This window comes from Lepisma saccharinum, chromosome 14 (assembly GCF_977018435.1).
Source record: "Lepisma saccharinum chromosome 14, izLepSacc3.1, whole genome shotgun sequence".
Classification (NCBI taxonomy): Eukaryota; Metazoa; Arthropoda; class Insecta; order Zygentoma; family Lepismatidae; genus Lepisma; species Lepisma saccharinum.
This window is the reverse complement of record NC_139242.1, coordinates 48,242,856-48,482,437: the sequence shown is the minus strand read 5'-3', so window position 1 is coordinate 48,482,437 and position 239,582 is coordinate 48,242,856. Positions and strand designations below refer to the sequence as shown.

General features: G+C 38.5%; 2 protein-coding genes across 2 annotated transcripts; one reads left to right on the top strand and one right to left on the bottom strand.

Moving 5' to 3' along the window:
- Nucleotides 1–38,955: 38,955 nt before the first annotated feature.
- On the bottom strand, nucleotides 38,956–107,598 carry LOC145998861 (protein zer-1 homolog). Its single transcript, XM_083135540.1, has 12 exons — nucleotides 107,408–107,598; nucleotides 102,254–103,052; nucleotides 86,177–86,310; nucleotides 85,047–85,222; nucleotides 82,811–83,013; nucleotides 68,784–68,955; nucleotides 57,252–57,413; nucleotides 53,836–53,997; nucleotides 49,010–49,159; nucleotides 46,566–46,720; nucleotides 43,121–43,218; nucleotides 38,956–40,110 (listed from the first exon to the last, which is right to left on the bottom strand). Exons 1-12 carry the CDS (start codon nucleotides 107,451–107,453, stop codon nucleotides 39,935–39,937), a joined length of 2,433 nt encoding a protein of 810 aa, XP_082991666.1. The 5' UTR covers nucleotides 107,454–107,598; the 3' UTR covers nucleotides 38,956–39,934.
- Nucleotides 107,599–117,899: 10,301 nt separating this feature from the next.
- Nucleotides 117,900–175,507, top strand: LOC145998860 (TBC1 domain family member 13). Its single transcript, XM_083135539.1, has 11 exons — nucleotides 117,900–117,933; nucleotides 118,028–118,101; nucleotides 123,938–124,063; nucleotides 126,143–126,296; nucleotides 133,687–133,843; nucleotides 138,401–138,599; nucleotides 141,529–141,730; nucleotides 143,474–143,596; nucleotides 144,460–144,517; nucleotides 167,795–167,878; nucleotides 171,527–175,507. The coding sequence occupies exons 1-10, from the start codon at nucleotides 117,914–117,916 to the stop codon at nucleotides 167,864–167,866; spliced, it is 1,185 nt and encodes a 394-aa protein (XP_082991665.1). The 5' UTR covers nucleotides 117,900–117,913; the 3' UTR covers nucleotides 167,867–167,878; nucleotides 171,527–175,507.
- The last annotated feature ends 64,075 nt before the right edge of the window (nucleotides 175,508–239,582 follow it).

The window sequence follows — 239,582 nt, the reverse complement described above, 5'->3', positions numbered from 1 at the left end:
GGAGGGAGTGGGTCATTCATTAATTTATTTCAGTGATCAGAGCCCCCTCCCCCAATAATTTTGACAAGTTCCGAGTTTGCATCCCGACCTGACCGCAATTAGCTAAAAGTGGCATAAAAGCGTCCCGGGTTCGATACACAGTGGAGGTACACAGTTGTTACGTTGATTTGATTGATTAGTTTCGCTGTTTTGCCACTTTTGATTAATCGTGAATATATGAGTGATGATATAGATGACGTAACACACACAAAGAACGCCCAGGCTGGTATTCGAACCCGGGGGTCCTGGCGTTCGTAGCGCTAACCACTCCGTCACGGATGTCGGGACATAGTGGTTTATATCCCACTATGAACTGCAGGTCCAGTCCTGATTGGCCTATCAGTATGCGTAAAATAGAATTAGAACAAAGACCCACTCTATCTTAACTTTACATGGGCATACGCGATGCAAACTGAATTACTGGGAGGATATACGTAGTTCTCTCATGCTTAATATCGCCTCATCATTGGATTAATAACATAATACTCTCAAGTTCGAAACTGGTATCACTTAATTTTATTTTAGACACTGCACTTCTTTGGAGAGGATATTCTCTCATTTGTTGATGACTTTGAACATTTTGCGGAAAAAAAAATCTCGAAGGGGCGATCCCCTCCGCCCCCCCCCCCTTCTTAATCCGCCTATGTTGATCACCAGACTAGAAAATTCCGGCACATGGGCGTCAACAGAATGTTTTTTTAAGGAAGGGGTTATGTCGTTGATCTAAATGTTGAAGAGCAGAAAGTATTTATTAATCAAACTATTATTTTCACTATTATAAACCAATAATGGTAAACTATTAATTAATTGTAAAGTAAAATAAAGTAAAGTGCTCCCCTGTGCTTTGTAGCACCCAATGAAGGCGTATAGGGGGTGGAGAGTTATGGTCCCACACGTTCTTGATCACGGCCGAAAGGGGGGTGACGTGATCAGCACCACGCCCCTGGCCACCTTTACCCCCCAGAGTTTCCTCCAGGCACCCACTTTATACGACGCTGGGTAGACGCCAGAGCCGCTTAATTTATTCATAATTTATCATTATTAAGAGCAGCATTATACCTTCATACAGCAGATCAGTGACTATCCGGCACAAGTACTTTACTAGATATGTTTTCACATTTCTCATATCTAATATACTGAAACGCAGTTATTTTAGGGTATTACTAAATTTTATCCAACTCGTCCAGGACTGGACTTACCGGTTTAAGTGGGATTCGATCCGCTATGTTCCTCCACCGGATATCGAACCCGGCAAAACGTAATTAGGAAGACGACCACGCAAAAAATCGTGGAGACCATTTTGGAGTTTTGAGTAGTGGTGTTTCGAGGTAACGAATTGTTTCTTAATTTATTTTTCTGAGATACTAATTTACTCAGTTTTATTTATGTTCTATTTCTCTATTTAGTCATATTCACGTCGCTTTTCTTCCATCATGGGTTAACCGTGACGATGAGGGTTAATAAAGAAATAGGGAAATTGATGGTGGGACAAACCTTGATCAGGGTTTCAAACCCTGGAATGTATGGCTTCGCAACAATTGGCCTAACCAATCCACCAGCTTTTCGACTACAACAATAATAATTGTACCTAATTTGAAATGGCTTCCTAGCAGTAACGTCGTCGCATTGTAATCAAGAGGACCAGGGTTCGATATCCGGTGGAGGCATATAGTGGTTCGGATCCCACTTTACGCTATAGGGCCAGTCCCATGCTGTGTATAAAGTGGACTTGAGACAAAACATAACCCAAACTGTGAAAAATAATCACGGGGCTGAGTGCGCAATTCGACTAGTCCATTTCGCGTCGCTGGTTCTGGTGTTCACAACTTCTAGTGCACGCACACACGACTAAAGCAAGTGATTGGCTTTTCTGCCACTTTTGGTGATATGATGAAATTGTTGCAGGGATGCTCACGAAATAGCATCCATGCCGGATTCAAATCAGGGAACATTGGCGTCGTAGCGAGCAGGTCAGGGAAGACTGGGAGACAAATCACTTGTAAGGTGTTAGAATTCGAACCCAGGACCTGCGAGCAGTGACGATAGCTATCATGAGAGTACTCTAGCGGCGACTTACCGTACCACTTCCAGGTGCGACGGAGACGAAAACAGCACACAACTTCACAACACGACACAATCTCAACTTCCAGCACATCACCCCTTTGATTTTTTTCGGCCGCACACGCTTTACGAAATACACACGCCTCTTTTTTTCGCAGGAGACCACCGTCCTCTCACCTCACAGACTAAACAATAATTGTATGACGCCTGTTCCAGTGGGCTTTCCTTAACGGTGAGCAATTTTCCTCCCCTACTCAAAGCTCTAGCCCGGTTATGGCCAGCCACAGGTTAACGAGTCTAATTAGCGACGAAATCCAAACGAGTTTCTTCATCCCCCTCCCCTCCCCTTCCCATTTTAAAAAAAATGATGGAAGCCAGAGGTTCGTTAATTGGAATCCTTGGCCCCGTTGACAAAGTTGGGCGAGATAGGTGAGCGAGCGCTGTAAAACTTCACAGATTGTACTCGATGGTTAGGTGCCCAATTCGATCCAAGTGTGTTATCTGGTGATATCGGTGGTTTCCTTTTTTTAATGAATATGCTGCCGTTTGCTTCCTTGCGGAGCGTGCATGGCATTCCAAGGACGGTGCTAACCCCTTCCCCCCTTGCCCAGTCGTAGACGATGCAAAACTTCCAGTTGCAAGGATTCACAGAGAGTGTGAGTCAGACCATGTTGTGGATTTTCCAGTAGTCTTACTGGGCTATCAACCTCGCCTACAGTACGATTAATCGGTTTCACTCATCGCACAAGCCTCAACCAACATCAGCGCCTTCACCTTCTGTCTGACTGACTGATTTCGTTTATTTTACTATGCTTTTCTGCCACTTTGTTTTGGCTAATCGCGAAGATGATGATGAGTGATGATCTGGTGAAATTGATGAAGGGACACTCACAAAGAACACCCATGTCCAGGTCGGGATTCAAACCCAGGACCCCTGGGGTCCAATGACTTATTTAGAGGGGTCCAGGGAGTCCGAAAGACTTACTAAGTACTAAAATTAAATAATGAAATAATAAAATAACTAAAAGTAAATAATGAAATAATACACTAATTAAAGTTAATTAATGAAAATTTAATTGTTTAATCAAGGGTTAAATATTTCCGTGGAATTTATTGGAAGGCAAGGAGGATTATATTGGGATCATACGACCATAGACCATACAGTACCAAAGAAGATTCATGCAAGATTTATTACTAGACTTTTTATAATAACATGCATAAAATATTACCAGGAAATTTACTTTTCGTCAACTGGATCTGACATGCTGTTTTAATATTCAATAAATATTCAATTTTTAATCTATTTGACATTAATTTCCTTGCCAGGCCCGCTGCTTTTTTTTTCTACAAATGTTGCCTAACTTAACTAATATATGGTATATAATGACTACGTGCTCTCATATCACTACCGTTTTGCCGCCTTTTTACCTATTCATCTAATAAAAATATATTAATTAACTGAATATTTTAATCAATATTGTTATTAATTATAATTATTTTAATTAATTTAATATACTTAATTTAACTTAATAACAACAACAGTTGTTATTATTATTATTTTGAGACACTTGGCTCGGATCCCCCCCCAAATATATTTCTAAATGCGTGCCTGCTGGGGTCGTAGCACGTTGTGCTAACCACTTCGCCACGGAGGTAGGCAGTTCGATTCGAGGTAAAAATGAACCGAACGAGTCTAGTCTATACCTTATTTGTCCATCTCTCTATGTACTACATGACAGTATTTGGAAGTAACTGGTTCTAATTGTCCTTTGGCCGATGCGAGGGCAGCTATTTTCGAATATTCCTCTCCTTTCCAAAAACCGCTATAATATCCCAAAATCTGAAAAATTACATATGCTTAGTAAACGTTTGTGTGGTTTACGTAACCAAGAAAACTAACTAACTCTCTAGCCTTCGAAAGGTTTATGGCTGCAGCAACACAGGCCTTCCATCTGTCCCTATCCTGAGCAAGACCTATATACTCTTTTCCATCCCTACCAATTTCCTTTAGGTCCATCTCAATATTATATCTCCATCTTCGTCTTGGCCTTCCTGCTGGTCTCTTACCAACAGGTTCCCCAACATGAATCATGTAAACTCCTCTTTCCTCTCCCATTCGTACCGCATGACCTGTCCACCTAAGTCTTCTTGATTTCATCATTCTGATAATGTTTCCTCATCTTTTTTAGGTCCAAATATTTTTCTAAGGATTTCATTTTCAAATACTCTAAGTTCTTCCTCGTTGAGAATATCTACAAAACAGCAAAAAGCCGATCACACGAAGATTCGAGTGAATGCTCTAGAAGGAATTCCAAGCATAGATATGTAATTTTTTCAGACTTTGAAGTGTTGTAGCGGTTTTTCGCAAGGAGAGGAAAATTCGTAAACCGCTGCCCTCTCGTGAGCCAAGGTTGAGACTTGGGAGATATGTATTAGCAGCACCTGACCTGCCTAACCTACTCACGCATGCATGTAATAGCAGAAATAAACATGTGAATAGGTTAAGACAAATTAGGTTTGCGATCACGCATGTTCACAACATACACGAAAGAGCCAATCCCTACACACACACGCACCAAAGCAAAAAGACTGAATCACTATTATTGCGCATGAGGTAGGATCGAACCGAGACATCCTGTGGGCGACTAGAATGTCTTACAGAGCCAACTAGGGCGGTTCCAGAATAGAAGAACGCATTCCAGCAGTCGTGCACGCAGGACTGTCCAAGTGGAATCGCTCCATTCAAAAAGGACTCGACGCAGTGTCAATACATGTCGAAGCCACGATGTGTAATTTATCTCCTCCGTCGGGAAACCCAGAGAGAGACGAGCTCTCCTGCCAACAGGTATTGTTTGGCGTGGATATTCCTCTGACGTTGCTTTATGACATCATCCGTCGCTCCGCTCTTCCGAAACACGGCCCCCCTCCCGAGTGCCCTTTGCCCCACCAGCGGCGGGCCACGTCATTCAGGCCGTGGGGCGCATCGCGGGGATTCGACACGTTTGAGGGTTCCGTTCCTCCTTTTGTTTTCGTTTTACACCTATTATGCTCTAAAGGCAAAGAACCAAGGGTGTAATGGATCCACAAGGACCGACAAAAAAGCAAAGAAAAAAAGCCAAGCTCTTCTGACGTGTCTCTGGACCGAAGAAATATACAGTCATTTATGCAATCGTATCAATGTTACAAGATCGATTATTAACAATCGAGACGATAAAATAGATCGATTTCTTCAACATCATTCCATGAAGGTAAATTTTAGAACCTCGAGTAGAATTCTATTCATACATCTGCAATGAACAAGTCGTCCACCCTTTGATATATCGGAAGAGGCGTACTAGGGTTGCTGCTTAGCGTCGCTTTTCTGCCACATTCTCCGCGACGATGAGGATGAGTTATGATTTGATAAAATTAATGATGGGGCACTGACAAAGAACACTCATGCCCAGGCCGATACTCGAACCGAGGACCACTTAACGAACTCGGTCGCCGAGCACAGTCTTTAACGTTTTCGTCATAAACATACACCCCATTGATCATACGTTCAGAAACATTTATAAACAGAAACATTTGGAAAATAATTAAATACACTGTACATATATAAATGACAATGAGGTCCTCTTCTTACATTTGAGATTGCTCATTTTCACAACACTGCTCTACACGCTCCACCTATGCCTGAGCCACTGCTGTTCCGTACCCTTCACTTTCACAGACTCCTTGCAGCATTTGCCTGCGGTCTCTCCAAACTGCATGTAAATAGGAGCCCAGGGCTTTGATGTTTGCATTCGGAACTTATCCAGCATTATTCCTGCATAAAGTGGTCCCGGAATTCACCTAGTCTCAAATTTCCATCTCTTTGCCATATCTCTAATCATAAAGACGATGAAGTGATGAAATAAATGGATGGGACAAACATGCAATGCTTGTTTTAAGTTTACTTCATGCTCAGATAACTGGGACTGGACCTAGAGTTTAAGCTGAGATCCAAACAGGGGATCGAACCCGGTACCCCTTTATAACAACGCAGCAGCTTTACCGTTACACCATGGGGGAGGTCTGCACATCAGTGCCTTATCCAGTATTCGAACCAAATACCCTTGGCGTGTCGACGCATCACTCCACCACATAGACCTGCTTGTAAAGGGAAATTTCAAACCGAAGCGACAGGCGACACGGCCTGTCAGGCTACAAGCAAGCAGTCGTCAAGCATTCGCGAACAACAGACCGAAACGGCACGATTCACGCTATTGAAGAAACGGCCAGTCTGAGCGACACGTGCAGCTTGTAGCCTCGTGAAGTTGCACTGATCAGTGAGGGTACACTTCCAAGCGACACGTGTCGTTTTTCGCCGGTAGGTTCGGTCTTAGGGAATTTTCAGAACAAAGCGACACGCAACATATGTCGCTTGGGAACGAGTCACTCAACAGCAGTTTCATACCGTAGCGGGATGACATCTGCACAAGCCTTCGTTCGCTTGGTGGAATTCTCAACGACACGTAACGAGTGACGCTTCGGTGAGAAATCTCGTGAAGCGACACGCGTCGCTTGAGGATTCCACGCTCACATGCCGCTACCAGTGGCGCAGGAACGGGGGGGGAGGGGTACAGGGGTACATTGTACCCCCCTAAATTTTTGAAGGGGGTACTGTACCCCCTAAATCCGTAAATCGAGTTGTACCCCCTGTACCCCCTCTTGGTAATTTGACAGTAGACGCAAGGTGCTACTGTTAAAAGAACCTATTTTCAGTTCGCCCAATAAAAAAGTGTAGCTATATTGTTTATAACTTATAAACATTATCTTCCTTACCACAGAAATTCAAACCATTCTAAACTTATTCTACTATTGAGAGACCACAAGGGAAAAACCTTGGACGAAAAGTCCCCGCGCAGCTTTCCCTTCTTCCGTTCAGCTCGGGCGCTAAGGAAGCATGTTCCACTCTCCTCCTCCCCTCCACGTGGGAGTACGGTGCACAGGAGTCGCGGGTGTGCTCAGGTTGTTTTGCTTGTAGTTCCATTATACATTGTGGTTGCTACTAGTTAGTTCATTGACCTAAGTTCTTGGAAACCTCTTTAAGGAGATGAAAATTGTTTAAAATGTGTGTGGAACTATGGAATCAGATTTGCTCTCAGAAAATCAAGCTGCAGACGAATGCTCCTTTGCGTAAGGGGAAAGGGGGTACACTTTTCTAAAGAAATGGTCGCGTCGATTCGAACGGTATATGACTGATCCCATTTTCTTTTGAATATTTAAAATGGAATTGTCCAAAACGAAATACTTACACGATCGAGACGAGATACTACAGACCAACTTGGGGGGGGGGGGGTACAATGTACTGCTGTACCTCACCCATATTTTTCATAACTTTGTAAGGGGATGTTCGGAAAACTATACTTAAACCTATATATTAAGATATTTTGCTGAGCATGAAGTGAATCTAGAATAGGTTTTAATGACTTCTGAGTGGAAACCAAAACAAAAATTAACACAAACAAGAACGAGAAGGACCTCGCCACACAGGAGACGAGATGAGGCTGTGACAATTTTCGACTCATTTCTTCGCGATATCATTCCTAGGTGAAATGAAATTTTTCCTAGACATTTAAACAAGGTGCAATTTGCGATATTATCAGAGGGGCGGAATTATTTTTACCTATGTATTAGAATGCAACACAAACACAACGCCATTTTAAGTTAAACCCTAAAGTCAATCTGTAAGAAAATTACATTAGTCAGATGAATGCACGAGATAAATGAAACTCACTGCAGGTTCTAGTGGTAGATTTGGATTGGATTCACAAGGTGTTTAAGTGAAATGGGAATGTTTGATTGATTTATTTGGTTTAATTTACTTCGCATTTCTGCCACTTTTGGCTAATCGCAAAAATGAGGATGGGCGATGATATCATGAAATTGATGAACACTCACATACCCAACCTGGTACCTCTGCCGTCAAAGCGCCCTATGCCAACCCCTCCGCCACGGAGGCCGCCGAGGTGGGAATGTGTTTTGGATTTTCTTTGTAGATGCAAAAATCTTTAACTGTGACATTAAAGTTTACCTTTTCACATAAACGAGATATTGACATGTCACCCTAAAACACACGCATGTATCTGCATTTAATACTACTACATATGAAAGGAAACCTTGGGCGGTTCTTCATATTGTCCACCAAAGATTGAAACGAAAAAAAACACATTTTGAGCGTATGCCTTTCCTTCCTTCTTCTGACATCTGAAGTATTTAGGTTTTGTATATGTAATGATAGTACATTCAGTGCTTGAAGAGTGTCATCAGGTACAGCTAATTATATAACAAATAAATGCTTTGTCAAATGTTTCACAAATATTTCAAAGTTAGACTTCTTTACGAGTTGATCGGGAACTCAACTTTTTTTTTGTTTTTTTTTTAATACAACGCCTTACAGATGTCCGAGTAAATACCAAATACATGGCTTCTAAAAGACATTGGATGTGGTACACATCTGCCATAAATTGTTTAAAGATATTTTTATGCGTAGCTATGGGAATTTAAAATTAGGATGAACTGAACTGAAGTGGAACTCTATAAGTATGATATATTCATAATGTGGTTTCTATATTCAGTGGGTGGGAGATGATTATTCCTGGTTGGGGTGGCTCAAGATCCTCCTCACCCCCTTTAATCTCAACCTGCATTAAAATGAATAGATGTATCTTTGTTCGCAATTTTCACATTTCGAACTCCTGATTTTCCGTTCCGTTAAATTGAAATAAGGCCAGAATGAAGTCCAGAGCTTTATATTTTTCAGAATTGTTATCTGGTTTTAAAATCTGTTTAAAAAAAAATTCTAAGAAAAACAAAGAAAAAATAGTTATGCAAATTTTGCATTAAATAACAGAACATTCGTGTGTGCTGTTTTAAAATAGAATATTTCCCATGCCTTCACATTATACCTAACTATCAAGGACGTATTTAGGAGGGGGTCCGGACACACTCCCGAAAGACTTACCAAGAAATAAAAGTAAATAATCAAAATATAATTGTTTAGCATTTGTTATATAATCAATGGTTATTTCCGCTGAACATATTGGAAGGCAGGGAATTTGGCTCATACGGCTTTGAAGGGTTCCAAAAGATATGCACACAACTAATGATAATATCCATAAAATATTAATTACTTTTCTTTAATTGGATCTAACTCCTTGTTTGTTATTCAATAAATATTCAATTATTTTTGTATTTGACATTAAATTCCTTGCCAGGGCAGTTGTTTTTATGCAAATCTTGGCGATCTTAACTACACGTAAGCTAGATAATGAATATATGCTTTTATATCTATTGTTTTACTATCTTTTACCTATTCATGTAAAAACAACAATACAATATTAATTCACTTACATATTTAATTAATATTTTAATTTAATTAAATATAATTATTATTATTATTATTATTGGAACACTTGGTTGGACCCCGAAATGTATTTCTAGGTGCAGTAGTATTTGTGTTTATATATATATATATATGGGAGGCTGAATTTTGTACCCTCCCAAATGAAAAGCGTTCCTGCACCACTGGCCGCTACTGTGTGAAACGTTGTCGTTAAGTGGCTTGTTCCCAAGCGATATATGTCGTGTGTCGCTTCGGTCTAAAATCTGCCTGAAAGCATTTTTAGGGAGCTAACGAACTCTCCTGAAACCTATGCGGGCTAGATTGATTGATTGATTTAGTTTCTTTTACTTCGCGTTTTGTGCCTCTTGGCTAATTTGCGAAGATGGGGATGACTGATGAAATTGATGAATGGGCATTCACAAACAACCAAGCCCGAGCGGGATTCGAACACGGGACCCTTGGCGTCGCAGCGCGATATGCTAACCACTTTTTTCTTCTTCTTTTTTTTAAAAAAAGGAATACCCCTATTCGGCATTATCCCTCGTCATTCACACATTTTCACAAATGTCAATTTTCACTGTATTCACGTTGGTTCTCATTATTCGGACAAACCCAAACATCCAAGCCCGAGCGGGATTCGAACCCGGGACCCCTAGCGTTGCAACGCAATGAGCTAACCACTTATGTGTGTGTGTGTATATATATATATATATATATATATATATATATATATATAAGGATGGTATCCCTTGTCATTCACACTTTTTCTCAACATTCGTACATATCAGTTTCTTCTCGGTTTTGTCATTTTACGGACAACAGAAACATCCAAGTCGTAGCCGGGATTCGAACCCTGGCTACAGGGTCCGGCTATGTGGGCTAGAAAATGTGTCAGTAATACATATGAATGAGAATGACACATGAGCAACTTTTTGAATTTTCTTGAAAAATCACACGCGACGTTTTCCAGTACAGAGTAGAATTTCGTGTTCGTACATCTTTCTTCTGGGAGGGTGGCTGTGGGGAGCTGAATATTCAGTTCTTTGAAGGGTCTTTCGAGTACTCTCCTGATGACATGCGCCGCAGAAAGGCTCAGCAGGAAGTCTCCTACATAATAGTATTATAATACAACAAGGAAATAATCCGGTGGCTATAAACTCCTGAAAAACCACGCTTCCTCCCCCCCCCCCTCCTGGTCTGGCGCTCACTCCCCTAACCTTTCAGCTCCATTCGTCGTATTCACGAAGCACAAACGACGGGTACCGTTGCATAATGTTAGTTGTAAGTCACGTGTCGACGGTGCTCGAAAAATACGGCTCGCGGGGGTTTTTCAGAGTCGAGAATTTCTCGATGCAGAGGCCACGGTTCCTTCTGGGAAGAGGTCATGTACTGACACGTGACCTTGCACGCGTCGATTCTTCTCTGCAGCCCTTCTCGATTCGTTTCCACGGCAACTGCACTCTACGGAGGGGTGTCGTGTCATGTACAACCACGTTCGCCCCCTGCTGCGTTCCACGCTAGAATCCTGACGCAACACAATGGACGAAACAACCCCAGAAAACTCTGCGACGCAAGGTCGAAACTCTCATTATTCTATTGAGCAAGACGTAGCGTTTCCCATGATTCCACGCGTCGCCACCCACTGCCTCACAAATCCGCGATTTCCCGCTAGGTTAACCATTATGAGGGTTTACGTTATTCCACCCTGTTCTCATTTCATACACCACATCACACGTAGGGAGGTTCGAACAACCCTGAAACTAAGCTTCGATGAACATTTCGCAGCTGTAGCACGAGACATTAATGTTACTCCTGATATTATCGGTCAACATTTTCCTCTCATGTAAATGATACTTTACAATTCTACGATAAGAATCTTACCGAGATAATGAATATTCACATTACCAAATAGGCTGAATGAGATAAACTAATTGAGGTGCTCATAGATGGTGAAAAAGTAAATTTATACTTTTCTTTCAAAATACGACGTTTGCAGAGTTTTGCACCTGTTCTATGCAACTATTCTCCTCGTAAATTTCAGATACTTTTCATGTAAAAAGTACACATTTCTGTAATGTCTTCCCGGCTATTTACAATCTTTATTAACTTTACCTCAATGTCGTATACTGCATGTCATCCCCGCTTTTTCGTATGTTATTAAACTATATAAAAAAAATAGATTAGCACAACAGAGTCGAGTTGGCAAAACATTAGTTTTGGCGTGTCTTACCTTCAAATATACAGCACGTATTCAGAAATTAAAGGTACTCCCGACTTCCGTCTTGAAATGGGTCCTCACATCATAAATCTTATACGCAGCATTCCCTGACATTCGCTACGAGACTCGGTGGCAAGCGGCCCGGCATCAGAGCTTGTCTTTCCCGGTGAACGGGTCCGCGACAGTCGCTTATATTAAACCTCGTAAAAAAGAGTTTAGAGTAACAGGGTCAGTTCTGAATAAAAGTGGAAAGAAAAATGGGGAAATAAAGTATACAAAGACAATCCGCACACCATCCGTGAGTTAAGAGAGAGTATTATACGAAAAATCGGGAGATTTACAGTAGACGAACTTGTACGTGTAAATGCCAATTTCCTTCGGAGATGCCAGGAATGTGTTGCAGCAGAGGGACATCATTTTCAACAACCTTCTGTAGTCAAGGTTAGTACACAATATGAAAACTGTAATTTTAATAGCCGACTCTAGCGACTGTCGCTGACCCGTTCACCGGGAAAGACAAGCGCTGAAGCCGGGCAGCTTACCGCCGATTCTCGTAGCGAATGTCAGGAAATGGTCTGTATAATGGGACATTAAAATAGTTCGATTTCCAACCGCATTTTAACCTTTCGCAGACTACTTACATTCGATCTTCTTCAAAGCCGCTGACTCGAGAACATGAACATGGAAGTGATGGCTGACGCAAACAGCTGTTGCTAGAACATAGCATTTAGCCTAAAATTTAAAAGCTTTCTCCCGTGACGTCAGAACACAAGGTTGCTCAAGTGTTGTGCGATAAGGGAGATCCGAAACAACATGCAGTATGCGACAGTGTGTAAAACAAGTTCATTCGCATTTTTCGCGCGCAAAGCCGACAGGTGACAATCGTATGTCGCGATTCACTGTGCGGTAGAACATACAAATATATATTCACAAGATAGCTAAGCAAGAGATTACAAACTGTTCAAGGGGAATGTTTTATAATTTCTGAAGAAGATTGGATATTTTTTAAGCTACTGTACATCTGGCACTCTCATATTTTGTTTGGTAAAAACAGTTATTCTTTCCTCACATACTGTACTTTACATGCAAATCTTTTTTTTTTTGGGGGGGGGGGATATGTTGAATATTTTCCTAGAGTTCTGAAGAAACACACTAAACAAAACGCTTTATTGTCGTTGTCTTTGTAACAGTGTGCCCCCTTATTCGTTCGAAAGATTGTCGTGTGAAAAAGAACACTTGTTATATGGATTTCCTTTATCCAATATGAAGCTTGATGTGCAATTTTAGTACACTGTGACAGCAGCAACAAGGAGGGAGGGGGAAAGGAGGATGATTGTTCGTTTATTCTGTACTTGCGCAAAAGTATGTATGATTTACTGGAAGGACACTTTCTCCCCTATTTCATCAAGAAACCGGCCATAGGACGGATGTCTTACCAAACTTTTACAGCAGGAACTACGTTTCATTTTCAACAAGGGTATCGTCTTGTTACCTGGGAGAAGCAAGGGTGGCGAAAGCGTCCCACGAATTAGAAGGAGCCAAAAAATAACCTGACAAATCTGAAAAATCTGAATTCGAATCCCGGTAGAAAATTTCCCGTCGATCTTCACCTATCCAGTCTTGCATAAATGGCTACCTGGAATAAAGGATGTCGGTGACAGGTGCTGGTCACACCACCTAGACTACAGCCAGCGATTGGAAATGTGTGAATGTGAATTCCTACCTTCACACTTCCTACGTTCCTTCATGGTACGGACGGTACAATGTACAGGGAAGAACTTGGTTTATATTTTGAAAATTCGATTTCTAGTACATTTTTTTACAACTGTTATATATCTCTGCTGGAACTTATGATTCTGTCATCGTTGTTGTGACGTACTGGTCGGAAAGCAAGCTTCTCTAGCCTGATTCGCCTACTTGAGCGTATAGAAAGATGTTCTAGTACGTACGAAATCTGGCCCTGTGAGTCAGTGGCAGTCAGGGGTACCTACAGAGGGATTATGGCGCAAGTTGCGCCATCTAGATTTTTTGGGGGATATTTTCCCCTTCAAATAATATGAAATTCAACATTTATATATTTTTCCAAAATATATGTAAAAATTTTACATCTTAAATGTACCATTACATGAAGAAAAGAAAGTGTTTAAGGGTATTATCGAAAGGTGGGTATCGAATTCTTACATATTAGGCCTTAATTGACACGTGGGTTCTTGAGGGGGTTCTGAATTAAACTTGGGGGGGGGCAGTATCCAACTCTAGGTCTTAGATTATGGGGGATATTTTAGTTAGAGGGGGATTGAGCATTAAATTGAGGGGGTTTCCAATTCTTGTGTATTACTATTGTCTTAGACTGTTGCAGAAATTCTGGTGTGGAAACTGAGAATTAATTTTTTGGAGGAGGCAATATCCAGTCTTCAATATCAACATTAAGTCTAAAATTGGCATGGAATTATTTGTGATTGTAGGATTGAGTATGAAATTTAAAGGGGAAGATAGAAAGCTCTTGATAAAGTGTTAAATCTTAGATTGTCAAGGGATTTCTGTAGTGGAGAGAGAGTTCGAACATTATACTTTGGAGACTGTGTTTAGCGATATGGTATCCACATGTTTTCGACCCCGAACGTGCCAAAAGAGAAGCTGGAAAATACTAAATATCTTGAGATCCTAAGGAAGTATTGACACCCCATTAAATTAATATTCTTTAAAGCCTGCAAAGAAATGGATGTAAAAAATTTCTTGCTCGCTTCGCTCGTAGTGTTGAGTTACGAAAATGTGTGTTGGCCGTTTTTCTTAGGCGGATGTTAAGTTTTTTTTACTAAAGTTGCATTACAAGACATAAGAGATATTCTCGATATTCATTAATAACATCATTTCTTAAAATATCATGCTTAGTGTTGGTAGGCCTATACTGCTTAATTTAAAGCAGGTGCATCATTTAATAAAAAAAAATTGAAAGAGGAATCGTATTATATATTATCGCCGTGAGCTTAAGAATTTCTAGCTAGTGATCTGTAATGATAATTGAATTGGTCATACGGCTGGAGGATGTTATTTGATTTGCCAAGATTGAATTTTCTATCTTTATCTTAAGTTGTGCAACAATTTATGTTAAATATTCAAATTGTGAATTTTATAAACCCACTCACAAACACAATTTATATGCATATTTACATAATTTAATTTACTACATTTAACCAATCAATGTTCTAGCTTTAATTTTTTTCGAAAATCGAACAATTAAAACATATGGACAGTTTAACATGGTATTTCGTTCAAATAGACATCAATTACTACGTATTGATCCAAACTATTTTGGGGGGGGGATTATAATGAACGATTTTAGGGGCGATCTTAAGTGATGGGCACTCCTGTTTAGGGAGGAGAGGTAGATCAAGTATATATGATTTGGGGGGGATGCGCCATTGGCCTTGAGGGGGATGGGAACCCTTGAGTGGCAGATCAAGAAGTTACAGTTGGGAGGGGTGAATTTCAGTCCGGTACCACCTCACCGAGAATCGATTCTAACCTACACTTGCGCAATCTTTTTGTAAACAAAATGTACCAAGACTATGGATTAGCACAAAGGCTCCCAAACTTTTTCGTTTCCAGGCGCCCTTAAGTGTTTCAAGATTTTTCCGCGGCGCCCAAGTCAGAATGTAGGCCTATCTAACGCTTGCAATGCTGTTACTATACCGCGTTTGTTAGAACCTGTCCCGTTTCCCGCGATAGGGATCGCTCGACAGTTTCGGTGCCAATGAGAAACCAGGAAAAAATCGTCTGCTGGAAGCGAGGAGCGAATGGAAGCCACAAGAGAGGCGCTTACGTAGACGCTGTTGCCACGTTGCGCATTTTAATTGGCTGCCTGGCTTTGACTTTCCCCAGCACCGAGAAAAGCCAGCCATCAGCTAGCGCGGGAACCGGGACAGGTTGTAACAAACGCGGTATAGTGCCGGATCTACAAGCCGCAAAACCCTGCAGTTGGGGGGGGGGGGGGCGGAGACAAGTAAGCCTTTAGGGGGCCCTCAGCAATTGACATAATAGAGGGTTCTTACATGCGTACGTAAAAAATATACGTAGGTACTCAAGGGTACAGAAACGAATACAATATATACAGGCAAAGTTAAAGTTCCACCATGCCATGAAGGCACATTTAGGGTGTGTGAGCCCCGCATATTTTCGATGTCGGCCATCTTGGAGGTGATGTGATCAGCACCATGCTGCAGCCGCCTTTACCAGTCAGACTAGAATTAAAACAGGCTGGAATATCACGAGAAATACAGTGGTGAAGGTATCTTCAACTATATTTAACCAGGAAGAAGTTACGACTGCATGATCGTAGCAAATATCATTTCCCATTTAAAAAAAATGAGTTGAATTCAATATGGCGGACGTCCGCTTGAAACACACCAATGTGGTTCCTCCCCTAAGCCTAACCTGTTTCTATCATGACCAATATACCCAGCCTGACTCCCTTGCTTTTTATAGGGGGCGTTTAAGGTACTTTTGAATCATCCTCTAGGCCCTTATATCTGACTTTGTCAACATGAGATCAAGAATTTTACACACACACACAGACACACATATTATACGAGGAATGACACAAAAAAAACGAGACTAAGTGCGTAACTTGAAAAAGGAGTGGGGTTGGCAACAACTGTTTTGGTGACGTCATCCCACACACTTCCTCTATCCATGCGGCCAGTTTTGACTCAACCGGTCACGCCACGGTCACTGCGTCAGTGAGTGAACATGTGCAACTGCATTCTGCCGGAAAAATGTCTAATGTAAAAACCGAACAGCGAGTCAACATCAAGTTTCTTGTGAAACTGAAGAAATCAGCAACGGAAACATTTCAAATGTTAACCGAGGCTTATGGAGATGAAACTTTGTCTCGTGCACGTGTGTTTGAATGGCATAAGCGGTTTTCGGAGGGAAGGGACAGTGTGGAAGATGATGAACGTGCTGGGCGTCCAAGGTCAGCAATTACAGACCAAAACATTGCCAAAGTTCGTGATGTGATCCGGGGGGACCGAAGATAGAGTGTTCGTGCAGTGGCGGAGTTGGTGAACTTGGATAGGGAATCTGTTCAACGCATTTTAACTGAGGAATTACACATGAGAAAGATTTGTGCGAAGGTTGTTCCAAAAGTTCTGTCCGATGACCAAAAACAGTGCCGTAAAGACGTGTGTGTGGACATGTTAGAACGCATTGCAAACGAGCCAAATTTGTTGGAATCTGTTGTAACTTGTGATGAAACATGGATTTTTACCTATGACCCTGAAAGTAAGCGCCAGTCTCCAGGATCCCCAAGACCAAAAAAATCACGCATGTCAAAATCAAAATTCAAGGCAATGTTAATTGTCTTCTTCGACATTAAGGGAATTATAATGATTGAGTGGGTTCCCAATGGTCAGACTGTTAATCAACACTATTACATTGAAGTACTAACGAGACTTCGTGAAAAAATTAGGAAAAAGAGGCCACAGTTGAGGAGTGATGGATGGCTGTTGCACCAGGACAATGCACCCGCTCACACGGCCCTATCTGTAGAGCAGTTTCTGACCAGCAAAAACATTACTGTGATGGCGCATCCACCTTATTCACCTGATTTGGCCCCCCGCGACTTTTTCTATTTCCTAAAGTTAAATCTTGCTTAAAGGGAGCCCATTTTACCTCAGTTCAAGAGGTTCAGGCTAAAACGGAGAATCTCCTGAAGGGCCTTCCACAAACCTCGTTCCAGCATTGTTACCAGCAATGGCAGCACCGAATGCATAAGTGTGTGAATGCTGAAGGGGACTACTTTGAAGGTGATAATATCACGGAGAACTGATTCTGTAAGTACACTCACTTATTTGGAACAGTCTCGTTTTTTTGTGTCACACCTCGTATATGTGTATGTATGTGTGTGTACATATATATATGTTTTTGAGTGTGTGTGTTTGTGTAAAGGTAGGTAGGTAGGTAGACGGGACCATTGGTAATATTTTGCGGAGATAACCAAGATTTGCAGATCCAGTTAGTGTGGTTAGGTTGCTTAAAAAATAAACACGTATTTCAAATTCAGAATCATTTTACATGTAAAAAGTACTAAAACCATGTGTAGACTAAGTAAGTGTCATTTCAGTGAAAGTATTGGAACATTTCGCGGCTCCCCTGTGAGCCAACCACGACGCGTCCTAAGGCGCCGCGGCGCACAGTTTGAGAACCACTGGATTAGCATATTGTTTGGCAAAAAATAGGGGTCCAGGGCTGGATTATATGGTTATTATAAAGTCGTTATTGTATTTCCTCCCATTGCTACGGTAAACCGAACGATTAGATATGAGAAGTAAAGTAAATAAACAAATAAAACAAAAACCTATTCTCTCAAGCAGAGGCGTCTCATGAACGCATGCGTCAATTGTGGGAAAAAGGACAGCTTGCTCTGCGACGACATTCATGAGCATTTCTACATTCTAATCTCTTCATATAGGAGAAGCATTTATTTACACGAGAGCGCTGAACTAAGCTTATATTACATTTCTTGGATCTGAAGTGAAAGAAAGTAATAATTCTTTTCCCACAATTGATGCATGCGTCACTACAGATCCAAGTAATATATGAAGAAATTAGAATGTAGAAGTGCTCATGAATGTCGTCGCAGAGCAAGCTGTCCTTTTTCCCACAATTGACGCATGCGCAGCATGCATCGCATGCGTTCACGAGACGCCTCTGCTCTCAAGGGGTCTCGGCATATTGCACGCTGGTTCCAATTTAAGTTTAACTGTAAGTCAAGTTCCGATTAGACTACCATGAGCATAAAGTGGACTGGACTTAAATCAAACTTTAAAGAATGTTCCCGAGCCTGTTAAACTTGGTGATAAAAGAAAGAACATTATTATACATAATAATATCCGAAAACCTGACGGTTGAGGAGAGCGATTGCTCTTCTCATGGATCCGCCCCTGCTGTTAGCAACGGGCTTAATGATAAAGTGGAAGGATTGAAACATGATTTTTTTTCGAATGAAGTAAAAAAAACTACTGATGAAGTGAGCGCAAAATTCGATTCTTTATTTGAGGAAAGAGAAAGAAATTCCTGTTTAAAAGAGAAGGGGTGGTACTTGAAAAGAAAAGTAGGGGGAAGTAAGGTAGCTTATGCAATCAGCACAACCTTCTATAAAGAACCTTTGAAGACACTAGTGCCCTCACCCTCACGTGGCTGTCTCCATGGCAACCAATCTGTGGCTGCAGGCGGCGTTTTAATTACAGGTCGTCCACTGCGCATGCGTCACGTTCTCTGCATTTGGTTGCATTTGGTTGGTAATGGGAGGGGGGAGAGAGAGTTGGATTTTATCAGCAAAAATCTATCCGCTCCCTTTTTTGAAACAAATTTCAAGCGCACACTGCGTGCGTTAACACACTTCTGTAGACCAAACAAGCAGATCTGACGTGCTGCACTTGTTGATAAAAGAGAGCTAAAAAAAATCTGCATGTAGTAATCGTTGATACGTTATATATGCTTTAGAATGTTTTTGGATACAGTCGCTGTCATGTCACCGTAAGGCACATCGTTTGTTTAATGTCCCTCTCTTCTATGCAGAGCTACCGTAATCATTTTTGCCTTTTCGCCAACTTGTCACAGTTCCACCATAATCCGATATAAGGGAAGGGGACCAAAAACAGTTTAGCAGGTTTAAAAAAAAACGCATGGAAATCATTTGCTAGCATGAGTAGGGTGACCAGACGTCCTCTTTCATCCGGACATGTCCTCCTTTTTAGGTGTCTGTCCGGCGTCCGGGCGGATTTTTTAGAAATCTCTAAATGTTCTCCTTTTTCGGAAAGATTGATTGATCCATTGATTTGGTGTTTTAAGTCCACTTGTGCACAATAAGGCTAATTGGGACTGGATCTACAGTTTAAAGTGGGATCCGAACCACTATGCGTCTCCACCAGGCATCGAACCCGGGGCCCCTTGATTACAATGCGACGACGCTACCATTGTCTCATCGGAGAGGCCCCTTTTTCGGAAAGAGTACAGCATCGACCGAATGTGCCTGAACGTGATCAGTATTATATTTCTAACTTGTTGCTTCTCCTTCTGAGGGAGCCCCAGATTGCCTGCGGGAACGAATAGTCTCTGCAGTTCTGTTTCGAGTCATACATACGCAATACAGAAATGTATACTGAGAATTTTGATTATTGAGTAATATTTACTTTTACGAGAGTGTAAATTCAACAATGAAAGCATGAAAATATTAACGTTTTAAGGATGGAAGAATCAAACATGAGGCAGAGTGTAAAGTAGGCGTACGCAGGATTTTGTTTCGGAGGGGGCTGCAATTGCGTTCTGGTGGGACGAACGGGATACAGTATAAAATATATATCATAATTGCAGTTTTTAACTTTCGTTTTAAAAGTTGTGCAAATGCAAAATTTGTAATCGGGGCTCATTTTAAAAGGTGTTTGCATTTACGTCTTTGGTTTTTCACAAGTCCATTGCTGTTTTCATTTGAAAACTGATTTTCTCAATATTTGTGACAGCCCCTTCCCCATCTGTGTCAGTGGCTGTCACATTTCCCTGTTGATGAAAGAGTGCCAGAAATGTTCGCATCATTAAAATGTTTCTTGTCCAAAGCTAAACTACCTAAAATTTTAATTCAGTTTTTTTCGGAAATAGGTTAAGCGAAACTTACTTGTTTCATTTGCATTCACATATGGGGATAGCTATTTCATTCCAAAATCCAAGAATTTGAAAAGGAACAAATTGTGTGCTTAACATTATAGATACTCTTATAGTTATGATTGTTAGATGTTAGAGAATTTATTAGAAGATTGCTTTCTGTGTTTAAAGGTAAGAGGAAATTCTTGAAAGTGCTGAAAAAGATGGATTTGTTAAATAGGTAGAGCAATACATGTTTCTTGTGTTTTGTGTTTTGTGTTGAATACAAAATTTTGATGAATTTGAATGTTTTAAGTGAAGGAATAAAACAAATCGGAAATAGAGTGATGTTAAAAAATGTATGAAATATCTATGGTTTAAATTAAAGGAATTTATATTGATGATGTTAAGGTTTTTACTAATTTTGCATCTTAAAGCAGTTTGTTGGTGGTAATTCTAAATTAGAAAATGCAAATGAGAAATAGACTACATATTTCCATTCAAGTTAGTCTGCCGAATGTCATTCAGAACTACTCAAAATATAGCAAAATATTTATTTTCTGTGCCGCGACAACTTAATACAAATGCTGAGAGAATTTTCTCACAAATATCAACAAATTGTTGGAGAAAGTCAGATCATCTGTATCCATTCATCATATCATCACTCATCTCCATCTTCACAAATTAGCCAAAAGTGGCACGAAGTAAAATCAAACAAAATCAATCAACATAACTACAGTTATTTAATAATTGTAATAATTACAAAAATTAACATCATAAATGAGAAAAATAACCACTTGTTGTATGATTGTCACACACACATTTTATACACTGAACCTCACAATAACAATATTAATTTCCCATCAATGTTTTTTTTCGTGTTTATGTAGTTGCTGTTATTTATAAATAATAATAACTTTAAACCATCGTTACTAACCATTTGTACATTGCCATTATCAATGGCACGAATAACATGCATCCAAAAAAAGGGGGTTGCCTGATAGCCCAACCAAGTGAATTTTTCCTTTGTCTTTATGAACAAATGTAATACCCAAATATTTTGAACACTTAAGGGAACAATGTAATTTATTTTCAATTTTTTTTTCTAAATATATTCAGTTGAAAAATCTAAGAAGTAGAGGTAGTGGTCCTGACAGCCTCCCTTTTGGATAAGCTAAGGTTAAGGGTAGGTGTCATCTTTTTTTGGGCTTTATCCTCCTTTTTAGCCATGCTCTGTCCTCTTTTTTGAATGTATGTGTCTGATCACCCTAAGCATGAGCATATTGCATGCATTTGTGAAGGCTTTATTTTTATCTTTTTTTGGTCTGTTGATCCAGGAAAACAATAAACGAATACTCCGACTTGGTAAATCTTATTCAAGCGCAGTCAGTGGTGGGATGCGTCGATTACATCAGGATATATTATCGTGATGAATCTCGGTAATCTCGTTCTCGAGGGGCACTATGGAGTATACTACTATGGTACATCAGTGATGTGCGTCTACACGTAAACAACGGTAGTCTACATTCTACACGTAGACTATTTTATACACGTAGATGACGTAATCTTTGTAAACAACATGGTGAAAGGTGATAACTTAGCATAGGGCGCTGTGGAAGTAATACAAAATTATACTACGTATCAGTTGGTAATGTGTGAGAAAAACCTTTCATACCCTTCCTTTCAAATTCGAACAATTTCTCACCTAGGAAATAAACAACATAGCAAATATTCTAGTGTTTTATGAGAAAAAGACTGCTTTTGCCTCACGACTGCCATCTGTTGTTTTCTTTTGCATACGATTTATCTTCTTTCATAGTTGATGATAGAAGGGAAGAGAAATTTTGTTGTAAATGGGATTCTTGTGAGTTCGTTAGGAACAAATATAGTTGAAAATGTCATTTTGCTTTCATGAAGGTCTTGAAAATTAATCTTAATGTACTTTAGATTGTCTACGTAGTCTATGTAAACTACAACCCAATGTAATCTACGCGTAGATTACGTGTAGAGAACGCATGTAGACGTAAACTTATAGTGTACGGCACATCACTGTGGTACATACAAGTATGTACAGTCAACGGCAAAGATAATGGTAAGCAAATTGTCCACCGCTATTTTCATTACTTTTTCATTCTACGTCCTGTGTTGTTTTAAGGAATGAAACTATGTTGGTTCGAAGCAGGCATTGTTCTTTGCTTATTGAAGTCATGATTTCAATTCATTGTCAACATATTGTGTAATTCAGACCGAATGAAATTGGTAGTGGACAATTCGCCCACTGTTTTTCCGCCGTTGGGCGTACGCGTGTGTATAGTGTAATGCGTACACCCATCGGCGAAAGAAATAGTAGGCAAATTGTCCATCACCATTTTCATTCAGTCCGTTTTTCACAATGTGATGAAATGAATTGAAATAAAAACGTCAACTGGCAGAGGACACCATCTGCTATGTATGAACAGAAATGCATTCCTTAAAACAACACAGGGTGTGGAATAGAGAGTAATGAAAATAGTGATGGACAATTTGACTACTATTATCTTTGCCGTTGACTGTATAGATATTATTAACGCAAACTTTTCTTCATAACATTTTCCTGTTTGACGCTTCTAACCGACGCTACCAACCCTAAAAAAGTTGAATTGCACTCTGAATGTAAGCAATCACCAGTGGCGTAGCATGGACATTTCGGGTGGGAACGCCAAGTCCGAAGGAAGTGTCGGCCCTTTCTTGCTTAATAATTTACTTATGGTATTAGTCGCCACAGGTATTGTTTATTTGCCTGAAGTCAGCTGGGTTTTCAATAAAACATCATCCATGCATGTTTTAGCTAGAAAATGAGATGCCTCACTATGACACAAATGTTTTGAACTCTGGTGTTTTATACCTTTCTGCATGACGCAAGTCATTAAAAACCTACCCGAATCACAAGCGCCTCTGCACAACAGTTAGTGTTGCCAACGAGACGAGACTTTGGCCTGTCTCGTCTCGTGGAAATGCTGTCTCGTCTCGAAAATATTCGTTTGTCTCGGGACACATGATCAATCTCGTCTCGTCTCAAATTTTTAAAAGCCTGTCCCGTCTCGTCCCGTGGGCAACACTAACAACAGTAGACGTCATTGTTGTGGATGGTCCAACTGATTGATTTGGTTTATTTTACTTCACTTTTCTACCACTTTTGGTTAATTGCGAATATGAATACGAGTGATGATATTGATGAAGGGACACTCACAAAGAACACCCTTGCTCACGCCGGAATTCGAACCAGAGACCTCTGTCGTCTTTGCGCACTGTGCAAAGCACTCTTGACACGGAGGTGCGTGGATGATCCAAATATCGTACACTCTACTGACGTAACAGTGCCGATTAGTAATTCAGACCACTGTTTATTACATCTTGAGAATACTGATAAACATTTTGAAATAATTTTGTCCAGAGACCATTCGATGTTAAGAGTTTTCAAATGAATGCTAAACATTTCCATTGACACAATATTGAACAGTTAGATAATAACGAAAAAATAATAACAATAAAAAAAATAGTTTTGCGGGTTAAGTGGTAGAGCAGCCACAGGCTGAATTTCTACCACGAGGACTTCACCAACTTATTTGACAAAAACTGTGTTGATCTTTTAGTTTCTAATGCACATCGCTGTTCGTGCGATAAATTACACTGGGGAACAGTGAAATTGCGGCACAGTGTTTGAGAGCTAATTTAGGGCAATTTCATGCTGCTGAATAATGATATAATAATATATTTCCTGAATTGGCTCTAATTTATGAAATAAATGCAACTAAACCAAAATGGCGGAAACATAAGACATACATATAAATGAACTTCTAACAACAATTTAATATTTCTTTTTGTGATTACAATCATTATTATAAAAATAAATTTATATAGGCCTATGATCATTATAATTAAGAAAATATGTACACAATGAAATAACGAACTATGTGAAACGTTTTCTATACGATTTCCTGCTGTATTGCTTTTTAGGACAATCCCTCTGTAAGCTCCAACAGTGGTCGGCCATCATGTGGCGATCCCACCGTCCCTGGTACCTTTCTTCCATTATCCTTATATCCTGATGGAACCTTTCTCCCCGTTCTTCACTAAAATCACCAAGGTTCTCAGGGAATCTGTCAATGTGGCTATGTAGAAAATGTATCTCACACTCATATTAGCTCCCAATTTCTCAAAATTTTTCAACATATTTCCAACTATATCGGGGTACTTTTCTGCTCTGTGATTCCCCATAAAGTTTTTGACGACGGACACAAAGCTCAGCCAGGCCTCAGATTCGATGTAAGACATGGAAGTTGTAAAATTGGCATCATTTATGAGTGTACGAATTTGTGGTGGTCCGTCAAAGATTCCGGCATTCAATTTTACAATACTTAGTCCTGGAAAAGTGTGGCATATATATTTGAAACAATCGCCACTTGTAAGGCCTTGACAAACTGTTTTATCAACCTAAGTTTAATATGCAGTGGCAGAAGGATGATTTTGTCCCTATCTATCAGCGGTTCATGAATGATATTAGCTTTTCCCACTAATATTTTCCCTTGGGGGCCAAACTTTTATCGTCCAATGCTTTTCTCTAGCACGACTATCCCACAAACATAGGAAACAGGGATACTTTGTGTACCCACTTTGCTGTCCTAGTAAAAAATTCACCATCTTCAAATCCACACACACGAGCCACTTATGTTCAGCATATTCAATTTTTTTTCTAACACCATTTTTATGTTTTGGTATTCTTCCTTAAGCTTTGTTGAGTGTCCGATATATTGCCTAGCAATGCTTCATAAGTTGCCTAGCAACAATGTACAAATAAATAAATAAGTTTCTTAATGGGAATTTCAGCCCATTATCAAATTTTGATATTACAGAGAAAAGCGTAGAGTATTTTACCTCCTACATTATCCATGGTGTGTTTATTTTTATAACTGGAGTCAATTCAACTGAACCAATCATACAATTGGCAATCACAGCTGTTTTGTGTGCTGAAACTGTTATTAAACTTTATGCCGCAAAATAAAATCTTTTTTTTGTTCCCCAGTGTTATACAATGCAGTGGCCATTAAGAAGCGGTATATTTGAGATTGGTAAAGTTACGTCAGTCATTATTGCGTATTGTAGCATCACATAGCACGAGTTGCATGAGCGCGAAGAGCGAAGAACCGGGTAGGAATTCTACCGCTGTCGTCTGCTTCAAAAGGCAGGAAGGGTCACATGAACCAATCACGGTAGACCTCTCTGCTCCGTACGCTGGCGTACGAGAGAGCTTTTGGGCGCGTGCTGTAGAGATCCAAGCTTTCCCTCCAGAAAGGCAGCAAGGAATATAGGGTCCTTTACGCCGAAAAGTATACTTGATTTTTGATGTCATCTGCAGGGGCACTTATCACCACTTACATGGTGTTTGGGAACTCGGGACAGATGAGTGCACCCATTTTCGACTGTCTACATCATTCCTTGTTTTTGGCTTGAATGGACTTACAATCCATAAGCTGCTCCAATGTTGGCTTAGCAGTGGCGTAGCAGCGACCGCCGTAAACCATGTCTTCTTACCTGACAGAAACAACTACTGCTTGAACTTCACCATTCTGAGATGGTGACTGGAATTTCCTACTGTCATAAATCACTCCTCTGTTCTTTTTCCGTGAAGTGGGTCCGAAATATTGGGTTTCAAGACATCCAAACACATCACCCACTTCACTGAAATATTGATCTGGATCTTCTTTCCAGTCAATCAATTCCTGGTGAGCACACAACACCAATATTGTCGAAATTCATACAAAACAGTCTCTTCAAACCCAGGATGCTCTAATATGACTGCATTTCATCAAGTGTTAGAACTTGAATTTTCATGCACGACATGTTGGCACACAATGAAAGCACACTACTAAAGCAAAGATTTGGCAACACTGTTTTCCAAAAAAGGAATCATATATTTTACTTCAACTGTTCAGAACAATTGAGGCTGATCCTTTGTTGTAGTACCGCATTAGGCTAAATTCACACTGAAGCGACAAGCGACACATGTCACTTGAGGACTTCACCACTCAAAATGTGCAGCATGAAACTACAGAGAATGGTAGTGAAACGTTGCTGTTTATTGACACACCTATCGCTTCAGTGTGAATTCTCCCTTATACAGAGATTTCAGACCAAAATGACACACAACAAGTGGCGAGCTATACTTGTTGCTTACATTTCACGCGGACTAGACAGTTTTCTCAATATGTGTATAGTGTCGCCTTAGTTTGTTGTTCGCCTATACCGGGTGAATGCTAGGTTATAGACTTTAGCTTATAACTTTGGTGTGAACCTTCATTGGCATGTCACGAATTACTTACAGCCTGTCGATCATCTGGTATGGAATTTCCCTTAGAGTGAAATTGTAAAGTTTGACTAAACAAATTTTAAAAACAAAACATATGTTAGACAGAAATAAACTCCTTGTGATGCATTTTTATACTCGTTCCACCCAGCATCCTCATTTTACTCTTACATAAAAATACAAAATAGGGTTATATCAGACAGAAAACACAAATTAAATCATGTTTTGTACTGTTCTTTGTAAACACAGTTTGTTATTACATTCAAAAGTTCAAATTTGAAATTGAATATATAATATACTGTAAATTGCCGTCATGCCACATTCACTTAAAATTATTAACTGAACAATAATACTGCTGAAAATATGAAAAACAAAATATATTTTTTAAAGAACTGGGCATTAACTAACTCCAAAAAGCTATTACCACTTTCCACCAATACCAATGCCACAAAACTTATAATTAAAACTTGGTCAAAATTTTGATTAATATTAGTGTGCAAGTATAGTCAACTCTTGATCATATGACCTTTTACAATTTCAGGGAAGGGTCATATTTCAAAGGAGTCTGTTACTAGAATTTGGACTGATTTTGACACCACTCCCCACTCTCTCAAGGATCAAAGTTTTGCCAACCAAATAAATGTAGTCTGAAAATAAGTGCAACGGACATATTTTTATGGCTGATTTCCTTTGATTTTTTCCTAAATTTTTCATGGTTCCCAGCTATCAAAAGAGGGACAGTATTCCCTGAGTAGTTAGTTTTACAGAGAGTTGACTATATCCCATTCCAATTATGTGGATGAATTTACTAAGGGTTCTGTTGTAAAATATTCAAGAATTAAATCAGAATATTAAAATAGATGCTATGTAATCACAAAACCGAGTTTTTCATACAAGTTTGGTGCAAAATTAGATAATTAAATGCCGTGAATGTGCCGTACAGCATTTTTTGCAGAAGCGTGAAAGACCAAAATGCCGGAAAAGTATTTGCAAGTATCAGCTCAGCAGCCCTAGTACTATTCTTTTCATTCATCATCCAGTACACACAGGTAATGAGTTGAAAGGAATCTTATTGGGAATTCAAATGGAGAAACTGCTGTTTCTCGGTTCATTAACTAACTGATAAGTACAGAAAGAGGTAGCAAATATCTACATTAAAACCAGGATTGTACTACATGTGCCCAGTGATTCAAGCTTGAAATAAGTAAAATTAACCACCTACCTGCCTAGAGTCTCTACAATCACTACTATCATTAAAATGTACATGCTGATATGAAGACCAAATTGTTACACGTACAAATAACCAGTCAGCTGATTACAGTGACAATCCTGCAAACATATATGAAGAATTGCCATGCAGTTCCAGGGAGAGCTGTTTGCTATTTATCTTACCTGGGACATGTCATGGTTCCTGGTGAAAGATGACTGCACCAAAGGTACTTGAAGCTAAGCTGTAATGATGCTATTGAATTATGAGAATCGCAAAATTCTCTCCCTTATTCCAGTAGAATATAGATTTTGTCTACCACATAAAACACATTATAATTACTCGTATAGTTTTGGTTAACGCAACCCTAACGCAATTAATTAAAAAGTTGCATGTAACAAAGTACCGGGTGATCTGTTTGAGATGACAGAAAATTAAACCTTTATACACAAGAGGTTAATGTACGTATCTGTGAGCAGTTTGTTGTAATATAAGCAGAAAGGACTTACTGACTTCAGCTGCGTGGCGGCAGTAGCATGATTTCATACTTCAGGTTTGTGCGACTTACTCACTTTTATATATATTCTTTTGTATTTCTAAAAATTAAAAATACAAAATTAGTTATTACTTACGTAAAATGAGTATCTCTTTTGTACACCGACAAAGTTTCGGGAACCACTGTACGATAGGGAAAGCATGGGAATAGTGTGATAAGAGGGCAACTTTTTTCTTTTCTTTTTTTAAAAAGTTTTAACTTGCACCGGTTTTTTAGTGGAAGGTTTCATAGTGATTATTTTAACAAATAGCAGTGAGCATGGGTTTAGCAAAAGTTTTAGCATTTTTAAAATATTTTACCTTTACCATGTTGCACCAATTCCTTTCCTTGATGAGTGTATGAATTGACGAGGCTTCCTGAAACGTTGTCGGTATACAAAATAGATACTCATTTTAAGTAAGTAATAAATAATTTTGTATTTTTAAATTTTAGAAATACGAAAGAATATAAAGTAGCATGAATACTCAAAAATTTATCATACCATACAGGCGCGGAGCGTCCATGTAAGCCGTGTAAGCCGGGCTTACACTTTATTAATTCTAGTAAAATGTATGTAATTATATGGCAAAATTCGTAAAAACTTCAAAGTTCATCTCGGCCTAATACCAGTCTTCGAGATCCTGTTTGTTAGATTGCAACACTTCACACCAGATGGCACATGAGAACTCCCGCCTTTTGCTTGGGGAAAGTTGTAAGCCGTCTGAATGTTGCCTTACAAATTTCTGACGGCGAAGGAGCAGTGCCTACCGTCGCCCACCGTATCTGGAAGGAGAAGAACAGGGAATATAGGGAGAAGAGCGCGTCGAAACCCTAGGTGTGTAAACCTACGGGCAGAGGCTTACAGCAGCGTTGCAAACCTCATGTTTAGAAAAAGTGTTGTTCATGGACGTCCGCAGTATTTCTTTCCACCAGGAAGGATTAAGCAAAGTATTTTTTCAGGGGTTGGGGTAAACTAGGTATATTTCCCTTCTCAAAATATACTAATTCAATTTGAAGTTAACATTTTTCTGCAACGCCCTTACAATAATTAACAATTTGATGTGACTGAAATGAAATTATATGTGTGAAAATGGTTGACATTCATTTTTCAGGAAGTGCCTCCTCCCCTTGCCCCTTCTGGACATCCATGGTGTCGTTTAAACTCCGAAATTATGCTACATACTACTAAATTGTTCTGGGATTTTCATATTATAAATATTAATTTATAACAAAAACAAATATAAATTTGAATCGTTCAACCAACGACATGGGTTCCACGTTGTGTGAAAAGTTTGAGAAAATTCAACCACAACGAAAAGCGGCCCTGTTGTTTTATTTATATCTCCAACTTACAAACGACTTTTTAAACTTGTGCGAGATTTAGCACCATTATGCTTGGGTTGGCTTCACTGAATACGCGGCAGCGAGACACAGGTCCTGCAAGAGGAGGGGCTCCAGCGTTGTCGGATATGAATGGTTGACTGCAAAGGAAATTTGAGCCGGTGGTGCTTCAAGGAGGTTTTTTTTTTGCAGGAACAGGGAATTCTGAAGCAAAAAACTAACAGGAAGGGGAAAAAGGAGAAACCTAGAAATGAGCGGGATACGTAAAAACTAGATACACATTGATGTGCTAAATTCTTGTTGTTTCTGTTTTTCGCTTGTAGGAGAGCATAAACATTAGACATATTAAGACTCTGTTTTCCGTTTATGTATGAACTCAGCTGGTAATAATTGAGCTAAAAAGTGAAATAAATGTTAATGAAAACTGAAGATTGAACCAATTTTACAAATTTCATGTCAAATGTGAACCAAATATTATTAATTACATAGTCCGTGATTCAAACACTCTTCGAACAACGTGCGAAAAGCCTGTTTCTGATCTTTTAGGTGCTAGATTTGCTTTTACACTATCCTAAGAAAACACTTACATGTCCTTTGATGGAAATTTCTGGATATATCCCTACAATTTGTGAGCATTTCTTTTATATTTTATATTGTATTTTTTTTTTTACTAAATATAGGGAATTTTAAGGCAAGAGAGGGAATTTATTTATATCCGAAAGGGATATTCCCCTCACAGTCCGAAAGATCACTGCTTTGAGCAGTGACCGATTTTGGATCTGGTTTCTTTTTGTTTTCCCCTTCTTGCTGTGTGTTTGTTAAAGTCTCGAGATATTGCTTTTGCGAATTCCATCTATTGAAAAGCGGACTGTCGTCCCTGTGCTGTGGTGTAATACAGTAGTGAAGTGCATTATGGAATAAAATGAGTGTGATTTTGCGGTGGGGTGGAGAACTTGTTGAAGACGCCGTTGTCCAGCAAGGATTTTGCTGCCAAGAAGAAACTTGTGGATATAGGTAGGCCCACCCCTTCCTTCTCTAGCAGACATAGTAACAGAAACGAAAAATAAAGTGCGCCGATTTTGCGATTAATGATACGGTTATGCGGTTGTAAAAAGTATTCAGCACTTTTCTGTTTCCTTCTGTTTTCGTTTGTTTATTATTATTATTATTATTAATTTTATCTAACTTTGCATATTTTTTATCGTTACGTTACTCATTGTGATAGGAATAACACTGACTTAGTTATCAGATATCCAGAATTTTTAATTTGGTGAAAAATTCCAGGGAAGTGTTCTGAAAAATTGGAGGGAGGGGCGGGGGTCGATGTGTGTGGATAAATCACTAACCATGTCAGCCTAAAAATAAGCACAACGGGAAATAGCCTTCGTCATGCTAGGCTTACACTGTTGGAAAGGTCACACTCCGCCACTGATACCATACAACATACTGTGTGCGCTGTTGTGCCGTGATCACCACCTTTGTTACCATGCACATTAGCGCCGCCATGTGGCTGAAGTCTGTAAACCCCCACTCACTCGAAACTTACATCCTTTCTGCTTATATTACAACAAGCAGTTCAGAGATACGTACATTAACCTCTTGTGTATCAAGGTTTACTTTTCTGACATCTCAAATGGATCACCCGGTATGCCATCTTATTCTGTGTTGCAAAATGTATAATCTGTCATAATTCTTAGGCCTTGGTTCTTCAAGGGTGTTTCTACTGTCGCTACACATTATAAACTCATATAAGCCTACTCAGCAGATTGACAACTGACAACACCCTTGGCATAATTGTCAATTTGTAATCAAGGGGCCCAGATTAGATACCCAGTGGAGGCACATAGTGGTTCTACTTTAAAATGTAGATCCAGTCCTGGTTAGCCCATCTGTGCATAAAGTGGACTTGTCAAACCCATTCCACCAATTGACTGGCTAAACACATCAGATACAGCAGCTACGAAGTTAAAAAAGCACATGCTAAAGCATTTGTTGCATGAATAAAATGTCAATATTGTACAAACGCACAATATTTGATACAATCACTGTAACAACCAGTTGAAGACAGCCCACTCGATAAATTATGAGAGTTGCAAAAAAGCTGGCTTCTTGGAATAGATCGATTTTTCCAATAAATTTTGGCTTTTTACCAATTACAGGTAACCTATTTCACTTGAAGTTGCTGTTTTGAGTTTACAGGTTTGTAGTGACATATTTTACAACTAGCTAAAATAATTTACATGATGTAGCAGCTAAGAGACAGATATTGGCCAATCGCAGTGGACACATATTGCATAGTGGTTCAGATACAATTTTAACCCTAGCTTACCGCAGGGGATGGAGGAGGGGGTCTTGCACCTATATTTCTGAATTTTTTTAACTGAAAATAAATTACATTGTTCCCTAGGATGTTCCCAATATTTCTGTTTTACTTTTGTTCATAAAAACATAAATGTAATGTAATTAGGAGGCAAAATTAACTTGGTGAGCATATAAAGCACCATCTTTGAATGCATCTCATTCGAGACCTCATGCCAGTGGCAGTGTACAATTAGTTAGTAATGATGGTAATTATTGTAATTATTATATTTAATAAACAACTGTAACTCTACAAACAAAAAACATTAATAAAAAATTATTATGGATTTTGTGAGTTTTAGTGAATGATAAAATATATGTGAGACACTCATGCAATAATTGGTTATTTTTTATTATTGATAGTAATTTTTTGTAATTATTATAATTAATAATGAATTGCACATATGTAATAAGCAAAGGAAGCAGTGATTCAATAATAAAATGTTTTCTTGAATTTTAGTGATAAAAAAAGTGTGGGCCTCCTGCGAGCCGCCGGTCTTGTAAGTTTCTTGTACGACATGGGTAAGCTAGGGTTAAAACTAAACATGGAGTCCTGATGAGCACATCTGACCATGAAATGGACTTAAAACAAGCTTTTAACGAGATTTAAAACAAGCTATTACACGATCGTCTCTCAATTTACATGATGTCATAAAGTATGAAACAAATGTTAATATCAAAATAATTGATGTTTCGGGACAATGAAAAATCTTCACTGTTTACAACATACAGTATATGCAGAAGTATACGTATTATGTGAATGTGTGTATATATGTCCTTTAAGACCGAAGCGACATGTGACTCTTGGAAACCAAGCCTTAGAAGTAAATGGAACCTTTCGAACCAAAGCAACATAAGCTGAAAGTGTCGCTTGTCACTGTACCATTTCCTCAGCAAACTTTCAGACCGAAGCAACAAGTGACATGTGTCACTTGGAAGTAGATCCACAGTAATTCATTCCACCTTTTGACCTGAAGTGCGACAACGAGCTAAACATGTCACTTGCATGTTGCTCGGACTATACTGTTTTCTCAATGGCGTGGGTCGTGCCACTTCGGTCTGTTGTTCTTGCAAGCACAGTAAACGTTTTGCTTTATACTGAAGGAGACTATATCGCTTGTCATCTGTGACTTCAATCCCAAAACTCCTTCATTGGTGCTCATCACGTTGCCTCGATCTTGTTTGTGCATGTGTGGTGGATGCTTGCTTAGACTGAATGGGATCTTGTCACTTGTCACTTCAATATGACACCCTCTACTGTCATGGGTTGTTTTGGTCTGAATGTTCTCTATACTTAACAAGATCGTTAGCTACTTCATCAGATATTAAGATATAATTTAGACTGTAAATCACAGAGAACAAAATGCAAGTACTGTTGTTGGAAAAAGGACAGCTTTTTGATTGAAGGTTCCTTTTATAATCATGAATGGGCCTCTGGAATGGAATAAAGTAATGCTGTTGCCTTGTAATAAGAAGGGGTCCGAAGTTCAATCCTCAGTGGAGGCAGAGTGCTTCAGATCTAACTTCAAAACTGCAGGTCCAGTCCAGATTTCTTAAGTAGATTCTTTTGCCATTTGCAGCCAATCTTATTTGCTTCTATTTCAGTTTTAGTGCCAGTGTTTTTCTCAACTGACGGGCCGCAAAAGATCCATTGCACCCAGGGTTTGTCGACTAATTTAAATCAAATTTTACATTTGACAGCAAATCTACACATAACTGAACTATTTATTACTCTTTATAATTATGCCATAGTTGATATATTAATATTTAATATTAATTAAGGGTACATATTAATTTCGAAATAAACTTTAAAGGTCAGAAATGTATTTATGAGTGATATTTTTGGGTTCAGGGCATCGACTTGTAAGAAATAAATTTACTGGGCTGTGGTCTCACAAAGATTGAGAACCACTGTAACAAACAGCCAAATTACGTCACTAGTTGCTCCGTGACCAGGTTTAACTGCCATTTAACCAAATTATACATGATTTACTGGAAAGTCAGAATACAAATATATTTTACTAAACACACAATTTAATGTAAAGAGATTTGATACTAGATTTTCAAAAGGTAGAGGAGTATTTTCTTTTTTGCTTCATGTACGTGTTAGTATAACGAATTCAAACATTGACAATCATATCATACTGTTAGGTTCAATTAAAAACACATACAGAACTACTCTAGTTATGAGAATATGCTTATACTACATAGATATATTTAATAAGCCTACCGAAATATGACGATAACACTTGGAAAGAACTGCCCATTCAAAAAGCCAGCTTTTTTGAAAACACTGTTTATGTCTAGCTACGAATTTCACATTGTAAATGGTATTTTATATTTATAAATGAGTGTCTATTTTACAGTAGGGAGATAAACGAAAACCATGGAAAAGGAAAGATACTGCCAATTCCTGTATTTTCATTGATGAGACCCTTTTGTGAAAAGAGCAAGAAAAAAAACTGTTTTCCCCCCCAAGAGCAGTTATTTTTTTCGACCACTTCCAACTCTATAAATTACCTACGGCTCTGGTAAAATGGTAGCCTACAAGGCAGTCAGGCATCTTATTTGCAGATAAAGTACGAGCTGCAAGCTGTTAATTGATATTTAATGCTATCATTGGATACAAAATGTTGGTTGGTAGGTCGATTTTGTAAGCAATTCTTCCTGTTGGTTTTAAAAATGCAGTTCTTACAAATGATCGTTGAAGCGTTTAACATCTACAGGTGGTTCAAATTTTACAAAATGTGAATTCAGCTGTTCCCTTGAACTCTCTGGACACCCATGTCTGATATCCAACATCCCCAAAGCAAACATAACACACCTTTTTATTGAACGCAAAAGTAATGGGTTTTTTAAACAGACAAGACTGTATTTTCATTTCTGTACTAAATCAAGATTAGTGCACAGCAATGCAAAGATAACTCACAAGGAAGGCAAGATATAGTGAAACTGTGACATACCAGTGATATGGTAAATGTAAGGATTCTCCCAAAGTATGTTTTGCAACATACCTGTACATAATTAAGGTACTCACGTTTTCCGCGAAGCTGTTTTACATTATTTTCTATTAATTTCGGTAGCCAATGCCACCATCCTCGTTGGAATTCATTGTGTTGTTGCTTGGTGCATTTCTGTAGTTTTTTTCCTAAATCGCCGCTAGGTGTGCTGCTGTCGCCTGTATGTCTGCATATATGTCGTCTGCTGTTCACCGGTGTTAATTGCTGCAGTAACGGAAGCCAGGCGTGGTGGTGTGCTTGACCACTATCTATGTTCAGTTCATCGTTGTAGTGCATGATGGCGTGTGTTTCCTTAATTTTTGTGTCTATGAGAATGTGTGCTTTGTATTTGGCATGTACTTGTTCAATTTTACGATTGTGGAATTTGATATGCTTGGCAAGTCCGGTGGTGGGTTGGGCAGTTTTTGCATTTGCTTTGGTAAGGCTGTTGGATGTGGTAGGATGGTAGGGAAAGGCAAACCACTTGGTTTTGCTACTGGGATCTGGTTGCGATGGTGGAGTGGGTTGTGTTGATGGTGCAGGTTGTCTGACTTGGATTTCAGCTTTGCTGCACCATGTGGAGAGTTGACATTCAGTATATCCATGTTTTAGTGCAGTTCGGTGATGGTTGCTATCTCGTACCTCAGGTCTTCTTCTCTGCAACAGTAGGAGAAGGTTCTTCGGAAGAAGTTTAGACATACGTTGGCCTTTTGCTTGGGTGCATGGATATATTGGTTGCCTGCATCTCGTTTTCTGAAAACTGTGGTTGTGAATTTGTTTCTCCCGCAGCTGATGGCGAGGTCCAAGAAATTGATTTTGCCCTGCTTTTCATGTTCTATGGTGAATTTTAGTCTGGGGTGGATGCTATCTAGTTTTTCCAACAACAGGTTGATCTCTTCGGGTTTTTTGTATATGACTATGGTGTCTTCAGCGTATCGCCCATATCTGATGAATTTGAGTTCCGGAGTTTGGAGTATGCTTTTTTCAGCCAAATGCATTACTATGTTTGCTATGGGAGCCGATAGTGGGTTTCTCATGGCAAGGCCTTCAGATTGATCATAGAAATTATTTTCAAATTGAAAATAATTGTCTCTTAAGCACACTTCTAGCAAATTGGCAGTTTCGGCTACTTCTAGTGCAGGATTTGTTTATGGTCAGCCACCTTTCAACTGATGTTAGGGCTAGGTTTATGGGTATTGAATTATCATGTCCACTATGCCGATGCTTGCGATTTTGGCACTATCTGCTTGCACTATGGATGTTATTAGGTTTTTGGCATCAGCACTGTTGTGAAATACATATGAGAGCTTGTGGTTGAATTGAGATATTTTGATTTTGAGCCAGTTGGTAAGATGTATGGTAAGGTGGTTGAAGCCAGCTATTATGAGGTGCATGGGAATTCCTGGTTTATGTGTTTTGGGGATGCCATAAGCAATGGCAGGTGAGGGGTGGGGGTTGAGGAGAAATTTGTGGTCTTCCTGTCTAAGCATAGCACTGCTTTTCACTGCATGTTTCACTATTTTGCTGTATCTGTCTGTGGAGTCCTTTGCGATGGTACTGTAGGAGTCACTGTTTAGTTTTCCATCACTTTTTTAGTGTAGTCGCCCTTTTGCATTATTACAAATTGGTTTGTTTTGTCCAATTTTAGGCACCAGCAATCATTAGCGTTAAGCCACTTGCTAAAATCCGATAGAACAGACTTAATTTCCTGATGCACTGGGTTGGGTTTTCTTGTTTTGTTATTGGTGGTCACTTGTTGCAAGATACCGGCTGTTGTTGTTCGAATGCTGTCAGAATCCTGAGGTTTGGGAGGGAAACAGGCTGCTTTTTCGACTGCATATATAAGGTCGAGGGTGTTTTTTTTTTATGCTGCACATTAAATTTGTCGCCTAAGGTGAGGGGATCCTTGAAACTGTTGGAGATGTTGAAATTGGTTAGATTAACGATGTTTTTGCTTTGTCCACCATCTGGGTCACTTGCACTTTCCTCCTAGGTAGTGGAGTTTGTTGCTGAGAGCACTCATTTTTTGTTTTTGCACAGTCTGTAGCATGTACTTAATGTTTCTGTTTGCATGTTCCCACCTTGCAGGTGGTAGTACAGATTTTAGCCTGTTCCTTTGTTGTTCACACGTGGGTGATAGTCGGCGAATTTCTGTATGTTTGTCAGATATAACAGCTGATAGAGCATGTTTTTGTGCATTATGGATCCCTCTCATAGACACAAAAATTAAAGAAACACACGCCATCATGCACTACAACCATGAACTGAACATAGATAGTGGTCAGGCACATCACGCCTGGCTTCCGTTACTGCAGCAAATAACACCAGTGAACAGCAGACAACATATATGCAGACATACAGGCGACAGCAGCACACCTAGTGGCGATTTAGGAAAAAACAACAGAAATGCACCAAGCAACAACACAATGAATTCCAACGAGGATGGTGGCAGTGGCTACCGAAATTAATAGAAAATAATGTAAAACAGCTTCGTGGAAAATGTGAGTACCTTAATTATCTATTACAGCGTCTCTCATTCCCATAGTATGGATACCTGTATATGTTGGCAAGATACATAGATACTGCAAAATGGTAAATATTCCTTGAAGATATGCATTTCCTTTAGCCAACGGATCCAGATAGAAGGAGAAGATAAGGATGGACCTCAAGTCCAGAGATGTGCCCAGGAGGATGGGGAGGGGGTTATGCATACTTTTTCTGGCAGTCAGTCCTTCTTTTGCCATCTTTTCCTCCCTTTGACTTTTTAAAAGTAATACTGCGCCAAAGGGAGAAGGATATGACCCCCCCCCCCAAAACCAAAAGCCAGTGGTCCAGAAATACTTTCATAACTGGGGCACCTCGGCAGAAAAATAATAGTTAACACTAGGCTAGGAAAATGATAAGAGGACTGTATTATATTTAATTTAGCTGAAATAAGTCTGTGTCTGACTGGAAAGTAGATGTACATTCCCAATATGCAATTAAAAAAAATTATAGACAAGGATAAAAAAACCTACTATCTTCCACCCCTATTTAAGATTATCTCATTCTGTAACTAAAAGTGCAAGAGCTTGTATGCAATGTTTGATGTATAATTTTATGTATATGATATGTCTGGGTGGAACAAGTAAGGTCAGTACACACGACTTAATTCACACCATTCAAATCAAGGCAATAATGATAATTATATACTGGGTAATTTAAATATTGTCCGAGATCAAGAAAGAAGAGAGAGATTTGAGAAGTTAATATTTTTGGAAAGATTAATGACAACTTTTCATTTGTGAGGAATGCATAGCTACCTCTCTTTGAAATAGGGATGCCAAATCTAGATAATTTTTTTTTATCCAGATTTCAAATATCTGAATTGTTCATATTATCCAGATATTTGAATTATCTGGATATCCAATATTCAGATTATCTGAAATGTCCTGATATCTGAATCTGTGCATTATACTGGCAATTTTACAGTTTATCTGTTTTAAGGGCTATGCACATATTATTTTATTCACCATGTTTGTATTTCACTGTACAGCTTTTCTACAAACCCTTTATCAAATCTGTACTATCTAGATATTCGAATTATCTGGACATTTGGATTATACAGATATCGACACTATCCAGATATTCAGATTACATGGATTAACAGAATATCCAAATTATCCAGATGTTCAGATATCTGGATTATCTGTTTGGATCCGAAAACGATATCAGAGAATTTGAAATCTGGATTTTGAGTCCATTCCTAGTTTGAATATCAATTGACATAGCTCTTTGGGCAACTTGGGGGGTTTTCGGCATGCAAGGTGTCAGCTGTTGGTGCTTTATTAAAAGATGCACATGAGAAAGAAAGAAAGAAAGCATATTTATTAACATGAAATAACAAACAAACGCCGTAGCAAAACTCACATTCTGCACATACATGTGTAACTTCATCACACTGCTATAACTTTTCCATTCTCTTATTAGGGGCATTTTTATGCACATATCCCACATATGCGAGCAACTACAACCTATGGACAATTCACACTTGCATGCTGTTTGGCAAATGTAGTATCCCAAGGTAAAATTACCCAAAACTAATTAACTAAGTTACACGACTAATTTTGTTGAAAGCGTTTGTTTACCGTTATTGTTTTTTTTGTTTATTTTATATTATACTATAAAACAAAGCAAAATTCTAGACATGGTATGTTCCTGTAAATAACATCTGGATACATAACTCACCCAAGAGACAGATTACTGCATAAACGCGAACAACATGGACGAACAATGCACAGAATTACATCACAGGATCAGTGCGGAAGTCATTTTCTCACAAAAAGTTAATATTTATGCATAATTTTTATTTCCCCTTCTCTATCATGTATTCTGATAATACATACGAATGGAAACTAGTGAATAGAGAAACATTAGTTAACACTCCCTATTGGAAAAAGTCATTTTTGAAAAAAATACACTTGAAAAAGTGTTTTCAATTACTGCTATAAAATTACACACACACATGTATATGTATATGTCCATAATTACGATTTACCATTATTGATATACACCAAGAAACTAAATTTTATTAATGAATAATATTGTTTCCTGTTTTATATATATTACAACAGTTATCAACATATAAAATAAAAATATTGAAGAAATATTATCTACAAAGTTACAAAGATTAATATTTTTTCTTTCTTCAAAGAAGTAATCCAATTTTGAAAAAATACATAAGAAAACACAGATAATTTGGCATTTTCCATTTCAACGTCAGTGACACGCAAAAAGCAAAATAATTGAAACCTGTTAAGAAATGTCTGCATTCATTATTTTACCTCACCCATCAAGCTGGGACTCAATTTCGAAGAAACCTTTCTCCCTCATTTGTCTGCAGTGAGTCTGCACCATCATGGCCAGGGCTTTGATACGCGAGTATGGAGCTTCATGGCAGGTAATCTCATCCAACAGCGCTAGTCCACCTTCTTCCTCGACCAAAGAACAGTATTTTCCAGCTATAAATACACACAATAACAATACATTTTTAACGTTTTTAATAATTTTTTAAAGAAGTGTACAATTAGTAGAGGCATTCATATTTCGTTTTTTATGGAAACACGAAATGTGCACATTGTAATGTTCATTTTTTATGTTTTTGAACTGCATTTTCATACCATGTTTTGTCACGAAATGAACTCTAAAATGCAGAATAAACTTTTAAACATGAAATTCAGAGTATATTTACCAATGCAACATTTTCTAAAGTCTAAATTATCCTGTGAGTTATGCAAACCACAGAAATGATTCATCTGTTGTACATATCTGAGAAGCAAAAATGGACTCCTTTATACAGGAATAAACTTAATATTACGATAACTATATAAATGTTAATTTGTGTAATAAGTTTAGCTTTAAAATCAAATTTAGGGCTGTATTCACCACTTTAACACCGAATGCCATTTTATGTATCGCTTTTGATCCTGAAATGTGCCCAGTTTTTATACCAAACGCTTGATCTTTAATTCACCATAATATGTGGCTCTAAGGATTACACATACATATTTATGGTAAATAAAAGATCAAAATTGTGGTAGAAAAATTGAGCAAATTTTAAATTCTAAAGCTGTATATAACATTGCATTTTGGTGTCGTAATAGTGAATAAATAGAAACTACCCTTTAAATTTAATGCAAATATGTAACTTTCCAAAACTCATGATTACTGCACATTACCAACAACTATCAATATTTTATTAAAATAAATGTATTTTATAAACACTAAATTCTTTAACATTTTACTAAAGTCTGCACATTTCCAACGAAGAAATGTCATTTCAATTCCCAATATGGGAACCAGAAGAGAGCAATCTTCTAGGACCAATCTAGTATAAGGCATGGACATTTCATTCCCTTTGTTCTATCATTTATGCATTTTTAACATTTTCATTCTAAACTTTTCAATGCACTACACTGATTACTATGCCAGATATTGTATGTAACAAATTATGGCACAAATATATACGAGGGTGAATCAAATATGAACGAGCCTTGTGCGGAAAAACAAAATTTATTGAAGGAAACAGAGACATTGACACATCCTATTTTTCTACATAGTCTCCGCCCTTAGTGATACATTTTTCCCAACGTTGTGGTAGGTTCTTGATGCCGTTCTCGTAGAATGAAGCTGGGCGGGTAGCCAACCAATTGCGCACAAAGGTTTCCACCTGATCGTTGGTCGCAAATCGCTCGCCCCCAAATGCTTCTTTGAGGGGTCCGAACAGGTGAAAATCACATGGTGAAAGGTCTGGGCTGTACGGTGGATGCGGAAGCGGTTCCCAGTGCATTTCCACCAGTTTCTGCCGCGTAACACCTCCTGTATGGGGTCTGGCGTTGTCGTGGAGGAACAAGACCTGGCGGATGGGACAGCCTCGTCGTTTGCATCGATACTGCACCTTAACTTGATCCAGGAGGCCGCAGTAGTAGGGTGCGTTGATGGTCTGACGTTCGTGTAAGAAATCCACCAGTAGGATCCCCCTCCAGTCCCAAAACACCGTGGCCAACACCTTCCCCGCAGGCAACCGAACTTTGGCCTTCACAGGGTTTCCTTCGCCTTTCCTCCTCCACTCCATGCTGGGGTGTAATGATGCACCCATGTCTCGTCACAGGTAACGATGTGATGCAAAAACGCTTCCCCTTCCACGTCAAAACGAGTGTGAAGCTGGCGAGTAATGCGAACTCGGTCAGCTTTTTGAGCAACATTCAGCAGCTTGGGAACCCACCGAGCTGGGATTTTGCGGAAGCCCAAGTGCTTTGTGATGATTGATTGGACACTTCCATAGCTCACACCAAGTTCTGCCGCAATTGGCTTCACAGTGACTCGGCGATCCTGTTCGACAAGCTCACGAACACGAGCCACGTTGTCATTCGTCACACTGGTGCGAGGACGACAGGGGTGCATTTCATTTGCAACACGGCCCTGCTGGAATTCCTTACACCACACCTTCACTCTTGCCCACGAGAGGGCACCATTCCCAAACTGGGCATGCAGTCTCTGGTAAATTTCGGCTGGTTTGACGTGATCCTGGGTGAGGAACTTGATGATTATGCGTTGCACAACAGACACTGGCACACACTGCTCTCATCCTGAGAGCTACTAAACAAAGCATGCGACACGCCGACTGTTCTGGTTCCTGACTCACGACAGCCCCACCTACCGGCCGCACATGCCCAATCACACCCTGCTACCCATTCCGATGCTTAGCCAATCAAGGCTCGTTCATATTTGATTCACCCTCGTACATAAAAAATTTAACGTCTTTGAACTTTTAACATTCGAATGGTATATGCACTAAAAATCAATGATATTGACCATCTGAGAGAATGGTGCTGCTTGTGATGCTTTCATGGCTGCTACATTGCAAAATATTTTTTCTGTGTGTGGGAGATATGTCAACGAGTATGTGAGCAGATTTCATAAGTGGAACATATGTGTATTAACTTTTACTTGTTGAAGATATGTTGCGAAAACCTTCACCACTGCATTTCTCATGAAATTCTAATGTTTTGATAAATCAGATTTAAAATTTTTGACTTGAATTCAATATGGCAGATCTCCTCTTGACACACACACAACTATGGTTCCCCCTGGGCCTAACATGTTCTATCATGCCCAATTGTATCAAGCATAATTCCTTTATAATTTATAGGGGTGTTAAGGGACTTCTGACTCACCCTGTATTTCTAATGCATTAATTTGTTTCCTGCTCTCGAAAATGATAAACATGCATGTATTGATATATTGCGTGAAGAAAGTTCTGTCATAGGAAGATACCTTTTTATGTTGGTGTTTAACATTAAATAAAGGTAGATAATTAAGTATTAATTAGGGGGGTTTACTAAAAATCATTTACACTGCATGACAAATTTATTAATTAGTGAAACCATTAATCAAAATTGGCATTTGTCATAATTATCAAATGCACAAGTCATAAGAAGAAAAAAAAGGACAAAATTTGTATATACTTACGATAAACTCTAGTAAGATTTGCCAAAGCCCAAACTGCCCAATGCTGGCATTCAGGGGTGTGATAAACCCGAAGTAAACACAGGATTGGCTCAAAAGACCTGAGGAAAAAAACAACATCTCTAAACACAACTTAAAAAGTGCAAAGCAATTTCTATTTTGGTTATTTCATGTAATTTTTCTACCTCTTGGGTAAATCATTAACATGAGGATGAAAGATGAACTGATGAAACTGGCGAGCCACCCCTAAGCAGCAGTGACGTATGGTGATGTCGACACTTGGGGGAGCAATCAGTGGCGTGCCCAAGGGAGGTTGGTGTGAGTCATAATCCCCCTCCCCTTTAGGGCCCAGTATTCAACATAGAACATCAAAGAAAGGAAAGGATTGCAAAATGAGGAAGGACTACTGAAAAGAAGCACATGTTAATCCCACCCACTTTCGAAAATACAAAACATGTTGATTTGACTATTAAGCCCGGGTTCGAACCCCGACCTGGGCATGGGTGTTATTTGTGTTTGTCCCCCGCGGTTGGTTGATTTGGTGTTTAAGTCCACTTTATGTAGCTACATAAAAGCTAATCGGGACTGGACTGGAATTTGTAGTAGTTTACATTGTGGGCTCCTGGTCTATGCTGTTACACTGAAGCAGGTTTCATGTGTATACAGTGGAACCTCGATTTTATGTTTTTCAAGGCAGGCACGTATCCAAGGGGGTGGCCCCCCCTCCGAAAGTTTTCGGTTTACACTAGATAAAATGAGGTTTTTGGTTCGTGTGGTGTGAAATAAAATAATGTGACAATAATTTAAGGAGAGAAATAATTATCAAGGCAAGATGGAGACTATTCTATAACCCTGTTATTGTTAATAGCACGTATCCAAGGTGGGGATCAGGGGGCTCGAGACAAGACTGAGAATGTTCCATAACCCTGTTGTTGATAATATTGCACGTAAACTTTTGTTGTGCTTTCGGTGTTGTCGCAGCGAACTTGAGATTTATATAAAGACTTGTCAGCATTTGGAAGCTGCACAACATAGGTAGCGTTACAAGTAGGATGGACGATTAGTTGTTAATTTTAAATCTCTGGAAACCGCAAGAGGGAATGTTCTTGAATAAGAGAAGGAGTCAAACTACTGCCAATATTAACGAATCGTTTTATCTGCGAGATGTTCTAGAATGTAATGAGGATATGAATATGCAGCTTCAATTTCCCGGTTGATCCATCCAACAGAATCAGTTAATGAGATTTCAGAGGTAAGTGTGATAGTTCATACAGTCGATTAGTGATCAGTCAGTGTCTATTGGTAGTTTTATAAGATACAGTGATTCAAAAATGAAAAAGACTAAATACCATAAAGTAACGAAGTCTACTACAAGTTCCAGTTCGAGTCCACAGCTTAAGACATTGACGACAGCGGAACTTTTGGAGCCTCAGAATAGTGCTAGTTCGGGTCGAGAGCCTAAGAGATCAAATGTCTCTCTTTCTAAAGGGAAAATATTTGAGCAGTACCGGGTATTGAAGAGGTTTATTAAAAAAGAAATAATCTGCACAGATCAACTGAAAATGAAAGTTTTGAGTGATGATTTAGTTGAGCCCGGACCAAATTTCGTGTATGTAGTCAGAGAATTTCATGGCATAAAAAATACTTCTGCTTAAGCCTACTGGGTTCTACACACTCAAACACTTAACTACTAAGAAGGGACAGCCGAAAATTTTATGAATGTCGAGAAGAGAAAACAAGAAGATGTTGCATATGTAGTCATTTTAGCAGAAATTGCACGCTTTACCAGGTCCCGAATCAGGGCTCTGGCATACCGTGTCATTGCCCTACCAACTGAGCCACCGTTCACTTTGAATGATTTTTCACTAAAATGCCTACATAGTACATGTCCTGTGTATGTCAAATCGTAAGATGTTGCCTGTGTAAAGAACAAGCACAAAATAAAGGAGAAAGAAGAAAACTGAGGGGCATTCCCACCGGTTGAGAAGACACTTTACTTCCGTAGTCAACACGACCTGTCGCTTCGAGGTGATGATGACAGTGGCCTATTAAGGTAGATTTCACACCGTGTCGCCTAAGGATTTCACAAGTCGAACGTAGGTTTGTGCGGCCTTTTGTGTCACTACGTTGTGAAATGTTGCTGTTGATTGGCGTATTCCAAACGAAACGTATCGCGTGTCCCTTCGGTCTCAAATCTTTCTAAGTCTTGAAGATCCAAGTCACAAGGTTGGAAAATTAGTGCTTTGTTAAGGTTAGGTGCGAAGGCAGCACCCTAAAAAGGATAATATCCAAACCTTCAGGAAGAACGTATTTTACTTAACTCTCCAATACGAAATGATAAAAACTTCTGGTGAGTTGATTTGAAAAAATGTGTCCCGAGATAAAGAGTTGCGTACCCAGGATTTTTGGAATAGAGAGTGGTTACGTATGCAATTTTTGGTGGTCAGTCCTCATATTGCCATGTTTTCCTGTCTTCGACGTTCTTCTTTTTAAGGAATACTGGGTCAAATGGGGTTATGACCCCACCAACCCTCCAATGGGCATGTCACTGGAGATAAATGAGTAAGAATTTGATCATATTGGGAGACGAAACATTAGATGTGTTGGGAGCGGAAGGGTTTTCACTGTGCATTAATTGTTTCGCGATCCAGCTGTATTCGAAAAGACTTCCTTTCTTTCGTGTCGATGTATGACAAGACTGCGGAAGCTGTGACTGACAATTTTGAACACTTGCAAGTGTTCAGGGCTGAATATGAACAATTTGGGGGGGGTCGGCTTTTATAAGAGGTGCAAACATGGAAGGACAAGACACAGTAGTGGTGTTCAGGCTCGAATTAGAGAGAAATATTCGAGAACTGTCTGCGTCCAGTTTGCAGCCCAAAGTTTATATTTCGCGTTGTCGAATGAATCGTCCATCCTGTGCATGTGTAACAGCTTCGTAAATACACTCAAAGACACCATAGATGTTGTGATGCCTGATGAGAAGAAGGACAAACACTCATACGCAGATGGTTCTGGCACACAATGTTAATGCATGGAAACAGAGGAGTCGAGTTGTAAAATATGTTCGGATTAAATAGGCAGCTTTAAAAAGTGGCGACGATTTAGGGGATAGTTGCTCCCTATTATTTTGCCTCCACACTATGGCCTCTTTATGCTAACCCTTGTATACCAAGAGAAGAGAAAGTAACCTTTCCTTGCACTAACCCCCCCCCCAATTTTGGAACCGAATCGCCGCTACTGGCCTAAAACATACAATTGTGAGGTTCTATCTATACGCCTTAAACAGATGATGTTCACACATAAAATAGTCAAATAGTCAAACCCAAATAACAAAGCTGTCTGCATGATAAATTTCACCATTCTCACGTTAATTTTTCACTATCATTCGGAAAACACAATGCAGTTCTGGAATCTTAATGTCAAAATTTCAAATTACACCACATACCTATAATTAATGTTCCGTTCTGCTGTAATGTCCCATCGTTCAATAGCTGCAACCATCTTTAACAACACTTTCTCCCTCTTGGGTGAGCTGATGGTCCACTTGGCAACCCCATCTGATGCCATGTGGGCCAAGACTCCAGCAGCATTGTAGCTAACCTGCAACAGACAGCAAAATTAGAATCATGGATGAAATTCCTTCAAATCTTCATTACCACACTTTTCACAAAGCAAGAGTTGACATTTCTTTAGGAGTTAAAATTTTGTTTTGAGCTCGCCAAGGATATCTGTGGCAATAGTACCACCAATAAAACTAACACAAGAATAGGAATGTGTGATATTTCAATATCAACTCAATGTTTTAAAAACATCGGAGGGTAAATACCACAAAAATATCATCCTTGGGGTTGATATCAGTAATACTTATATTGATATTGATTTGGTTTATTTTACTTCACCTTTCTGACACTTTTGGCTAATAGCGAATATGAGTATGAGTGATGATATGATGAAATTGCTGACGGAACACACACATAGAAAACCTGGGATTTGAACCCATAACAGTGTGATAACCACTCTGCCATGAAGGTTGACTTCATAATGATATTATCAACAATACCAATATTATCAAGATGGCCCTCAAAAACAACCTTGTGCTTGAACTTGTACATAACAAATGTAACAGGACCATTCATTCTCGCTTATATTTAGAAACTCAATACACAAATTGAGAATTATAGACTGCAGAGCGAACTACAGCACTCCATTGTGTTTTGGGACTTCTATTTTTAACTTACAGTGATTTTATGTTCCTGGATTTTACATTTTCCCACATTATACATTCAATCTTGATGGTCCAAACATAACAAAACATTAATAGAATTTTCCTTGATATTACATTTTCCCGGATTTTAAGTTTTTTCAGCTTGGTCCCCTGAAAAACGTAAAGTCGAGGTTCTACTGTGTCTACTGCGGCCACCATTTGTGTTTCTTTATAACGTTTCCTCTCATTGTTCCAAGCCAAATTCCCAGACTTTTCCACATACTTTAAAATAGCTTTCCCAACCACTCTACGATGCTTTGCTTTAACATAATACATTACTATTAAGCCTTCAACTTATCGTACTATTGCAAGGTGGCTACTTCAAGACCAAGATAAAATTCAGGCATAATTCCAGGTTTTCAATGTGACATTTATAATATTCCAAGGCTAAAAGTGGAATGACAATCAAAAATGTATTTCCTATTTTGATAATATTTGGTCCATTAAAACCAACACTATAAAGTTTTAGCTTGTTTCCCCGGTATCCATTAACCCTTCAAGCCGGGAGTTAAATACCCATCAGCCACTGCGAGAGGTGGTAATTTTAAATCACCAAAACAGCAATTTTCGCATAATGTAACAAAATTGAACATATCTTAAAAACCATTTGCTCAATTACAATGAAATTTTCAGGACTTGTAAACGAATCTTCACACTACACAAAAATGTATAAATAATGACATTTATACTATAATAACAAAAATTATAATAAAAATAAGATCTTACATGTTGCGCTTACAAAGTACTCCTCCTGTCTTGTGTTCTTGTTAGTTTAGAAGTCCAACGTTGTGTGTTGTGTCAAAAAACAACAAAAAGGGATCAAGAACATTATTGACTGCTTTTTGGGGACCGCACAATCCACAAAACGCAAGTTTATTTGCTTTGAAAGAGTCATCAACTTCTCTCCAGTTCCAGGTTACATTCGATGACGCAACAGGTGAGGATGTAATGCCATCTAATTCGCTTTCACTATCACTGACACTATCTACTTCCTGTTCTGCATAGTTTACTTCACTTTCACTTGTAGATAGAAATGAAGAAATTGAACCTTCACTGTCACTTTCCTCTAAAAACGCACAAATTTTGTCCGTTTCGATGCCCTTTACCTGCTCGTGCGACGACATTTCTCAGCTGTTTTTGTTTTTTACGTAATAAAGTGATGCAATCGCACATAATTTCATGTAATTGGAAGGAAAACCAACAGATAGCAGCACATTACAGTCTACTCTTGAGTTACATGCGTTTTTGTTCATGTGGGAAAACAACAGATAGCAGAATATGCATCATTTCGTCACTACTACACGGGACGTATACGTGTACGTCGAACCGCCTCTAGAAGCACTATGAGGGTCCGTACACATGTATGTCGAACCGGCTTGAAGAGTTAACAGCAATGCAATATTTGTATGCTTTCTAAAGTATATAATTAATTTACTGTGCAGAAAAGTAATAGGTCAAAGAATTATGTAGACTCAGAAAAGAAATTTTGTTTAATTAGAACAGAGTTCTAAATTCTGAACTATTCATAAATTGTAGTGTAAATTGTATTACATTACCAATGAATTGAAACTGTTATGTGAAAACAAAAATATGTACCTTCAAATGCAAATGACATATATAATTACCTCTATTCCATCACTGTCTGAGTCCAAGAGATCAGCAAACACAGTAACAAACTGAGTAGTCATTAACCTTGGTCTCAGTGCCTCCACCTCTGCTACGTTTCCTAAGAGACCCATCATATTTCGCAACAGCTCTTCCTTCTGTGGGAAAGTCTAGAAGAAAGAGAGTAAAAAAATATTTTCTCCTTTGATTTGCAAGAAAAGACTTCATCGCAACAAAATCATGTGCAAGATGAAAAGTAACCTCCCTTCCTTGCTTGTATTGTAGGATTTGTTATTTTAATTGAAAATTGTAACACAGGATAATTCCACTAATTTGGGGTATTTACTGAGATTTCTTCTTCCTCTTATGAACATTTTCATACTCAAATTTCTATCTTCTGAGAAGGGTATGATGTATTATTTTCCAGTAGTTTACGATGATTACGAGCATAAGAAAACAGTTTTTTGTTGTGACATTTCAGGAGAACACACGCTTCCTTCATCAGACATTTACTTTCATTTTGACTAAAGACACAGTTATAACAATGGTTAGCAATTTTTTTAAACAAAAAGAATCAGTTATATAATGGATGTTGTCAATGTTACCTTGTTGTAATATAGCAACCTAACTATGAAAAGAAGCAGTCTGTTTTATTTTTATTTCAGATATGTTTTTTTATTATTATTTAAATTATGAATCCCTAGTATCATCAAGTAATTAAAAGTCATCATTGTTTTCTGAAGTCTCTTGATGTTTTCTGTTACGTTAAATTTTAAAGATGGTGGCTTACTCCATTTGTGAAAAAGAAAACTCCATACTGGATCTATGTTACCATTTTCATTATTTAATTTATTCCAGTGTTCTTCTGCAATGAACGAAGCTTCCCAGACATTCAACTCTATGTTTTCAGTCAATCTTTTTAAAACCCTTCTCTTTTTAATCAAATGCTTCTCTTCGATTATGTGAGCTGACAAACCTGTTCTCCGGTTTAGATTTATAATGTCCAAATCGTGTTCGTGCCATCTTATTGCCATTTTCCTTGCTGTTTGTCCTACATAATCCTTTGAACATGAACAACTTACATTATATATTCCTGTGGTTTCCACATCCGGTAGAGAGTTTCTCATTTTGAATTCACTAAATGTATATTCCAAACTTCTTGGTGATCTAAAAACAATTTTGAAATTAAACCTTCTAAACATTTTGGCAATTTTATGTGAGAATCCCTTGTGGAATGGAATGCACTCAAATTTCTTTTCAACAAATTTTTCATCTTTGTCTGTATTTCTCTTTTCCATTAGTTTTCTAGCGACTTGTTTTTTGATTTGGTTTATTCTGTTAGTGTGAAAGCCATTTTCTTTTTCTATATCAAAAAGGCTTTCTTCTTCATTTTTGATATCCGTATTATTAGAACATAGTCTTAGTGCTCTCAGGAAAAAAATTAAAAATATATTATAATATTATCCATTGTTCTACGTGAATGTTCTGAATTGGCATGGATGTATTTTTCCCCTGCTAATTTTTTCTTATGGACTGATGTTTGAATTGTTGTGTCAGTTGTCTTAATTTGCAGATCAAGGAAAGGGTTCGCAAGTGAATTTTATGCGACGATGTGATTCATTTAATTTAAATACTGTATGTCCATGATGGTGTTCTCATTTTTAGCAATAATTAGCACATCATCTACATATCTGATGTATGTAGAGTATGATATCAAGGAAAATGGCAATAAGATGGTACGAACACGATTTGGACATTATAAATCTAAACCCTAGAACAGGTTTGTCAGCTCACATCATCAAAGAGAAGTATTTGATTAAAAAGAGAAGGGTTTTAAAAAGATTGATATGAAACATAGAGTTGAATGTCTGGGAAGTTTCGTTCATTGCAGAAGAACACTGGAATAAATTAAATAATGAAAATGGTAACATAGATCCAGTATGGAGTTTTCTTTTTCACAAATGGAGTAAGCCACCATCTTTAAAATTTAACGTAACAGAAAACATCAAGAGACTTCAGAAAACAATGATGACTTTTAATTACTTGATGATACTAGGGATTCATAATTTAAATAATAATAAAAAAACATATCTGAAATAAAAATAAAACAGACTGCTTCTTTTCATAGTTAGGTTGCTATATTACAACAATGTAACATTGACAACATCCATTATATAACTGATTGTTTTTGTTTAAAAAATTGCTAACCATTGTTATAACTGTATCTTTAGTCAAAATGAAAATAAATGTCTGATGAAAGGAGCGTGTGTTCTCCTGAAACGTCACAACGAAAAACTGTTTTCTTATGCTTGTAATAACCGTAAACTACAGGAAAATAATTCTACAATGCAAGCAATGGGTATATACAAGAAAAAAAAAAGGATATGATGTTACATTAAATATCATAACACTTAACAAAACAGTTACTATTAAACAGAAGAAACAAAATACAATGGAACTAATTTATTTTCAGGAGCTTGTATTAGAAAAAAAAACAAGTGTGAGGGGTGGTAATGAACTCGAAACACTAATAAGAAAAATAAATTTTGCATGCTCAGAACATTAGTACTAACAATATTTTATACATAAAAAGGGAAATTGACAATTCTTTCTGCTTTCTAAAATAGTGCATTATTCTGAATTACTAAGTTTTAAATTGAGTGACATGAAACTTAAAATGCGTTTTATGTGAACATTTATGAAACTGATACTTAATACTGTTTTCCAGAGTACATAAATCACTAACCTGCCACAAGCTACCAATAATTTAGCAGTTGTTAATTCACGTTTAATTTGAAAGTAGTACACAAGTATATTTCATTCATTACAGTAGTTCACCTATTAGATACTCACAACTAAACAAACACATATTGAATAATTGTATGAATATAAGATGATATTTATGTTTTTTTCAGTCTTCTTTCTCTGAACACATGCAATCCATAAAACTTTAAACAGTGAATTCAATAGTTCAAACAACTGGATGTCAGCAACTTAATGGTTGTTATTTTAAGTCTAAAACCACCCTTACTGAACTATCTAAATCATCATAGAGTAATTGAAGATTTGCAAACTTCACCTGAGCAGTGGCAGCTTCCGCCTATTTGCACATGCACACCTAAATAAATCTGCACCACAATTAGTTTTATTCTATAGTACTAAGTCACTCAAAGATATGTCATGCCAACTCACCTTTACATCAAGACATTAAAACATAGAGCATTATATCAGAGTATGTTCTCATTATAGCAGATGAAACAAGATATAATGCTCACTGTTAAAAAAAAGTATGTGAGCAATAGACCCCCGCTCTCCCCTACTCTCAAAAAGCAGTTATTGATAAGGCAAGAATCCATACATATGAAACCAACCAACCACCTCCAGTATCTCCACTACTCCAGCTCACACCCCTACCACACCAAAAAAGCCATCCCATTTTCCCTTGCCCTCAGAGGCCAGCGCCTCAACTCATCCCCCTCATCCCGCCAAAACTACAACCTACGCCTGCACCAAGCCCTAACCAACCGTGGCTACCCCTCCACCCTCATCAACAAACAAATCACTAGAGCTAACTCCCACAACCGCACCAAACAACCCAAAACCAACCCTCCAACTCTGATCACCCAGTACCACCCTCACATTACAAAAATCAGACATACCCTCCACTCCCTCCTCCCCATCCTGCACAGTGATCCCGAGACCAGAGACATCTTTCGGGAAAAACCTAGGGTCGTCTTCCGTCGCCCCCCCAACCTCCAAAACATCTTGGTCCGAAACACCCCCACCCCTTCCGCACCCCTTCCCCCAGCCCACAGGTGCAACAAACCCAGATGCAAGACCTGCCCCATACTCATCACCTCCCCCACCCTCCTGATCCCTACAGCGGCAGGTGAGTTCACCCTTCACCCTAAGGGCACCTGCCACTCATCCAACCTAATTTACACCCTCATCTGTCAAATCTGCGGCAACTTCTACCTAGGCGAAACCTCCACCCCCTTGAATCTAAGGATAAATAATCACCGTTCCTCCACCCAAAACTCCAATTTCACAGTTGCCATCCACACCAACAGCCATAACACCACCTTCAATAACTGCTTCCGTGTTGCCATCATCCACCTTTTACCCCCCCGCTCTGATACATCTTTCCGCAGGCGATGGGAAAGGGCCTATATAGCAGGCATGCATGCCACTATACCCCCCGGACTCAACCTAGCCAACCAGTAACTCTTTCCTCTCCTCCCCGAAACTACCCACCCACCTTACAGTAAACACTGGCTAAAGTATTTTGTGTTTCCTTTCAACTGTTTCTGGTAACACTGACCGTAGAGACGCTACGGTCAGTATTCTGTGCCTCTACTCAAAGTGTCGTCTATCTTTTATCTACCTTCTTGAAAATGCGACTCAGATCGCGAAATATTGAATTATTTCTATTCGTGTGGTAAGTGTTTACTGTCTCCTTCATTATTTGTATTTATCCGCCCTTCTGGCACCATTTCTAACCCCATTCCTGTGTTTTTTTTATATATATATATATATAATGGATAAAAGCAAGGAGGGCCAAAAGGGCTAAGTAAAAATCAAAGAAGGTAAAAGGAAACACTCACCGGACAGTAGAAAAATTCAAAATTTTCGCTAATTTCATAGCATCACCTTCTTTGATTTTTATATATATATATATATAATGTATAGGACACTTGAATCGACAATACAATTAGCATCGTTATATATGTACAAACAGGTGTGAGCAATTGGGAGGGAGTGATAGCACCTCTTCTGGGTGCAATGCTAAGGTACACATTCATAGATTCTGACTACTACATGCCACTGACTGTTTCACTGTCCTTACATTCAAGCAGCCGAGGAAGAATTCCATTCCTCCTCCATCCAGAAACCTTCGACAGTTGATAGCTGTTTCGTCAGTTACATTCCACATAGTAGACCAAGCAACCTCCAGCACATCGTCACAATGCTTTCTTGCCAGCCGATCTTCAATCAGAGCAAGCATTTTCTGTGGGAAATAAAGATATAATGATCCTCTCATCTTATAAAGCAGTCATATGTAGTTACATATCTAGAAATGTGATAAAAATTATTTCCAATGAATGAATATCGATCAAACTTGAATACCAGAATCAGTAAAACATCCTATACTTAAACTGATTCCAAAACTCAATTTCTTATAGGGCAAAAGGTAAAACATACTGATTCATGTTGTCTGCTTTAATGCAGAAGTGCTTCCCACATTGCAAGAATATTTCACATGGTACTTTTCAATTTAGTTTTAAACATTGACCACTATCTTCCTCACATCTGAACGTACAGCTCTTCCATGACGGGTACCTCATACAAGAGTCACAAGCAATAACACATCACAACAAACACAGCTACACATGTCCCACATGTGTTCTATTTTGAGCTACACAGCACTAATAAGTGGAAAAAGTCATAACATACAGAGGCCATTGACCCTTTCAAAAGCAGTGTGGTGAGCTTTGGCAAGGATGGTGGCTGGTATGTTGATGTGGTTGGTTTTTGCTGGCACAGCCCCCTAATGTGTCACCTGTTCTTTTGGTGGCAAGCTGGTTGAGTTACACCTTTTGTCCTATGTCTTAGAAAGCTTAATAAAAAAAGGCACATGGTTCAAATTTAATACAGTGCAGTTGTATGGTTCTCATGCAAGAAAAAGCAATGAATTATGGGTTTAGAGTTCCAATTTTCTTGTGATGCTTTCAGGTGTCTTACGGAAAGCGAGTGAAGTCGATTTCGAATATTCTTGTCACTGCGGGTGTCAAGCAAAGTCGCCCCATAAGAAAAAGCTTTACCAGTACATGCTGCCATTTAGTCTTTCATTTGAACTAGTTTTGAGGAAATAACTCACTTTGGTTCTGAAAAAATTAAAAACATGTGCCGGCGTGTGTATGTAAACAACAATTGCAACAAGGATAATTTATCTGCTCAGTGGTGTACCCAAGATTTTTGTTTTTTAGTAGTCAGCCTTCATTTCGCTATCTTTCCTGCACTTGACATTCTCCTTTTTAGGAATGCTGGACCAAAAGGAAGGGTTATGACCCCTACCAATCCCCCCCTTGGGCACACCACTGTATCCTCATCAATAACAATGAAAATGAAAATGTAACACCAAGGATAACTTCCCGCTATGGCCCTTTGTTCAATAGTGGAAGAATTCATATTAGTACTATAGAATACTTCTTTTTACAAATTTATGCAATTCTGAAAATTTTCTGAAAAACTATGCAGCAAAAGCTATATCAGAGTGCCAAAATCCCACAGCAAAAGAGTTAAACTAAGTTTCAATATCATTATATGTTGCTTTAACATGGTAATGATAGAGTTTTAGCCTTTACTGGAAGGGATCCTTTTATGCTGTAAACTGACTCCTGGCAGGCAGGTATTTCTCGTGGTGCATACTTTTCAGATGTTCAGTGATTAAAAATTGTAGAAGGTTGTAGAGAGTTGAAGTTATTTTAGTATTTTTTTTTTTTTTGAGAGGACAAGGTTCTTGTGAGAAGTGAAATATTTTAATCCTCCCTCCCAACAAGTGTAGTTAGAAGATAAAGAAGAATTAATTCAAATTTTACCAAATATATTGATTTGGCAAGTAAGTATTGTGTGAAATTTACTCCTTTCCCTTACGCTCCCAATAAATCTAACATCAACCCTCTATGACAAACAATTCTCATTGAATTATATTTTTGAACATGGAACCTGGATTTTACGTTTTCTCATATACATTCAATTTTCCTGGTCCCAATCTAGGAGAATATTCTAAGTTTTCCTGAAGTTTACAGTTTCCTGCATTTTAAGTAGGGATGGGACCGATTAATCGGTACTATATTGGTATCAGCCGATATAGGCATATCGGTGTATTGGTTCATCAGTAAAATTACCGATTATTTTACCGATCCGATATATCAATAAATATCTGATAAATTAGTGCAAAATTCTACCATTTTGTTGCATTTTTTATGGATAATCTCCATGCCCTACTTTCTAAAAAAGTAAATGTCTTTATATGCAACTTCTCTTGCACTGCAGTCACCTTGAAACAATTTATTAAGGAGGTCAATGAAACTTTCAAGTTCTTCAAGGACAATTTCTAATTTTATATCGGATCGGTAGAATATCGGTTATCGGTGTCGGTAAATATCAGTACTTTATCGGTATCGGCCAAAATTTCATATCGGCCCATCCCTAATTTTAAGCATTTTCCCCTTGGTCCCCTGAATAACATAATTTCGAAGGTTCCACTGTATGTCCTTGTACTGAAAAGAATTAACTTTTACACACAATTGCACACCCATGATGCACCTGGGATTTGAACCTTTGACCTCGTGTTTTTACAGCACATAACACTAACCACTGTGCCATGGATGCTGGTATCAGTATGCCTACTGTTGGTTACGATAAAATTAATTTCAAGAAAGAGAAAATAAGAAACATTGAAAAACACAGCAAGTACATCTGAAAAACAAAACTAACTCTAAGTATAAAAATATATATTTTCATATTTCACATGAACTACTACTAGCATATTTAACAAATATTACCTGAAGGCAACTCATTAGTCTAGTTAATACTGTCACATAAAAAAAATGTGTATTTGTGTACGAGCACTGTACAGAATGAATACAAACTGATCCAATCTTCATATGAACACATTGTTTTACTAATACACAGTGTTGGTAAAAATAAAAGATTCAAACTTATTCTACAAACAGAAAAGTTGGTATGCAAAAAAATACATAGAAACAAGTCTGTAAATGCTCCTTTTTGAAGCATAAACAGAGAATGATTAAGTAAAACAATTTCAAACAAGAGAAGACAAGAAGACATTCCAATCATTTGATGATATGGAAGAAGTGTAGTTTCCTTCATGAGATGAGGATGTACATGGCTTGGTGTCAGATAGAAGCTAGAATTATGCACAACTGCATATGAAAGGATTACTTTTTTAAGTACTCTAGGAATATGTTACTTAACATAACTTTACAAACATTAACTTAAAAGACAAGGTGTTTTCATTCTCCATATAAAAGGCTCAGGAACCTAAACACATTTATTGATATTATTTTTATAGTCATTATCTAGCTCATAATCCACATGAAGAATCCCTTGCATCTGCCACATGACGAGAAATACATACTCCACAATATATCAGTGTTCATATACATTTTGACAGAATTGAAATAAATGTGGACCTTATGCAAAACTGTATCCCAAGCACTTAAGTACAATACTTACACTGATGGCTCCTAGGTCACCTAGAAGCTGCTTCTGTTGACCATCCACTTGGCATGCTAGAGAGTTCAGAAGGTAGATGCCTATTCGCTGAACAAAGCTCTCCTGCTCCATTTCTGAGACTATGTGAAGCAGGATGTGTACAAGACGGTTGTAATCAAATAACTATAAAGATAAAAAGAAACCCAATATTATTAAGAACATAATGTCTCAAGGACATTTTTCTAGAAACATTTATTACTATATACCCATGAGCGTTATTTTTTGTTACTACAGTAACGTCAATGTTGACAAGCAAATAAGTTTTATACAGTACAACTCATCATAGACAGAAAACAAATGTACAAATAAACATGTAGATTTGAAGGTTAAACAGTTAGTAATTATACATTGTTCATTTACAACGAAATAACAAGAACAGACACAATAACTACACAGATAAAACGAAACCCAATATTATTAATCACAAAGCCCACTGGAACATTAAAAATTCAGATCCTTTGCAAATATTTAATACATTAACTCTGTAAGACTGGATACAGTAACACAATTCCTTGTTTAGCAGCGGGAATCTCACAAAGAAATTCCGAAAATATTTTCTTTCAATCTTTATGTGATTTTAAAGATTAAATTGAAAGTCTTACATTTTCCTCCATGTTTTCTAGCATATTTCGTACAGTAACATCATTTCATAAACATTTTTACTACATCATAAAAACACTGTATTAGATCTCACACTGAAGTTAGTGGTAACTGCTTTGTCAACTGATGTGCGGCAGCCTCTTCCAGACAAAGTTGCACACTCTTTAACAATTGAGTATGCCACATATGTGAACAAGGGTGTACTAAGCCAAATCCTGACTTGACCACAACCTCCATAACTTGGTGTTGTTCTCTGTGTATATTTTTGCAAGCAACATAAGTACAGAGCTTTCCATGTACCCTTTAACGGTTTTCCCATGTAGCTTCATGAGAATAAATGATATTAGGCTGTCAATAAATAACGAGGCAGAGGATATTACACCAAAACTATGGTAGTTAGAAATGGGTCAACAGGCCTGAAATGGAGGTGCAGGTGTGATGAAACTGATTCGCGCACGTTTTCCCTCTAGATGGCATTATGTGTCTGGCAAGGTATGCGCAAAGGCTGCTAACCGAGCAGCGGCTGTGTCCAGTCATTCCGTGTTTGACTGCAACGCGTAATGGAGGCATCCAAAGAGGAGCAGCGGGGTGTTGTGCGCTTCTTGACAGGGGAAGGTGTAGGGGATAGGGGGTCGTGAAATCCATCCACAAATGGAAACGATATATCAGGTGACAAAAGTTGGTGCTACCACTTTGAGCCAGAGTCAAAATGGCAAAGTTGTCAGTGGAAGCACGCAGATTCCCCTCCACCAAAAAAGTTCAAGACCCTCCACACTACTGCCAGCAAGTGCTTTCGTTCTTCTTAGATCGCAAGGGACCGCTCCTCGTCAACTTCCTGGAGCACAGAGCTATGGTCAATGCCCAGCAGTATTGTGAAACATTAACGAAGCTCAGAAAGGCAATCACATCGAAATGTCCCAGTCACCTTTCTCGTGGTGTCGTAATATTGCACGACAATGGTAAACCACACACAGCCCACACAACAAAGGAATGTCTGAAAATATTAAAGTGGGAAGTCATGTGCCACCCCCTATAGTCCAGATCTGTCCCCATGTGACTACCACATCTTGGGTGAGCTCAAAAAAGCCCTGCGGGGACAAGGGTTTCAATCGGACAATGACATCAAGGAGTACGTGCGCAATTAGTTCCAACAGCAGACAAAGTTTGAGTTCTATGAGCATGCTATTATTTTGCAACTGGTGTCACAACGTGATAAATGCCTAAACAGTGGCGGATAATACTTCTGAGGTTTGTTACGTATGTACTGTGAAATATACTCTGCCTCGTTATTTATTGACTGAGCCTCATATTTGGCACACATTATGATGCGAGACTGAAAGTTGGATGAAGACTGTTAATCAAGAGCACACATTAGACAACATGGTGCTTGATTGCTGACTGGGTAAGTGTTGGTTCGTTTCATAGGTGTCAGGTGAGTGTTGTGATGATATACTGTGTGGAAAGAAAATAGTTGGGGGAGGGGAGGGAGTATGAGATAATTGAGTAGTACATAAGTTGATTGCAAGGGATATGTATGCTAACGTAGCTAATATGTAAGCCCTTCCCCCGCATAGTGTGCAAGAGGAGTCAGTGGAAGGGGTTAGTTATGAATGTAACACCACCTGTATAAAGGTTTGTTAATATAGTGTTGGTCGGTATCCACTCAGATATAATATAAATATTTTATTTATGTATGTTTCGTAAATATTTATATTTCTTTTGCATATCTTATTTTATGCAAAATATCAACTATCATGTCTGAATTATATTCAAAAATAACTCATTGATTTCAGAAGATTCTAGCCCTATGTGCAGAAAGAATATTTCTTACCTTGCAAAATGTCTACAAGACGACAAGATAAAAACAGACGCTGCAAAACAAATCACACATTTGTGCATCATCAGGTAAGGAATAATAATTCAGTAACACAACTCAACTACCTTTCTTTGATATAAGAAAAGAAAAAATACATTTTAAGTTACTTGTAAAAATTTACTTTTAACCTGTTAAAATAAACATATCAGTTGAATCACTTTCAGGCAAGTGACATACGTGTTAACAATCAATGCCAATACAAGAGACTCTGTAAATTATAACCCAAGTATAAGGGTGATCCAGTTTTTTATCTGGAACATGAAGTTTGGCAACAGTCTAGTGTGAGTTCGTACACATCCAGCTGTGGCAGTGAAGTTCAAGTTGTCCTTACTCAGTCAACAACTGCCATTCAAACTGTGTGCTGAAATTCAGAATTCACCACCTGTGAGGTACACTAAGTGATAAAGATTTATCTTAGGTAAAAACTGTGAAGCTGCTGAAACCAATCATTAACTATGAGAAATTTACAAAGGGAATGCACTGAGAGCGGGAATGTGAGACAGTGGTGCTTTTTGTTCAGGAGTGGGTGCACATATTTCTATGAGAAAAGTCATGGCTGGCTGACTGTGGTGAATGGGTTCGATAGGGCTCCAGATTCACAATATCAGAGCTTTCTGGTGACTTCCTACAGATCTCTCTGAACAGTTACTCATCAAGTGCCAAAAGTCAGAAGGTTGCCAGAAGTTTTTTGCTCGGAAAAAGCCTAAACTGGTTTCAAATATAGGCAGCAGAATTCTACAACGGAATACAAAGCTTGTAAAACAACATGACAAGTGGCACATTACAAAGTAATTTCAGAGAGAAAAAAATGAAGGCTCGACCAGGCCTCAAACCTGGGTCCCTGGCATAATGTGCCACCATTCTACCCAGCTGAGCTACTGAGCCAGTCCTGGTTTCGCCCAATTTTTTGTTGGTCACTGTTTTATCTGTGTGGGATTGATTGCTTTATTTCACTTTGCTTTTCTGCCACTTTTGGCTAATTGCGAAGATGAGGATGAGTGATGATATGGTGAAAATGATGAAAGGACACTCACAAAGGACATCCATGCCAGACCAGAATTAAAACCCGGGACCTCTGGTGTAGTAGCATGCTGTACTAACTACTGCACCACAGAGGCCAGGCAAAGGCAACCAACCCTGTTTATCCATGTAGGTAAAAACAGCAAGAGACAGAACCAGATGACACAGTATGCCAGAGACCTGATTGAGCCTGCATTTTTTTTCTATTTCTATGTACAGGGTTCCCACGCAAACTACAAATCCATTTTCCCTGAGATTTCCCTGAGTTTTCCAGAATCCTCATATTTTTTCCAGAGTATTGAATGTAGAAAATATCACGGTGGGCCACATCAATATTAACCGCATAAAGAACAAAATAGATGAAATCGCAGCTTCACATATAATAAACTTCACATGCGTTGCAATCACCGAGACTTGGCTCGATGATTCCATTCCAGACAGACACGTTGAAATTGAAGGGTTCAAAATGTAGACTTGATCGAGGCTATCCTAAGCAAGGGGGAGGTATTATTGTTTACGTAAAAACAGCTGTAATATCGGAACTTATATATTCTGTGTCAGATGTAGACATTGAAGGATTGTGGGTGTCTTTAAAACTCAAACATGCGTATATAGACATCCCAAGGCCCCCGTCACTTTTAATGAAAAACTAGAAAATATTTTGCAGTCATTTCCAGCTTGCCACGTTTCGGTTCTCGTTGGGGATACAAATCATGACGTCATGAAACCAACTGCAGCGGACAATGCATTTTTCGATACGATGGAATCAGCGGGGTACAAGCAGCTCGTTCGCCTGCCGACACGCATCACCGACACGAGTGAGAGTCTCATAGATCACATTTTTACCAACAAGAAAGAATTGCATGATAAATCCGCCATAGTAATGCATGATTTAAGCGATCATTTTTTGATATATACCTCAATTAACCTAAGACCACAAAGATCTCCAAGAATACTCGTAACTAAGCGTTCTTTTAAAAATTTCCCTGTACAACAGTTCGTTGATCATTGTTCTTATCTACCCTTTCACAAAACAACAATGATGTCGGATATAAACGATAAGGTGACATATTTTCAGTCATTAATAACCGAAGCTCTGGATGTCTATGCGCCAATAAAAACGTTTCGTGTTAGGGACAACAAGCGTCCCTGGATCACTGGCGGTCTTCTTAGATTGATATCACTCAAGAACCGGATGTTTAAGCGCGCACGTAGTCCAAATAATAATAATTACACGTGGGAACAATATAAGACCATAAGGAACTACGTTACAAAAACAGTTAAAGATGCAAAAAGAAATTATATCCTTACGCAGATCTATTCCGATAAATATTCGGGCAATAACAAATTCAAGATTTTCAGGTTCTTAACTGGAAATGATAGCAAAAACCAATCCATCGCATCTATTGAACATAACAATGAAACAATTACGGAAGATGCGAGGGTGTCGAACGTCCTCAATGACCACTTTGCTAACGTCGGCTCGTCAATATCCAACACATTCACTAACAATTTAAGGGCGAAGAAAAATGAAAGTAACAAACAAAATGAAAAAGACTCTAAATATCAAGAAACCAGCTTCAGTTTTAAGCCCGTCTCAAGTGATGACGTTATGAAAATTCTTCAAAAATTTAACCTCATAAAAGGTCCAGATTTCAATGAAATAAGTAATCGCATAATATATCTACTCGCCCCATGAATTGTCGAACTTCTCACAGATATAATTAATTCATCCTTAAAAAGCGGAATCTTTCCTAACACTTGGAAACACGCAAGGGTCACACCTATATTTAAAGGGGGGTCCCCGACGCAAGTAAATAATTATCGCCCCATATCAATAACTTCCTCATTAAGCATGATTCTTGAAAAGGTAATAGACAAGCAATTAGAACAATACTTACATTCTAACAATCTACTGACAGATAGACAATTTGCTTTTAGAAAAAATCGCTCGACAGAATTACTCGTGCATGAACTGATACATAATTGGAGAAATATATTAGATCGTAAAGGAAAGCAATACATTGGCATTATTTCTCTAGACATCAGTAAAGCATTCGACAGTGTTCAACCAAATTTATTAATACAGAAATTACATCAGCAATTTAATTTCTCTGCCCTTGCATGCAACTGGATCGAAAGTTATTTATGGAATAGGAGTATCGACACAAAAGTAGGCAACTCGATTTCAAACAGTTTAAATGTATCTTTTGGTGTACCACAGGGATCTATTCTAGGTCCTAAACTGTTTAACATGTTTGTGAATGACATCGCAGACAGGGAATTTGGGTTTGAATTATATTTGTACGCAGATGACTGTCTCCTGTACTGCGCGTCAAGCAAATTAGAAAAAGTAATTGCAAATATTGAGGAAAATATGCCCGAAGTTCTTGAGTGGTATCAATCTAACATGTTGAAAGTGAACGAGTCTAAGACGCAAGTATTAATACTATCCAGTGAAAATAATAACAATACGCTAATTGACAACATAAAAATAGGAAATTTCAATATAAAACCATGTGAATCTCTAAAATATCTCGGTATGCACCTAGATAAAAATTTATCCTTTTCACAACATGTAAAAAGAATGTGTTCACGCGCAGCACCTAGAATCAAGCAGTTTCAATTTGTCTGCAAATATGTACACCTTGCCCACAAATTAGCGTTCTACAAAGCATTTATTAGGCCGCTACTCGAATACTGTTCCTCTGTACTTTATGGGATTAATAGAAATAACACCACGAAACTAGAGAAAATGCAAATTTGGGCTATTCGTAGCATAAGAAATACAGCGCACACGACCTCACGTGCAACCAGAGAAGAACTCCAATTACCCATGCTGGAATCCAGACGAAAATATGTATTTCTACTAAAAAATCACCAGGCAATTAACAAGCACCACAACTTATTAAAGGACAAAGTAATGATATCTAGTAATATACATTATCCCAATCTGCGATCCAACAACACCAACAGTACCCGAGTAGCAAAATGTAACAAGGCAAGATACGGATCAAAATCCCTGTTATCTCTGGCAAGTAAAGCATGGAACAAACTGCCTGTAAATTGAAAAAGGAGAGAAATTTGGCCAAATTTAAACAACAGATTAGGACATTAATCTATGAATACTGACACTGTGCCTATTCTACCTCATTGCCTCCTTCATAAAACGTAGCTGCAAAAAATGTTTATTTTAGTCTATTTCTTATGTTTTTCAATTATATAAATTTATAATATTCCATTTTATGTATACTTATAAACAAATAGCATAACTGTATATTAATTCATGTAGGGCAAAAAGCTGTTTTTGTAGTTCGGAATCAATGTAAAAAAAAATGTAAGCTTAATTGTAACCCTACTTTAATAATAATAAATAATAATAAATAATAATAACAGTAAATGACTACTATAATTTTACAATGGCCTCCTCCATTTTCCTCATCGCCATACCATCATCACATTCTTTATTTCTGTTGTTTTCTGATGCAAATAACAAAACTAGATCAATAATAAAATAAAATTACACTTCTTTGCATGTAATTAAGAACAAAGATTACCAGTTTTCTAGAACTTTAAACAACTCTGAAACAATTTCTAACATATCTGATATAGAACATCGAAATATTTTCACACTTTTCATACATGTTCATAAATGGATACAATATCAATTAATCTGTAATGCGTACAATAATAGTTAAGACAAACAAATTATTGGAATTTTTAAAACATATAAAAATGAAGTGACAATTATAATTACACTGATAAACAATGAAATACTCCTTTAAATAAAACTAAGTGATCTTTATGTATTCAGATGTGCTGATAACGAATATCGCATCCGTTTTCCTGTATCACCTAAGTTTTTTGCAGAACACCCAAATTTTATAATTTTATGGTTCAGGTCTCCGCACCCAGCTCCGCTTCCAGCTTAACGTTTGTTTCCTAGCAAATGGATAAGAACTTTTCAGCGACCTTGTGTTTATGACTGGTACTTAATATATAGTGGAGGAAACATGTGACAGTAGAGAAATTTCCTGTTTCTCTGTTAAAATTTGTTCTTTTGTGGGTTAGTCGAGTCTTAACTTCCTTTCCGATAACTTCGCGAGTAGCCGTATTTTATGTTTGTGTATGTTCGTGAAATTGTGAATGTAATATTGTATAGTGAAGTGAAGTGTAAGTTGTATTTTAACAAAACGATTGTTTTTTTAAAGAAATATATTATAAGTTAATTAATGAGTTCGCCATGTCACGCAAATGTGTGAATAACCCGAACTTGTTTTGTTATGTTTGCGGGGAATTTACTCCGAAGTCACAGAGAAATACTATCATTCCTATAGTGAAAAAAGCATATGAGTTGTATTTTGGAAGTAAAGTAGACGAGGGAAAAAGCTGGGCACCAGGTAAAATTTGTTGTAATTGTTCGAGAACTTTACGTGGTTGGCTTAATGGCACTCACAAATCAATGCCCTTCGGAAACCCTGTAATATGGAAAGAAAGATTATACTACGGATTGTTACTTCTGTTTAACAAACATAGTGGATATAGTTCTAAATCAAAACATTCTATATTTTATCCTGATGTTCCTTCAGCCAAGAAACCTACGAGTCATGATTTTATACCAATTCCTAAGCCTCCTAAAGAATGGACAGTGGATGAAACAGAACCAAGCAGTGCTTCTCCAGATGATGGACCAAGACCCTCATATTCAAACACCGATCCAAATATTCCTGATCCAAATATACCTCACTTTATTTCCCAATCCGAACTAAATGATCTAGTCAGAGACCTCAACCTTTCTAAAGTTCAAGCAGAATTATTAGGTTCTCGTCTCAGAGGGTGGAATTTATTACAAGATGGTGTTAAGGTGTCATATCGGAAACGCCAACAATCACGGACACATTTTTTTTTCTGTTAGTAATGAGTTAACTTACTGCAATGATGTAGAAGGCCTTCCGCAAGAATTTGGAAGGAGTCACAACCCAAACGAGTGGAGACTATATTTAGATTCATCTAAGAATAGTTTAAAAGTAGTATTGTTGCATAATGGGAATATATACCCATCAGTACCCCTTGCCTGTTCTTCCACCATGAAGGAAACATATGAAAGTGTGGATACAATATTAAAAGTGATAAATTATGAAAAATATGGTTGGCAGATATGCGGAGACCTCAAAACGATTGGTGTACTGTTAGGCATGCAATCTGGGTTTACAAAATTTTGTTGCTTTCTTTGCGAATGGGACAGCCGAGTAGATGATAAACATTACAACATTGTGGATTGGCCCATACGAAAAAACTTATGTCCTAGAGAGAAGAGTGTTAGGAATCACCCTCTACTTGAGAAAGACCAGATTTTGTTACCACCGTTGCATATAAAGTTATGGCTGATGAAAATTTTTGTTAAGGCTTTGGATAAACACTGTGAGGGTTTTGGGTACTTGAGAAAAACATTTCCTAAACTCAGTGATAGTAAGTTAAAAGAAGGCATATTTATTGGGCCGCAAATCCGTGAGATCATTCATGATGACAACTTTGTGGAATTGCTAACAGAAAAAGAGAAATGCGCATGGTTAGCTTTCAGACAAGTATGCTGTAATTTTCTTGAAAATGTGAAAGCTGACAACTACAAGGAACTTGTTAAGAACTTGTTGAAGTGTTATCAGCGCATGGGGTGCAATATGTCCTTGAAAATTCAACTTTTTACATTCGCATTTGGACTTTTTCCCCCTTAACTTGGGCGCGGTTAGTGACGAATGCGGCGAGAGATTTCACCAGGATATTTCTGTCATGGGGAAACGCTATGCAGGAAAATCGGTACAGAACATGTTAGCAGACTATAGTTGGAACCTCAAGGAATATGTTTCTGCTGGGAGTTACAAACGGCAGAGTTCAAGAAAGAAATTTTGAAAATGCGAGTAAAAATGTGTTTTTTTTCCCTTTTTTTGCATGAAATTTGTTCATTGAACAGTCAAAATCGGTCCTATATATATTTTTTAATTTTTTTATATTTCATAGTTATTCACTTCAATATTTAAATCTTATTTCATGAGCAAACAAACAAAAATAATTTCAAATTTCGATGTATTATTACAAAGGGAATTAAATTTTTATTAAAAACAAAAAATGAAAATCCAGGGAAAACGATACGTGATACAGCATTTCTACTTTCAGATTTGGATTCAGCGGGGTCGAATTATAAATAATCACCTATTTTCGTTCAAAGGAGCAAAAAAAAGTTTGAATTTGTTCATCAGTGTTATTAGTACTGATTTAAAAAGGAATAATAAGTTACTGAGACTGAAATATAAAACAAGAAATGTACTTACTGAAATATAAAACAAGAAATGTACTTAATGTCTGATTCAGCAAATTAAGAAACTTTACTTCTCAGAAGCTTCCAGTTTTTTTTAATTGTTCTGAAATAGCCTTTGCATCTTCTTGCATCTTTTGTTGTTTGGCTTGGAAAGCACGGATCTCACTTGCTTTACGTTTCATTTATTTCCTTTTGTCATCTTTGTGATCACATTTCTTTTTCATCTTCTGCAATGCTTCTTCGTATCTAATACGTGCACCTTTAACACTCTGGATCATATCTTTGCTTACTTCTACATTTGACACTCCTCCTACCACTTTCACTGCATCATAAACTTGCCGAATAGCCACAACAGACTCTTCTTTCAAGTTTTCTATTAAAACCTGCATATTTACAGAAAACCCACTTTCACATATGCATTGCCATGTCATAAAATCAAAACCAACTTAACAGTGATCCAAAACGAGCATAATCTGAGATGAAGAAGTGAGGAATGCTAGTACGTAATGGTAAGTTAGTGACAGTTGGAAGTGCAAGTGTGATGGGGGTTAAGCATACACCATTCGACTGGCCTTCACCTCATGATATTCAATTTCTGGCATATCTGTTGAGAAAACTATTTCACTACATGATATTAATGTAGATTTGCTGGTCCTACAAGTAATTCCATTTTACACATATGTGAGCTTTTGAGGCATGTAAATTCACATGTCATGTCATGACTATAACAATAGTTGAACATGATCAAAAACTTAAAATATGAACATGTATTTATGAACAGTACATAATTCATATATGGCACTAGTAAGTAAATATTTAAAATTCTGTTCTAAATGCAGTAAATACACAATCAACAATATTATACACAAAAGATGGCAGAAAATAAATATTTCCCTAAACAGGACACTCCATTTTTTTACTATTTTGTAAAAAAAGAAGGAAGAAAAAACTTAAAACTACTCCCTAATAAGGGAAATCAGATAAACACTGGTTAACTTTGGACATCAGGTTGTCTTTATTATGCGTTTACCACACCTTGAAATATATTTCACGTCATGTAAAAGATCGAAATCGGCTAATTAAATTTTAAAAAGCGCAAAATTTATGAGGGTATACACTTGGTCACCAACCCTGGAATCACATTCAAAAACAAGAAACAGACAAACAAATAGGTACGAGTTCCTTGCTGAAAGAGAAATGCTACAACAGCCTCGATTATCCACAGACAGGAGCATATTATAATCACTCAGTTTTGCTTCATTGGGAACCATTAATTAATTACAAGATTTTCCCTGAGATTTCCCTGTGATTTGTATTTTTTTAAAATTCCCTGAGATTTCCAGGTTTTTCAGGTGTGTGGGAACCCTGTATGTATTGCAACAAATGATTCAATCTGACTGGAAACTATGTTAAAAAAAATTAGTTCAAAGTTATAGTTTTAAGTTGTACATGATAAAAATCTTTAAATCTACTAATGTTTTCTTAATGGAAGTTACTTTCTGGATAGTCCCTGAATTTAGCATCCAATATATGACTAAACAGTTGCTGCATACAAAAATTTTTCTAGTTTGTATCTTACACTTCACAACAGACAAGAGTACAAAATGGGCAAAAATTGAATACCACTCTAAGTCTAGATGAAGAACAAGGCATCTTCTGAATATATACAGACAGTATCACTCACCACATCCTGTGGAATCTTGAACTGGCATAACGTAAGGCAGCCATTCCTCATCATGGTGTCATCTCCCCTATGCCTGCTCATTCCATTCAATAATGTGGAGATTATCTTCCTCTTGATCTTCATCCCGAATGACTGCTTCTCCTTGCCTTTCACTATGTAGAACAAGGTCGCACTGAAAAAGGAAAACATAAAAGTTTATAAAATGACATGATGGCCATCAGCAAGAACGACATGGACAATTATAATGAGTTTCTATAAATGTTACAATAAATTGCATAAAACACATACACACAGCACAATTTCAAGTTTAAATAAATAGCCAACAGTGTTTAGAAGTAACACCTGCTTTTCTGTATACTTTAACATAAAGCAATACATTTATAATTTGTTGAAATAATACACATAAATATGCTCAATTTCATGCATATACATGTCACCAGTAGCGAAGCGTAGTCTTACGAAGGAGGCAAGCAATGTTTCAGTACAACAAAACATGTAGTACAACGACATGCCGAGGGGAAAGATTCAAGGTTTATAGCCTCATTTACCCAGTCACTGGATTTGTCAAAATATCGTAATAAAGTGACTGTACTAAAAATAAACCATATGATCCGCAAACGTCACATTTACTTTTTAAAAAAAATCCAGGTAACGTTATTCATATGATATTAAACGTTTTGCATATGCGAACTTTCCGCATACGACTAAAGGGAGACGGAATTTCTTACTTACTTATTAGTACCTTTATTTGTTCATTATTATTTAATATGGTCAAACGGTGACCAAACCGATTTAGATAAAAAAAAATGGGAATCATTTGTTTATTTTACGCTGCATGATGTAATTTAGTATTTTTGGGCACCCTAAAAACCGCATTGGAGTAACTTAAACACTAAATAAAAAGTTAAACACAAACAATAAAAAATTCATTTCAAAGCAAAGAAACACATGCATAGACGATGTACTCACCACAATAAATTTCAAACTCTTGGTGTTGGTCAACCCCCTTCCACGATTTTCATTTTAACACTTATCTCTCTCGAGCTAAACGAAGCAATTTTCAATTGCTCAATAATACACCTGCACTTCACATCAACCGTTCCTAAATACGCGTTCATTCCGATAAATTCACAGCACAAAACACGAAGCAACAAACACTCACACTATCCCACGTGCTTTCCACAACTGCAAATGCAAGCATCCACACAAGATCACTTTGAAAATCTCTGAAACAACAGAAAGTGATACCAACCTATTTCCTTAATTTTATCCGTCACAAAGGAAAGATATATCAGTTTGGAGATAAAAATTACGCGGAGGAATCGGAATCATTTCAGCAGAACGAGTATGTACATTAATATTTAAGTAATAAAGTGTCATTCAATGGCGTGCCCGGGGCGAAAGGGGGGGGGGGGGTGGATGGTAGACATAACTCCCTTTTGGCCCAGTATATCTAAGAAAAAACGTCAAAGGAAGGAAAAGATGACAAAATGGGGACCGTAAAAAGACCCTGGGAACACCACTTGCGTCATAATAATAGAACTTAAAACATATTCGGGCCTCCCCGATGGCGCAGTGGTAGTGTCGTCGCCTTGTAATCAAGGGGTTCCGGGTTCGATACCCGGTGGAGGCACAAGTGTTTCAGATCCCATTTTAAACTGTAGGTCCAGTCCCGATTAGCCTTACTGTGCATAAACTGGACTTGAAACAACAAATCAATCAATCAATCATTAAAACATATTCTTGTGCTCATAATATGCAGAATGTATACGATTTACTTCTATGCCATGTACAAATATCAGTAGATAGTTCTTTCTCAGATAGCTTTATTTTCACCCCAAGTTTTATTCAAAAGCAGTCAATTTATTGATTGTAAAATTTGTGAAAGAGCTCACTTGAATTACTGCGTAAATAATTTGGCAGTTGCAAACACTGGTAGCGGTCAACACTTCTGGCATAATTTGAGCTGGACCGACCAGGAAGCAGGGTGCAGGACCAAGGTCCGTCCAATCTTCCCTCCCTCCCTGAGAAAACTCTTCACGGGGGTGCAGAAATTCCACTGCCCCAACTCCCAATGTCAACTTTTTTTACGCGTTTTACATTTCGCGAAATCTAAAATAATTTGTAATATAATATGATATATATGGAATTTAGAACAGTGATAATAACTTCTTTTAGTTATTTTATGACCAACAATTATTATTATATTTGCGATCTTGTTTACGTGTTCATGAAGACAAATATTCGTTACTAGTTTTTGCTGGCAACGTACCCATAGATGAATCCTTCTGCTTTCGGTTGAACTCGGCTATTTTCGGGAATCACGCAAGCTCGGAAAGCACAGCTTTTTGTAGAAGCTTTGTGGACGGGTTCCACCAGAATTTCACGCTTCGCCATGTGACTCCTTCGGAGGCCTTATTTTCCCGCAGAACGGCTGCAAGCATTGAGTGGCATTGAGGCTGGTGCTTGCTACAGAGCTGCTGGGGGAGTTTGCGGCCGCATTTTTTCGCGAAATCGAGTGCGATGGAAACTAAATACGGTTAGAACATTAAGTACATTAAATGATATTCGAATTATGCAAGCAGTGCTTGCATTGCTTGTACTATATCTTCCCCTCTGCATGTCACATTTCTGATGAAGATTCTTCAAATGTATGCGTTATATTTTCATATTTACACATGTGACGTTTATTACAATTTAATGAAAATTAATGTTTATTTAAAGATGGTCATTAATAAAGAGCACAACCCACTTAGAATATTTTATGGAGTAACTATAAAAAGATTTCATGATTACTTTTTGAAGTAAAGGTAACAGTGCATAAGCTACTTTTGAAAACGAGTAAATTTCCAAACAAAGGTAAATGATAATGTTTTGGGAAAGTTAAAGCGGCAACAAAAGAAAAACAATATAGTACAGGAATAATAAGCTGGAAAAAAAGATATGCCAACTGGAGAAATATTAATGTAACTAATGGCTAAATCTATGATGGAATAGTCTTACAATGCATGTAACACAACCTTTTCCATGTTAACACAGGGTGGTAACAGACAAGCAGAAATGAAATTCCCTGCATTTTTCCCCTGACAATTTTAACTAAATTCATGTATTTGTACCTGGAAATTATGCTTCCATACATGAATTATTCTCATATATTAGCTTATAAGAAATTGATTTAATTTTTCTGATTTATATTCAAACTGGCAAATAGCAATTTGTAATCTGGGGAGGGACTTTTAGAGGGATTTTTCATGTGGAAGCAGGTTTAAATAAAATATTTGAACATTTTTAGAGTTACGACTAAGTGAGATTAGGGTGAATTAGTTGTTTTTAAGCAAGAAATTTTGGTACTTTTCATACTTCTTAGCTTTTCTCGTTATTATGTTATATTTCGACTGATTTGGAGATTTTTAAGCTTCTGTTATTCTAACCATTTGCTTGCAAGAACCATGACTACAGACTCACTTTTGACATATTAAGACTAACTAACTAACTCCCTAGCCTTCTTAAACCCGAAGGTTCATGGCTGCAGCAACACAGGCCTTCCATCTTTCCCTATCTTGAGCAAGTTCTATATACTCTTTTCCATCCCTACCGATTTCCCTTAGGTCCATCTCAACGTTGTCCCTCCATCTTCGTCTTGGCCTTCCTACAGGTCTCTCTTCCTACAGGTCTCTTACCATCAGGTTTCCCAACAAGAATCCTGTAAACTCCTCTTTCCTCTCCCATTCGTGCCACATGGCCTGCCCACCTAAGTCTTCTTGATTTAATTATTCTAATAATATCTGGACATGAATACAAATTATGTAGTTCTAAATTATGTAACCTTCTCCACTCACCTGTCTCCTCATCCCTTTTAGGTCCAAAGATTTTCCTAAGGATCTTATTTTCAAATACTCTCAATTTATGTTCCTCTTTCAATGTAAGGGACCAAGTTTCACATCCATATAATACTACAGGCAAAATTACTGTTTTGTATATTTTAACTTTTAGTTTCTTAGATATTAAACGAGAAGACAAAAGTTTATGAAGAGAGAAGTAACATGCATTTCCTGAATTAAGCCTACTTTTTATTTCCTCTTTCATATTAAGACTTGCATTCTATTTCTCTTTCCTATAAAAAGCAAACAAAGAACTTAATTCTTGTACACATAAGCTTGTTTGATGCACACATGGCAACACACTGTTTGCTCAGCACCCAAAACTCAAAAATGTTTCTTTTAAACATGTGGTTTTAAACAGTGTTTTAATGAAGAACATTTTCTTTCAACAAATAAAGCATTTAAAATATAATGCCCAAAATATTTATTTTCTAAGAATAATGATTAACAAGCAATCTGTTAATCACCCAAGGAAGGACCATGTTTCTACGTTATAAAGTAAACGCTTTACTAACTTCTTACAATTCCTATTTATGTTAGTCTTAAATCTCGCATGTAGGATGCATGAGAAGGTTCAACTAATCCACAGTTGCTACACCCCATTCTTTCCATGGGTAGCTACTCTGTTTTCTGAAATACGCCAATTTATTGTGATTGCAACAAAATATTGGCATTAACAACTACGTGCAGTATGTTAAGTGTGGAACAGAACTGTTTTATCCATATACTATTCCATTTTTTAAAAAAAATAGCCAGGTGTTTTAAACGTGACCTACAGATGCTCATGACTAGGGCTCGGAAGTTGAGGAAAAATCCTTTTTTTCCCTAGTGTCCGAAGACGAGGCCCAATATAATATATGTTCACTTTGGGTCATTGTAGGCCAGAAAAAGGTGGGTTTTATTTGTCCTTTTTTTTAGGTCTTAACGGCTTCTATTTGCAACTTCACCTTCTTTCAACTACATTTTTACTGCCCATTCTCAAGTCGAATCATCATCAGTTCACCTCTTAAACATCCTTTCTGTAGTAAAAAAAAAATTTTAAAAATAAATAAATAAATATATTTGAACCATCCCCGAAACGAGATAAAAACATTTTTGGACTGAAAGAAGATGCATTTCATTCATATAGTTTTTTTTTTTGCACTGTGTGTTCCATACCACCAGAATTATGTTTTTTTCATTCATTAAATATGTAATTACAACTGAAGTTATTAATTAATTTGGATCACATTTATACGTCCTTTTTTTCAATTTTAGGTCCTTTTTTTATATGTTTAGGTCTTTTTATATGTCTTTTTTGGCAATTTATAGGTCTTCAACTTCCGAGCCCTACTCATTACAATATGTTTCTTTGTTAACTGAATATATATTTTCAGCCACTGAACAGATTTCTGTGCTAAGTAAACACAATTACATGAGTTCAATGAAAAGAAAGTCTCAAAGCTTGCAAATAAGCACAGACTACTAAATATCAAGTATCAAAATGTGTTTCAAACAAGTCCAGAAAAATGTTTGAAACACTGTACTTTAAAAGTTTTGAAAATGAAAAAAAACAAAAACAATGTTGTGTGTTTTAAACATTTAAAAGAGGTTGTTTTAAACATTTAAAAGAGGTTGTTTTAAACATGCCAATCCTCATTGAAACTGCTTCTCGGAACTATATATTCTAAAAGTGAAGCAATTGGACCATACCAAACAAATGTCATATTTCCTTACATTATCAATTGGCCTTCTTCAGTACAAACATTCACAGAATATCAGTGTGTCGTGAAACTGACAATATGAAGTTTTCATTATTGCTGGCAAAAAATTAAAAAATGATCACTGCATTGTACAGGCGTCTGATTTAGCTAATGAAATATTAAAACAGAAACATGCTGTTGAAACATGTTGCTGACAGTATCCGTAAGTTTATATACGAGGGGCATCCAGGAAGTAAGTTCTGATAGCCCTAGTGGTTGGAGCACAAGGCACGTATGCAGAAAGTACGAGGTGGTATGTGATTGTAATTGGGTGCAGTCGTAGTGTTGTGAATGGAGTCCATTTATAACAGCACTAGGAGAAAAATGGTAGCTCTCATACAGTCTCCTGTCCACAGAGGTAAGTGCTGTAATCAGATGTCTGCACGCTCAGAAGCAGACACTGGCAGAGATCCAACGGTAATTGTGTGAGGTGTAAGGACTGGCCATCATAAGAGACAGTATGGTCAATCGAAGGTGCAGACAATTCACAGAAGGTTGACCCACCATGCACGACTCTATACAGCTGAGTGGAGGCATGCACTTTGCATCATTTCAAATGGGAGGTTCGACCCACACACACAGACTTCCATCTCTTCCTTCAGCTGAAGCATTTTCTGGCAAGGCATAAGTTTTGACAGCGATGCTGTTGTTTCACTCTTTGGAGGCAGACATATGACATGGTCATACAAAATTTAGTGCTAAGCTACAAAAAATGCCTGATCAACGGTGGTGAATATGTCGAAAAGTACGTTGTTGGTCACTGTAACTAATACAATGAATTTCAATTATTACCAAACGTTCACTACGCGAATTAAGCCTTTTGCTTTGGGGGGGGGGGGGGAATGCCCACTCAGTGGCATATTTGAGATTTTATTTTCGGAGGGAGGTTATTTTGGGGTATGCAAAATTGTCTATGTTACACTGGTCAAAAAAATTAAACTATGAATTTTTTTTTTGCATGAAAGAAGGTGTTCCTTTTAGTTTTCGAGCTGCTGAAGATGAATCTGAACTTGGTTTTTGTAATGCACCCTCAGATTTAGAAATAATGCCTGTTACAGTATCAACCTTTAGAACCCGGCCAAAATTTCAAGGAAATCGCAGAGCTTCATGTTAGCAGGCTTTGTGCCCCTCTAATAATTATCCCAGAATCACAAATGATACCTCGTTGGAAAGCTTATAGAAAACAGATTCCAACGAGGTATATTTGAGACCCATCACACCCAATTTGTAGAAGAAGAAAATAAAAAGATTGGGGAAAAGTTAATTTTTGGAGAAACACTTACAGTTGCGCTACGCAAACATAAACTCAGTAAGACACATCCTATACATTAAGTTGGCTAACTGAAGTTGTCGTGTAGGACGAATTTCAATGAAGAAACATATGTAAAGTATACATATTGCAATATACTGGGCAAGTTAAAAGTCCCTGACCACCCTTATAAAATGAAAGGGGAGTGTAGATTGCAGTAATTGGTCATGGTAGTAATATGTTAGGCCTAGGTGGAAACTTTTTGGTGCATGTCATGACAACGTCTGCCATCTTGATGACCACCATCTTGGATCCAACTTCATTTCTTTAAATGGGAAGGGGGGGCATGTGGAGTATGGTTATGGGCTAGAATTTCACCAGGAATTCAGCGGTGAAGACAGATTGAAACTTTAATGATAATTAAGTTATATGCATATGGAAGTGATAATTACATATCATCTGCATGTGCTGAACCATGCCATTGACCAAGCCGGATGAATCCAGATCATCAAGCTGGGGGAAGGGGGGGGGGGCAGAAGTGGACGTGCTGTAGCTCGTGATTTAAACGAACAGAACCCAGTGTCACACGTTACAGTGTCCCAATTGCTTAAATGCAGACCAGGTTCGAAGAGAGCGGTACAGTCCAGGACAGGCCACGATCTGGTAGGCCCAGAACTGCCACTGATGAAGGAACAGCTACGGCAGTGCAGGCATCGTTTGCCAAGTCTCCGCAGTGCTGCACACATTGAATGTCTGTGCAATGTGCTGTCAGCCAGAGTTCCATTTGCAGGGTGTTAAAGATGGTTTAGTGGCACCTGTACAAGCTGCAGCTGCTGCACCATATCTCTGAGGACAACTCGCATAGGAGAATGCAGTTTTGTGAATGGGTTGTGGAGCAAATTCGCCAGGACCCACACTTTGCACTGCATATTCTGCATTCTGATGAAGTAAATTTTTATATGAATGGAGAAGTGAATAAACAGAACATGCGGTATAGGTTCTCCGAGCACCCGTTGTGGAGAGATCAATGCAATTTGGTTGGTGCTGGGAAGGTTATGGTGTGGGCCGGGATTTGGGGGACACGTATCATTGGCCCATTCTTCATTCATGACAATTTAAATACAGAGGGCTACTTGCAGTTGTTACAAGAACACATTTTCCGCCAGTTTTGACGGAGGATAGCAGCTTCCCCTCATATTTTCAGCAAGATGGGGCACCACCTCATTCTGGGCGACAGGTTCATCATCTGGACCTTCATTTCCCTGGTCGATGGATTGGCTGTCGTGGGTCAGTGGAATGGCCTCCCCGATCACCAGATTTAACCCCACTCGATTCTTACTTGTAGGGTCATGTGAAGTTAATCGTGTATGCCGAAAAGATTCGGGATGTGGGTCACTTGGAGCAACGGATACTGGATGCCTGTGCACAAATCCCACCTCACCTGAGATATTGCTCCGTGTCCACAGAGCATGGGAGAACAGTCCCAACATGTGCATAGCACAAGAAGAACAGCATATTGAACACATTGTGCAACTTTCATATGACCATAACTTCTTATCATTAAAGTTTTCATAAATCTGTCTTCATCACTAAATTCCTGGTGAAATTCTAGCCCAAAACCATACCCCACAGGACCCCCTTCTCATTTAAAGAAATGAAGTTCGATCCAAGATGACGGTCACTAAGATGGCGAACGTTGTCAACGTTCTTCTACAAATTGGGCATGATGGGTCCCAAATATACCTCGTTGGAATCTGTGTTCCATAAGCTTTCCAACGAGGTATCACTTGTGATTCTGGGATAATTATTAGAGGGGCACAAAGGCTGCTAACATGAAGATCTGCGATTTCCTTGAAATTTTGGCCGGGGTCTAAAGGTTGATACTATAACTGGCATTATTTCTAAATCTGAGGTTGCAGGACAAAAACCAAGTTCAGATTCGTCTTCACTAGCTCGAAAACTAAAAGAAACACCTTCTATCATGCAAAAAAAACTTTTCAGTGTCAACCAGTGGAGTCAGTAAACTAAACTTTTGCCTGGCAGTTCTAAGATAATGCATTTAAAGAGCGGCGGCGATTGGGTGCCAAAACTGGGGGGAGGGAAAAGGACAGTTTACTTTCTCTTGGTTAACTTAGCATTGAGAGACCATAGTGCACAGTGTAACTGCCCCCTTCCCTAATCGTCGCCACTGAATTTAAACGTAATTTACAAACACTTAAGTACATATATTTAGATTCTAAGAAAACCCAAACTCGTATATAAAAAGAGCTATGAAACTAGTAACACTGAAAATTGACCAAAATTACTATTGTCAAGTCCAATTTACGGTCCATCTAACTTACCTACACGTTTCTTGTGAACACTACCATGAAAAGTTAGGTGGAAAACAGGCTACTGTTATTCAGGCTCGGTGGAGTTGGTCAGTTGCAGAATACACAAGGATGCATACTTTTCGGCAAGGAAATCTTTAATGACTGGATCATTAATGGACATAAAGGAGTTTTCAATTGTGTTCTTATCCCCCTGCCCCCCATTATGTGCACACTGCCGATGTTCTTGTTTCAATTTATTGTTAATCAGAACTTACTTTCTGGATGCCCCTCATTCAAAGTTGAAGCCTAATAAATTCAATAAAAATACAGACAAAAAGTGAAAATTCAGTAGAGCTGGCAGAGGAACATTGATTACTGAGGAAAGTGACATGTTTTTAGAATTGTATGATTAAAGTAATTATTAGTATATTAAAATATTTACATATTTATTATTGCATTATTCCATAACATTGGACATTAATGTTTAACAACACCATGCATTCGTTTTTTGTTGGATGTTGTAGTGAGGCATTTTGTCACAATTCGATATTAGTTGGATGCAGGGGTTTATCCAGGATTTTCCCCTTGGGGTATTGGAAACTTTTTTTTTGGGGGGGGGGGTAAGTTTGGGGATGTTAAGTGCATATTTTGAACCATTTTTAAAATGTTCGCCCTAATTCAATTTGTCCATAGATGTTTCCAGAGATTAACCCCCCCCCCTCCTTCCCTTCACGTAACACTGCAGAAGAAAAAATATGTCAAATGCAGGAAAAGATGGAAAATTGATTTTTGTGATAATGTTGACATTTCAGTCTAAATTTTCGAATATTGCTTTCCGATAATGTTCAGTACTTTATTTAATCAGTCGTTAGATAAAACACAAGAGACATTGAAAAAACAAAATTTAAACATATTATTACCAGGAATTATTTCATGCAATTCTTAAGCTAGTTATTAAGAAATTAGGAACATTTGTGCAATATTTTTAACTGTATTTGTATGGTTCTTGTCGTAGGTGTAACTTGGAGTTCATCTTGGGGTGTGCCAATCCATCAATGAAATATCAGTGCATGGGTGCGTGCGCGCTTGCCTGTCTGAAGTAGTAGTAATAAGTACAGATATAATATGACTTGAATAAAATAACATACTGCGAGCAAAGTGAGCAAGAAAACTTTTAGAACTATTTCTTTGCAAACTGATTATGCATATTAATAATTAAACATAGTGACAGTATCCCACAATGTTTACTCTTTACAATCTTGCTTTGCTCGTTCGGCATCCTCTTTACCTGTTCTAGCTTCAGTTAGAAAATATGCATATACATAATTTTTGTAGCGAGTGAGTTTCAAATTCTGCTGGTGATTTCAAATCTCTGTTTAAACAATGATTCACAAACTGAAATAGAGTAATGAAACTCTCTATATATTTAGAGCATGGCCATGAAGACTTTAAAATATAGTGAGAAGTTGGAATGCACGTTTGATAGATACCTGGTGTTGCTTTTGAACAAAATCGGTCAAGGAATATCATATTGAAGTCTAATACCCTTACAAAACTTTGGAAAATACGCTTGGCGCTATTGAGAGTGTATCATTCAAATACTGAAAAAGTATGGAATTAGGAGTCATGTGCCTCTTTGCCTTAAAAGAAAACTAAGTAACATGTGCCAAAAGACGCATGACATGTTAACTGCAAAGGGAAGGCAAGGAATTTTCACTTATAAATTTAGGTAATGTTTCATTTTCAATTGTATTTAAAAATTGAATAGCATTTCTTTCACTTTCCAACACAAAGAGCACAATGAACCAAACAATTCCTTTCTCTTCAAGTTTTCCAGCATGCAGTGGCAAGCGCCATCATGCCCCCACTGGTGCGCCTATGGTCCGATGTAAATTTCCGACTTAATGTAAATTAAATTTCTTCTTATGTTTAATTCCTTATACTTCCTTTGCTTCTTCTAAAAACTTGGAAAAAGTTAAATATGTCATCATGTCAGGGAACAGACTAGATAAAAAGAGGAAGACTAAATTTGCAAACTGACAATAACTTTAATTTAATAGGGTACCAGTAATTTCACAGGGCACAACGACGTTAACGCTTTTCTATTTTTATCTGTTTTGCTTGTTCAGCACCACATTTGTCCTTAGTGCCCAGGCAACCGCCCCACGCACACTCTCCCACCTTATACAACTCTCTTTCTAATATATAATTTCTTTTACAAAGGTCAGAGCCACAAAAATTGTCCCGTACATCAACTATAGACGTGAATGAATCACTTAGGTTCTTCATGAAATACTTGCCGTTCTATATCGAATACTCTTTATGAATATCCATTGGAAGAAATTATATCTACATATAGTGTCACTGCTTTTCTACTCACCACTTTCGATTTCTTTGGATGGTTTAATTTTCTCTACCTTCTTCAGCCATTCTGCAGTAAAGTTTCAGACATTGTTACACTAAACAGAACGACAACACACGAACTGAGAAGCCACACTGAGGCATTTAACTGTTCTCTTCTCTACCACTCCAAAATCATCCATCTCATCCAAGTTACAGAAAAATAGTGTTGCTAACCATAATAAGAGAATTCACTACAAGGAGTTAAACCTGTATCTTTCAATTTCTTCCCTTACTTTTGTTGTACATTTTTCACATGAAAGAATTGAAAGGAAAATGCAACAAAATGCAAATTTCATTGACTCAGGGTTGAATTTACAAATCTGTAACGTATTTAAGAAATATTTATTTAGGTATTCTAACGCTGAACTGTCAACAGTGTGTGCGGTATGTGGTCCCTGTAAACAGGGTGAGAGGTAAGTTTGACATTTTCCAGATGGCAATGTCCCTTCGCTAGAGCTGACCGAAGCCTTGTCAAGGGAGCTAGTGTTTCCAGGAAATGGCCATTCTGCACATTCCACCCTCCTTCCTTGACACTTTGGTTTTAGTTGATCGAAAGGTCCATTGGACTACGCTTCTTGTAGAGCTACAAATGGTCCCTTTCTCTTAATGTTGAAATATTTTTGATATAAAAATCCACAACCCCCTACAAGGGGGGTGTTCCACTTTTCTGCTTGGAGGGGTTTGTCAAAATTTGGGAGGGTGTTGGAGGGGTATTAGGGGTGTGTGAATAAATCACTGGTTGGATGGCGATATCAGGAATAAATCACATACATGAATGGAGCCTAATAATGTTCGCCCGACAAAATGTTGTACCACAACATCCAAAAAAAAATCAGGTTGCATAAAAGCCTTCATTTGTTACAATGTTTCTTCAGAATGTACGACAAGGGCCATAGGCCCCACCCCCCTACAACCTCCTCTAGTTGACAGCTCCAGCCCCTTATTACTCCCAAACAGACAAGATAAATGATAATTCAATACATTTTTAAATGTGATATTTAGAGGTTCATCAAATGGGCCAGTCCTGCCTGGTGGATTCATTGTCTACTCGCATCTACAGTTCAAAGTAACATTTGTCATCACAGACAAAATTCCTGGACTTTTTTTTGACCTCTGAAATTCCCTGACTTTTCCCGGTTTTCCAGGTCTGTTGCCACCTGTAACAAGAGTTTTATGTGCACATATACAAACACGTTTTATCACAAGGCGCTATTTGGTTAAGACTGTCTCACTCTTCACCTATTTTCTGTTTGCTTCTCCGATTATGTAACGATAACACTAATATTATTAATAACAACAACAACCCGTGGCTCTACAGCCCTGGAAGGGCCTTGATGTATCTCCCGACTGCCAGTCTTCATCCCACAATCCTACCTAGAAGTGTGGAGATCTTCAGCTGATAATAGGGTGACGTGGGGTCAGCACCAGCCATTATAGATTTTCCAGACCGGGTTACACTACTCACTCATATCTCCCCAATTTCCTCACGATGGTGGGTTGCCATCGGCCCTATACACAGTCCAAAAATCCAGGCAGACTCGAACCCATGCTGTCCCGCATGGCCACGAAGGAGGACGTAATGATAACACTATCATCTTATAATCAAGGGACTCTCGGATTCACTTCCCAGTAAAGGTACATTGCCCAGTGGTTCGGAACCCATTTTGAACTGTAGGTCCAGTCTTGATCAGCCTATCTGACTACAAAATGACTACTTTAATGAAACTCAGATATATTTAAAGGATATTACGCAAGTTACAGTCCTCTTCATATTTTTACATCTTTTTTTGTTCATACAGGTAACAAACACACACATAAAAAAGGTCCCAAACACTGCCAGTTGACTATCAAGAGTTACACCTCTGGAATTAATATTTCTTTGAATCAGTACACATAGCCACAACACCATTCACCTAAAAATAATGTAATATGATTGCAAATTTTTCCTAAACACGGCTGTCATTCTATGAATTCTTGCATATTCCAGTTACAATTTGTCACCACAAGTAGTCATCATGAACTTTGCTACTGTTCATACACCATTGTTTCTCTTTCTGTGGAGCAGCATTTCCACTGCATGTATTGATGACTCCGTTTTTGGACTGTGACGAACATTTCATTTGTTGTTATTCTTGTGAGAAAATTAATCACGAAAGTTAACACAATCATACTACGAGAATTAGGTAAAACAAAATAGTAAAGACACAAAAATTACTAAATACAGTGGAACCTCGCCAGGGAACCAAGCTGAAGAAACTTAAAATGCTGGAAAATGTAAAATCGAGGAAAAATCTGTAAGATTTTGCTGTGTATGGGACCATCAAGACTAAATGTATAATGTGGGAAAATGTAAAATTGGGGTTCCACTGTATCTATAAAATATTGAGCATAAATTGCAGATATGCTTCTAATATCTAATTAAATAAATTACACTGCCTACCTTCCAGATATCTGAATGTGCTTTTCTGTTAAGTGGCGATCCATTGTTTCTAGCACAATTGTTAAAGAGTGAGCAATATTTTGGCATGTTTCATAGCGGAAAAGGTGGTACAGATCATTGAGAACTTTCTGTAAAATGTCTGGCCTTTCAATGTATGCTGCAGCCGCTGTCAGTATCTGCGCCTCATTAGCATCACCTGAAACCTGCAAGTAAAAGTAACCTCTAACTTCTGCACCTAACACTAATTCAATGCAACTTATTTTCCAGATTAGTCTTAAGCATAAACCACACAATTTATCAACTAACCTCCATTTTACTGCATAGCACAAAGTAAAATTGTCAAAATATAAATCACTTACCGTAATAATCACACAAATTTAAACTAATGGTGATAAGCAAAGCCCATGTTTTTATGTAGGCCAAACATGAAAAACAAATGCATTAAAATATGTAGAAATATGTAAAATCTATGAAAATATGTTAATATATACCAGTGGCGTGGCGTGACTTTTTCAAAAGTGTTACCGGCTATCATGTACGTCAATTATGCCTGCTAGACGTTATCACCCCCCCCCCCCTCCTCCCGGTGATTTATCCACAAACACTCCTAGAAAGAACTACCACTCACGAGACCAGGAAAATCCAATGAATAGTGGTAGATCCTTGTCAATTCTTCAACTGTCTCTGTTTCTTTGCAATAAGGTGCGCAGGGGAAGATACACACTTTTCTCGGGTCAGTTTGACGTTTGTGTGGTGAGCACTGAGCAGACGACAGACCTCCGCCCTTTGTGGAAGGGAAGCCCAGCTGTACGTACTACTGTTGTTGCCAACTTAGTATTTTGGAGCAAGGTTTGTCCAAATCACGAATCACACCAAGGAACTATATTTTCTTCTATTACCTAACTGGTCTCAGTTGTAGTTCAATCCCCTTCACTTTGCAGTCCACCTCTAGTTGCTTCACAGAAATGGAATTCCTATTTTAGGCAGGATTTAGCTCTTTTCTGCCAATCCGATGTGACAACACTGGCTGATCCGGTAGGTCTGAACGGCAACAGGGTCCCTTAACAGGCATATGAATAACCCATATGAATAGCCCTTTCCCGCTCTTCCCTCGCATTGGCACCCTCTTCTACCTTGTTGCCTCTTCAGGGTAGCGGAACGGCCTCCCTCTTTGCTTCTGTCGGCTGCAGAAAAAATGTCCTAGGCAATATCTACTCAACGGCAACGGTGTTCATTAACATATTTTAAAATGTTGTCATTTTATTGAAACAACTTTTTTATTCTTTACATTTTACTGTTACCTGCGGTAACACCGGCTACATGCATGCCACGCCTCTGATATATATGTTTTTGATCATTTCCTTAATCCTTGTGATATATTGTAGGATCAGGTGGGTTTCTTGGAAATTCTGCCAGAGCCACTATCTTTAACTGCTGAGCATGCAATCACTAGCCTCAAGAATACAAGGGCTGATTTGTGAAATATCACATACAGAGCCTTAATTTTGCAGTAGGATGTTCATTGTTTAAAACTACGTGTAAGAAATGTGACGGTTTTTAGAGAAATATTTTGAATACTTATCCAACAAATATATTTGCATTACTCAATGAAAACTACATAAATGGTGTAAACACTGCTTTTAATGTAAAAATACGTAACATGAAGTTCATGTATATCCTTTCTAACAGCGTAATTTGTCAACATTTGTCATTTTTGGTCGGCTAATATGAAGGAAGAAATACGTATATATTTCATAAAAATCCAGGACCTTGGATCAGATCAATTTTGCAAGATGACCACCATGTAAGGGTGTCAGAAATATACTATCTTTTAAAAGTTTATCCAATTTTAACATGTATATTACCATGTTTCATTGAGTGAATATGCCATTATATGAAGTCAAAATAAATTGCACACCATCTCCAAATGGAAGCATGAACAAAAGAAATGAGTAGAGCAAAAATGTCAAAACAAAAAACAATGAACTACAGTAGGTACAATAAAAAAATGTAATGAGTTAAGTGGCAAAAATACTTATAACAGTTACAGTGCAGGGGGGATACTGAAAGCATTGTCCCCCATTTTAAAACATAGGAGCAACCCCTAACTAGTACCAAGACTCAAGAAACACCCCTTCCCCACACACACAACTTCCACTTCAAGCACTGAACAGTTGTTCAATTTCTACACCATAGAGCAGTTCAACTAAAACAAATCTGGAAAACAATATATTACCACTTTAGCAGGTATATCGTGACGATGGCAAGCACCATGCTGAGTTCCGTATAAACCCAGAAAATCCAAAGGGTTGCGGACTCTAGAAATCAGTCCTGGGATATCAGTCTGTGCTGCTTGAGCCTCATAGCCAGATTTCAATTGGTCATTTGATGCAGGGCCATGTTCTGCTACACCTGAATATATAAACATAGTGTTTGCTCAATTTAACATCTACACTAGTATTACATTACAAGTAAAGTGATGTTACATGTATCTCAAAATAAACATCATGTGGATAGATGTAGAAACTACACCTACAATGAAAATTTATTCAAACAACCAAGTAGCCACAATTTTTAAAAAACTTTATTCAAATATTACTGTACTGGATACTTTAAAGTTTAAAGTCTCTTTACGTTACAATTTCACAGCAAAAAAAAAAAAAAAATGGTTCTCCTAGCTGCCACAAGCACAATGGGAAATGTCAATTCTCACTTTAAAAAGCACTAAAGTTTTGTGATCAAGTAATATTTAGATAAGGCATAACTTACACCACATGCCACCATTTCACTAAATGTCTGAAGTCCAGTTTAGGAACATACTTACTTTTTTAGTTACTAAAGCTTTCATCACATCAACTGCATTCTTCATGAGTTGAGAGAAGAACAGTCCAAGTTCTATTCTATATTTTCCAACATTATTTAGAAATATTTGTAGAACAATATCATAGAAAATACTAATTCTATCCATACAAAAATACAAGTTAGTTAGTTTTCAAGTTTTGCTTGTTGAAATAATCTAAACAACATCTTAATCCAATCACAAATATTAGCAAATTGTTTGCTTTAATCCACTTTTTGCTCAGTAAGGCTAATCAAGACTAGAACTAGTGCTTGAAGTGCCTAATGCGCCTCTTCCAAGGGGCTCATTAATTGCAAGGCAAAAGCAATAACCACTACACAAAAATAAAAATATAAGCATACATATTTTGGGTGAAAACAACTTATGTGAGGAGAAAAATATTTCCCTTTGAAGCTTGAATATTGCATGTTTCACTATTTTTACACCAGCATTCCATGTGAAGAAAACAAACACACACTCACTCACTTGCCAATGAATAAGACGGTGAAGAGAAAATATAAACTCACCTGTCCCTGCCAAATTTGTGCCAGAAATGTCTAAGGATACTAAGTGAGGCAGGCTCTCAACTATTGTGGACAGAACCTGGTTTTCATTTCTGAAAGTTCCATGCTTCTCATTCGACTGTGACAAGTCTAAGTGCCTGAAAGCAAAAGACTTGTAAGTTGTTCAGTATGTGTAAGTATTGCATTACAACTACATCATAGTTTTGATTTAAAATATCGATAGGTTCATACATGAGATAATGATGATAAACTCTGTCAGTAATTTCATTAAGGAATCCCCTTTTGCAAAATACTAGTGGCATTTCATTAATTTAAATTATGTATTTTGCAAGATATCCAGAGTCCAGAAAAGTATTGAATGGTATCATGGGCATTAGCAGCGGAGGATACTTGGTCCGTTGACCCCCCCCCCCCCCCTCATTTCAAGTTACGGTAAAAGTTCGGTATATCGGACACACATTAAAATCGGATATTTTGTGTTTCGCATGGTTCGTACTTACCAATTGTGTATTGCGGAACATAGTTCAAGGTGCCATTATGCTTTTTACACGAAAACCAAGACAATTTTTCATACAGAGTGATTTTTTTGATTCCTTTCTTCGCTTCCGTAACACACATTATGGCGGGCACATTTTGACTCAGGTTGTGGGTATGCAGTGTTTCCAACCTTCTTGGAAAGCTTGCAGAAACTCATTTCCGTAAGTAGTTTTTTGTGTAAAAATGAAGAAATGTGTCTCCGATATAACGAACTTTTACCCAAGTTACAAAAAAGCAGAACACTTGTCATGTTTAGTTTTAAACAAAAATAAAATTTAGTTGGTTAATATTCTAACAGAATAACCAGAGTAAAAACTACATTAGATCAAAAAAATGTTGGATAAAATACAGGAATCAGATTATGTCTTCATATGCTACTGTTTAATTCAAAGAAGAAATAGCTTCACAGTATTCAAAATTCCAAAAATTAGTTTTGTGGGGGGGCGATTTTCTAGCTGACCCAAGCGATATTCTAAATAGATGGAAGAACTACTTTAATGACCTTTTAAATGTCCATGTAGGAGATAAATCAGAAGTGAATGAAGTACACACAGCAGAACCTTTAGTTCCAGAACCTAACTTGACTGAAGTTAAAGATGCTATTAAAAGGTTAAAGAATAACAAAGCACCTGGCATTGATTTAATACCAGCTGAGTTAATTAAATATGGTGGAAATTCGTTAATATGTCAAATTCATAAATTAATTTGTTTAATATGGAATAAAGAAGAAATCCCTCAACAGTGGAAAGAATCCATAATTGTTCCTGTGTTTAAAAAAGGTGATAAAATGAACTGCAATAATTACCGTGGAATTTCTCTACTCTCAACAACATATAAAATATTATCTAACATTCTTTTAACAAGACTAACCCCATATGCTAATGAAATTATAGGTGATTATCAATGTGGATTTAAACGCAACAGATCAACTACAGATCAAATTTTTCACATCAGACAGACACTTGAAAAAAAGTGGGAATATAATCAAAATGTCCATCAGCTATTCATTGATTTCAAAAAAGCATATGATTCGGTCAAAAGAGATAAATTATATAATATATTAGTAGAGTTTGGAATACCTAAGAAGCTTGTTAGTATGATAAAAATATGCACCAGTGAAACAAAAAGTAAAATTCGTGTGGGTATTAATATGTCTGACAAATTTACAATTCATGATGGGTTAAAACAGGGAGATGCATTATCTCCATTGCTCTTTAATTTTGCCTTAGAATATGCTGTTAGGAAGGTAAACGAAACTAGAGAAGGACTAAAATTAAATGGTATGACTCAGTTGTTAGCATATGCAGATGATGTAGACTTACTGGGGGATGATGTGAATACAATTAAGAATAATGCTAAAATATTTTTCAAAACTGCTAAAGAGATAGGTTTGGAAGTTAACAAAGAGAAAACTAAATATATGCTTACAGGCTGAAACCAAGTGTTAGGTAATAATCAAAATCTAATTATTGATAACAACTCGTTTGAACCAGTTTCCAAATTCAAATACTTAGGACATGGCCGTATTTAGAGGGGGGGTTTCTAGGGTTCAAACCCCCCCCCCCCCCCCCGAAACTTCTGACATGTTGGATTAATGGAAGTTCAGATACCAAAATCTGTAACAAATTTTCAATTTTTTTCGCAGCATCACAAAAATACATGGAGACAATGTTGAAACGATCGAGCTAGAATTTTCATACATTTGGAATTCTGAAACTTGAGTGAAACAGGATTTATTCTCAGAATCGCAGCCCACCCGCGACCCCTCCATTATCACTTCTGTTGTCATCTTTCCAGTGTTGCTCCTGCGTCACAAGGATAATAGACTGAAGATTCCCTTATGATTGTCCCAAAATTCCCTTTCCAGCTTTTAAATTCCCTGTCCGATAAAGTCGAAAATCCCCCTTGATAGGAGTTCAAACCTAGTACCTCCAGTTTCGTAGCGCATTACGTTCGCGATTGAGGTTACAATCCATGCACCAGGCTAAGTTTTTAAAAATAATAACTGGTTCCACACTTTTCAAAATTCCAAAAATTTAATTTTAAAGTCAAACAACAAAAGCTTTATGACTAAAATTTCCATCTAACTTTTAAAGCTTTTCTCTTGAAGGTATCTAAAGTTTAATGGCGAAGTTTAATAATTGTGCATTTCAGTACACACTGTATGAAATGTAAAGAAAATAATAATAATAAACTTGTGCTGGATATTCACTCATCTGCTGGATTGAGTAAGCCCCCTCAAGGATATAACAATAATATAATAATAATTATTATTAGTATTATTATTATGGAATACAATTGTTTTATTATTATGAAATTTTAATTATTATTGTACAATTATTGTTATTATTTCTATTATTCAAATTTCTGGCGACGCCCATGGGGAAAATTATGAATGAACCCCCCCGAAATTTTTTCCTGCCTACGGCCATGACTTAGGAGTAATATTAACAAATGAAAATTATATTAAAGAGGAAATAAAAAGTAGGCTTAATTCAGGAAATGCATGTTACTTCTCTCTTCATAAACTTTTGTCTTCTCGTTTAATATCTAAGAAACTAAAAGTTAAAATATACAAAACCATAATTTTGCCTGTAGTATTATATGGGTGTGAAACTTGGTCCCTTACATTGAAAGAGGAACATAAATTGAGAGTATTTGAAAATAGGATCCTTAGGAAAATATTTGGACCTAAAAGGGATGAGGAGACAGGTGAGTGGAGAAGGTTACATAATTTAGAACTACATAATTTGTATTCATGTCCAGATATTATTAGAATAATTAAATCAAGAAGACTTAGGTGGGCAGGCCATGTGGCACGAATGGGAGGAAAGAGGAGTTTACAGGATTCTTGTTGGGAAACCTGATGGTAAGAGACCTGTAGGAAGGCCAAGACGAAGATGGAGGGACAACGTTGAGATGGACCTAAGGGAAATCGGTAGGGATGGAAAAGAGTATATAGATCTTGCTCAAGATAGGGACAGATGGAAGGCCTGTGTTGCTGCAGCCATGAACCTTCGGGTTTAAGAAGGCTAGAGAGTTAGTTAGTTAGTTTTGTGGGTAAGGTCCCACAACATAAAGTTTGAAAAACTAAATATGCTGACCAAGGCAGTAATTTATTTTATTAAAAACATAAACTAAACGTAACGTTTTAGGTGAAAGTAAAGTTGGCAAGTGAAAGTCACCTGCTAGAAAGTTCCAAACAACTTTCTAAATAGTCTGGAGGGAGTAATGTTTGTGTATATCTAATGCCCTGTTTTTGTATCTTGTTACTTTTGTACTTGATACAGAGTCTGAAGAAGACCTTGCTAGAAGGTTGAAACGTTACGTTTAGTTTATGTTTTTAATAAAATAAATTACTGCCTTGGTCAGCATATTTAGTTTTTTATTATCATGGAAACAAGGCTTAATGGTGTTATAACATAAAGTTTGCCTAAATTTTCCCCCTAACCTTTGTGTGTAAAACTTAGTAACAAAATAGAATAACTATGCCTTTCAGTACACTAACTGTTTGAAATGTAAAAAATAAGAAAAAAAAAACAGTTGTTCTAGATATCCCCATATCTGTTGGGTTGATTGATTAAGTTAGTATATAAGAAAATGTAGATACTTAATGGTCCTTACGATAGTGAGTATTGATTTTAACGAAAACTACGTTTCAGAATTCCACTGATCCCTTCATCAGGTTACCAAACTAGGCCAGTGTAACTACACCTTAGCCGCGTCAGATAAGACAAGGTCTCGGGAATGTATGGTGAGGTTGGGTTGAAAGGAACAAAAAGGAACATTTGATCATCTGACCCTACGTACGTAAAACTGCCATGTTCCCAAAACCACGTTCGTAAGTACCATTATATACCATTGTATACTATCTTAATCAACGTGAGTAAGTCACACGAGCACTAAATAGGAATGAAAGGTTGATTGATTGAAGTAAGTTGGATACTTCAGCTTCAAACCCTTCAATGATTGATTTGCTTTATTCTACTTCACTTTTTGTGCCACTTTTGGCTAATTTGCAAAGATGGGGATGAGTGATGATATGATGAAATTGATGAATGGACACTCACAAACATCCATGCCCTGGTCTGGATTTGAACCCGGGACCTGTGGCATCGTAGCACGATGTGCTAACCATTCCGCCACGAACCCTTCAATGAATATGGGATAATATACCTTCATCTAAAATACTTTCTTATGAGTTAAAAAAGGGGTGTAAAAAAACCCTTGAGAAGGTTGTAAAAGGACCTTTTCCCCGAGAATATAATGACAGGGTTGCTAAGATTCTTTGATTATGAAATTCCCTTACATTTCCAGGTTTTCCAGTCCAAAAATGACATTTTCCCAGACATATTTATCATGATGGTTTTTGCTTTGAACCTTGTGTTTTTCAATTAAAAATATAATCTGTTAATTATTATGAATATTCACTTTCACAATTTTTTTTAGCAAATTTCATTCTACAAACACACAAGAATGTGAAAACTCAAAGAGTAAAATGTAATATTACAATTTGCATCAAATGTATTGTGTGCTACAATCACGTGCATCTAGCCTTCAGGCTAAGGTAACAGGGGTACATTATTTCACCATAACAGATCTCCACAATATAAAAACAACAGAAAAGTTCATAAACCATACACAATATTTCATTTTCTAGCAGATTTATAGTGTTGTAGAAAATGCTGCTTTATTGCTTACATTTATAAGTACACAGCATCTGGAGAAATTTTTATTACATATAGGAAAAGCTAACAAGACTAAGAGCTATAAAATAATAGAGGACAACCTCATTTTCACCAACCTTCAATAATTATGATCATACTGTCAATGCACTTTAGCTATCAATCAGATATCTGGACTGCAAGTTTTACTTTGATATTCTTTCTAATATCTAGTATTATAAAAGTGAAAATTTATTACAAAAATTCCAAGGAACCATAATTTTGCACAAGACTGAGAATCACAAGAATGAATGAATCTTTTTTGGGAGTGGAATCACAAGAACCGAATCCAGAAGTGGAAGTGAACTGCTTGTTCATTTTGCAAATTCTTGTGTCTGAGAAAAAGAAAGCTCTCTTTCCACTTCACTTCTTTTCTCTTTCTGCTATTAAAATATTCAAATAGATGGGGTCATGGCTAGAGTCTAGTTTACGTTCTTCTTGCCTTTTGGTGGTAACCGATTGGAGTTTACAACACTGCAAAAAAATACCTTCGGATTCTTTTGCGGACCATTTAGTGGAGTTTCAATGGAAAAGGAGTGCGGGTTTGGCAAAGAAGAACAGGTTCCAAAAACTTCTAGATAGTGTAAAATACGTTTATCACCAGTGATAATTCAGTGCATTGTTCAAAAACATGCTAGCAGACAGCCAGCGCTCCGGCATCTCTTAGGGTAAGTAAATTTTTCTTTTTACACTTTCTGTTCACGATAGCCCCACTAACCATTCATGGGAACGAGGTATGCCTACAAGGATAGGTTAGATTCCATTAGCACTCATTTCACCTAAATATGTGCTTCATCATCGAAAAATGTCCTCAGTACGTTCAATCACGCATATCCGGACAACATAGGTTTTTCTCGATTTTCTCCTCCAGGAAATTTTTCCTCGCCTTGGGATTTACTTTGTTGAATTCCTTATACAATAACCTTTCCAACAATACATGACACGTATTCCTTAGGAAAAGGACGTAAACTAGACTCTTACCGGGGTCATGAACACGCTCACTGCCTAGTCATCTGAAATGACACGATCCAATAAAGTTGCAAGAAAAATGAGTGATCAAGCAGAATGAGGGAGGATATTTACGGAAGGAGCAGTCTGATTAAATAGCACCTGAACATTTTTTAAAATGCATATTTGGGCTAAAAGAAATAGCTTTTTCCTTTCTGGGGTATGATCAACCTGTAGTTGTCACTACCCGGCCTGTATTTCCATGTAGCCAAAACATGTACAAAAAAACATCACAATGTGTAATATATAAGCAGAGGTAGAAAATTACAGGGTACCCAGTTGCCATGGCACCTAAATTTCCAAATTCAGCTCTATTCTTTTTTTTTAATATACTGAGTTTGATTATGGAAATTTCCATTATGTTCCTTTTTAAAAATAAGGAGTGCAGTATGTATTTTCTAACGTGTGTGTGTTTTCATCAAATCAATCATAAACATCCCATTATACACTTTTGAACTGTTACTAGCTGAATTTTAAAATTTGCAGCAAAAAGCCAAACACAATAAAACACTGTGTGTTGCTGAAATTAAAATTTTGATGGCCAAAGACTAAATTGTAGATGCCAAGTCTCAAATCTATCATGTTAGTGCAAATAATGGGCCCCTATCATCAAGCTGAATTTTTATCATGTGGAAATCTCCCCACAGGTGTTTGCCGAAAGTGGCAACCTAATAGGATAGTACTAATATCAAAGGCTGCAACAAGGGGAAAACTTTTCCACAAGAAATAAATGGAATGGTGTGTGTAGATAAGTTATGGGTCATTCCATACCAAATTATTCAATGGTGGTTGCATAACCATTTTAGAAAAAATATCATTTTTAGTACATAATTTGTACATGTTTCTATATATCACAATCGATGTTAAAAAAATGGTAAAAGTTCAGTATATCGGAGACACATTTCTTCATTTTTACACAAGAAACTACTTACGGAAATGAGTTTATCTAAGGTTTATAACGTTCGTCAATGTATTTTCTTTCATCGTGGAATCTATTTGACCGGGAAATTATGTATTTTGTAACAGAAATATCTCACCGACGCACAATTGCCATTGCTTTCCTACGTGAACTGGAAGCACCATACATTTGATGATGTAACCCCCTCTCAGTGTTTCCAACCCATTTCTTTTTAACTATGCTTGACTAACCGAACCAAACCTAACCTAACCTTATCGGAAATGGTTTGTGGGGCTATCTGTCAGCTACCCATGCATAATGTAAAATTTTCACATGTGACGAGCACGATAGTAGGTATTTTTCAGTGAAGAAGGTAGGAAACACTGCATACCCACAACCTGAGTCAAAATGTGCCCGCCATAACATGTGTTATGGAAGCGAAGAAAGGAATAAAAAAAATCACTCTGTATGTGAAAAATTGTTTTTGTTTTCATGTAAAAACCATAATGGCACCTTGAACTATGTTCTGCAATACACAATTGGTAAGTATGAACCATGCGAAACACAAAAATATCCGATTTAAATGTGTCTCCGATATACCGAACTTTTACCAAAAAAATTACTGTCATTGGTTCTCCCAGGGCAGCCACTTTTCCAACATAGCACGTTGCTTCCCCCCATGTAGCAGTTTACAGAAAACTTAATCTCTCAAAAACCATTAGAGCTAGAGAGCTGAAACAAAATTAATTTTGTATCTAATGTAGTATATTTTCTATGATATTCAAGTATGCTTTCTCAAAACTGACTCCTAAGTATGAAAGTTATGGTGGAAATTTTGGTAACAATAGTTGAAAAATTGGATTTTTAAGCCAGATTTTCTTAGTCTGTTCTTCAGTATAAGGGTTAAATTTTTTTATGTGTAGACTTACGTAAAGGGTGTCTGCAAATGAAATATCAGTGCCTAGAAATGCACCCCCTCCTTTTCCGTATCAGTTCAATAATGGCTGTTTATGGAATTTTGAAAGTTTTCGGGGTTAAATATTTCAGATGGGTCCTCGTGAAAAAATCTGAAATTTGGTATGAAGAACCTAACTCTCAACTTTTAGATTCAACTCATTTGGTCAATATGAGATAGCGTATATGACCTAATTTGTTATGTTGTGGAGTAAGATAAAGCTACATGCATACTTAAAATAATGAAGCCTTTTCTTTCTTAAAGTTGGGTTAAAGAAGCCTCAGAAAATATAGTAACATAGGATTTTAATACTTGACTTAACAGAAAATGAAATTACAACGTACAACAATTGAAGATCTGCAAAATCTCATTGCAAAGGGTTTTACTTTCTGAAAAACAACTAACAAAATAAAATTCATTTGCACTCCTTGTGTGATGCGAATAGTTTTGCGAGCAAGTGCACTTTTCTATTTTTTCTACAATCAGCCTTCCCAGCTTTGAACAGGAGATACACTGAAAACAGAACAGACTTCATCCATTTCCTTTGATGTTTCTTCGGTTGGCACAAAGACATCCATCCTGGGATTTATGTGAGCCACTTTCTCTGTAGGTTCCACACTGTGGCCGTGCAGTATAAGCCGTCATGATTTGGGCTCCGGCTACTGGACGTGCACAGGTTTGACTTTCTGGGGGAAGCGTAACAACTTTTCTCTTGAGATTTCAGCCTGTGTATGGGACGGGAGGCCACTCATCATCGTGAGGAAATTGGGGAGCTACAAATGAGTAGCGTAACCCAGTCATGGAAACTTACAAGTACGACTGGGGGTTCGTCGCGCCGACCACACATTACCCCATAACTGGTTCGATGATCTCCCACCATGGGGAGTGAGTGAGTATGACCAGGTCGGAATGAGGACTCAATGGACTGTTGCAACATGGGTAAAAGTAACTTTTCCTATAGATGAAAGTTTTACAATAATATGTTGGGCATATTGATTTACACGACACTTTTTTGGACTTGCCATTTGCAGCTGATTGATTAATTTGTTTTTTTACTTTGTCTTTTGTGCTACTTTTTGGCCAAATTGTGAATATGGGGATGAGTGATGATGTGATGAAATCAAGGGCTCTACAAGACCCGGAAGAAACCTGTCTGCAAGGAGACACGAATATAATAATATGCAACATGCACGTCAAGCAAGCCCAGGTGTTCGACATTGCTCAAGCGAGCTTCCCTCCACAGCTGTGCACAGGCATCAATGCCTGCAAGGTCTTTCTCTTTACTCAGGTTCTAAGAAGTCACGTGAGACTCGATGTAGTTCCTAGTCAGATGCGAGCACTGTCAGTGTTGCCAACGGACATTATATTTCACTACGCATGGAAATATTTGAATTTCTGCTAGTAGCAGGTGCCTTGAGATTGTATAACCATTGGCAAAGCAAGGGGTGGGCGTAGTGGGCAACCACACTGGGATTTGCGTTCTATGAGGTTGATACGAAAAACGTAATAAACAGAAGTGAGAAAAATAGAAAAGGCTAATTTTTGTGAGCAAAAATATTAAAATATTTTGTTTTTTATCTGGCTTTATTCTAGTTTAACATTAAAGTTTGAATGGATACGTCAAATCATAGGCATAACATAGAGGTGGGCAGGAGCCCGAAGCCTAAGGGGCCCCAAAAAAGTCAAAATTATTATCTCATTTTTCATGTGAAACAACAACGAAAATTGCTTGGAAATTTTTATCCATTTATTCTTTTCTTGAATAGAAAGTGCTTTGTCTTGGCTTTTCTTCTGTCTCATGACCTTCCATAGCCTACCCGATTTTAATGTTTTAACAATAAAACACCTCAAACTGCCAAGGAGCAAGGTGTGGGGCATTTAAATGCTTCCGTTGTTACCAACTGAAGAAGGGCATGGATAATATTAACAGTTCTTCCTTCCTTCCTACAAATTCAGATGCAGTGATTTCCCTCTGTAATAGGTATGAAGATGATTTATCTTCCGAATTTCCTGATCAAGTTCTATGTTTAAGGAATGTGCTTAAATCTGAAATCAAGTGTTTTGGCAAAGTATCTTCTCCTACATAACTCTACTCTAACTTCCAGTGTTCTCTGTATCCTGTACCGCAATCTGTTTGTTTCTTACTCTTCAGTAACAACCATGAAAAAAGAACTATCTTTCTCAAAATTGAAATTTAGGAAAAACTCCTGGAAGGTAGTGTAGAATGGTATGATTCAGGCAAAATTTAGAGGACTCGGTAATCTCACTTTGAACGAGAAAGGCATGATCTAATGATGATGTGAAGTAAAAGTGTCATTCCCTGCTGTTAAGCAAGGTGGTTTGATTTGAATCAGGATGGTTTAAATCAAGATTTAAATTGGGGAAATCTATTGTAAAAAATCACATTGAATAAACTTACAGAATAATGTAAACAAGAAATTTGTAGATATCAGAATCACTTTTGTAAAAGTACATTAATCTCGTAATCATTTAATGGTGTTTATTAGGCTCTAAGAAAGGAAATAACAAAAACAAAATATATGTACTCATGGGGTGAAACTCATACGAAAAGAAATGTAATATTTCATCTGAAAAAACACTTAAATTTCGTTTCATTTATAATTCAATATTTTTATAGGCCAAAATAGTAATTTCGTCTTTATAGAATAATATACAAAACACTAATCATGTTAAACTGTAAATAGTGTCATTATCATTAAACTGTAAATAAATATGGCAGCTGATATTTTGCTATCATTAAAAACACTAAAATTCAGCTACAAAGACTAAAAAATATTTTAAGTTATAAGTATAGAGTACATCTAGAATATTCTATATACACAGGAAGAAAAGTTACTGAAATTATAGTTTCATTAACACACTCAACAAATATTTTCATATAAGGTTCATTATATTCAGTACGAGAAACATAGAAATGCATATTTAAATGTAATTTTTGATTTGCTTTAATCAAACTGTTCAAATATTTTACAGTGCCGTTTATCAGAAAAAAAAACTTTCTATAAAAAATATATGTCTATGTGTATGGTGCCAAAAAACATGCAAGCAATTTTAAGCGTATTTTTTAAATAAAAAATATATCAAAAATTTATTTTCTAAATAAAAATCATTATTTTTATCCACCCAGCTGTTAACAGGGGCAGGGGAGGGGGGTAAGTAAGCACGTGGATCAGTCAAAAAGTTGCACAGCATGAAACAACAAACCAGGAGCAAACTTTCACGAAACTTTTATTTGCACATAAAAGTTCCATATAAAAGCTACTTTTCGACATAATCACCTCCTTTATTTAAACATTTGTCGAGGCGTGTCACAAGTTTGTCTGTGCCTGCTGCAAGGAAGCCACGTCCAACAACTGATAACCATGATGGGTTGCAGCTTGCACCTCGTCATCCGAGTGATATCGTCGCTTTGCAAGTCCTTCTTCCATGGGTCTGAAAACATGGAAATCACAAGGTGCAAAATCTGGGCTATAAGGGGGGTAATCCCACACTTCCCACCGAAACTTTCACAGAAGATCTGACGTTAGTCTTGCATTGTCATGCAGGAGCACAATGCCTTTCGAAAGTTTACCTGGCCATTGATCTTTACGTGCTTTTCACAATCGTTTTAGAGTTTCACAATAAGACTATGCATTAATCATGGCACCCTTCGCCATGAATTCGGTATACAGCACACCTTCTCTGTCGAAAAAACAGCATCAACATTATCTTCCTCACAGATGGAACTGTTCGGCACTTTGTTTGAGTCTGGGACATGGGATGTTTCCACTCGAGGGCTGCATTTCATTTCAGGTGAGAAATGATGAACCCATGACTCGACTCCTGTCACAATTTTGTCCAAAAACTCCCATCCTTCATGTTGATAACGTTTCAAAAATGCATAAGAACTGTGTTCGTCCGTCAATAGCCGAGGCACCCATCACGCACAAACTTTACGGAATTTGAGATGCTCGGCAATGATCGTATGCACACTTCCAAGTGAAATACAGAGTTCATTTGCAATTTTGTCTATTGTTACGCGTCTGTTTGCAAGAATGAGTTCATTCATGCAAGCATAGATCTCCACATTTGTCGAAGTTGATGGTCTTCCCTCACGGTAAGCGTCATCGATATCTGTACGTCCGTTCTCAAACATGGTGCACCACTTTGCGATAGCTTGACGCGATATTGAATTTTCACCATACACTTCGTGTCCCTGCCGATATATTTCTGTGCAGTTACACCCTCTTGGTCACAAAAACCGAATCACTGCACACACTTCCACTTTGGACGCCACGTGCAGCTGTCGAAACATGTTCACGACTGGTTAGCAAGCAACCTCCAATTGTCTCGTCAATGCCGCTACGTCACGTGTCACAGATACATGTCTGCAGTGTTGCCAACCCGTTGCAAGAAAAAATCCCTGTACCAAAATTTTTGACGGGGTGTGCAACTAAATTTTTGTCTGGCCCACGTATTTGACTTTTCTTCTTTTTAAAGAAAGTTAAGCTGTAACATGCGAAAATTCACAGGTAGAGTATCAATTTGTATAATTATTAATGTAAGTGTAGCCACAGCCAGCCATTCTAAGTAATTACATACATTTCCTAGAAGAATCTGACTGTACATTAGGGACCCAAATTTGTTTCTTGCGGACGCGTACTTTACAATTTTGTTACACCACTGCATCAAATATTTAATACTAAAAGAATATTCATACATAACAAAAAAATGAGATTTACAATTATCATCCAAGTCCTAAAATTCAAAATTAACAGGTACAATTACTGTGCAACAAAGTCAAAATTGCTATTTAAAAAAATCAAATTAGCTGTTTACACCAAAGATTTCACACTCATGGAGCAAATGACTACTATCGTTTTAAGATTTGCTGATGTTGAATCAGATTGTGTCGAAGAGCTAGTAGGTAGATATTTTGGGCCCCTAGACAGGATAGTGGTTTAGTTCACCCCCTTCCCCCCACTCTATCAAGCACCGGCAAATTATGTACGTCCTTCGATATTTTCTACTTAAGACATGGTTTGTGACATTTACATCCTACACATTTTGAAATGAGGAAACAAAGAACGATCCATTAAATAATACAAAAGACGAACACTGCACACACTGATTTTACTTTACAAAGGTCTCACTAACGACAGAACAGAATGTTCATCCAGGCACGTATATTCTAGGCTACCTAGGCTATCGCCGAAGCCCAGATTAAATACAGAAAATAATCGACTATCAAATGTGACTGATGCTTCACTCTCAAACAACGACAGCGGGAAAAAATTATAGTATAAAACCCGCGACTCCTGTGCACCGTACTCCCTCGAGGAGAGGAGGGGGAGAATGAACCATGCTTCCTTATGGCCCGAGCTGAAGGGAAGAAAAGGCTGCGCTGGGATTTTTCGTCCAAGGTTTGTTTTGCTTGTTCTATACATGGGGATGGACTCCTTTCCTTTAAAACTACCACCAGACTTCAGCGATTAAATTCTTCGCCGACCAGCGCCTGAAGGCAGTCGGTGATGTATTTGTAGTGGCTTCTTAGACAGGGAACGCTTTGTTTTACAACGGCGGTAAAACCTTACAGCGATGCCAATGCGCTAACCAGTATGGGATTTTCCCAGGTAAGGGAAATTTTGAAACTAAATTACTATTACAGGAATGGGAAAAGAGTGGCCGGCATGTGATAGGGAATTTGTCCTCTAGGCCAAAACAACACTGTCCCATCGAACACATGCAGAACTCACAGGCCGCTGACCTTCAACGATGTTTTCAACCCCTCTGCTGCTTTGTTTATGACTAGCTGGGGTAGACTGACTGGCCGTAGATGACAAAGGGCATTTTGTGAGTGGACATCGCGTTGAATGAAGTTTTAAGAAAATTAGGTTTCTTACTGTGTGGATTTTCTTAAGTGTATTGAGTGAGTGAATAGCGTAAATATGTTTTGAATTATCTGTGCTGCGTCGTGTAGTGAATGAAAATGAATGACATAATTAACGAACTATTGCAGAAACAATTTACTCTGCTTTTGCATGAGGATAAATTTCAAATCATGAAGATATGCAGGCCTCTGGCATCGCAAAGAAGAGAAGAATGGATTTGATTTGTTATTTTGCAATGCTCTTCTGTCACTTTCACTAATCGCGACGATGAGGATGAGTTACGATACGATTAAATTCATGAAGGGACATTCACAAAGAATATCCATGTCCATGCCTGGATTTGAGCCCGGGACCCCTGGCATTGTAGTGCGCTGTACTAATAACCATTTTACCACAGAGGTTGCCAAGAAAAGAATGGAGTTCCTGTCCAAATTAAATATTCAAGGTAAGAAGATTATTATACGTGTATATTTTATTCTCGCACATAGGCCTACATAAATATTTCAAAATATGGGCCTCTATATTTTATAAATAACCATGAAATATTTGAAATGTTTTCCATATTGTTTTTATATTAATGAAACAGTGATATTTTTATAATTATATTAGTAAATTGTAATGTATGTATTTTAATCGCAATGTCACATCACCTTAAAATCCAAGAAATTGAACGAAAAAGAGTCTCCCATTTGAACATAATGATAAAAAGAGATAGCCAAGGTTTTAAACCCAGCATACGCCACTGTGCACAGATCAATTCCAGGATTGCCTCACATCCTATTAAAACATGTCTTTGAAAGCTTCTGCTGTGCATGCCTCATATCTACTTTCATGAATGTCTTTCTTTTAAGCCGGTCACCGTGGTGGAGTGGTTAGCACATCGTGCTACAACACCAGGGGTCGAATCCCAGCCTGAGCACAGATGTTTCTGAGTGTCCACTCATCAAAATCATCACATAATCACTCATACCCATCTTCGCAAATTAGCCAAAAGTGACACAAAAAGCGAAGTAAAATAAAACAATTCAATCTTTCCTTGGAAAAAATAAGTGGAAAGTAAAGGAAACATAAAATCATGTCTTGTACCACATCTAATCATCCAAAATAAATAGCCTACCTTTAAGCTGCATGCATTGCTATATTAAAAAAAAAAAAAAAAAACCACTTGCTGATGCTTGGTTCCAGTAAATAAAACATTGAGAACCAAGTGGGTACCAAATAAATCAAATCCTTTGCAATGAGATTTTGCAGTTCTTCAATTGTTGTACGTTGTAATTTCTGGTAAGTCAAGTAATAAAATCCTATGTTACTAGCCTATATTTTCTGAGGCTTCTTTAACCCAATTTTAAAAAAGAAAAGGCTTCACTATTTTATGTATGCATGTAGCTTAATCTTACTCCGAAACATAACAATTTAGGTCATATACGCTACCTATATTGACCAAACGAGTTGAATCTAAAAGTTGAGATTTTTACAGTTTACTGAGGTTTATGCAGGGCTTTCTTAATGCGAAATTTCAGATTTTTTTCACGAGGACCCATCTGAGATAATTAACCCTGAAAACTCAAAATTCTTCTAAGCATTGAAATTTCAATTACAGACACCCTTCATGTAGGTCTACACATTAGAAAAAAAAATTAACCTTACACCAAACCCATTCATTAAGAAAATTTGGCTTAAAAATCCAATTTTTCAACTATTGTTGCCCAAATTTCAGTCATAATTTTCATACTTAGGATGCAATTTTGAGAAAGCATACTTGAATATCATAGAAAATATACTACATTAGCTACAAAATGAATTTTGTTTCAGGTCTCTAGCTGTAATGGTTTTTGAGATATTAAGTTTTGTGTAAACTGCCACGTGCAATGTTGGAAAAATGGCCACCCCAGGAGAACCAAGGACAGGAATTTCTTTTTGAACATCGATTTTGATATATAGAAACATGTACAAACCTATGTATTAAAAAATACATTTTTCTAAAATGGTCATGCAACCACTTATTTTAAAATTAGTTGATTTGACATGGACTGACCCTTATATAAATAACACACACAAAAAACTTACCTTAAATTTGTTAATTTGCAAAGCGATCCTATTGCATCCTGCAACCTTTGCACATTGTACAGCACAAGTGATAAAAGGTTTTTCAGTTCACACAAGTATGACAAGTCTCCTAAATCGAAGCACCCAGACAGATCCAAGTGAGTAAGATTCACAAGCGGTAGAAGGAGGAGAGGAAAGTACGTCTTCTCTCCTTGCACAAACAAACCCCTCACAGTCAGCCTTCTCAAGTTGGGTGTCTTCAAAATGTATCCTCTACTACGGTATACAGTATTATACAGATCCTCTACTCCGTTCGACACTTGGGACAGATCTTCCGAACGCAGAGACTCGGGAAGCAGGCGCACGGACGTTCCAACTATCAGAGAGAGAAGCGTGTCGCCATACTCATTGATATGCACTAGAGAACCTTCGGTAACGTTTACGCAGTTTGAGAGCTCTAGTTCAGTTAGCTTATGATTTAAGAGTACGCACAAGCCGTCATCTGTGATGTTGGAATTTCTCAAGCGAACCCTCCGAAGCCTTGTCGTCTGGGGATCTTGAAAGATATTCACGAATCTATCATCTATATTGTATCCTGACTCCTGATACACTTCCAGTACCTTCTCACATATCTCACTTGGGAAAGTTACCCCTTCTTTCAACTTAAAATCCTTCGTGAAAATGTCCTCGGTGCAAAAGGTTTCTACATGGTGCACTACATATTTAAAGCATAGATCCAAAAGCGTCTCTGGTGTGCTGTCTTCGTATACTGGGAGGAAGAGATGCAATGTGGACATCTGGCCTCTTTCAAAATATCTTCCTGAAAAGGGTGGAATGTACATAAAAATTGTTAGAACATTTGGTAATAATTGGCACATTTAATTATTATATTTAAATTATTTAATAAATTTTGTAAATCGTTTGCAGTGCAAATCATAGTGTTCAAAATTAAAAATGCAGCGGTACTTTTTAGCTTGCCACCTAATATGAATGACCTGCCATGGACAAAATTTTGGGCCTAATTTTGCAGGGCCAGAATCAAACATGGGGCTTAACTTTGTGGGGGGGGGGGGCACATTCGAAAAGATTTTAATCACATAATAATGGCATCCAGGATTATTTTTTTAAAAATAACTGTAACATTTGCAAAATCACAATTTATCGATTAGTTTCTCAGGTCGCAGGATATTAATGAAAGTAAGAAACCTGAAAATTTTGGGGGCCTATGACTTCTGTATAAATTACACAAATTAGAGACCATGCCCAAGGTTCAATTGAAAGTAAATGAGGATATGTAATAAATTTATGCAATGCACTTCCACTGATGACAGTCTAAGGTTGATTGAGAACTTTCACAAAGAACTGACTTCAAACTTAGCTTCATTTCAACTTCATAAGTTTTATAAATAGTAGGGAGGTGAGAAAAAAAATGTTGGATTTCCAAATACTCCTAGTTAATACATTTTTATAGTCTTCTATCACTTTCTGAGGTCCTAAAACTTGGAAGGCAAGACATGTGTTAAAAGTGACAAAATGTCACAACTTCATGTTTTCTCAAAATTTTCATCTTCTATGTTGGCATTTAAGACAGTGATACAAAGTATGTAACATTGTTATTCGTCCACATAGAATTTCCGAGGAAAAAATGTCATATCTGCTAGTAAATGTAATCATTTTCATATGTACCTCGAAAAAATGTTAATGAAGGTTTCACCAACAAATGTGAATAAAAATGTATGTTCAAAGTGTATAAACAGAGCATATAATTTGTGTGAAAAGAGAAAAACACGCTGTTTCATGAAACATTGTTATTCGTACAGGCATGAGTTTCAATATTCCTCACATACAGAGCCACCGTTATTCAGGCAATTTAGTGCAGTTTGAACGTGCAGGCGTGCTCCCTTTCAAGTGGAATGCTGGCGTAGGTATTGTTGTAGGCCTATCGTCTATCTATCAGCGTGTTTGAAATGGGCAAGGTGAAGGAACTTAGTTCCGATTTGAAGGATGTTATTATAAATTTGGCCCTTAGAGATTAATTCGTTAAGAAAAATTGGACCAACAGTCAATAAATTACACTCCTCAGTTCAATACATAGTAAACAAATTTAGAGAGGAAGGTTCAACACAGAATGTGCCGAGAAAACCAAAAGAGAGATGGTTGAATAAATGTGACAAATGCTTTATTTTAAAAAGAGTGCGAGAAAACCCCCAACTAAGTGTTCCACGGTTATGACCGTTAGTAGAAAATGTTGCTGGCAAGATGATGTCCGATCAAACTGTCCAACGTGGCTTGTGCAAGCATGGATATCATGGCAGAATACCACGAAAGGCCGTATGTAAATAAGGTGAATCGCAGTAATAGACTTTCATTCTCGAAAGAGCACATCCACAAGGACCAGGAATTTTGGGATAGTGTCATATGGTCAGACGAGTCAAAGATTAATATATACGGGTCAGATGGGATAAATAGGGTCTGGAGAAAATCAAATAAAGACAATGATCACATTAACACAGTTCCAACAGTTAAACACGGTGGTGGGTCATTAATGATTTGGGGCTGTATGTCAACCAAAGGTGTTGGTAGCATCCAGTTTATTGATGGTATCATGGATGCATACATGTATGTCTATTTGGACATATTGAAGAACAATGTAAAGCAGTGTCCAAAAAATGGACATGCTGCCTATCTTCAGATTCCAACAAGACAATGACAGTAAGCATAAGGCACGAGTTAACATGAATTGGCTAATATGGAATGTGCCCAAACTACTACAAACACCAGCTCAAAGTCCCGACTTAAATCCCATTGAGCATTTATGGGCAATTTTGAAGAGGCGAGTCCATAAAGCAGGCATCAAGTTGAAACAAGAGTTGAAAACTGTTGTGCAAGCCGAGTGGAATAAAATAAGCTCTGTAACATGTTGGAAACTGGTTAATTCTATGAAGAACAGGAGTCAAGAAGTAATTAAAGCCAAAGGATACGCATCAAAGTATTTGAACTGTCAGTCAATTTGCTCTGAATATACTTTTTTATTTTATATAATTAAGTGTACGAATAGAAAAGTTGTACAAAAATGGCATGTTTCTCTTTCAGTTTCATTTAATTTATTATTGTCATTGGTTATACAGAATTTGGGTAAGATTTTATGTTCCTAATGATATTAGTTATTGAATTGTAAAGAAACAATTTAAAAGAGTGTATTTCCTTTCAGATATTAAAGCATTGGTAAAAATGTCAAAGCCGGGAAACAGATTTCTTCAATTTACAGGAGAAAGTACTTACGGAATTGAGTTTCTGTGGAATTTTGGTCGTAGAAGTGTTTTCTTGCATTTTTCAATGTATTTGGCCACTAATTCATGTATTTTTCTATAATAATGTCGCAAGCTGTTGCTTGCATTTCCATCCATGTACTTGAACCAGATGTTGCGAGCATCTGATGATCTGAATTAATCCTCGGTAAGTGTTTCCAAACACACAGTTTTTTCACTATATTGCCCAACCTAACCTAACCTTACCATGATGGTGCGTGGGACTATTCGTGGATGGTTATACGATCCAGAGTGGTTTTGGGGCTAAGCATGAATGGTTTTTGGGTTTATTCGTGGATGGTCATACGATCTCGAATGGTTTTCGGGGCTATGCGGGAATTTTTCTGTTAAGAAGGTTGAAACACTGCTTTGCCATTTGAAACACAGCTTATCGACAACACTAGTCAAGATTTGCAAACCAATTTGTGTGTTCAGGAAGTATAACACAACGAACAATAATTACTCAATATGTCGACAATAGATACTAATTTTGTTAAAAAAAAGTGAAATCTCCTGTTAAACAATATTTTGCAATGCAGAATAGGTAAGTACAAATGTCAACAATTACAGAATAAATGAGTAACAGTCGTTTCCCGGCTTGGATAGTTTTAACACAGCATTTTCTTTGAAAATCCGTGTGTACAAATAAGAATGTTACATACTGTATATTCAGTGAAACAGGGATTCATCCAGAATTTTCCATTGGGGGGGGGGGGTGTAAGTGTAAATTTATATCCAAAATCTGGCCATCAAGAAAAATTTTAAAGGTACGTGGGCAAATCACAATGAAAATTATTGTGTCAGTCAGAAGAAGTAGTGCCAAGTAGCATCTTGGAATTTTCCAGGATCTGTAGCAGTGAGTCACAAACATGAGTGTCCATGATATCAGAACAGGCCAGGTCACGTCCTGCACATGTGGAATTTCAAATGTGGTTAAAAAGCTATCTTGAAGCCTGGTAAGCCAGCCACTCTGTAAATATGCAAATGTAATACCTTGCCAGCTTACATGGCAGAGTGTATGCCAGAAAATTAGAGTTGTAGGTTGGAGTCCTGGATATGTAATGATTCATTGTGCTTGTTCCCTCATCCAGTGCTTGATGTGGGAGGACTAAGCAGGGGTGGGGGGTGGATGCTATCCCCATTGTTAATAAGTTTTCCAAAAAGCTTCCCCTGCCCATTGCAAAAGTATCCCTCCCTACTGCATTTTCTCCATGTATACAGCATCTCCCCCATCAGGAATTTCCACTTCGAGCACTGTCCTCATCTCTTTCTGTAATTCACCAGTCATCCTTGACGCAATTAATCTAGAGGTAGGAAGATGTCGTAAAATAAGAAAATACATAAATGAAATACTCAATGTATAAAATTCCAAGGTTTGTAACCATGATCGAAAGCAAATCAAAAACTACATTGATTTATTGGTGAATATACAGAAAATGATTATACGAATGAAATCTATCGTATCACTGTTGTACGACACGTAATGTCATATGATAAATATACATTGTGTATAAAATAACACACCTAGAATACAATATTCACAAAAATTAAATTTCATTCAACCAGGGCATTAAAAATCTTTTATTATTCCCTTTAATTTTGAATGCAAAGTTCCTGCAGAATGCTATAACCATAACTGTTCCTTGCCACTGTCAGCTGTGTCGCATACACGAAAAAAAAAATAATAAGTCAAAATATTCACCTATAAAACTTCCTTTTATGTGTAACAGTAAGATTTTGAGCACTTTCACGAACAATATCTGCCTTAGCATCATAAAATAAGAAAGACAACAACATATTATCGCTAAATTACATACTAAAGTTCGTTTTCGTATATAACTATCACCGTAATAACAGAGTATCGTACCTTTACAGATGACAGGATTCCAGAGTTTATCAGCATTCAAACTCATCCATGATGCTCCTAATCGAAATTATATTAATAAATATCACTAATTTCCTGAAAAGGTACACAAAAGAAAACAACTTTATACAGCTCCAGCCTTCGACGACGATGCAAAGTTGTCTGCTTTCAACGCTAGGTGGCACCACTCATCATCACTTGTGGTAAGTACGTATATGCTGCGCCCTGGTGCCGAATGTAAGAAGTATTGCCGCTTGGATCAGGGTTCGCACCACAATGTTCGCACAGGGCATTGAACATTTTCGGGGGATAGTGGCCAACAGCCCCTTAGCTGCCAGTTCAAAACACACAACACAGCCATTGTGTTCATCGCAACCGTGGAACACAATGGGAGTCAGTGTTACCAACTATCTAAAAAAGTTATCAGACGTGAAAGACGTCGTATCAGACTAAATTGTGTGTGTGTATACTCGAACATCAAAAACAGTGACGTGCACTGAGGCAGTAGCGAAGCGTGGTCTTAAGAGGAAGGAAAGCAATGCAGTACTCCGAAAAATGGGGGGGGGGGTATATAAATTATACAGTCCATTGCCCCAGTTTTTCTAGGAAAGAAAGGACATTTTAAATAATAATAATATATCCATGAACTCCTCTCTCAACGGCCATACTGCTAAGTTCAAAATTCTTGTCACGTTATTGATAATAAAATACTTGCTATTACTTACAGCTTCCCGTACGAAATTTGAAATATTCATGTTTGTTTCACAAAAGAGAACACTCACTTCAACCACTCGTTCTTCCCACATAAATGGAAAATATTCCGAAAAGCTCAGAAGCTAACAGAAAAGTGATGTCAACCTCGTTGTAAAAATTAATGTTCACGGGGGAGTAATAGAACTGACTTGAAGCTTAAAATTAATTAAGCTTTCGAATAATAGGCCATTACAATAGGAAGAACATGCGCTGTTTCTTCTTTTTAATAATGTATTATATTAATAAAAATAATATTTCGAGTTGGATAGCATTTATGACTTAACGTTTTTGCTATTTGCAGGTCTCAGAAGAGAGTTTCATTGCTTTTTTTTACATACGTTTTATCGAAAAAAAACATCAGTTCATTGTTTGTATGAAAACTTACGATAAATATAGTGTAAATTATTTGGTAGTTGTCAACACTGGCGTGCGTTGTAATTTGAGACAAGAGAAGTGTGAAGCGGACAACAGCCAGCTGTTCTGCAGATTCCAGCGCTCCCCAGTGCCGGAACACCATGTTTGTCTTAATCCCTGAACGTCGACATTATTGACACGTTTTACAAATCTTGAAACTCAAAGTAATGCTTTAAAGTTTATCTACATGGAATTTGGAACAGTTATAATAATTTATTTCAATAATTCTGTGTTTATAATAAAGCAAATATACATCTTCGAGATCATGTTAACACTTATATGTTTTCTGATAGTAGTGTCTGCTTTCTGCTTGGCTCGGGTGTTTTCGAGAAGCCGAAAAGCTCCGAAAAGCAGAGCTTTTATTAGTGGTTTGGGGACCGTACCTTCACCAGCATCTACCCTTCGCCATATGATACTTGAGAAGCGTTGGTTTCCCGCACAGTGGCTGCAAGCAGAGAGGTTGCTGCTTGCCAACGGGCTGCGGAGAGAATTTGCGGTCGTAAAATTTCGCGAAATCGAGTGCGATAGAAAATAAATAATGCACTCAACGTTAAGTACATTAAATAATATTTTAATTGTGCAAGCAGTGCTTGCATTGCTTGTACTATATCTTCGCCACTGCACTGAGGAGTAGCTAGTCTAGCAGAGATAGATCAATCAATCTCACATCTCGAATTATATTCAAATCACAATATTTATTGTCTTGTTAAAGCCACCACAGCTCATATGCAACACCTTTTTCTCCACGCTCTTCTCGTCCATCGGTGTTCTCCGCGGGCAAAGCTGGCTGGATACTCTAGCTCGCTTCGCTCTTCTTCCGCCTGACCAGTTTCCAGGTAGAAACGGCCGCCCGAAAGAAAAGGAAGATTTCTACCTCTACCTCCCTTGCCCTCTCTCCCCGCTGCAATGGTTGAAAGCCCGTGCTTTCAGATCCCCCAGTCTATCTCCTATAGGACAGATAGGGGATTGGTTTCTCATAGATTTTTTTGTAAATCCTCTAAAGAACTCAGGGTAAAATTTTCTGCAGTTCTCTGTATTTACATATTTTACACGTTGTACAATATGTATGTATAATATGGGATGTAGTTTTATCATTTATGAAATGGGAACGTGTTATGTGCAGACAATAATGTTATGCTTTCTTTCTTTTTTTCAAGTATGGAATATATAATGATTAAATTACAAATATGTGCTCGGGCTCTCTCTCACTCTCGTTTTAGTAGGGTTTTATTTAAATATACTACTCTTGGCCTCTAAAAGTCATAAATACGGATGTATTTATTTGGGCAAGAGAACGCGCGTTCATATTGTTGTTGGATTGGTTTATTTTACTTCGCTTTTCTGACACATTTGGTTATTGCGAAAATGAGGATGAGTGATGATATGAAGAAATTGATGAAGGGACCTCATATGAACAATCCAAACCAGGATTCGAACCCGTGATGAGTGCGCATTCTTGTCCTATGTGTTGTACTCTGCAGTGAATAATGAAATAATTTGGAATGAAAAATGTATCTCAGAACTCAAAAAGCCAAATTAATATTATTGAAGAAACTACAAAAATGTGTGTTTTGTTTCCTGTTTTGTTTCTGTGCATAAAGTAAACTTAAAACACCAAATCAACCAACTGTGCGGGAGTGGTTATCACAGCGCGCTACAACACCAGGAGTTCCGGGTTCAAACCCCGTCCTGGACATGGGTGTTCTTTGTGTTTGTACCTTCATTAATTTTATCGTATCATCTTCGCTATTAACCAAATGTGTCAAGAAATCAACCCTAAGTAACAAAAATGAAATCAATTCATTGATTGATTGCTCGATTTGGCTTATTTTACTTCGTTTTTCCGCCACTTTTGGCTAATCGCGAAGATGATACGATAAAATTGATGAAGGGACACACACAAAGAATACCCATGGCCAAGCCGAGATTCGAACCCAGGATCTCTGGCTTAGTAGTCAAATCAAATCGCTTTTTATTTTCGAACGTGGGTGGGGTTTACGTGTACTTTTTTAGTACTCATTCATCATTTTGTAATCTTTTCCTGTTATTGACATTCTTTTTTTAGGAATACTGGGCCCTAAAGGGGGCAGGGGTGTGACCCACACCAACCCCACCCCCCCTTGAGAACGCCACTGACAGCTACTCCAAGTGTCGACGTCACCGCACGTCACTGATCAAAAAAGTATTATTTCGAAGAAATATATATGTGTGTGTGCATTTAATATGTACGTAATTTAGAACATATACATGAGTGTTCACGTGCTCATGCGAACATTATCAGGCGACGCACCTGTTCGGATCCCACTTTAAACTGTAGGTCCAGTCTCGATTAGCCTTACTGTGCATAAAGTGGACTTAAAAGACCAATTCAATCAATCAAGCAAGAACAGAGGCTGGACACAGAAGCAGTGGAGCAAATCTGGTCTGGCAAATCTGCATTCCAGACCACCAGGCGAGTTTGGGTGTGGAGAACGCCTTCAGAAACCTTTCATGTTGACTGACTCCTACTTACTGTTAAGTATGGACGTATGGAAGGAGCTCTGTAGTTGTTTATATATTGGTACAGCGCCTTGAATAACGTAGTGTGGAAAACGACCCAAGAAACTGGTTCCCCGAGACGATGACAAGTAGATGGCAGTGCGATCGACCCAGGTGCTAATTTTGTTTTGAAAGTAATGAGGCTTTGTTAGTTTTTGGAATATATTGTGTAGATTTGTTTCTCTAGAAAGGCGGTAAGTGAATTGATGGAAACAGTTATATTTGTGGAGTGATTTGCAGTCACGAAATGGCATTAATTTGGAAAGAAAAGTAAAATAAAATTAATAAATAAATAGCATGCGTAACACAAGAAGAAACATCGCAATGTGATTCCGGACGTCAGGTCTTGGACTGTGTATTAGAGTTTATTTTTCTATGTTATTAGAATATAAATAGTACCCTGAGAGATATTTCATACCGAGACGACAAACCACAAATGTCGCTTGAAAGCGAGCAGTCGGAAATCAATGCAGCCTTTCGAACCGTAGGGACAAAAGCTCTGACTGCACCGTTTCCTCAAGGAGATTTTACACCAAAGCGACACGCGACAAACGATACGAGGATTTCACACCAAAGCGACACGGGTCATTCGGTCCAAGGCAACTTTCATACCGAAGTGACACATGTTGCTTGGAAAGGAGCCAATCAAGAGCAACATTTCACATCGTAGCGGCATGACGGGAAGCACAGGCCAGCGTTCGGTTGGTGAAATCCTCAAGCGATAAGTGTCGCGTGCCGCTTGTCGCTTTGGTGCGCAATCTCACTAAAGCAAGACACTCATTGCATCGCGTATACGCGAACAACAAACCACGGCAACATGTTGCAAGCTATTGAGGAAATGACCAGTGGCGTAGCGTTATAGTACGCCCGTACGCCCGGCGTTCCCAGATTTAAAATTTCAAAAATTCTAAAATGCTGTGATTATAAAGTAAAACGTGACTAATTTCAAATATGTTTGACCTTCATGGCATTATAATAGCTATTTTTCGCGATCCGCTTGCAACGCTCCACTCTCAACACTCGTTCTAGCATCTCTTTTCAATGCCTTTCCCGGCCTGACGCCGAGCAGGTTCGGCGTACGGGACTTCTATATTCCTTGCTGCCTTTATGGAGGGAAAGCTTCCATTTCTACAGCACGCGCGTAAATGGGCTCTCTTACGCTGGCGTACGAGAGGTCTACCGTGATTGGTTCATGTGACCCTTCCTGCTTTCTGAAGCAGACGACAGCGGTAGCATTTCTACCCGGTTCTTCGCTCTCATGCAACTCGTGCTATGTGATGCTACAATACGCAATATTGACTGACGTAACTTTACCAATCTCAAATATACTGCTTCTTAATGGTCACTGCATTGTATGATTTATCGCACGAACAGCGATGTGCATTAGAAACTAAAAGATCAACACAGTTTTTGTGAAGTAAGTTGGTGAAGTCCTCGTGGTAGAAATTCAGCGTGTTGCTGCTCTACCACTTAATCCGCAAAACTATTAATTTTTTTTATTGTATTTTTTCGTTATTATCTAACTGCTTAATATTGTGTCAATGGAAATGTTTAGCATTCATTTGAAAACTCTTAACATCGAATGGTCTCTGGACAAAATTATTTTAAAATGTTTATCAGCATTCTCAAGATGTAATAAACAGTGGTCTGAATTACTAATCGGCACTGTTACGTCAGTAGAGTGTACGATATTTGGATCATCCACTCTGCTTTGCACAGTGCGCCAAGACGACAGAGGTCTCTGGTTCAAATCCCAGCGTGAGCACGGGTGTTCTTTGTCAGTGTCCCTTCATCAATATCATCACTCGTATTCATACTCGCGATTAACCAAAAGTGGTAGAAAAGCGAAGTAAAATAAATCAAATCGATGAGTAGTTGGATCAATCACAACAATGACGTCTGCTGTTGTTCAAAGGCGCTTGTGATTCAGGTAGGTTTTCTAATGACTTGCGTCATGCAGAAAGGTATAAAACACCAGAGTTCAAAACATTTGTGGCATAGTGAGGCATCTAATTTTCTAGCTAAAACATGCATGGATGATGTTTTATTGAAAACCCAGCTGACTTCAGGCAAATAAACAATACCTGTGGCGACTAATACCATAAGTAAGTTATCAAGCAAGAAAGGGCCGACCCTTCCTTCGGACTTGGCGTTCCCACCCGAAATGTCCATGCTACGCCACTGGAAATGACCCAGTTTGAGCGACGCAGAAGCGACAAAGCGACACGTGTGGCTTATCGTGTCGCCTAGATCTGTTGTTGTAATGTACGATTTATCGTGTCGCCCATCTGTTGTTCGCAAGAAACGCTTGCTAATAGACTGAAGGCACCATGTCGCTTGTCACTTAGTTGGGAACTCCCCCTGTAGCGTGTCGCTTCGGTCTGAGCACCCTTCCTTTAAGGAGCTTTCCGACCGAAGTAACAAGTAGCACGCGAATACGCCATATGAACGTGTCGTTTGCTATTTGGACCCTCATGTGCAATGAATGCTATTTTACAGTCTGGAAGTGTGTGTCACTAGTGTGACAGTGTGAACATCCCGTGTCGCTTGTCCCATTGGTTTGAAAGTTGCCTTATACTCATGTCGATGGCACTAAGAAAGTTTTGTGGGGTTCCCCTTGTCGTTTCATGCAATCATCATTATCATCATCGCCGCGATTAGTTTATAGCGGAAGAAAAGAGACAGTAAATATAAAAAATACAAATGCTTCAGTGTGTATATCTTTAAAATAAATGATGATGATAATAATAATGAACCATATTCATACACAAAAATTTAGTTGCCAAGAACATTCCACGCGTATTTTTTCTCCCGTATTACAGGGAGGTTATTTCAGTCGTTCACCGCCAGCGTGACGGCCGTTCCGCGGGCTCTTCATGCAACAGGTCCCGGCAAATTGCGTTCAGGAAGTCCGTAACAGAAACCGCTTGTTTTGTAATGTTTCCACTTTTCACAATTACAGTTACAATTACAATTGAAATAAGCACGTACCTTGTCGCACGGATGCAGGAAAAGGTGTCCTCCCAAATACAAATATTTCCGGCACCTTATTTCTGACATCTAATCTTAGATTAGACATCGCTACTTTATCCTCAGTTGACAGAAAGGGAAGACAGCATCCCGGCGCATAAAGCAAACCGAAAGCGTAAAATGATATTTAAAAGTAATAATAATGATGATCACTAACCTCCTGTGTTATAAGAGATGTTGAAAATGACTTCCTTCAACAGCAATACAACACGTTTCTTAGGTTCAAGAGATCCTGTCTATCGTAATCCCTGACCACTTTTCTGCAAGAATTCGTTTTCACGTAATTATCGTACATAAAAACTCTATGTTCAAGACTATATTTGTTTAACGACATAAGTAATGAATGAATAACAATTAACACACAATAAAGCACTGGCCACGAGTAAGCACATTACAATAACACAGTATAAGCAACACGCGTACTGATAAATGAACAGAAGTGAACATGAACGTACACTGACGTCTGGTAGCCGACAGTGTTGCTAACCATTTTTCGGCAATGTCCCTACAGACGTAGTCAAAATGTCCCTACAACTGACCAAATGTCCCTACGCCAAGTAAAGTGACTAAAAAAAAACACCTCATGAGCATGCAAACAGAAGATAAAATATACACATTTACTTACCAAATCTTTCTGCTCGGTGCTTCCACAATTAATGAAGGAGCGAATTTACAATACAGGACCTCTCCCCGATTTTTTGTAATATTTCGCATACTCACTAATTGAGGCCTCCTAATCACGAATTTGAAGTTAAAGTTTGGGGGGTCACGTGTAGAAATTGCAAAATAAGTGACATTGAGTGGTCCGCGATAGGCACGATTATTATTTAGCGGAAGATTTTGTGTTTCCAATACTTAAAAAACGAAATATACATTCCTGATATTACTACGACCCCAAATTTTAACTATGTTTGCCTATCCTAACCTAACCTAACCGTACCTGAATGGTTCGTGGGGCTATCCGTCAATGGTTTGTTGGGCTACCCGTGCATGTTTTTTTCGAGCCCAAATTTTAACTATGTTTGCCTAACCTAACTTAACCTAAACTTACCGAGAATGGTCAGTGGGGCTATTCCTGAATGGTTTTGCGGTAATTGTGATTACGAACCGATAAAAAATATTATTTTCGTAGCACTTTAACGGCAAACGTTCATCATCGAAGACGCCATTTTCGTATCCTGCAATTTTATGATTGATGTACTGTTGCCAAATTTACCTGTAATCAAATCAGTTCTTCTACATCGTGATTGTCGCTGTCACATGTAAGCACGTTCTTTGGGCAATATACTGAAATCCATAAGTTTATTAATTAGCCCACAGCCATCCTCCTGCACACTCCACCTAACAATCTGTACAACATTAACAACTTTTTTACTGTTCTCTTCCGCCATTCTTACACGATCCATGCTCTCCAAGTATGAAATCAACAGTGTGGCAACGCTGTAGACAGCGTAACTAATTTTAATTTGTTCATATCAACAAATATGGCTACCATACTTGTATACGGAGAATCATTGCGAGAATTGAAAAGCTTATTTTACAACTTCTACACGTTAATGAACATTTTTTCCCCCTCACCCCAACATGTTAACTTGAGATAAATAATCACGAATAATTATTTCGTGAGTATAAGACGTAGCATAGAAATTACAGAAGGGTCCGGTATTGTAAATTCTTGCCTTAATGAATAATAGGGGTGTGCTGGACAGAATTTTTTGGGTCGGGACGGGATCGGGACGGTAATTTTTTTAAATCCCGACATTCGGGACTGAAAAATTTGCAATTTCCCGACCAAGTCGGAAAATTTTCTGGACGGGAAATGTTCGAAATTTCCCGAAGCACTGGAAATCTCGAATTTTACAAGTCATTTTCACTTTAAGTGATTGTTTTTGCATTTCTAGAATAAAAACTTACAACTTTCGATAAGTTCCAGAAACTTACAAGGCAGAAAACGTCGAGAATTAACGACTTTTTAAAGTAAAGAATCCAGCACACCCCTAATGAATAACGTTGAGTCGTTTACTGTTGATTATGTTATTTGAAGTCATACATGCTGCTGCTGTGAAGAGATAGATGGTGGTTGGTGATGCTGTATTTCCTGCATTCTTTAACAATTTTGGTCCCATTTTATTTCCCTTTTTTGTTTTTGTATCACTTAACATTGAAAATATTCTTTCCGTTTCCGCGTTAGAATGCGGCAATGTTAGCACTATTTTCGCGAGAGTGGAAATGTTTTCAAAAAGGAACTTGCCTTGAAAGTTTTTGGTAACCGATAACATGTTCCAAAATTCTGATGGAGATCTGTTAGTTAGTTCTTTTTTCTCCTCCTCGCTAAAGTATCCAGATAAACTAATTCATAAAATGTAATTTACCAAGATTGAAAAAAGTACCTACGTTTTCCCTCATTTGGCAAAATCTGTCCCTACGTTCCTACGCGGGCGAAATTTAGTGAAAAGTCCCTATGCGTAGGGACATGTCCCTACGGTTGGCATCACTGCCGACACGTGCAGTATGAAGCGCCCTCTCGCGGCTGACAACTCACCCAACCCCCGATAAGCTGTCGCGACAACTGAGAATAAAGTAGCGATGACTAATCTAAGATTAGATGTCAGAAATAAGGTGCCAGAAATATTTGTATTTGGGAGGACACCTTTTCCTGCATCCGTGCGACAAGGTACGTGCTTATTTCAATTGTAATTGTAACTGTAATTGTGAAAAGTGGAAACATTACAAAACAAGCGGTTTCTGTTACGGACTTCCTGAACGCAATTTGCCGGGACCTGTTGCATGAAGAGTCCGCGGAACGGCCGTCACTCTGGCGGTGAACGACTGAAATAACCTCCCTGTATTAACGAAAGTATGACGATAACAGGACGTGGTCGACTGTCTAGAATGTTCGTTAATATCTTCGCGACCACTGTACCAAATATCATAGCAATTATCACATTCATAGAAATGCTTCATGTAAAAGAATCAGACGTTGCAGCGAAAACTCCATTTACTTCCATTATAAGCAGTCGAACACCCAGCACCGGGGTCAACACCAGCGCCTCTAGCGGATCATTTTCGAGTGGAACCAGCGAAAGAGCGCAGAAGCATGCCGTTTTCCACACTACGTTATTCTAGGCGCTGTAATATTGGCGTAGTCTTGCACAACTTATAGTCCTCCATGGGAAGGTCACAACAGAATAATGTCACAGTAGCTATTGTGGGCAATCGTCTATATGTCATAATCCAGACTGTGTTCCAAGACGACAATGTCCCCATTTACGCTCACCAGTGCATCAATGCTTGGTTGGTTCGATGAGCACAACGATGAAGTGGAACACCTCATCTTGAATCCTCAGTCGTTCGCATTTGTGGAGTATTTTGGAGGCACGAGAAATGGATGAATTGTGCATGACACAGAGACCAAGGGTGGGGCAACCTTTCATATTTTCTTGTCCACCACCTGTATATTATCCTTGTCTACAAGTTGAAAGTTGTCTCTCGTCTCGTCATCAGAAATAAGTAGGGGTGTGCAGGACCGGAAAAATTCTCAATTCCGAAGATCAGTAAATCTCGAATTCTACACACGTCATTTTCACCTTAATTTTGCATTTCTGGAAAAAACACTAACACTTTTCGATAAGTTGCAGACACTTGCATTGCCCCTAGCAAACAAGACAAGGCATATGGGTTATACCATATGCACAACTCGATGGCACATAGGTACATGTGATGAATACGCATGCGCAATTAACATGGATTGGATAGTAATCTGTGGGACAAATAATGTCTGCGTACAGAGCAAGGTGCGATGTTTACTAAAAATATTTTATTGATGACATTTGTCTTTTAATAATTTCACATTCAGTATGATAATAAAAATCATTACTTTTTTTTTAGGTTGAAGGAGTTCAATGACGTTCTGCAGAAGGAGGAAATAGACATGAAAAAATTAAAAAGACTGTGCTTTCAGGGTGAGTATGTCTATAGAGAAACGCCTATCACATGCAGAAGTGGGTTGAAAATTGTTTTGAATGACATGTTCATTATAATGCGTCAGCTATGCTAAGGCACGTTTCGTCGATATGTTATGGTTTAAACCTCGTTTAGATGTGGCATATTGTATCGATGAGGGGCGTCTTGATTTTACATATGATGGAAAATTAGGTAGTATGGTCGAAGTTTCGATTGTTTAATTCCGATTTAGGTAACAGTTTCATAGATCGGAGACACATTAAAATCGGATATTTTGTGTATCGCATGGGTCGTACTTACCAATTGTGTATTGCGGAACATAGTTCTAGGTGCCATTATGCTTTTTACACGAAAACAAACACTTTTTCTACTAAAATAACGCATTTTTCTAAGTGCTACCGAACGCACGTAACGGTGCGATATTGCTTACTTTGCAAATGATATCGCTTCTTTTATTTTCGAATATCATTGTTTCCAAACCTTCTTCACCGAAAAATACCTACTATCGTGTTCGTCACGCGTGCAAATTGTACATTATGCACGGGTAGCTGACGAATAGCCCCACGAACCATTTCCGATAAGGTTTGGTTAGGTTAGGCAAGCATAGTTAAAGAAAAAAAAGGTATTGGAAACACTTGACATAATTTCCCGGTCAAATAGATACCACGATGGAAGAAAATACCTCGACTAGCTTTGGAAACCTTAGAGAAACTCATTTCCGTAAGTAGTTTCTTCTGTAAAAATGAAGAAATGTGTCTCCGATGTATGAAACTGTTACTCCGATTTGATATCTATACACAGGCATTTATTTTTAATGGTTCAATTTTTATATATTTCTCTTAACAGAATACTTAGGAGTTTTAACGATTACTTACTGCATGTTTGCTTCAGAATGGTTTTTCACTTCCATGTATTACTTATGATTTCTCTTGGATCCAGCCATTGGTTTACTGTCATCTTGGCTACAGAATGCTGCGGTCATCTGGGTGACGTGTGTGTGTGGTGTGAAGGGGTTTCGTAGTTAGGTTAGGCAAGTCAGGTTAGGGCTCTTAGTATTCAAATAATGTCTCTAAAGGCTTTCATGGTTAGGTTAGGATAAGCAGGCCAGGTTTAGTGCTGTTAGCATTGCAATAATTTCCCTAAAAGCTTTCAACATCTCATTATGTTGGTGCTGGTCTCAAGCAGGACACCCTTCGAGCCTTTTTTAGGCAGTAGTGTGGAAAACCTTGTCGAGGGGAAGCTTGGATATTTGCGCAAGGTACCTTTACATCAGAGCCACAGTAGCTCAGTCATTAGGGCATCTAACTATCATGTGAGAGACCAGGGTTCGGTCCCTGTTGGGGGAGAACCGGGATTTTTTTCCACCTGCTCAAGCAGCTCCCACCCAGCATCATATAAAGTGGGTACCTGGAGTAAACTCTGGGGGTTAAAGATGGCTAGGGGCGTAGTGCTGATAACATCACTCCCACCTTCGACCGTGATCAAGAAAGTGCAGGCATGGTGCAAAGCACAGGGGAGGACTTTACTTTTTACCTTTTACATCTTTTCGCAAATAAATAAGACTTTTCAAAACTGCAAACAGTACTAATTACTTTCAGAAAGCTTCAAATTTACTTTCAAAATCAGTTCCTCTATTCTGTGATACTATGAAAAATGCCTTGCTGATGTTACTTTTACGTCTTTTGTTGATAAATTGCACTTTTTGGAGCTCCGAACAGTGGTAATTAATTTCACCAGGGTTCAAATTTACTGTAACAATCATTTTTCCAATTCTGCAAGCCTTCGTTTTTCTCCTTTCAAACTTTGAAAAAATCATTTAAACATTCAGAACACTTACCGGTGGCATTTCCTTAGCCAGAAAAATGTACACATTACATGGCCCCAGCTGTTTCATTGCCATCATGATAGTCTATGGAAGCATCACCTCAGGATAATGCAGATAGATTGGATATCATTTTTTAAGTACAGAGTATAACGCACATGCACACTACTTACATAATACACACACATATGTAAGGTACATACAGGAATAAGTGTACATGTAGTTAAGGTATAATTTAACAATACAGGGAATTTCTCCAATTTGTTTGAATTTTCGGTTACTTACTAATTTGGGTCTCCTAATCACGAATCTGCACTTAAAATTTGGCGCTCACGTATAAATTTGGCGCTTATTTGGGGGCAGGTGAAGCCGGCCACTTTCTAACATGCCCTTAACAGGGAGTCTATAGATATAGGCGGGGCCGCGATAGCGGTTGGGGCGGTAGGTCGATTACCCCAGGGACGGAGCCCGGAACCGGCGGGAAATTCGGAAATCGAGGGTGTGGAAATAAGAACTTAATTTCGATTATTTTGCTATTTCCACGTGTGAGCGCCAAATTTTGACTGCAGATTCGTGATTAGGGGGCCAAAATTAGTGAGTATGCCGAATTTCAAACAAAATGGAGAAATTCCCTGTATTGTAAAATCGCTCCGTAGTTAATGGATATTGAGGGTGTCTACCAGTCAAGAAATCAACATGTAGGTTAAGAAATTGTGCTTGTGGTCAAGAAGTTTTGAAATATTTTACAGTATAGTGAATTTACAGTCATCCTCCGTAGCCGAGCGGGTTAAGGCGTTCACTCGTCTTGAGATCGTTGGCTGCGGGATGGCGTTGGTCCGAATCTGGCTCTGGTCGGAATTTAGTCGGCCTACGTATAGGGCCAGTGGCAACCCACCATCGTGAGGAAATTGGGGAGCTTCGAATGAGTAAGCGTATACTATAACGGCCGGGGATACGTCGTGCTGACCCCCCCCCCCCCCCCCCCCCCGACTATTCTAATACTGGTTGCAGATCTCCATGCTTAGAGGTGATGAAGGAAAGCATGGGAGGGAGACCGGCAGTCAGTAGGTAAGCCAAGGCCCTTCAGGGCTTTTGCGCAAAGGATTATATTATTATTATAGTAAATTTACATGTTGTTTACCTGTACTAGGATTTGATAAAATTGAGTATTTGGAAATCTGAAATTGTATTTAGGTGTGGTTATGATTTTAAAAGTACAGCTTTAGTTTTCATTTTTCTTAATTTACAACTACACCTAAGTAGAGAGCGATTAAATAAATGTTAAAAAAAGAGGGGGGGGAAGGTCAAGAAAAGTGAAAGAAAGCCAGAAAAAGTCAATAATTTTGGATTTGTTATTTTTATCAGACACCCTGATATTACACGAAGAAATATTGTGTCATTGTCATTACATTTTAAGAATGAAACACTTTTAGTAGAAACAACACCAAATATTCATAAATACATCCTTCTGGTGAATGAAACCATCTCTTAAAATACTTCTATAACATCTTCAGACTTAGTTTTCAGTGCAATTGACTTTTCAATTCAAGGTAACCTGACGAAGGTGAGTCTTTCCTGAGACGTGGTTGACCTTATTTTTATGTTTATCATCATCTTGGAAAAACCACTGCTTGTCACAGGAATCACCAAAACTTTCTGCAGTTTGTTGAAACTTTCATGCGATGGACACTTGCAACCACCTGAGCCAGTCAAAAATTGTTACGGGAGGGTGGTCCATCTTCTTCACTTGTACAATTCTGATTCTAGCTTCTAGTTCTTAAATATTTAAGGTAAACACAATCTGCTACAATCTGAAACTTTTTCTTGTTAGACTGAACAAGGTTAATATTGCTCCCAGATGAGTTAGTGATGTCCATGGTGGCGCAGTGGTAGCATCTTCACCTTGTAATCAAGGGGTCCTGGATTCGATATCCGGTGAAGGCACTTTGGATCCCACTTCAAACTGTAGGTCCAGTCCCGATTGGCCTTTCTGTGCATAAAGTGAACTTAAAACACCAACTCAATCAATACCCATGGTCCTCTGAGAAAACGTACATTTGAAGCCTTGCATAAGACAGTCTAACTATAAGCTAAATATCTAATGCTTAATTTCCTCCTTATTTGTGTACACAAACACAGGACTTATATTTTGTACAAGGGTCGTTCAAGGTTGACCAGGACTTTCGTGCGTAAAATATTAATGAATCAATGTAGTGCTGCATTACTAGGGCAGGACAGACCATGATTCCTTGTGAGTAACCATGATCCTTTGCGACACATTTGGCGCATGCGCAGTAGTGTAAACAAAGATGGCGGCAAGTAGTGTATCTGTTGCTGTGGAACAGCGGTGTATAATGGAATTTATCGTGAAGGAGAAGGTGAAACCTGCTCAAATTTGGCGTAGACTGCAAGCACAGTATGGTGAACAAACACTGTCATGGGCAAGAGTGTACGAATGGTGTCATAAAAGTTCCCCTCCACCCAAGAAAAGCAAAGTGCTGCCGTCTGCCGGTAAGATTTTGGGAACAGTCTTCTGGAACATGAAAGGTGTTATCCATGTGGATTTTGTGGAGAAGGGTGCCACAATTAATGCCAAGGATTACTCAACACTGCTTCACGGTGCTGTACGTGGGGCTGTTCGGAAGAAAATACCTGGAATGTTGTCGAAACACGTCATTCTTCTCCATGACAATGCCAGGCCCCACACGGTCCATTTGACTCAAACAACACTGGCCAGCGTGCACTGGGAGGTTTTACCACACAGTCCTTACAGTCCAGATGTATGCCTCAGTGATTTCCACTTGTTTGGGGCACTTAAAGAGCATTTGGGCGAGACACACTTCCAGACAGATGAGGAACTCAAGAACGCTGTCCTGCAGTGGTTACGACACCAACCTACTTTTTTCTACGCCAAAGGCATCAAGAAACTTCCACAACAACGGCAACGGTGTCTGGATGTTCAGGGGGAATACTTTGAAAAACTGACATAGTTTGGTGCTTCTATGTATGTATATTTCCTGTCTAGAAATAAAAGTCCCGGTCAACCTTGAACGACCCTTGTAGTTTTCCATTGTTCTCTTGGCAACTGTATATCTTATATAAAATAGTCTTCCTCTTAAATTTACTTCAACAATAAATACAGTTATGTACATAGGGCAACTGTATATCTTATATAAAATAGTGTTCCTCTTAAATTTACTTCAACAATAAATACAGTTATGTACATAGGTAAGTCAGCAAATAGGTCACAAATGTTTATTAAAGAAATACTAAGTGATATATTTACTGACTTTCTCTCATATAATAATAATAGAAGTCATTTCAAATTCGACTGAATTGCAGTGAACAAAACAACTGAAGGAAAATGACTCAAGACCTTATTTTCGCCCCCTCTCCACATGCATTGTAGATTCATCTGTTCCCCCAGTTAGCCTCAAGGCTACTTAATACAGAAACAGAAGGGCTTCTTAGGTCCCATTGTGCATTTTTCTTTTTGTTACTATCAAATAAATAATTGGTTTATGTATTGCTTCAATAAATAGTGGCATAAAAACAAGACTGGATTTGTATATTTGGAGATTCAGTGTTACCCATATCGTTAACCCCCCAAATCTACACTTTCAGTTATAATTTTAGGGCAAGTTACACCAGATGGTTAGTATATTTTTTAATATTTTTACCACATTTCAAACATCTTGTTTTATGTTGTGCCCTGGGGCTGAGATAATAAGATACGAATTGCCTTTCACAAACAGTAGATTTGGCTAAAATACATGCTGTTTGCAGTGTTGAAAGATGAACATTTGTCTTATTTGTATGGCAAAGCAAGCAAAATTAGACCCACCTAATCCTAATCAGAACTTTTCCATAGTGTGCATTTGTACATATTTTATTTCCAAAATTCTGCTTTTGCATACCTGTTTATACTGCCCTTCTGTTGCAGTTTTAAGTGGTGAAAAATGACATGGTGGAATGCCCAAATACATATCAGCATGTCTGTTTTCATTTAACAGGTATACCCGATGAGCAAGGAATCAGAGCCATTTGTTGGAAGCTGCTTCTTAATTATTTGCCACCAACGAAAAGGACCTGGAGTGAGACTTTAGCCAGAAAGAGAGACTTGTACAAGCAGTTTATAGGTAATATTTTCAACTTAAGTGATTGCCAATGCTTTGACATTGTGTGAATATAAAATAGTTCAGAATAGTCATGAATCTTAGAAAATAAGTATCGGATTGTAAGGAATAGAAAATTTTCATTTCAATATATTAATTTCATTTACGTATTGATTCTGAAAGTTACTTTAACCACACACTTTTAGAGTAGATTTAATAAAAATTATGCACAGCTATATTGAATCCATGGTGAAAAATGTTATTTGCATAATGAAAACGTGTCAAGTGTGCAAAACAACGTATCAGGTTGATGCATAAGTTCATAGCATTTTCCACCGTGGCATTTTTAAAAATTTGATACTCATTTGAGATGAACAAAATATGTTATTCAGTAACATATTTTCCTTCATTGTCTATGACCGTAGTTTTCTGATATCATGCCTAAAGAAATCAGCTGATTTGGGAGTTAAAGAAGTTGTCAAGCCAATTTTGAAGAGCATTTTCGTAACCAAAGAAGTCTCCTTGAAGATTGATGGATTGAGAGGTGAAAAGGTGGAAATTCGTGGGTGCAAGATTGGGGAAGTAAGGAGGATGTGGAGTAACCTCTCAACCAAGCTCCTCGATGGCAGCTTTTGTCATGTTAGCGGAGTGGGGCCGTGCATTATCATGTTGCAGCAACACTTGATGCAGTCTTCCTGTCCTTCTAGCTGATTTGTGTTCTTTTCACTTAAAGCATGCTGTATCCTGAACCTTGCCCAATGGAACGCAAATTTCGCACTGTGGTTGAATTGTCACATTAGATAATTCTTGGGTCGACTGATGTGGATCTCCGTGTATTAAACCATTTAAAAGGTCTTCATTAAATACTGACTGTCTTCCTGAACGTGGGATCTCTCAAGACAAACCTGCCCTCTTTGAAATGACTAAAACATTTTCTTGCCCTGCTTTCCCTGTTGGCATTCTCCCAGTACACGGCACAAATGTTTCGAGCTACCTCCGCTGCATTTTCCCTCTGTTAAACTCAAACATAAGAATATGTCGGAAGTGTTCGTTTTTTCCACGTGGCACTTGTTGTTCTTTAGCCTACAAATAACACTGTCTTCCTTCAAATCTGAAAAATTCAATGAGTATTCATTAGCACAACAATGCCACTCCGATTGATGAACGTCAAATGATAAACAAACTCCTAACACCGCAGTGTTGCCATACCAGACACAAACGCTACGGACTTTTGCATCAACCCAATACTTTTCCCTTACCTAAAGGCGTTTTTCTATTTTAATTTCGGTGGTTGTGCATTCAGCATTCTCACTGACCTGGGAAATAAACCTATAACTGGAAAAGTCAGGGCATTTCATTAAAAATATTAGTAGGTTGCTGTACAGACAGTGATGTGATTTTTCACAATATTTGTAAACTCTGGTAAAGCAAGCATTTGTAAGTCAAGATAAATATTTAAAAATATAGCATATATTTAGCAACAGAAACCACCGCTTTAATAAAATACATTGTAAATTCCTTGAAAAAGGAAGTTTTATTTGGCAAAATGATTTGGAAAGGTTAAAGGTACAGTTAATATCAGAATCGAAATTCATAAAAAGGGGAGAAAACACCATATCATATAGAGAAAAAATTACAATTGTGAACTCACGAGACCCCCAAGTGTAAGGGATTGATTTATTTAGTTTATTTTACATCACATTTCTACCACTTTTGGCTAATCACGACAGTTCAAGTTGAAGGGAGATGGGGTATGTAGGGAAAGGAAGGGTGAGGATCATTTGCTGTTTTTAGAGGTAGCAAGAACACATTTATATTGTTTCAATTTTTCTTCGATTTGCTGCCTGCATGAGATTTTTAGAGGTTAGTTCTGTATTTTTGCTTTTATTAAAATTTCTTCAAATAGTTATGTAAACAAGTATATAATGACTTTCGCAAACAAGACCAGCATGCATAGTCTCCCATGCCACATTCCAGTCTTAAACAATGGATTTACCTTCCACTGCATCCCCTGATTTTCAGGAGGGATTCTGTGATCAACCATATGCATTTATAACCTTCACTGTTTCTTTATTAATGTGTTTACCTATTTTGTAATTTCAGATGAAATGATAGTAACACCAGGATCCCATCAAAATGAGAGCAAAAGAGTGGATGTTACATTTGAAGATCATCCACTTAATCCTAATCCAGACAGCCAATGGCAGACATTCTTCAAAGACAATGAAGTGTTGTTACAAATTGACAAGGATGTGAGGTGTGTAGAAATTACATATGATTCCAACTGCACGAAATTGTTACTAAAGTTCAAATCACAAACCGTGAGACCTTCTGTAAACTAAACCACGTGCTTGCAGAAAGCATCGCAAACTCATAGAAGTAAAATAATCCACACGAAAATCCAGCGTTGTTACAGGATTCATTATGTAAGGTAAAACAACGGCCAATTTGTAGTATGGGATACACAGCCGCAAGTGACGTCTCACTTTAAACCCAATGCTCTTTCTTTTGTACTTATTGCTTCACCTTTATGGTTAACTCTTTGCACCAGTAATCATTTTCCATAAAATTGGCTTCTTTCTTGAAGTTGAAAGGAAGAGAGATATTTACGCAGTGATGTTTGTAAATTGTGTAAATGTTAATTGTGATTGTGATTGTGATTGTACTGTGTATTAAACATAAAGATCAAGTATTCAAGTGATACAGGTGTCTTCTAATCCATACAAGTGTCAAATAGTATACATAATAGGCCGTAAAGGTCCTATCATTGATAATCAGAATGGAAGACTTAAATGATCTTCATGCAACCTCGTCTTTCAATTCTGAAAACACTGGTGATGACATGAATCCTAACATTTCACCCGCATTCTACATTGAAGTAGAGACTTCTCAGACAATAACCCATCAAGAAGATCAAGAAGTTATGGATAATTCTCTCAAATCTTCGAACGCAAGAATCTCGGCTCAGAACTTCTACGATTATAACAGTAATGGCCCTTTCATAGTTCTGATAGAGGGTACAGGAAGAAACGTTGGTAAACTTGCGGGCGGGAGCCTAGGTAACAAATTTCGAAAAGCAGAAATTCCAGTTAAATATATAGACCAAGGTGGTCGTAATAGGGTAAGAGTATATTTCAACACTGCTCAGGAGGCGAATAACTTTGTTAAAAACGAAGAATTTCAATCTCATCTTTCTATTAAGGCTCGCATACCTCAATCCTTAATTCAACGAGAAGGTTTAATATATGGTATAGAATTCGACGTCAGTGAGGAAGACGTAGTGGATGGCAGTCAATCATACATACCTATCATTAGTGCAAAACGAATGAAGAAAAAGATTTGGAAAAGTGATGGATCGTTTCAGCTACGAAATACTAAACTAGTGTGTTTGACATTCCAAGGTAGACATCTCCCAGAAAAAGTAGCCATAAATAGCAGCATATATGAAGTAACACCCCGACAGAAAACAGTCATTCAATGTAGAAACTGTTTCAGATTCGCTCACACGGCCAACCAATGTCGTTCACAGTCTAAATGCGCTACCTGTGGAGCAATTAAACACGGAGATTCATGTAATCTCCCTGCCAAGTGTTCGAATTGCCAGGGGTCCCATTCAGCCCTTGATAAAAATTGCCCAATGTGGCACAAAGAGCGTCAAATCCAGGAACGTATGGCTCTAAATAATTTATCATACCGTGAAGCTAAACAAATGATAGAAGGGACTTATATTCCACAACCTAGCATAGAGGAAATTTTGAAGCCCACAATTAATTTTAAAGAGTTTCCACCTATTCAACAATATTCCAGATCACCACCCACTGACTTAAAAAATAAAAGCTCACAAGATCAATCATCTACTAACACAAAAACCATTACAACTGTGGAGCCCATTTTCAATAATATAGGAAGACAACAATTTTCTTTGGAACACGACACAGTGGACCCAAAAGTAATTCCACATCCAGACATAGTTGAGATACCTAATATTGCACACAAAAAAAACAATGAACCTACAAAGCACAAAAGAAAATATCATAACAAGGCGAGACATATGGTTCCCAATAATCCAGATCACATAACATCAAAAGCAGAAAGCTCCTCAACGGAGTCTGATATTACTCCTTCCTCATCTATAGGGAAAAATATCTTCCCTTCTGCTAATTCTACGAACAATCGACATTCTGAATGGTCGACAAAAATAATTGATCAACCTCCCCCATCTATCGGTAATATTCACGAAGTCTACACCTCACTTCTCAAAACAATACCACTCCTATGGTCAACTCTAGTTGAACTCAAAGAGTTACATCAACAAAAACAGCTTTTACAACATATCAATGAACTATCCATAAATCTAATAAATGTGTTACAAAACCTTACTTTCAAACAGAACAAGTAGGATACACATAGCAGAAGATGTTTCTCATTCAATGGAATATTATTAGCTTTTCTACTCGAAAATTGGAATTAATGAAATTAATAACGGAATGTCATCCTTTAATTCTTTGCTTACAGGAAACTAAGGGTAGACAGTACGAAACATACAAAATTGTTCATTATAATTGTATAGGCCCACCCTATTCTGAAAATGAACGAGGTATTAGCATATATGTCCATGAATCAATATCATATCAGGAAATTCAGATATCCAAACACCATAAACTCTTCCGCGATTATAAAGTAGAAGCACGTGCTATCCAAATCTTCATAGAGGGGAAAAAAATAACAATAATCAATATTTATATCCCATCAAATTACAATTCTCAGAATATAAAACCATCAGATTTAGAAGCATTGACAAAAAATACCCCTAGCCCATACATCATTGTTGGAGATTTTAATGGTCATCATAACATTTGGGGCTCACAATCATCAGACAGACTTGGGTCCAGCATTGCCGACTGGATAGAAAACAACTCATTTATTGTTCTAAATGATGGATCGCCCACCCACGTCCCACGCAACGGAAATAATCCCTCAACAATAGACCTCACTATAATATCAGAATCATTATTACCAAAATTTCAGTGGACCACAGCGGAAGAAATGTATGGTAGTGATCATTATCCCATTTATATTCATTCACATTTTATATCCTCACAACCAATTCAACATATCATATTTCCCATAAATCGCTGGAAAATTAATAATATATCATGGGAATCATATACAATTTTAATAGATTCTTATATACTTAAAGAACAAATAAATTCCTCTCAATCGGTTTCATACTATACACTACTCCAATATATCACAGAAGTTTTAGACATTCTCAGTTCACGAAAAAGAGTAAATTTTTCACGACTAATTTTTCCAAAAATTCATTGGTGGACTTCGGAGTGCGAGACAGCAAAAGCCAACCGAAAAAGGAGTGAGAATCATTTTGCTTCATATCCTACCCTTGAAAATCGAATATTATGGAAAAAATCAATAGCACAAGGAAAAAAAATATTTCTACAAGCAAAACGTGAAGCGTGGATTAAATATTGCAATTCAATAGACATGCAGGAATCATCCCGAAATGTGTGGCATAAATTTAATTCCTTATGTAAACCATGTCCACCTCGTAGAAAACCTATAGATAATAGTTGGCAAGACCAATTTTTAATGCTTTTGGCTCCACCATCAGTACACCTTCCATATAAAAAAAATAGAGGAAAATATTTCTAACTTTTCACTTGAATTCCCTCCCATTTCTACAGAGGAATTAAAAAACATAATTAATAATATTAAACCCACTGCACCAGGTTTAGATGGAATACCATACCAAGCCATAAAATATCTACCTAAAGCAGGTTTAGATATTCTTGTATCTTTTTACAATAACATATTCCGTACCGGTATAGTACCGAGGGAGTGGAAAGATTATATAGTTCTCCCAGTTTTAAAAGCAAATAAATCACCACATTGTGCTACATCTTACAGACCCATAATGTTAATTTCAGTTTTGGAAAAAATATTCGAACGAACGATATACCTCAGAATTACCTGGACACTAGAACGTCAACGTTTCTTTTATCCTACTCAACTTGGCTTTAGAATCAATTATGGCAGTCAAGATGCAATAGCTATCCTAAGCACTGCAATTCAAAATAGCAAAATTAGTCGTTCACACTGTTATAGTCTTTTTATAGATGTGGAAAAAGCATATGATTCTATCAATTTACATATGCTTTGTAACAAATTAGAAAATCTTTTCATTCATCCTCAATTATCGTTAATCATATGGAACCTATATTCCAATAGAAAGATATATGGATGGTTCTCAGAAACAATTAGTGACCCTCGTTTCACTAGCATAGGAATTCCTCAAGGTGCACCTTTAAGTCCTTTATTATTTAATATTTACACAAATGAAATTCACTCCTTACCTCTTTATCCGTTCCAGTTAGTACAATACGCAGATGATTTCTGTTTTTACTGTACTACAGATGATGCAACCCAAGGTATAATTAAAACACAGAGATTAATTAACACCATTAGAGAATGGTTTCATAATGCAGGATTAACCCTTAGTGAAAATAAATCCAAAATCATTTGCTTTAATAACAAACGCACAGATAGTTATCCCAATAATATTTTACAAATTTCTGACATCCCAGTGACAGATTCTCACAAATATTTAGGTGTACATTTTGATAGACGTTTTACATGGAATACACACATTTTATATTTATTAAACAAAGGTCAAAAGTTTTTAAACATAATTCGTAGCATGACAACAACAAAATGGGGAGGCCACCCAAAAATTTTACTTCTCTTTTATAGAAATTGCTTTCGCTCATTTTTCGACTATGCAGCTTTCAGCTACGGGGGAGCAAAATCCAATCTACTCGACAAAATAGATATATTACAAAGAAAAGCATTGAGAATTTGTCTAGGTCTTATGCAATCAAGCCCCAATGTAAGTGTTTATATGGAGAGTAAAGAGACTTCTTTGAGTCACAGGCGGATTCAATTAACAATAAAATTCCTCCTTAAATCATGGGAAAATCATCCTCATCCATTTAATAAATTGTTTGAAATACAAAAACAATGGGCTGAAGCCGATGTAATAAATCCTCATACCACCTCATATTTCCTTGTATACTGTCATTACTTATTTCCAGAACTTCGATCTAATACTTTCACTCTCTTACATCCTTTGATCTATCAACTAGATATTCCATTATATACTCAATGTTCAATACACTTCAGAGATCTAGGTTTACATGCATTGTACAGAGAAAAATGGCCAATGCATGTAATGATTTATACCGATGGTTCTAAGAATAACAATAGTGTAGGATGTGCCTATTACATCCCAGAGAAAAACATTTATCAACAATTTAGATTACCTATAGATTCATCTATTTTTACTGCGGAAAGTTACGCCCTATACAAAGCCTTACAATATGGAATAGCGGAAGACTTTAAAAAAATTCTTCTCCTTACAGATTCGCTGAGTGTTCTTCAAGCATTATCTACATCCTATCCCAAATTATGTCACCAATCATATCTTATTATTTTAATTATTCAACAAATTCAACTTGCTTGCAAAAGAAACATTGACATACAATTCAGTTATGTCAAAGCACATGATATTAATGTAGGAAATGATAGAGTGGACATATACGCTAAACAGGCCAGAGATTTACAACTCATAAGTTTCAATAGGTTAATGTATACTGATTTATTACCACGAGTAAAAATCAAACTTATGGAACAATGGAATGAATGGTGCAAAGATCAATTTAAGTTTGTGGGCAACACATATAGATGGATTGCAGAATTTAAATCTAAAGTCCCTTGGTTCAATTCATACACAGTCCCACGGCAAGTCATAGTTTTTATTAATAGATTAAGAACAGGACACGTACGTACACCAGCACATTTAGCAAAAATAAAAATTAAAACTCAAGAAAATTGTAAATGTGGCAATAATAATCCTGATGCTCAACATTTAATTCTAGAATGTCCGATCTATTCAGATCAACAAATCATACTCTACAAAGGTTTTCAACGTTTAAAAATTCCATTTCCAATATCACTATCATCCATTTTAACAGATTTATCCCCTTCATTAATATGGATGCTGTATGCATATTCTCGAAAATGTAGACTTGAAATATAAAGTGATTTTTAAGAAACAGTAAAATGGACAAAAAAAAAGTGAATTATTTATAATAATTGTTATATATTTGTGATTCCGATTAATTTGTGAGACTAACTGCCAACTTTAGAAGAAAACATTAAAATAAATAAAAAAAAACAATAACGATGTCCAAAGTCGACAAGATAATGCTGACAGGGACAAAAAAAGAAGAAGAAGAAGAATCTTTCTTGCATGCGAATTGAATATATTTTACTTGCATTTTTTTTTTTTTGACAAAATGATATAACATGGTAATGTATATATTTCTAAGGTTTGATATAGATAGGAGTGTATTTGAAATTTGTTTGTAGCTTTTATGTAAATTGTATCTTATGTAAATAAAATATATAATGGGCATAAACAGCCATATGCAATGCTGTAAGTCCAATAAATATATTGATGATGATGATCAAAACAAGACAAAGAAAGTTCGTAAATTTATTGCAGTTGGAAACTTTGACAAGCATCCTAATAACGATTTTTGTTCCGCCAAATATAGTGCACTTCGTAAAATAACTTGGTGGCATGTCAAGGCAAGATAAGTGTGAACATTTTGTAGGAATATGCATTGTAACTTTCAATGAGCTTAGAGATTTGTGTACATAATGATATTTTATAACATTGGTTGTTTTCTAAAATTAGTCATGTGAACAGCTAGGAAGTAGTGCCACTTTCAACATGGCGTGTGCTATGCTTGCGGGAAGGTCTCCGTGTTCTCCGAGCTTGTTGATACATCGAATCGGTGAGACGGTTTGTTTACTGAAGGTCTCAGGGTTGGTGAGTTACACTTTATGTGTAGATTTTTAATTGAAGTGTCAAAATTATGTAAATGCTGGGGGGAAATGGAGAAATGTGCTCTGGATTTACATCGTAATGAAATTCATTCACATGAATTCCAACATTCCTTCTTTGAAATATCAATGACCTTGCAGAGTGGTTAGCACAGTATCCTAGGATGCCAGGGTTCCTAGGTTCAAGTCCTGGCCTGTACTTGGTGTTCTTTGTCATCAGTTTCATCACTCATCCTCATTGTCGCCATCACTAAATAACAAAAAATCCTTTTGAAATAGTTTTGTCTTTGTATCGTAATTTCGTTAATGAAAGGTTTTTATTGGCTTTTCAAACCAGGCGAGTTTTCAGTGGGTTTCAATGTTAGCTCACAGAAGCCTATCTCACGTGGTCAATATAATCTTATAATTTATTGCCAAGCAAAAGCAGCATAATTTTTACATTTCCATTACAGTGCAACTTGCATTCTACATTCCCTGATTTTACATTTTCGTGCATTATACATTCAGTCCTCATGGTCTCGGTGATTGCTTGATGTTTTTTGATGGTGTGTGTATGATCTTGTCACTTTCTCCAAAGTGGAAACTATGAAGAGAGACTCATTCAGATATTGCTGCCTTTTGGAATATTGCCTCCTTTTTTTTTTTCTGCTAATGCACAAGAAACTATTAATCATCGAAGAAAGTGCATGAAAATATTTTAATCACATCAATTTTGTTTTCAGGCGCCTTTGTCCAGACATATCTTTCTTCCAACAAGCAACAGATTTTCCATGCCAAGAAGTTGTCAATAGCAATGGGACAAAACGTCTTCATAAAAGAGTCCAGCATACAGTTCTGAAGTCAGCCAATGTAGAAAGAAAAGGATTAGGAATAACAAAGGTAAAGGCTTTAATTTGTTAATGATTAAGTTGAGTTAATGCTTTATCATCTCAACAGTTTCACTAATAATTACTTTTATGTGTGATACACCATTTTCTCTTGCAACAATTAGTGTAGTTGTGAGCATAGATGTTTTACTCTAGGAATACACTACGTTCCCATTCGTCACCGGACACCCCATACCAGTACGTTAATCCGGTCACAGCACCACATCAGTATCGTGTAGGGCCACCTTTCGCCGCAATGACATCTGCAACCCTTCAAGGAAGACTTTCCACCAATTTGCGATGTGTGTCGATGGGAATCTTGCCCCATTCCTCCTGCAAAGCGGCAAATAGCTCAGTGGTGTTTTTGGGCGCATGGCCTGGCTCTCAAGTGGCACTCCAACTCGTCCCAAAGGTGTTCAATGGGGTTGATATCTGGACTTTGGGCTGGCCAATCAAGTTTTTGCACACCCATGTCCTCGAACCATGTGTTGATAATGCCTGCCATATGACATGAAGCATTGTCATGCTCAAACAGGTATGGGACAATACCGAATTGTTCCCACAATGTTGGTAGTGCAGAATTGTCCAGAACTTTTTGGTATGCGTCGGCATTCATGTTTCCCTGAACTAAAACAAGAGGACCAAGACCATACCACGAAAAGCAGGACCACACCATGATGCCACCTCCGCCGAATTTCACTGTGGGTATGATACAGTCCTGTAAACAGCGTTCACCAGGCATACACCACACCCACACACGTCCATCAGACCGCCACATCTGGTAGCGCGATTCATCACTCCATAGGATGGATTTCCATTGTTCGAGAGTCCAATGGCAGCATTCCTTGCACCACTGTAACCGGCGGGTCGCATTGCGGGCTGTGATATGCACTTGTGAACTGCTGCAAGACCATGAAAACGAAGTGCTACGATCTCCTGGCGGACAGTACGATCACTTGCAGCACTACTGGAAGCCGATCGAAACTCCTGTGCCACCATCTGTAAGGATGCCTTCTGGTTTGACTTCACCACATGTTTCAAGCATCGACGGTCACGATCTGTTAATATTTTCGGTTTACTGGGTCTGGGTCGGCATGTCATGCCTCTCGCTTCCACTTCATGATAACATCACTCACTGTCAACCGGGGTATCTGAAATTTGTGGAAATCTCACGGGTCGAATGCCCAAACCTGTGGGCTCCAATGATCCAATGATCATCCCCCTTTCCGCCTCACTCAGTTCGCGTTGTCTGTCCATATTGACTGTTGTAGCTGGTATGAGTGTATTCTCAACCGGGAATGCCTTTTATAGGTTGTATGACGTGTACAGATGATCCTAAGCACTTTTTGAGGGGTGTCCAGTGACAAATGGCAACATAGTGTAGAATAGTTACAGCTGATCATGCTACACATTTCATCAACACCTTTTCAATTTCTCACAAACAATACAAATTTAAGTACTAACTTTGAAATACATAAAAAACTATATTCAGAAGGTATTGAGTTGAAAGAATGAGATGCGACCATTCAACATTGATTATAGGGTTTTACTTTCTAACTATCGAATACATTTTTGTGTATGTGTTAACTAATTGTACACTTTTTGTGATGATCTGTCTCTGTTATTCTTGTTTAGAATGCTAGAGTTCATAACCATAAAGAAAATAATAAATAGGACTTGTTAGAAATAAATCCTAAATTCTAGAGAATTGATTTATAAATGTTATGTTTGGTGAAGTATATCGAAGTATATCTATCTATGGCACCTATATCCTTCATGTTTATCTTGCTTCTAAAAGTTCTGTATTAATCAGTTCATCTATTGCACATAGAAAGTGGGGATAATTATCAGTAACAATAAACGTAGGCTATATATGGTTATATGTTTCTCTTTGAACCTTTCTGTAAAATGTTTGAAGCTTGAGTGTGATTTAATATTGATTCAGACTTGAATTTCTTTTATTTTTGCTGCCAACCAGCAGCAGGTATGTATGCTTAACTTTATTTACATGGTACAAAATTTTATGTAACATTAAAGATTGTATGTAATGTAGGGCTGAGCAGGGCAAGGGATAGTTTCCTTCATAAAGCACAAAGCTAAACAAGGTGTGGCCTGACATTGAATGAAAGTTATACTTTTACACTGGCACTTATGGAATTTTTCCCTGTTAAGTACCCTATGAACGAACGTGTTTCTAAATAATGTAGCTAGAAAGCAAGAGTAGAAACAAGAAGTGCTGATGATGGACCAATATACTGATTAGTGAAAATGTTAATAAATAGAATAGAGACTAATGGTTAGACCAGGGTTGTTAAAGGCCCAGGAACCCATAAATTCTAATGGGTTCTACGGGTACCTCTGCAGACCGGAACTTTTTTTCTCGCACAATTTAAATTTAGTCCAAGTTGCGTATTGTTTCATTGAAAAAATGTTCTTGGACCGTATTTAAATTGATCTGGAAAAAAGGTTCCTGAACCATATTTACCTAGTCGTATCATAAATACTGACACAAAGTTTGAGGCAGTGTGTACAACCGGTTTTCAAGGTCGCGGCCAACCTTCCTGTGCAAGAGGCTGGAGTGGGCCATTGTGAGTTGAGCTGTCATAGAGGAAGTGTGTTCGTAAAAGTGTAGCTATGGAGTTGGGCGATTACGAAAATCGTGTGGCAGTAATAGCGCTTCATAAAGTGGGTCAAACAGCCCCCATGATATTCAGAACACTTAAAAAGTTGAATATCAGCAAATTTTTCGTGTACCGGACCATCAAGCGATTCACAGAGACGGGACAGTTGATGATCGCCCAAGGCAAGGCCGCCCACGCAGCGTACGAACCAAAAAGTTAGTGCAAGCAGTGGCAGCCCGTATTCGGAGAAATCCTGTACGAAAGCAGGCAGTGCTTGCTCGTGAGCTGAACATTCCCAAAATGTCAGTGTCTCGTGTGTTAAGAAGTGACTTGGGGTTGAAGGCTTACCGGAGAAGTACAGGTCACTTCCTCAATGCACGTCTGAAAGAGCAGAGGGTGATAAAAGCAAAACGCCTCCTGCAGCGTTACGCCAACAATGGCCACAGGAAAATTCTTTTCACAGATGAAAAGATATTCAACATTGAGGAAACTTTCAATCGCCAAAATGACCGGGTGTATGCGTCAATATCCCACGAAGCTTGGGAGAAAGCCCCGAAGATCCAGAGGGGTCATCATCCGGCCTCGGTCATGGTTTGGTGGGGCGTGGCGTATGATGGCACCACCAAGCTGCATTTTTGTGAAAAAGGGGTGAAAACGTCAGCCAGAGTGTACGAAAATACTGTGTTGAACTCTGTTGTGAAGCCTTTGAGTGACACTTTGTTCAGGAACCAACATTGGACCTTCCAACAGGATTCCGCACCAGCCCATAAGGCACACTCTACCCAGGAGTGGCTCAAGAGCAATGGCCCGGACTTCATTGCTCCAGCTGATTGGCCTGCTAGCAGCCCTGACCTCAACCCGTTAGACTACAAATTGTGGTCAGTGCTTGAGGGCATGGTCTGTACGAGGAGGCATGCCAATATTGACAGTCTGAAACGGTCCCTGGTGAAGGCAGTGGCGACTTTCCCTACGGAGACAGTGCGTAATGCTGTAGATGAGTGGCCGCAGAGACTTCAGGCCTGTGTGAAGGCCAAAGGCGGCCATTTTGAAAAATGATTGGTGTTATGTGTTCGTTAGACCTGTAAGTAACCTATACAATCAGGACATTAAAGTATCTTTAACACTTTCGTCATAATTCACTTTCAATGTTGTGTCAGTATTTATGATATGACTAGGTAAATTCATCCGGAAAATAAATTTTTGGACCATATTTAAATTCAGCCTGAAAGAAGGTTCCTAGTTTGAATTGAAATTGAACCCACCTGGTTCTTTATCAGAGGTTGAGAAAGTAATAACTGTTATGGATTCATGATTCGAAGAAGGAGAGATATGCTAGCAAATTAATATAATACAAGTTCCCGAGAGGATGGTGACAGTGGCCACCAAAATTAATAGAACTTCATAAAAAAAAAATTGTGCATGCTTCATTTCAGTATATTAATGTGGGTTAAGATAAGTAACTGGTTAAGAAAAAATTATGCTCCATCAATACCAGGATGTTGCATCTGACTGGGTCATCCTACACTGCTAGTCTTTTATGCCATTTATGATGCTGACGGCACGCGGAGTAAAAAAAGTTCAAAGTTATTTTTATGAAAGCATTAAGATAAGTGGTCTTGGGGTCAGCACAATGGACATAAACCTGCTTTCCCTTTTTAAAAGCTTTTTAATGGATTAATCCTGGCTGTCCTTTAAGAGTCAAATTCAAAACTGCTGTAAGATGGAAAGATGATTTACAATTCAACCACTTGTAAGTGCACTCCACTCACAGTTATAGAGGTGTTTTCACGTTAAAATCCTGGCTATGAAAACATGAAAGGAAGCACCGATCCATTAAATTTCAATTCATCATGATGCTATGGTCAGATAATTAATGTAGAGTTCTACATCACTTCATAAATTCATAAAACATGTTTTTTATAACATTTTCACTGTCTGGTTCTTCCCAGATTGCCTTATTGGTGAAGAAGGCTCCGGAGGATTATGCCCCAATGGCTGATGGTATGGAAGCTCACTGGGAAATTGTCGAAAGGATTTTATTTTTGTATGCAAAGCTCAATCCTGGCCAAGGTTATGTGCAGGGAATGAATGAAATCATAGGACCTATTTATTATAGCTTCGCCTGCGATCCAAATAGTGAATGGAGAGGTGAGTTACTACGAGCATTTGTATTATTAATGATGACTAGAGACACACATTTATGGTGAATAAGATATCAAAAAGTGAGCACATTTCAGGATCAAAAGCGGTATATGAAATGGCATTTTGGTGTTAAAATTTTAAATATAACCCTAAATTCAATTTAAAACAACAGTTTTTATGTAAAATACACATTTCCCTTCTAATTGCATATTTATATAATTGTCAAAGTATTAAGTTTATTTTTGTGTAAAGGAGTCCATTTTCGTTTCTCAAATATTTACAGCAGAATTTATCCATGTCCATGATTTGCATAACTCTCGGGATAATTCATACTTCAGAAAGCATCACGTCAGTAAAGAAACTCGAAATTTCATGTTTGAGTTTATTTTGCATTTTGCAGTTCATTTCACATCATTTCTTGACAAAATATGGTAGGAAAATGCACCTCACATTTCATGTTTCCATCCAAAACTAAAATATGCATGCCTGTAATGATTACTTGTCTTTTTGACCATGAATGATGTTTGGTAGGGCTAATTTACTTTTAACTTATACCCATGCCACTATTCTTACATATACCTGAGTATCATAGCAATTGTTCAGACTATTTATTGTAATGAGAATATTCCAGATGAATTAATCATTTTCAGTTAAAATATGTGCAATGATTCATGTATGAGTAAAGAAAAATTACAATGACTATCACCTAATCATACACAAAAATCCTCTTTTGTTACACAGTGTTGGTGCTGAATTAATGAAAATTGTGCATTTAGCACACCCTGCAGGATACTGTTATTGTGGAAAGCAATTGTCCTGCATCAGTGATTACTGATTGCATTCAAAGTAATCCTTTCCAATATTAAATTCAGTGATACTGTACTGATCCAATATTGATGGATCATGATTTATTTATAATTATGTGATCAATGTGCAGTATTTAAAATATTTTAAATGCTAATTCCTGTAGGTAGATACATGCATTTTTTGTTTTTGACTGAAACACAAAATGTGAAGTATAGTGCTGTAAAGCTCATTTTTCATGGTTTTGAAAGGTGTGAGGTACATTTTCCTATCATGTTATTTTGTGAAGTGATGCAAATGAACTGAAAAAATCTGAAATAAACTCTTAAACATGGAATTTAGAGTTGATTTACCTCCCGACATCCTCTGAAGTCTAAATTATCCTGTAAGTTATGCAAAATCACAGAAAATTTATTCTGCTGTAAAAATTTAAGAAGTAAAAATGGACTCCTTTACCTAGAAATAAACTTAGCACTAAGAAAACTACATATGTGTGCTATTAGAAGGGAAATTTTAATTTTTTTAAATTCCGAAATGTGCCTAGTTTTGGCACCAAAATCGTGATCTTTTATTCACCATAAATACGAAGGTGGCTCTTGTTATCAATTCAAATCTTTGTAAACTGTCTGTGTAGCGAGTCATGTTTCACAGTTAAACTTCTTTAGTTGTTCAACGTTTCAATGTACTACACATATATATTTTGCAAGAGCTAAGAGCGTAGTGAAAATTATGTTCACAAATTTTGGAACTGATGTAGCCATACTTCAAACATACCTAACTCATTTTGCATACTCGTTCATTAAGTCGCCTTACCAACTATCTAGGTTAATTGTAAGTTGAGGATAGAGGGTGAATGAGGTATCCTGGCTACATACTATGCCATAATAAACACATTGCCATAGAGGCTTAATCTAAGACAATGCCATTGATGATGGTAAATAAAAGGTTTGAAATAAAGAGTATGTGGGGAAAGGGTTTATGGTATTTTACCACGGATGGCAGGTAATTCTATCTGATGCTGCTGATATTCACAAACAGTATATAGTAGGGCCAAGTTGATACAGATAATGTATCGGCATTGACTAATACCACTGGTATCAGTATCGTAAATGGATTTTATTTATTGATACCGGCCAATACTTTTCTGTCATTTTTGTTTGTGGAGCCGAAAAAATGACATGCAACACTTTCGAGAAGTGTAATTATTGTGTAAGTTAAGCCAAATTCCAGTAATTTTGTACCAATATTATGTTAAAAACCTGTAATATTTGAAACCAAACTCTGGTTGATGCTTATAATTGGAGTCTGGTTGATGCTTATAATTGGAGTGGAATAATCCCAACTAATATTAATCAATATTTTAATTGCTACAGTGTGGCTACTCTCTGGGAATTCCTTGAATTCTGGGAATTACGCGTGAATTATTGACTTCAGGAATTATGCATGAATTCGGCTTGAATTTTTTTCCTTAGACGTGAAAAATTGCAACTTTTATTAATCCAAATTCCAATGAATTTATATGTATTTTTTAGTGCCCTGGCGCAAGTCTTTCGAAGTTTAGCTTTTTTTTAGCGAGGAAGGAAAAGAATAGAAAGCTGCGTGGATAATAACACAGAATTCTCTCATTCCGTTTACTTTGTTAGTGTCCTTTGCAAACAAACTGAAGATTATTGCAAGATAAGATATCTTGAAATTGATTAGGTAAATTTGAAATTCTTATACAATTATCAGTTTCTCGTAGATTACTATATCACTCGTAACATTTGTGACTTGTATTTGTAGATGTATTTCTAGTCTGAATGTGTTAGAATTTCATGAATTAGAATTTTTGGATACATTGGAATCGCACGGACCCTTTATATTGTTAATATATTTGTGTGTGTGTGTGTGTTGGGGGGGGGGGGGTGAGAGAAGGTTGAAATAGAAAAAGCATCTACTTGTACCCTTGAATTTTTGAGAAGTTCTTCTTGATACCCGGGAATTATACTTGAATTTTATCATGGTTCTAGAGTGGCCACCCTGTGTTACAATTTTCAAGCATCTGAATCAGTGAGGGTATCAATAATCTGTACTCTAATTATACTTAATTTTGTGGTATTTCTTAAATATATTTATACATTTTTTGCAACAGAACATGCAGAAGCAGACTGTTTCTTCTGCTTCACCAACCTGATGGGAGAAATTAGAGACTTTTTTATAAAGTCCTTAGACGAAGCAGATTATGGAATAAATGGAATGATGTGCAAGTTGGGTGATCAGTTGAAAACCAGTGACCTTGAAGTTTGGCAACATCTGCGAGAGCAGGAACTCCGTCCACAATACTATAGCTTTCGGTAAGTGATATATAATTTTCAATATATTTACACATTGCTTGGATAATTTTTTTGTAATGTATGGATCAAAATAATTGGTTCATAATATTTATCAATCTGTAATTCCTACAGTAAGGATTTTGACAAACTAAAAAGTAGCAAAATATACCAAAACCTAAAGAAGTATGCGAAATATAAGTAAACATGAAAATTAATTACAAATGCAGTTTTACTGCTGTCTTATACAGAAGGTTGTTCAGGATATATCTGAATGACTTTCAAGATGTACTGACCTCATGAAATGCCATCCCACCACCACTGTTTGTGTTTTATCAGACCACCAACATTGTGGACTAAGCTACATCAGTTTCCATTGTAGCAAACTACGTTTGGAGAATGGGCGTGGGAATCCTTGTTATTCCTGAACGGCGATGTTTCAGATGTTGTTTCAAGAGTCTGAATGCACAGAATGTGAATGTGTGCACACCTATTGAGTGTCCTTTCCATACAAATGAGGGAATATAGGGGTTATAATGGATGACTGAAAGTAGGTAGCATTCACCTTCACATTTCTATCCACCTTACATATTGGCAACTTCCCCACATAACCGAATCCGGTGACAACGATGAAGCCCCTTGAAAAAGTATACCGGCTGTAGGGAACAAAGTTGCTGCCCCCTTGCCATCGGTGTTATGGTACGTAATCTGAATGTGACCACTGCCAGTGAGTTAAATCTACGCTTTGTCCATTGCAACCACAGTCCTCCATTTGGACCCTGCCTGGTGTCTTTCGTACAGTTTTCTGCAGTGGATCCTGCGTTCAGCAATGTGACGTGCGAGGAGGTGGTGCATGTTGGCCTTATAAATGCACTGCAACCCAAGATGGTTATGGATGGATGTGTTCATAGTGGAAGGAGCCACATTCACCCTCCTTGCCATCTCATGTTGGGTTGGTGGGTTTACCTGGCATCCCATTCGCCAAACCTCTCGGAACACAACAGGTGCTACTTTCACTGATGTTCTCTGACAGGTGCCTTTTGTGGGCAAATGTTGTGTGCACCGGGACACTTATCTCTTTCACAGTGGTTTTCCCGATTGTCAAACCATTCTCCTGACACTGTTTTACTCTTTGGTCACATGAGAAATGTGCATGGAAAGGACCATGATATATCCTTCCCAATAATGGTTCTCTTATGGTGCCGTTTGACAGTACGCACACGACACTCCGGCACCTGCAAGCTGCTATACAGGACTGATAGATGATAGCTGCAGTGTCACTATAGCTCAACCCCACAGATGACAGTGCCCTTGTAAAGTTGTTCACATGTAATCCAAAGAACCTTCTGTAGAATAAGAAGAAGAGGTGAAACTATCAGACAAACAAAACACATGAGACAATTCCACACAGGTAAAACAGTGGCAGCTAAAAATCAGGTAAAACCAGAGCTGGCCCAGTAGCTCAGTTGTTAAGCAATGGCATTGTATGCCAGAGACAGGTTTATGTCTTGGTCAAGTCTGCATATTTTTGCCGAAATTTCTGAGTAAACAAAACATAATATACAAAGACACAAGAAATAATTCATGTTGCATTATTTCTGTTAGATTTATCCCAGATTAGTGTCAATGAAATTTGTAAAAGTTGCATGTATTTATCCACCTCAATCTTATCCCATTTCCGGGGTTGCCATATGCCAAGGACTTCATAATTGCACTATGAGAATATTATGGGTTGATTAACTGTTTGTATCTATTTACTATTTGCAGGTGGTTAACGCTGCTCCTTTCCCAAGAGTTTCCCCTGCCAGATGTTCTGCGAATATGGGACTCGCTGTTTGCAGACGAACAACGCTTTAACTTTCTAATTTACATCTGCTGCTCCATGATTATGTAAGTTGTGCAATGTTACAAACATGATGGGTGCAGTGAATGACCATAGATAATTTAGTGAAGCTAAAGAACTTCCACTGAGGCATATTTCTAACAGTGCCGGAAACTGCAATAGATAGATAAATGTTGATGCGGGGACCCTCTGATGAAATCTACTTTTCAGGGCATAAAAATGGGAGATCAGGTAGCTGCATGAGCTCTTTTTGTTTTGAGCTTTTGAGCATGCCTACCCGTTGTCAGAATCAGTACCACAACAGATATGTGCACCTTGATGGATGCCAAACTCCATGTCTGCCTCTATGTCCGTCAGCTGCACCCATCATTATCAGTAGAGAGATAAACATGTTTTTTTTAGATGCAGTTAGTTCTCGTGCTACATACAAATAATCATGTTGTTGCGTGGCCCACATGTACTCCCATTTTAGGCACATACACGGAAGTTAGTGATATTATCTTTCAATGCATGTTTCTGTAGGCAGTCACAGAAAAATCCACAAAAATATGCAAAATAAAGTTGTATAATCATTTTAAAAGTATTGCAAATTATTGACATTGCAAAATACTTATTGAAAAATAGGGAAGAAAAATGTTATTTCCATAACACATTGCAAATTTGTTAAATTAAACTTTGATAGAGGTTTGCTTATGAAGGCTGGTCAGAATGAAAAATATATGCTTTCCATGATACAATATTGTGACAAAGCTTGCATGGTGAGGAGTATTCAGTGTCATTGAAGGAATTTTGTAAACCAATATTGTATTGAAAATTGTATTATTTCTTTGTATTGCAAAGTGATTGTTGGAGGTTGTGTGCATGTTTTATACTGGTTGTCCTAATTGACTGTTCTTCTGTCCATTTGCAGTGTGCTTCGTAATCAGCTGCTGAGTGGTGATTTTCCTGCCAATGTCAAACTTCTCCAGGTAATTTTTAAATTTTTATTAAGTATACGTGGTGCGTAAATAAAGTAATGAGACTGGCAACACTGTGCATGAACCGGCAACGCTGATGACGTGGGACTTGGAGGGGAGGTCGATGAACATGTGATACACCATCAGTGCAAGTTGGAACTCGCTAGCATCACGTTGGTTGTCCGTAGCAATTGTTTTAGTGAAGCAGGTTTTGCTTGTGCGTTCGGACAATGAGTGACACGAACATTGAGCAACGGTATGCAATCAAGTTTTGCTTCAGACTTGGACACGGTGCAATGGAAACTTTTGCAAAACTGCAACAGCCCTACGGAGACTGTGTTTCTTCAAGGGCCCAGGTGTTTCGTTGGTTTAAGGCATTTGCAGAAGGAAGAGAGTCAATTGCAGATGAACCTCGCAGTGAAAGGCCTTCAGTTGCAAGAACTGATGCAAATATTCACAGAGTCCGGGAGCTTGTGCATGCTGATCATCGGTTGACAGTCAGAATGATCGCGGCAGAGTTGAATTTGAGTCACACCACCGTTCATTAGCTGTTGACCAATGAATTGGGGATGCGAAAAATCTGCTCCAAACTGGTTCCGATAAACCTCGCGCAGGAGCAAAAAGACATGCGGAGGGACAGGTGCGTTGATTTTTTGGATGCGATTGCAAATGATCCTTATTTTCTGGAACGTGTCATTACGGGTGACGAGACTTGGGTGTTCCAATACGACCCGGAAACCAAGCATCAGAGCATGGAATGGCACACTCCAAGCTCTCCAGGGCCAAAAAAAGCAAGAATGACCAAGTCAAAGATCAAAAGCATGCTGATTTGCTTCTTTGATAGCCAAGGGGTTAATCAACACTTTTACTGAGAAGTTCTGGAAAGACTGCGAAAAAGGGTCATGCGTTTGCGACCAAACATCAAACTGAACTGGGTGTTGCATCACGACAATGTTCCTTGTCATACAGTAAACACTTTTTTGGCCAGTAAGAACATTCCTGTGGGTCCTCAGCCTCCTTATTCGCCCAACTTGAGTTCTTGTGACTTTTCCCTATTCCCGAGATTGAAAACATACCTGAAGGGACGTCGGTTTGACGACGTGGACAACATTCAAAAGGCTGTAACCGACCAGCTGAAGGCTATTCCAGTATCCGAGTTCCAGCACTGCTATGAGGAGTGGAAGAACAGTCTCCAGCGCTGTGTGGCTTCTCAATGCAGTTACTTTGAAGGAGACATTGTTGCATTGTAATGTTCTTGGAATAAAACAGGTAAAAAAATTAGTCTCATTACTTTATTTACACACCACGTAGTTTCTATAAAGTTATTATGTTAGAAGCTTGAATTTCTTTACTTGGGTTGAATGATTATTAAAATGATTAAAAATCATTTGCTGACATCAAAATAATAGCCAAATGTGCCGGATACTGGGACCGACGAGTTAAAGAAGCCATAGCCATTTCACAGGAAAGCATCAATCTCAACAGGGACATGGGACTTCAGCTCAGTCACGCATGAAACTCACTCCTCCGTAAAAACAAAGCTCCAGCCAATAAGAACACAAGGATCCAGAGCAAGCCAATAAGAAGACAGAGTCCAAACTCTGCCCCATCATAGTCATATAATTAACCCTACAGTGGTCTCCATTTCTATATTCCCTGATGATGAGAGCAATGTATGTGCTCGACACATTGGAAGCCAACATCGACTTAACCTGGCTGGTAACCCGAGAACACTTGTTCGAATCACGTCGCCAGGAATTCCGATTAAAAATTAGTTTAATATTTTGTTGCACTGTTAACCTTGTGCACCTAGATAGCTTCTGAGGATGGGAGCTTTTCAAGCGTGCTATTTTTAAACTTGACTCGAAGTACAAAAAAAGGTCGTATCTCAAGAACTAATTGTCATAGAGAGATGAAATCGGTTTCGTTTTCTTCCTTAAAGACAGGGCTTTTAGCGGAAGTAACATTTATACATTGTGCCTCCCAGTAATTACTGTTAAAGGAAGAACAAGAAGAAGCAAATTGAAATTAAAAAAATATTGGCAGATGACATACTCATGTGGCACCATGGAATAGACCAAAGTAAATAATAAAAGAATGTAGTATGTAGCAGTGGTACATTCCTATAACCATCCAAAATTTTGTTGAAAACAGACTGATACTCCTTGGCTAAAAAGCCATCAGTGCAACATGTGTTGGTGTGTTTGTGTACACAGTTGAAATAAACATCCAAGTGTCCCATGGCAAAAATGCATGGGAATGTCATCAATGCTTTTGTAAAATCTGTGGCAATAATGCATTGCAGTATCGGTTTCATGGTGGATAGGTGTGTTTTTCTTCTGGCAGAAGCAGTGTCCACCTTGTTGCAGGTGGCATTGGGAGCTGTTGAAACATCCTTCATATTTCCGTGACATGAATCCTTGCGATTTTGACTATTTTCATGGGAGTGACAAGTGCCTTTGGGGTAGAGGGACAAGTTGCCTATGGCAGTGTGAATATAAAGGGTAAAGATTCATCCAAAGGAGTGACTGAGCCATTTAGGTTCTTCATGGTACATTTGCAACTTTATATCAGATTGATAGCATAAAGGCTTTCAGGATTGATATCAGCAAATTTTCATTTCTGCCCATTTGCAATATAAAGTAAATATTAATATTTCACAGATAAAAGCAGCCTTGTGCCTCAGCCTGATATCATTTGCTTGTTCGTTGCCCAGATGAAATCAATAAACACTGCATTGAGAAAACTTTTGAAATTCTGTTGGGTAGATTTAAATATTATCAGGATTAAAATGAGAACTGCAGGTAAGTAAGAAAATGGTGCAAAAACTCTCATGTGACTGTTAGCTGTTGATAGAGGAGACAGTGGCACTATATATTTCAATACATGTATGAATAAAATAAACTTCTGCACTAATGTTTTCAGTTATTATTTGTAGTTATTGCCCTCGCCTCTATTTGATGCTCCTTCCTAATTACCATTTTGTGTGAATAGTAATATTTTAATTTTGTGTTTCTCATCATTTATGTAAGTTGCACTTAATGCCCATATTGTGATTTATTATCTCGTTTTTTTTTCAGTTTACTTATGTATTGTTTGTTTTCATCCATATTTAAAAATGGAATGATGATAATAGAAAAAGAATGACCTTTTAGAATGAACTGACTATGGGAAATGACCTTCAGAAAGAATTGCACTTTTGCATGAGAGGGATGTGATATGCAGCACATTTTGTTTCTTGGGTGCCATTCAGACTCATTTTTCCATAGTGTGCATTGCTTTGTCCTGGTCTGTTTGTATAAGATGCTAAGGGAATGTTTTTTACCAAATGCAGGGAAAAGTGCCTATTCCAGTATGTGCTTATAGAAGAAAATAAAAGTTAAAAAAAAAAAATTAAGTGTAAAATAGGGACTTAACAGCTCTGCATCCTGAAATATTCAGATTCTGGGTAATAATACACTACAGGGTGTTTTAAAAAGTCCTGAAGGATTCTTAAAATCTATAGCTTTTAAAGTAATAGTTTTATTACAACAAAATGGATTGTTACACAGAGGAAACTTTAAAATTAATGTTTGATGTCATTTGGTTCATAGCCAGATCTCCAGCTGTTTGCCATTCACATCCAAACATTCTTGCTATCTTCGTTTGAATCTGAGAATTGCATTCTGACGGTGCTCATCCAGAATGTTGTGAATCACATCACGTATGTTGAATAAACTTCAGGTCCGTCTATATCTGTTTGTTTCTGTGCATACACCTGGGTCTTGACATGTCCCCACAGCCAGTAATCCCAAGGTGTAAGGTCTGGTGACCTTGAGGGTCAAGGTGTGTGGTCCTCTTGTGGCCAATCCATCTCTCCCCAAATTGACCATCAAGAAACTCAACAAACTTTAAGAGCAAAGTGCAGGGGGCCACCATCTTGCTGTAAGTGACCATCATTGATGATGCATAACTTCTGAAGTTCTGGGACAAGGAATGTCTGTAACATGTTCAGGTATCTGCTGCCATTCACAGTGTCCTCCTCGAAGAAGAATAGACCAATTAGATGCTTCAAGGAAACTGCGCACCACACATTGGCCTTGGGGGGGGATTCCCTGCTTATGTTTCTTGAACTCCTGTGAATTCTCACCCCCCCCCCCCCAATTTGGCAATTGTGTCTATTCACTTTTCCCGAAACATGGAACGTGGCCTCATCAGAGAAGAGAATGAGAGCCTGAAGGGCATCACCACCATCACTATTTAATCAGGTTAACATTAATTCACAAAATTCCTTCCTCATGTCACAGTCCTCTTCTATCAGACCGTGCACAGATCTCAACTTGTAGAGCCTGGCTTTCACTTTATTGTGTAAGATACTGTGTAACGTAGACCTCACCACTCACAGTTCCAAGGATCTTCATTTAAAAAATTTCATTGGACTCTGATACATGCTTTCCTGCACTGCATCCACCACATTGTCACTCGTTCTTGGCCTCCCACTACGTGGCAAATTTGCTACACTTCCCGTAGCCTTAAACTTTTCGTACCATCTCTGGATACTTGTCTCTGCGGGAGGTGTTTTTCCAAACGTTGTTTGGAACCTTCTCAACACCTGCCAGCCATAACATGCACTGAGCTTTTTCCTGCGTCGACACCATCTTGGAATCACGTGATCGCGTTATAACCTGCATACAGCAGTGTGAGCAGAACAAAATTTCAAATTTACCTCTGTGTGAAAAACAATAAATTGTAATAAACGTATTACTTTAAAATTATAGCTTTTTAGAATCCTGCAGGACTTATAAAACACGCCGTATATTGCCAATTATGGCTGGACACCCATAGGAATGTGCTTACCTGGTAATATAGTGTATCTGAGTACTCAGTTCTCAGTTCAAATCAAGCATACCAGTGTTTTTTGCTGTCACTGATATTTCTTGGGTGAGGATCCGTTTCTGTTCGTAAACAAAATTAATTTTACTATTTGGCTTCTGTTTAGCACAGTATTTTAAATCAGTAATGTGAAAATACGAATAAAAGATGTGCAGTTCTAAGATGAAAGTCTGCGCAGAACTGAACATACATATAAATGTGTTTATTCAAACCTCTCTATGTTGCACTATCCTTGAAGTCATGCTGACTTTTGCAAGCATATTTTCTGTTTTGAGAACTTTATTCTTTCTGTACACCCAAATAGTTTTGGCCATCCCTGGTACTAGTGGAGTGCCCAGGATTTTCGAAAGGGGTAGGGGTTATGTAATTTATCCTAATTTTGTCATCTTTTCCTGCCTTTTATGTTCTTTTTTTAGAATACTGGCCAAAGGAGGGTTATGACCCCCCCACCAACCCCACCTTGGCACACCACTGCCTAGAACAAAATAGGCAATGACCTACGTAGACTACTGGTGGCAAAGAAGCTCATTGGTTTGAAAGTGCAAGCTACTGGCTGTCGTGTATGTACGCAGAGGTTAAATGATTCACACACATAGATACTTGATAATATAAAGATTAACACAAGGATACAAAATAACAACGATTTAATACTAAACTTACAAGAACCATTTCTAAGATGGCTGAACACACGATCTCATCAATGAATAACTTTACAAACAATTGAATTTCGATTCAGATATTATGCACACTTAACAACTTAACATTCCCCCCCCCCTCTTCCTTATTTGACTTAGTTATATTTCAGTCTATCAGGCAGTTTTCTCTGTCGGGAGGACTTCCTACACTGATGCTGCTGTTGTCGCTGAAGTTGGCTGCAGGAATCATCCAAATATGGTGTAGACGGTTTGTCATATGACGTAGAAGCTTCCAGCACCACGGAACCACTGCCATTACTTCCACTTTTTCCTGTAATGAATAAGTATTCATCGTGGAAAACTGATCCGCTGTCTTGACCTGTATCTGGTCCATGAATTCGTTCATCATTATCCTCCTCCTTCTTCTGACTTCCAAAATGATATCTATATTTCTTGTCTTGTATCCACTTCAACTGATCTTCATGCATGACCCGGTTTCTACCTTCAACATTCACCAGCCATGTAACTTTGCTTTTCCGTGCTATAATTTTTCCCTTGACATACCTCATAGCACTCCTCTTGTTCTTAAATGGTAGCATAAGCCATACAAAATCGCCTCTTTGGTTTCCCTTGTCATCTGCTTCTGTTTTATCACTTTTGCGGTTTTGATCTATTATTTCTTCCATTTGGGCATCAAATTTATTCCTGAGAATGTAGGAAAATATCATTGGCTGTGGCATTTTGTCACCTGATGCGTTATATTCGCTTCTCAAAGCCACCAATACTCTCTGCAATAATTCTTCAACGTTGACATGCGTATTCTTATTCAATTGCTCCCGTACAGCACAGTCTTGCTTTGTTTTCACTGTCTGCATGTAGCGCTCGACCTGATCATTGGTTTCAGGATGGTACACAGGAGAATGGTACAAACTGACGTGACGTTCATCACAGAATGTTTTAAATTCTGAAGATGAGAATGGGGGACCATTATCTACCACAATACAATTTGGTAGCTCAAAAATAGCAAAATGTTTAATTAGATAACACTTTACTTCTTTAAATGAAGTAGACGAAACTCTATCACAATCTACCCATTTGCTGCAGGCATCTACTATTATAATATAAGTAATACTTCTATACACAAAAAAAATCCATATGCATCTTTTCCCACGGATGTCTGCATTCAGTCCATGCACTATAGTTCTTAGCACTTGTATTTGGCTTGACTGACACACAAACTTCACATTTATTTACATACTCTTCAATAGCCTTATCTATTCCTGGCCACCAATATATCTCTCTTAGCATTACTTTCAGTTTTACAATACCACAATGATCTTTCTTGCATAAATTTACTTTCTCCATTTACTTCCATAGTAATCATTTCAACCCTTAATTCATTTACACCTAACATCTCACTGTCCATATCATCCGAAGAAACAGGTTCAATAGCCTGCACAGCGTTAGCCTTGTACTTGCTATAAGGTTTATTACTATTACTTTCTTTATTGCGCTGTAACTTAAAACACTGGGAAACATCGTGACCGAACTTTTTACAGTATCTGCACTGCTTGAAATATTGTTGCTTTCTTTCCCGTTAATTTATACTTCCCTCATTATCCGATTGATTTTCTCTAAACCTAAGATTGGATCCACTTGACCCAGTATTTTGGAATTTCCAGCTATCCTGGTTTGGATTAGAATTGGCACCTGAGTTCAAACGCGTATCGCCCTTGTACTTATTTACCTTTGCACGGTTAGTGTTCACAAAATTTACATTGGACTGGACGTAATACTCCTTCATATCTGCTTCTAATTTTTCCATCTGCTTAGCTACCTCAAAAGCTTTGTGAAATTCCATTACATTGTCAGCAATGAGTTTCTTGCGAATTGTGTTAGATCTGATTCTGCTAATTAGTGAATCAAATAAAGCAATGGAAAGAAACTCACCATAACCACACTGCTCTCCAATCTTTCTTAATCTCCTTACAAAATCTTCTATTTGTCCGTCTTCTTCGTGTACACATTTTCTAAGCTTTAACCTTTGCACAATATAGTTACTTGATGGACTATAATAAGATTTTAATCTTTGTGCAATTTCCTGATAGGATTTATCATGAGGCAATGGAGGTGCAAATAATTTACGCAGAACTTCATATGGCTTGTTTCCAATGACAGATATTAATCTAGGAACTTTCTTGTCCTCTGGAATAGCGTGTGTTTGACAATAATTATCAAAGTGCTCCAAATACGCTATTATCGATGCATCTTGGGGATCATATTTATCAAAACCAGCTACTAAAGCCATTTTACATTTACACTATAACACGAAGCTTAGAATTGAAACATACTTATCCTCGATTTCTAACTAAATTCTCATCGCCAAGTATAAATCTCTGTCGTGTATGTATGCAGAGGTTAAATGATTCACACACGTAGGTACTTGATAATTTAAAGATTAACACAAGGATACAAAATAACAACGATTTAATACTAAACTTACAAGAACCATTTCTAAGATGGCTGAACACACGATCTCATCAATGAATAACTTTACAAACAATTGAATATCGATTCAGATATTATGCACACTTAACATTCCCCCTCTTCCTTATTTGACTTAGTTATATTTCAGTTTATCAGGCAGTTTTCTCTGTCGAGAGGACCTCCTACACTGATGCTGCTGTTGTCGCTGATGTGGGCTGCAGGAATCATCCACATATGATGTAGACTGTTTGTCATATGACGTAGAAGCTTCCGGCGCACGGAACCACTGCCATTACTTCCACTTTTTCCTGTAATGAATAAGTATTCATTGCAGAAAACTAATCTGCCATCTTGACCTGTATCTGGTCCATGAATTCGTTCATCATTGTCGTGTATGTACGCAGAGGTTAAATGATTCACGCACATAGGTACTTGATAATATAAAGATTAACACAAGGATACAAAATAACAACGATTTAATACTAAACTTACAAGAACCATTATAAGATGGCTGAACACACGGTCTCATCAATCAATAACTTTACAAACAATTGAATATCGATTAAGATGATATGCACGCTTAACAGTGCCGTGCCCTTTTTAAAGAATGCTGGGGCAAAGGGTGGGGTTATGACTCCCACCACCCCTATGGGTACGCCACACAGTAACCGTATATTCTGGATTTACTGTTTGAGTTAATCTGACCGTAATCAAAATTTTGTCAAAAAGTAATGTGACTATGCTATCACTAGTAAAGGGATTCAACCTGGACAGCCCCTTTTCCCGAGCCACTCCAATTCTCGCCCTTGACAGCAATGTTCGTTATCTTCATTTTTGTTACTTTGAGCCAGCCTTTTTATTTCTGGTGATTCATGATAATATTTAATTATCTGTTCTTGCTTTAGCACTAGTAGATAGGATGGAGAGAGTGAAAGGATTTTCGTTTAGATCACAACATTACATTAATAACCAGGTCGAAGGTTTAGATACTGCCGAAAGGTCTGTGTTGTGTGCAGTCTGACTTGACCTTTATCCAAGTATTGTTTACACATTTTATGAATAAAAAGTTTGCAATTTCCGCCAGTAGGCAATATTTGTTGTTGTTTTTATTCGGGTTATTTGAATAATACTTGTCTTGTACATTATTGTTCCTGACAAGTCTGTAGCTAAAAACAGTTGCTATCCAGATGAAAATGTGAACTTAAATGTACAGTCACCCTCAAAGGAAGTGGGACAACTCCAATAACAAGTTTGCCCATCGCCGTGGAGTTAGGCTACACACAACATATTTCAGGATATAGGTGTTGCATTTTTATTGCGGGTTTCTACATCAGTCAGCTAATATCAGTTCAAGTTGTCTTTGAATGTTTTTAGTTAAAACAATTTTCTATTAATATCACATAATGTTTAGGAATTTTCAACTTTTAGAACATCATGTAAACTCTTGTAACGCCATAGGACATCTACACACAACTACAAGGACTTATTCGATGACTAATGTAGTCATCTTGTAATCAAGGAGTGACTGGTTCAATCCTTGATGGATACGGTGCATAATGATTATGACCCCACTTTAAACTGTAGGTCCAGTCCCGATAAGCCTATGTGAGCATCAAGTGGACTTAAACGTTGACATGTAACTACAAGTTGCTCAAGCCCTTCCTAGTGATTAGATGTTTTCTTCATTACAGAAGCAGGAAATAACAGGGAAATACAGTGCCGGAGCTGTTGTTATATTTTTTTACTTCCACATTCGATCATGATCGCTGTTGAAGGTCTAGCCGATCAGAGTGCTGCTGGATAATAAACCTTTTCCTCGAGCAGGCCTCATCTCCAGAAAGCTATCAACCCAGGGCAAGCCCTGGCACCTAACGATCTGTTGGGTGAAATGAGTGAAGGTAAATGGATAATAAACCTTTTCCTGCTTCCCCCCCCCCAAATAGGCAATAGTTAGGCTGGAGAGTTAATGAACTAACCGATCTCTAACTACGCACTGGTAATAGAAGTTGATCAGAGCGCTGCACATCGGCCAGATTCGCTTACTACGCCCACCTGGCTGGCGAGCAAGTGAGTAAGAACTGTGCGCCTCAGTTTTGAACCATCAAGCATCGAAAGCCCACAGGTAACTAACTGGCAGTCCTGGCAAGACCAAGCTCGCTTATCGGGAGGGAACGTTCATTACGGTTTTGCACCGTTTCCAGATACATGAGTTATGCAGTCACTGTTGCCTACTTTAAGATTTAAACTGTTCAAGTTCATCACGTTGATCAATTTCAAATTCCAGAGATTTATTACTTGGTAGAAAACAGTTATTACTCACACCCAGTGGTGGCGCTTGGGTTCCAAAACTAGGGGTGCACCGTGCAAAAATTCTGGGGGAGGGCAAGGACAGTGACTTTCCCTTGGTACATAGGTTAGCATGGTGGGGGGGGGGCAAAAAGTGGGGAGACTGCCTACCCTCGCCCCTCCTAATCTTCGCCACTGCCGACATCTGTAAAGGAGTACGAACCAAGTTTTGCAAAAAGTGCCATCGTAAATATTTTTGAACATTGTGTGACGGCGGAGAGGGGTTACCCTATGGCGCAGTGGTAGCGTCGTCGCCTTGTAATCAAGGGGTCCTGGGTTCAATACCCTGTGGAGGCACATGGTGGTTCGGATCCCGCTTTAAACTGTGGGTCCAGTCCCGATTAGCCTTACTGTGCATAGAGTGGACTTAAAACACCAAATCAATCAATAACTTAAACTTTTTTTCGAAGAACTTTGTAAACTGTACTGTAAAAAGTATGAACTTTGTTCTGATTTGTCTCTGGTGTAATTTTGCCAATTCAATATCCGAATTAGTTGCTCAAGATACCCCCCTCCTTTTTGAAAAGTTATACTGTTCATGACTTCCTTAAAGATAGCTTCTTTTGTTTTCGTGAATTTCATTCTGAAGGGAATTTTATACGCAATGTAGGTGAAATGTAGTACTTTTTCAACCATTACATTTCTGATATCACATGTTGCTGAACACTAAACCACGGGCTCCATAAAATGGAACATGAAATCGCGTCCTACTGAAGGAACTACATCGGGTATCGCGTGACTTCTTAGTTCCCGAGTAAAGAAGAAAACCTTTCGTGTGCCGATATAATAGCCCGTTCATAGCTAGCACGTACATTCACGGACACTGTTGGGTTGTAACAAACCCATTGAATTTCAATGGAAACATTACAACCCAGAAGTGTCCGTGACTGTACAAGTAGCGATACGTTCGCATGGGAAATAAGCAGAGAGGAGACTGAAATATGTTTGTTACGTAACATCTCTTTGTGAAAGAATCGTGGTTGTCCTTTCCGTGGTAATGCTAATAACATGGTATTTTTCCTATTTTACGTCACTTTCCATTCGTTTTGGCTAATCGCGACGAAGAGGATAAGTGATGATTAGATTAAATCGATGAAGGTACGCGCATAAAGAAATACAGATGCTCAGGCCAAGACTTGTACTTGGAACCGTCATTGACAAATATGCATTTGACGCTACATTGTCGGTCGCTGAAACTTCTCTTTTCTGGGTAAGAAAAAACCTGCCGATTGTTGTTTTGTTATTGCGTTGCGTCGTGGGGTTGTGGGTGGGAGAGGAGGTGGTGTGATTCCACTCCTCACTAGCTGCCATTTCAGTCACCATGGAGCCGTAGAAGTTTCAGCGATCGCCTCCAGCAGTGTGTGGACCAAATTGGGTGCCATTTGCAAGATGTTTTTTTCCGCACTCAATGTTGGTGTAAATCATTTTTTTCAATAATAATCACATATATATGGCTGCATGGCTAGCACATGAATAAAGACGACCTCTCATTTATTTACTGTGTTATATCATTTTTAAAATGTATGATTTTTCTGCCCCACCTCGCCCCTCTTAAAAGAAAAACCTTGTAGAAATGAATAATGAGGTTAAGCATTGTCAGAATTTCACACTTACACAAGTTCAGATCGTATGGCCAATCGCGACGTTTGTTTCGGACTGTTTTCTACCTCATTAGTTAATCGCGACGAGGCGATTGCATGGTGAACGGATATAATTGGATGAGAAGACACAATGATAAGACAGAAGAATCGGAGGGAGGAAATATTTTAAGACTTGTCTTTCCCCCTCGAAAAGCATTCTAAATGTATGAATCTAATTTGCACAGGTTTCGATAAACAAAATATATATAACCTTTCTAGAAATAAGCACGTAACCACCCGACTGGTACGTCTAAAAATATTCGCAGTAAAGGGTCCAGTCGATTGGACGTCTGACTGTCACTCTGAAGACCTGGGTTTCATTCATGGTGTTGATATCCGGCGGAAATTCCGTGCATGCAGTGGCTTGCCCAGGATTTTCGAAAGGGAGAGGATACGTATACTTTTTCTTTGTAGTCGGCTCTCATTTTGTCATATTTTCCTATCTTTGATGTTCTATTTTTAGGAATACTGGGCCAAAGGGTGTCCCCCCTTGAGCACGCCACTGTCTGCATGAATCAGCTCTTGGGTCTACCCAGCCTCTAATAAATGTGTACCCAGTGGCAAGTCGGAAAGGCGGAGGTAAAGGTGGCCGGTGCGTGGTGATGATCTGATCACACCACCTCCACACCCCTTGTGCACATTGTTTTCATGTGAAAATTTTACTAATGTCTCGAACGAGAAAAGGGTGTCCCGACAGTAAGTACCTTAGTTATTCTGGTTTTACAAAGGTCTGTGCCGTTCTCCGTCTTTTCGACATCCGTGTCGGAGTGGTTAGCACACCTCGCCACGACATCAGGGGTCCCGGGTTCGAATCCCCGCCTGGGCGTTCTGTGCAAGTGTCCCTTGATCAATTTCTTCGTATCACCACTCATCATCACCATCGCGATTAGCCAAAATTGGCAGAAAAGCTTCGCTAAATAACAATTTTTTTAAAAAAAATCGTTCCCCGTCTAGTCTCGAGAGGTCACGAAGAGTTGGGTCTCGTTCACGTCTGTTTTATAAAAGGACACCTGGTTGCCATCCCTGTATTAAAGGGATAAATTTAGAATCTGTGATGGCCTACCCTTAAGTTTTTTTTTCCTTGACGTCGACGAAATTGGAAGAGAATCGTGTTTAACAGTGTTACCTTACGAACGCGTGACTCGAACCCTGAACTTCTTAAGCACCATCGCGACGTCAAACCAGACGATTTATGGACTGCCATAAATAAATATCCGGCGTGGAAATGTACGGAGAGAGCATCGAACCACCCAAGCATGTTGGACTACCGCTGCACAGGGGCGAAGGGGGGGGGGGACCTCGTGTCGTGTAATTGGAGCAGCCTCCCTGATTGCACCTATTCAGAGAAGCGATCATATGGCGGGGTAGGCGTCGCCGTGGAGCAGGTCATGTTGGGGGTGCGAGGGGTTCGAAAGATCGATGCTCCCAACTCTCGATACTGGATTATTTAGGTGTTTGCTGTGACAGTTTGATTTCTCCCGTTTGTAATGTTAAATCTGAGAGGAAACATCGGCAGTTTGAGGTGTTCAGATTTTCAGGATTGGAAAGTAGATTACACGTGAAAGAAGAAAAAGAAGCCCTTTAACGTTTTTCGTCAATTTTTCTGATCAGTGTTTTCTTGATTTTCATCTGACTACCTTTTCTTTTTTTTCTTTTTCAAAATAACAAAATCATAACTTTTTTCCGTGTGCCAACTGAAATGTATTTATTTTGATCATACGTACAGGGTGAACCAAATGAAACTGTACCCTTACTGGCTCAATCAAAAATATACCAAATGAAAAGATGAAGTAAGCACAGTTTTATTTACTGCAATAGTGTCCAAGACATTGCCTACAACAGGTGTTGGAATTTACATGCCCTCAGTCAGAAGGCAAAGATTGGTCCCATTTTCATTTGGGCCAATATGAGTGTAGTTTTATTTGGGCCACCCTGTACATCTTAACTAATCCGGGCTGATTTGTCTGTGGCTCAATATTAAAGATTTTTGGCAGACGTCAGGGCGATTTTTCTAAATTTTCCTCTCCATTCAAAAAACCGCTTTGATTTTCCAAAATCTGAAAAATTACATCAGCTTAGAATCCTTTGTAGAATATTGACGTCAATTTTCGTGTAGTTTGTTTTCACTGTTGTCTAGATATTATCAATAGTTTCGCGATTACATAAGTCGCATAAGTCATTTGTGTGATTCACAGTGATGTAATTAAAGAGGGATCTGCGGAACTGGAGCATCCCCGAATGTCGGGGGCGGGGGGGGGGGGGGTGGAGACTTGATCATTATTTGTTGACATAAAATTCCTTACTCTGTAAGCCTTATTAGTATGGCGGATATGTGTAAAATCGTGCATTTTAGTGATACAAGCATGAAACTTGGAATGTGGTTTAATATTAGTCTTAATATAATTTTAAAGATTGGAGGCATTTAAAATAACTTGTTAGTCAGCAATGGCGGACGCTTTTAAAATATCGGCAGATTTATTAGTATATCTTTTGACAGAAGCGGTGTAAACGAACTTTTATTGGTCCTGTTTTAAGATTTATCTCTGTTATTGGTCAAAGAAAAGGAAAACTTTCCAATATGGCCAACGAAAGCATTCTAAATGCGTATTAGTGACGAAAAATACCTTGATTGCCTATGTTTAAGGGGCACGTTTTTCAGGATTGTTTATAATAGTGTGTCACTGTTCAAACCGCTTCAGTTTTGAAGTCTGAAGTGTAATCGTTAATTATTTATCAGCACTTTAGTTACAAATATCATTTTACGGATGTGGATATATGGGTTGTATAAACTCCAGGGGCAAATACATAAACAAAGAATGAACCATTTCTAGTCAGGCCAATATGTGTAGAGATATTTGCTGAATTGTGCAATTTTGTGATAAAAGCATGAAAATTGTCAATATATTTGTAATATCATATCAAATGTTCATTTTGAAGGTTGGAGGCGCTGATCATACCCCATAAGAGGGGGATGAGGGAGCATTTTCCAAATAGCCGTCATATGGATCCTCAATACATCATATGGGCTGCATTTTGATACTATCGTCACTTCCTTTATATTGTCGTCACGGAAAATAGTGCAGGAGAGACTATAAAAGTAATTATTACATTATAGCAAAGACGTCTGATAAAAGGTAAATGCTGATTGCCTAAATTACAGGGGTGATTCTTGAACATTGATACCCTATGATTTGCCTACTTCATACGTCAGTTATATCTTCATAGTTGAAATTTTAACAATAAATAAAAGGTTCTTTTATGCCAGTTCCATTGAAGTTGCTTCAGTGAAGAACCCTATAGAAAAATAATAATGTTATAATCAAGCAGCGATATGAAACCTGTAGATTCTTGTCTTGATGTCATCGATAACTAATAATGCCTTTATAGTATCATAATGATAATAATATATGGCATCACCAAATCTAACGCCTGGTAAGCTCTGTAGTAATAGCATTAATTGGATCTGCTTTGAATCATGTTGAAATCGAAGTCATTATATTTGTTTAACGTTTTATTATTCAGCGAGAAAATTACTACGGACTTTGACAGAAACCCACACTTTGTGTACACCATACGCTTTACAGTATATACTTTCTATTTTCATGGTTTTCTGTTGAAGGAGGAGCCTTAATTCGCCCACAGACTTGGCAGTTCGACAAACAAACAAGTGCAGCGTCAGATACAGCACCTTACAGAAAAGCAGTGTGACATTCTCGGGAGCAGAACATTAAAAGAAACGCAGAGTGAAAATACTTGCAAATTGAATTGTTGGACTCTCACGCATGTATGGGAGGGGCAGAGTGGAACAGGTTTCCCCGTAGACCGAGCTGAAAGAATGGAGGGTGCGAAGGTTATTTTGTTCGTGGTTGCTTTATGAAGGAAAATTTTCAGTGCAAGAAACCTGGAGGGGCTCACGAGCAAAACAGTATGTTAGTTAAGGGAACTGGAGAATTGACGGAGAACCCAGCGCAACTAATTCTACTCTGTCTCAAGAGTCTGTGGAGCAAGCGAGCAAAAACTAGTCCTCTGTGCAAGTAGGGACTCGAGAGGGTTCAACCAACAAACTCGTGTGAGAGGAAGAGAATATAGGGGGAGGACAACACAACTGCAGCGACAACAGTTTGCAGCAGTAAGAAGCACTGCTTAGCTCCACCCACTCACTTTCTTCGCGTTATGTGCGGTGTTGCTCCCAGACTCCTTAGATGTAATATAGGTGGATGGTTGGTGGACCAGAAATAGTGTCGGTCGTCGAAGAATTCCTTGCTGCAATCAAGGTACCTGAACTGAAGAGACAGAAAATAATCCACCACGAAGGTTAATCCAGCAAACAAGCATCTTTTGTGAAGTGTGTCAAATCCTACGTGTCGCCTACAAGAGGACTTGGAACAGCAGATACTCTGATATTCCGTGCTCTCAGGAACAGCAGACACTCTGATTTCCTGCATGCATTAGATGGTGTTGCCTGCATATTCTAGAAAGGTGCACCCCGAACGATGGACACAGTAGTAATCGGCCTTGGCATAAGTTTCACTTAGAAGCTAGGATGTGAACGTTTGATAGTGGCAAAAGAACTAGCAAAAATTTCGTATCTGCATGCCATGAAAATGGATGAACCTAGAGGTCAGACAAAGTGGGGTAATATCTCAGCTCTCCATGCCATAAGTTGGTGCAACACCAGCGTTATCTATAGCGTCATTGCCTTGTAATCAAGGTGTCCCGGGTTCGATACCCGGTGGAGGCACAAGTGGTTCGGATCCCACTTTAAACTGTAGGTCCAGTCCCGATTAGCCATACTGTGCATAAAGTGGACTTGAAACACCAACTCAACAACAACAACCAGTGTTATCTAGCCTTGTCCTTGAGATGGAACTTTCGTCTTTCTCATCTCGTTTCGTCTCGTGAAAATGCTGTCTAGTCCCGAATATAGTAGCTTATCTTGTCTGGAACACTTTTGAAGAACTAGGGATTTTGCTAATGGCGCCACCTGCTGAGAATACTTTCCATGCAAGAAAGGGCACTACATCATAGCTCAGTACTATCGGTGGAGACTCGAGGGGGATGTCAACGATGCCCGAAGAGTTAAACAAGAAGAGAAATTGAACATGTTCCCTCTACAAGAGATGCTCTGCACTAACTTCATCTTCGAGTAGCCTACCTTGCTGGCCAAGAATGGGGTCGAGCCCTTCAAAAGTCTAGTACTCGCGCTTGTTAAAGTTGGCGAATGGAAGCCAAAATGCTTAACACTGCCACCAGAGAGTGAGGCCTGTTAGAAAATTTTGAAGTGCGGCAAGTAAATGTGCAAGTGATTTACCAGCAAGGACCCGATCCTCAACGACGTTCGAGCTCGGTTGTGAGCTCCGCAGGCTGAACTTTATGGAGTTTTAAAGAGAGTAGCATAAAGTGGACGTTTGCGTGTTCGATTCCTTGATGCAACTTGTCCTCATAGTCTTTCAAGCTTCTCAAAGATATCAATTTTATCAGAGGTGGTCTTGAGGTGTGAGGAACAGTGTCACGTGGCGACAACCAATGTCTAGTATGCTTGGGAGTGTCATAGAGGACCCACTTTCCGTCACCAGTGAGCAAGCGATCAAATATGAATGTGTTCAGGTGCCGAGTGAGCAAGGACAAACAGGCTGTTACTCGTTGTTCCTTGTTGGCTCCCGACAATATGTGGGGTACCCACTTGCTTGACTTGTATGACTTCCCTATCCCATGCAGGTGCAGTCTGACTGTTTCAGTGGAAACATGGAACCTTTCTGCAAGTTCATCACACGTTAAACCACTGTCCTCCTCGATGGCTGCTTTCAGGGCCTCGTCATCGAACACCTGTGGTCGTCCACTGCGAAGTTCATCCGAAAGGCTCACATTTCCCGAACGGAATTTCTGGAACCAATGACTGGCAGTGCGTTCGTTCACGGCATTCTCCCCAAATGCCTGGCAAATGCGGCGACTTGATGCTGCAGCTGACAGGCCCACTTTAAAGTCATACAACAAACACACGCGAACAAGCTGCTTCGATACCTTCATTTCTCTTCAACACTGGGCGAGCTATGACTGCTGTGTGTGCACAACATGCCTGTATTACCGACAGTCGATGGTCAGACTAACTCCCGATTGTTTGTCAGGCACGTCCGTCATGTCGTTTCCTCTATGCGAGCGCATGATTAATGGGACGTCAAAAACAGCAAGACATTTTTGATTACCTTGTATCGGCCCCTGGAATTTATAGCACCCATATATCCACATCCGTAAAATATGATAATTTGTAACTGAAGTGCTGATAAATAATTAACGATTACACTTCAGACTTCAAAACTGAAGCAGTTTGAACAGCAACGTGCTATTATAAACAATCTTGAAAAACGTGCCCCTTAAACATAGGCAATCAAGGTATTTTCGTCACTAATGCGCATTTAGAATGCTTTTGTAGGCCTTATTGGAAAGTTTTCCTTTCCTTTGACAATAACAGAGAGAAATCTTCAAACAGGACCAATAAAAGTTCGTTTACACCGCTTCTGTCAAAAGATATACTAATAAATCTGCCGCCATTTTGAAAACGTCCGTCATTGCTGACTAACAAGTTATTTTAAATGCCTCCAATCTTTAAAATGATATTAAGAAGGATTTATTTATTTATTTCAGAAATTGAACGCAACAGGTATATTACCCATTAATGGCGTTCATTATACAATAATTTTGTGATAACATTATTGAAATATTGCACAGATGAATGTAGTATATAGACAGAAAACATTTAACAAACATATAAATCTTAGGTTCTATCGTAATTTATGTAATTTTAGTATACTCCTTTTCAAAATTGCGGTCGGGCAAAATAAGTCCACACTGTTTTCACTTTTGATGGTATCATTAAATGTTTTACACATATTCCAAATTGGGGATATTGTCAGAGCGTTGGTTCTATTACGACGCAGGCTGAAGAGTTGCGTTCTTGGTCGTAATTTGCTTGAGGGGACGTAGAAGTCGAGCTGTGACAGGGCGAAAGGAGCTTCGATGAGATTATTTAAAATTTTGTGGAGGAAAATGAGCTGATGCATGATGCGTCTGTTGTTGAGAGTTGTTAGGTTAAAATATCTGAGAAGGTTCTCACGGGATTCCATTTGAGGGTATATACCATCTAGTTTGTACTTTAAGTGTCTTAAGAATTTACTTTGAATTTGTTCTATTTTGTTTATATCTTGCTGGGTTTGAGGGTGCCACACTATGCTTGCGTATTCAATTTTCGCTCTAACGTAAGCATTATAAAGCATCATTAAGCTTCCGACATTTTTGAACTCTTTGCATGTACGCATTATAAATCCCAGAAGTCTGTAAGCCTCGTTTGTTACAAAGTTAACATGCGCGTGAAATGTAAGTTTAGAATCAAACAGAACTCCTAGATCTTTGATTGTTTCTACCCGTTTTAATTTTTGTTTATTTATGCAATAGTCGTATTTTATTGATGTAGTGTTTCGAGTATATGACATTTGGTAACATTTTTCGCTATTTAAGATTAGTTTGTTGCTTTCGCACCATTCCACAAGACTGTTTATGTTCGCTTGTAACTCGGTACAGTCACTGTAACTGCAAATTCTTTTGTATATTTTTAAATCGTCCGCAAAAAGTAGTTTACCCGATTGATTCAGATGTTCGTGAAGATCATTTATGTACATGAGAAAGAATAAGGGACCAAGGTTAGAGCCTTGGGGAACTCCGGATGTAGCTTCAAATTCATCGGAAGTATTTCCCTGAAACGTTACGTACTGTTTGCGGTTTGTTAAGTAGGATTGACACAATTGTAACATCGGATTCGATAGATTGTATGATTTCAGTTTTTCTATTAAGATTCTATGGTTTACGGTATCAAACGCTTTCGAAAAATCTGTATATATTACATCTACTTGAGCTCCGCTATCCATCGCGGTTGCGATAAAATGAGTTATTTCTGATAGGTTGGTACAGACAGACTTTTTACATAAGAAACCATGTTGATAAGGAGAGATCACTGATCGTATGTGAAAAGAAATGTGCTTGTAAAGAATTTGCTCTAAGAGCTTGGCAGGTGCTGCCAGGACTGCTATTGGCCTGTAATTCTCTACATCATTTTGCTTATTTGTTTTTGGTATCGGGGTAATTTTTGCTAATTTCCAAATATCTGGAAATGTTGAGGTGGAAAGTACAAGATTGAACAGCGTGTGCAGGGGGTATTTGAGTATCTCACCGCATCCTTTAAGTATGTAAGGCGGAATTTTATCGGAACCAATAGATTTTTTCGGTTTAAGATTTTTAATGGCATCTTCGATTTCTTTAAGACTAATATCTGATAGGTTTAGTTTATCGATTTCACTGTAAGTTTGAATATTCAAAGTCTTATTTTTTCCATCATCCTGCCGGTACACCAATTGAAAATATTTAGCAAACGCTGTTGTTACTTCTAGTGTGTCAGAAAGTACTTTACCTTGATATTGAAAAGGTTCTGCTCTTTTTTGTTTTTTCATATTTTTGGCAAAGCTGAAGATGAGATTAGGGGTATGAAGTATGTTATACTCTGTGCTTGAAATATAATGCGTATATGCTTTTTGAATCCCTCGTTTAACAATATTCCGAAGTTCTTTAAATTTCCCATGATGATGTTCAGCGTGGGGAGCGTTATTTTTCCATTTATGCTTTTTTCCTGATATTCTTTATAATTTCCCGTGAGAACCAGCTCGGAAATTTCTTCGGTTGAGTTTTCGTTGAAGGTACGCATTTGTTAAATATGTCATACACCATTTCATAGAACTTATCAATAGCGGCATTAATATTAGTGTATTTCTTCAGATCATTCCAATTTACAGCTCTCATAAGATTATACATTTTTAAAAAATCTGCATTCCTAAAGTTAGTTATATTCTGCTTGAATTGAATTTTTCGTGATAGATTTAAATTTAGTCATGGAAATGTCAATATTTAAAGCTGGGTGATGAATGTCTTCTGGTACGAGAGGATCGGCTTCCCTTGTGACTGTTATGCTATTAACGTTACTTAAAATCAAATCTAACGTTCGTTGGTTATCATTTTTTATGTCATTGAAGCTGTTTAGTAGGTGGAGTGACATGAAATGACTCAATTCTACGCAAGCTTCGTTTGAAGATAAGAGATTGTGATCCGCCCCCTTTATCTCAGGAAAATTAAAATTCCCTGCAATAATAAGGGAAGACCTCTGCTCATAAAGTGATTCTAAAGTTTGATAGAAGGAACTGTATACAGATCGATTCGTATTTGGGGGAAAATAGGCTACACAAATATGCATATTTATTTCGCTAATTTTTACTAACAAGTAATTTATCAGAGGGTCAATTACCGGAGTTTCAATTTCGATAGCTCGAAAAGCCCTGTTTACAGCCAGAAGTACCCCTCCCCCCAAGCCTTTGTTAGAAGATTGTGCATCGCGATCCGACCGAAACAGAATATATCTATCGTCAATTACTTCCCTGTCACTGAACGATGGATTTAACCATGTTTCCGTAGCCATGATTACATCAAAATCGTTATTTAATACACTCAGGTAGAATGTTTTGAGTTTAGTTCTTAAACCCCTCACATTTTGGTAGGAAACACTTACACTTGCAGTTCCTTTATCGACATAATTGCTGGTCACGTGACCATTACCACTTACTGTTTTACATCTGGCCTCATCTCAGGCTCTCGTTCCTTGGTTGCTTCCCTGGCGCTTGGGATATCGCTGAGTAGAGGGAGGGGGAAACTGGTGACCTATTTGCGATATCCGGTTGTTCTCTTCTTTCCTTGTCCCGTTGGAGGTGGAGGGGGGAAACGGATCACCGCATGAAGATGGCTGGAATGCGGTCGTTGTCACTTGTGCTCCCTGAGACGTCACATTTCCATTGGTGGGGGGTGGAGGGAAAGCCTGTTTCTGGGAATTGGATGCAGCTGAAGGTTCTCGGGTCTCGATGCATTCTTGAAAGTCGCCATGGTTGTCTTCCAAGTCCCAAATTGTATATTTTCTGCTGTTGACGTTGAGATATCTATATTGCAGATGAGCTCTACATCCTTGCTGTCTGGCTTCGAAGAGATGCTTTTTAAGTCTCTGTCGTTGTTGCCTAACAGAAAATGAATAGTCCTGCTCGATGTAAATATCTGAGCCTTTCAATTTGCTGCTACTTCCAAGAATTTTCTCTTTCTCCGTATCGCGGAGGAACTTGCACACAATGGGACGAGGTCTTCCGGACCGCGTGCTTCCGGTACGATGAGCCCTCTGGATTGCGTCCGTTGGTAGGGAAAGATGAAGTCTTTCTTCGACTAATTGTCGCACTGCGCTAGCCGATTCATCCCATGTCTCGTTCATTTTTTCATGCATGCCGTGGAAAACGAGGTTTTGTCTCCTCGATCGGTTTTCGAGATCGTCCAGATGATCCTCCAGAGTCCGAACATACGATTGAAGCTCACCGATGTCACACTTAATCTTGCTTGTCTCGGCCTCAATCATGTCAATCCTTCCAACGAGTTTGTTCACAGTGACGGTCAGCTGCTTCACCTCACACATAATAACATCGTTCGAACTTTTCACTTGAAGCATAACTTGCTTCAGTTCCATAATTTCGCTTGAGAAATCAACATTGTTACGGGGGCCTGGATTTTGCTCGATGCCGCCTATAATGAGCAATGATAGCAGAACCACTCCATAAGCATGGTACACAGTTTTCGGAAAAACACTTCCCTTTTCCATTCGGATGTTTGGGCACCAAGCTGCGCGAAAGAGGCCGATCGCCTGCCGCCACTGCCCCAAGGAATTTCCCATCTTGTTCCGCTTCGCTGCACTCTGGAGACCACCGAAAACACGTCCGTTCGCTTTGTAAAACTTATTCTAACTTAAACTACATTCCAAGTTTCATGCTTTTATCACAAAAATGCACAATTCGGCCAAACATCTGCACATATCGGCTGGACTATATGACTTTCTCAAGGCAAGATTCTGAAGCTTGACTAAAGAAAGAACAACCGACATCCTTTCAACCTATGACGACTTTTTACCTGAACTTCACTTGCGAATAATACATTGCACTGTAAATAGCATCTGATTGTAACTTTTGGTCCAAGGTGTACATATGGTCACCATACGTCAGAGACATTGTAATGGAATCATGTTATATTTTCTACACTTGTTGCCAAACTGAATGTGCAGTCTAAAGTTCCATATCATGAAAAGAAGTAGTAAGTCCAAAACAATGTTGGAATTGCTTCTGTATGGTCTGTTACTCCTTCCCTGATATGCACCTATCTGTAGCAAAAAAATATTTTGTTCCTTACAGAACTTCCCGTCCAGTGACATTCAGGTCGTCCTTAGTAAGGCTGTTGATTTAGCAGGCTCAAGGAGTAATTGAAGCCCTTAACAGGTTGGTGAATTAATATTTGTAATGAGGCAGGGGGTAGTCTTACAATGCTGCTCATGTTTTTGTCCCACTTTGGACAGGGGTTCTGAATTATAGGAATAGAATGATGTGCTTTATTAAAATCATAAGATAATTTAAGTAACTTTAAAAAAATAATAATTTATTACAGGACAATCAGTGTCTTATATTACTTCTGAAATTTGAAGCCACTAAACACAGTACCACAAATATATTTTGAAGGGTCTAACGTAAAGTGTAGATACATTCTTACATTCACATCTTTGAAAGCTTGTAGATTACAGAAACTTTTCAATGTTTTTTCATGAAGTTATGGAACACTAGTTTTAAAATTATTGATTACGATGTGATGGTGATTGTAATCAGTCATCATAATTAAAGCATATGTGTCAAGAGTATTCATATTATTTATTTTAATGCAACTCAGTTGAAAGTTTGGTGCTTTTAGTTTGACAGTCTTACTGTACGAAGTACCAGCTTATTCTTTGTTGATATTATTTATAGGCCATCCTGGATAATGTTGTAGCTTAAACTCTTGCCTTTCAATGTAGGGGCCCTAGATTCATCCCTGGCGGAAGCATATTTCTAAGGTGGACATAAAACATTTTTTGACATATTATTTATAAGTATGAGGAGAATAGTTAATATGCTTACAGGGGTTGGACAAAAATATGGAAACACCTGGTATACAACAGGTAGCCATTTCAAACACGATTTGCGTCTGAGTGGTAGGTTGCGCTGTGGTCACTGGCACTTCCTGCAAGGTATACACCCGGGCCAACCTGACAGATGGGCCAGTTACACGTACAGTTCAGCGACCGGTCCATGCAGGTTATCGTGAATCATGTCTGAGCTGACAGAGTTTCAAAGAGGGCAAATTGTGGGTGCGAGTATGGTGTTAGCTTCCGTGACGAAAGTAGTGGAAATGTTTGGTGTATCAAGAGGCAGTCTCAAATATCATGACTGCCTACGAGACTTCCAGAAAAACCGCATCAGCGAAGCACCAGCGTGGACGCAAGTGTGTGTTGCGTGACAGAGACAGAAACACATTGGGTAGGATTGTGACCAAGCAGAAGATCACCACGGCTCCAAAAGTCACTGCTGAGCTGAATACAGTGCTTACAAACCCTGTTAGCATCAAAACAGTCAGAAGAGAACTCCACAAGCAGGGTGTGCATGGCAGATCTGCAATTCCCAAACCACTCGTGACTGTTGACCATGCTGCTAGACGGAGACAGTGGTGCAATGCCCATAAAAACTGGACAATGGAGCAGTAAAGGACTGTAATCTGGTCGGATGAGTCATCCTTTACATTGTTTCCAACTGCTGGCCGAGTGTACATGTGGAGAACGCCAGCACAAGCGTACGATACAGACTGTCTGTTACCGAGAGTGAAGCATGGCGGTGGTTCAGTGATGATTTGGTCAGCCATCTCCTGGTATTCTGCCGAACCCATCATCACCCTGCATGGACATGTCACTGCCAGGGACTACGTAACTATTTTGAGTGACCAGCTGCATCCCATGGTGCAAACTTTGTTGATGCCATGTTTCAAGATGACAGAGCCCCTGTTCATACAGCACACATCGTCCAGGACTGGTTTGATGAGCACGATCATGAAGTGTCGCCAGACCTCAATATTATTGAGCCCCTGTGGTCGGTTTTGGAGACCAAGGTGCGAGCCCGCTACCCACCACCATCATCTCTACAACAACCTACAGCTGCTTTGGAGGAAGAATGGTACAACATCCCTTTGACAACCATATGTGACCTTTATTTGTCCATTCCACGTCGACTGCAGGCTGTTCTGCATGCCAAAGGTGGTCCTACTCGATATTAATAAAGGTAATGTGCATTTCTGAAGGTGTTTCCATATTTATGTCCATCCCCTGTATATATCTGAAACTTAAATATTTCAGTAATAAATGTTCGCATTTTTTGTGTTTTTTTAAAAATATATCATCTTGAAAGTACTATGTGTTTACATCAAGTGACCAGTGACGTGCGGTGACGTCGACACTTGGGGTAGCAGTCAGTGGCGTGCTCAAGGAGGGGTGGGGTTGGTGGGGTTCACACCCTTCCCCCTTTTAGGGCCCAGCATTCCTAAAAAAAAGAATGTCCATAACGGGAAAAGATTGCAAAATAATGTATGAGTACTAAAAAGAAGTACACGTAAAACCCACCCACATTCGAAAATAAAAAATGATTTGATTTGACTACTAAGCCTGAGATCCTGGGTTCAAATCTCGACTTGGCCATGGGTATTCTTTGTGTGTGTCAGTTCATCAATTTTATCGTATCATCTTCGCAAGTAGGCAAAAGTGGCAGAAAAGCAAAGTAAAATAAACCAAATCAAGCAATCAATCAATGATTTGATTTCATTTTTGTTACTTAGAGTTGCTTTTTTGTCACATTTGGTTAATTGCAAAGATGATATAAAATTAATGAAGGGACAAACACAAAGAGCACCCGTGCTCAGGTCGGGGTTCTAACCCAAAAATCCTTGTATCGTAGCGCACTGTGATAACCAGTCCCCCACGTTTGGTTGATTTGATGTTTTAAGTACACTTTATGCACAGAAACCAAACACACTTTTTTGTAGTTTCTTCAATAATATTCATTTGCTTTTTGAGTTCTGAGATACATTTTTCATTCCAAATTATTTCATTATTCACTGCAGAGGACAACACATAGGACAAGAATGCGCGCTCATCACGGGTTCGAATCCTGGCCTGGATTGTTCATATGAGGTCCCTTTATCAATTTCATCATATCATCACTCATCCTCATTTTCGCGATAACCAAATGTGGCAGAAAAGTGAAGTAAAATATGGTAAAATAAACCAAACCAACAGCAATATGAACGCACGTTCTCTTGCCCAAATAAATACATCTGTATTTATGACTGTTAGAGACCAAGAGTAGTATATTTAAATAAAACACTACTAAAACGAGAGTGAGAGAGCGCCCGAGCACATACTTGTAATTTAATCATTATATATTCCATATTTGAAAAAGAAAAGAAAGAAAGCATAACATTATTGTCTGCACATAACACGTTCCCATTTCATAAGTAATAAAACTACATCCCATATTATACATACATATTGTACAACATTTAAAAAGTTGTGTAATACAGAGAACATAAGTACTGCAGAAAATTTTACCCTGAGTTCTTTAGAGGATTTACAAAAAATCTATGAGAAACCAATCCCCTATCTGTCATATAGGAAAAAGACTAGGGGACCTGAAAGTCTGGGCTTTCAACCATTCCAGCGGGGGGCGAGGGGACAAGGGAGGTAGAGGTAAAAATCTTCGGCCGGCCGTTTCTACCTGGAAACTGGTCAGGCGGAGGAAGAGTGAGCTAGGGTATCCAGCCAGCTTTGCCCGCAGATGACACCGATGGACGAGATGCGCGTGTAAAAGAGAGTGTTGCATATGAACTGTGGCTTTAACAAGACAATAAATATTGTGATTTGAATATAATTTGAAATGTGAGATTGATTGATCTATCTCTGCTAGACTAGCTACTCCTCATTGCACGTCACTGAAGTGACTTCTAGTTTTGTACTATTTCAAGAATACCTCTGTCCTTCATGATACAATGTTGTTGTTTTTTGTTTTTTTTTTCAGAATAAGGTTCTACTGCCGAAGAAACTTGTTTTGAAAACTATCATTATTTGACGAATTTCCTGTGGATGAAAGCAGCACTGAATTCTTCAATAGATTCATAAAGCATGAGTTTAAGATGTGGGATCAGTTTTGTACAAATAGAGGAATATTTGAGATGGTACTACTTGTTTGAAGATACATGAATGATCATGTAAGAATGTTGAACTGCGAGTATTGCTTGGGTGTTGGTATTCCCTGTAGCTATTATACATTCTTTTTACTTATCTGTGATCGAAGTGTGCAAGCCAAAATGCTCACAAGACCATTTAGAGGAGATACTGTTGGTGTCGTGCCATTTAATATTCATGCAAAGGACCGCCAGTGACCAACGATTTTACCTCATGAACAACATTGTGATACATAGTAGAAAGACATTTTTTCCAATTGCAAAGTATATTCTTGTAAAGCTATTTCTACTCTGCCTTCCAAGAAAAAGAAATAGTTAACTGTAAATAGACTTTACTTTCCTATGACTTGGCCTATAGTGAAATGGGATGTATGTAATGGTGTATTTCCAATAGAATTATCCAGTGTACATTAGGGTAGCAGGAGAACTTATTATATTTGCTTTTCCTTTTAGATATTAAGTATGTTATGTTTATTATATTGAGATATATTTATTTGAGGTATAAATGCTCAAAAGCTTGTGTGAGCTTTTCTATAATTATGGTAGTTATTATAGTATTAAAGAATAGATGTTATGTGTGTTGTGTTTTGAAGATATATATGCTGTACTTCATTTTTTACTCCTCTCTTTCACTATTTGCTATTGCTATGACATTGGTACAAATATTCTTTTTAAAAAATTAAATATTTATCTATGAATCTTCATGTCAATTTTGAAGAATCTGCATTGTTGGTTTCTTATTCAGTTTATGTATTGTTATTTCCACTGCATGAGAGTGTTATAGTTTCTTTGGTTTTGTCATTCTTACTGTGTTTTGAACAGTAGGTCTATTGTTTATCAGTAGCATTGGAACCAGGAATTAAAATAAAACTCCATAATTTGGAATACTGATAAAAAGCAATAACACTGAGTTAGTAATAATAATAATGAGTTAACCGAATCAAAGTTCTGATTATCAAAATAAATACAAATCGAAGTTGTGTGTACTTCAAAGTTTTTGTTTCAAGCCCACTTTTTGCACAGATTTGTTGATTAGAACTGACCTATAGTACTACTTGTTGAGTGTGCATGTGTAGGCAGACGCAGCACCATGTTTCATGGAGGGAGTGAGAATTTGGTAGATTGTAGGGTGTTGAGATCTGAGATAGCTTCTTGCATTTTTAGTTTAATTAATTTGATTACCGCAGTTAACAGTGAAGTTGAAGTGATCTTTTTAATTAATGTAAAGTAAGAATTGACATATTACAAAACCCATAGTGCAACAGCATTTGACGGTCAGAGCATACCTACTGACTACCGGCCTCATTCCCATATGCCTCAGCAGAGGTGGGCGATCATCCAGCTAGTTACGGGGTAACGTGTGATCAGCACGGCAACCTCCCAGTTGTTGTAGGCTTCTAAGACCAGGTTACTCTACTCATTCATAGCTCCCCAATTACCTCATCGGTCCCATACACCGGCCAAAATCTCAGGAGAAATGTTATACTTCCCCCAGGAAATTGGTCCCTTTCACCGCACAGCCATGGTGAGGGACGACATATTACATATGTCTCATGAAAAAAAAAGTTGAAGGTAAAATCTTAGGACCTTGAAAAAAGAAACACAACATCCAGAGAAGAAAATCTAATCTCCTCCTCTTGTACTTTGAAAACTTCTCATTGGGATTATATCAAAATGAATGTCCAGCCCTGTGAGCTGTTCTTCACCTGTGTGGGATCTTAAGCAAGTTTTCAGATGTGGGAGGGTGGAAAATTGCCTTTCAGCTGTGGCAACACTTGCTGAGAGTGCCCCACGTGGCAGAGTGGTTAGCACATCCTGCTACGATGCCAGGGATCCCGGGTTCTAATCCTGACCTGGGCGTGGATGTTTGTGAGTGTCCATTCATCATATCATCACTCATCCCCATCTTTGCAAATTAACCGAAAGTGTCACAAGAAGCTAAGTAAAATAAAGCAAACTCTCGCTGAGAGTGTAGTCAACCCTTGCGGAGGTGGCGTATACTCAGGAAGCAGATACCATCATATTTTTCCACTGCTTCCAGAGTTGTCTTGTGCAGGAGCACATCCGTTTTGTGCAACTACATATCTCACCACAGTTTGCTCTAACCCACTAGATTCTCTCTCATCCTTTTCTCCTAGAAAGGATCACTGATCAGCAAGTCTCTCCACTTCTTTAAGAAGCCATTATCATCCTGAAATGATACAGTGAGATTGACAGTTCAAGCTGAAAGCATTAAGCATATCCTGCAGATGAAGTTCTTAGATGCCGGTCAGACTATAGTCCACAAAGTGAATGGATTTTGATTTCCGATAATACTGCTGTTGTGTGAGATGCATGCATGTGTGTTTTTTACCAGCTCATAAACAGTATTATTGCTTATGAAATGGAAAGATGACATCCAGGCAAACCACAGTGGCATTTTAAACATTATATTAGTTTTTTCCACATCGGATGCTCCTCACCATTCAAAATCTACATCCGATGATTTTTATTACGTGACTATCAATAATTCAGTGTGCCTTCAGAATGAAAGCATGTGTTTTCTGAAACATTGAGAACCGGGTAAAAGTGTAAACGAAGGGCATTATCATGGTCAGCATGTGGCATAAGAAGATATTTAAGTGAAAACTAAAACACACACTGATGTTTGAAAGATATCTCAGTTAACGGGTGAACGTTGAAATTGGACAGTGTAAATTGAATCAAACTTAAGATTTCTAAATGTGGAAATAAGGACCTTAACCATTTACCCCCTTATTTTAATTTGGACTTTGATTTGGTGACATACTTTGCAATCATTATATTGCACTATGCAAAATAATTATTTGTTGTAGAATCTGTGCATTTCTTAATTTTGCACATAAATAGTAATTAAGAGATTGTTAAGACACTGTAATTTTTACTCCATTGTATAATTGTTGTATGACTCTGCACTGGGACCACTGTGAGTAAGGCTAGGATGTATATTAATAAAAGAAAGCTATTTGGACTCTGGGCCTTGTAGCCAGGCCATCATCAAGTGAGGAAACAGCAAATGCACCTATGCTATCCTGATCAATGTTCGCTGATACTTGGTTCGACCCTCGTTCAACCACAGCTGCAGTCTGTCCCTTGTCGGCAGTGTCCTGGGATTGTCTCTTGGCCTGCTTTTTCATGCACGGCACTCCTCTGGCATTCATCACAAGCATGTATGTTGACTGTCGTACTTTTCTTTCTTTTGGCAAAAAATTCCAGGGTCTTCATACCTCCTGTTGGCATCTTCCCTGATAGCGTGGTAACGTCGTCGCATAGTAATCAGAGAGTTCCAGGTTCGGTACTGTGTGGAGGTACATAGAGGTTTGGATCCCACTTTAAACTGTATGTCTAGTCCCAATTGGCCTATTTTGAGCATATATGGGTGTTTCTTCAACTGAACAATGCATTCCAGACCAATGTAGGTTTCATGTTTTAGGAAAAGGGATCCGGTAATTGCGAAGGTATTCCATCATTTAGGCAGTGATATGATGGCTAGTTGTCTGCGCAATCAGGGTAGTTGGCTGTCGAGCAAATGGCATTTCCTGGATATTTGGTCAGTTTCTCTCATCACTATATAACTCACAAAGATGATTTTTGTAACAGAACTGTTAGAGATACTAACATTATTGTTTTATCTTCTTTAAACTTAAACAGGATTGTTGTCGATTTCGTAAATTTCATGTTCCAAAGCTACTGGTATGTAATTAATGTAAATATCGCTGAATTGCAGTTATTATTTGGTACATTATGTATTTGTGTGAAAGTAAGACCTGATAAAAATATTGAGGAAATAAAGCATATTTTGATTACGTAAATAGAATTGCTTGTTTCTTTAAATCTATCTTGTCAGTTCATCCTTAATTCCTAGAAAGGAAAAGAAAATTCTTTATAGAAATGCTTATAAACAAAATTACAAATTTAATATGCCACTAGTAATTGTAGGGGAACTGTTTTTAGGGGTTATCTTTGCAATACAGCTGCACATTATGGGATAGTGGGGAAAATTTACCCTTCTTGTAAGGGATAATTTGGTGTACTGGGGTGGAAACCCACATAAATTTACACCCTGATATATCGAAGTACATACACAGAGACAAGTGATATACATAGATACCATCCCCACAGCAAAATTCATTGTGTAATGTGCAAATTGTATCATTCTGTTCAAAGATTTAAAAAAATATTCATTTAACACATTAACTACCATGTCGGTCATAATGGCCGAACCTGATGCATACCAATCATGCCATGTTGGTCATTATAACCGAAACATGTGGCTTTATTGTGTTGTTCCTAGGGCAGCGTCCGTCATGAGTAGTACAATGATGCGCACAAGGCATGACCAACAAGGTTGTGGAGTCGAGTGCACGTTAAAAGTTTTATGACTTCTATTTTTTACAGGGAAAAAAAGCAAGATTTTCGAATTAGCAAAATAAAGTCCAATAATCTCTTGGCGCAGGAGGCAAAATTGGTGAAATCCCCCTTACAGTTAACATGTTTTAATACACCATATGTGCAATGAAGTACGAATTCAAAGTCCCATTTCTCACAGAAGTGAACTTAAAATTCTTTAAGAAACAATATATGGTCTCCTGCGCAAAGTACATAAGCCCAAAACATTGTTGATGTCGGCCTTACTGGAGGATGTGATTAGCACCATGGTCAGGCTGCCTTTAATTCCCATGGTTGTCCCTCCCAATTACCTATTTACAAGGTTGCTGAGATCTCCAAAGCAGCTTTATCCAGGGATATTGGTGGAAAATTTCCCTTCTAAGAGTGCTCAGCCTGAGGATTGAACCTGGGTCTCCCATATGAGGCACTCGAGCGAAGACACTGTCCATTCCGTAAGCCATCTAGCGCCATCGTGTGAACTATTGGACGATCGAACAAAAAGGACTCGAAGCAGCACTAATACACACACACACACACACACATACACATATTGTATACATATGCTAAGAAAATTACATGTTGAATTTTATATTATTTTAAAGGAAAATCCCCCCGAAATATGTTAATGGTGAGGTTTTCATTATTCCCCTCTCCCCTCCGTGGCAATTCTTACAAGAAAAGGGAACCAAAATTACATGTTTAGCTGTTTCAATTGATGCACCGAAGTACATTGATCTGATTTGATTGATGCATTTTGAGTTCTGGTTGTACGTTTTGATTGATTGAGTTGGTGTGTCAAGTCCACTTTATGCACAGTAAGGCTAATCTGGACTGGACCTACAGTTTAAAGTGGAATCCGATGCACTGGGCATCGAACCCAGGATCCCTTGATTACAAGGCGACGACGCCACCACTCCGCCATCGGGAGGTCCATTCTTGGTGTAGGTATTTTAAATTAATAAACCTGATTTTAGCACTAAACCGTAAAAACACACAGAATTGGGGTACAAAATAACAGATTTCCAGTGGAAAATAAAGCGGCATTTTACATCGCTAACTTGTAGCTATGAATAATTTTACTGCTACAATCGCCAAGGACAATCTGCTAACTCCTATAATGCTGATATATAGGCTTCAAATACAGTTATTTCGTTATGCATCATTCATTTGGTTGTTAACAATTTTATAGTTGTGTTTCACCTTGATAATGTGTTCTGTAACTCTTCTGTATGCCGGAGCATTCCATTGAAAATTTGAGCACGCATTGAAGTTTCACATGCAGCCATAAAAAAAAAAAAAAAAAAAAGTCCTGACGTTGGCGTGTTTGAAGGCACGAAACGACAAATTGGGAGCCGTAAAGCTTTCAATGGAAGCAAAAAGGTGTGTGAAAGACAAAATAATTCACAGTTCGCACCAGACGAGTCGCGAACTTGCAGACGTATTAAAAAAAAAAGAGAGGGAGAGGAGGGGTAATGCCGAATAGATGAAAGTAACTAACATTGTTCTCGGCTTGCAAAAAAGTCGGAGGTGGGGCTTGGGCCACTTACATAGCTTGGGAATAATCAAGACAAAAGGTTTTTATTATGGCCAAATGATGGTCTGTTCGGCGCCAGTCTGTGTAGGCTAGGTTGTGTGTGAGAGACGGTTCGCGATTACGACTGTGGTTTTACGCCGATATGGTAATTATTGCCTCTTTCGTTCGTTACTGATGGAAATGAGCGTATTGCTGCTTCGTGACCAGGAGGAAGTGAACGGCTGAAAGATAGGAGAAAAAGAGAGTAAACGCCCTCCAAATCGCTCGAGAGGTGGCGCTACGTACAAGCACAGTATCCTTCGGCCAATCAAGGTATGAACGGCCGAAGAACCAAAAGATCCAACAGCGGATAATGCGTTGAAAACCACAGGCTCTTTCTGTTTCGGCGTGGGCTGAATAAATTCTAGGAAATTTGCGAGGTGGGTGTGACACAGCCGAAAGGGGGGTTTCTGATGTGGTTGGAAAGCGACTCTCGAGACCCAAGTAATTTGCTGTTCGATGGTAGATAGCAGGTGGGATTGGAGATCTCGGGCGGGGGTAAAGTAGGCCCGTGGAATCACGTGACGTTCGAGAGTCTGTTATCAAGGGTCGTATAAGGCAATTGGTGGCGGTGTGAAATTACAGAACGCCGGAGAGGTTGTAAACAATGCCTGTACGAAATAGAGATGGTGCCTCTATTTTATAGTTTACGTGGAAGAAACACGAAAACGAAGCTCTCCGTTTTACAGAACCGCCATTACATTCGACCAGGGCCAGCGATGCCCTGCGGACAATCCTGACTTGAAACAAACCATAAATTTTCATTGGTAGAATCATTGCGCGAATCAAAAGTTGCTTCCTGGAGGGTAACTCTCATTCCTGGACTTACGGGAAGCAAGAAGTGTGTAATCTAAAACCTCCTCAGAGAGTAGTTATATTAGAATTTTAGACGTTCTTGAGAATTCGCAACAACTTTGTATTGATTTTAAACATAAACGTATTTATATTTAGTTTATTTCGTCTTCTTTTTCATAGAGACGTTAAGGCTGCGGAACCTTTTCTTCCACTTAACCATGTTTACATCTAAAATTTTACACGTGAAATTTGACAAGACTACAGGGTGTCTGATAAGTTACTCTATTTTTTAATGATTATAACTAATTTATTTGCTAACCAATTCGGTTCCAAGTAGTGTTGCTACAATCCATTGAGGTTTTGTTTGGAACAATTCAAAACTTCCCACAAACCACAATATTATCGACACATTTTCACAATGGAACAGGTTCAACAACTGCAAAAAATGTGATAATGTACCTTACTGTTATCTTCAGACGTCCCTGTGCCTTCTCAACACAAATGTGAAGATTCTGACCCACCCAGTATTGATAGTTGTACCTATTAACAAAATACACAACAGAAAATGCTGCCTCATCCGACCACAAAAATGTTGTGAAACAGTTTTGCCTATTCAACATGCCACGACAGAAAATTTTCTGCAAATTCCATCCTCCTCTTACAGTCGTCAAGAAAGAATTGTCGGTTGTAATGTGACTTCTAAGGCACTCTCATGCGACTCTCGACGCACGGATTTCTGTGGACTCCAATTGAACACATTAAGGATATCGACATAGATGTTGAGCATCTTCCGTCATGGCAAACAAAATCTCAAGGAATGGAATGTACGTGTAATAACTAAGGACCTGGACTTTATGTTATAAGTTATAACATATTTTTTTTTTATTTGGCATCGGATCGAATAATGGGGTGAGATCTTTACATATCTGATGAAAATCAGCCCAAATAGACGAACTTGATAAGGCATGTTTTACCAATTTCGCGTGTTTACAACATATTTCTTCAATTTTCTCGTAATAAGATATAATTGTCTTGCATATAATCGGTTATTTTATAATTTATTCCTCGTACCTTTAGCGCAACGGGTAGTTCATATTATCGATGGCCGGATAGGAAATTAAAAATAAATTAAAAGCAGATGCAGTCTTTTCTTACCAACTAGCAGAGAACAATAATACCCCCTTTTTTTGTGGCGACCTGCCAATTATGCTTTAGTTTCCACAAAGTGTAAATCTGGTATAATATTAAATGAAACTTAGCATAATTGAAGTAAACCTCAAGATATTTTCAGTATTTTCCCACTACATTCTTCGGTTAAAGAGATTCTACTTTATTTAATACCCTACCCCCACCCTAGTCGATATTCCCTGGAAGATACTGACATTGTGTATAATGAGAAATTCGAAAGTTTTGGTGTGCATATTTCTGGCTTTACTGGGAATATTTCTGCATTTTTATGACATATTTTCCATTTTTATAACTTAACTAGCTGATTACCCGGCTTTGCCCGGGTATTTATTTATCCCAATCTTGTATTAGACACGAAAATAATGAATTCTAACTACAGTGTAAAATGTAACTAATTTTAAATGTGATCGTGCAATGAGCTTAGCGACTCCGAAAACTATGGATTCTACACTAATCTAGGTCATTTGTGGCATTCTATTTTTCACCCCCCTCTCACCCCCCCCCCATGCCGATAGGTGATGAACTTGGAGTTGAACCGCATTGGGAGTGTCACGAAAACTATGGATTCCATTCGCAACACAGCCTGAATGTTAGACAACCCGAGAAACACTGTCGTTGTGCGGATTGCATAGAGTCACGGATGTCTGTTCGTGCGGAATTTAATATCGGTGGTTTTCGTTTATTTTTACATATCACCCCATCCCACCCCACCCCTAGGGGTGCCAGGGGTGTCTTACCCCGAAGGTATTCTTTCCAGATTGCAAGTGATACGTGTACCAAGTTTGGTTGAAATTGCTCCAGGCGTTCGAGAGTTATGCCGGAACAAACAAACATACACACCCACACACAAACACACATCCATTTTTATATATACACGTATATAGAAGATAGATTACGTACATATAGGACATAAAGTCCCGGATTATAGTAATAACACTAGTGCAACAGAATCGGTTAGCAAATAAAGAAGTTATAATCAGTGAGAAAAGCATTTGTTACTTCCAAAGGTGGCAGCTGAGTTGTTGAACGCTTCAGTCTACCACCCCCACGGACAGGGTGATTTCGGAGGGAATGAAATTAAGTACCCTAAAAAATGGGCGTGCACCTGGAGGGTCCGTCCGTCAATCTCCGACGATAGGCTTATTTTGCATTTCACAGCATCCGCAACAGCACACCTCCCCGTCAAGCCGCAACCTCGGCCTTCCCCCCCTCAAAACAACGGCCAATGACAAGTTATTGAATTAGAGCGCGGCGTAGGGGGAGGGGTGGTTCTCTGATTTTCACTTGTTTCCTCCTCGGCCCCCGCGGAAAGCCACGAGCGAGGGAGGATAACGAAGTTACCCTTTCGCTCGTCTGACATCCTCCACCGTGCGTGTTGCGTCGACATCACACACATGCGTTCTGGTTTGTTATGACAGTTCGCTTTAGTTGTCGAGCAATTAGATTATCCCGTCTGGCGTAAGTCCCTTCTCTCGGACAAAGGCATCATGGCTTGTGTTTGGTTTCGGCCGACAATGGTGCATTCTGGCGGGGGCGGGAGGAATCTTTATTGCAACGGCCGTCGTGCGCTCCTATTCACCTCTTGACTGCCGATCGACGCCTTCGCACGAGGGACGCATTTCCATGACAAACTGTTGCGACTTCTTTCGCAACCTTCGCTGCCCATCTTCATTAATAAGGAAAGGGGTCGAAATGCCCGCTGCGATACGCTTCTGATAGCTTAGGATCGACTTGTGATGCAGGAGCTGTTGCGAGCGATTGCCAGTCCAAATACAAGGACGCCAGAACATTTTTATTTCACGAGATGTTTCAAAGTCGCTGGGATGTCGTTAAAGGAGGGAGGAGACACTGGCCCCTCCGAAACTTTCACAATAACAAACATTAATAATATAATTAGGCCAGGGCAGGCCCGTATAGCAAGGATTTGTTCGGCGAGGAGGGGAGGGGGGGGGGGCAGATCCGAAAATGTGGAACAAAAAGAAGATCCGAAATGCTGATGGATTCATTGAGTCAGATTATTTTACTTTTACGTCGCTTTTCTTCCACTTTTCGCTAATCGCGACGACGAGGATGCGTCATGATATGAGGAAAAACTCACAAAGAACACCCATGCCCAGACCGGGATTCGAACCCATGACCCCTGACGTCGTAGAGTGCTGTGCTAAACACTCCGCCACGAAATGCTGTTGGAGGTGGCGAAATTCTGTTGGAGTATTAGATGTAACCAACAATGCCATGGTAGATTTGCAGGTAGAGCTAAAGGCAGGGGTTCCCACAGGGAGGACTGTGGCGCAGACTGCGCCATCCAGATTTTTGGGGGGGATTTTTTCCCTTTCAAAAAGCATAAAATTCAACATTAATATATTTTTCTAAAATATATCTAAAAATTGTACACCTCAAATGCATCATTTAGATGAAGAAAAGCAAGTACTTAGGGGCAGGGGTGCTCACAGGTGGGTTTATGGATGCCCGTTGCGTCCACCCAATTTTGGGGGGGGGGGTTATGATGGGAATTTTGACGTAAACAACATAGCATTGGACACAAGTTACCATTGCTGCTATATAAATAGCAATTTGTAGACTTCCAAGGGAAATGTAAAGGGTAATATATATTATCGGGAGGGGGGGATGAACTCTTACATATTGACACGTGGATTTGGGGCGGGGACAATATCCAACTGTTGATTGTCTTAGATTACAGAGAGTATTTTAGTTAGGAGGGATTGAGCTTTAAATTGAGTGGGTATCCAATTCTTGCATATTGCTATTGCCTAGACTGTTGCGAAAATTCTGGTGACTGAGAATTATTTGTTTTGGAGGAGGCAACATCCACTCTTCATCATAAATAGTAAGTCTAAAATTGGCACGGAAATTTTGGTGGGAGGATTGAGTACCTATTAGTTGTAAATTTAAGGGGGGAGATATAAAGCTCTTGATAAAGTGTTAAATCTTAGATTGTCAATGGATTTCTGTATTGGGGGAGAGTTCGAATATTATATTTAGCGATATGGTATCCACGCGTTTTTGGCGCCGAACGTGCGAAAAGAGAAGCTGGAAAAGAGTAAATATCGCTGGGTCATAAGAAAGTATGACATCCCATTAAATTAATATTCTTGAAAGACTGCAAAAAACTGGATGTAAAAATTTTCTTGCTCGCTTCGCTCGCAATATTATGTTACGGAAATGCGTGTTACACAATTTGCTAAAGTTTTAGAAGTAGATAACATCACTTCTTAACATATAATGCTTGTAATGTTGGTGTTCTGTTTAGGTGCATCATTTGGATGATGTACGTACTTCTACGTATTTGTAGTATTATTGTAGTATTGATTCCCTGTATGTTGTAATAATTGTACTAAGTGTACTTCATACAGTAACACCTTGCACGTTACCCGATAAAACAGAAAAATAAAAATACATAATATCAAATTCCTTTCGCATTTCTAACATCTTATAGCAGACATTTGCACTGAAGATAGAATCCACGTAATTACTGCTATGGATTACTAAAATAATTATATTTACCACAAGCAGAGGGTGTGGATTCTTTGAAGTAGGAATCGTATTAAATTCTCGCCATGAGCTTAGCAATTTCTAGCTAAGGTTCTGTAATTCTCGTGAAACAATAATTGAATCGGTCGCACGGCTGCAGCATGTTATTTGGTTTACCCAGGTCGAATTTTCTATCTTAAGTTGTTTAACAATTTCTGTTAAATACTCAAATTGTGGGTTTTATAAATCTCATAAATCTTATTCTCCATTCACAAACACTACTTAAATGCATATTTATATAATTTAACTTATTACACTTAACCAATCAATGTGCTAGCTTTCCGTTATTTCGAAAACTGAACTATTAAAAATATATGGACAGTTTAACATGGTATTGTATTCAAATAATCATCAATTATTACTCATTCATCCAAACTATTTGGGGGTGATTATGATGAACGATTTTGGGGAGATAATGAATGCATCCATGGCCTTGAGGTGATGTTCGATTAAAGGTTATTAATAATAGGTTGCGTTCGAGTTTGGGGGATTCATTATTGTCAAGTTTGCTTGTTTTGTGTAGTGAGAGTGACATTCTTACACAAATTCCAAATGATGAAATAATAGATAAATTCGCAAGGTCCAGTATTCAGAGACAGAAAGCTTCTTTTAAGGTCTTCATACTAAAGTTTGTTTTAGTATCAATGCTGTCTTGTAAATAAACATTAACACAGCACAAACGTTCTACTTCTGATATTATTTTTCAATGAGTAATCAAAAAACAAAGCAAAAAGAGTAATATGGCGAACGTAAGATTTCTTATATCATCATAAAAAGCTTTAGTTCAATATATACGATTAAATACTTTCTTTCTACAAAATATTAAGTTTTTAGTTCTTACTAGGAAAACAATTGTACATTTTGTTCATATACATCTTTTAATGAATGAACACAAGAAATAAATATTAAAAAGTCAATACATGTCTTTACTAAAATTGATATAATTATAATTTCCTATTGTATTTCCAAATATGCAGCATATTTTATCTTAACAGAACTCGTACATTGCTATTTCATATAAATTTAAGCAGATTAAAAATCATAATGCATTTTATGACGTTAAATATATTAGAGTTATCTTTATATCCATACCATGTAGTTTGATGTGGCAATTCATCTCTTATCCCCTGATTAATGGTGAACCTTGCTCATACTAGACGCAAAACAGATCATCGAGTCTCCACTTTGCACTACACAGTATTTGATGTAATAGTGACATGTTAGATATAGGAAAGGAATAACTCAGGACGGGGAGGATCAAGTGAAATATTCATTAAAACTATATATATATCCTAAAACACTGTCCTAACTAAATACTTTATGGGGATTATGACATGAACTTGGGAGGGAGGTGCATCATTGGCTATTGGGGGGGGGGATTGCTCCATTGGCCTTGGGAGGATGGGCACCCCTGGCTAAAGGTACAGCTGTAGAGTTGCAAAATTAGGGTCCAAAGTAATGGAAATATTCAACTCACTCATCGCCCCTTCCCCCCCTTACCAGACAATCGACAACCACACGCCATGCAGCTTGGTGCTTATTCAAAGAAGTATTGGAACAGCACTGTGTTCCGCAAATTAACAATGCATTCAAATTCTGTGTAATTTTCTCACACCAGCATCATTGAACAGCCATATTAATTCTGTTTAGCAAATAATATATTTGTAAATTAAATACGTCTATGCAGTGATTATTAAAATAAAGAACATATCTAAATGTGAGTTAACCAATAAAAACGAGACATTTCCGCAACACGAGTGGAGTTTGAAAAAAATCGGGACAGAAATTAAAATGAATGGACTGCGTCGGCTAAATCGGAACGTCTGGTAGCTCTGCACTAATGATTATAACGTAAAACTTAAATTACTGAATATTGCAAACTGTAGACTTCTGGAACCTGCCTCTCTCCACAACGAACCCATTCATTTATGCAAGGACGAAATTGAAATTCTTGCAAAATCTGAAAAGTCTGCAATGTTAATATTGTAGGGTTCTAAAGTTCAAATAATATTTCATAGTTCGAGGCTCCTCGCCTGGGTACGGGTCTGGGCCAGGATAATTATGCACAAAAACAATAAAATATGTACATATATATATATATATATATATATATATATATATATATATATATATTATTTTTTAAATGTACTGAAACCATTCGAAAATAAGAAATATGTAACGTCAAAACATCATGGTATAGTGGAATCACGAGCAAAACAACCTGCGCAGACCCGCGAATCCTGTGCACCGTACTCCCGCGAGGAGGGGAGGGGGAGAGTTGACCATGCTTCCTTATGGCCCGAGCTGAAAGGAAGAAGGGAAAGCTGCGCGACGACTTTTCGTCCAAGGTTTTTTTCCTTGTGGTCGATCTATAATAACAATTCCGTTCTATTTTCTTGAAACAAATTGCGCAAGGTAAGGTAAAAGGTAAAGTTCCCCGGGCATATAGCATAGTGACATTAAGGTACATTCAAGGGATATGGGGTTAGGGCCACACCCATTCTGGATTTAGGCCATTTTGGAGGTGGTGTGATTAGCACCACGCCCTGGCCACCTTTTTGCCCTAGGGTTGCCCCCAGGTACAGATTGATTTGAGAATTTGTGAGCCCCGGAGCAGATTTATGCGGGCACAAAACCGGGAAAATTCCGATCTTAGTCCACCAACCCCGGGAATCGAACCCGGGTTTCCCGCGTGTCAGTCAGACGCCCTACCGACAAAAAAAAAAACAACACAAATACAACATTATGTTGAGTTGGTGTTTTGAGTCCACTTTATGCACAGTAAAGCTAATCGGGACTGGACCTACAGTTTAAAGTGGAATCCGAACCACTATGTCCATCGGGAATCGAACTAGGGACCCCTTGATTACACGCCGACGCGCTACCTCTGCCCCATCGGGGAGGCCGTACAACATTAAATATATCATTTTACATATTCGTGTTTCTTTTTCAATGCACGATTCCCGTAACATTAAGGCACAGCAAATATGTTTGAAATTTCCAATACGAATCTTCTTCTGTTTAGTGTAACGTCCTTTTGTACGTATTTACATTTTTATTTAAAAAAAATAGAAACTCTATGTTTTTATATGAAAGAAAATTCACATAATTCACACAAGATTCTACTGTATCTCTCTTCCTCTTTGAATTTCTTTCCTCTCCTTGTATCTTCCTTATTTAGTCCGTGTCTCTCACTCTGTCGGCCACTGTTCCTTTCTCTTTTTCTTTGTTTGATCCTCTATTTGCTTCTTTCTAACCCTTCTCTCTTTCTTCCTTATTTTTCTATATTTCGTTAATCTACCTTTCTACGTTTCTCTCTCCTGCTCTGTTTCCCTATTTCATTGTGTGTATTCTTTCTCTCTCTAATTACTTTCTTACTCTTTTTCTCCAACTCTCTTCTTCTTTATCGTTCTTTCGTTCTCTCTCTATTGTTCTTGTCTCTACCCTCCTGTTGTCTACCTCCTTCTTTAGTTTATGTTTCCATGTTGTTATTTTTTGCGTTTTCTTTGCCTTCCTTTCCTTCTCTATTTAATTGCATATACGTATTTCTCTCTCTTTATCACTCTGCTACGATTATTACGCGGGGAGGAACTACAGCTCCCCTCCGATGGTGACGCTCCTGAGTCTTGATATTATGTCTACTTTGAATATCCAGCCACCACACACTCGTCGGGATCTAGCTGACATTAAAATTTTGCATAAAATCATCAATAGCAAAATTAAAACCTTATTCCTAATCAATCAATTTCATCTACGAGTATATCCAATCGGCCAACCCGCAACATAAAACTCTTTCACAATTCCACTACAAGGTTCTACCTTCTACAGCGGTCTCTTTTCTTAGGCTTTCATACCTTGCCTGCAAATATTGACATTTTCTTGTCAGAACGCTGTTTCCGACAATCGTCAAGAATGCAGAGCTACATGTACAGCGCCTTGAATAACGTAGTGTGGAAAACGACCCAAGAAACTGGTTCCCCGAGACGATGACAAGTAGATGGCAGTGCGATCGACCCAGGTGCTAATTTTGTTATGAAAGTAATGCGGCTTAGTTAGTTTTTGGAATATATTGTGTAGATTTGTTTCTCTAGAAAGGCGGTAAGTGAATTGATGGAAACAGTTATATTTGTGGAGTGATTTGCAGTCACGAAATGGCATTAATTTGGAAAGAAAAGTAAAATAAAATTAATAAATAAATAGCATGCGTAACACAAGAAGAAACATCGCAATGTCATTCCGGACGTCAGGTCTTGGACTGTGTATTAGAGTTTATTTTTCTATGTTATTAGAATATAAATAGTATCCTCAGAGATATTTCATACCGAGGCAACAAACCACAATTGTCGCTTGAAAGCGAGCAGTCGGAAATCAATGCAGCCTTTCGAACTGTATGGACAAAAGCTCTGACTGCACCGTTTCCTCAAGGAGATTTTACACGCGACAAACGATACGAGGATTTCACACCAAAGCGACACGGGTCATTCGGTCCAAGGCAACTTTCATACCGAAGTGACACATGTTGCTTGGAAAGGAGCCAATCAAGAGCAACATTTCACATCGTAGCGGCATGACGGGAAGCACAGGCCAGCGTTCGGTTGGTGAAATCCTCAAGCGATAAGTGTCGCGTGCCGCTTGTCGCTTTGGTGCGCAATCTCACTAAAGCAAGACACTCATTGCATCGCGTATGCGCGAACAACAAACCACGGCAACATGTTGCAAGCTATTGAGGAAATGGCCCAGTTTGAGCGACGCAGAAGCGACAAAGCGACACGTGTGGCTTATCGTGTCGCCTAGATCTGTTGTTGTAATGTGCCGTTTATCGTGTCGCCTATCTGTCGTTCGCAAGCAACGCTTGCTAATAGACTGAAGGCACCATGTCGCTTGTCACTTAGTTGGGAACTCCCCCTGTAGCGCGTCGCTTCGGTCTCAGCACTCTTCCTTTAAGGAGCTTTCCGACCGAAGTAACAAGTAGCACGCGAATACGCCATATGAACGTGTCGTTTGCTGTTTGGACCCTCATGTGCAATGAATGCTATTTTACAGTCTGGAAGTGTGTGTCACTAGTGTGACAGTGTGAACATCCCGTGTCGCTTGTCCCATTGGTTTGAAAGTTGCCTTACACTCATGTCGATGGCACTAAGAAAGTTTTGTGGGGTTCCCCTTGTAGTTTCATGCAATCATCATTATCATCATCGCCGCGATTAGTTTAAAGCGGAAGAAAAGAGACAGTAAATATCAAAAATACAAATGCTTCAGTGTGTATATCTTTAAAAGAAATTATTATGATGATAATAATAATGAACCTAATTCATACACAAAAATTTAGTTGCCAAGAGCATTCCACGCGTATTTTTTCTCCCGTATTATTAACGAAAGTATGACGATAACAGGACGTGGTCGACTGTCTAGAATGTTCGTTAATATCTTCGCGACCACTGTACCAAATATCATAGCAATTATCACATTCATAGAAATGCTTCATGTAAAAGAATCAGACGTTGCAGCGAAAACTCCATTTACTTCCTCTGCAACGCCAAGGGTCCCGGGTTCGAATCCCGGTCGGGCTTGGTTGTTTGTGAATGTCCATTCATCAATTTCATCATTTCATCACTCATCCCAATTAGTGTTGCCCACGAGACGAGACTTTGGCCTGTCTCGTCTCGTGGAAATGCTGTGAAATGCTGTCTCGTCTCGAAAATATTCGTTTGTCAAAGGGACACATGATCAATCTCGTCTCGTCTCGAATTTTTAAAAGCCTGTCCCGTCTCGTCCCGTGGGCAACACTAATCCCCATCTTCGCAAATTAGCCAAGAGGCACAAAACGCGAAGTAAAATAAACTAAATCAAATCAAATAAAAAATCAAACCATTTACTTCCATTATGAGCAGTCGAACACCAAGCACCGGGGTCAACAGCAGCGCCTCTAGCGGATCATTTTCGAGTGGAACCAGCCAGAGAGCACAGAACCATGCCGTTTTCCACACTACGTTATTCTAGGCGCTGTAGCTACATGTAACTAAATTTTTTTTCTGTGCCATCTTGTATCATCTTGTTTTGTTGTTGTTTCCCTGTTGCTGTATACAGTTTCAGTATAAAATGGTCTTTCAGTACTGTATCTGAAACTTTAAGTAAATAAATAAAAGATATCAACCCCATTCTCGTTTTCGTCTAGGTCTAGAAGAGCAAATCTGATCTCGTCTCGAGTTTATACAATCGAAAATTAGATTCTTGAGCCACCCTACCCTCTTGGAATGCTTAGAAAAAGACGAAATATTTAAATGTAGCTATCTATACTTTATAATTTGCTCAAGTAAAATACGAGACGAGACGTGACACTCGGGTGTTGCTGATAGCGTAGTGGTAACGCTGTCGCCTTGTAGTCGCCTGGGTTTCTTTCCCTATGATGGCACATTGCGCAGTAGTTCGGATCGCACTTTGAACTGTAGGTCCAGTCTCTATTAGCCTACCTGAGCATAAAGTGGACTTATGTCTGTCGGTCTCGTCACCTTATTTAAACGTCTGACTCGATTTCGCCTAGCCTCAAAAATTTAAAGCAACACTTGTGTCAGCTAAAGATGCCAGCCAGTCTTATAGTCTTTATTTTGCTTATTAACTTTTGCAACCTCGTTTGAGATTTTTATTTTGAGTTTTTGTTTTAAGTCCACTTTATGCACAGAAGGGCTAATCGGGACCACATTGAAAAATTTACAAGCCTTTATCTGCCTTTTGCCCATGATTTCCTTTACTTCGTTAAAAAAAAGTCAGTAACTTTTTTCGCGTACAGAACGTTCGTGTAGAGCATGATTTTCTTGTTTAATGTTTAAAAAATATCCACATAAACAAAGTTATTACCCAGTGTTAGTTTCATGCCTCTATCGCTTTTTGTACAAAAGTTACGTACGTTCAAAGTCCCGGTTACGTGACTTTTCGGTGCTGGTAAAAGTTTCCAGTTGTGCGATAAGGAACGCCTTGGCTTGAAGCTGTCTCTAAAAGATGACTCAGTCCGTTGCATTGACTCACCAGAAAGGATTATCGCCGCTTCGTTTGTAATCAACCTATGTGCGTTATTGGGTTTACCTTCGACCTCGTTGGGGATGGTCTTCTCAAGATCAAAGGGGTGGAACAGCACGATCTTCCTATGCTTATTTTTCTACCCTACCCAATTGTCCAAAAGCTGATAATGGCCTTATGCACGCACAGAATTGACAGATTTCTTCGATTCCCTGCACAGAACCGAAAATGTGTCAACGCTAATATTCATTCTTTTTACCCCAAAATGCATGCACTGCTAACGATGGCCGACCTCCGTGGCAGAGTGGTTAGCACAATGCGCTAAGACGCCAGTTGACCCTAGTCCGAATCCCGGCCTGGGCAATGGGCAAGGGTGTTCCTTGTAAGTTTCATCATATCATCACCCATTCTCATCGTGGCGATTAGCCAAAAGTGTCAGAAAAGCGACGCTAAACAACAGAAATCAAACCGAACTGCAAAATTCAAATGAAAATGCATCAATGGAATTTTTCGAAGTTGCTGTTCCGTGTGATGCACTAAAATGCATAAACTGAACAGATCGGACACGATCATTTTTATAATGGAAATAAATTACGCGCTTTGATGCACCAAAATGCATCAACTGAATTTTATGCATTTGAGTTCAGCTGTGCAGTAACTTATTGAAGTGCATAAATTATTGGTGACATCAAGTCTTGAAATATAAAGAGAAACGTATTATAAGAGCTGTTTTCAGCTCCTTATCCGTTTGATGTATTAAAAACTGCATAAATTACGAAGATCACCCAAGAATATTCTAAAGAAATCTAAATTGCTGAAAGTACATTAAGTTTTTTCTAACACTGTTTATTTATCGATAAGTCAATATATTTTGTTGACAATGCATTAGAGGAAATGTGGTTATTAATATTCAGAATCACTGTCGTAGTAACATATCGCGATGTCCTGAGCGAGATGAGAATGTGAGACCCCAATCCTTTCTTTGGCCAAACGGCTCGATGTATTGGGTAACCGCTTCTAAATTTGATTTGATGTCATTTATCATGACATTAAAATATACTGTTCTGAATAGATACGAATTTTTTTCTCTGTGAGTAATTCTTCTGTCTTTGAATGCCAATTGAATGTCATAGTTATTTTTTCTTGCACATTCTCCAGCTTCTGTTAAAGGAGATTGAATAGTATTCTTCAATCTAAAGAATTTCTGAAGGTGAGCTTCAGTGTTATGTAAATGAATTTCATCGCTTTGGAAAGCTTACTCAAAGAGAAATTGTTTTATTCTTATATTCACAGCTTATTTACAGCAGTGTGGCTTCTAAAATCGGACAGCTAACTCCTGGTTTGACCTATTCATTCAAATTGTAACTTTCAACTGGAATTTAAAGCCGAAAAACAGAATGTTTTGTTATAATGGCCACAAAAATTTCATTTTCCATCTATTTTTGCCACTTCTATTTATTACATGCAACGCGAGGCCCTTCCGCGAGGCCCCGAGCGGTAGCTCACCTCTTGCTAGGCCTCTGCCTAGAATATAATTTTATTTTTAAAGGATTGGAGAAGTAGTTTACGTGTAATATTCCCCATAGGTTGAAGGCCGTTTTTGAAGACCGACAATAGTCAAATTCTGTTTAATTCTGAGAGCACGTAAAACTGGCTCTACGAGAGCAAATATTCCCAGTATTATTCAATAGAATCAATAACAAAATAATAGCAAACTTTGCGTGTCGTTCTATTAAACACTCCTCACAAAAAGTTTGTAATATTCTTACATTAGGCACAAGAAGTTTGGAATATTATTATATTATTAGGCAATAGGTGATAGGAAGGGTGGCATATGTCGGCGAAAAGACGAGAACGTCCTCCAGACAGATACCATGTGTCAGGCCCGTACCCAGGATTTTTTGAGGGGGGGCAGAACCATAGGCGAATTTTAAATCAATTTTCTCTCATATTATACACTATATATATATATATATATATATATATATATATATATATATATATATGTGTGTGTGTGTGTGTGTGTGTGTGTGTGTATGTGTGGTGGGGGGGGGTATAGGAGACGGTGGGTAGAGAAATTTGCTCATTTTGTTACGAAATGTTGAAGAACATTATTTTCTAACCTATATGTATGCAACCACGTGACAAATATTTGCAGTTGACACTGACATTTGTTTGTCAGAGAGCGAAAAAAAAATTATATGACAGGGGCAGACTACATGTGTGCATAATGCAAACAGTTCAAATAGCCTACGAAAAGCAACATAGGTATGTGTGTGGGGTTGATAGATGAGGGTTCACACCCATTTTGCAAAGTCCCTGACTTTAGGTATTTTACATAACTGTGTAATGATTTAATATGCTAAAATATAAGAGTTACATTTCAACTTTGTAAGTTAATCAAATGAATCACGTTTGTTGAACATTTTTGAAAATAAATGAAATAAACTTTTTATAAGCAATATTACCCAAAAAAGAAGATTGTTGGGAAGATAAAACGAAACGTGTTTCCGGTTACAAATTCTGCCAAGCAAAAATCATTTGTTTCCAATTACCTCAGTTCTAGCCTTGTTTTCCTGACTCCTAAAGTTGCCCAGGACTTTGGAGTCAGTGCGAACTCTGTCAATATATCTGAAGGGAACGGCTAAGTGACTTCACCCTGGCAGTGTGTCTGCTGGCGTAATATTGTTTCTATGGTGTATTTTCGCTTCTAGAATCTTATTCGACAGTAAAAATAAATGCTATTAAAAGAAGCTATTAAATGGGGTTGCATACATGTGGGATAGAAAAATGCAATTTTCAACGGCTTGTAGCATCAAATTTTCTGGCCTTGATGTCTTCTGCACACTGTGAAAGTTGTCTGTTCACTGTTGTACGGTCACACCACTGTGTATTTATGTTCAAGAGAATTACAAGCAGAAAAGAAGAAAAGTTGCAGGGAAACAAATTCCGATTGACAGAATTGCGTAAATAATAATGTACTTAGTTGAGTGTTTTGGACAAATAACAATATATGTTAAAAGTACTTCAGGCAATTTTTTGCCCCCAAAATCTAGCAACGATTCTGCTGTGAAGTGGATTCTCTATTTACATAATATTAATTAACCAAGCCATTGAGTGGTAGAATCGACATCAGTTGCAGAAAAACCATGATGTCGGAATACGTTCAAATTAAAATTTTTCATGGCTTGAGGGGGAGGGGGCATGGTCCCCCTGGGGTACCTGGCCTGCCATATGTTGTTGCATTCCAAGGCCGTGTCTATCACCTATTGTCTAATATAACAATGGAAGAGAGAGTCAATTAGGGTAAAAAAAAGGCAAGAAAACACGTTCGTGTTTTGAATTAAGTTTTCTGTACATTTTTACTTACGAGACAACTCCAGACGAGGACTTCCCCGATGGTGCAGTGGTAACGTCGACGCCTTGTTATCAAGGGGTCCCGGGTTCAATACCCGGTGGAGGCACATGGCACAGTGGTTCGGATTCCACTTTAAGATGTAGGTTCAGTCCCGATTAGCCTTTCTGTACATAAAGTAGACTTAAAAAACAACAATTCAAATTCAGCTCTAGACGAGACTGGCACCGGAAAAATAACATACGTAGAAAATATGGAAAATCTACGAACATGCGAACATTTCTGATGATGACTGATTTCTTGACAATCCGTATACGATCATTGCGACATTTAAAAATTCACTGGGGGATAATAGGGTCTCTTCCAGCTTCGGAGTAATACTATATAGATAAAACATTCGGAGACGCAATATGGAGGGGGAGGGAGTTCCTGTCACCCCCCTACAAAAACCACTAGTGTTGCTCACGGGACGGGACATGTCCCGTCTCGTCTCGTGTCTCGTCTCGAAAACGAGACGAGACACGAGACGGGACAAGCCTTTTGAAATTCGAGACGGGACAAGACGGAATGCCTTTCTCGTCTCGTTTTCGAGACGAGACACGAGACGGGACGCGACAGCTTTTGAAAAGTCTCGTCTCGTCTCGAATGTCTCGAAAAAATAAAAGCAAAATATTTAATCAGTTGCAAATACTTGTTTGCTTGGAATAAAGTATTTCAATTAAAAACGTTGATAAGCGCGTATTAAGTCAAAAGAAGACTATTCTAGAGAGAGTAATGAATGAATACTTAAACTTATTTTCAATACTCTATCGAAACACAACATTACTCCCCATTTTTGTTTTTCAATTTATTGCAGATTAATAACTTTATGTTAGGATAGTATTCCAGATACCAATACAATTCTGAATAACATCAAGTAAAAGGGCAGGTAGAGAAGGTGGAATGTCGTGGAATGTCTGCGTCCGAGGTTTATCTTGTAAAAATAGTCTTCTCTATAGGTTGGAAAGAAAAAAGCACCGACGGATATGGTTTATTATTAATATTTAATTTTTACATCAAAGGGTGTACAGAAGTCAATGTTATTAGGAAGTAGGAAAAACATTGTGGGAAACATGGCAGTACAAATTGATAAGGAGTTGTTGGGAAAGTTATTAAGGAGTCCAAGATATTAGCAAGACTAAGAAGGAGATAATTAGGGACAAATAATCTTGTATTATCCCACTCCGAACAGCTGAGAGCTAAAGAGGAGGAGAAAATACGGGAAATATGGAAAGAAGTAATTTGGTGAATTTAGTGTTTACAGGGAACCACGACAAGATTTTACCGCATGATTATTTGCACGGGTTGCGAAATTATTAGAATGTTATGGAAATTTCGGATATGTCTTTGTTGAGAAAATTCTTGTTGTTTCCCTCAGGCATTCTACAGGTGGTTGGATTCGATTTTTTTACGTCCGTTTGAAGATTATTTCCAATGTTTTTTCTTATTTATGTATTTCTTATTTAAGGAGAATACTATTCCTTGGATTGTAGTAACGAAATACGGAACCTGATATAGAATAGATTTCAAATGAAGGAAATGCACTAAGTTCTGTATAATCGTCGTAGAAGGAAACTTTGTTCTATGGGGACTCCCCGATGGTATAGTGGTAGCGTCGTCACATTGTAATGAAGCAGTGCCGGGTTCGATACCTGGTGAAGGAACATAGTGATTTGAATCCCACTTTAAAGTGTGGGTCCAGTCCCGATTAGCCTTTCTGAATTAGATGAAGGAATGTTGTAGCTGTTCTTTTTATTCTTTGAATTTAGCCTTCAAGTTTATGAGCAAAATACATGTAGTATCTACTGTCTACATTTTCAATCGTTACTAAAAAAAATTCACAAAGTAGTTTTATCAAATTTCAGAGAGAAGCTGACACCAATGTCAGGGTGGCGGGAGCCTGTTTACGGCCAGGGTGTATTCCGAGACTATTTCTCGCCGTTCCCCACTGACAGAGGTTTCGCTTTGAACAATGGACACCGTTGCTTCAGGGGGCAAACGCCAAACATAGGGGCGAGGTTGACCTGCAGTAGCGGGTAAGTGCCATAAATCCAGGCCTAAAGGAGGAATGAAGGTTGATGCAAGGGAGGGGCAATAAAAATTCTGTAATTTGCTTTGCTTGCTGCCAGGAAGTTTTGCAGGAAAAGCTGAAAAGGAAAACGGCAGACTTTGAATGAAAGAGGGACAGTGAACACAGGTTATTTGTATTATTCGCCGACACACAAGCTTCCATTTCGAAGGTGAGGCTATCAGCAGCGAAGTTATTAGAGGCTTGGAAGCAGTGACGACGCCAGAGGAGGCAGGGGGACGCCCCATGTCAGACACTTCGCCCCCCCCCCCCCCGGCCCTCCAACTGAAGTTAATTAAATATCGAATAATAAGAGAGTTCATTTATAAGAGTATGACGATTTTCACCTTTTCAAAGTGGTGTATTCTGCATGATATCACTTTCCTGCTTATAATACCAACTTGATTAACAAATATTAATTTGTTTAGTATATATATCGCTACGTGTATGTGACTTTCGTTCAAGATTCGAGCGCCGACCTGGGCATAGGTGATTTCTCATTCATTTATGTCCTGTAATAGCCGAGATTAACCTAAGTTTTACCCAGTCTTAAGAACTGGAAAAAAGTGTTGAATATGGATGGTTTTAAAACATCACGAATATTTTCAGGACCACAAGACATCATCTGTAGTACGCGCAAATTATTCTAATCGTGGTCGTTAGTGACAACGCTAATTATTAAAAGACATTCAAAGTTGATTCAAGATTTGGTTGGTTGGTTGATTTGGTGTTTTATGTCCACTTTCTGCACAGAAAAGCCAATCGGGACTGGACTTATAGTTTAAAGTGCCTCCACTGGGTATCGAACCCAGGACCAAATGTGATCGAAGAAAACCCGACACTACATGTCAGTTGTTGTGGATTCATCGCGGTTTCTTACTATTCAGGGACTTGAATTTCGAGATGATGAGTCTGAGGAAACCTTAACAAAGGGAATTTCTTCGATACTCTTGAAGCTAATGAGGGGATATTATTTGGAAATGTATTGAACGTGAACCTTAAAATGCAAATTACACTTAAAATTCGATTCAAAACATATCGCGGGCAGGTAAAAAATGCTTATTAGGATATTCCACTCTTCAATCATTGGATGCAGGTTCGCTCTTTCTCGTATATATCAAAATCGAAGAACGTCTTCCCAAGAACTCCATAGGTGCCTGTAATTGTGTAGCACAGACATACGTTGGAGTGGTAGAGTAAGAGTAAGTAATGCCAGGGTCAGAATATTTCTTGAATTATCAGATAACTGTAACCTTTGTCTGTAACATTTCCCAGAAAGGTGAAACACAAATTTTGCCCAAAACTCTTCAGCGTTACGAAGATGGTTGTCCTTAAAAATCCTTGAAAAGGCTTGCTCGAAACAGGATGCTATATGCAAACTGCCTCATTTGGCTTTTCTTGCCATTTAGAAGAAATGTCAAGTCCTGGACGTACCAAAGGTGGGCAATGTGTTCTCCAAAGCACATAGAGCAGAATTCTCCTACAGGAGAAGTGCCTTACATTGTTTCTAATACTTAAGAAGATTGATTTCTTCCAACGTCACGTTTATTTTCCAAGAAAATTAAACTCTTCGAAGCATTTTTTCGTCATTTATATTATTCTCTTATAACTTAAATATTTATATCAGTAGTTTCAACTCAAGAAAGACGATGAATTATAAAATTATGAATGTCTTCCAATACTGAAATAGGCCACTAGAGACAACGCAACTTATCAATAAAAAAGAATTAATGTCTTTATTAAAACGAATCATGTGGAGATAAACTCGTAATCAAGAAGTAAATTTAGGCAGTAAACGTCCACTCTAAATAAAAGACAAACACAAAACACCATACATGAATATAATAATAATAATAATAATAATAATAATAATAATAATTATTATTATTATTATTATTATTATAATTATTATTATAAGTATTATTATAAGTATTATTATATATGTATATATATGTGAGGTGTTTTCGGGCGTTTTAATGTGACTGCCCCCTTACAATATTTTGTTGCCAGCCTTCCGCCTCCCCAGTCACATTTCCCTGGCCCCGTCACTGGTTGGAAGTAAATTTATTAGGACGAGGAAAGTAACATTAGCTGTTGACAGTGTTGCACCAAAGGACGTGATGTGTGCTACTGTTTGTATAAATTATAGGAAATGTTTGCGTTCCGGACCGTACAGGACCAAAACTGAATGTAGAACCTGTCCGGCTGTGAAGGACCAGAAATGAATGATGATCCGAACCGGTAGGATCTAAATGTAAGTGAAATTGTAGGTACCACTTACATCTCTCTGGTATGGATTGTGTCGCTACAGGGCAAAGTTCACCGCGATCCTCTTGGTAGTTGTAAAGAAAACACAGGCACACACACTGATAACTATATGTATTATAAGGTATATGCACATAACACTTGATTACACTTCCCATGCACTCCTGTCTAGGGAAAACTGTTTACACGAAGTTGCATCTGGTGTTACAACAACGCGCCACTAATGAAACGTAGCCACGTTGGGCTTACGGTATCCATAATTGTCCGCGACGGTTTCTGGCTGTGTCCCGAGTGGCCTCTCTACGCACACTGGCTGGAAGTAACTACCGCGCTAAAATGGCGGCAACTAGACACCGCGCTAAGATTGAATTACCCAATGGGAGTGCAGGTTACTTAAGGCATTTGAAATACACAAATAAACAATTGAAGCTATATGCAATATAAAATATATAAAGAAAGAATAAACATGGTTACTTTTATAGATAAATCTCCAACATACTCCCCCCCGTTGGAATGTTCACATCCAACCTAACACTAGGGGATACATTGTCAATGTTTTAGCTCATGGAGTGTCTTCTTCCCAATGTGGTAAAGGCACAATTTTGCTTAATGCTCTCTTGTAGACTCCGTCTCTAGTACGAACGGTGACTACGCGCACTAGGTTATCCCTTCCCGGAAACACTTCTTGGACGACGCCGACTCTCCACGAGAGTGGTGGAATATTGTCCTCCTTCAATAGCACTGGTGTGCCAGGCTTCAAATTCGACTGAACGGCTGTCCATTTCTGTCGCTGCTGCAGACTATGCAGGTAGTCCTGAGACCACTTCCTCCATACTCGCTGCTGGAACTGCTGTATGCGCTGCCATCTGGATAATCTGTTGGCAGCCAGATCTGTAATGTTTGGTTCAGGAAATGAGGTTAGAGGACCTCCAATAAGAAAATGACCAGGGGTAATGTAGCTGAATTCATCATGAGAATCAGGGAGTGTGGAAAGAGGACGGGAGTTGAGGCAGGCCTCTATTTGGCATAGCAGAGTTACTAGTTCTTCGTATGTTAGCACGGCGTTTCCTGCTACTCTGCGAAGATGGTATTTCATAGACTTCACTGCACTTTCAAAAATCCCGCCGAATGATGGACTGCGTGGTGGAGAATACTTCCATTGGAAATTCTCTTCTGCTGCAAATCTGTTGATGTCCTTGTTGAACTTTTGTGATTGAAAGAGTTTACGTAATTCCTGCAATTCATTTTTAGCACCATGGAAAGTCGAAGCATTGTCGCTAAAAATACTTGCACACTTTCCTCTTCTCGCGGTGAAGCGTAGTAGAGCTGCGATGAAGGCTTGCGATGTCAAGTCTGAGACAATCTCTAGATGAATTGCCCTTGTGGCAAGACAAGTGAAAACTGCAATGTAGCATTTTCTTGAGGATCTGCTTCTTGCGGCTCCGGTCTTGATGTGGTATGGCCCTGCGTAATCAACGCCTACGTGATGGAATGCCTTGCTGGGTCTCACTCTACTGGAGGGTAACTGCCCCATCAGCTGCTGGGCGGCTGAAGCCTTCAAACGATAGCATATGTTGCACTGGTGAATGATCTGTTTGACCACCTGTCGTATGCGAGGTATCCAGTATTTCTCACGAAGTGATGATATGAGAAGCTGTGGACCAGCATGCATAAGTCTCTTGTGTTCTGATGCTATCAGAATTTTCGCGAAATGACTCTTCGGATGAAGAATAATTTGATGTTTGCTTTGAAACTCCAATTCACTGTTTTCCAATCTTCCTCCGACACGAATTACTTTTTCATTGTCGAGAAATGGATGAAGGTTCCTCAAAATGCTTTTGTTGTGTACTTGCTGCTTGTCAGACAAATCTTTGATTTCCTGAGAGAAGAATGCACGTTGTGTTATCTTGATGCAGGCAAGTGTGGCGCCTTGAATTTCAAAGGTGGTAAGGTCTTCACTCCTTTTCTCTCTTGAGTTTCTGCAATTGCTGATGAACCTTTTGCAGAGTGACACTACTCTCAGTAGCTTGGACAAACTTGAATATCTAGATATGATTTCTTCTTCAGTTGTTACATGAGTGACCAATGTGGTAGCTGCTACCTTACGCTGCTCTGGAATAGTGTTGTCGTCTGGACGGAATGCTAAACTGGATGATGGCCACTGTGTCTCCTCTTCTTGGAGCCAGGTGGGTCCGTGCCACCAAAGCTGAAGTGATCTGATAGTTTTTGCATCGACTCCTCGTGAGATCAGATCTGCAGGATTGTCTTTTGACGGAACGTGCTTCCAATCACTGACCTGTGTGAGTTCCTGTACCATAGCAACTCGGTTGGCAACAAAAGGTTTCCATTTACTGGCTGGTGACGCCAGCCAAGCTAGGACAATTTTTGAGTCTGTCCATAGGTGAATGGTGTCTATACATAGACGCAGTATGGGCAATGCTTTGTGTACCAGTTTGGCTAGTAGAACTGCCGCACATAATTCCAAACGTGGAAGAGTGGTTCTCTTCACCGGAGCCACCTTGGACTTTGAACACAATAAGTTCACACTTATGTGACCCTCTGAATCAATTGATCTTACGAAGAGAACGCTGCCATAGTTTCTCTCTGATGCATCAGAGAAACCGTGAATTTGAACTTTACGTATGTCTCCTGGAGCCAAAACGAACCGTGGTACTTTTACTTCGTTAATACATGTGAGCTGCGAATGAAGACGACGCCATGTTTTCTGCAAATCTATAGGAAGCGGATCATCCCATCCTACATTGTGGAGCCATAACTGCTGCAGGAATGACTTGTATGTTATCACCACTGGCGATATTAGTCCGATTGGATCGAACACTTGTGCAATTATGCTGGCAACTTGGCGCTTTGAGAAGATCTTCAACGAGCCTACATCCACTGTTGTGGAGACCTTGCTGTCCATGAGAAATTCGTCCGTGGATGGGCGCCATGAAATTCCCAATGTTTTTGTGCCTTCTGTGTCGAATTGCACTAGATCCTGTACCGCCTTCAATTCTTCTGGAATAGATTGCAACACTGCCTTGCTATTGGAGCACCATTTACGTAGATTGAATCCTCCCTTCTGGAGTAATTCTGTGAGACTTTCACGCAGCTTTATTGCACCTTCAATGCAATGATTTCCTCCCAGAAAATCGTCAACGTAGAAGTCATGTGTCAAGACATGAGTGGCTACTGTGAAATTTGATGATTCATCTTCTGCCAACTGCTTGAGGCATCTTGTGGCCAAGAATGAACTTGAAGTTAATCCATAAGTGACTGTGTTCAAACTGTAAACGTGGATCGGTTCGTCACGTGATGCTCTCCATAAGATGCATTGAAGTGGTCTGTCTTCTGAATGCATGTTAATTTGCCTATACATTTTAGCCGTGTCTGCAGTCAGTGCGATTTTGTGACTACGAAATCTGAGCAGGATTGAAAACAATTCTTCTTGTATCGTGGGACCAATCATCTGTATACTGTTCAACGATTCCCCTGTAGTTGTTGGCGAGCTTCCATCAAAAACCACTCTTAAACGTGTAGTTTTGCTTGATTCCTTGATCACACAGTGATGTGGAATGTAGTACCTTGTCTCCTTGTCTCTGGATACATCTTCCAATGTCCCAATTGGTTGCATGTGTTTGAGTTGTTGGTACTCGACCATGAATTCTGTGTACTCTCTTTTCAATTCCTTGTTCCGATCAAGTCTTCTTTCTAATTTGTTAAATCGTGAAATCGCTGTTTGCAGAGAATCCCCAAGAACGGATCTGTCCCTCTTCAAGGGTAGCTTGACTGTGTATCGACCTTCTCGATCACGAGATGTAGTTTCCTGGAAATGTTTTTCACATGTGATTTCTTCTGGTGAAGGCAACTTATCATGGAATTCCTCCAAATCCCAAAATCTCTGTAAATGGAAATTGACTGTATCTTCTGTGCGAACAAAGAATGACTTCGAAGGTCCGTTCGTAGATAGTGCATTGGGAATCCTTCCTGCTACAATCCACCCAAATTCAGTGTTTTGCAACGCTGGATAGTTTCCTGTTCTTGAAAGTTTTTCTGGCTTGAGAATCGTGTAGAACACATCTGCAGACAGAAGTAGGTCAATGTTGCCAGGTGTATGGAAGCTAGGATCTGCTAAATGTATGTCACTCGGAATTCCCCATGTGGAAGTTTCGAGCCTCTGCGCTGGCATCGAACCTGTGATGTTTGGCAAGATGGAACAAGATACATCCATGGTGAATCCACTTATGCTGGATTTAATCTGCGTCTCCATGGTGTGAAAGGCTTGCACTGTAGCTTCATTTATCCCTTGGATTGGAATTCGGCGTTTTTGTTTCTTGATGCGTAGCTGCTGAGCAAGGTTCTCTGTCATAATGTTACTCTGCGAGGCTCCATCCAAAAGTGCACGACATGGGAGCCACTCGCCGTATGCGTTCTTGATTTTTATGACTGCTGTGGCTAGGAGAACTTGCGAAGTTTCTCTGTTCTTGACAGAACAATATGTTGCTTTAGTCTGGGCATCATTATCCTGAAACCGAGTATCATCGCCTACTGCCGGTTTACTTCTGGATTTACTGGGCTGCTTCTGTGTTTGACGTTCTCTGTTGTTCTTATCTTCATGAAGAAGGGAATTATGTTTCTCGCCGCAATACTTGCAAGATCCTGCCTTGCATCCTGACCTAAATCCCTGGTGATCTGACTGTCCAAGACAATTGAAACAGATCTGGTTTTCTCGAAGAAATTTGTACTTCTGAGCTATCGTAGCTGCTTTGAATGAACTGCACGCAAACAGCGGATGCTTATTATTCTTCATAGTATCCTTGCAATACAGGCATGAAGGAGATACAGTAGAAACATACGATCTTGAAGGGGAAGGATGCGCAGGTTTGTGACTTTGTTGTTTGGTGTTGCCACTAAACTGTGGTTTGAATGTTGATCTTTCATTGGAAATTGGTTTGAATTTCTCTAAAGCCTTGGTTCTGTGCTCTAGAAATTGAAACAAACTGTCAAGAGTGGTGAATTCAGAATCATTCACTTCTAATTCAAAAGCCTTTCGTGTGGTGGCATCAAGCTGAGAGGTAAGATGCTGAACTAACACGATATCTGATAGTGAACTATCTCCTGCTAATAATTTTAACGCTGAGATGGAACTGATTGCTGTGTTTGTGAACGATCGCAACTCTTCTGCGTTTTCTCTCGACACTGGTTTTATATGCAAAATATCATTGACGTGTGAAGCAGCTATGAGACGCTTGTTGTCAAAACGCTCTTGGAGTTGTTTCCACGCTACACCGTAGTTGGATGCTGTAATTGGTATGCTTTCAATGATTTGCAATGCCTCACCCTTCAGTGCGACACGTAAATACTGGAATTTCTGAATATCTGAAATATCCGAATTATCATGTATGAGCGAAGAAAATGTGTCTTTGAATGATACCCATTGGGTGTAATTTCCACTGAAATGCGGAAGCTCTATTAATGGCAACTTGACTTGAGACTTGCACGAAGCCCTGTGTTCATTTTCCGCGCCGTCTGTATTTGAATGATTTCCCTCAATTAATGTTAGCATCTGCGACTTGAGATCAAAATATGAAAGTTCGATTGTCTCTCGAACTGCCGTGTGTTCATCGTCTGTGGCTTCAAATTCAATGCAATCCTGAATTTCTTCTAGCTTGGGCCATAATGTGTTCAGTTGCTCCAGCCGAACCTTGATCTGTTGAACGTTCGGCGCCACTGGATCAACACTGCTAATATACGACTGCAATCTCGTTATTTGCCCCCTGTAGGCGGCACGTTGTTTTAGAAGATGTGCTAAGTCTGCCATGCCTCAAGGTGGGAGGGACAAGCAATGCGTATTGAAATGAAAGGAAAAAGTGAGGAAATATTGAACCAAACACTGTTGTACTCACCGATCTGGCATTCACTGGACCATCTGGGCATCTGAAGTCCTGGTTAGGCTGCAACACTGCGGGTACTCGAACAGCTGATGCACGGTTGCTATAGTGATGTCACGTCTGCACGCGTGGGCTGCTATGCACCTCTCCGCGATACGTTTTTCCTCGCTACGAGTTTCCCGCACGAAACGAACGAAAAAGCCAGTCCCGCGGGGGAACAGAAAACTGCAGTCTAAAAATAACTCAGCGACACACCAGCGATGTATGACGTCATGTCACTGGTCGCCGACTGTTCCTCACACAGCGGGAGGGGAGAAGGGAGAGGAGTGTGAAGCGTCACTGACAAGCGAACAGCGAGAGCGTTCTCGGTCGGGGAAGTACCGGGCGTGTCCTTCAGCCACGTGGAAAATATCTCGCGCGCTGCAACGAATGACGTAATGCTTTCAATAACTTGCAGTTACTGTACTTGAAAATAATGTTTGCACAACACAATGTCACTAAAATCACTGATAGTAACGTACCTCATGTTCAATACAAAGGAGATCGCGGCCTGCGGAGGACCAAAAATGTTTGCGTTCCGGACCGTACAGGACCAAAACTGAATGTAGAACCTGTCCGGCTGTGAAGGACCAGAAATGAATGATGATCCGAACCGGTAGGATCTAAATGTAAGTGAAATTGTAGGTACCACTTACATCTCTCTGGTATGGATTGTGTCGCTACAGGTCAAAGTTCACCGCGATCCTCTTGGTAGTTGTAAAGAAAACACAGGCACACACACTGATAACTATATGTATTATAAGGTATATGCACATAACACTTGATTACACTTCCCATGCACTCCTGTCTAGGGAAAACTGTTTACACGAAGTTGCATCTGGTGTTACAACAACGCGCCACTAATGAAACGTAGCCACGTTGGGCTTACGGTATCCATAATTGTCCGCGACGGTTTCTGGCTGTGTCCCGAGTGGCCTCTCTACGCACACTGGCTGGAAGTAACTACCGCGCTAAAATGGCGGCAACTAGACACCGCGCTAAGATTGAATTACCCAATGGGAGTGCAGGTTACTTAAGGCATTTGAAATACACAAATAAACAATTGAAGCTATATGCAATATAAAATATATAAAGAAAGAATAAACATGGTTACTTTTATAGATAAATCTCCAACAGGAAATTTAAGCAAAAAATTATAATTGTTGAGACTTGAGAGTTGTTTCCTTCATTTGATCGTAGGAAGAGGTTTTCTGAGACAGAGTGGGATTATTTTACACATACATGAGAAAGGGTGGTTGTTTAAAGATAGAGACGTATTTTGCACATTTTTTAAAAGTTCAGATAAAACGAGAATTTAGCCTTACTCTTATGAAAAGAAATAACGCAGTACAGGGAAAGAATAACTCTTCACATTTCTCGCACCTGGTGGGATGCAACCCACATGCACAAGAGTATTGCAGGAAGTCTATGAACGAGGATGAAAAGGGATATGTGAAATTTGACTTAGCTGCGGGTGAATTAATGGGTTCTAATATTCTTAAGGTTGATATTGGGTTTTAAGTCCACTTGATTCACAAATAGGCTAAATCGCGAACCGACCTACAGTTTAAAGTGCGATCCGATCCACTTTGTGCCTCCATTGGGTATCGAACGCGGGGACCCTTGATTACAAGACCTCGACGTTATTACTACGTAATCGAGGAGGCACCCAATTTACACAAATATGTTGATTCCAATAACACGTTATATGTATAATCTGATAATGATGCACTTTTGGTGCATCTAAACATATTTTTTTCAACTATAGCATGTCTAAAAGAATCATTGAAGTTGGGATTTTTATAACTTCAGGAGGCACGGCTCTGTAAATGTGCGATATAAAATATATGCAGGTTTGCCTTCCATACGTGGTTGTTTTGTCACGTTTCTTCGCTTCGTACAACATACACTTTTGCAGGAAAGGCTTCTTGCATCCTCCTGGGGCCTTGCTCTAGCTAAACAAAAATATATTTCTTTAGCATAATCGAGGGTTACTTTTTCATGAAGAACAAGGATTTTATTGCGATCATACGGCTTTGAATGACAGTGTCAATGAAGATTTATGTACACTACTACTTATAATAATTAGAATAAAATATTAATCAGGAATTTTATTTTTCGTCAAGTGGACTTAACATCCTTTTTTGTTATTTAGCAAATATTCAATTCATCACCTTTTTTGACATTAAACTTCTTGCCAGGACAGTTGTTTTTATGCAAATTTAGGCGATCTTAACTACACGTAAGCTAGATATTAGCTAATATTCGTGCTGTTATATTACTATTCTTCTACAATCTTTGTAACATTTCATGTAATAACAATAATAGAATTGATTAATTTACATATTCAAGTGAATAGACCTATGAATTACATTAATGTATTAATTTAAACATTTGCTTAATTGTTGTCGTTAATGTTACTATTATCATGTTTTATGAAACACTTGGCTCGGACACCCTCCCCCGACATATATTTCTAGATGCGTGCCTGCCGAAGGATAAATTAGATCAAGCGGTGGTGGTATCTGACTTAGAGACTAAAGAGAAAACAAAGAAGTATGTGCGTCATAAGCTGATCATAAGAAACAGCACAATATCACAAAGTAACACTTTTTGAAACTTATGTCATAGAAGATGTTTAACAATATTAAGAACAATAAATGCATTCTATTTGTAATATACTAAGTATTGAAATTTTAAATAGTCTTTTGTGTTCGTAATACACATTTAAAAACTTTTTGTTGCTCCCGAGCGCCAAGCTTAGAATTTAAAGAAGAAATGTACATTTTCATAGTGCACGGAAGTTCGACATTCAGAAAGAAAGAAGGTCTAGTGGAAAACATTTCAAAACTTCCAAAAGGTATAGCAGTAATGAAAAGAGCACTCTTGTATGGAAGCCAGAAAAACCACAAGGTAGATTTTATAAGATACCTAGCAATCAGTAACCAACAAACTGCATTTTTAATATTAATGTCCTCATGATTAACGAACCTTATTTATTTTCACCACGCAATGGGTAAAATATTTGGAGCTTTATCCCACTTTCCGGAAAAATATTTCGTGTTTCTCCTACTTCTGACTTTTGTTGGCATGATATCCCGGATCACTTTTACGAGACGAGACGAGACAAGACGGGAGAGAACCCTTCGAGACGTGACACGAGACGGGACAAACTAATATTTTCGGGACGAAACACGAGACGAGACAGCATTTTCACGAGACGGGACGGGACAGACCAAAGTCTAGTCCCGTCTCGTCTCGTGGGCAACACTAATGTATTAATTTAAACATTTGCTTAATTATTGTCGTTAATGTTATTATTATCATTTTTTTCTGAAACACTTGGCTCGGACACCCTCCCCCGACATATATTTCTAGATGCGTGCCTGCCGAAGGATAAATTAGATCAAGCGGTGGTGGTACCGGACTTAGAGGCTAAAGAGAAAACAAAGAAGTATGTGCGTCATAAGCTGATCATAAGAAACAGCACAATATCACAAAGAAACAATTTTTGAAATTTATGTCATAGAAGATGTTTAACAATATTAAGAACAATAAATGCTTTCTATTTGTAATATACTAAGTATTGAAATTTTAAATAGTCTTTTGTGTTTGTACTACATTTTTAAAAACTTTTTTGTTGCTCCCGAGCGCCAAGCTTAGAATTTAAAGAAGAAATGTACATTTTCATAGTGCACGGAAGTTCGACATTCAGAAAGAAAGAAGGTTTAGTGGAAAACATTTAAAAACTTCCTAAAGGTATAGCAGTAATGAAAAGAACACTCTTGTATGAAAGCCAGAAAAACCACAAGGATTTCATAAGATACCTAGCAATCAGTAACCAACAAACTGCATTTTTAATATTAATGTCCTCATGATTAACGAATCTTATTTATTCCAACCACGCAATGGGTAAAATATTTGGAGCTTTATCCCAATTTCCGGAAAAAATATTTCGTGTTTCTGCTACTTTTGACTTTGTTGGCATGATATCCCGGATCACTTTTACGAGACGAGACGAGACGAGACGAGACGGGACAACCCTTCGAGACGGGACACGAGACGGGACAAACGAATATTTTCGAGACGAGACACGAGACGAGACAGCATTTTCACGAGACGGGACGGGACGGACCAAAGTCTCGTCTCGTGGGCAACACTAAAAACCACGCTGAGAACAGTGATCTGGATATTTAGATTATTTTTTGCATTCAAACTAGATAACGATTAACTTGATATTCAAATATCTGTTACACACGTTTCGTATCTATCTCTGACACGCATACACACTCGCACATAGGAGAATATTAAATGTATTTTACACATATTATGCGCTTTAAAATATATGTAATTGATTTCATGATCTATAAGATGCATCAATTGACACATTTATGTTGTCCATAAATTTATTTCCTTCTTTATACAGCGCAAAATATACAATTCAATTTTCTATCTCTGTAAATGGTGTGCCACGGAAGACGAAATCTTTCCATGATACGCTTGGACAGCGTTAAGGAAATCAATGAACGGGGTGTGAGAAATGTGCTGAAGATTGGTTCCAATCAGTGTGGAGCAACAGAAGCAAGCCGGACCCTGTGGCTGAGTGGTTAACACATCGCGCTGAGACGCCAGGGGTCCCAGGTTCGAATCCCGCTCGGTCATGGTTGTTTCTGAATGTCCATGCATCAATTTCATCATTTCATGACTCATCCCCATCCTCGCAAATTAGCCAAGAGGCGCAAAAAGCGAAGTAAAATAAAATAAATAAATCAAATCAAATCAACAGAAGCAAGTAGCAAAATAATTGGCAAAAGGTGTTGGTTGTGGAGTAGGAAAGAAAAGCACTGCCAGATAGGCCTAGGCGTTCTAGTTGGAAATCTACATCATAACAGCGGTCTTATCCCGGAATTTGCGTAGGAATTGTATGGAAACAAGAATTGGCAGACTCTTGACTCGTCTCGTGTGTGTGTGTCGAAGGCTGTCTCGTTCTCGTCATAGTCTCGAGTCTAGAAACGTGTAAGAAAATGGACAACGTGTCGACGAACAAACTTTTGCAGCGACATCCTGGACGTATGCAACTACGCCGCACAGGTTCACAGTTGCCGCTAATGTAGCTACATTTGTATTAACTTCGCAATTGCGAGAAAGAAAATGCATGGCCTAATAATCATGTAGATAGACTATCCTTGATATGCCTGAAGAAGTCGAACAGTGGAGTAAATTTTGGTCTCAATGAACGATTCAGATTCTAGTGTAAGAAAGGCTTGTCTCGTCTCGATTTTATAGAAGTCTGTCTCGTTACCGGTCTCTTATCGATTTTTGATCGACCTTCTCGGTACCACCTCTAAATTCGAGCTAGACAACTTGTCCTCTTCGTGTGTGGAAAAAAAAGAACTGATGCAACTTTTCGATCTGCTTTCGCGTGACTTTCGTTCTCACCATGGAGAAGAGACATCGCATTACACAGCCTCCAACCACGTGCCAATCAAAAAGCCGGTGCCCCGCCCCCTTCGCTACGAAATCGCGGCCGACGCAAGCTCGAAGGCGCAGCATCGACGAAAACAAGACGCGGCCGTGCAGTGATGCGCGTCATCGTTGCGCTTTTGTTATCTTCCCCCCTCCCCTCCGTGCCTCGGCCCTCCCTCCGCTCCGATCTCCCCCCTCCCCCCCTTTTCGCCCCGCGACTGCAGCGAACACGTCGTCTGCTGGGCGAGAAGAAAACCGAAGACGTTGAAGAAAAATCTCGCATGTTACGCTGTGGCGAGAACGTATGGGCTAAAACGACTTTTGCGACATCATACATATATATATTTTTTGTCACCCGTGCGACAGCCATGGAATTTTCGTGAACCTGTCGGGAGAGATTGATTAATTGAGGACTTCTCTTTGGAAATGTCCCGCAGCTCAAGATGATGTGAGGGGGTTCGGGAGATGAGTGAGGATGACCTTCTCCACCCCTTGAGGGGGGATGCTACCTTGGGCACCTGCTTGAATTTGGCTTCTATGAAGGTGAGTACCGCACCAGTTTTTCCAATCGTACAATCGCGTATAGTGCATGATATAGTCCGTCTAACGGTCTGGCAATACTAATGTTTTTTTTATTATTATTATTATTTTACGTCGCCTTTTCCGTCCCATTAGTCCAGCCGCGACGATGGGGCATGACGACTGGATGAAATTATTGACACAAATGAAGACTGTGCTTAAGCCGGGACTACAGCGGTGGAGAGTTCGTGACTCAACGCCTGGCATTTTAGGTTAATCGCGACGATGAGGATGAAAGGAGAATTCGAAATTAAAACCCTCATAAGCTAACCGTATACTTTAAAAGAGTTAACATAAGAGAGTCGGCCTAAGACTGTCAATTTCTGCCGCCATTCATCTACCCTACCGAAAAGAAAAACGAATATGAATGTTTTCGATTTGATTGATTTTGTGCACTTCTCTGTCACTTTTGGCTAATCGCGAAAATTATGGTACGATGAAATTGATGAAGCGGCACTCATAAACACACCCATGCCCAGGTCGGGATTCGAATCCGGTGCCCCTAGCGTCATATATGCTATAGCGTTCTCTGCTAACCACTCCATCACAGAGGTTGGGTTTAATGATACAATATAATAAAAATATGCACGCAGCTGTCGTTTATAATCATTATCTGTCTTTATGCAAAATATATTCGAAATAAAATAAAGAAAACGGTTCCGTCCCGTTTTGGTAAATTAACAGGCACACACAAATTCCGAAACGTGTCAATTGACACATAGGCCTACATGTTGACTTCAATAACTCATTAACGTGAATAAACTGCAAATGATGCACTGTTTGATGTGTCAAGATGCACACAAAAATGCATAATAGGACACTTTTGACAGCTCTGGTGTTCTGTGTGATGCACTAAAAATGCATCAATTTGGAAGATCAGACAAGATAATTTCAAAGATAACACAATCTCACTTTTAATGCATCAATTGACACAGCTAAACGTGTAATATTGTTATCTTTGAAATTATCTGATCTTCCAAATTGATGTTAAATTTTAACGGTAGAAAATTGCAAATTTTACTGTGAACTCTAACAATGCATTCCGCCACCAAAAATGGCAAAAATACTTTCGCAACAATTCCCAGGATATAATTTGAATCTTGGGGGTTACTCAATCAAAAAGGTAGGATTTCTGTTTCTCGGGGTAAGTTTTCTAAATTTCAAGCCTAAGCATGAAATCCTTTATACCTTATTCTAACGGAAATACGTAGAAAAATCGTTCGAAAATTGCGATCTTCGTAAATTCCCAGTCATTCGGCATTAGAGTTAAATTCAACCTTAATATTAGTGAGGGTTAGAGCAATTGTACAGAACACTTAAAAATGACGCGAAAATACGTAAAACGCGGATATTTCTTTACGTAGAATAAGGTGGTTTACGTATATTAAGTCAGCCCCGGAATTTTCCTCATTAATTTTGTCCACGGAAATATTTTGACTGAATTTTTCTCGTCAAGGAATTTTCCTAAAAAACCGGTGTCTTGGAAAAATCAGACGTCTTGGAGGGATTCGAACCCGCTGCAGCTATGTGAAATGACTGACCAGCTAGGCCATTGCTGCCCGGAAGGAAGATAAGATGAATAGCAAATATATAACCATTAATGAACAGCTAATCGGGAAGCTCTTCTGAAAATCCATCCGCGATTGGGTGATTTGTATTGGTTGGGGCGTTACCCCCACACCCCCTATACGCCTTCATGGCGTGGTGCTATGCACAGGGGAGCACTTTACCTTTTTTTTCTTTTTTTTTTCTACGAGACAGTGATTTATGCAAACACCACCAGTACCCTAAATGTTTACAATCCTCCCTTCAATTTTGTCATACAGGCCTAATACGAATGGTCATTTTGTCGCGAAATTCCGGGTAAGGTACACAATAAGGAAATTTTTCTCCTTCGACAGATTATCGCAAACTTCTTATTAGTGAAGAACACCGAATTATGAACATCGCAATGGAAATTTTAAAAGCTTTTGATTCTTACCTAATCGAACCGTTGATTAACGATGAAGTTTTATCTTCACGTCTCTCGATGAACTTGTAATTTGTTGCAACCTACTTTACCTTAATTGAAAAAATATTGTTCTGCAACAGTGGAGACTTACCCTGCAAGAGAAGAAACAAAAACTATCAGATAGAGAGAAACAGATAGGTAAAGGTAAAGGGTAAAGTGCTACCCTGTGCATAGCACCACGCCACGAAGGCGTATAGGGGGTGTGGGGGTAACGCCCCACACTTTCTTGATCCGGTCGTGAGTGTGGGTGATGTGATCAGCATCACGCTCCTGATCGCCTTTACCCCCCAGGATTTCCCCCAGGTACCCATGTTATTCGACGCTGGGTGGGCGCCGGGGTCGCTTCCATCGTTAGAAAAGTTCCCGGATTTGAACCGGCCGGGGATCGAACCGGGACCTTTAGCATGGTTACGTTAGCAGACGCGTTACCGACTGAGCCACCGCGGCCACCAGATAGAGTTAACATAATCAAAAAAATGTAAGACTATGAGCTTAATGTAACTTTATTTAGCACCATAGATAGAGCTTAATATAGGTAGGCTTTATCATGTTATTTATGATTATAGTTATGCAGCTTAATCAATTGCAATGATTGATCAGAATGACGAGACAAACCGAACGTAACCCTGAAACTCCCAAAGGGGAAACGAAGGGGAAGGGGGGGATAGGAGGCTACTCGAGATCACGCATACTATTTCTTCCTAGAAAAAATATTTTTCTTAACATTTCGCCGTGAAGTTTGTAATTGTTCTTAATTATGTGCTCCACATTTTAAAGAGAAAATTCCCAATAAGATACTAAAAATAAGTATTTCTCTTGTGGACTTTGAGAGTCAGTTTACCTCATTGGCAAATTTTGTTTCCCCCTGTAAGGTTGGTGCTAATATGTCATTACAACATCATGTTGAGGAAACATTACTATGGATACTATTAAAACTTTAAAACTTAACAAATTAGTACCACTTCTGCATTACTTTCAATGCCTACGTTCAAAATCTAAGTTCACCTTTAATTTAAAAAAAGAAAACAACAACACAAAAATACACTTCAAAACGTAAATGAACATTATGCATAACATATCATTAAAGTCATACATGCAGTAAAAAATAAAACAAAATATATTTTGTAGAATATTAAAGAACATCTTATAAAAAAAACGTGAGTCCATATAGACACATAAGTTGAAGATGTCAATATTCCGTTATGCAATATAGTGTAATACGTTAAGTCTCAACATTTAGGACCGTGGCAGGTGGTTATCTCAGCGCGCTACGAGACAAGGCGTCCAGGGTTCGAATCCCAGCCTGAGCATGGGTGTTGTATTGTAAGAGTGAGTTTTTTTGGGCATGGGTGTTATTTGCCTCTTCGTCAATTTCATCATATCATCCCTCATCCTCATCTTCACGATTAGCCAAAGGTGGCAGAAAAGTGAAGTAACATAAACGAAATCAAATCAAAATCTAGAGCCGTAATTGGTATTCGAATCTGTGAATATTTCAAGGATCAAAACAAAATTTGAGCATAGTTCTGGATTTTCCACGATGAGGTTTTAAGAAATTCATCTCAAAACGTTGCCTTAATAAACCATTTTGCCACAATATTTTGAGAATACTTGTTTTTTTTTTAAAAAAAGAACAAACATCTGGTCTCTGCCAGAGTCTAGCAAACTGATTAATGATTAAACTGCTTATGTCATTAGATAAAGTGATTGATTGGAATCGTATGTTCAGTGGTTTGTCCAGAATTTTCCACCTGGGTGGAAAAAGGCACATGCAATCACTCTAGAAGCTAACGTCTTCTATAATTTTGATGCTTGTTTGAAGCTGTAACTTGTTTGAAGTTGTTGAAAGAAGAAAGACAGAGAAAAGATATAGAAGCTTTGAGGTTATGCAGCGTTTCAAGCTTTTTGAACGATAGGCACCTTGCTATAGCCTCTTTATTGCGGGAAATGGGGGTGGAAGGCATTTCTACTCCAAAATGCAACAAGAAGGACGTATATTTTACTACTTTATGTAAACCTTGTCCCCCAACCAAGGACGTATTTAGGTGGGATCCAAGGGGTCCGGACCCCCCCCCAGAAAGATTTATCAAGCATTAAAATTAAATAATGTTCTTTTTTTTCGTTTAGCCGTTGTTATATAATTTCCTCTGAATTGCAAGACAAGGATTATATTGGGATCATACGGCTTTTAAGGACACGAAGGACGTTTTTCTGGGGTTCAACCCCCCCCCTACCCGAAAGACTTATTAGGTACGAAAATTAAATAATGAAAATATACTCGTTTAGCATTTTTTGTATAATATCCTCTGAACGTATTGGAAGACAAGGATTATATTGGCATCATACGGCTTTGAAGGACAGGAAGGACGTATTTAGGGGGGTTCAGGGGTCCGGACCACCGAGAGACTTACCAAGTACTAAAATTAAGTAATGAAAATATTAGCATTTGTTGCATAATCGATGGTTATTAATCTCCTCTAAACTTTTTAGAAGGCAAGGATTATATTGCGATCATACGGCTTTGAATTACATTACAAAGAATATTTATGTACACTACTACTCAAAATAATACGCATAAGATATTAATCATAACTTACTTTTCTCCAACTACATGTAACATCATTTTTGTTATTCGATAAATATTCAATTATTCATCTATTTGACATTAATTCATTGCCAGGACACTTGTTTTTATGTAAGTTATTCCGATCTTAACTACAGGTAAGCTACGTAATGAATATGCGCTGTTATATCTCTATTCTTATACAGTATTTTTACCTAATCGTGTAATAATAATATAATATTAATTTATGTATTGTAATTAGTATTAATTTGATTTAATATAATTATTTTAATTTAAACATTATTATTACTATTATAATTATTATTTTTATTCCTGAGAAACTTGGTTCGGACCCCCCCCCCCCGAAACATATTTCTAGATACGTGCTTGCCCCCAACCCATAAAATGTATTTGAAGTCGTTACTAATTCACCTTAGAATGGTATATGATAGCCACGTGCATGTGTCTTCACGTGTTTCTTCCTCATATTATTGCATTTTTAACAAATCCTGTGTTTCTCTATTTCTGTTTATTTCTCTCTTCTCCTTATTTTCTGTCTCTCCCTTTCCCATGTCTGTACCTCTTTCTCTCTGTCGCAGAATCATTTTCCGTATTTCTCTATACTCTCGTCACTCTGTCCTTCCTTAAGCCTCTCTCTCTTCTCGCGCATGATGTCTATTCTTCCTTGCCTATTTTTTATTTTCTCTCTTCTTTTCTTTCTATCTCTCTCTGTCGCTGTTTTATCTCTATTTCTCTTTGCATTCGTGTACATTTTCTTTTCTTTTTCCATTGATCTGCCTAGAATATCTTACCGTCAGATTCTGTCATTTTTCTTCATGCATTTTCCAACTATTGTATGTATGCGTGCCCATAGGCACTGGAGAGGGGTCTCTCGACCCCTCAATGCATTCTTCATTATCTTGAAAAAAAAAAAAAGTTGGAGCTTCGTTTATTGCATAACCGCGATAAACTCCATGCGTACTAAACAGAACCTGGCATATCCTTATCCTGAAGAATAAGACAATTATAATTTTAATTATACAATCGATTTCATATCCTGAAGAATGACACTTATAATTTTAAATTAACTTTCGATTGTTTACTAGAGGAGTCAAATTTGCTGGTCAATCGAGGAAAATAGAGGCGTTCGGGAGGGTAAAGTTCTGGTCGGGAAGGGAAATTTATAAAATCTCGACGTTCGAGACAGGAAATCTTCAAAAAATTTATGTCACTGTAAAAATCTCGAAATCTACACACTATTTTTCCTTCAAGTAATTGTTTTTATTTTTCTTCAATAAATACGGCAAATTTCAAGAAATTTCAGACACTTACAGTGCGGAAAACATCAAGAATTAACCACTTTTAAACGTAATCATTTGTAATTTCCAGACTATTCGGAATTCGGCCTGCAATTTCCCCCCGATCTAGGTACCGTCTATTCGGGATTCCGCACTCGTCTAGAAAAAAACAGCTATGGATTCACGTTTATAATTCACGATTACTTCAAATCGTCCAGTTATAGGAAGCCGCGGTTGTCTAGGTCGGCCTCCGTGGCGGAGTGGTTAGCTCAGCATGCTACGACGCCAGGCGTCCCGGGTTCGAATTCCAGCTCGGACATGGATGTTTGTGTTGTCTGTCTTGAAAGAAATGACACAGAGAATTGATTCAAATGTGATATGAGTGAATGACGTGTGATGGGGAAAGCTGTCGCGTGGGGATTTGAAATTGCTGATTTCAATTTTTAAAAGTGAGATAATAATTGGACACAATATCAGTCTAATTTCAAAATCCCGAAACATGAACGAGGAAGAGACCCCACAACAACATTGTAAATACGAGATAGCCCATATACAGGGTGTTTCGTAAGTTCCTTTACAACGCTTGGGAGGTGATTGTACGAGTGAAAATAAGGTGGAAAGTTCATGTAACGAAATTCCGGAAACGGCTTTGTTGCCGAGTTATTGACGTTTGAAAACGTGGGAAAATGATTTTCCGAAGTGAATAATGGCAAAACGGGTGGAGAGAAGTCGTCGGTGTTGGGCGGTCCACTAAGAAATTAGGTATGCTCTTGTCAAAAAATCACGCGGCAATGTTGTGCAATGTCGGCGCAAGGGATTCCCTAAAGGACGCGGACGAAGATGTTGACGGGAGTGGGTTGGGTGAGCTGGTATCGACGAAAATTGTCATGTGTTGAATGGCACCAAAAAACAAAGAAAATTTCCTGAGCGAAGGGCACAATGACGTTAAAACGAAAAAAAAAAAAAAGACCGGCATAGGTTGCATACCCTGAAGGGCACACAGTATGCTTAATGGAGATGTGAAGGGAACCTCATCACAGATGGTTTTTCAAAGTGTCCACCATGTACTTCCAAGCAGAAACGACAACAGCGAATCAAGGATTGTCTAGTGCGACCCAACAACCCCGGCGTTTCTGCTATCGATGCTGCAGCTACATTGATACGGGCAACGAGGTCCTCGGCTGACACGACACGACAAGTGTTTCGTAAGCGAGGCGTTTCATCTCTCCCCAGAGGAAGAAATCCAGGGCCGTTATATCAGGCGATTGAGGTGGCCATGGCATAGGCCCTCCCCTGCCAATACACTGGTTGTGGAATACGGTATTGAGGAAATGGCGCACATTCCTATCGAAATGTGGGGGTGCACCGTCATGTTGAGACCACAGTCTTTGTCTCAGTGCCAAGGGCACGTCCTCTAGTAGTTCAGGCAAAACCTCACTGAGAAATGCTTGATAAGTGGGTCCACATAGGCGAACAGGGAGAATGTACGGTCCAATCAAATGGTCATGCAGTATCCCGCACCACACATTCACTGCAAATCTGTGCTGATGATGTGCCACTAGCAGTGCATGTGCATTTTCATGTTCTCACACGTGTCTGTTTTTACTATTGAACACACCAGTTTTCGTGAAGATAGCCTCATCAGGCCATAGTACCGTATTCTGAAAATTGGGGATAGTTTCAATTTGATGAACAAACCATTGGCAAAAGTCCTCACGTGGGCCAAAGTCCCGAGGTAAAAGGTCTTGCACTTTCTTCAATTTGTACGGGTGCATCCCCTCTTCTGCCAAGACTCGCCACACATTCACATGGGAGGTGTTTCGTTCGTGGGCTAGTGCGTGCGTACTGGTGCCTGGATGATCCATCACTGCAGTTAGCACATCTTCCACAAACCGTCGTGTTCGCACACTTCGCGGTCGTCCAACTTCTCGACGAGGTGGCAACACTGATCCTGTTTCCCGAAGTCGAGTGTCTACAGTTTGAAATAAGGTGTGCGATGGTAACACCCTATTTGGAAAACGTGCCCCATACAGACGCCTTGCAGCACGGCTATTACCTCCAGCCTCCCCATAAATCAGATGCATGTGTGCCACCTCTTGGGACTTGTATGCAGCCATCCCTTACACCGCTACAAATGTTTATGGTCGTTAACACTAGTACACTTCACAGAACACGATGGGCTGTGGCTAAGAATTAACACGTAACACTGCTAGGTAAAATGTTTGCCCAACACTACTGTCCAAGAACCTCACGTCTTTCCATTCAACCGTGAATGTTTAATAACCTGCTGCTGGCACAGCACCTGAAGCAGGAATGGCACAGACACGTGCGCTCCTTCATGAGGAAACCTACACTGTTGGCGCCCCTAGCGGGAAATGAGGTACTTAACGTCAAATAACACGGACACCCATCTGCCCTTCAGGGTATGCAACCTATGAGAGTTCATTTTTTCGTTTTTACGTCATGGTGCCCTTCGGTCAAGAAATTTTCTTTGTTTTTTGGTGCCATTCAACACATGTCAATTTTCGTCGATAGCAGCTCACGCAGAACGCACACCCACCCCTACTCCCGTCAACATCTTCGTTCGCGTCCTTTTGGGAATCCCTTGCGCCGACATTGCACAACATTGCCGCGTGATTTTCTGACAAGAGCGTACCCAATTTCTTAGTGGACCGCCCAACACCGACGACTTCTCTCCACCCGTTTTGCCATTATTCACTTCGGAAAATCATTTTCCCACGTTTTCAAACGTCAATAACTCAGCAACAAAGCCGTTTCCGGAATTTCGTTACATGAACTTTCCACCTTATTTTCACTCGTACAAGCGTTGTAAACAAACTTACGAAACACCCTGTATTGGACTCGGTATACGCGACTAACATTAGGTTATAATCAGTGACGTGCCCAGGATTTTCGAAAGGAGGTGGTTAGGTATACATTTTTTAGTAGTCATCCCTCATTTTGCCATCTTTTCCTGCATTTGATGTTCTTTTCTTTTGGAATACTCGGCCAAAGGGAGGGGTCAGCGTGGTGCTGACGACATCACCTCCACCGGGGTGGAGATCCACAAGGTGTGTGACTCTACCTCCATCCTCCCCCATGGCAGGGTGAAAGGCAGACGGTAGAAAGCCTTACTGTATTCCATGAACTTCCTTCCAAACATAGGAAAACTATTATGGAATTCTTAATGTTTAATTTAATTTATACATCCTTATGCTTAAAAAAATATATCTTTTGAAATGCGACAACTATCGCTGTCCGAGGTAACTTATTTTTTCAGATTTTTAGTAACAAAAAAGAAAAGAAATGAGCGTCGGCTAGGAGGATAAAGGGGGTTCACTTGCTCCTCTGGGTTTAAGAGAAATTGCCCACTTATTGTTTTCATTTCCATTTATTTGTACGTAAATTTTCTCTCTTTTTCTTGTCTTGTAGCTATCCTCTTTCTGGCTTTCGATCTTCTTTTCTCAGTTTTAGTATATTTTTCGTACTTATTTTTCCTGTAATTACTTGACCACTTATTTTTCTAGATTTTTACTCCAGTCTTTTGTCTGATTCTATTCTATTTTTTTCGCTTCCTCTTTCTCTGTCTCGCTTCTATATTATCTTCTTCTCTGCTTTCCATTCGGTCCTCGCTGTTAACCAAGCGACAATTTCCTCGCTTCCGGAGGAACTGTTACACGATCGCTAGCACGGGAAAGCTAACAAGTTAGAATCCTGTTTGGTCCGGAGTGCATATCCCCGTGTAAGCCCACTGAAGACCTGTCTTATTTGTCTTGCAGACTTCAAGTAAAGAATAGCTCTGATCTTGAGAGTTTATCTATTAGCTATTATCAGAGCTGCAGCTACGTAGTCAAGGTGCGCCGAACAAATAGAAAAAGACAAAGTTGCAAACCTGTGAAAATATTGGCGACCTATTAGATTAATATTATTATCACCTTGCGAAGAAACAGACATAAAAATTTTCTTCTTCGCTTCGATTGCAACAGAACCTTTTCTGTAAGCCACATCTACTGTATACACTTAAAAAACGCATATTGCATATTATTTGTTCATGATGTGGAATATACCGAGTAATGACTACAAGTATGTGAAAGGGTGTTCTGAAACTCAGAAACGGTAAAGACCGGAAAGTCATTTAGAAAATTATTAAGCTAGAGTTTGAGAGACATGAACATAATGTATTCGCAGCACTGATTAAAGATCGTTTTGGTGTTGTATTATGTACAGCACGTGCATCATTATGCATAGTTATTATTTTTGTTATTAACTTTTACCTCTTCCAAGAAAAAGTTTGCAACGTCCCCCGGTTGTACACCAATCGTCAGAAAGTTAGTCCGCTACTCCTTTAGTCGGGAACATGAGAATCTTTGCAAATCATCAGGGCTTGCTGGATAGAAAAGAAACACAGTATTCAAAGTTAAACGCAATTTTATGATCACTTATATTTCCTATCGTAAGTGGAGTTACAAGCAAGGCACAGATTTGCTTACGTTTCTGCCTGAAGAGGAACAATTCTATAGCATATTAAATCACATCGCAATCACTAAACACACTTGCATATAGAATTAACGTTGGACAAGACAAACTTAAATACACGAAAGTTTCTGTAAAATAATTATTATTTCCGAGTATAGCCAGAATTAAACGAAAATAATTACCAATTACACTATTTGGGCATTCCATTAACCGTTACGTAGTGGATGGCAGTCAATCATACATTCCTATCATTAGTGCAAACGAATGAAGAAAAAGATTTGGAAAAGTGATGGATCGTTTCAGCTACGAAATACTAAACTAGTGTGTTTGACATTCCAAGGTAGACATCTCCCAGAAAAAGTAGCCATAAATAGCAGCATATATGAAGTAACACCCCGACAGAAAACAGTCATTCAATGTAGAAACTGTTTCAGATTCGCTCACACGGCCAACCAATGTCGTTCACAGTCTAAATGCGCTACCTGTGGAGCAATTAAACACGGAGATTCATGTAATCTCCCTGCCAAGTGTTCGAATTGCCAGGGGTCCCATTCAGCCCTTGATAAAAATTGCCCAATGTGGCACAAAGAGCGTCAAATCCAGGAACGTATGGCTCTAAATAATTTATCATACCGTGAAGCTAAACAAATGATAGAAGGGACTTATATTCCACAACCTAGCATAGAGGAAATCTTGAAGCCCACAATTAATTTTAAAGAGTTTCCACCTATTCAACAATATTCCAGATCACCACCCACTGACTTAAAAGATAAAAGCTCACAAGAACAATCATCTACTAACACAAAAACCATTACAACTGTGGAGCCCATTTTGAATAATATAGGAAGACAACAATTTTCTTTGGAACACGACACAGTGGACCCAAAAGTAATTCCACATCCAGACATAGTTGAGATACCTAATATTGCACACAAAAAAAACAATGAACCTACAAAGCACAAAAGAAAATATCATAACAAGGCGAGACATATGGTTCCCAATAATCCAGATCACATAACATCAAAAGCAGAAAGCTCCTCAACGGAGTCTGATATTACTCCTTCCTCATCTATAGGGAAAGATATCTTCGCTTCTGCTAATTCTACGAACAATCGACATTCTGAATGGTCGACAAAAATCATTGATCAACCTTCCCCATCTATCGGTAATATTCACGAAGTCTACACCTCACTTCTCAAAACAATACCACTCCTATGGTCAACTCTAGTTGAACTCAAAGAGTTACATCAACAAAAACAGCTTTTACAACATATCAATGAACTATCCATAAATCTATTAAATGTGTTACAAAACCTTACTTTCAAACAGAACAAGTAGGATACACATAGCAGAAGATGTTTCTCATTCAATGGAATATTATTAGCTTTTCTACAAGAAAATTGGACTTAATGAAATTAATAACGGAATGTCATCCTTTAATTCTTTGCTTACAGGAAACTAAGGGTAGACAGTACGAAACATACAAAATTGTTCATTATAATTGTTTAGGCCCACCCTATTCTGAAAATGAACGAGGTATTAGCATATATGTCCACGAATCAATATCATATCAGGAAATTCAGATATCCAAACACCATAAACTCTTCCGCGATTATAAAGTAGAAGCACGTGCTATCCAAATCTTCATAGAGGGGAAAAAAATAACAATAATCAATATTTATATCCCATCAAATTACAATTCTCAGAATATAAAACCGTCAGATTTAGAAGCATTGACAAAAAATACCCCTAGCCCATACATCATTGTTGGAGATTTTAATGGTCATCATAACATTTGGGGCTCACAATCATCAGACAGACTTGGGTCCAGCATTGCCGACTGGATAGAAAACAACTCATTTATTGTTCTAAATGATGGATCGCCCACCCACGTCCCACGCAACGGAAATAATCCCTCATCAATAGACCTCACTATAATATCAGAATCATTATTACCAAAATTTCAGTGGACCACAGCGGAAGAAATGTATGGCAGTGATCATTATCCCATTTATATTCATTCACATTTTATATCCTCACAACCAATTCAACATATCATATTTCCCATAAATCGCTGGAAAATTAATAATATATCATGGGAATCATATACAATTTTAATAGATTCTTATATACTTAAAGAACAAATAAATTCCTCTCAATCGGTTTCATACTATACACTACTCCAATATATCACAGAAGTTTTAGACATTCTCAGTTCACGAAAAAGAGTAAATTTTTCACGACTAATTTTTCCAAAAATTCATTGGTGGACTTCGGAGTGCGAGACAGCAAAAGCCAACCGAAAAAGGAGTGAGAATCATTTTGCTTCATATCCTACCCTTGAAAATCGAATATTATGGAAAAAATCAATAGCACAAGGAAAAAAAATATTTCTACAAGCAAAACGTGAAGCGTGGATTAAATATTGCAATTCAATAGACATGCAGGAATCATCCCGAAATGTGTGGCATAAATTTAATTCCTTACGTAAACCATGTCCACCTCGTAGAAAACCTATAGATAATAGTTGGCAAGACCAATTTTTAATGCTTTTGGCTCCACCATCAGTACACCTTCCATATAAAAAAATAGAGGAAAATATTTCTAACTTTTCACTTGAATTCCCTCCCATTTCTACAGAGGAATTAAAAAACATAATTAATAATATTAAACCCACTGCACCAGGTTTAGATGGAATACCATACCAAGCCATAAAATATCTACCTAAAGCAGGTTTAGATATTCTTGTATCTTTTTACAATAACATATTCCGTACCGGTATAGTACCGAGGGAGTGGAAAGATTATATAGTTCTCCCAGTTTTAAAAGCAAATAAATCACCACATTGTGCTACATCTTACAGACCCATAATGTTAATTTCAGTTTTGGAAAAAATATTCGAACGAACGATATACCTCAGAATTACCTGGACACTAGAACGTCAACGTTTCTTTTATCCTACTCAACTTGGCTTTAGAATCAATTATGGCAGTCAAGATGCAATAGCTATCCTAAGCACTGCAATTCAAAATAGCAAAATTAGTCGTTCACACTGTTATAGTATTTTTATAGATGTGGAAAAAGCATATGATTCTATCAATTTACATATGCTTTGTAACAAATTAGAAAATCTTTTCATTCATCCTCAATTATCGATAATCATATGGAACCTATATTCCAATAGAAAGATATATGGATGGTTCTCAGAAACAATTAGTGACCCTCGTTTCACTAGCATAGGAATTCCTCAAGGTGCACCTTTAAGTCCTTTATTATTTAATATTTACACAAATGAAATTCACTCCTTACCTCTTTATCCGTTCCAGTTAGTACAATACGCAGATGATTTCTGTTTTTACTGTACTACAGATGATGCAACCCAAGGTATAATTAAAACACAGAGATTAATTAACACCATTAGAGAATGGTTTCATAATGCAGGATTAACCCTTAGTGAAAATAAATCCAAAATCATTTGCTTTAATAACAAACGCACAGATAGTTATCCCAATAATATTTTACAAATTTCTGACATCCCAGTGACAGATTCTCACAAATATTTAGGTGTATATTTTGATAGACGTTTTACATGGAATACACACATTTTATATTTATTAAACAAAGGTCAAAAGTTTTTAAACATAATTCGTAGCATGACAACAACAAAATGGGGAGGCCACCCAAAAATTTTACTTCTCTTTTATAGAAATTGCTTTCGCTCATTTTTCGACTATGCAGCTTTCAGCTACGGGGGAGCAAAATCCAATCTACTTGACAAAATAGATATATTACAAAGAAAAGCATTGAGAATTTGTCTAGGTCTTATGCAATCAAGCCCCAATGTAAGTGTTTATATGGAGAGTAAAGAGACTTCTTTGAGTCACAGGCGGATTCAATTAACAATAAAATTCCTCCTTAAATCATGGGAAAATCATCCTCATCCATTTAATAAATTGTTTGAAATACAAAAACAATGGGCTGAAGCCGATGTAATAAATCCTCATACCACCTCATATTTCCTTGTATACTGTCATTACTTATTTCCAGAACTTCGATCTAATACTTTCACTCTCTTACATCCTTTGATCTATCAACTAGATATTCCATTATATACTCAATGTTCAATCCACTTCAGAGATCTAGGTTTACATGCATTGTACAGAGAAAAATGGCCAATGCATGTAATGATTTACACCGATGGTTCTAAGAATAACAATAGTGTAGGATGTGCCTATTACATCCCAGAGAAAAACATTTATCAACAATTTAGATTACCTATAGATTCATCTATTTTTACTGCGGAAAGTTACGCCCTATACAAAGCCTTACAATATGGAATAGCGGAAGACTTTAAAAAAATTCTTCTCCTTACAGATTCGCTGAGTGTTCTTCAAGCATTATCTACATCCTATCCCAAATTATGTCACCAATCATATCTTATTATTTTAATTATTCAACAAATTCAACTTGCTTGCAAAAGAAACATTGACATACAATTCAGTTATGTCAAAGCACATGATATTAATGTAGGAAATGATAGAGTGGACATATACGCTAAACAGGCCACAGATTTACAACTCATAAGTTTCAATAGGTTAATGTATACTGATTTATTACCACGAGTAAAAATCAAACTTATGGAACAATGGAATGAATGGTGCAAAGATCAATTTAAGTTTGTGGGCAACACATATAGATGGATTGCAGAATTTAAATCTAAAGTCCCTTGGTTCAATTCATACATACTCCCACGGCAAGTCATAGTTTTTATTAATAGATTAAGAACAGGACACGTACGTACACCAGCACATTTAGCAAAAATAAAAATTAAAACTCAAGAAAATTGTAAATGTGGCAATAATAATCCTGATGCTCAACATTTAATTCTAGAATGTCCAATCTATTCAGATCAACAAATCATACTCTACAAAGGTTTTCAACGTTTAAAAATTCCATTTCCAATATCACTATCATCCATTTTAACAGATTTATCCCCTTCATTAATATGGATGCTGTATGCATATTCTCGAAAATGTAGACTTGAAATATAAAGTGATTTTTAAGAAACAGCAAAATGGACAAAAAAAAGTGAATTATTGATAATAATTGTTATATATTTGTGATTCCGATTAATTTGTGAGACTAACTGCCAACTTTAGAAGAAAACATTAAAAACAATAAAAAAAACAACAATAACGATGTCCAAAGTCGACAAGATAATGCTGACAGGGACAAAAAAAAGAAGAAGAAGAAGAATAACCGTTACCGCGTTTCTGTTGATTTCTCACCTTCACCTGTTTTCTAACTGAGTCTGTCGTCAGGTGAAAAACATTCAGGTGGGTTCACTTCCTCTGCTGAGATGAGAAAGTGACGTCAACACGAACAGATTATGACGTATTTATAAACATATATACAAGTTCCAACCACAACTGTATCAATCTAACTATAGTTGTCTGTGACAACTTGCACATTATTTGAAGTAACAGACATTTTAAAAATCTTAACTTCTTACAAATATAAAACCTTAAACTCTCAGGTTCGTTACAAGTTTTAAATGTCAGGGAGAAGTTTTTGTCATAAAGTTATGTTCTTTTTGACCTCTCACATAAAACTGTGCTTTTTGGAATTTTGAAAATGAGGAAATTTTGAGGATGATTGTTGATGTAATTAAATTGAAGCGACACTCACAAGAGACACCCATGCCCTGGCCGAGATTCGAACCTGGGACTATAGTGCGCAGTGCTAACTACTCTGAAACGGAGGTCGGTCCAAGGATGACTTGTAAGAGGCAATAACTGACCACACGTACGGCACCTTGCATATCATATGTTTATCGGGATTTATGATAGTTTAGACATTAAAAGACAATAGAGCTGAATGACCTTCAATCTACAACGTATAAGAAGGAACATAATTTAATATGCAAGTGTCATATGCAACCAAAACCCAGTAACCATGAAAAAGATTGATATGTCAGGTTCAGATTGGTACTCAAGGATTACAACACTTTTGCGCGTCGAAAACGCAACTCTAATTTCAAAATATTGAGATGTGGAACATTATTATTTACGGAACGTTCTAGTCTCTCTGCTTTGGCACCGTCCAGGGCCGAACCCTGGTCGCAGACCGCCTGCTCCAAATTGGTACAACAGTAAGAGTGGTGCCGAAAGTACTTCAGTTACCATTGTTGCTCTTTTATCCACCTCTTGGTTTAATTGTGACGATGAGGATGAATGACGACTGATGAAATTAGATGATGGGGCAAACACAATCACTCAAGCATGGTTCGAACCCGGGATTCCTCACTTGTCGGTTAAGCATGTTTTGATGTAACTGGAAGATATATTGAGGTATTGTTTTAAGTCTACTTTATGCACATATAGGCCAATCGGAACGGCGCTTATGGCTTAAAGTAAGATCTGAGCCACTGTGTGCCTCGACCGGGTATCGAAACCGGCACTCCATTGGTTACAAGTCGACGACGTTCCCATTTCGCCACCGGGAAGGCTATGGGACATATGGTCACAACTTTCAAATATTTTTGCATAAAAAATTAAACAATCATATGTATATTCAAAATAAGCAGTTGTACTTTATATTTATTATCATTATCCTTGTCATTCCATTTTTGTAACAGTATTACCGTCTGTGACTTGTATTTACTGGTTTTTGAGAATGCATATAAGTGGCCTGTAATTCAAATGTCATGTCTTAGATTTGCAATTAGGATGCTACCCATATAAATGTTTGTAACTATAGTTACCTAAATATAATGTGGTACGATTATGTATGTTTATATATCAACATACAGTTTCATTATGAATAGTTATTTCATTTTTAAAATGGACTACCAATATTTTGAACGAAAAATATCAGTGGCAACCGTGATTACAAATCAAACTAGATCCAACTAAAGACAAAGATATTTATACTTTTTGCTAAGGAACGGAGCAAACATATCACACTACACAGTTACATTATGACATTTCTTCTTTTTCTGCTCTACTACTATTGATGCACACACACACACACGCACCCCCCCACACACATATATGTATATGTACAACATATATTTGTATCACTATTCACCTCAGAACGCCGAGAAGAAATGAAGCTGCTGAGAAATTTTAAAAATATAGCGCCGTTACAGCTACAGCTACAAACTTTGTAGCTAGCTACAGGCAAGCTTCTAGAAGTATATTTCTGAGCGGGGTCTGATCCAAATAACTCATATGTGATAGTAGTGATAATAATAACGTCTATAAATAATCAATATGTTAATATTATTAATATTAAACTAATAAAATAGGTAAAATAGTAATTATTATTATTGCATGAACAGACAAAAGATGCATGAATTCGTTGATTGAATTACTTAAGTCCACTTTATTCACAGTCAGGCTAATCGGGACTGGGCCTCCAGTTTAAAGTGGGATCCGAACCACTATGTGCCTCCACCGGTAATCGAACCCGAGACCCCTTGGTGTATGTATTCATTATCTGGCTTAATCGGAATTAAGATCACTAACATTTGTATAAAAACAGCTGTCCTATCAAAGAAACTAATCAATTTTTTTAATGATTATTGAATACCAAAAAATGATCAAAAGTAAAATCGCTGGTGGTTTTTTTATGTGTATTATTATTAATAGTGATACGCACGGAAAGCAGTATATTTACAATCTAATCATTACCTCTGTGTGGTTCTATGGAACTTATAAGTTTTTTTGCTTATTTAACTTTGGACTTGGTTAGTCTTTCTATTCTTTTCATTTCATTTTTCATTTTTTATTATATTTGTGGTAAATTTCTCGTATCGGACAAACAGCTGAAATTTCATACTTCTTTTCATTTCAATATTCGTACTTACATATTCTGCATTCACAAACATTGCTGAAGGTGACATTTCGCTAATTTCACCGAAAATAGCTATATTTGCGACATATCGAGTAAGTTTTCTTGGTTGCTTCTTCCCTTCCGTAACACGGGAAATGGCCGTCACAGTTTCACCACCGTAGTCCATATGCAATGTTTCAACCCCACCACGCGTAGAAAGTGCAAGATAAGCGAAATTGAGTGATCCGCGATCGGCACAATTGCTCATTATTTAATGTCAGAAATGTGTTCGGGAATGTAGTTTTGATCCATTTTAATGCGAATGCATGTGGTTTTCTACGAAAATCTATTTCCGATGAGCTATTGCTGCTGCCGCTATTTGCTTTCTGCACGAGAGCACAATACACGTTATTGCTGCTGCTGCTAGAAGCCGATGTTGTCCGAATGTCGGAAACGTGTTCGGGAATGAAGTTTTGATCCATTTTAATGCGAATGCATGTGGTTTTCTACGAAAATCTATTTCCGACGAGATATTGCTGCTGCCGCTATTTGCTTTCTGCACGAGACCACAATACACGCTATTGCTGCTGCTAGAAGCCGATGTTGTCCGAATGTGGGAAACGTGTTCGGGAATGAAGTTTTGATCCATTTTAATGGGAATGCATGTGGTTTTCTACGAAAATCTATTTCTGACGAGCTATTGCTGCTGCCGCCATTTGCTTTCTGCACAAGAACACAATACACGCTATTGCTGCTGCTAGAAGCCGAGGTTGTCCGTATATGTTAAATTGGACGAAAGGAGTGCTAATGGAACCTAACCTAACAGGCCTAACCTAACCTAGTAGGCATACCTCGTCCCCGTGATGGTCCGTGGGGCTATCGTGAATTTTTAGGCTAACGTCAATGGTTTTTGGGGCTACCCGTGGATGGTTTGAGGGAAATAAAGAACAACAGTAAGTACTCGTTAATGTAAGAAATATACATTATTTTCGTTACAAATTCATTATTTCACCTAAAGAAATGTTCCGCAATGCAGAATGTTACGTTAACTACATTAACGAGTACTTACTGTTGTTCCTTATTTCCCACAAACCATGCACGGGTAGCCCCAAAACTCACGATAGCCCCACGGACCATCACGGGGACGAGGTATGCCTACTAGGTTAGGTTAGGCCTGTTAGGTTAGGTTCCATTAGCACTCCTTTCGTTCATTTTAGCATCCGCGCATCCTGCACACGTCATTTTCAAAACGTTGATCACGTTCAACTGATCATACGTATTTAAACGTGTGACCAGTTACATAAACGTATGTTTGGAAACACTGGCCCGGATTACGTCATCACGCACAGGCTACATCCACCTGGAAGTAAATGGATGCAAGAGCTCTCGTGCAACGGTCACACATTTATATCGAAAAAAAGATGATTAACCGGCAAAATTGAATGAACGATGCGAGAAAACACTTCCCCGAACTTGCACAACTATAAAGAAACTGCATTCGGTAAGTAAATTCTCCTGTAAATTTGACGAAATCCGTTTGTCCGATACGAGAAATTTACTGGTAATTTACATTAGTTTACCAAAAAGTTTTGAAGCTTGACAAGGGGCTAGTATCAATCTCGGTTCGACTTCCGAACTTTCACTCCGCACTAAAATATTTGAAACCGAGATGAAATTATCTTCTCGACATCAGCGGAAGGAGTCACTCATCTGAAAAACAGCCTCGTGTCGAACCGCCGCGTCGTATATCACAAACAAGCACAGAACAAGTAAAAAAGAACAACAACAACAAAGAAACATGTGTGACAGTTCACAACTTCCTGACTAATTGTGGGCTCCCATTTCCTCCCCTGGAGGGAAGGAGAAAAACGACGCTCGTGACTGTCAATCTCCCAGGGCGTGTCGAAGACAGCCACCCAGCACTCCACGAGGTGGTCCACACTCCGGCCTCTTTTTAATGAGGGCAGAACCTGACGGTACGGTTGTTCCAGGCCCTTTTAAAGATGTAAACACCGGCTTCGGCTGCATAAATGCATAGGAATGAACGTGGAAACGGGAGGAACGGAGTAGTTTACGGCGCCCCTGCTTCCAATTTGTCTCTCTCGGAACTGATTTATACCTTGGAAGTTAGGCCGTTCATAATTCTGCTTGTTCCTTCGCCTTTCAGCGGCTCCTTATGTCTTTGTCCTCGGATCCCGCTCCGCGTAAAAAATGAGAGTGCAAGAAATCTGACTATATCCCGTACGCAAGTTTGAGTAGAGCTGTTCGGGTGCTTTCGTCGGATCTCGTGCTTTTTCGTACTCGGCTGTCAATCATTCATGCGATGTTGCCGTCACTGGTGTGCGATTTCGAAGCTACCTTGCAAACATTTCTCTTTTCACTGGCTTTTCTCTGTGCTCTTCAGCAGACACGTATCTTGAACTATACTTCGGGAGGGGTCAGTTCCAAGTGTAATAGATCCACCAAGGCCTTTGAAACCCTGGCAAGGGAGTAATGGCGCTAGTGTCGCTAGTCAAATTTACGGGTAACCCTGTACTTTGTATATTTTCCGAGGTTTCAGAAATCTTGGCGCTACTATATATCGCCGGCTAATTGATGCTTCGTCGTTATCTCCACTTTTTGTCAGACATTAGTTGATGATCGTGTTCCTTACAGGATAATAAGTCGTTCCGTAGCAACGTATCTGGCTGTCAAGTGTTGTGTATTATCAACAGTAATAAATGTTCGCTCATTTCTTTTAGTATATTTAAAATCCACATACGTCGAACTTTAATTAGCTCTCCTGCGAAGTCAGTACAGATGGACATACGACAATATAGTTTTCAGATGAAGATATATAATAATAATATAGTTTATAATGAATAAGGTAATGCGATTAATGTATATTATTATTATTATTATTGGCCAACTATATAATTGTTGTTATTGCATGAACAGATAAAAAGATGATACAAGACTACAGATAGGTATAACAGCAAGTATTCATTATCCAGTTAAGATCATTAACATTTGCATAAAGACACAAGTCCCAACAAATAAATGAATGTCAAGAATAATTTTAAATGGATTATTTATTAAATACCAAAAAAGGATGTTAGGTCTACTGATCATTATTTTTATACATATTTACGCGAACCACAATCTACTCCTTATCATTATGTATGTTCTTCGGAAATAAATCAACTTCATAATATACAACAGTAGACAAGTATTTTGCTTGTTTAATTTTGGATTTGGTTAGTCTTTCGGGGATCGGGCCGGTTTTTTTAAGCACAGCTGTTCGGGTAGTTTCGTCATATCTCGAGTTTGTTCGGATCAACCGTCAATCAAACCTGCGACGTTGCTGTTATCGAAACGGGATGCCACGTGAATGTCTAGTTCCCAGTGAATTTACTGTGGCTAACGATTTCTTGATTCTTAAAGTGAGCTGTTATCTCGGGATGGATCATTCTCCTTGAATAGCGTACAGAGTTTAGATTTTGGAAGTTTCAAACTCAAACTTTTCCTCGATTCAGAGCGTTGTGTTTTCCCAACTTCTTCCTGAAACCTCAATAAACATCTCTTACACGCAGGAAATCATCGCCTCCCCCCTCCCCCCCGCTAGAACATGTTTACCCGATTGTCATGCAACTACAACTGTTTTTGCTTGTTCACAACAACATAATTTCCTAGACGCAAGAAATGATATAACCGCGGTAGCTCAGTCGTTATGTTCCTCCGTAGTTCAGTTGATAAGAGTGCTGGTTCGAATCCAGGAGGACATGAGTTCAAATCGATCTTTGTTGACCTTCGCGGCGGAGTGGTTAGCACAGCGCGCTGCAACGACAGGGGTCCCGGGTTCGAATCCCGGGTAAGACATGAATATTTGTCTTTGTCCTATTGAGAAAAACTGAAAATCGAGGAGAACCGACAAATGTAAAAATTGAGAAAGAAGTGAAAAAACGGGGGATACTACCGCTTAGGGGTATTTTTTTTTTTAAAAAAAAAAGAAGTCATTAGGGCGTCTGACTACAATGCGAGAGATCCGAGTTCGACCCCCGGCGAGGAGAACCGGGATTTTTCCACCTGTTCAAGCGGCTCCATCGCCCACCCAGCGTCTTATAAGGTGGGTACCTGGAGGAAACTCTGGGGGGTAAAGGCGGCCAGGGACGTGATGCTGATCACATCACCTCCCACCTTCGGCCGAGATCAAGAAAGTGTGGGGCCCTAACTCCACACCCCACATACGCCTTCATGGCGTGGTGCAAAGCACTTTACTTTTTTTTTTTTACACGAGAAATGATAGCCACATAATGCCTAACTTGTTTCCTCACAATTTCATAAAATTTTCTTATTTCAAACGAAAGGTTATTTTAGAAACACGATATTTGCAACCAACGATATTATTGTAAATCAGATCATGCTTCGTTTCTAGAATTCCAAGGATACTAAGTTGAGTGTTTTATAAAACAGTGTGAGACACACAGATGATTATACGATTATATAAGTGGCGTAAGCATTTTTGAGCGAGAATTCCTGTTTGTGGTACAATTTTAAATTTTATCTCTATTCCGTAACTTTCCTCTCGGTTCATTATACAACTGTGCGGTTTCGTGTTGGGAAAGTTTCTCTACATCCGTTTCCGCAATTTGTCATTTTTTCACGTTCTGCAGCCACACTTTTTGTCTTTAAAATATAGATCTATACTTTTTTTAAAAAAAATAAGAACTCATGTAAAATTGTAGATATTAATTCTAAATTTCCTATAGGGACCAGAACACGTGGGTCGCGAGATAAATCATGAGATTGGAAGCCTATGTAGATCAACATTTCAATTTGCAGCGTATATACAAGTCTTAGATGATGCAAATTAAGATGTTAATATTAAATTTTCCACAAGGTGACAACTAGGTAATATAATACCTGGATCCCGCTTCCTTTCTACCATTCCGAAATCGCGGGATTACAAGATTCATAGTCCCGGTTATTTGATATTATTTCCATTGTGCATTCAAAATATATTTTCTGAATGCATTTTACAGAAATGTTTAAGTAGCCGTATTTCCATAACAGTATGCTACTTGTGCCCCCATCTTCACCGTCACAATTAGCCAAAAGTGGCAAAGAAGCGACGTAAAATATCTTAATTCAATCAATCAAACAATAACATCGCGCTTCCAAGGTAATATGACTGTTATAAATAAATACATCTATAAAGCTCTAAATTCACGACAGTTACCTTGGTCCAAAAATTGGTGATTTTTCTTCTTGTCGCTAGAAGTACCTACCTACTAACACCATTACTTAGTATCACTTTATAATCATCACTAAAATAAATGAATGTACTCATATAAATAAATAGCTCTCATAATTTTCTAACATGTCTCCCTGGCATTTTATTAATATTAATCCCACTCTCACAATACACCACTTAAAACCTGTAATCATATGGACGTCATTACACAAATTGTAAGCCTGACCTCTTCTGGATACCAAAACAGATGTTGTCACCAAAATAATTTGCTAGATGTGTACTGTCTGTATATCATATTATGCTATCGGGGCATTCCACGTCAAAGACTCAATTTTTGAAATTAAATGAAGTGCTGTAACTTTATTCTAGCTTGTGAGTCATTTGCATAGAAATTCTAATATTATACATAATTAAGTTATAAGGCAGAAGGGAAGTCTTGAAGATTTCTTGGCGACGAATCTACATATATATATATATATATATATATATATATATATATATATATATATATATAAATGGATGTATGTGTGTGTGTGTGTGTGTGTGTGTGTGTGTATGTGGGTGTGTGTATTTGTTTATTCCGGCATAACTCTCGAACGCCTGGAGCAATTTCAACCAAACTTGGTACACATATGACTTGCAATCTGGAAAGAATACCTTCGGGGTAAGACACCCCTGGCACCCCTAGGGGTGGGGTGGGATGGGGTGATATGTAAAAATAAACGAAAACCACCGATATTAAATTCCGCACGAACAGACATCCGTGACTCTATGCAATCCGCACAACGACAGTGTTTCTCGGGTTGTGTAACATTCAGGCTGTGTTGCGAATGGAATCCATAGTTTTCGTGACACTCCCAATGCGGTTCAACTCCAAGTTCATCACCTATCGGCATGGGGGGGGGGGGGGTGAGAGGGGGGTGAAAAATAGAATGCCACAAATGACCTAGATTAGTGTCGAAACCATAGTTTTCGGAGTCGCTAAGCTAATTAGTGACATTCACGATCACATTTAAAATTAGTTACATTTTACACTATAGTTAGAATTCATTATTTTCCTGTCTAATACAAGATTGGGATAAATAAATACCCGGGCAACGCTGGGTAATCAGCTAGTGATGAATAAATTATCTCGGCTATTGACCAGGTCAATTCTGGAACTTTGGTAGAAGGCATTTTATATACTGTACGATTATTTTAACTTTCTAATTTACTTTTGTTTTGTATTGTGTCCCACCCGTACACCAAATAACAATTAATTTCTCCTCTAACTGTTACATTTCTCCTTCAACTCCACTAGAATATTCAAAGGTAATTGCCTTCTCTCTCTGCCTTAAATAATTTATTTTTCATAATTGAAAATTCACAGAAATTAAAATATATATATTTCTTATTCTGTCCCACCCGTGACACAAAATTGTTCACTTGTAGCTATAAATCTGGGAAAGTATTCTAAGGGTTTCTATGTTTAATCAAGAGTGTTAAGTTTCCTAATTCATTGCACAGAAACTAATATTGATTGAGTTGGTGTTTTAAGTCCACTTTATGCACAAAAAGGCTAATCGGGACTGGACCTACAGTTTAAAGTGGGATTCGAATGTGCCTCCACCGGGACCCACACAGAAACTAAGGAAAAGTTTGCTTAACTATCAGTCGAATAGTTAGTTTAATATAAAGCATGTAGCCTGTGAGTTCCACCGGTGGCAATGAAATGCCCCTACTATGTAATAATAAAATAGAGTTAGTACAAGAAGAAGGAACCTATAAATTCACGCAATTGGCGCTCTGGTTTATATAAAGTCATCATAGCATAAGCGCATACCCTTGATATGCTGGCGAAGGCGGGCTTTTCTTTCAGAGTTTCCTGTTTCTCTTTTATCTCTTGTACAATCAACGTGGCTCAGTCGGTAACGCGTCTGACTACCATGCTCAAGGTCCCGGGCTCGATCCCCGGCCGGTTCAAATCCGGGAACTTTTCTAACGTTGGAAGCGGTCCCGGCGCCCACCCAGCGTCGAATAACATGGGTACCTGGGGGAAACCCTGGGAGGTAAAGGCGGTCAGGGGCGTGATGCTGATCACATCACCCCCACTCATGGCCGGATCAAGAAAGTGTGGGGCGTTACCCCCACACCCTCTATACGCCTTCATGGCGTGGTGCTATGCACAGGGGAGCACTTTTTTTTTTTTTTTTTTTTTTTTTTTTTTTACAATCAACCCTTTCTAAACTACATTTTAAAAGTTGTGGCCCAATTCAATGCCTGCGTCCTTTGAGCTTGAGAAATACACTCTTCACAAAAAGTTTTGAATATTGTTACATTAGGTAATAGCTGACGGTGTCATATGTCAGCGAACACACAAGAACGTCCAGCAGACAGATACCATGTGCTTTTACATTCCAAGGCTGTGCCAATCACCTATTGCCTAATATAACAATATTCCATACCTTTTGTGAGGAGTGTATATTGTAGACAGTAGAGTGTTGCGGGAGAGTATTTCGCTCGAGCACCAAATAGTTCGTACGGACGACGCTAGATAGCGTATGGAATTGAGAGCTTCTTCTCTCGAGCGATTAACGCTCGAACAGGGAAAACGAGCGGTGTACGCTCGAAGCCCAGTTGTACAGACCGTTATGTGGTAGTTGGTCCTTAAATATGGATCGTAAAATGAAAGACGCAGCGAAATTGAAACTTAAGTGAACATAGTCATTAACTCCACGTTAAAATGTAGTTTAGTCTATCTTACCAATACACAGTGATACACCGGGTGAGGCACCTAAAAGTACCACAGCCCGCATACGCCATAGCAGTACTGGCGGTCATGTGGAGCAGTCTGAACTTCGTTTTGTTCAACATTATTACAATGTCAATCCGCATCTCCGTCGTTATTTGTACTTGCATTATGTAACGCAGGCCCGTTCCATTTCAAAACATGTCCCTTCGTTCGGGACATTTGACTTTCCGATAATTGTCGGCACCCCGAATACGTATGATACTTTTGTGACCCGCATTCTGCTTGTCGTTTGTGTGAAAACCGCGTATCAATGGCACTTCTCGTTTCTTATTCGAGGCGGTCTCCCTGAAGTTGGTCCACATCTTGTGACGTCTGTGGCAAATGTGGATGCTGGGCATTGCGGACTCCCACACTCACCCTGAGGTCACCACCCAGCAGCAACATTTCTATGCGATCTTGACGAGTTTGTGACATGCTGGTCCACTAGAACAAGGATAACAACCTGCCATTACATTGCTGACCACCTACTTCGGTCAATACTAACTTTCTTCAGAATGAAGTTGTGTAGAAAACAACTTCTGTTTCGTGTTTCTGAGTCAATTCTAGCCTGAAATCGTGTATCACATGACCCCCTTCCCATTTCAAGAACATGAGCTGAATCCAAGATGGCGGACTTCAAGATGGCGACTAGAGACTAGACATCCTCTGTCCACTGGGCCACTTGACCACATTTACATCGGTGACGTCAGAACTGCCGTAAACCTTCGCGTTTCAGTACTGTGGTACTTTTAGGTGCCCCAACCGATATATGAAAATGAAACAGATGATTGTGGGCTGAAACTGCAGGGCGGATATCTTACATGTGTCTACGATTATTGTCACATTAAAATGATATTCCATTGAAAACACTCGAGTCGAAAGGGTACGAGGGAGGGAAAGTGGTTCCATGTAGTACTCTAAAAGACAGTGTCTTGTAAATGCCAAAAATTGGTAGAAGTATGTCGCTATGATGACAACGAAAGTCCCCGAAACAGACAATAAGAAACTATGCCAAATTCTGCACGAGGATATTAGTTTTCAGAGCACGTGCGCAAGGACAAGGTTTGTGAAGCCTTCTCCTCGTGAGAGGAGCGAGTGTCGGTGCGTGGGCAGCGAGACGTACAAGACAAACAAATTGGTGTGCGTATATCATTGCTAAAACCAGAAGGACTATTAGAAGAAAGGGGGGAGAAAAAATGTGGAGATAGACTGCCTGACCGCTCATAAATATCACGAACATGAAATATAAAGAAAAGGAAGAAGCGATCGGTGCTTTTTCCACCCAAAAAGACAGGTGCATGGCTGCGGCCGGTTCCTTCCATCTTTTTTATTATTATTTTTAATTGGCTCGGAGAAGAGGGAGCAGAAGGACACGAGTTCCATTCATTGAGCAAGTGTCGTCGGTTCGGTTGTTTGCTGGCGTGGCCGGGATTGTTGTAGGAACCGGCGCAGCCTGTGATTAACATCCGCGAGGGAGCAGAACCAGCTCCCTTCCATTATTCATGGCCATCAAAGGTGAGCCACCTCAGCGCCGGCGACCTACGCTTAATGGGACGTTTTAATTTATCCCCTGTTGCTCTGGAGCCAGACCCAATGTAAATTATTGGAAGCGCCAATGTGTGGCGACGGAACGAGAGGCCCCAGATCTCCTCTGTCAAGGTGGCTGCAACGGATCTGGGAAATATTCTTTATTGTATCCTTTTTAACCACTCCGTTTTACCTCTTGAGTGTCTTAGTTTGATATGGCCTCTGAAACTCAAGAGTTCTCGTTTTATGGACTTAATAAACCAATCTTGTGAAATTCACAAGTCTATTCTCTTCTTCTATGGAGTTGCAGCTAAATATCGAGTTTTGGCCTTCATAATGTATCCTTCTATCCTTCTTTATCTATCGCTTTTTCCTTCCGATTGTTTTTCCTATCATTGTATTCACATCCTCGATATTCCTATGGGTCTCCTGCTTCCAAATAAGAGTTATTCGATTCCAATACATTGTCTTCATTCCAATGTCTCTATGCACATTCTCCTAGATAGTCCTTGGGTCTCTTGTCTTGCAAGAAGAGCTATATTCTTTGAATTCTACACTTATACCCCAGTACCACTATCTTCATTTTCCCATCCAATGTTTCTATTCGCATTTTTCTACAAACCTATGGGTCTCCTGCTTCCAAATAAAAGCTCAGCAATTCCACAGAAAGTGAGCCTAGATTGTCCCGACTGTAGCAGCGCTTTCAAGGCTTCACTGTTGGTTCCAACTTCAAAGTGAAATTGGTAAAAGCACATTCCACACTGCTGAACGTTAGTACGTACTATATGATACGCTTGATTACTTGTTTACATGCTGTATGTATGAAGAGATACGTGTGTTTTATGCACTGTTACGGTTGGGATTTCTCGACTCACTTTCCGTGGAATGATCCAGCTACCCTCTTCCAAATCCTTGAGCTCAACTATCTTTTTTTTTCGTCTATTTTACGTCGCCATCCTATCTATTAGATTCATTGCGACGGTGCTGATGAAATGGATGTTGTGATAAATACAGGGTCTTTTTCAGGGTTCGAAATTGGCACTTCTGGCCTCGTAGTATGCACTTCTGGCCCACAGTATCATCTAGATATAAATGAACATTATAGTCTCTAAATCGTAACAGCGCAAATAATACTGTCATAGACCCATAATAGTAATCAATGTCCTGATGTGGGTCATTAGTTGGAACACTGGATCTTGTCCTTCGTGATGGCTCCCACACTAGCATCTGAGTACATTTGACTCGCTTAGTAGCGCCGCTACTCGGTCCTATGTACTACAGTTTTGTCCATTGTCGATCGAACTGCACCTATAATACTATTATCATTACTATTACTTAACACCTATTATAGTTACTCCCTGTTTGACCCGATCATACGTGCGGGGTGCGAAATCAACTTATGTAGGGAGGAAGATCTTAATTCACAAACACACACACTCACACACATACGTGTATATATATATACATGTATAGGTCCACATTTTACCGATGCCAACATTTATCCAAACGTAAAACCTGTTTTCTCTATCATTTTGAATATTAAAATATTTTTGTCTCAAAGTAAGATTTAGCATTGGTGTGACGGTATATAAATGATTATATGACATATCAAATGAAAGTAAATTTCTGAAAACTTTTTTTTTATTTTTAATTATATTAATATATAATAATTAATTTTAAATAATTAATATAATTATTTAAAAATGTAAAGAATTCATTTGTTACTTTTATATACATAAGATATTTATATTAATAAAGTAGCAAACTAATTCCATTACCAACTGGTTAAAAAGTCAATAGGTAAGTAACAAAATTGTTGAAATGGTTTTAGCCTGTTGTGTATATGTTTTATTGAGTTTTTTGCTTTCTAGTAATATAAATCAATTAGACAAACGTACTTATACATGTCTTGTATTCTAGTTCTACTTTTATTAAACATATGTAATGT

Coding starts and splice junctions, on each gene's coding strand:
- LOC145998861 (XM_083135540.1), bottom strand. CDS start 107,453: ATGAGTTTGAATGCTGATAAACTCTGGAATCCTGTCATCTGTAAAG. Junction 103,053..107,407: donor GAATCCTGTCATCTGTAAAG/GTACGATACTCT, acceptor CACCCTTTTCAG/GAAGATATTTTGAAAGAGGC. Junction 83,014..85,046: donor ACGATATACCTGCTAAAGTG/GTAATATATTGT, acceptor TTTTACTTGCAG/GTTTCAGGTGATGCTAATGA.
- LOC145998860 (XM_083135539.1), top strand. CDS start 117,914: ATGTCTGCGTACAGAGCAAG. Junction 141,731..143,473: donor CCACAATACTATAGCTTTCG/GTAAGTGATATA, acceptor TACTATTTGCAG/GTGGTTAACGCTGCTCCTTT. Junction 144,518..167,794: donor CCAATGTCAAACTTCTCCAG/GTAATTTTTAAA, acceptor TGTTCCTTACAG/AACTTCCCGTCCAGTGACAT.